This window comes from Thamnophis elegans, chromosome 13 (genome assembly GCF_009769535.1).
Source record: "Thamnophis elegans isolate rThaEle1 chromosome 13, rThaEle1.pri, whole genome shotgun sequence".
Taxonomy (NCBI): Eukaryota; Metazoa; Chordata; class Lepidosauria; order Squamata; family Colubridae; genus Thamnophis; species Thamnophis elegans.
In genome coordinates this window covers 19,985,340-20,222,018 of record NC_045553.1, presented here as the reverse complement: position 1 = coordinate 20,222,018, position 236,679 = coordinate 19,985,340, and the positions used below count along the sequence as shown (strand labels likewise).

General features: G+C 46.7%; 12 protein-coding genes across 24 annotated transcripts; 8 read left to right on the top strand and 4 right to left on the bottom strand.

Annotated features, from left to right (window-relative positions):
- Positions 1-3,257: 3,257 nt before the first annotated feature.
- On the top strand, positions 3,258-8,520 carry LOC116516416 (interleukin-1 receptor antagonist protein-like). Of its 2 annotated transcripts, XM_032228874.1 has the most exons (5): positions 3,258-3,617; positions 4,230-4,272; positions 5,434-5,522; positions 6,669-6,793; positions 7,933-8,520. In XM_032228874.1, exons 1-5 carry the CDS (start codon positions 3,578-3,580, stop codon positions 8,143-8,145), a joined length of 510 nt encoding a protein of 169 aa, XP_032084765.1. In that variant the 5' UTR covers positions 3,258-3,577; the 3' UTR covers positions 8,146-8,520. The 2 variants fall into 2 exon arrangements, with proteins under 2 accessions (XP_032084765.1, XP_032084764.1); XM_032228873.1 differs by lacking the exon at positions 3,258-3,617 and having other exon boundaries at positions 4,043-4,272.
- A 2,743-nt stretch (positions 8,521-11,263) lies between these two features.
- On the top strand, positions 11,264-37,704 carry LOC116516479 (PH and SEC7 domain-containing protein 4-like). 8 transcript variants are annotated; one of them, XM_032228974.1, is made up of 17 exons: positions 11,443-12,381; positions 15,496-15,545; positions 16,677-17,762; positions 18,913-19,021; positions 19,672-20,104; positions 20,367-20,564; positions 21,511-21,591; positions 22,344-22,456; positions 24,104-24,162; positions 25,083-25,172; positions 26,507-26,550; positions 27,795-27,955; positions 28,225-28,295; positions 31,593-31,738; positions 33,469-33,613; positions 33,832-33,975; positions 35,133-37,704. In XM_032228974.1, exons 3-17 carry the CDS (start codon positions 16,776-16,778, stop codon positions 35,379-35,381), a joined length of 3,030 nt encoding a protein of 1,009 aa, XP_032084865.1. In that variant the 5' UTR covers positions 11,443-12,381; positions 15,496-15,545; positions 16,677-16,775; the 3' UTR covers positions 35,382-37,704. The 8 variants fall into 8 exon arrangements, with proteins under 8 accessions (XP_032084868.1, XP_032084865.1, XP_032084862.1 ...); XM_032228971.1 differs by having other exon boundaries at positions 15,496-15,647; XM_032228975.1 differs by lacking the exon at positions 11,443-12,381 and adding an exon at positions 12,409-13,286.
- VAMP8 (vesicle associated membrane protein 8) lies at positions 37,632-51,151 on the bottom strand. The gene is made up of 3 exons (XM_032228982.1): positions 51,049-51,151; positions 41,123-41,290; positions 37,632-38,489 (listed from the first exon to the last, which is right to left on the bottom strand). The coding sequence occupies exons 1-3, from the start codon at positions 51,049-51,051 to the stop codon at positions 38,346-38,348; spliced, it is 315 nt and encodes a 104-aa protein (XP_032084873.1). The 5' UTR covers positions 51,052-51,151; the 3' UTR covers positions 37,632-38,345.
- Positions 51,152-51,160: 9 nt separating this feature from the next.
- GGCX (gamma-glutamyl carboxylase) lies at positions 51,161-80,276 on the top strand. Its single transcript, XM_032228981.1, has 16 exons — positions 51,161-51,386; positions 53,495-53,684; positions 54,213-54,404; positions 56,607-56,765; positions 57,700-57,865; positions 66,691-66,769; positions 67,599-67,705; positions 67,823-67,986; positions 68,859-69,136; positions 69,538-69,669; positions 71,245-71,396; positions 72,139-72,308; positions 73,049-73,179; positions 78,051-78,198; positions 78,650-78,845; positions 79,314-80,276. The coding sequence occupies exons 1-16, from the start codon at positions 51,246-51,248 to the stop codon at positions 79,459-79,461; spliced, it is 2,553 nt and encodes an 850-aa protein (XP_032084872.1). The 5' UTR covers positions 51,161-51,245; the 3' UTR covers positions 79,462-80,276.
- A 1,122-nt stretch (positions 80,277-81,398) lies between these two features.
- Positions 81,399-91,327, top strand: DKK4 (dickkopf WNT signaling pathway inhibitor 4). Its single transcript, XM_032229453.1, has 5 exons — positions 81,399-83,291; positions 87,522-87,675; positions 89,602-89,908; positions 89,995-90,058; positions 90,417-91,327. The coding sequence occupies exons 1-5, from the start codon at positions 83,181-83,183 to the stop codon at positions 90,702-90,704; spliced, it is 924 nt and encodes a 307-aa protein (XP_032085344.1). The 5' UTR covers positions 81,399-83,180; the 3' UTR covers positions 90,705-91,327.
- Positions 91,328-93,935: 2,608 nt separating this feature from the next.
- POLB (DNA polymerase beta) lies at positions 93,936-105,259 on the bottom strand. Its single transcript, XM_032229213.1, has 14 exons — positions 105,099-105,259; positions 103,284-103,341; positions 102,902-102,968; positions 102,485-102,559; positions 102,214-102,272; positions 101,497-101,546; positions 100,954-101,005; positions 100,274-100,328; positions 99,653-99,725; positions 98,276-98,346; positions 96,343-96,429; positions 95,445-95,509; positions 95,003-95,142; positions 93,936-94,227 (listed from the first exon to the last, which is right to left on the bottom strand). The coding sequence occupies exons 1-14, from the start codon at positions 105,157-105,159 to the stop codon at positions 94,133-94,135; spliced, it is 1,008 nt and encodes a 335-aa protein (XP_032085104.1). The 5' UTR covers positions 105,160-105,259; the 3' UTR covers positions 93,936-94,132.
- Positions 105,224-114,335, top strand: UFM1 (ubiquitin fold modifier 1). The gene is made up of 6 exons (XM_032229214.1): positions 105,224-105,296; positions 105,394-105,450; positions 106,373-106,430; positions 106,671-106,710; positions 106,987-107,019; positions 113,287-114,335. Coding segments are annotated over exons 1-6 (288 nt in total). The 5' UTR covers positions 105,224-105,294; the 3' UTR covers positions 113,385-114,335.
- Positions 114,336-115,280: 945 nt separating this feature from the next.
- KANSL3 (KAT8 regulatory NSL complex subunit 3) lies at positions 115,281-138,484 on the bottom strand. 2 transcript variants are annotated; one of them, XM_032229567.1, is made up of 22 exons: positions 138,395-138,484; positions 136,511-136,788; positions 136,140-136,310; positions 134,108-134,198; positions 133,700-133,885; positions 132,095-132,226; positions 131,332-131,448; positions 130,476-130,577; positions 130,275-130,346; positions 129,266-129,340; positions 128,230-128,387; positions 127,253-127,316; positions 126,470-126,673; positions 125,741-125,894; positions 122,771-122,950; positions 121,011-121,095; positions 119,885-120,042; positions 118,775-118,887; positions 117,991-118,213; positions 117,472-117,602; positions 117,054-117,219; positions 115,281-116,151 (listed from the first exon to the last, which is right to left on the bottom strand). In XM_032229567.1, exons 2-22 carry the CDS (start codon positions 136,726-136,728, stop codon positions 115,598-115,600), a joined length of 3,354 nt encoding a protein of 1,117 aa, XP_032085458.1. In that variant the 5' UTR covers positions 136,729-136,788; positions 138,395-138,484; the 3' UTR covers positions 115,281-115,597. The 2 variants fall into 2 exon arrangements, with proteins under 2 accessions (XP_032085458.1, XP_032085459.1); XM_032229568.1 differs by lacking the exon at positions 138,395-138,484 and adding an exon at positions 137,575-137,598.
- Positions 138,485-138,499: 15 nt separating this feature from the next.
- Positions 138,500-148,340, top strand: DUSP11 (dual specificity phosphatase 11). Its single transcript, XM_032229569.1, has 10 exons — positions 138,500-138,884; positions 140,148-140,223; positions 141,219-141,350; positions 141,571-141,694; positions 141,943-142,003; positions 142,852-142,898; positions 143,754-143,829; positions 145,072-145,191; positions 146,496-146,534; positions 147,734-148,340. The coding sequence occupies exons 1-10, from the start codon at positions 138,520-138,522 to the stop codon at positions 147,993-147,995; spliced, it is 1,302 nt and encodes a 433-aa protein (XP_032085460.1). The 5' UTR covers positions 138,500-138,519; the 3' UTR covers positions 147,996-148,340.
- Positions 148,341-150,238: 1,898 nt separating this feature from the next.
- Positions 150,239-175,472, top strand: STAMBP (STAM binding protein). Of its 3 annotated transcripts, none has more exons than XM_032229164.1 (11): positions 150,298-150,346; positions 150,933-150,992; positions 152,097-152,310; positions 153,254-153,329; positions 155,646-155,741; positions 168,231-168,594; positions 169,715-169,839; positions 170,615-170,752; positions 171,514-171,626; positions 172,481-172,580; positions 174,742-175,472. In XM_032229164.1, exons 3-11 carry the CDS (start codon positions 152,108-152,110, stop codon positions 174,796-174,798), a joined length of 1,272 nt encoding a protein of 423 aa, XP_032085055.1. In that variant the 5' UTR covers positions 150,298-150,346; positions 150,933-150,992; positions 152,097-152,107; the 3' UTR covers positions 174,799-175,472. The 3 variants fall into 3 exon arrangements, with proteins under 3 accessions (XP_032085054.1, XP_032085055.1, XP_032085056.1); XM_032229165.1 differs by lacking the exon at positions 150,298-150,346 and adding an exon at positions 150,371-150,686; XM_032229163.1 differs by lacking the exon at positions 150,933-150,992 and having other exon boundaries at positions 150,239-150,346.
- Positions 175,473-177,710: 2,238 nt separating this feature from the next.
- LOC116516638 (actin, gamma-enteric smooth muscle) lies at positions 177,711-199,444 on the top strand. Its single transcript, XM_032229257.1, has 10 exons — positions 177,711-177,994; positions 179,416-179,530; positions 183,259-183,412; positions 189,864-189,992; positions 191,191-191,301; positions 192,180-192,264; positions 193,222-193,383; positions 196,742-196,933; positions 197,691-197,872; positions 199,091-199,444. The coding sequence occupies exons 3-10, from the start codon at positions 183,287-183,289 to the stop codon at positions 199,232-199,234; spliced, it is 1,131 nt and encodes a 376-aa protein (XP_032085148.1). The 5' UTR covers positions 177,711-177,994; positions 179,416-179,530; positions 183,259-183,286; the 3' UTR covers positions 199,235-199,444.
- A 1,344-nt stretch (positions 199,445-200,788) lies between these two features.
- LOC116516639 (interleukin-1 beta-like) lies at positions 200,789-204,870 on the bottom strand. Of its 2 annotated transcripts, XM_032229260.1 has the most exons (6): positions 204,778-204,870; positions 204,517-204,565; positions 203,559-203,730; positions 202,441-202,611; positions 202,186-202,325; positions 200,789-201,239 (listed from the first exon to the last, which is right to left on the bottom strand). In XM_032229260.1, exons 2-6 carry the CDS (start codon positions 204,553-204,555, stop codon positions 201,033-201,035), a joined length of 729 nt encoding a protein of 242 aa, XP_032085151.1. In that variant the 5' UTR covers positions 204,556-204,565; positions 204,778-204,870; the 3' UTR covers positions 200,789-201,032. The 2 variants fall into 2 exon arrangements, with proteins under 2 accessions (XP_032085151.1, XP_032085149.1); XM_032229258.1 differs by lacking the exon at positions 204,778-204,870 and having other exon boundaries at positions 204,517-204,630.
- Positions 204,871-236,679: the final 31,809 nt, after the last annotated feature.

The following is a 236,679-nucleotide window of genomic DNA, read 5'->3' as shown; positions in this document are numbered from 1 at the left end:
TTTTTGGCAGATCCAGCACAATACGGGCTCCCTCTTAAGTGGTGGTTCTCTAGGCTTCACAATGACTGCTACTGAGCCTATTCTATTCTATATTGGTGCATTTGGTTTTCCTTGCCTTACTTTGATGAATCACCCATTATGAAGCAGTGCAACCCCATCCAAGGAAGAAATACACATTTAGAAGAACGTACGTGCATTGCAATGTGTCAGAGATGGAGGAAATGTAACAACACGTATACTCAGAATTAGATAGGAAGTTACAAAATTGGCAACAAGAAAATAAGCAGCAGAAACCACAAGTAGGGACAAAGGGACGTGTAGAGCTTAACCAAGGCTCAATTCCACAGACAAGCAGACACGTAGACTAAAAGTAAGGTACTCCAAAAAAGGTAATGGCTTTGTGAAATCAACTGTATAAAAGATCATGCTATGCTGTTGTTCAGGGTCTCAGCTCCCAAATTGGGCTGGGACCCTTTTGTTGAAGCACTTCAATAAAAGTTTAGTCTCTCATGTCTGGCTCTGATTGGCTTCTGTGCCTTCTGTGCCAATTTTTGGACAACTTTTCTCATCACTGAATTTCATTTTGTTGGATGAGATTGAGTGTCATTCTGGCTCTTAAGTCCATCCAGGGGTGGCTTTCAAAAATTGTTCGAACCTACTCTGTGGGCGTGGCCTCCTTTGTGGGCACGGCTTGCTACCCATGTGACTGGATGGGAGTGGCTTGCCACCATGTGACCAGATGGGAGTGGCCTGCCATGGTTTATTTTAATTTATTTTGGATAGAATCTTTTTTAAAATAGTCTAAGACAATTTAAAAAAAGATTCTATCCAAAATAAATTAAAGTAAACCATTTAAAAATATTCCACACTTAATACTTTTAAGTAAAACTATTATAAAAATTAAATAAGATATTATTTTAAAATACATTAAAAAAATAAAAGAAAAAAAATTTGATTGTTTTCCAGGAGATCTTTCTAGGTATTGATCGATTAGTCTGTAGTTTCTGGAAACTGTTTCCCCACTTCCCCCCCTTTTAAGTTGGGAACCACATCAGGTTTTTTTCCCAGTCCCCTGGTACTTCCTCGGTGTTGCAGGATCTTTGAACAGTGAGTCACATCCTCCTCATCTTGCAGTTAGATTACTGAAATGTATTTCACATCCAGCTCCCCTTGAAAATAACTTGGAAGGTGCAATTGATTCCAGAGTCAAAGAAGTAGACTCAGCCTTGCCCTATTTGTCAGGAGGTCTCTGCACCCATAGCTGACCCATAGGCTCCTAGACTGAATTGAAGGTGCTTGGCACCACACCTTTGCACTCCCCTGAGCAGAATTTGTCCCCCCCCCCCGGGAGTTTCTCAAGATGGGTTGCACAAGCTACATAAGCTTTATGGAGCAAGAACTGGAGAACATCCTCCATTTTGGGGTAGAAGCTGCCTTTTTGCTAGCTTTCCACAAACCACCAAAATCCGTGTTATTCCATCCAGCTACTTATTGTACATAGTAGATTTGAGTCACATTGGTTATTTTCATACTGTTTATAAGCTATGAGAAGTGGGGTGGTTTAGAAATGTTTCTAATAAGTAATGAACAAATAAACCCTGGCACTGAAATGGATGATTTTAAAAAGAGGGAAATAGTGGTAGCTGTGGTGAAGGATCAGATGATGGAATGTATGCACAGATGAGGCCCTGGGGATCAGAGGAAGGGTCATATGTGACGATAGGACCCAGGTGTGGTTGGAGTGGACATGAGAGGGAAGAATATGAATTCTGATAAAACATTTTCTCTTGTCTTCATTTCTTTGCCTTGACAATTAAGAACTTTGCTCCTTTCCTGTCTCTCACTAAAGAGGGAGGCGGGGTGTCGCAGGGGAGCTGCCTCAGACAAAACTGTTTGTTCTTTTATTCTGCTCCGCAATAGGAAGGAGAGGGCTACACATTAACAGTGAGACAGAAGTTAGCACCTTAAAACCAGGATAGCCAGGATATTAGGAACAAGAATAGCTCATTTATAATAATCCCCCCCCCAAATCACATAGCTGGCACATTTGCAAGATACCCATGACCTGGGATGAAAAACAGGTGATGTGACATTTAGCTATTTAACATAACAAGCATAAGGCTGAAATCCAAATAACCAATCAAAATGATCTGTTATGCATACATTATAAGGAGAAGGGCAAAGGGTTGAATGCAACCATCCCTTGACTGTAAAAACTGCTGTAAGATCCTAATCTTAGCCATTGGTCAGCTTTTCAAACAGGGGTCCTTATATCTTGGTACCAAAATAAAAGTAGAATTCTGTATCACACCTTGTGTCCGGTGACTTATCGGCTTTGACACCAAGCAAGAGCCCAGGTTTGGGGACAACAGTGGTGATTCTCTGGTCGCAGGCAAATTTAACCAGGAAAGCTATGGCAGCCTCGTCCATCTATCTGGCAATTGGCTGGTCTGATTTGTAGGAAGAACCCCCCTCCCCAGAATAAAATATTCTTTATTCTTTATATTAAAAAGAGGCAGAATTGAATATTTCCCCAGAAGAAGAAGGAGGGACATCTTAAAGGCAGAAAGCAGCCCCAGCCTTCCTGATAGGAAAACAGCCTCAAGCAGAAACCTGAAGAGGGGAGTCTTTAGGAATGGATATTTGGTATCCATTCAGAAAGCTGGGCCACTCTGTTCATAAGCAAAGAGCAGCCAGAAACTCCTAATAAGTAACACAATAGGCAAGGAGCAGAAGCTAACAAGATTAGCTCAGACAAGACACATAGGATTTGCATTTCCCCTTTGCCTGTAAAGCCAGCCCTGACCCCTACCATAGGAATCAGGCAATAGCCATTAAAATATCAAAGGACATATGATGTAGGGTTTCCTGCCTGAACAGAAGACCTCCAAGGTCCCCTTCCAACTCTGTTATTCTATTCTATTCTATTCTATTCTATTCTATTCTATTCTATTCTATTCTATATTCTTGGAACAGGAATGATGATAAACAGGAAAGTTCATCTGCCTGCCTTATAAGAATATTCTCAGGCTTGGCTACATTTAAAAAAATAATTTAATTTGAATAGATCCTTAATAAAACAATCATGAAGTACAAATGAAAAAAAAAGAACTAGAAAGAAAGATTTACCATATATACTAGGGGTCCCCAAACTTGGCAAGTTTAAGATTTGTGTACTTCAACTCCGAGAATTCTCTAGCCAACTCTGCTGGGAGTTGGAATCCACAAGTCTTAAAGTTGCCAAGTTTGAAGACTTCTGATATATACCCTGTGAAATTGAACAAGAAATTTCAAAACAACATTAAATCACTACACATAAAGTATTACTGGAATTGAATCAATAGCTGATGTTTAGCCAAAAGTAGCCAATGGAACAAGAACAATCTATTATAATTGAATATTTAAAATTTGTGCCAAATTTAAACGATCCCTTCTTACCAAAGAGCTGCCAAGATCTGCATTTCAAAAGCCAAATCTTCCAGATTTGGTCACGCCTTTTCAAATACTTCCGGCTGTTCCATAACTCAGTGGGTGAAACCCTCAGAGGTTCCAGCTGAAGCAGAAAGAAGGGGAAGCCATGGGCAACTCACAGGGAGAGGAGCAGCTGGCTCAGCCAGGTATGGTGGGGCCGTCAGATATTGTGATGCTTGGCTTGTAAAGGCCCTGCAGGCCAGACAAAAAAAAAAACATACTTTATGCTTTCTGATACACTTGTTTGCTTTTTTGGAAATGGAAAGTCTTTGGAATAACAGGAGGCAAAGAAAAGTTAATGACTTTTTAAAGGAGACACTTGTTTATTTGAGAACTCTGTATTATTTGGTAATAAGAATTTCTGGCTGCACTTCCCATCTTAATTTATTTTGAATACAGTTTTTAAAATAGCTGCATTCTTTATGGGTAGAACTTCAAGTTGAATCTATGTTTTCACTTCCCCTTTGTATATAGCAATAGGAACCCGGTTTATTAATTTGTGGAAGTTTAGTTTCAGCACCCAGAGTTGCAACATGAATTGCGACACACATGAAAGTTGTTGAAAATTTAGCGGGTTATGTCACAGAAGTGTCACGTCTGGAAATAACGTACATTCCGATGGTGTGGTTGTCATGGACTTTATAAAACAGCCAGCTGGGCTGATTCAGCAGAGATGACCCATTGGTTGCACACAATGGAGTCTGGCAGGTACTCAACAAATAAAATTATCTTTCTCCTGCTTTCTGTTCTGTGTGCAGCTGGAACTGAGGCCTGGGGTCAGGGAGCCATCTTCAAATCACGGTAAGTATCCTGGGTGAGTCTTTGGGCAGCTTGGCCAAGGGTCAAAGAAGGAGACCCCGGGAAGCTTTCCATCCCTTGGGGCACACCAATCTCACAGAGGCCTCTCCCCATTCTCCCCGTCTCCAGGAAGGGACCTGAATCCCCCCAAAGAAAAGAGGGGTGAGTCCCCCTGAGCACCCGTGGGCTCATTTCACTCAACATTGGATGCCCAATGTCTCTCTTGAGACAAAGGGCAACTCTGTTCTAAAGAAATGAATCTCTGAATGAGTGGAAGCAACTTTCTTCTGACTCAAAATCTTGCTTCCTTTGGAAGGAGAGATGCACTGATGTTCCTCCTCTACGCTCTCATGGAATTACTAGAATATTCTGCCCCGCAATTTTGAGATTGTTTGTATTTCATACATTTATTATAGCCTCAATTGGTAGCACCGTTTTCTCCATGGTGAGTTTTTTTGTTGTACAAGTATTTGTCAATGGAATGGAAGCTTTAGAGAAGGGACAGCTGAGCTAGAGTTTTTATGGTGTTTATTTAATGGTTAGAATAGCATTGATGTTAGGTTTTGTAAGCTACCCAAAACCACAAATGGAATTAATGGCATATAAAGGTAAAGTTCAGTAACGCTCTTTTCCAGGGGTGAAATTCAGCAGGTTCTGGAGAACCGGTAGCAGAAATTTTGAGTAGTTTTGAGAACTGGCAAATGCCACCTCTGGCTGGCTCTAGAATGGGGAGGGAATGGAGACTTTGCAGTATCTTTCTCCTGCCATGCCCACCAAGCCAAGCCCACAGAACAGGTAATAAAAAAAATGAATTTTACGACTGCCCATTTCCCATTATGAATATGAGGACTTTTCAAAGGAAATTTGAGCAAATAGGCAAAGGCAGTGGATGAGTGGATGAACAGCAGCTCACACTGTAAAAAGCAATACAGCTCTTAAAGCAACAAGAAGCATTTAAATGGGCCTACCTATCAAAACAAAGGACCACTGTATAATGTTCTTTATTGATTTTTATTCCGCCTTTGTCATTTTTATAAATAACTCAAGATAGCAAACATACCTACATAACACACCTTCCTATTTCCCTCACAACAATGTAGAGGTTAATGGCTGAAGAGAGATAAAAGTATATATTAAAAAAAAACTTGAATTTTGACATTTCAGACTCTGGGATGTAAACCAGAAATCCCTCTACCTTCAGAACAATGAACTAATAGCCGGATACTTGCAAGCTCCCAACTCTGCACTGGAAGGTGAGTCTTTCCTAAAACCACTTAGAGGGGGGGCTAAGAAATCACCTTTGCAGCTTTAGATTTATTTTTTTTAGCTCTCCCCCCTACAACAGGGGTGTCCAAACTTGGGAACTTTTAAGACTTGTGGATTTCAACTCCCAGAATTCCCCAGCTGGCTGAGGAATTCTGGGAGTTGAAATCCACAAGTCTTAAAGTTCCCAAGTTTGGACACTCATGTCCTACTGCAACCACCTTCAGGAGCTCAAGAGGCTGGTGGAGTTCCCTAGCAACTTACTGGTTTCTTATGATGAGGTGGGGTAGTTTGCATAATTCTGCACACATTTGTGGATTGCTCTTTTTTTGTTGTTGTCACTCTTCTGTATGTCTGCTTGATTGAAACAGGCAAATATAAATAGATAATTTAGTGTGAGATGCTAGAATTTTTTCCCCAAGAGATGTAAAATAAAATCAAGGGAAGAACTGGAGGCAGAGGGTTATAGTTTTCAGTGGAGGGGAAGGGGAGCACTTTCATTTTGACTTCTGCCAGTGCTCATTTCTTTTTTACCCCATCATACAATGCTGCTCTCACCCCATTCCCCCAACTTTGCTATGGTTGTACTCTCTAATGTGAATTCTTTATTCCAGATCTTATTTATAGGAAAGTTCCTCCAGTTTTCCTCCCCATTTGTGGAAAAAAAATGTTGGTTTGACACAGAGAAGGGGAAGGAGAATGCCATCCACTGCGGGGAGGCGGGGGGATTGAATCTTGGGAAAATAGAAAGTGTGAGAAAGAAAGAAATCTTCCTTTCTATTTTTATTAAAAAGTTTTTAATTGAACACACATTAAAACATTGGACTCAGTGTAACCGTTCTGGCAATGTCTTTGCTATCCATATTAGAATATAAAGTTAAATATTATAACCACCCTGCTTATTTACAATTGGTCTATTCAGTATTTGCAAATATAAGGATATCGTATTTCCATCCGTATTGCTTTGTTCTTGTCATACAGCTTCACTGTTATGGTTTCATACATAATTCTAACCTCCATTCTATAAATATTAGTTGTTGCTTATTTTGAGTCTTTCCTTCCTTGATTTACAAGAGATATGAGTGTTGAACTACAGTTCAGTGTCTCTCCCTCTTTCTTCTTCTTCCCCCTTCCAGAAAAGATTTTCTGGATCCGCAACCGGGCCTTTGGCCAAAAGAACTTCCCAGTCATCCTGAGCATTCAGGGTGGGAAGAGCTGCCTGGCCTCCTCTCCTGGCTCCCCACCTGAGCTGCAGTTGGAGGTGAGAAGCAAAGGGTCTCAGGAGGCCCCAGATCGCTTTGATCGGTGCTGCTACTTAGCACTTCCTACACAGAGTAATTGGGGAGCAGAGCTACACGCAGTGACTGGACAGCAGAGTTCCCTCTGTGTTTGTGCACACATGGGAGGAGGGGATTGCAACATCCTTTAGACGGGGATGTGTTTGTGTGGAAGCCTCTGCTAGCAAACCTTACACCCAGGTAAACAGGTTGTAGATCCGCACCTACATGACCCATGGCACGCGTAAGAGAGCAGGAGGCCAGATTATACCCTCAACCCATCCCATTTTTGGGTGGGTGGAGGGACCTTCTCCTTTTCTTCTCCTGATTTTCAGCTTTCCAAGTGAAACAGATGACACCAACCATTTTCCTCAAGATGGAGATGGAGCCACTTCCTCTTTTTGTATTTATTTTGTTCATTTCTCTCCTACATTCCTACAGACAGAACCCACAGGAGGAGATTCTAGCTCAGCTTCTCCTGAGGACTTTAGTAGTTTCTCAAGGACTGAGCTTCAAGAGAGCAAAGGGGAAATTGTGTAGAAGTGGCTATGTTTTCTCTTTCTGCTCCACAAACATGATCCTGGTTACGCAACAGATTATTTTTTTCATAAAGAGTCCATGTTATGCTCTCCTCAGGGAAACATGTACATTAGCTTAGGGCATGGGTGTCAAACTCAAGGCCCGTGGGCTAGATCCGGCCTGTGGGGTACTTAGATCTGGGCCATAGAACCGCCCTGGAAACAGTGAAGGACTAGCCTGCGGTGCTTCTACCGGCTTCCAAGCTCCATTTTCACTGGAAGAGGGTTGCAGGAGGCAGTCACAGCTGAAAACGGATCTTGGGAGCCTGTTTTCGCTGGCAGAGTGCTCGAGACATCACAGACCCCCCCAAACATGACATCAAGCTGGCCACGCCCACCCACTGGAGGTCCAACACAACCCTGATGCAACCCTCAATCAAATCAAGTTTGACCCCCCTGGTTTAGGTTTCCTTCACCCTCAATAGCTTCCCTCGGTTTTGCTGTCGGAAGCCCCTTTCGTGGTAACTCTTCTAGCCAGAGGTAGCTGCAATATGAGGGCTTCTTGAGGCCGTTGCCTTCCCAGAAAACCTCTTTCTTCTCCTCAGAGCATCAACATCACAGACCTGTGCAAAGATAAAGAGGCCTCCGCCCGCTTCACCTTCTTCATGTCTAACAAAGACGGGATATGGCGTTTCGAGTCAGCTGTCCACCCGGGCTGGTTCCTCTGCACTTCTTCCAAAGCCAACGAACCCATTGGGCTGATCAATGATCCAGGCTCTTCTCATCTGGTGGACTTCTACTTTCAGCCTGAGTCTTAGCTGGCCTCTCCACCTCCCTCCAAAGCACAAAGCCCACCCCTCGTAGTCTCACAGCTGCTCCTTTCTCTAAGTCCAAGCATTTCTGCAGGGTGGGGTCACTTTTCAGGAGAACAAAGCGGCAGGGAAGAGATGCCGTGTTTCTAGACTTAGCGGACACTCATAGCTCACTTTCTGGATTCAGAAATTCAGGTTTTGCAGCTAGCAGCCACAAAATTATCTGCAGACCTCCAAAGCTACGAGTGCAAAATATGCCAGCCAATTTATGAGCTCTGGTTTCCCACAAAGGAATTAAATACCTTTAAAGTAACTGTATTGACTGCATTTCATTCTAATGATTTCAAAATATGCATTAAATAAAAAACTCATTTTGTCTTAGCCACACATGTTGTTGTGGAGTGTGAATCCCCAGCATGTTATTCAGAGATCTGCTGCAGCCTGTAACATATCCTGATCAGTGACCGGTTCGGCTGAATCGGTAGTGGTTTGGCAGCCTGAGCTTCCATTCTCCACTATCCTGTCAGAGCTGAAGAAGCTTCTTGGATGAGAAGCGAAGTATCTTCTAAGAAACCCCAAACCAATAAAGTCCAGTTGCCTCCTGAAAAAGCACCTTTGGGATACGTATTTGCAATAAGCCTGTACATCCAGATTTTTCTGACCCATTTCCCAAATCATATAGATATCTTTTTCTTTGTAATCAGCTCCAACGCCTTTTTGTGACATTTAAAAACAAATGCTGTTTCTTCAAAAGGAGGAACAGTCATACCTGTAGTCCTTCAGTTGCCTATATGTATTATTTGTTATTGTTTTTTGTGGCTTTATGGTTTTCAGTGTTGTGATATTTGCCCAGAGTCAATCGGGCAGCTATAGAAATCAAATAAGTAAGTAAATAAATAAGCCGCCTTTTCTTCATCGCTCAAAAAAAGGAGACTGGATAAAAATTATCTGAATTACTGAGCCCATTAATAATTTCTGGAGAACAGGGTGCACACCACCTCCTTCCACCACATCGAGAAGAGCCTGTTTTTTAGGCTGTAGCAGAAGGATTAGGGCCCTCCAAACTTCAAAATTCTTTCCATAGGGGAGCCCGAAGATGCTTTCTCAAGAAGAAACTGGACTTCCTTGTTTTTTCTTTGAAGACATTTTGCTTCTCCTCCAAGCAGCTTCTTCCACTCTGTGTTTTCAAAGAAGAACCAAAAAGACCAGTTGCCTCTGGACAAAGCGCCTTTGGGACAACCATGACCTGGAGGACTGAGAACCTCCCTAGACTTCCATAGGGGAGGCAGCTGCAGCAGAAGGTAGGGTCCCTCGTTCCCACTAGGTGGTACTGTTTCATGGAAGGAAGTTGAAGCCTGCCCATTTTGCTGGATGGAACAGGCTGGGCAGAGACTATTGCAGGCAGAGGGTCCCTGTCTGGTAGGTCAGCGGTCCCCAATCTTTGAGTCCTGGCAGTCTGGAGGGGGGGAAGGGGAGGGGAACCGGGCTGCGCAAGTGGCAGGCTGGGGTGTATGCATGCGGATGGGCATCCTGACTTCTGCCAGCGGTGGCCTGGTTCCAAATAGGCCACGACCCATGGATTGATATAGACCCATGATGGCAAACCTGTGGCATGCAGAGCCCTCTCTGTGGGCACGGGCGCCATTGCCAGCTGCTCTTCTGGTTCATGGCGTGCATGTGGCCTTTTTCTGGGCTGTTTTCCAGGCATTTTCTGGCCGTTTTTGGGGTCAGAAGCAGCGCAAAAAAAGGCCTGAAATTTCCCTGAAAAAAGGCCTAGAAAATAGCTCATTTATAGGCTGTTTCTAGGCCGTTGTCCGGCCATTTTTTTAGATCAAAGATAAGCTCAAAAAAGGACTGAAAATTCCCTGAAAAACAGCCCGGAAAATGGCCTGTTTTTTGGCTGTTTTTGAGCCATTTTCTGGACTGTTTTTCCTGGAATTTTCAGGCTATTTTTGGCCCAAAAACGAGCTGGAAAACATTCTGAAACAGCCCCAAAAGCAGCCAAAACCAAGCATGTGCACGCCAGCCAGCTGGTCTTCGGGTTTCCAGTGCTCCAGCACACACACATGCACACACATGAACAGGCGTTCTGGTTTGGGCCCCTTGAATTGTACTTGAAATTTTATAGTGGGGCCATGTTACAGCATCCATAATGACTTGTACTTCTGGAGGAGAGTGGAGAGGGGGGAAGAGGCAGACAAATTCTTACTAACAGAAAAAAAATGATAAGAGGTTTAGAAACTTTAGGGGAGAATGACCATGTCATATTGGCATTCAAAAGTCCTCTGCTTGCAACAGTTCATTTAGTGACCGTTGAAAGTTACAACAGCACCGAAAAAAGTAACTTGTGGCCGTTGCAGTATCTTCCTGGTCCTGAGATGAAAATTCGGATGCTTGGCAAAGGGTTCATATTTATGACAGTCATAGTGTCCGATGGTCATGTGATCAGTTTTTGCCGTGACCCGTCAAAAGCGCGGACGGCAAAAGCGCGATCGACAAAATCGTGCCTTTGACGTCATCACAGCGCGACGAAAAAGATCGAAAAATTCAAATAAAAATTAATAAAAATTAAATTAAAGCAAGCCGATTCACATAAAGGTAAGGGTTAGGTTTAGGGTTAGGTTAAGGGTTAGGGTTAGCTTTAGAGCGTTAGCGTTAGGGTTAGGTTAAGGGTTAGCGTTAGGTTTTTCGTTACTTTAACGGTTAGGTTTAGGGTTAGGTTTAGGTTTAGGTTAAGAGTTAGGTTTAGGGTTAGGTTTAGGGTTAGGTTTGGGGGGCTTAGGGTAAGGTTTTCGCTTTATTTTTACATTTTTCGAACTTTTTCGTCGCGCTGTGATGACGTCACAGCGCGCTTTTGTCGAGCGCGCTTTTGTCCTACGCGCTTTTGTGGTGGAACCATTTTTGCGACCTTCTGAAAAGCAAAATTAATGGGGAATCCCGATTCACTTCACATCTGTGTTACTAACATAACAGATGCAATGATTCACTTAACAACCCTGGGAAGAAAAGTCATAAAATGGGGTAAACTTACTTACGTTTCACTTAGCAACATAAATTTTGAGCTCAATTGTGGTCGTAATTCGAGGATTACCTGTACAGCAGACACAAGCAATAGAACATAATCAAGCCAGTGTCTTAGATTTTGAAAGAGATGATGTCAATAAACTCAGCGAGAGCTTGGAAAAGATTCCATGGTGAAAATCTTAAAGGAGAAAACAACTGAAGAAGCTTGGGAAACTCTGAAAAATATGATCAAAAATACCCAGTCCAGCACAATACCACTGAAAAAAAAAAGAAATCCAAGAAGAAACCAGCATGGTTGCACAAAGAACTCTCTGATAAGTGAAAGACCAAAAGGATAACAAAATGAAAAAAGGACACATAACTAAAGTAGAATACCAGCATATAGGATACCCCTATATAGGGTCTCCTGCTTGAGCAAGGTTTGGACAAGAAAACCTCCAAGGTCACTTCCAATTCTGTTGTTCTGTTCACGCCAACATTTACTGAATCATTTTACACTTTGTTCAGTGCTTGCTCAATGCGCTTTGGAAAAGATTTGGAAGTGAGACTTTGAAATATGCAGCAGTGAGTACACCAGCTCACTTAAAAAACTGCTTTTCTTTTAGCTTCACACTTTAAGGAGGGGCTACGGTTCAATGTGTTTTGAAGCAGCTCTTCCAAATAATTTTCAAAGCCAGGACTGGGCTAGTTTTTCTCGTATGAGTGGAAGGAAATTGCTGCAAATTGAGGGGACCCGGTCTTCGTCCCACTTCCCTTCCCTTGCTGTCCGAGCCCAGTTCTGCTTGGGCTTCCTGCTGCTTTCATGGCCTTCATTTCAAAGGAGCTGAGGCAGGCAGTAGCCACCGCCTGCCCTGTGCGGTTTTTGTGCTGCTCACCCAAGAGCTGTCAGTTCCGGTTCAGACAGCAGTACTGCGGCTTGTGCAGGAGGCAAACTTCTTCATTTGCACCATATTTTGCAAGATGAGAGAGCCTCCTCGACGCCTTTGCTTTTGTTTGAATGCTCACGCATTTTGAAGGGAGGTCGGCGTCACAGAGGTGGTGGCCTTGAGTCAGGTTGCCTTGCAAAATCATGTAAAAAAAGAGAAACACCCAAAAACAGCCAACGGCCAAGCGGGATCTGTCCCCATTCCCACCAGGGGCTCTTGGGAAGCAGCGCCCGATTTCCTAGGGATCCTTGATCAGGCCTTGGCAGGAGGAGGATGAAAGGTGCCACAGGAGGTAAGTAAGGAGGAGACCAGAAAGAAGAGTTGGGGGCTCTGGACACCCACCCAGATGCCTCCAGAGTCCTTTCCTGCAGACAACTGACCTCTGCAGCTTCAGCTATGCCTGAATGAAGGACAGGAGCCACCATGAACTCAGAGCCTGGGAGAGATGGAAAGGGTGGGCTGGCCCAGTGCAACAACCAAGTTGACTCCCAACTCTACCTGTAGACCTTCCAACTTGGGGGGCAGCCCCCTCCCAGGACAAAGAAGCATGCAAGCCAGGCAGCCCCAAATTCCCTCCCCCAATCCTCCCCCTTGACCCTCCAATGGTCCCCATTTAGCAGCCCACCTGCCCAATCTCCTGTCTCTTTCCCACATCCCCCACCCCACTTCTGGTTTTGGCAACCCCCTTTGGCTTCCCTGGGGCCACTGACTCTGGGGAGGGGGTCTGGTCAGTTCCCTGGAGCCCCTCCCCAGTCCTTCCCTTTGCAACTCCGATGGACCCCATTTAGTAGGAAAGCCCACCTGCCGCCTCCCCAATTTGCTCTGCCTTTGCCACTCCCCCACTTCTGGCGACCCCCCCCTTTGGATTCCCTGGGGCCCCTGACTGTGGGGGGGAGTGTATGGTCCGTTCCGAGAGCCCCCTCCCCAATTCTGCGCCTGTCCTAAGGCAGGGGGGGAGTCCCGGAGAGGAAAGAGCGGTCCGTCCCCGGTCCTAACTCCCAGGGGTCGGTGGGGCCGCCCCGCTCCCTGGGGAGCCTCCGCAGGGCCGAGGCGGGAGCCGCTTCTGCCGGCGGGGCTCGGGGCAGAGGCACGGGGCCGCGGAGCCGCCTTCCCGGGCGAGGCGGGCCTTGTGCTCGGGCGGCGCGCAGGCCGGAAATGCTACCGGCCGGCCGTGGCGCCGTGGTGGGGCCCGCGGAGGTAAGTGGCCGCCAGCCCGAGGGTGGGCTCCTCTCCCTCCCTCCTCCCTCCTGGGGACCCTCCGCAGGGAAGGGCCGGCCTCGTGGACGCCGCTGCTCCGGCAAAGCCGTCCCTCCGGAGGGGCCTCGGAGCCCCGCGGTGCCATCCCGCCTCGGACACTGCCCGCCACGGGGCGCCCGCGGGCAGGGAGGCTCCGGGGCCCCTCGGGCGGAGCGCAGGAAGGGGCGCCGTCTCACTTGGTCGGGGGGCGCAGCCGGGGCAGGGGGCGGCTTTTCTTGAGGGAAAAGAAAGCCAAGGAGGCTCCTGGACCAGGGAGGAAAAGGAGAAAGGAAGGAGGAAAAGGAGAAAGGAAGAAGGAGAAAGAAATAAAGGAGGAGAAAGAGAAAGAAAAAAGTTCCAGAGTTTTGCAGCATCTGGATGCAAAGCGCGTCGCCTAAAAGCCCCCCCCCCGTGCCCAATTCCTTCCGTGGACGCGGACAGTGAAAGCCCCCCCGCCCAGATGAAGGGGCAAAGGGGACTTTTGGGAAGCCGGAGCGCTCCGAAGGTCAGCCTTCCATTGTCCAGGACTGGCCCTTCTTTGGCTCTCCACCCGCTTTCCCTCCCCGGGGACGCACCAGGCAGGACTTGAACCCGGCTCTCCGTCGGAGGGGCCTTTTCAAGGTGGACGATCCTCCCTGGGCAGCCCCCGAAGGGCCCCCGCTTTCTGGAGCCATAAGAGGGGGGGAGCAGTGTCTCCCCTTTGGGGATTCCTTCCCAGCAGCTCCTGTGGAAGCCGCGTTAGAGGAAGACGCTTAATTCTTGGGCTGGTGCAGTTTTGCAGTTTCAAAGGATTAAAAGTGGAGTTTTGCTGGAATGTCAAAATAAATGAGCTATGAAGCCTTCCCGTTTAGAATGCAGTCTCAAGACAGAAGAACAATTTCCTATCATTCCCCACTCTTCCTTTCATTTACTTTCTGCCCCAGGTAGCTTCAAACCGGCTGACTTTCTTTTGAACCTGTTTTACCCTATAATAATTTCATCCACGAAAGAAGCACTGAATTTGCAAATCAGTCTATTTAAAAATTTGTAATTACCCTCAGCATCCACTCCTTGCAAAGCAAAAATAGCTTAGATGAAAAGCTCTGAAGTCTGGAGTGGTAGAGACCCTTGGTCACAAGATTTTGCATAGTTTTTGGACCCTCCTCTATTACACTATAACACAGCCAGCTCTGCTGGCTGGGGAATTCTGGGAGTTGAAGTCCACAAGTCTTCATGTTGCCAAGTTTGGGGACTCCCGCACTATAAAAAGACTTGGTTCTGAGGCAGCCTTCATTTCTGTGGGTCAGCAGGGAATCAGGACGTCCCCAGAGGCAAAATTGAGGATCCTTCCTATGTTTGCAGGTCTGGATGACCTCTGGGGGTCCCAACACAGGGATGCCAAATTGGCAATGGCAATGGGGAGGTCCCGCGTGCCATCCTTCCTGGGAGAAGAGGCCTAAGGGCAAGACTGCCAAGCGGGCAGTTGAATAGTGATAATGATAATAAAATGATAATAATTCCTTAGCCCCACAGGCCTGGTGGGTCACACTGGTTGATGACCTAAGCATTGTGTGATGAGGAATGACCAGCCCCGGTGGATTCCAACCAAAGCAGAGTTTGTGTCTTTCTGTTTGCAGTGCCGTTGTTGTCTAGAACACGGGGCAGCTTTCCTTGGTGTCTTTTTCACTGCTGGGCAGGGTCTCTGCCTGAGAGCAGAGGAAAATCCCCCTCCCTGCTCCTCTCATCAACCCCAGCCCAAGCTTAGATGGGTTGCACTCTTTTGGTAACTGAAGTTGGCCTGTGCGGGGATCTTCCCTCTTTGTCTCTCAGCAGTTGAGCAAACCAGAGGAGGAAGGTGCTGCTGGAGACAGATGTCTACTATTTTCCCTGTACTATTTTTTAAAAAATTGTCCTACAATTAGGGGAAATCTTACAGGCTTCTTTGCCAAAACCACTGTATTCTGAGGGCCCATGTGGAGCCAGCGTTATACAGATGCTGTGAGCAAATACATAATTATAAATAAATAATGTGCTGGCTACATTTTAAGACATATTCTGTTTACTTCAGTTCATTTCTCATCTCAGTTGCTTTGCCTGTTGTGGTGCAAGGCCATTTGTTGTGAGACGGGCGGTTATATAAATTTGATAAATAAATGCGTGTAACAATTTTGCTTTTCCACTGTTTTTGCAGCAGCTGAAGAAGACAGCAGCTGAATTTGAATGCACAGAAGATTTGTTTGAGTGAGCAAACTGTTTTTTTTTTGTTTGGCTTCTGTCAAGTTCAGCGAACTTGACCCCCTTGGATTTCAACAATATGGGTATCCCATATTGTATCTGTTGGTGGTAAGTAGTGGAAATATCCACCCAGCCTCATTGAGTTCTCCACTCCTGTCACTTAAGGGTGACTAAAGCCCTCACTGCTAAAAGATTGTTTGATAAGGGATGGGTGAGCATTGGGGTGGGTGGGGAGGTGCGACTAGGACCAGAGAGCCATAAAAGATAACAGTTCAATGAATATGCTTCATGGATCTTTAATAGCTACTTGGTTTCCCTTCTCTTTCCCGTTCTTAGTTCATAGATTCATCTATATTAATCTGTATTATATTTATTGTGATAACATCCTAAATATTGATGTGGAAAATGCAGATGGACTAGCAACTCCTTTTTTTGTTACATATTTTAACTTCTTTTATGAAAAAAATGTCCTGATTCCCCCCTCCTTTACATCTTCTATTACGCATATGACATTTTGCATCATATTTCCATTTTACATTTCAGTCATCTTCTTTTTATTCCATATTCTCCTGCTTAATTTAATCTTTTTCTTAATATATAAACAATACCTTTTTGCCTCTCAAAGTTAATCAAATTAACATATCATTTCCATCTATTATTCTGTTTTACTATTAATAATGCATACCCTCAAGTTTAATTTTATATAGTAAACATTTCATTTAATTAGTTTAATTTTAATCTATATCCCACACATCTTATTGAATATATACCGTTGGCTATATTTACTAAGTTTCATTCTATTCTACTAGTAAATCATTTTCTTTCTTCTTTCAACCATGTTCTCTTAGCCTCTCAGGAAATTCATATTCTCATATTCTCTTCTTTCCACTCATTTCCCTGGACTAGCAACTTCTTTGATGGCATCTGCAGGAGTTTACACTGGCACGAGGGTCTGTTTTTCCAGCAGCTTATATTTGGCAACTTTTGGCTCTTTTTCTAATCGATCTGTTTCATTACTTCTATATTTGAAATATTTTGATCTTGCTTCTCATTCTAGAAAGTCAGAAGCAGACTGTGAAACTATCCCTTTGGAGCAAGTGTTAACCAGAATATATGTTTCTATTTTCTCTTCTGCAGGTCAAACAAGAGAACTGTGGAGATTGCTTTTAAAAGACCCATGTTTCTCGGCCTATTGAAAATCAGGTTGGAACCCTAGTTGGCTCTGGGAAAGTGTTCATGGTCAATGCTAGAATGGAGGACCCCGAACGCTCCCCTACCTCAGACGTGATGGACAGGTCATCTGACGACAGAACAAAGGAAGTGAGCTCTGACTCTGGAGAGTGCTTGAAACAGACTTGGGATCTGCTTGCATTTTCTGGAACTTGCCAGGCTGGAAATGCTGCTACCCCTCCTCCTTTGGCTCTTGGAGAGGACAGGTTGGAGGGTGTTCACTGCAGGAATGAACCCCTTTCTGAAAAATCCATTCCAGTGTTAATGCAAAATAATTTTGAAGTATTGCACCCTGAACTGGGCCACCCTGTTTCACAAAGCTTGGACTTCTCTGAGAGATTTGGACAGCCTCTCGAGCCGATAGAAAACTTGAAAACTCAGGATAAGTGTAGTAATGATGCTACCCAGTCTGTTTTTTGGGCTGGTATTCTACAAGCTCAAATGTGTTTCTTAGACCTTCAAGAGGAGTTGGACAGGCAGAAAGAACCTCTGCAGACTTGCGGTGTGAATTCTGAATCCCTGGACACAGCGACCATTGACGAACCTTTACTCCTGGAAAGTGATAGTGAGGAGGAGCCAGAAGAGAATTTAGAGAAAGACGAGGAAGAAAGTGAGGAGGAGGAAGAAGAGGAGGAGGTTGAATGTTTATTTTTCAATAACCCACTCTTTCAGGAAAGTCCTCACTTAACCAGAACTTTTGAAGGACAAGTCCCATGGTCACAACCAGAAAGGGAAACTTCCACAGAGAACTACGAGAAAAAAGTAAAAAGTGAAGTGGACGCTGGAAACCACAATGGTGCCTTGTTTTCCCAGGCCAATGCGGCAATGAGCCCTGTGGCCAGGAATTATTTTTCTGTCTGTGATCCAGATGCTAATGAGCACACATCCAGCTATTCTTTCCCAAGCTATGTGCCCCATTATCGCTCCTTTTCTCCGTTGTTGATTACAGAAAAAGATCTCGAAATCACCTGCTCTTTGGCAGAGGATTCAGAGGTAAGAGAGGTCTCCTATTGCTGCTTGAATTGAATTGAACTGAACTTTTTGTTGGCCAAGTGTAATTCAACACACAAGGAATTTGTCTCTGATACAGAAGCTCTCAGTGCTTCTATGGTAATAGACTCACGAGTATTCATCTCCTACCATATTTGCTTGTGGCTTTACATGAACTTATTTGGAGCGTTAATTCCTATTTAGGTCCAGTCTTCCCCAACAAAAGAATGCATTCCACCAGCTGCCCAGCGCCTCTTTCAGGGCCAGGATTAACAGCACTGGTGTCAGGGTTCCAAGTAATACACCCATAGCAAACAGAACTCTGAGGCAAGCAGGTTCCTCAAAGAACAGGTTTATTGAATGTATCGTATTGGCACAGGCTGGTGAAAACCGACTCTGAAGGTTCCTACCGTTTTCACCTAATTAAAAGTTTCTTCCCTTTTCCCAAACAATCAGTCACATGGTGCAATCAAGGTGCTGCCCAGTTGCTTGGAAACATCACTCCTCCTCTCTTCAGCAACCTGTGGGAATGACCTTGGTTCTCAGGGGAAACTATTTTGTTTTGGCTACAAAACCCCAGCTATCTCTATTCCTCCCTATCCCTCAGCACCATTGTGGCAACACTGATGTTGCAAGTTGGAAGAGACCCCCTTGCCCAAACTTAGGACCCTTTCTTGTTTCGGCTCACTATTAACGCAGCATGCAGGTGTAGGCCACTGTTAGGGCTACTCTTACATCAACCCCAGGTATCTGACCTCTTGCCTTGGAAATCCTTGAGACCCTGACACAGCAGAAGAACAGTTTCTGAAAGCAAGCTCGAAGCAGTTGCTTGAATAGACCCTCTACCTGGCAAATGGCATAGAGAAGCTCTTCCACAAAACCATCTCCTTAACCTTCAACAAAGCATCATCAGAACCATCTGCAGGCCCATCTGCACCAGGTCGGGCTGATTCGGTTTCTGCTCCCCTATTGCTGATGTGCAGCCATTGTCCTTTGCACAGTTCTTGGGAAATGCTTGCAAACCCACTCCTGGTGGAAATGTACAGGAAGGCAGGGCACAGAGTGGGGCGTGTGTGTGTGTGTGTGTGTGCCAGCAGCTGTTCATGTTGTCAGCTTCCTCCGCCTTTTGTGACTACCAAAATTTATCTTCCAGGATGAGGATCTCCCCCGAGAAGATGCTCTGGGAAGCCTCACTGGATCCCCTCCGAGGAGATGTTTCCTGGATCCCCTCCCAGGGGAGGTTCTGGAAAGCCTTCCTCCGGGTAAGTCTGGCACCGCTCTTTCTCAATGTAAAAAGTGTTTTTATTTTTCCCTTTCAACTTCATTCTTAGAAATACATTCTTATAATTGCTATTTAACATTTGTACATCATATATTCATTTTTATATTCATTTTTACACACACATATGTATATATAATACAGTTTGGGTCACTTCCTTGCCACCCCATTCCTCCATCTTGCTTTGCAACACCTTTCTCTTTCCATCTTCTAACTTCCCTTCCCTACCTTCTTCCTTCCTCCTCTCCTTCCTTCTTTCTTCTTCCCCTCTCTTTCCCCTCTCCTCCTCCCTTCTCCTCTTTTATTAGAAATAAAATGTAAACAGAGAAAATTATTGGTATGAAAAGATAAAGTTGGGATCGCTGTAATGCCACCCTGAGAACCTGTCAGAAAAAGCAAATAAGCCAGGGCAACAACGGAAAGGAGGGGGGATGAGGAGGGAGAAGAAGAAAGGGTAAAGCGGAGGAAGGGAATTAGGAGGAGGAGAGAGGGTAAGAAAGTGGCACCACTCTTTCTAAGAGCATCAGACAACGCCCTGCCCTGTCACGGGGCTTTCTAGGCTGCACAGCGCAACAGAGGCTGCTGTCTTGCAAACCACCTGGTGACTGACATGTTTGTCTCCTCCACGTACAGAGCCATCTGCATATTTGCCGGCGGAAGGCCTGCTGTTTTCTGCCTCCAGCACTTCTCTGATGTCTGCTTTGCTGCAAGAGCCTACGAAGAGCTGCCCCCCTGCCCAGCCCACACCTCCAGGGGGGAGTTGCTGCATCACCTCCAACTTCCAGGTCCCCTCAGCTCCTGCTGCAGAGCAGAATCTGCAGCAAGAGAGGTCTGAGCCACAAGCATCACCCCATGGCCACCCTTCCTCTTCCTGCATATGGTTAGAGGAGCCTGAAAGAACTTCCTCTCTACAGAAGGACGTCAGCGGAGCAGATGTGTGCTCCATCCCACTTTGTGGTGTAGAGAGGAAGCGAGGCGGCTCAGTAGAAAGGCTCAAGATGGTGGAATTGCCAGCTATGCAAAGCGATGGGAGGCCGAAAGGCGGAGAGGAAGAGCCCATGTTATAGTAAGGATGCCTTGTTTTTTGTCTCTTGGGGCAGTTGGCTCACCACACCCAACATCCTCCTGCCGAGGTGGGAAGGTGGGCTCGTTGCCAGGTGCCACCCAGCAGGTATCTGGAGGGCACAATCAAGATTGTGGCTTTTGCCCTGCAGGCACAAGAGAGTTTGCCTGCCTTCTTGCCTCATGGCGACTTTGTTCACGTGTCGGCATTTATTCCCCCGGGTGATGACAAAAGGCCCCTGTCTCCCTTTCTCCACCCTCTGCAGCTGCCCTGAAGAACCTGCGGGGGAGTTTGGCAGAACGGGGGGGAGTCTGCCTGCCAAGGTCCCGGCAGAACCGAATGGCACCCTGCTCCTGGCCAACGGCACCTCTGGAGACCTGGCCGGGGCACACAGGCTGGCAGCTCGCCTCTATCACCTGGACGGCTTCAGGAAATCTCAGGTGGCTGCTTTTCTGCGGAAGAAGTAAGACTGCCTTGAACGCCTTCCGTTTGGGGATTTGAATGTTTGTCACTTTTATTACTTGCACAATATGGAGACACCCACATCCCTGAGTTTTTCCCCCCAGAATTTTTTTTATTTTTTGTTCTCTTACCATTTTAAGTATACATTCCCATAATTGTTATTCTTCTTTACATTTGTCATTCTTATACATTATTATTTCATTTAATTGGTTATAGTATAAGTTTGGGTTGCTTTAATTGCAATCCCTTCCTCCTGTTGTAACACCACCTTATTTTCCCTTTCTTTTCTCCCTCCCTTCTCTACTTTCTTCCTTCCTCCTCTCCTTCCTCTTCATTCTTCCTATACCTCTCCCCCACTTCCCCCTTCCTGTTCCCCTTGCTACCCTCTCTCCTTATCTTTTTCTCCCTTCCACCCTCCTCTCCTTATCTCTTTCTTCCTTCCTCCTCTCCTTTCCCTTCCTTCTTCCCTTCCCTTTCTTCTACTCCTACTCTTCCACACCACACTGAGTTTTAAGTTGTTCCTTCATCACCCAAAGAAGAAGCGAATGCATTTCCAGGCCTTCTGCTGACTGAAAGCTAAGAATGGAGGGTGTTTGGAGCAGGTGGCAGAGTAAAATCTGCCGTCCTCTGAGGCAGCCCCAGCAGCAGAGCTTGGCTGTCCAGAAGTAAATGGCAAGGACAGAGCGCCCAGCTGAGGGAAATGTTAGGAGGAGGCAGCAAAAGTCAGGGCCAAAGGGGCTGAAAGGAGGTGGCAGTAGCCTTTTCTCTCTCTTTTGGCTTGGACTGCTGCATAGGCCTCGATGGATCTTCCTCGGTCATGGGACATGGAGTGGGGAAGAGGCCGCTTTAGGAGCCAGGCAGGGGTGGGGGACCCCTAAGAGGAGACCGAGAGGTTCTCGTGGTATGTTTGGGGTGTTTCTGAGCTCTTCCTCTCCATTTGTCCACAGCAACACCTTCAGCCAGATGGTTGCTGAGGCCTACCTCTCCTTCTTCCGCTTCTCTGAGCAAACGCTGGATCAGGCCCTGAGGTAACAGACACCTTGCCTTGGGCTGCCTTTCCATTCTCAAGAAGGGAAGCGAAACTTCGTAGTCCATGGCCGAATGCGTATTTCCTGCCCGCCCTGATGAGGAGGGAGGAGGGTGCCCTTCCCTCTCCCAAGCCCAGGAGGCCAACAGCTCACTTGGGAAATGGCTGGAGTAGCTGGGGAGTAACAGAGGGATGGCTGGAAAGAAAAGATTGAGCGGTCTCTTCCTTCAGCTCTCCTCTGGGTCAAGGCCTGCTTGGTTTGGAGACCTTCCTGGACCTGTGGGGAAGGACCCCAATGCAAGAAAAAATCCTTGAAACCGTTGAGCGGAGGCGGTTGGTTCTAAAGCCTCCTCAGTTCTTGGCAGATTAAAAGGAAGCTCCGTGGCGAAGATAGAAGCCCCTCCCAGCCTCAGCATTTCAGCTCCATCAGCCTCCTTGCATTGTCCCCAGGCCTGATGGGAGCCCTGAGGCGGGGGTGGGGGTGGGGGCAGCCATGACATTTTTCCACAGCCAACTCATTTTGGGACAAGACCTTCACTAATATCAAAGAAAGGGTGGAATAGATTCATTAAAGAAAAGATGCGAGAGGAGGGACAGAATGAAATCAAAATAATGTTTGTTTATTTTAAATAATTAAATAGAATGGTTAACTTGTCCTGCAGTGAGTTGGCCCCATTCCCCTGTGAGGGTGGCTCTTCCCCAGGCCTCCTGCTGCTCCTGGGGCCTCTTCTGACCTTCTCCTCCTCTTGGCAGGTCCTTCCTGAAATCCTTCGTGCTGACCGGGGAGACGCAGGAGCGGGAGCGGATCCTGATGCATTTCTCTCAGCGCTACCACTGCTGCAATCCCGAGGCCTCTCTTAGTCCGGGTGAGACCCTCATCCCAGCCCTTGCAGGGCGTAATAAGCTCCAGCTCTCTTGTACGTTAGCCTCAGGGGTGGGTTGCTCTTCCCGTCGCTACCTGTACGCTGCTCATGGAGCCACGCGTCCTGTTCACGCACATGCACTGCACACGCATGTGCAATCCACTGCCTCTGTGACACCCAGCTGCTTGTTGGGGCTCGTGCACGCACCACATGCTGTGCATTTGGCTGGTTGCTTTAAAAACAGGTGTAGAACGCAGATGGGTGGATGGGCCAAATGAGCCACCATACCGGTACGCTGTCAGCTGCTCCCGGATACTACCGGTACGACCAGACCGGATGGAACCCTCCACTGGTTACCCTGTTTTTATTTTGGCCCTGAAAGCGGCACGGAGATGGGATGCTTCCTTTTCCAACTGAATTAGAGAAAAGTCAGGCTCAAAACCGGAACTGAAGAATTTCCCTCTTTCAGTATATTATTGTCATTTTCCTTTGGTAGCCAGTAGACCAGTTCTCCTTGTTTCCCTTCAAGCATACCGTATATAGAAAGAGGTTTCTCTTTCCCTATCTGTAGTTGGGTGGTTTCAGGCAACCAGCAAATACTCCTTTTCGGCAGCTGGTTTCCATCTCCTGGAATTTGGGCTAACAAGATTAGTGTCTTCTCTTGGAGCTTGTTCACTGTTGCGCTTTCAGTCAGTCAGTCAGTCAATCAATCAATCAATTAGAATAGAGCTGGGAGGGACCTTGGAGGCCCAACCCTATACAATTTGGGACAGTTGGTTGTCCAGTCTCTTTTTGAAAGCCTCCAGTGATGGAGCACCTACAGCTTCTGAAGGGAAGCTATCCCACTGGTTAATTGGTCTCCCTGTGAGGAAATTTCTCCTTAGTTCCAGGTTGCTTCTCTCCTTGGTTAGTTTCCATCTATTCCTTCTTGTCCTGCCTCCAGGGGCTTTGGAGAATAGGTTGACCTCCTCTTCTTTGTGGCAGCCCCTCAAGTACTGGTGTCATGTCACCTTTAGTCCTTCTTTAGATTAGGAACTGAAGTTCCTCTGGAACACTTTTACCCATTTGTTTCTCCTACCAAGGAGTCCTATTTTTTGCCGCTCTGAGTTTATTCAAAGCAATTCTTTTTGTGGTCCATTTACACTCCATTTTATTTCCTTCCCTTAAAACCAGGAACATTAGCATCACTTTAAGACTTGTAGACTTCAACTCCCAGAGTTCCTCAGCCAGCTTTTACTGGCTGAGGAACTCTGGGAGTTGAAGTCCACAAGTCTTAAAGTGCCCAAGGTTGGAGACCCCTGCTCTGGAAAAAGCTGTAATGCTGGGAAAGGAGGAAGGGAAGGAAAGAAGAGATTGACTAGCAGCAAGAGGGGTGGACTTTAGAGTTACAGTGGCTGTTGGAAGAACGGGATTCTTAAGAATACCACAAAATGTCTGTGTGTGAGAAGAAGGAAACCAGCACTTCCGGTTCATCTAATAGAGAACAGAACGTCTGAAGGTTGAGGGCCAAGTCTTAAGATTCAGTTCCTGTTCTCTGGCCTTTTGTTTTAATGGAGAGTCAAATCCCTGGGAGGATATTTTGCTGACATTTCCAATTAAGTTGTGGGAGAATCCGGTGGAATCTCTCTTGAACCCCCTTTTCTTCTGCAGATGCCGTGCATACGCTCACCTGTGCCATGATGCTCCTCAACACCGATTTGCATGGACAGGTAAGGAGACTCCCCAAGAGGAAGGAGTCTTGGCTCACCTTCCCTCACTTGGGCCTTTTACAGTCTCTGAACAGAGAAAAAATATTCAGATGGCCATATTTGTGGGAGAGGGGCTAGGGTACCCACAGACCAGGGGTGGGTTGCTGCCGGCATTACGGTTTGCTTTGCACGTCACAGGTGGGTTCCTACTGGTTTGGATCGGTTCGGCCGAGCAGGTAGTAACTCGGCTGGCCACGCCCCCAAACCGGTTCTATCTGTGGCACTGTAGGCACTGGCATCTTGGTTTTTTGCTTCTGTGCATGCATTTTTTACCTACTGTGCATGCGCACATAGCGTGCATCAAATGCACATCTGCCCGAAGTGTGTGTGCACCCAAACGAACCAGCAGTAGAAGAAGCTGGAACCCACCCCTGGTGTGCGCCAGACGCACGCTGTGTGTGCGTGTGCAGTTACCTGTAAACATGTTTTGCGCAATTGTAAATTGTGCATGCGCAGAACATTAAAAAAGGACTAAAAAGCTTGCCGGCAATGGCCACGGTGACCAGGGAACCGGTTTGGGGGCATGGCAAGCCTCGGTTGCTGCCAGTTCTGCGACCCAGGTCAACATACCACTACTGGTTTGGCCAAACCAGTGCAAACTGGTAGAAACCCACCTCTGCCGCAGGCCCAGGTTGACTTGACAGTTCTTGTTTAGATATACATTATGGACGGTGCAACAACTCTCTCTCTCTCTCTCTCTCTCTCTCTCTCTCTCTCCCTCCCTCCCTCCCTCCCTCCCTCCCTCCCCCCCTCCCTCCCCCCCCTCCCTCCCCCCCCTCTCTCTCTCTCTCTCTCCCACCCACCCTCCCTCCCTCCCTCCCTCCCTCCCTCTCTCTCTCTCTCTCTCTCTCTCTCTCTCATCTACATCCTTCTGGAACCAGAATATCGGCCGAAGCATGAGCTGCCAGGACTTCGTGGTGAACCTCGCAGGCCTAAATGATGGCAAGGACTTTCCCAAAGAGCTGCTAAAGGTAGGTGTAGCTTCCAATGAAAGGACTACCTGTGGACCAGCAGATGTGAAACCTCACTTCTAGCCAGGATGGTCAATGGAGAGAAAGCCTTGGAGCTCTAATTCAGCAATTTATTTCTCCCAAAAGAATTGGGTGGTCGGTGTCAATGTTAGAATGTCTATATCCCAACTTTATTGACTTTCAAGGCCACTTAACAGGAAAAATATAAGATATAGGAAGGGTTATTTCTTAAAGGTGACAGCAGGATCTTCCAAAGGTTCTCCATCAGCTGTTATGTGGAGGAAAATCAACTTCAGCAGGTGGCCTGTGAGGACACTAGTGTTTTGGGCTCAGCCACACGTTCCCTCTGCAACTGTCCACCAGAGGACAAAGGGAGTGTCAGGGTTCCAAATAGCATCCAAAAGTAAATCAGAGGCCAAAGCAAAGGATTCCTCAAAGTTCCAATTGATGAAGAGAGCCATATTGACACATCTGGGAAAACCCGAATCTGAAAGCTTCCCAGTTTTCCCCACCCAGTTGAAAGTTCAAGATCTTGCCACCAACATCACAAGCCCATCCCATGATCCAATCATCCACTGCCATGCTGGCAGCTTCACCCATCCAGTTCCGGTCAGGCAGAGGTGGAGAGACAAAGGATGATGACCTTGGTTTTCTAGAAAGAATTTTGTTATGGCTACATAGCAATAGCAATAGCAGTTAGACTTATATACCGCTTCATAGGGCTTTCAGCCCTCTCTAAGCGGTTTACAGAGTCAGCATATCACCCCCAACAACAATCCGGGTCCTCATTTTACCCACCTTGGAAGGATGGAAGGCTGAGTCAACCTTGAGCCGGTGAGATTTGAACAGCCGAACTGCTGAACTGCAGTCAGCTGAAGTAGCCTGCAGTGCTGCATTTAACCACTGTGCCCCGTACAATCCCCCTTCCCATGTTCCCACAATAGAAAATGCATAGCAGAATAATAGAAAGTGTGGCAAGCCAAAGACCCAAAAGAAAAGATGGCTGCAGGCCTGACAGGGGGCACATGAAGGACCCCCAGCTAGTCCTCCATGAAGAACTAGTGAGATCCAGGGCCTGGGCTTAGGGAGGGGGTGAGACTACCCCTAATATTCACACCCCTGGCGACATCTGCCCAGTCAGTCGGAGGACTGCAGATCGCAAAGGTGGCCGCTCCCAGCTTCACAGCTGATAATAGCTGAGGAAGGATTGGCGGTACTTTTGAGGACAGAGCCCCCAAAGTGGCAGTTGTGGGGGGCAGGGAGCTTTTCCTGGAGGACGGGGGTTAGAGACAGGGAAGAAAGCTTACAGCTCAGCCTTTTTTCTATCTTTCCAGGCATTGTACAACTCCATCCGCCATGAAAAACTGGAATGGGCAACGTAAGTAAAAGCAATATGTGGGGGGTGGGGGGAATTTTGAGGAAGCCGAAGGGAGGGCTGAGGTCAAAGAGAGAAGGCATGGAAGCCCTTATAAAGGAGATGGGGAGGGGGTTGCCCTGTATAAGCTGGGTGGGTGGGCTACTGTGAGTAGGTCTGTAATTCAGGAGTTTTACCTATTCAGCCTGTAGGGAGAGTTGTCAAGAAGGAGAAGGGAAAGGGAACAGAGGAGAACCTGGTGGAGAAGACCTTGTTTGCCCCTACAGGAAGTCTAAATCGTGCCTCAAAGGATAGGAGGAGGCCCAAATCATATTTCCCAACTTCAAATCAGCTGAAGGAAGAGGGCGCTTAAGATTTCAGGATTCCCGAGGAAAGGGTAAAGCAGAGGAAGTAAGGGAGGGGAAGTACGAGTAGGAGAGGAGGAGGAGAGAGGAGGAGTGGGGGAAAGAGAGGGGAAGAAGAAGAGGAGGAGGAGGAGAGGAGGAAAGGAGAAGGCAGAGAAGGGAGGTTGGGAAGACAGAAGGAGTAGGCTTGTGGCAAAATAAGATGGAGACACGGGGTGGCAAGAAAATGACACCAACTCTGTTTTTTATATTTGTAAGAAGATGGTGATAAATGTTAATAGATAAATGTTGATAGTACTTACAAGAATGTATACTTGTGAATGTATTTGAAAGGAAAAAATAAAAATAAAAAAATTCAGGATTCCCCAGAACGTTTAATGCCCAAGTGGCACGACAGAAAAACACAAATTGTTTTTCCCAAATTGTGAGTGGGTGTCTTCCATACTTTCTTAAGTTTGCTTTTATTATTTATTTAATTTTTATCCCACTTTGCTGTTTTTAGAAATCACTCAAGGCGAACATATTCAACACTCCTTGCTCCTCCTCCTCCTCCTCCTCCTCCTCCTCCTCCTCCTCCTCCTCTTTTCCCCACAACAACCCACCTGATGATGGGGACTGGCCCACAGACACCCAACTGGCTTTCGGCTCTAAGGCAGGACTTGAACTCGCAGCCACCTGCTTCCTAGCCTGGTGCCTTAACCACCAGACCAAACTGGTTCTAAATTTAAAAGGCATCTGCAGGTTAAGACTGGGTAGCATTTTCTTCCATCCATCAGATTTCCCCCCACCCTCTTCTTTTGACTCTTAGTGTAATTAAGTCTTCCAAAATGAGCCTTTTTTTCCTCTTTTCCGTGTTTATTTTCTCTATGCAGCCTGTGCGAAATTTCTGTTTCTCCCCTCCAGGGATGAGGAAGACACAATGGACGCAAGGACACTCCTGAGTCCCACAAACAGCCAGAGGAAAACCAACCCTTTCCTGACGGCGTGGCAGGACCCTGGGGCAAAAGTCTACCAGCAGGGTCTCCTTGCCCGTAAGGTGCATGCGGAGGCCGATGGCAAGAAAAGTGAGTGGCCGGTTGTGGCCCTGGATGAGCAGGTCTCCTTTCCCTGGCAGAGGCCAGAGAGGGGCCAGCAGGGTCTCTCATGGGAGCCGTCTGGGGGCTCTGGGCCTGGCTCTTGCTCTCTTGCCCACTCACCCTCTGCAGAAATCCCAGGCCATCCCCAAGCAGTCAAGATCCAATCGCCAAACCCTCTGGACTGCAACTGGAGGAAGTGGGGAGGCAAACCGGCTAGAAAACCAACTGAATGCCCTTCCCTCCCTCCCTCCCTGTAGCTCCCTGGGGCAAGCGAGGCTGGAAGACATTCTATGCTATGCTGAAGGGGACAGTGCTGTACTTCCTCAAGGTAAGAGGGACAAGGCAGGCAGGCAGGCGGAAGTCTGTGTGCTGGGAGTGGTTGACAGGCAGCCTGTGGGGGAAATCCCCTGAAGGGGTGGCTGCTAGAATCGGTCTCAGAACAGCACATCCTCCCTCGGTGGAGGCTTTCAAAACCTCTGCTCTCTGCCAACGGTTCTTTAACCACCGATCGGTGGATGTCAAAAAAGAGCTGCAAACAGATGGCAGAAGACTTTGAAAACCCAGGGAAAGCAGAGTTTCTGGGACTGTAGAAGAATAAACGAGGGCAACTGGAGGGAGACAGAAAGAGTGGCCCCACTGCTTAGAGACAAGGTGAAATGCTGGATAAAATCAAAGTGACGGGATGATTGTCATCTTCAAGAGAACAAAGGAGAAAAAGAGGGATTTGGAGCTTAAAGTAGTTAAAGATATATAGAGGGAGATAGATAGTGGATAAGAATAGAGTAGAGTAGAATAGAATAAGGATTAGAATAGAAATGAATAGAATAGGAATAGGAATAGAATAGCAGAGTTGGAAGGTTTGGTTGGTTTGGTTTGGTTTATTGGATTTATATGCCGCCCTTCTCCCAAGGACTCAGGGCAGCGTACAACATTTAAAAAACACATATTACAAAAAATTTAAAAAAAATTAAATAGAATATCCCAAACAAACCCAATTAGGATTAACAATAACATTTTTAAAAAATCGATTAAAATTAACAATGATCAATAATTTGTTTTGTTTTGTTCAGGCCAGGCTGGCTTGCTGGAAAAGCCAACTTTTTAGGGCGCGCCGGAAGGACCGGAGGTCGGGGATTATAGAAAGCTCTGGGGGCAGCTCAATCCAGAGGGAAGTTGCTCCCACAGAGAAGGCTCTCCCCCCGGGGGTCCCCAGTCGACACTGTCTGGCCGACGGCACCCTAAGGAGGCCAACTCTGTGGGATCGCACTGGATGGTGGGAGGCTACCGGTGGCAGTAGGTGGTCTCGCAGGTATCCTGGGCCTAAGCCATGGAGCGCTTTAAAGGTCATAATTAGTACCTTGAATCGCACCCAGAAGACAACCGGCAACCAGTGCAGGCCGCCTAAAAGGGGTGCAACAAGGGAGCACCTAGGTGCTCCCATGATAACCCGCGCAGTCGCATTCTGGACCAGTTGAAGCTTCCGGGTGCTCTTCAAGGGCAGCCCCATGTAGAGAGCGTTACAGTAGTCCAGGCGAGAAAGGACAAGGGCATGACTGACTGTGCACAGAGCATCCCGATCCAAGAAGGGGCGCAACTGACGTACCAGGCGAACATGGTCATGGCCGTCAGGTGTTCTTCTAAACTAAGCCGCGTATCCAGGAGGACGCCCAGATTGCGGGCCCTCTCTGAGGGGGCTAAAATTTCTCCCCCTATCATCAAAGATGGAACAAGATGCACAAATCAGGATGACGGAAACCACAGCCACTCAGTCTTGGAGGGATTGAGCTTGAGCCTGTTCCTCCCCATCCAGATCCGCACAGCCTCCAGGCATCGGGACATCACGTCAAGGGCATCGTTTGGGTGAAAAGTTGAGTATCATCAGCATATTGATGATACCGTACCCCAAAACCACGGATGATCTCACCCAGTGGTTTCATATATATGTTGAACAGGAGGGGTGAGAGAACCGACCCCTGGGGCACCCCACAAGTGACGCGCCTCGGGGTCGATCCCTGCTCTCCAGTCAACACAAACTGCGACCGATCCGACAGGTAGGAGGAGAACCACCGTAAAATGGTGCCCCCCATTCCCAACCCGCCGAGTTGTCGCAGTAGGATACCATGGTCGATGGTATCGAAAGCTGCTGAGAGGTCTAATAGGACCAGGACAGAGAAGCAGCCCCTGTCCCGAGCCTGCCAGAGACCATCGATCAATGCCGTCTCCGTGCTGTATCCGGGCCTGAAACCCGACTGAAATGGATCCAGGTAGACAGCTTCATCCAGGTAGTAGGGAAGCTGACGTGCTACCGCACTCTCGATAACCTTTGCTACAAAGCGAAGGTTGGAGACCGGACGATACGCTTCTGGAGGCTGCAAAGACACAACACAATCCAAAGCCCCAGTGGCCGCCCTATCCCAGGTTTCCACTAGGGCTTCGGTCGAGTTGTGAGCAAGGGATTCAGGAAAAGTCCCAAGCTCCATCAGGAACCTTTCAGGGTCCATCAGGCGCCTGGGGCGGAAGCATCTAGTCGGATCCACCTCCCTGCGGTGAGGGGTAGCAGTATGGAAGTCAAACCTGATGAGGAAATGATCCGACCGTGACACAGGTTGGATAGAAATATCCCCTAAATCTACATCATTCATCCACTGCCCAGAGACAAAAATCAGGTCGAGCGTACGTCCCCCATTATGGGTGGAGTCTTGAATTAACTGAGTTAGGTCCATAGCCGTCATGGAAGCCATGAACTCCCAAGCTGACTCGGATATCTCGCCAATGGAAGGCAGATTGAAATCCCCCAGGATCATAAGCCTGGGGAAATCAACCGCCAATCCAGCTAACACATTCAGCAGCTCCGGCAGGGCCGATGAAACATAGCAGGGAGACAGGTACGTAACAAAAAGGTCCACCTGAACTACAAGGCTCCATTTCACAAAAAGGGACTCATACCTGCCTATCTGAGGCACAGTGACCTGAGTTCCGAGACTTTCCCTAATAACCACTGCCACCACCACCCCCCGCCCCTGCCCTGGGCTTAGAGGGAAGGGATCTTAGAGGTCTTCTAGTCCAACCCCCTATTTAGGTGGAAAACCCTCTACCATTTCAGACAAATGGTTGTCCAACCTCTTCTTAAAAACTTCCAGTGCTGGAGCATTTACAACTTCTGGAGGCAAGTTGTTCCACTGATCAATTGTTCTGTCAGGAAGTATCAGTTAAAGCTTCTGTATATAAGTGGTCTTCAACTTACAAGTTCATTTAGCAACTGTTTAAAGTTACAGCAGCACTGAAAAATGTGACATGACCATTTCTCCCAGTTATGACCTTTGCAGCAACCCCATGATCATGTGATCAAAATTCAAATGGACTTCTGGGAGTTGAAGTCCAGAGACCTTAAGGTTGCTAAGCTTGAGAAACATTGACTGTTACAGAGAAGGAAGAGGGCACAAGTAGCTAAATTGGAGAGCAGAGAGTGGTGTCAAGGGAGGTTGGTGCGTGTTCACAACTGTATGTCATCTCCCCCCCCTCCCTCCCCGGGCAAACATCTCCCCTTGCAGCATGGACATATCTGTCCCTCCCAGGACTGACTGGATGGATGCTCAGTTTGCTTCTGTTTTTCGTTGCCATGCAGGATGAGCAGCACTTGGAGATGTCTGGCTCAGAGGAGCTCATTGGAGTATCTCATGCCCTGGCAGAAAAAGCCAGCAAATACACCAAACGGCCACATGTCTTCCGGCTTCAGACTGCAGACTGGCACATCTTCCTCTTCCAAGCCCCGTGAGTTCCCATGCGCCTCAAGGAAGCTCTCCTTTGCCATCATTCCCAGTGTCTTCTGCAGAAGAACAGTGGAGATTACTTACAAATAAGAAATGAGAGCCCTTTTCTAGCTTTCTTATGGAACTCCTTAGTATGGGCCTGGGCATGTCTCTTGGGTTCTCCACCATGCCCAAATTTTAAAGTGTTATTTATTTGTTTGTTTGGTTTTTTGCCTGTTTATTAATTTATTATTATGAGCTGTGGTGGCGCATGGTTAGAATGCATTTTGCAGGCTGACTCTGCCCACTGCCAGGAGTTTTATCTGACCAGCTCAAGGTTGACTCGGCCTTCCATCCTTCCGAGGTCGGTTTCAGAGAGATTTCCTTACCTAAACAGAGAAACAGAACAATCACAGATGGACCAAAAAAATAAGTGGGATTGGGAACAACTTCTGACTTCCTGTCAACTTCCCCACTGAATTTCCTTATTGGAATTTAGCAGTGACCCTTCCTCCCTTCCCTTTCCCTTTCCCTCCCCTCCCTCTTCTTTCTTCCCCCTTTTCTTCCTGCAGATAAGTGGCTGCTGCTAGGTCCAGAGGGGAGGGTCAGATTGCCCAGTGGCTGGGAATCGCCAACACACCCATTTTGACATACACACATAGTGCAATTGGTGTGCGATTTGTTGCTATTCAGTGCAGCAGGGGTTTTTGTTTCCATTTTGTGAGTAGAAACAAAAGATTTGGTCCAAGAGGAAAATTGATTTAACATTGGATGAAACAACGATACAGCTGACTTTAAAAGACTTAGCAAAATTGGACCTGATGAGTAGGGAGGGGGGACGGACAGACGATGACTCCAAAGAATGATATGGAACTATTGGCCAGAACAGGGCAGGGAAATAAACCATTTAGAAGAAGGAAATGACAAATTACTTCAAACCTGTTGCCAAGGAAACGGCACCCCAAAGCTTACCTGGAAGGAAAATTGAGCTGGGATGGGATGATTCTTCCTAATGGATATTCAGCTGTGTTAATCAAATGGGAGAAGCAGGATGCCCCCATGTAAAAGATCTGATGTGTTATCTATTAAATAATTCTCAGTTCAGAGGGTTTGGGGTGTATAAAGAGGACCATAAAGACTGTCTTCTTCCTTTTCCCAACCGAAGCAAGGGTTGAGACCCTTCATGTCCTTGACAGCTAACACAGATTTGACTGCGTGGACCTCCTAAGAAAAAAGGCCACCTTTTAGTTTATTTTACCCAGGATCTCCAAATTTATTTGTAGATACTTGAATTACACCCTAAAAATCCTCTAGAAAAAAAATCCATTAACTTTTATCCAGACCAAACATTTCTGGTCTTACAGGAGATTGGCCACTGCAGAATTCTAGCAACCTAGTGGTTAAAGGCTCATGATGCCCTTTGAATTATCTGCATGATTCAGCATTTGTTTTGCATTTATACTCATTATTTATTAAAAACTGCTTTGGGACTCTCAGGAACAGAAGGGGTGCCGGTGGGCAGCCTGGCCAAAGCGATCAGGAGTGTGTATTGATCCCGATTATTGAGCTGCGATCCCATAAACCGATTTAATTAGTATAGGTAGAGATCCAGCAGATGCTTTCATGCCCAATATTGATTTGGGCTGCTTTTAAACATTTTGGAGAGATTGTGGATTACCCATTTATGGCAAGGTTTATTGTGTTAATCCCCCAAATTGGGGCTAATCCCAAAATTCAATTCTACTTTTCTAGAACTCCCGAAGAAATGACTTCATGGATTTCTCGCATCAACCTTGTGGCAGCCATGTTCTCTGCGCCACCTTTCCCTGCCGCAGTGGGCTCCCAAAAGAAATTCATAAGGCCCATTTTGCCAATTACTCCCTGCAAGAATTCCATAGTAAGTCGAGTGCTGGGGGATGGAAGGGTCCCATCCCAGGTCCTTCTGCAGAGTGTTTAGATGAAGTCTCTAAGAAATGCCAGGACCGAAGGGGGAAGCGTGGTTCCACCTTTGGGGGTCCCAGTTGCACAGCTCAGCGCAGCCAACGGTCTAGGTGGGGGGAGAGAACTGGGGCACCTGGCTTGAGGCAAGGCTGCAACCTTTCCCTGTCCCTGCAGGAAGACCAGCACCTGGCCCACGAATCCTGCATGGACAGGGTGGCCCATGAACTGATGGAGCTCCAGCGGAATCTGCCAGAGAAACGTGGGCGTGGGAGGGATCTGGAGGAGTACCAGCTCAGAAAGGAGTACTTGCTTTACGAGGTGAGCCAAGTTGGCCCTTCTGGGAGAAGGGTTTGTGTGTGTTGGATTGTTCTGTTGGGGAGGGCCATCCTCATGTGACCCCTTTCCTATAGTGGGAGGTACAAAAAAAGAGTTTAAATGATGCACACACACACACACACAGAGAATCGCCTGCGTCATTTTTCTGGGGAAGGAGTTTGCCGATCCATATCTCTACAGTACTTGTCCCTGGCCATTTTTCTGTTCACGTGGCTGTTATCTTTCAGAACCTCATCTTCCTCTGTACGACCTCTAGTTACCTCTAGTTATCTGTTAAAGTATATATAAATATAAATACATAAAATATAAATATTTTTGCTGATAAAGAAATGAAGGGAGACTAGGATAGATCTATTTCAAGCTATTTAGCTCTCATCAGCTAGCCATACCCTTGCTGGGATTCGAACTTGGGCTGTTTTTACCTATTAGGCAGTTGTATTAACCTCTAAGCTACAAGTTCTCCTCTTTTTATCAGCTGAGCCAGGGGAGTGATTGTTTTTTCTTCTGTCAAAGCACCTGGTCTCCCCAAATATGGAAGGGAGCATACTGCTTCACTTTTTGCCTTTCAGCTCCTCTCCAAGATCCTTCCAGGCAGTCGGTTAACACAAAATGGTTTGTTGTGTAAGCGATTGTCTGGAAGGCTCCTGGAGTCGGCTTAAAGGCAAAAGGGAAGCAGTATGCTCCCTCTCCTTCCCATATTTGGGGAGACCAGGTGTTTTGACAGAAGAAAAAACACTTTATACACACACACACACTCTATCTATATCTATCTATCTATCTATCTATCTATCTATCTATCTATCTATCTATCTATCTATCTATCTATCAATCATCTATCTATCTAATCTGTTTATCTGCCTACCTACCTACCTACCTACACACCATGAATACAGAATTTTAGATATCAGATTGTAAACGAGGGAGATGTTTGCCGTGGCCGTCTCTGTCTGTGGGATAACGAAAGAGGGAGAAAATCTATGCCCAAAATAGTATCCTAGCATTGTTCCAAGCCGAGGGGAGCTTTGTCTGTAATGTTCTAGTGCAGTATTTCTAGCGAAGGGTCGTCTGCGGCTTCCTGTCTTCCCGCCATGGAACCAGATTCCGCTGCTACACTCTCGCCCCCTCTCACCCCTGTGCAGAAACGCCGCTATGAGACATACGTGAAGCTCCTGGAGGTGAAACTTGGCTGCAGCTCAGATGATCTGGACCAGTGGGAAGTTCGGCTGGCCGCCATGGTTGAGAGCTGTCCCAGTTTGCAGAAGTCCCATTCCAGCCCTTCCCTGAACGTGGAGGGGCCTCCGGCTGGGGGGGCCAAAGTGAAGCGGAACATCTCGGAACGCAGGACCGTCCGCAGGATCATTCCAAAGCGCAACAGGCACTTATTGTGACCGGCTCTCCTGGCCTCTTTGGGGTTGTCCTTGGATGCAGGAGGAGCGTTGGCAGAGAGCGCTTAGCTCAAGCCAGGGTGGTTAGCAGTTGCCTTGGCTGGACGCTCGGTTAGGTCAGCACACGGTGAACTCCGCGCCCAGATTCGAGCCTGGAGCCCCTTCTGGCTGTCTCCAGATTCTAGCTCTGGGTTTGCTTTTTGGAAATGCTACTCAGCTGTGCTGCTGGACTCAGCTTCCCTTCCCTTCAGAATCCTCTCTGGCTACTCAGGGCAAACTGGAAGTCTGTGTGCAATAAAAGGAATAGAAGGGTGAGGGCCCAGGACTCTTTTCTGGATGAGTGTTTTGAACCCCTCCCTCCAAGGATGGGTTCCGGCTTCTGTTACTGGCGGGCTTGCTCAAGGCGTTTCGGGCACACGCGCGCTTGATGCATTCTATGCGTGCATGCACAGTAGTAAAAAAATTGCTTCTGCACATGCAGAGAAGCAAAAAAGATGGTGTTGCCTCCAGTGCCGCTGATAGAACCAATTTGGGGGCGTGGCCAGCCAAGTTACTACCTACTTGGCCGAACTAGTAGGAACCCACCTTTGCCTCCCTCCCTCCCTCTGTTAGAGGAGGGGCTGTGCGCTTGGGAGGTGCTTCCTTTTCTTGCTGCACATCTCATCCTTGGAGACATTGGGAACCCCTAGACGTGATACCTACAGGGGAAATAAGGCAACCTGATAGCTTTGGAGAAATCTGACCGGTCTGGGCCTGTCTATCTTCCTAAAAATGGCATCTCTCATCCTGCCCTGGTCTGCTGTCATCCCCCCCCCAAAAACCCCCCACCATTTACTCACAAACCCAGTGTAGTGCAGACGCTGGTATGTGTTGTTATGCGAGAGATCTGGTTGCCTCAATGGGCCACCATTTATGAGCCAGCAAATGTGCTGCAGCTGCAGAAGAAGCCAACACAATCCTGGGCTGAATCAACCAAGGGACAGAATCGAGATTTATACAAGGTTGGTGAGACCACACTCAGAATCCTGCATCCAGTTCTGGTCACCACAACATAAAAATGATGTTGAGACCCTGGGAAGTGTGCAAAGGAGCAGCGACAACAATAAAGGATCTGGAGGTTAAACTGTATGATGAATGGAGCTAGTATGCTTAGCCTACTGAAGAGAAGGATTAGGGAGACAACTGTCTTCCGGTACTTTGAGGGGTGTCACAAATAAGAGAGGATTGACTCTTACTCTCTAATCTACTTCCTCTGTTTGGGTGGAGGGTGGGGGTTTGTGGTATACACCAGTGGTGGGTTGCTCTTACCATCGCTACCGGTATGCTGATCGCAGTCTGTTCGCGCGCCTGACGTGCACTGTGCACGCATGCGCAATCCACCGCCCCTGCGACAACCGCTTGTTGGGGCTTGCGCAGGCACTGCACGCTATGCACAGTGTGTTTCTGGCATAAATACAGCTATAGAGCGCAGGGAGGCGCATGGGCCAAACGAGCCACCGTACTGGTACACTCTCAGCTGCTCAAGGCAACTACCAGTATGGCCGGACCGGCAGCCACCCTCCCACCACTGGGTGCACCACCTATGCAGCAATGTCATAATTCTTGGAATAAGGATTAAGCATTTCTTCCCAGTCTTGTCAGTATTTGTGATACAGGTCTCATTGCCTAGGTTGCTGCTGGAGGTGTTTATAATTATAAGGTGTTTATAATCACTATTTCCATCAGACAATTGCAAGCCTACTTTGCAAGGGGATTACTAAGGTGGGAAATTCCCAGGCCCCATTTAGAGATGCTAATGTTCTTAGATACGTTCGATAATAGGTGGCCAAACGTTGGCAACAGTGTGTGTGAAATGCAGTGGACTCAGATGCCTTGAAACGAGTCCCCAAGGCAGCTTCCTTCTAAACAGATCCGTGCAGCAGCCAATGATTTATAAATACTTTTATTACAGTTAGTAAATCAAATGCAAAAGTGAATAAACATCTCTTAAGAAATTTCTCAACGATCAGAGGCACTAGATCAGAAAAGGCCGTAGCTGAAAGAAGCCTACGTGCCAATCAAAGGGAGTCAAGTTGATCAGAAGGGACGCCACTCTCTCTCTGCCACCCAGGGGTTCCAACTGCAGAAGTCGGGACCTCCATCTGTCCTGACCTTCAGAACCGACATCTCCAGGAACGGACACTCCCAAGAGAGAGAGAAATCCAAATTTAGAGAATCTGAACTGGCCACTCGTCTTCGTTTTTCTTTTAAAAGAGTGTTTCAGAAATATCTTTATGTTGCCAGGTGAGTTCCAGTCATTCATGTCTCCATCCAGGAGGATGAAAGGCACGCAAAATGAGATCTGAGGATGAGGCTTCCTGGAAGGGAAGGAATACCCAGAGTGGCCGCATAAGGTCGGAGTCCTCCCTGGGTAGCTTTCTGCCACCTCCAGAAATTTGGCCAAACTTTTTTGGAACTAGAAAAGGCTGGTGAGCTCCGTTCCAAGGATCAGTGAAGGCACTTGCAGACTCAGAAATTTAGCATGTTGTGTGGGGTAGGAATCATCTAAGCTAGAGGTCTTCAAACTTGGCAACTTTAAGACTTGTGGACTTCAACGCTCAGAATTCTCCAGCCAGCTGAATTCTGGGAGTTGAAGTCCACAAGTCTTAAAGTTGCCAAGCTTGGCCACCCCTTATCAAAGCAGAAAGAGTCTCTGCTTCCTCTGGCTAAGTTCACACGTGCAGTTGAGGGACCCTGGCGTGGCCCCGAGAGAAAGGGCGACCCCTGGAGTCTTTTGGTCCTGGCGTGGGAAAGAGGTTATGGGGACAGACGGGGAGGCACCCTGGACCTCTTGATGGGGACCTCTGGCAAAGGGCCATTTGATTCAGTTAAGGATTTCGTCTATTCAGGGAGGGGATAATGGGGGCAAAATTAAAAAAGAACACGTGAGAATGATGAGTGGGAAAAGTCCATTGGGGGGAAAGAAACTTAAGTCGGGATGACGCCGGTGGCAAGCAGGATGATGAGAATAAGGATGATGGCGACAATGACGCAGATGATCGCAATCATCTTGATATTCTTCCACCAGTACTTCCGAGCCACTTTTTGTGAGGTTGTCTTGAAGTGTTCTGACTGTGTAGAAAAAGATGCACAACGTCACTTACCAAAGGTGGAGAGAAGCTGCCCTCCCTGAACCCGGGGAGAGGAGGAGGCTTCAGTTGCAAATATATTGGCAGGCGCCTACTTTGGCTGACCATTTTTTTTTTTATAATAGCAATTTTATTAAAATTACAACTCTCCCAGTAAAAAGGTACAAACTGGAAAAATATAAAACTAGAAGGGGCAGAGAAAAAAGAATACCAACGCTTACCCAACCTTTACACGCTTGGTGAGCATACAGAGTGGCTCCTGCATGCCCCCCAGGCCCCTGTAAGAAGGAGTTAACATCTTTAAAAAGAAAAAAATGTATTAGCCCAGGAGCCAAAGAGGGTCTGCAACACAATCAACCGTGTCTATTAAACTGCCCGTATTTATGCACGATATTATCTTGCATTACGTCTGTCTTAGTACATTGTGCAGATAAGGCCTTTTCAATGTAATATGTGAACCCACAAAATGGACTGATTCAGTCATGAAGCTTAAATATAGTGTGTAAACATAGCTGGTTTGTTCAAACAGAAACTCCATCCAGCTTTAGCTTAACAAACAGAAGGCTTAGGAGCGGTGGAGAAATTCATTTTTTTTTTACTACCGATTCTGTAGGGGTGGCTTGGACGCGGCAGGGGAAGGATACTGTAAAATCCCCATTCCCTCCCCACTCCTGGAGCCAGCCAGAGGTGGCATTTGCTGGTTCTCCAAACTACTCAAAATTTCCACTACCGGTTCTCCAGAACCTGTCAGAACCTGTTGGATTTCACCCCTGCTTAGGAATGATATGATAGTTGTCTTGCGGTATTTGAGGGGCAGTCAGAAAGATGAGGGGGGTCACCCTAAAGCCCCTGGGGGCAGGACAAAAAGCATGGATGGAAGTTTATTAAAGAAACATCCAACCTAGGAGAAATTTCCTGGCAGTGAGAACAATTAACCAGTGGAACATCTTGCATCCAGTAGTTATGAATGCTCCAATACTGGAGGCTTTCAAGAAGAAATTGGACAACCATTTGTCTGAAGTGGTATAAGGTTTTCTGCCTGAGCAGGGGGTTGGACTAGAAGACCTCAAAGTCCCTTCCAGGCCCAGGATTCTACAAAAAGTCATGGATAAAAATTCTTTCTAGAAAGCCAAGGTCATCCTTTGTCTTTGCACCTCTGCACCTAACTGGAACTGGATGGGTGGAACTGCCAGCATGGCAGTGGAAGATTGGACCATGGGATGGACTTGTGGGTGTGGGGGCAGGATCTTGAACTTTCAACTGGGTGGGGAAAACCAGGAAGCTTTCAGATTCAGGTTTTCCCAGATGTGCCAACATGGCTCTCTTCATCAACTGGAAAGTTGAGCAATATTTTGCCTTGGACTCTGATTTACTTTTGGATGCTATTTGGGAGCCCGACACTGAGCTGCAGGGAGAACCCACCCTTCTCCCTATAGGTTATTTCACCTTACCTTGCCGAACTTTTATCACAAAGCCCGTATGGCTTATGCCGAAGGCACTTTAGACCAGGGGTCTCCAATCTTGGCAACTTTAAGCCTGGATGACTTCAACTCCCAGAAGTCCTCAGCCAGCAAAGCTTTAGACCTCATCTACTCATTTCAGAGAACACTGAATTGCCCCAAAGGCTGTTCTAGGGCCTCGGGGCTTCAGCAGTTCCAGTCTGATCACGGACCTCGGTCTCATCCGCATGTCTTCTCATGGACCGCGTTCCTCCCCTCAAGCAAGGTGAGCTAATGCAGTCCACACAGCACAGAAAAACCGCTTGCTTTTAACTCGGTTTGAGCAACTTCCTCCCTCCCTCCCTCCTCTGGCTTGCCTTAACATTGTCATCTCTAATTGATACCTGATACTGGATGAGTCAACAATTGTATAACAAGCAGAATAGGCAAGTTTACATTATATAACCAACATTTCGCTCTTTAAGGATATGGCTTTAGTCCTTTTCTCAACCCTGGCTGCTGGATCTGTACTTGGGAAGAAGCTGTTCTGACCGAGGCTTCCCGAGAGCATGAAGCAAACTCCTGGTCCTAACAAAAACCCCTTTTATTAATTGACTGTGAATTCTGCTCATTCACATGCAGCAAAGTCTTTCAAGGGAGGATTTATGGTCACAGACCTTACCTGGCTTGGAGAGCTGCCAGGCTGATATCTGCAAAACCTGGCAGAGTCTCAGAGAATCATGAACCAATGAAGCAAACTCACTGTCTCCTACAAACTCCACTCCTCTTTCGCTCCTCTTTTATTTCCTCTGGGAGGGACCATTCATTGTCCCCCTGTGGCCTTACTCCCAAGTCAATCCCTGTTCTTTAGCTGTTCCCTTTGTCTGGCAACTCTGTTCATGCGCACACTGGGTTCAGGCTCCAGCTGGTCTTCTGCCTCACTGATGTCTGACTCTGAAGGCAGCTGAAAACTGGCATAAGGCTCTGGTCCCCTCTCTGCCTCTGACACAGAGCCCTCATCCGAGCCTTCCCCAGACTCCAGGACTGGCCCATGCTCCTCCCCAACCTGGGCCACAACAGAAACTCAGGGTTTCTCCTTCACTCTTGTCCTGGACCTCGAACTGAAACTTGGATGCCTGCTTAGTCCTACCCCACAACCCAGAGAATGAGAGCCCACCGTTGCTTCCAGGTCTTCTGTCTTGTTGCGCAGATGGTCAAGGTTTTCACCCCTTGCTAGAATCCGCTCCACATTCTGAGCCATGATGTTCTTGACACCTTCAACTTCAGTATGGAGGTTCTTCACCCGCTCATTGGCCATCCCTGGGCCACTTCCAGTGCCTCCCTCCTGAAGAGAAAAAAGAACAAGGTTTTGGCAGGCAGAAGGGAAGGAAAGATGCTACCCACTCCCTTCCTTTCTCCTTCCCATGCTACCTCTATATGGGATGCCATAGCCAAGAGAGACTTTTATCAGAGTTTCGGGCAAAGTAGAAATGTATCATTGTCCAACCACATCCAAAAATCTTCCAATGACTAGGTGCAGTTTCCAAAAACTTCTAAAAATCACCAGCACACAAAGTGGCCAAGAATTCTGGAACTCAAACCCTGCCTTCCCTTGTATGGTACAGGATGAGCATTTTTAAGAAGCAGTCAACAGTCACAAGGTCAGTGTCCATACTAGATCCAATATACCTTTGCCTGCTTCGAATACTGATCAGAAAGTATTTGTAAAACACCATTCTGTTCTACAGAGGAATGATTGAGTCTGTCATCTGCACCTCCATAACTCTCTGGTTTGGCTCTGCAACCAAACAAGACAAATACAGACTTCAACTGATAATTAGATCTGCAGAGGAAACAATGGCTACCAACCTGCCTTCCATTGAGGACCTGAACACTGCACGACTCATAAAGAAGGCTGTGAAAATATCCACAGACCCCTTGGATCCTGGACATTCATTGTTTCAACTGCTACCCTCAAAACGAAGCTATAGAGCCCTGCACACCAGAACAACTGGACACGAAGGCAGCTTTTTCCCAAACGCCTTCACTCTGTTAGAAATAATTCCCACAACACTGTCATATTACCTACTAAGACTGTGTTACTACTATTATTCTTCTCTTCCTTCCTAGTACCTATCTCTCCCCACTTATGACTATAACCACGTTGTTTGTATCTTTACAATTTATATTGTTTTTGTTTCCTAACATGATCTGATAGCTTATTAGTAACCTTGACTATCACTAAGTGTTGTATCTTTTTATACCTGATGAATTTATTTTATTTTTCTTTATGTACACTGAGAGCATCTGCACCAAAGACAAATTCCTTGTGTGTCCAATCACATTTGGCCAATAAAGAATTCTATTCTATTCTATATTCCAATATTCTATTCTATTCACCCTTATTCTATTCTAATCTTAATTCTAATATTCTATTCTATTCCTATCCTGTTCTGTTTACTCTACTCTATCTCCCCTTTTATTTGGTGTAATAAGCCAGACCAATACAAATAGAGAGCTCATATGACTAAACTGCTTGGCTACATCCTCAGACCTCCATAACCGAAACTCAGCTAGCGCTGCTGGACCAAAGACCCATCAAATTGAAGGATTGGAAGAGAACCTGAAGGCCTTTTGCTCAGCGCAAGCATCCCTGTCGTAGCAGCATCCCATTTCCATTTGAAAACACCTCCAGCAAAGAAGAGCCATCCGGTGTCAAGGCGAATTATCCTATTTGAATGCTCTCATCATTAGGAATTTCTTCTGATGCCCAACATTTCCTTTATAAATTAAAGCCGTTGTTTCTCATCCTGTCTCTTGCAGCAGTTCTCAACTCCCACCTACAGGATGCTTCTTTAGATATTTGAGGCTCTGATCCTTTTGCTTGCCTTTCTCCCCTTAGATCCTTTTCCAAAGATGGCATTACAACATTGGCACAATTATTATCTTTAATAATTATATTGGAGATAATTCAGCCTGAATTATCTTTCCAAAAATCCAGTATTTAATAACCCAAATTATTTTATGTATACTCTATTGCCATTGCAGCATCAATTTCCATTACGCCCTTCATAATAACACATATGAAAACACAAAGATTCAAACAAGTTGCAAACTAAATTTTGGGCGGGTAGGAAACAAAAGACATTTTATCACACAGTCATTCAATGCTGCAGTAATATTCACGTCCACCAAGTATGAGAGATATTTAATAAAGAACAAGAGTAATTTGTATTATCAGACATCCACTGAGAATTATGGGCATTTTCAAAGAGGCAGAAAAATATCCAGTGGAACAGCTGAATAAATAATACAATTCTTATATTGCAATAATACAGCTGAACCATTCCAAAATTTCCACACAGTTGTTTTCACAGTAATTCTCATAACTGGATCCTTAAAGCAAGATTAAAAAAAAACCTGAAATCAACCATCAAACGTGCTCTTCCCATTGTCCCAATTTCTAATAGATATGCTCTACTTATTTCCTGTGTTACAACTGGAGGCAGTTCTTATTTTATCACCACAAACGGCTTTTTTTTTAATGCAACAGTTCTCATCTTTTTTCATAAAACCTTCAGCCTCCTGCCCACAAAGAGACCAGAGCAAGCAAAGACCCACAGTTTCCTAAAAGCAAGTAGGCAGGGAAGCGAGGTGGACGGGGGGGGGGGGAGGGACGACTCCCTGCTTTAACAGGCTTCACCACAGTTGAAACAAAATGACTGATCCTATCAATCCCTGGCGCTCAAATCCATGGAAAACCCTTGTCCTGCAGTCTCCCTGTAAGGAGCAGCCATCTGGAGCACATATGGGTGATCTCCCTTCTCTCCTTTATCCAGAGAGGTTCCAGGGAAACAATCTATTCACTGGTTTCTTGTCTACGCTGCAGACTTCAGCTTTGATTTGCAGTTTTGCTATTGCTAGATCTCCCCCCAAAGTCCCAGAAACCATCTTCATTTTGCTGGCAGAGCTCCCTCCCATCACACATCAGAAAATGAGTATAGCAAACGTTCAAATTCCCATCAAGTTTTATCAAAACAAAACAAGAAAAAAACAAAACAAAACTGATCCATAATATTTTGGGTTGGTTTTACATACCAAGAAAACAGAAAAAACAAATGGGCTAAAATCCTTTATTTCTGCTCACAAATTAGAAATCAGTTGATAGACCTAATTTGGGGTTCCATAGAGATACCTGAGCTTTCAAAATTGCATTGTAACTTTTGATGGTGGCGAAGTTTATATGGGGTTGAATGGCATATTCTGGAACCTCTATTTGAAATATCAAGATCTCCTTAGGGCAGTGAGGGCTGCTTCCATTTTCCTTAACCAGGTCATGCAAGACACTCAATAAATTCTGCATCCAGACTTCTGACCTAGAGAGTTAATTTCAAATTCCTGTTTTGAATGCATCCCAGAATTGGTGAAGCCAGAGAGTTGTTATTAAATGTGGAATCTCTGGTAGCTGTTCAGAACCAGTCGTGCCACACCTGAAAACAGACCCGGAAGACAAAGAGGTTCTCTCCAGGTTGCAGCTGCAATGATACCAGCCTTCCGATATGAAAAGTATGCCAGGTATCTCCCAGGACCAACAGAATAAGTCCCTGCAGCCACTAGCAGGACAAGCAATACAGGAAGAACCAGAACAAGGCGTCCTCATCATCACAATGGGGCTGCAAGGGAGCCCTCCGTGAATGGAAGGGACATCAGCTCAGCAGACGAGGGGGGCCAAATCCTCAGGAAGACAAAGCAGCTTTGCATTTCTCCCAGATTTAATGAAACAACCACTTCTATATGAAACAGATCCTGTGATCAATTCCACTAGATAAACCAGACCAAGAGGTCAATTCATACAGTTATAGGATCACAGGGCTGGAAGGGACCTTGGAGGTCTTCTAGTCCAACCCTCTGCTTAAGGCAGAAGACCTTATACCAACCCAGTCAAATGGTTGTCCAGTCTATTTTTGAAAACCTCCAGTGATGGAGCAGCCACAAACCTAGGAGGCAAGCTATCCCATTGCTGAATTGCTCTTACATTCAGAAAACTTTTTCTAGATTGAATCTCTCTTTGACAAACTTCCACTTCTCTTTTCCCACCCTCTGGTGCCCTCTAAGAATATGTCATAAGTCATTCTTCTCTGTGACAAGCCCTCACCTATTGGAAGACTGCTATCATGTCACCCTGGCTGAGGCTTCTCTTCGACAGAGGATTTTGACAGAGTTGAACACTGGGCCCCATCCAACAAAATGCAATTCAGTGGTGAGAAAAGAAAGATTTTTCTCACTTAGGCAAGGAAAACTAGGTGGCACCTGGCTCAACAGCAGCCACTGTGTGGGAGATTTGGAAGTCCTAGTGTACAACCACTGAAGTAGGAGCCAGCCAAGTGCTGCAGCTACCAAAAAAGCCAACGCAGTCTTAGGCTGCAGCAACCGAGGGATCGAGTCAAGGTCACAGAAGGATTAATATTGCTTTACAAGGCCTTAGTAAGAAGACCTCACTTACATCCAGTCTGGTCACACAATACAAAAAAGATGTTGAGGGCAGAGAAGCTGCTTGGATCAGAAGCGAAAAGACTTCAAAGAAAAACCAGAAAGTCCAGTTGCCTCCTGAAAAAAAAAGCACCTTTGGGACTTCCAAGTTCTAGGATTTTAAAATCCTCTCATCAACCTCATTCTACTCCAGCACTTGGGGGTGGGTGGGGGAAGCCAGGTCTTCCTCCATCCTTTTGGGAAGAACTTCAAGGAGAAAGGGGCTCCAGGGGCTGCCACAGGATAGGAACCCTTCCCAGCTCCCAGAAAGTGGCAGTGCTGAAGGGCCGGGACCAGGAATAGCTTGGAGGGTGGGTCGATGTCCTTAAGTGGGTGGATGGCCCCACAGATAACCTGGCCCTAAACCAGTCATGGCGAACCTACGGCACGCGTGGTGGCCCCCAGAGCCCTTTCACCAGCTGCTCTTCGGGTTTCTGGCACACACATGCACACTGGCCAACTGGTCTTTGTGTGCACCGGAAAATGGCCTGAAAATGGCCACTGTAATTGGGTCGTGTGTGTGTGTGTGTGTGTGTGTGTGTGTGTGTGTGTGTGTGTCTATGCAAAACCAGGCTGTTTTGGGGCATCTTCAAGCCGTTTTTCAGGCTGTTTTCAGGCCATTTTTGTCTTGGAAAAACAGCTCAAAAACCAGGCAAAAACAACCAAAACACCAGGCATGTGTGCGCCGGCCAACTGGTCTTAGGGGTTCTGGTGCACATGTGCTCCAGTTTGGGCACTCAATGCCAAGAAGGTTCACCATCACTGCCCTGAACTGCTTCAAAGAGAATAACCAGCATCTTGAATTGTCCCTGGGGAGACACGGGGGGCCAATGGAGCTCCCACAACAGAGGTGCTACATGGGCAAAGTGAGGGGTGCCTAAGCCTCACCAGTCTAGACCAGCTGTGGCTTCCGGGTGGTTTTTCCAGGGCAACTTCATGTGGCGAGCATTGCGGTAATCCAAACAGAAAGTGACCGAGGCATGAGTGACCATGAGCAAGGCCACTCAGTCCAGGAAAAGGTGCAACTGGTGCCCCAGATGAATCTGTGCCAAGCCCCTTCCCCCCAAATGGCTCTGGGGAATCATCCATTCTTGCTCTCCTTAAATCGCTCAGTAACCCTCAATGCCAGTGATTTTTCTCTCCTTTTTGCCTATGTTCTCCTCCTTTCATCAAGGGTGGCTTCAATCCGTGTTAATAAGGCGAGAGAGATTTAGGCCTCTATCTGAGGCCAGGTTCCTCTCCCCACTCCTAATTAACATTTACACCAAGGAGCAGGTGAGGTCATCCAATGGGACTAGGTGAGCAATCATCCATACAGATAAACTTCAGGCTTACAACCACAATTGGGAGTGGAATTTCGGTCACTGGGATCATAAGTTAAGGCACCAAGTGACTGGCCCAATTTTGACAGTCATTTAGTGACTCATGAGGTCATAAATCTGAATCCATTCTCCTGGATGAGTTTTTTTTTTTTTAACTGGCAAAAAAAAGCCAAAATGAATGGGCAAAAAAAATGTTGCACGTCATTGTCAAATGACTGCAGGACGCTGCCATCCAGGCATACGTGAATGTCACAGTGGCCTTATGGGCCGCAACTCCCTCTTTCTCAGGCAATTGTCTGTTGAGCACTAAAGGTAACAGTTTCCCCTGTCCAGCCGTGCCTGCTCACCTCCGGTTCCTAGTTGAGGGAGCCAGAGCTCTCCGAAGACGTTTCTGTGGCCATGTGGCCAACATGACTCCACCCCAAGAAGCATTGTGGCGGGAAAACGGAAAACCTTCCCACCAAAGTGGTGTGTGTATGTGTGGTATGGATATATATATATGTATGTATGTATGTATGTATGTATGTATGTATGTATGTATGTGTATATATATATATATATATATATATATATATATATATATATATATATATATATATATATATATATGTGTGTGTATATATATATATATGTGTGTGTGTGTGTGTATATATATATATATATATATATATATATATATATATATATATATATATATATATATATACTTAAAGTCACATATATATCTGTGTGTGTGTGTGTGTTTATTTGTGCTGATAAATAAATAAAGGGAGACTAGTATAGATCTATTTCAAGCTATTTAGCTCTCATCAGCTAGCCATACCCTTACTGGGATTCGAACCTGTGCTGTATTGCATCTTAGGCAAACGTCTTAGCCATTATGCCACAGGTCTCCTCCTTATCAATATATAATATAATATAATATAATATAATATAATATAATATAATATAATATAATATAATATAATATAATATAATATAATATAATATAATATAATATAATATAATATAATATAATAAATATAAATATATATTCATTCACATTTGCATGCTTTCGGACTGCCAGGTGGGCAGCAGCTGGGTACCCTCAGCTGGCACCTTCGCTTGTTGGTGCCTGGACTTCTGTATTTGCAGCAGGAACTACCAAGAAGCTCCAAATGAAGCAAACACTGGTGTTCCTATCACACTCTCTCCCTCTCCCTCTCCCTCTCGAAGGCACCCTTTATCAACAGTCCATGCAATTTGAGAGTCAGAGCTGGAGAAGCCCGGTAAAAGTTCCAGCAATGTCATCAAGGATGGACTGTCTGAAGTCCAAGGATGTTCGTGCCCCACCAAAGGGGAGTTGTAGCCTTCGGAACACTTCCACAATTTGTCCTCCATTAAATGCACAGTTTTTATTTCCTCCCCTTCTGAAGCAGCAGCCACGTTAAACATATTTCATCAATAGGGCCAAATACAACGCAGTAACATTTGCTTTTGCCTCGGAGGCACCTAGTCTTTTGAACGCAGGAACCCTGGGGGAACTCTCGAGGCCTGATGAGGCCAAGAAAGTTGTGCAATCCTGATGCATGCAAAATCCTTTGGCAAGTCTGTGACTTTTCTACAGTTAGTCCTCGACATGATGACAATTATAAGCCCAAAATATCACTTAGCAAAGTGAGACATTTGTTGAGTGAATTTTGCCCTATTTTACAATCTGTCTTGTCAGAGTTGTTAAGTGAATCACTGCAGTTGTTAAATCAGTGAGCCCAGTTCTTAACTGAATATGGCTTTCCCACTGACTTTGCTTGTCAGAAGGCCAAGCAAGGTGCTGCGACCGTCATAAATATAAGTCATTTTCCAAGCATCTGAATTGTGATTCCATGGGGATGCTGCAATGGTCATGTGAAAACCGGTCATAATCCACTTTTTCAGTGCCATTGTAACTTCAAAAGGTCACTAAGTGAACTGGTGTAAGTCGAGGACTACCTGTATTTGGATATCACAGACCACTGCTCTGATTTTAATCATAGGAAACAGATTTCTGGGATTATTTCAAAATGAAGGGGGAAAACGTTCAATTCAAGTAAAGGAGAAACAGAATCTAGTTGGAAATCCTGAAAACAATTTTGTTCCCCAAGGATTAAATAGGGACCTCCTGGCCCCACCTTGAAAGCTCTTTCCTCCCTTCCGCTCTGCTCCACTGCCTTGGCTTCTTCCCACTCAAGAAAGCCCAGAGCTTCAGCCTTAGGAAGGCCACACCTGGAATCCTACATCCATTTTTGGTCACCAGACTATCAAAAGATGTGGAGACTCTAGAAAAAGTGCAGAGAAGAGCAACCGCGATGATGAGGGGACTGGAGACTAAAACATACGATGAATAGTTGCAGGAACTGGGCCTGGCTAGTCTAGGGAAGAGAAGGACCAGGGGAGACAGGAGAGCAGCCTTCCAATACTTGAGGGACTTCCCTAGAAAGGAAGTGGTCAAGCTAGAGAGCTGAGGTGGCGCAGTAATTAAATGCAGCACTGCAGGCTACTTCAGCTGACTGCAGTTCTGCAGTTCGGCTGTTCAAATCTCACCGGCTCAGGGTTGACTCAGCCTTCCATCCTTCCGAGGTGGGTAAAATGAGGACCCGGATTATTGTTGGGGGCAATATGCTGACTCTGTACACTGCTTAGAGAGGGCTGAAAGCCCTATGAAGCGGTATATAAGTCTAACTGCTATTGCTATTGCTATTCTCCAAAGGACCCAAAGACCAGAGAAAGAACACTAGATGGAAATTGACCAAGGAGAGATTCAACCTGGAAATAAGGAGGAATTTTCTGACAGTGAGAACAGTCCACCCATGGAAGAGAAGTTGCCTTCAGAAGTTTTGGGAACTTCACTGGAAGCTTTCAATAAGAGACCGGGCTTCCATCTGTCAGAAATGGTGTAGGATCCCCTGCTCCAACTAGATGATGTCCAAGGTCCCTTCCAACCTGTTTCTTCTGAGGAGCCTATGGCTCATCTGCCCCCTGCTGGCTTTGGGTCCAAGCAGAAACCTTTGCACACCACAACCGAAAAGAATTTCCTCTTTTGGGACAAGAAGGGAGCGGCTGGTCTCACCTGAGCCAGGCCTGGGCCAAACATGGGTGACGGCAAGAAGGGGGCTAGGAGGGCCCACCAGTCGGACAGATGATGGTTAACCTATGGGTTTAACTGCGGTTGCAGGATATGCTAAGCCACAATGAAAGCAGTGGAAACCCAGATTTCCTAGGGCAGAGGTCTTCAAATTTGGCAACTTGAAGACTTGTGGACTTCAACTCCCAGAATTCCCCAATCAGCATAATTTACTCTCTTGTAATCACTTTCTCTGTGATCTCTCCACTTAGATCAGAAGTCTTCAAACTTAGTCACTTTAAGACTTGTGGACTCCAACTCCCATAATTCCCCAGTCAGCATAATTTACTCACTTGTAATCGCTTCCTCTGTGATCTCTCCACTTAGATCAGAGGTCTTCAAACTTGGCCACTGGAAGACTTGTGGACTCCAACTCCCAGAATTCCCCAGCCAGCTGAGTGGGGAATTCTGGGATTTCAAGTCCACAAGTCTTCCCGTGGCCAAGTTTGGAGAGCTGTGGCCTACGGGCCAGTAGTCTGAATTCCAGCTGATTTAGTAAATAACCGGGAAGTCTTCCGCTCTCGGAGAAATGGGGAAGCCCCGTAGGAGCCGGGCGGAAAGCGGCCAAGGCTCACGGAAAGAAGGAAGCCAAGTGGTTGAAAGGAGCCGGAGTGGGGTTGGGGGTGAGGCAGCCGCGGCTAAACGCTCGCAGGGACGGTGGGAGGTGAAGGGGAGTGGGAGGGCCGCGGGTGAGATGGGGACTGATGGCATCGTTTGCCTACAAAAGCCAGCGGAGAGGCAAGACAGAGCTTCTCCCCGGAAGCCACGAAGCGCTCAGCCCTCCCATTACTCCCCCGGCTCCCCTTCGGCCTCCCCTTGGGCGTCTCCCCGGATCTCCACCTCGGCCGACTCCCCATTCTCCCCCTCAGCCCGTGGCCGGCTCAAGGCGGCCTTCCGGGCGCCCCGCTGACGGCGCCTCCACCCCACCGGAGCGCTAGGCTGGAAAGGCGGCCCCGTTCGACGGGAGCTCCGCAGCCGGCCCCGCCCGGGTGGCGCCGGGTGCAATGGCGGCGCTGTCCAACCCCCCCCCCTTAAGTCCCTGAGGCAGGTGCGGGCGGCGGCGGTCTCTGCGCGGGCGGCGCCTCCCCTCCAGCCCCCTCGAGAGCGGCTTACCATGGTGGTGGCGTCTCGCAGGAGCCCCGGCCTCTTCCCGATCCTTGGCGCTCCCCCGCGCCTCTTCCTTCCTCCTCCTCCTCCGCCGCCTCGCAGGTAGCCCTGGGCGGACCCAAGTGCCAGGCCCGCCCTCTCCGGCCCACACAGGGCCCGTCCGCCCGGGGTTGCGCGGGGCCCGAGGCCAGAGCCCGAGGCCAATGGGCCGAGCAGCAATGGCTGCCCCTCTCGGCCAGGCAAAGACCTCCCCCGTCGCCATTCGAGCCACGGAACGATCCGGTTTCAGGCTTCCCGGGGAAGGAAAGGGGGCACATGGCACCGGCGCTCCCCTCCGGACGCTGGTAGGCATTTGCTCTTCTTGCCTTCACTTCCTTTTGAAGGCTGAATCGCCTCCTAAGCTGACTTGGCCCGTTTTGCGAACTGAATGTGGTGGCCGTAGTGATGAAGCCTGAAGCCTGAGCTGGCACTCCATGGCAGCCCCAGAGGGAAGGCTGCAGGGGGAACCTTATGTTGTCTCTTAGGCAAAACTCTCAAGGCTCAAACCCCTTGCCAAAGGGAGGGAAACCACCAGCCTTTTGGTTCTTCTGAGGGCTTGCCTGCTTTGGGTAGGGCTCTCCCACCAGCCTCCCTCCAGACCTTGGATATCTGAATAGGGTTTAAGCGTCCATCACAGGCTGAGTGACATCCTCTTGTTTTAGGTCCAACACAAGTTGAATCTTTCTCTATGAGCTGCTTTGCCCTTCCTACAGCTGCCTATTCCCTCTTCCAGCTCCCCTGTAATAAAGGGACGGTCAAATGGCCCGAGATGGTTGGCACCACCTGTTGTCCAATAGTATCTACCCAGAGTGGGTTCCCTTTGAACTGGGTAACTTGTGGGTTCAATAGATCGGTGGTTTCATATGTTAGACCTTGGGCACGGAAGGTCCTGCAACCTTGAGGAATAAATTTCCTGGAGCATTTCTGAATGGTGTCTATACAGTTGTAGTAAAATGCAGGTGTCTGCATTTTTAGCACACTTTCATCCAAGACCACAGGAAACCTGGGGCCTTTTCAAGTTGTTCATTTTTTGGAATTTCACAACTTGTGGTAGGACAGCAGCTGTAACCTTACGTAGAACAAGTTGGCTTTGTGGGCTTGGTATTGGCAGCCCTACCGACTTTAAGCATTGGTGTGCTATGTTCTCATGAAAATACAGCCTGTGTTTTAGTTTGTCCTCCATCAGTCACAAAAGGACACAACTGACACGACGGATTGCCTACAATAGCAGAGTCCCTGCTTATACTGCAGCAATCTGGTTTCAGGCCCAGCAAAAATTATGTAGCCCAAATTCTCAACACAATACATAAAGGACAGCTTCAAATTGGAAAAAAATGACAGGAGTGGCATTCATAAATCTCACCGTGGCTTACAATACAGCCAACCATACTGCTCTGTTGAAGAAACTCCTTCATCTTACAAAGGATTTTAAGTTCACAAACATTTTAGGATGCCTACTAGAAAATCATAGATTTAATGTCAACTTTCACGGACAACATATTGATGAAGAATGCAAAGAAACAGACTTCCAGAGGGCAGCACGCTGGCTCCTGGGCTATTTAACAGAGATACCAATGACCAACAAATGTTAATTATCATTAATGTGAGCCGGATTGTGATCCCAGCAGGTGCTGCAAGTTAGACCAGTCATAAGTCTCCCTCCTTCAGAGCCATTATAATTTTGAACAATTTCTGAACATGCAGCAATTAAACAAAGTTTTGGCCCTTAAGCCTCAGGAGTAATAACTGCCCAAGACCTTTTCCCACCTCAAAATATTGCTATTTTTTTTTAAAGTGCAAAGAAGAGCAACTAAGATGATTAAATGCCTGGAGACAAAAGAATGCTTGCAGGGATTGGGTTTGACTGGTTTAGAGAAAAGAAGGGGTGACATGATAGCAGTATTCCAGTGTTTTTGGGACTGCCATAAAGAAGAGGGGACCAACCTATTGTCCAAAGTACCTGAGAGAAGAACAAGAAACAATGGATGGAAACTAATCAAGGAGAGAAGCAACCTGGAATTAAGGAGAAATTCCCTAACAGTGGGAACAGTTAATCAGTGGAACAGCTTGCCACCAGAAGTTGTGCTTTATCACTGGGTTTTTTAAAGAAGAGACTGGACAACCACTTGTCTGAAATGGTTGAGCAGAGGGTTGGACTAGGAAACCTCCAAGGTCCCTTCCAGCTCTATTCTGATTGGTTGATTCTGCCCAATAGCATCGGAGAGTTGGACAGTTAACCTCCCATAATATTAAATGTGAACACTGAACTGAGCAGTGTATTAAAGTACAAAAGTGACATCAGAGTGTCACATGGAGACCTTTATGAAAAGATACAGTTGCAACCAATTAGGAAAAAAGCACATAGTTGAATCATCCTTTGTTATTCATCCCCAGAAAGTCCTTTATTTTGCAGTTAAAAGAGCGGAGCGCGGAAGGACCCTTCCCTCGGCCTAAGTCTACAAGCCTTGGGCAGCGCGCCCGACCGGAAGTACAGGCTGAGCGGCGGCCTGACTGCAGCCGCTGCTCTCCGAGCTCCGTTGAGAAACCAGGACGAGGCGCCGCCGCCGCCACCGGCGGGATGAAGCCGAGCCGCGCCGCCGCAGGTGGAAGAAGGCGGGGGGGGGGCGGCTTCGGGGGTCGCCTCGCTCGCAAGAAGCTGAGCTGGCAGGCCGGAGACGCAGGGTGGGGGGAGTTGGGGCTGGTGGGGCCGGAGCTCCCGGGGGCTGCTCCCGACGCCCTCCGCGGGTCAAGTCGGCCTTTGGGGCCGCCTCATTTCCAGGCCGCGCAGCCCCCCAAATTCTGGGGCTGGCAGGCGACGCTGGGCGTGGCTGGCTGGAGCGGGACTCCAGGCAAGCGGGGCTTCCAACGCTTTGCTTGGATCCACCCGCGTTCGCAGCTGCCCTTCGGAGTGGCGGCCTCTTCCTCGCCGCGGGGATCTTGCGCGCCTTGCAATGCGGGGTTCGGTAGAGCAGGCGTCCCCAAGCCCCGGGCCGCCTCCCCCCGTGGGAAAGCGGGCTTGCACGGAAGCCTTTCACCGCCTCCGCCCCGCACGCCGCTGCCCAAGGCCGGAAAGGTCGGGGACCCCTGATGTCGATCTTCCCCGAGGCCCCATTGTCTCCTTTTCCCTCCAGAAGCCGAGAGGCCGGCGCCTCCTGCCCTCCAGCAGATGCCCAGGAAGGAGAAGGGGGCCTCGGCTCCCCCCAGCTGGGCCAGGCGCCTCCTGGGCTTTGAACGCGGGGACCTGTCCGGCTGGCACCGCCTTGTCTGCTTGCTGAACAGGCCAACTGATCCCGCAGGCCTGGGGGTCTTCCGCTTCCTCTTCGGTGAGTTTGGCTCTGGCCGGAACCGAATCCGTTGGAAGAATTGACTTGAATTGACTTGCATACAAATTTAGTACTTGATTTAGGAAAAACGGCCCCCAGTTTTCTTCCCCAAAAGTCACCTCAGGAATCAGATTGAAAAAGTGGAATTACTTAGTGACAAATGAAGAAGTCTTGCGCTATTATTATTATTTTTTTAATAAATTTTTATTCAACATTTTCCAAACATGAAAATCATAATTACACGTTTGCAGCTTTCCGTTACCGTATCTCTTTTTTCTAATTTTGGGTTTTCCATTCGACAACATATTGTCATTTTTGTTTCACATTTTCTAGGGGAGGGAGGGTTTACATCATGGTTGCTCAGCACACCCAGTGTTGGCTTTGGATTTCACAATGTTGTGGGGGTGGAGGCATTTTGGAAAGGTCCCTGCCCCCACACGCCAGATCCTTGGAATAACTGATGTGGCTGGATTTGGGAGGTGGTTAATGCGGGGGGGGGGGAGATTTTAACCATCTGGCTTGAAGGAGGCAAGAAGGCCTGCAGAAGAGGTCATCTCTATCCTGGTTGGATCACTTCCTTACATCCTCCCTTTCTGAGGAAATTTCTGGAGAGATAGTGGGGCTTCAGCTCAATAAGAAATGGATCTTCTAGATCAAGAGGTCTTCAAACTGGGCAACTTAAAGACTTGTGGACTTCAACTCCCAGAGCTGGCTGGAGAATTCTGGGAGTTGAAATCCACAAGTCTTCAAGTTGCCAAGTTTGGGGACCCCTGTTCTGGATTCTTTCCAATAGATTTCCATCCTGGCCCTGGCCCAGGAATAGCGTTGGCCATTCTTGGTGGATGACCATCCTCAGGACTTAGAGTATACCCTTCCCAGTCCTATTCTACCTCCTACCACCATCCAGTGTCTTCTGCCATGCTGTCCTTCTGGCCTGCTTGAGAAGGTTGAAGATGTTCTTCTGCTCCTTTCTGAGCAGGTGGCTTCAGCCATATTATGCCTGGCTGTGGCTGCTCCAGTGTGGAGTACCCAGATGTTTAGGTCCTGGGCTGTTTTATGTCCATGTGAAACTGCTTTGGGATGGTTTTTGGTTACACATGTGAAGTCTGAAAGCTGAGATTGAATCTCAGCCTTGCTGTCTGCAACTGATCAATTTATCTTGATACTGGACTCTAGATTGGCACTGCGTAGGAGGGCCAGGGCTGTCCTATTAAAGCACCTCTGTGACAGGGTTCTAGATCACAACTCGTACTCAAACATAAGGTGGCCTGGTCACTTCGAATAAGAAAATAAGACAAAACAGACTTGGGTGGGGTTATTTGACTTGGAATAAGAAAAAAAAACAGACTTGGGTGCAGAGGTGGGTTTCCCTCGGTTCAATCCGGATCTGTCCAAACCAATTTCATTGTATTTAAGTACAATGACAATAAAGATTATACTTAGTAGAAGTGGCAGGAGGCTCCACCCACTCACAAAAGCGGCAGGAGGCTCCACCCACCCATAGAAGTGGCGCTCACAGGCCCGAACCGGTAGTAAAAAAATTGGCAACCCACCACTGCTTGGGTGGGGTTATTTGACTTCTGGGAACTGAACAAAATGGGGGCTGGGAGGTAAGTAAATTGGTTGCCAGCTGACCTTAGGAAAGGAAAGATTGACATGTTTACCTATAAGCAGTGGTGGGATTCGAATTTGTTTACTACCGGTTCTATGGGCGTGGCTTGGTGGGCATGGCAGGGGAAGGATACTGCAAAATCCCCATTTCCTCCTGATCAGCTGGGACTTGGGAGGCAGAAAATAGATGGGGGCAGGTCCAGTCGGAGGTGGTATTTACTGGTTCTCCAAACTACTCAAAATTTCTGCTACTGGTTCTCCAGAACTGGTCAGAATCTGCTGAATCCCCCCTCTGCCTATAAGTCCTTCAGCATTGGTGAAAATCACAGGGACAGTGTGTGCAGTGTGCAGTCCATCTCAAGCCTCCACGTGTGGCTGCACTGGAGAAGGGTGAGGATTTCTACAGCCACTTCCATTTTTTCTCTTCCATGACTCCAGTTGACTGAGCATGGTTGTGCAGAGCCACTGAGTAGCTCTTCTCCAGAACTCTTCCAGTCCCTCGAGAGCTACAGCTTGGGCTCAGCCTTGAAGATGCAGAGAGCCTGGCCTGCTACTGTTGCCCACTGCCCCCTTTCTCTGCTCCTTCTCCAGGCCTGCTGATGGCCCTAGACATTCCCCAAGAGCGAGGGTTGAGCTACCTGGATCACAAATACCTCGATGGGCTGCAAGTTTGTCGCTTCCCCCTCTTCAACTTCCTGGAGCCACTTCCCCTGGACTGGATGTACCTTGTCTACACAGTCATGCTGTTGGGTGAGGACCACACTGGGGTTGTGCGCAGGGGGTAATGTGGGGGTATTGTGGGTGTGCTGGCTGAGCCCCCTTCCTCTCGCTTCCTGACTTTTGTGGTGCTTTCCCTGTTGGGTCTCCTTGCAATGTGTGTGGCTGCCGAGGATCAGAGAGGACGGGGCAACCGATCAGCCATCCCACTGTGTGATTCCCCTGGAGTTGGAAGTGCAAAGACAGGCCAGAGAATGGCAGGCAGGGCAACAAACGGGAAATGTTGTATACAACCCAGAGTTTTTCCCAAGTGGGGCTGGGGAAAATGGGGAACAGGCGGATTGCTTGGTATGAAGGAAGCTGAAGGGGAAAAGAAGGTAATTAGGGACCCCTAGAAAATCTGGACAGCTCTGGCATTTCCAGTGTAGTCTGTAGCCCACCAGCAATCAAGAGCAGCCCCATAGAAAGACAGCTTGTTCTGGAGCGGCCCCATGGAAGGATAGCCAAGGCCAGAGGAGCAGCAGACATTCCCACTTGCCAGAGGGAGAAGACAATCGCAGTAAATCAAATCTACCTGCCGCCAGCCATAAGAGAGTAGCAGCCAAGCGTAAATATATCTCTTGATTAACTCAAGGAGTGGTTTGTAGGGAGGGCTTACAAGTGTAGCTACAGGCTGGATTAGACGTTGCCTTGGCTTGTAAGGCAAGCACCGCAGGAAATTAACGGATTGTGCTTGCATTGTATACCCGACTCTTGTCCATAAGCTACAAAGAGGTGAGGAGATGAAGCTGGTTTTCCTCTGTTAGTTGAACGCTGCATAAATAATCTTGCCGTACTGAAAACGAAGCCAAGGTTTTCCAATTTTAAATGTTAAAAATAAAGCAGAAGAAAGTATTCAGGAGAAAGCGCTGGAGCTTGTCTGGTTGATGTGGAGGCCCTGAAAGGCCCCCCTCGCTTCTTCCCGTAGGGGCCGTGGGCATCATGCTGGGCTGCTTCTACCGACTGAGCTGCCTCCTCTTCCTGCTGCCCTATTGGTATGTCTTCTTCCTGGACAAAACCACTTGGAACAACCACTCCTACCTGTACGGCCTCCTGGGCTTCCAGCTGCTGTTCATGAACGCCAATCGCTACTGGTAAGGCTTCACCGTTCTTGTGTTTCTTTGGCCCAAGGTGCCTTTCCCCCCTTCAGATCGAGTAAACATGTTTCCTGTTGTTCCGGTTGCATAACTTTAATTGGACATTTGCCCCAGCCTGGAGTCTGCCAGAGTCACATGCAGCAGAGGGAAGGCTGCATGCCAACCACGGAAGCTGTCGCGGGAGTGAAGAAACGACTGCTACAAAACAGCACTTTAACAACCCACATATGTGTTGTGCTGGACCTCTACCTTATCCCTGCCTCTTTTAAATACAATGAAGGCTTCTGCAGAAAACACAGCTGCGTCAGAGCTTAACCTGCATCCCCCACTGTGGCCAGTCTCTACATGGAAGAGGTAGAAACCACAGCCCTAAACTCCCTCACCTATTCACTGGTGTAGGTATATGGACGATACTTGGATCAAGATTACAACACAGGACGTAAAAGCCTTCACCAACTTCACCATCTCTGTGGACAAATACATTAAGTTCACACAGGAAGATGTGAAGGAAAATAGTTTGGCTTTCCTGAACGGTGCAGTATACATTAAGGAAGACAGAAGCCTTAATATTGAGGCTTACAGAAAACCTCCATTATTTAACTTTTGATTCTCACCACGCACTGGAGCAGAGAATGAAAATACCGGGCTGAAGGTTTGCCTAGCAACCAAGAAGAAAAGAAAAAGAATTAAATACATCCAGGAAGTCCTCAGCTGTGACCCATCACAAGGCCCCCACTTGACATACCTGAAGCCCCCCCCTTTTTTTTTTAAAAAAAAAGATTTTATTGGTAAAAAGAAAATACAACATCCATAACTTGTAAAAAACAATACAACTACATTTCGAGATATTCCCATACTATCAAATCATTATAAACATCAAAGGTTAGGTATCTTATTCCTTCCCTCCCTCTTTTCTTCCCTCATTTCTTCTTTTCCATACCCTTTTCTTCCCTCCCCCCCTTACTTCCTTCTCCCCTGCCTTCCCTCCTTTCTTTTCTCCTTTCCTCCTTTCCTTCCCCCTCCTTTCCCTCCCTCGGTCCCCCCCTCCTTCTCACATACCTTTCCTCCTTCCCTGCCTCTTTCCCTCCTCCTTCCTTTTCTCTTAATCTCCCTCCTTTCCTCCCTCCTTCCTTCCTTCCTTTCAACTCTCCTTCTCTCTTTCTTTCCCTCCCTCTTTCCCTCTTTACTACCCTCTTCTCTTCCCTCCCTCCTTCCTCCCCCAGTTTCTCTTTCTTCTCTCCTTCTTTCTTCCCACCTTCTTTCCCTTCTCTTCTTTCTCTTCCTCCTCTTTATCCTTCCCCCCTTCTTCTGCCTTTCCTATTCCTCTCCTTTCTCCTCTCCATCCTGACTTCCCTACTGTCCTCCTTCCCTCCCTTCTAACCTTTGTTACATTTGCATATTTTCCTCTGCTGAGGACAACCTGGTTCTCTTTCCCTTTCCTTGCTTGAAGAGGCAAGGATTATAAGTCCTCTCGCCTCATCTAAAATGAAGTTTAATCGCTAATTTCATGCAGGTACTTATAGCGGATTTCCTATCAGCTTTTTAAAGTTTTCCCAACATTGTAGCGTAACAAAATTGCTCGACGGTGGGTTCTCGCCCCTGATACATTTCTCCTTTCGTTTATCTCTCAGTTGTTGTATATTGTTCATTTGAGTTATTGGTTTAATCGTATTAGGTTAGTCAGCTATCTCTTTTTATGTCTAGGTCTTCACTGATTCATCAAGCCATTTGTACAGCTTCTCCCAGACTGTATAAAAGTCTGTGTCTTCTTTGTCATTAATTCGCATCGTCAGTCTGTTCATTTCTGCTAGTTCTAAAATTTTATTCATCACCATAGTGTTGGTGGGGGCATTTTCACTCTTCCAGCACTGTGCGTAAACAATCCTTGACGCTGTCAGAATATGGACTAGGAGGTATTGGTCAGATTTGCAAATTTTTTGATCTATTATCCCTAATAAGAAAGTTTCCGGCTTAAGGCATAGTTTAATTGACAGGATTCCATTCAGCCATCCTAGTATTTGCTTCCAATATGCTTTGGCTACCGGACACGTCCACCACATATGGTAGTACGTGCCCAGCACTGTTTTACATTTCCAGCATATGGCCGAAACTTTTGAAGACATTTTCTCCAGTCTTGTCGGTGGAAGATGCCAGCGGTAGAACATTTTATATATATTTTCTTTATAGGCCGTCGACTTTGTCAATTTTAGGTTCCATTCCCAGACTCTTTCCCAGTCGTCTGTCTAGGTCTATTGTGTGGCCGATGTTTTGGGCCCAGGTTACCATGACTTCTTTTACTCTTTCTGCTTCCGTTTTTCGAATCAGTAAGCAGTTGTATATTTTTGAAATTAATTTCTCATCTGGTCCAATTAAAATTTTATCTAATTCCTGGTTCTTGTTCTGGAAGCCAGGTTGTGCTAGATCGAATTTGTGTTTGTTTTGAATTTGAAGATATGGCCACCAGTCGATGTTTATTCCCTTATCAGCCAAATTTTCCCTGGGGTTTAGTTTGTTTTGGTCGTCTAGCAACTGTTGGTAGGTAACAATTTTATCCAAGTTTATCAAATTCGGGTATATCAGGGCTTCTGTCGGAGATATCCATTTAGGTAGTTGCGTGTAGTATCTCCTTCTAATTTCGAGCCAGTCCTTAATCAATACCCCCCTTAAATGGTGACTACTAAAATAATTGTGGATTTTATTTCCCTCGCACCATAAGTAGTTGTGCCACCCGTATTGCAGGTCATGGCCCTCTATTGTTAAGATTCTTTTATTAGCTAACATTACCCATTCTTTTATCCACATAGTTGTTGCTGCTTGATGATATGTTTTCCATTCCGGTAATCCCATTCCCCCTTGAGTTCTTTTATCCTGCAGGTGCATATATTTTATTCTGGGCTTTTTACCATTCCATATAAAGTTTCGAATCATTTTGTCCAAATCATTATAAAATTTTTCCCCTAGCTTAACCGGTGCCGTTTGAAATAGGTAGAGGATTTTTGGCAGAACATTCATTTTAATTACTGTGACTCTTCCCATCAGTGATAGTTGTAGTTTTGACCAGGTTTTAAGTCCTTTTGGGTATTCTGTAACAACTTATCATAGTTGTCTTCTTTTATGGAAGAGCATTTCGCAGACAGCCAGATCCCTAAATACTTAATTTTTTTAGTTACCTTTAATTCCATTGTTTTCTCTAGTTCTCCAATCTGGTTTTTGGGGAAATTTTTTATAATCATTTTTGTTTTTTCCTTGTTTATTTTTAAACCGGCCACACACCCAAAGTTCTCAATGTCCTTCATCAAATTCGGTCCTGAAAGTAAGGGGTCTTCCACGATAAAGACCATGTCATCCGCGAAGGCCTGTACTTTATATTGTTCTTTTTTTATGGTCAAGCCCCTAATTTCCTGATTTGATCTTATCCGATTTAAAAGGACCTCTAGTGACATAATAAATAGTAGTGGGGAGAGCGGGCACCATTGTCTAACACCCTTTCCAATTTGTATCCTCTCCGTTAGTTCCCCATTGACTATAATATTTGCAGATTGCCGTGAATATATAGATTCTATAATCTTAATAAATTTGTCGCCAAATTTCATCATTTTTAGTTGAGTGGTTAGAAAGTTCCAATCTAGGTTATCAAAGGCTTTCTGAGCGTCGACAAAGATTAATGCGAGTTGTTTCTCGGATCTTGTTTGATAGAATTCCAGGGTATCAATTATTATTCTTGTATTGTTTCTAATATGTCTTTTTGGGAGAAAGCCGTTTTGATCCGAATGGATACTTTGAATTAATATTATTTTTAGTCTTTCCGCCAATATTGATACAAAAATTTTGTAATCTGCATTTAACAGGGATATGGGTCTATAATTTTGGACCTTGCTACTGTCCGCCTCTTCCTTTGGTATTAGGGTGATGTAAGCTTCCCCCCATGATTTTGGGACCCTACCATTTTGTAGTGCCTCATTACATAGTTCTAATAATTTGTCTTCTATGGTATTTTGAAGTTTTTTATATATTTCCGACGGAAGCCCATCCGGCCCAGGTGTTTTATTGTTTTTTTGTTTTTGAATGGCCTTTTTCAGTTCTTCTTGTGTGATTTCTTTATCGAGCATCTCTCTCATCTCCTCCAACAAGACTGGAAGCTTCTGCTTTATAAGGTATTTTCTAATGTCTTGTTCATTAATTTCGTCTTGTTTATATAGTTTCCTATAATAGTTCTGTACTATCTTTTTCTTTTCTCCTATTTCTTGTTTCAAATTCCCCTCCTCGTCATACAGTTGTTTAATAATTCTTTTGACCTTCTCCTTTCTTATTTTGTGGGCCAACCATCTCCCAGTTTTATTTGCATGTTCAAAATGATTCTGCTTCATTCTCTTAATGTTTTGTGCTATTTCCTCTTGAGAGATCAAATTTATTTGGTGTTTAATTAACTCTCCTTTTTCCCTGTGTCTACTATTTTCTGGCTCTTTCTGGGTCAGCAGTTCCGTCTCTCTTAATTCTTTGTTCAGTGTATTAAGTTTTTCCCTGTGCATTTTGTTTCTTCTTATTATATAGGCTATGGATATTCCCCTCACAACTGCCTTCATCGTGTCCCAAACATTTTGTATTGAGGTCTGCTCTTTACAGTTTTCTTTGAAGAAGTAGCCCAATTCCTTTTCTATTTGTTGTACAAATTGTTTCTCTTGTAGTATGTTCTGGTTTAATGTCCACCTAGCTTTTATCCTTGCCTTCCCTTTCCATTGCCATAAGACTGGGTGATGGTCGGCCCACTTGTTGGTTGTTATTTCAATATTTACAGTATCCATGAGTAGCTCCGAGTTTGACCAAACCATGTCGATACGGGACCATGAATTATGTGGATGGGAGTAAAACGTGTACTGTTGCATCTTGTCATTCATTGCTCGCCAGACATCATAAAGATCTAAATCCTTCACCATATTTACATAGGCAGACGGTAGTTTCCTTCTTGTGCTTTTCTTGTGAGTACCCTTATAGTCCATCTTACTGTCTGCTATAGCGTTGAAATCCCCTAGAATACATATATTTTGCCACTCTATTTCATTTATCCTCTTATATAGATTAATATAAAATCTCTCTTGTTTTTGATTTGGGGCATAGATTCCAACTAGTAAAAATTTTTTCCCACCATTAATTATCTCCACCATTAATACCCTACCGTCTTTGTCTGCATGTATTAATTTGGGGTTCAACCATTCTTTTATATACATCACAATTCCTCTTTTTCTGGTTTGTGCTGACGAGCAGAATGTTTTACCTAGTTTTGGACAGACCAACAGGTTATTGTACTTTTCTTTAATGTGGGTTTCCTGAAGACAGATTACATCTAACTTTTGTTTCACTAGATCCAACAGTACACGTTTTCTTTTGGAAGTTATGTTAAGACCATTTACATTTGCTGATAGTACATTCGTTTCCCATTCTTCAATTCCCTTACACGTTATTCGCTTTGAGGGCGCCTTTGGATCGTGTCTCGATGGGTGACCTTGCTCTCGAATCTTCTCTGCCATATCTCTCTCGTTCTCTGGCCTCTCCTGGCCCCCGCCCCTCTGGTTGAGTTTCAATTATAGTGTCCTCCTGTCTTAAAAGTCCTTCTTTATTAAATCTCTCATCTTCTGCTAGTAAAAGTTCCTGGAATTCTTGAGCTTTCGCCAAGGTATCTATCCGGTATTTCTTTTCCCTCCATGTTATCAACATTCCTTCTGGAAGGAGCCATCTGAACTGGATTCTGTCTCTGTTTAAACGTGTGGAGAGGAAGTTGTATTTCCTTCTCTTCTCTCTGACTCTCCGTGGAGTCTGTTTTAAGATGAGAATTTCTTTACCCTTGTATGTTAGAGAGTCCCCTCTTATTGTACTTAGAATGTCCTCTCTCAGCTGTCTTCTCAACACCCTCACATGGATCTCCCTCGGAAGCCGGTGGCGTCTCGCGAAGCCTGTATTGACTCTATAGGCTTCGTCCAGATCATTAATAACCTCTTTTTTCGGCCTGCCGAGGACTAATCCCAGGCTTTCTCCAATCAGCTCCCGGAGGTTTTCATCTTTTGCTTCCTCCACGTTTTGTAGTCTTAAATAATATGCTGATCGCTCTAATTCTAGCTGGAGGATGGCCTCCTCCAGGCTTGAGTTTATAGATTCCAGATTGTCCTCTACTTTGTCTATCCTTTTTTCCGCTATTTCCGTTCTCCCCTTAACATTTTGAATTTCCTGCTCATTTTTCAGCAGCGCTGTTTGTATTACTCCTATACGTTCCTCAATTTTTCCCATATTGTTTCTTACTTCATGCATTTCATTCTTTACTCCCTCCAGGCCTTTGGTGACACTTTCACCCATCTTCAATATTGCCTCTTGTAGGGAGTCCATTGTTACTACCTGGTCTTGTAGGGTTGGGGCTGCCTTATCTCCCGCTTGCCTGCCCTCAGGGGACTTTTCCCTCACCGGGGTAGATAGGGGAGTTTGCTTTTTACTCCCTTTAATTAAAGTTACTGTTTTTGTTGCCATTTGCTTTGATTCAGCTCTTCCCCTTTAAGGTGTAAGTCTAGTACCTTCTGAATGCTGTTTGAGTAGTTATACAGAGCCCGGGGTACATACAAGGTAATTAAGCTGGAGCAGGGCTGTGAAATATAGGCTCAGCTAATTCTATAGTATCTGGGAGAGTCAGGAAGAGAAACGTTTCAGCGTGATACGACAGGGTGCAGGAGAGGCCAGGAAGTATTTAGAACTCACCCATCAATCTCTTCCTGTTGTCAATGTAGTGTTTTCCTTCTGCTGTCTCTGGCTGTAATATGACACCGCGTACTTCAAACCCTTGTGATTAAGCTTCTTCCCTTTTTCCCAGGCAGGCAAATCCAGCTGACTGCCTTTCTCTCCTCCGTCTCGTCCTCTGTTAATCCTCAAATTTAAATAGTCCAAAGCCTCAGTCTTCTTCTATCCACTACGTCAATCAGCTTTCACAAAAGTTTTCTGTTTGTATTTAATAGCCGCTGCAGATAAATGCGCCCACACACATATCTGTATTTATTGCAGTTAAGTTGTTTATCTTTTAGATTTAGGCTTTTAAGTCAGATCTTGTGATTACCGTCATTCGATCCGCTATGTTCCCTGCTGCTGTCTCTCCCTTCCTTATTAGTGGCTGGCAGTCACGTCTTCTGGTCGGCCATTAATCAGCCGACCTCTTTTGCACGAACTCTGAGGGAGCCTCTTGCTTCATGGGGGGAGATCGCCTTTCACCCTCCACTGCACAGAAGTTTCCCCTCTCCAAAGGTCCTCGCACCTCGAAGGGACCTTGCCTATTACGGCCACGCTCGTGGAAAGACCGGGCGAACCGAACAGAGAGTCTGTCAGCAGCCCGTTCCAGCGTGACGCCAGACCGGAAGTCCTACCTGAAGCCCTTATAAGCAGAAGAACACCAACACTGACGCGCCCTAAACTCCCCTGAAGGTATTACCTAGCTTGGTAATGAAATGTTCAGAAACCAACCCAGAAGTTCTGGAGAATTAACTTTCACCCTCATCCTGCATGCAAGTTACAGATATTCGCCATGATTGCAAATGGACTGGGGAGGGGGGTCAAACTCAAGGCCCTGAGGCCGGATCCAGCTCACAGGGTACTTAGATCTGGCCTGCGGAACTGCACTGGAAACAGCGAAGGACCGGCCCACAGTGCTTCTGTTAGCAAAAATGGGCTTCTGAGCTCTGTTTTCGGCTGCCACAGCCTCCTGCAACCCTCTGCCAGTGAAAATGGAGCTTGGGAGGGCTGCATGTGGCCCTCCTGAGCTCCATTTTCACTGGCAGAGGGTTGCAGGAGGCTGTGGCAACCGAAAACAGAGCTCGGGAGCCTGTTTTCACTGGCAAAGCGCTCCAGCCACTACAGGCACCCACACCCACAGGAGAGATGGCTACACCCCCCTCTGGCCACCCCAACTCCCCCCCCCCCGGTCAAACACAACCCACATGTGGCACTCAGTGAAATTGAGCTTGACACCCCTGGTCTAACCCAACTCTGTTATTCTGTTATATCGAAACTGAAACTGGTTTTCAAAGTTGAAGCTTTCTCCCATCCCTTGAGAACTTGAGTATAGAGACAGATTGGATGGCGGGAATTTTCCTTCCGGATTCTCATCTTGTCCCTATTTTTCCTTGCCACCAGCTAATTCCATAACTGGACTTCTTCCCAGTATCTGCATTATCTTCCTGGCAGGCCTTTCCAGCTTGTGATCACATTTTTCTGCATTTTCACATGAGCTAGAGATGAATCTCAAGTAAACCTAAGTGCATGAAATCCTAATATTCTGTAGATGAGCACCTTCAAACCATGGAGAAAGGTGGTTTCTTACCTTTTCTGGGTGACCGAGGAAATTAATGCTGTTGTCTTCTAATTTTGACCTAAAAACCAATACTGACTTTCAATAAAACAAAACCGTTACTAAACTTTGTGCTTCAGTGAGGTGAATGTAGAAGACCAGGCAGAGCTGGGGACAGAGTTAAGCATGTTCCCATAAGAGCTCCAAGTCCAAACTTTCCTGAATTTCATTGACATTTATCTGGCGCCAATTTAATGCTGAACTTTAGTTGACTGGGCATATAATATATGCGTATAGGCATATATCATTTAGATCTTTCATTCTTCAACCTTATGAATGGTCCTGATTTTTTGTGCCTGTTGGTTATTCTGTGCTGTTTAGAATGAGGATGATTGAGGCAATGTTCAAGATCTTCACCCAAAGCTTTTTCCAGAGATTACTGGAGGGTTAGTTGCTTTTCAAGATTGCCTCCAGTTCCTACTCTTGCTAATGAGCTTCGTTTCCTCAGGTCTGTTGATGGTCTCTGGCATCCACGGAAGAGAAACGCTCATGTCCCTTTGTGGAATTACACCGTTCTTCGTATGCAGGTATTCTCCGGAGCTGCGCCGTCTTTGATCTTGGTTCCCTCTAAGAGCAAACAGGGCTAGTGAACAGCTCCCAGCTGGCGTTGGTTGCTCTGCATTGCATGCTGGCACCAGAGTCTCAGGAGGCCATTTGGAAATGGGGAAGCCACAGCTCTAATGTAGACCCAGAGAAAGCCTGGAGGAAGGGAAGGAGCCAGGGCTACCTCTCCGCGATTCTGGGTTCGTAGGCTGATGAGAGGCCCTGTCAGAGTTGCCATCCAGTTATAATGTTTAAGATTACAGAATAGATACATTGTTACATATATTGGGAGCTACTATTTAATTTTAGGTTAAATGTGGAGGTGAACAGCATGAAATGAAATTTACCATTTGTCTCATCCTTGCCCCATCTGTGTTGTTTATCTGTGTCATATAATATATGTGGGCATGTGCGTAATTCTGTATTCATTTATTTTGTCATGTTCATGTTGTGTATATGGGAGGAGGTGACCCTTTGAGAACTGCGTGCAATGAAATTTCATTGTAATGTATGCCGATCAGTGGACATTCAAAGGAACCACAAAGTTACTCTAAGTTCTACTTTTAAGTTCTGGTTCCCATGCCTTTCAGTGTGGCATTCCAAACTCCTGTGGGGTTTTTTTTGGGGGGAGGGGGTGTCATTTGTGGCTGAAGAAGTTTGAGAGGTGAAATTGACCGTGGAAATTTTGCAGGACGTTGTAACTTGGAAGCTGGTTTGGAAACAGCAGCTAGTGAGTTGCCGGCTGCTGCTTGGTGAGTTTTGCCAACTAGTTTGCCTCGGAGTGCCACGTTTGTTGCCTTTCTTTCTGAACAGATCTTCATTGTTTATTTCATTGCGGGCATCAAGAAGCTGGATGCCGACTGGGTGGAGGGCTACTCCATGGGCTCCCTTGGGAGGCATTGGCTCTTCAGCCCTTTCAGGTGAGTGATGGAAATCGGGCAGAGAAAGCCACAGGTGGGTTGGAGAATTCGGTTCCTGCCTCTTCCTCCCTCCTGGACGTTGCAACTTTGGATGAAGGCCTCTGTCTGGTCTCTCAGGTTGTTGATGTCAGAGGAACTGACCAGTTTATTGGTGGTGCATGGCGGAGGGCTTGTGTTGGACCTTACGGCTGGCTTCCTGCTGTTCCTGGATGCTACCCGTCCCTTTGCCCTTTTCTTCGTCTCCTACTTCCACTGTATGAATTCCCAACTTTTCAGTATTGGTAAGTTCTGCAGGATCCAAGTGTTTCTTTAAGAAGCCACAGGAGAACTTATTAAAGGAGGGTGTTGTGTAATAAGGATTATGTTAAAAAGGGTTAAGATTGGACTTTTGTTCTGGTCTGTTTTTGCGAGGAGTGGTTAACCAAAGCCTGAAAAAACTGCTCACCTTGAATGAACAATGATCCCTTCTGCAAGATTAGGCAAAGAAGCTTTTGTTAAAGGCGGATTATCTGATATAGCATTGTTTGCTGGTACAGATTTAGTGTATGTTTAAAGGAAAGCCAATGCCACTTTTTGTAGCGATAATGCCTTGGGTTGAAACTTAGAAGACGCAAATTCGGTTCAGCCTACAATTGTGGTTGTCATTGAGGCAGTCGCGCTCAGCCCAGTCCGCCTCACAGAGATGGTCTTTTGGGGATAAAGGGTAGGGAGATGCCCACCTGAGATGCCTTAAGCCAGGAATCCCCGAACTTGGCAACTTTAAGACTTGTGGACTTCAACTCCCAGAATTCTCCCAAGTTTGAAGATCTCTGATATAAGTGGAGAGATTGCAGAGGAAGGGATTACAAGAGAGTAAGTGATGCTGTCTGGGGAATTCTGGGAATTGAAGTCCACAAGTCTTCAAGTGGCCAAGTCTGAAGACTCTGCCTTAAGCCCTTGGAGGAAAGGAGGGTAATGAATTTGACAAAAGTTTTAAATAAATCTTGGTATGGGTTGCCCGCATGACCAGAAATAATTTCAACAGGAGTCTCTCCTGAGCACACCTGAAGATGCTGGGTGTCCAGATGTTTATGTATGCACAGCAGATGATCTGTCTTTTGAGTGACCAGAGCCCAACTCTGTCCTTCCATCATACTCCCATTTCATCCCAAAGGCATGTTTCCTTTCACCATGCTGGCCACCAGCCCACTCTTCTGCTATCCAGACTGGCCACGTCGACTGATTGCCTGCTTCCCTGCCTGGTTCCAAATGTTTCTACCACTTACCAAGCCTCCGCAGCGGAGTCTGGAGTGTGTTTACCTGGAAATGGAACAACAAAGGCCCAAGGGAGCAGCTAAGAAATTGGGGCTGCGGCAGAAGCTGGGCGCCGTTTTTACTGTTCTGTATATCTTGGAGCAGTTCTTCCTACCTTACTCACACTTTATTACCAAGGTGAGAAAGAACCTAAGTATTTTTGTATAAGTGGCTTTTGAACAAAAGATTTACAATGGGTGGTATTTGAATGATGACATTTTCCATAGTTCTGGTCCTGAGAAGGTGGAGCTCACCAATGGACGTAAAAAAATGGAGCCCCTCAGAGAAACTTGGGTGTCCTCCTCATAGTAGGATTCCAGCCACGGAAGAGCAAGGGCGGGTCCTGAACTTGTGTGGGAGACCACTAGTTAAACTTGCATCAAAGCTGCGTGGTTGAGTCCCAGTTCCATATAGTTTTAGTACCCCAAGGAGCCGCAAGGAGTCTAAGGGAAGTTGGAGATTCTGCAAGGCATTAGAAGGATAGAAGGTGCTTCTCATTGTGGGAATGTCATCTCTCCCCTTAACCATTCTCCCTGCAGGGCTACAACAACTGGACAAATGGGCTGTACGGCTACTCGTGGGACATGATGGTTCATTCACGCTCCCACCAACACGTGAAGATTACTTATCGTGATGGTCGCACTGGGGAGGTTGGCTACTTGAACCCTGGGGTCAGTCTCTCTTTCTTTCAATGGGCACTGAAATGATACCATCTGGCGTAACAATGGCTCCTTCAAACAAGGGTGTGAATGTTTCTTCTGTGCCATGCAGCAGTTGGCAACATGTCAGGTTGCCTGCTGCATGAGTATTTGTAAAACAGCCATGTGTTATGAGTGTGATGGAGTCTGTACAACTTTCTATGCAGAAGCAATAAATGGGCAAAGGTTGTGTTTGGGGAGACAACTCCTTTAGTGGTTGGAAAACCTTCCCATTGGTGCCTGCAGAGGTTGTGACTTTTGGTACAATTTTATGTCCGTTCTTGGATCCAAAGGCTGACCGACCTTCTCAATATATATGTGTGTGTGTATGTATGTATGTATATATATGTGTATATATCATGGATCCAAGAAATTGAACAACTTTGTTAAGATTTTCCTTTCCTTGTTTCCACTCCTGCTACTCCTTCTTTGTTCCCTTTATTTAATGGGCTCCTAACGAGTCTTTTCCAGATTATTTAGCTCCTTCATATAATAATAATATAACCCAAGGGATTTTGTTCTCCTAAAGGATGGGTTGTAGGAGCGAGCAGTGTAAATTAGCCCAGTGAAGAACCAGTTCTCTCTCTCTCTCGTGGCTGATGCCAGAAGGGCAGTTTTACAGTATTTCCAATTTGTTCTCTGGCTTGCTGACGCTAGAGAATAAGTCTGAAATAAAACATCTTGGCCAAAATATCTCTCCTAGTTGAATCTCTGGAACTGGGAAAGTTTTCTCTGCGAGCTTTGTGTCTGAGCTCCTGAACACTCATGCGCACGCACATGAAGCTCCAACTTCACCAGATTTGTTGGCACCCCCTGATCTACTGGAGGTTTTCATAGTTTGACAAAACACAATTGAAGGCTTTCTTATAGTCAGCAAGGCAGATGTTCTTTTGATAGTCTTGAGATTTTTCCATGGTCCTGCATCGATTGCAATATGGTCCCTAGGGCCACAGCCCTTTCTGAAGGGCGGCTTAAACGTCAGGCCATTTCCTTCTGAGGGCCAGTTGTATCATCTTGTATGATCCTAAGGAGAATCATACCAGCATAAAGGTTGAGGGCAATTGTGTGTTAATTGGAGCCATCCTGGGAGTTTCCATCCAGTGGACTGTGACAGAATGCACATGTTCCTATTGATGGAAGAGGGGGAGGATTTGCCTATCCCAGAAGACAGAGTCGTTGGTCAGTCTATACATAGTTATATCTAAATATAGGCTGAGTAAATAGATGTCCTGTTCCTCCCTCCACAATTTTCGACTGGGCAACCTATAATTGAGACTCTTGTTCCTTCTAGCTTTCCTGTGGAACAAAGCTCCATATCCTACAAAAACGCCATTTAGCAGTCAGGACAAAATGTCTCAGTGAAGTATGTTGATTGCCTTTGAGATCGGAAGTAACCCTTCTGATTTGGACTGAGAAGTCTGAGCCCCAGCCTCTGCTCAATGACCCATCCAATGCTGTGCCTCCTTCTTTCTTTCCCCTCCTCTGTTGCCCTTCCTTCTGCCACCTGCGCACCTGTTTTCCAGCTGAGATCTGTGTATATTGGAGCAGGTCTTCACACAGAGCCGGCGCTGGAAGGACCATGCAGACATGCTGAAGCAGTATGCCACTTGCCTCAGTCATCTGTTGCGTGATTACAATGTCTCGGAACCAGAGATCTACTTTGATGTTTGGGTTTCCATCAACGATCGTTTCCAGCAAAGGTTAGTGGGACACCCACAGGCACACGGATCTGCACACTGGGCCAATTATTACATGGATTTGTTTTTTAAAAAAACCAGAATCTTCGAAGAAATGTTGCTTCCAGGCAAAGGGTACTTTTCGGAATTTGTCACGTGGAAACATAGAAGTTGCAAAATTGGGATTACTGAAAATTTGGGCAGGTTATGAGAAAAGGTTGGGGTTGACTAGAGATGGGGATGTTGCTTCCCATTCAGTTCTAAAAAGGAACAGAGATCAAATCTTGGATAATGTTTAAAACATAAAGTTAGGCCAACTGGCACCACTGTGTGTGTGTGTGTGTGTGTGTGTGTGTGTGTGTGAAATATACTATAAAATATATAAACTATAAACATTAGTTTTTGCATTTATCTAATGTTTTACGCCTCCCCATAGATTTTTAGCATGCACACACAGACACACTCCTCTTTAAAAATGTATTTTTGTTTTTTAATTTTAAGTTTTGTTTTAATATTTTTTGCTTTTTAATAATTATCAGTTGTTTGTATCACATCCTCTTTCTGGTGGCCTATGATCATATTAATGTTTTATTTGATACATTGGCATAATCCCTGGCTTATAATCTATTCACGAAAATGATAGATGGAAATACGGGAGCTTCATGGGTTTAGAAGAGGCAAAGAGGCAGATGGACTGATTCTTCCTACTGATCCATGGGCCAGTTTCCCCTGGATTTTGTATTTCTCTCACTCCTATTTTCCCCAGGCTCTTTGATCCAAACACTGACATCGTCCAAGCTCACTGGTCCCCCTTCCAGAAGACCCCGTGGCTGAAGCCTCTTCTCATTGATCTGTCATCCTGGAGGACCAAACTGACGGAGATTGAAAAGACGCTGGACAACCAAACCGAGGTTGTCTTCATTGCAGATTTCCCAGGTGCCGAATTGCTCTTCTGTTCTCTTAAGAACTGGACCTTCATTTTAAGCCATGTGCGTGGGGTGGGCATGGCTTGAGGAAGAAGGCTTTCAGCTGAATCCTTGGGGTGGAAACCGAACTTGGGACCTCAGAGAAAGGCTTGTGCCCTGTAGAAACTGTGGCTGCTGCTTCAATGGGACTTCTGGGATGAGAAGCGAAATGTCTTCAAAGAAAACCCAGAAAATCCAGTTGCCTCTTGAAAAAAAAGTACCTTTGGGTTTTATTTAATTATTTTTCAAACACCTCCGACAATGTGGTCCAATCCATGTTTCTCCACCTCCATAGCTCCCCCTTGTCGTTGAAGAGTAGATTTTTCAATAAATCGTTCCTGGCCAATCAGAATTCATAAAAATAAGAAAAAATTCAGCCACCCACAACAAAAGAGCTTACTTAAAGACAGCAAAATAAATCCACAATTTTCTATCCTATGTTTCTTTAGCAAAGTTTAAAAAAAAAAAGAAAGAGACTCCATGCTTCCTTATTCCAGTTTGCCTCCAGCAACCCTCTTCCTTGTCACTTCCCAATGAAGAAGTCTCAAATATGGTTTGGCAGACTTTCCAAAGGAAGTAACAGGCCGGGGCTAAACAGGGCTAACTCTTGTTCGCTGGGGGAGCTGCTAAGATGTGGGAAGAACTGGGGACCCCGGTACTTCCGTGGCCTTTGCTGTTGACCTTTTGGGCGTCCATCCCATCCCATGGCAGGGCTACACCTGGAGAACTTTGTGAGTGAGGACCTCGGCAACACCAGTCTCCATCTGCTGAAAGGGGAAGTCAATGTGGAGGTGGTCAGTTCGCAGAAGAATTATTCACTGCAGGAGGGAGAGAAGATCCAGGTGAGGGCCAGGCTGAATGTCATGCGAGGAGAACATTTTTCTGTGCAGTTGATGCACTGATAAAGAAGAGGGGAAATAGGTAACACCACCTCCCCCACTTCTCCTGTGCGCTGCTTGGGGAATCCAAGCATAGGTTAACTTGTCCATTAGCCTTGAGACTGAGTTATGTAAATTGCTGGCCACGCCTCCTCTGACTGGACTGGTTCAGTTTTTTAACTCAGTCCAGCCTAAAGAGACGCAAAATAATTCTCTCTAGGTTACTAGACCAATTCATTATTATTATTTCAGCTTGGATTCCACTTCACTGGATTGAGTTCCCTTCAGGGTAAATATCTCTGCAAGGGGTTCATTTCTCCTCGGTTACAGTGGTGTTCGGGGCCAGGGAACCTCCTTGTTGGAGGTGGGGGTGCGCCGTTGTTTACTGTGGGAAGGTCAGTTTGCCGCCTTCGTGTTGTCTTGCCGCTGTTGGGGATCGGTTCGCCGCCCTGCTCCGCCCGCTCTCACCACTGTCTGCCCCCCTCTCCCCCCTCGAGGTTGCTCGACGAAGTGTGGAGCCCGGACATCCCATCGGAGTCTCTAGAGGCCGTGGCTGCGGTTGCTGGCAAGAATTGAGGCAGGCGTTCTCCATTCTGGCGACGGCCTTTGTGCCTCGCCAATTTGAATTTCCCGCCTTCGCTGTTGCTCGCGGTGGCAATTTTGGAGCCTTTTTCACGCCAGACAACCGGTCTGGCTGGGCGTGGCTTCATTTTTCCGCCCGCAGTGATGTAGGATCACCAGATTCATTGCTTCACAGAGGTCGATTTACCACCATTCTACTGGAGCACGGGTTTGATCTCTCACGGCCTCTTGCTTCAATTGCAATCGGCATTTGGTATTTCAGTGAACGTGAGCTTGAGCCCTTTCAACCTAGTTTATATGGCGGATCATTCTATTACTGGGGGCAGCGCTGGGGCTTCCACGTCTCCTGAGTTGTCCTCTGATGCCACTGGGGCCTCATCTAGAGTGGGTAGGACGAGATCCCATGCCACCTCAGCGGCTCCTGCCAGGGCCGCTAAGCGCACCAGTAAGACCAAGAACGGGCCTAGGGATCCCTCAGCCCCCAGGCCACCTCCCATCCTGCTGCCTGAAGGGCCTTCTACCTTCAGCCTAACTGGAATTCAAGGTTGGTCCCCAGACCTCCCTCTCCCTCAGGATCTCACAACTGCAGGACTTGACTCAGGCCTTCAAGGCTCCCCTGATCTTCTGAGCCCAGCCCCGGCCCCCTCCTGTTCAGGGGCCTCAGCCACCTTTACTCCCACGGCTGCTGGCAGCAGACCAGAGGATACTTCAGAATTTGACCTCTCCCCTTGGCTCAGGACATGATTGCCACTGCCATATCTAGGGGAGTGGATGCAGAATTACAGCTTAGGAGTCAACACTCTAGGAATTTGATTTCTGCCAGAGATTTAGCCACCTCTGAGGCTGATCCCCCTTCTCCCTTGCCTTCCAGCTACAGCGAGGGGTCTGTTTTGGGGGAGGAAGGTGAGATTTTGGATTTGGAATTATCGGGTGATGAAGATCTGGTTCAGGATAAAGTTCCTTCTCAGGCCTTTTCAAACCAGCCCTATTCAAATCGCTTCTTTACAAAGCCAAGGCCACCTCCAATTTGTGGGGAGAAACCACCCAGGCCAGTGTTGAGGTGGGCCTTGATCCCACAGCACTTTTTTACTGAACAAGAACAAGAGGCTATTCCATCACCCAAATTGTTTCTGGACGTAATCCAAAAACAATGGTCTCAGCCCACTGCAGTCTCGCCCCCTAGCAATGGTGATAGAAAGCTTTATGCTTCCACTCCAGAATTGGACACCATTTTGCAGTTTCCCACTGTTTCCCACCCGCTGATAGCGGCCTTGGCTTCCCCGGCCCTCATTCCATCTGAGATTTCGGAGTGATTAAAGGCTGAGGATTGCAAGGCGGAGCTCGTTATTTGCAAAACGCACCAGGCGGCTCTCTGGGCATTGCGTGCCACTACGGCGGCCTCGTTCTTCAATAGAACTTCCTTAGTTTGGTTAAGACTTACAGAGAGCCGAGGTGGCGCAGTGCTTAAATGCAGCACTGCAGGCTACTTCAGCTGACTGCAGTTTTGCAGTTCGGCTGTTCAAATCTCACCGGCTCAGGGTTGACTCAGCCTTCCATCCTTCCGAGGCTGGTAAAATGAGAACCCAGATTGTTGTTGGGGGCAATACGCTGACTGTAAACCGCTTAGAGAGGGCTGAAAGCCCTATGAAGCGGTATATAAGTCTAACTGCTATTGCTATTGCTAAGACAACTACAGGAGAGGTTTGGTCCAGAGGACTTGCGCCTTCATCAGGATGTGGTCAAACTGGTGGCGGCCTTAGAATTCTCTTCAGATGCCACACTCAATGCGGCCAAGTTCGCGTCCCGAGCTGTGGCATCCAACATAGCTTCTCGTCGCCTGTTATGGCTATGCCATTGGCAGGCGGATGTACGATCCAAATGGCGCCTTGCCTCCACCCCCTTCAAGGGCAGTTCCCTATTCGGAGCAGCGCTGGTCCTATACTGATTGAAACGAGGGACAAGGAAAGGTACTTCCTTCGACCGCTAGGCGCATGGATCAGAGGCAACAACTGAATCCTCGAAGGCAGCCCTTTCGTTTTGGGGAGTCGGGGTACTCATCCCTCTCCTACACCTCCTATCTAATAGATCTTTTTCTCAGTCCCAGGACAGGTTTCAGGACAGAGCCAATACTAGGGACAGAGGTAGGAACCAGCACCAACAACAGGCCCAGACCCGGTGGCCCTTTCATGGCGCCAACAACTGGTCCTTTCGTAGGTACCGGTAACTCGCTAGAGGGTGGCCCTATTGGCGGGCGCTTAACCACCTTTGTCCGCCAATGGGAAACCACAACCTCAGACGCCTGGGCTCTTCAGACTGTGAGGCTGGGCCTCACTCTGGAGTTCCTGGCCATTCCCCTGAGATGTTTCATCAAATGTCCGGTACCCAGGTGCCAGGTAAAGCGGTGCCTGATGGACACGGAAATCCAGCATCTCATTTCCATCAGAGCAATAGAACAGGTGCCAAGGGGGCAGGAGGGTCCAGGTTTCTACTCAATACTCTTCCTAATTCCCAAGGCCTCGGGAGAATGGCGGGCCATCCTAGACTTGAAACGGCTCAATTTCTACCTCAAATACCCAAAATTCAAAATGCAATCATTCAAGAGTATCACTCAACTTAAGAGTTACTGAATCTTAAGACTATCTTTTTAGAAGCCATCCCATCGGCCAGGCGTGTGTCCGAGTTGGCAGCGCTCTCTGTCCGGGATGACCTCTGCATTTTCCATCTGAGCAGGGTCGTACTACGTTTGGACACAAGCTTTCTTCCAAAAGTCAACTTGTGGTTCCACAGGTCACAAGAGATCACTCTCCCAGATTTCTGTCCATGGCCATCTCGCCACCGAGAATGGCGTTGGCATCATCTCGACGTTTGTCATTCATTTCACTGCTTTGTGCAACGCATGGCGTCGTTCAGAAGGACAGAGGCCCTGTTCGTGTCCTTCCAACCTGCCACCATGGGCCACAAGGCATTATCGCATACCATCAGCCGCTGGTTGAAGGTGTGTATTGCCCTTGTCTACGACTGTCAGTCCCGACCAGTTCCCAGTCACATCACTCCCCATTCTACCAGGAGTGCGGCCACAACGGTGGCCTGGGCAATGCAAGCCTCAGCAGAGGACATCTGCAGGGCAGCGACCTGGTCATCGCCGTCACCCTTTATCCATCACTACAAGATGGACGTTGGACGGCGCGTGCTGCAAAGGGTAGCTTCTTTGGCTACGGCACCAGACCAGCCTCACTCCCGCCCCTGAAGTCTATTGCTTTGGCATGTCCCATACTTGGATTCCCCAAGCTGCGCACAGGAGAACGACCATTGACTTACCTGAACGGTCCTTCTATGTGCGCTGGGAGGGGAATCCAAACTTGCCCTCGGTTTCAGCTGTTCTGGGCCTGGACTTCCATGTTTTCCTATGACATCCTGACTTACCTTGACTTCTAGTCTTCCTTTTGCTTCTCTCGAATCGGCTGATCCTTCGTGCAAAACTGAACCAGTCCAGTCAGAGGAGGCGTGGCCAGCAATTTGCATAACTCAGTCTCAAGGCTAATGGACAAAGTTAACCCATGCTTGGATTCCCCTCGCAGCGCACATAGAAGGACCGTTCAGGCAAGTCAACGGTTGTTCTACCTGGAACATGGACTTATAACACCCTGAGAGATCAGGAGAGGTCAGGACCTTCAGATCTGGCCTTTGCCAGATCTTGGATGATGCCTTCCAGCCTCAGGTGGAAGATCGGGGCAACCTTTGCCAAGCCAAAGAACCTGTTGAAGGTTTCGCTTGTTTCTTAAAGAAACATCTCAACAATGCTGTGTTTCCCCATTCCCAATGACAATGCAGCGAGAGTCAGTGGTTTTGCTGGAAGAGAAGGGAAGGTGGGGGGAAGGGGCTTCCCTGTCCTGCCCAGTGAAAGCGTCTTCCAAGGGTTGGAAGAAGCATGGCACCCTAAGCCCATGTGTGTGTGCATGTGTGTGTATATGGATCTACTGTTTGCAGATACATGCACATCTGTATATAGACACACCTGCATAGCTAGCTATAGCCCCCAATACCATCCACCTGTTGCCAGTTGGAGTCGGGCTGCCCTTTGCATCTTCAGGTGCCAGTTTCTCTCGCAGGCTGGGCTATTTGGGAAGGCATATTACTCACCTAGATACTGGTGGTCCCCTGGAACTAAGGAAGGGAGGGGGACTCCACTTCGGGGCTGTTCCCAGCTGCCTCTGGCTGCCCAGAGCCTTTCTGCCCTTTTCTCTTGGTCACAGCTGCCAGCTGGGGAGTACCACAAAGTATTCACGATCTCTCAGGAGCCCTCCTGCTACATGTATATCTACGTCAACACAACGGAGGTGGCACTTGAGCGGAATTTCACTCAATTTCAGGAGTTGCGGGAGAAAGTTCAGAACGGGACTGGTAAGCCTGCAAAAAAGCTGGTTGCCCAGACAAGCCCTCATAGTGGTTTTCTCCTCATGAATATTACTTCATGATAGCAGTCTTCTAATATCTCAGGGGTTGCCCCAAAGAAGAGGGGGTCAAGCTATTCTCCAAAGCACCTTAGGGTAGAACAAGAAGCAATAGATAGAAAGGAAAGAAGCAACCTAGAACTAAGGACAAACTTCCTGATAGTGAGAACAATTAATCAGTGGAACAGCTTCCCTCCAGTTGTGAATGCCCCAACACTGGAAGTTTTTAAGAAGATGTTGGACAGCCATTTGTCTGAAGTGGTGTAGGGTTTCCTGCCTAGGCATGGGGTTGGACTAGAAGACCTCCACGGTCCCTTCCAACTCTGTTATTCTATTCTCTGTACTTGCCTGATTTTCAGAAGGTGCTTCACCTTCTGTTTTTGTCACTTCCCTCTTCGCAGAAACAGAGCCTCTCCCACCAGAGTTGCAGCCCATCTTGGAAGATTCTCTGGAAAACGTGACACAGGCAGATCCGATCGTTGAGGCTTTCCTCCACCGCCAGCGACGCATGGAGGAGCGGCAAAGGAGGCGCAACGCCACCCTGGCTGAGCGACTGCAGCATTTCGTGAACAAGAAGTACTTCATTTTCCGCAGGAGGTGAGAGGGGGGGGGGAAGGTCCTGCTGGGTGCTTCCCGCATTCTCTCTGTATTAAATAATGTTATTACAAGTTTTTATTAAAATAGTCAAAGTTCATGCAAACTTTATAAGAAAAATATAAAGCAAGAATAAAAGCTGCAAGAAAACGGAAAATTAAAGAATAATACAAGGAAACAACTCTAAGAAAGTGGCTTCCACCCTCATCATGCCAAGTATAAACCATTTCACCATCTCTCCCTTTCCTGTAAATTAACAGATGAAAATCCAGCCTAACTCCTAATTTTGGGCAAATCTAGCCAGTATCATCTTCTCCGGTCTAGCTATCAGCAACAAAACAAAACAAAACCCAAGGCAGACTTTGTGTGCTGTTTTGCCACTCTTGTGCTCTTCACGTTTGTCTACACAAAAGCTCAGCTTGGATTGTGTTGGGTGCTTCCTCCTGACAGTGTCCCTGCTTTTGCCCACAGCCTCCTGATGACCTGCATCTCCCTTCGGAACCTGGTGCTGGGCCGCCCCTCCCTCTCTCAACTGGCCCAGGAGGTGGCCTATGCCAACATGAAAGAGGCTGCCCCACAAGAGACGGCCCCCCAGGGGCCTGAGCGCTCGGACCTCTGAAGTGACTCACTACCTCAACCCTCACCACTAGCCGGAAGGCCTTCCTGTGGGCCAAGTCCAGAGGGATGTAGCCAGGCCTGAGGAGTCCCCTTGTGTTGCTTAGCCAGAGCCCCTTTCTCCCTTTCTGAGATTGGAGGGGTGGGCTCTGAGCCAGCGTGACCCTCTCCTGCCCTAGAGGGGCTGAGCAGAGCTTAAAACCCTTGCAGCAAACGCTGCAGGAAGGAGGAGGGAGGGAGGGTTTGGTGGGCTCAGCTGGCCAGCACAATTATAATCCCTCTGCGATGGAAGGAGATGAGAGATCCCACTTTGAGAACAGTTGTCTTCTCTTGGGTGGGTCTCCTCATCCCACCGCGCAGCTGGGAGAAAGGATTTGGGCAGAGGGGCTGCTTTTAGAATACCCTGGCGGTTCCTTTAGGAGGACTGATTGGATAAGCCCAGGGGGTTTCGGTTCTTTGCGGTTGAGTGGCCAGCTACGCAGCTTGTGGGCGGGAGAGGAAGGAATGTGTGAATCCAGCCAGGGACAGAAAAAGCAGCCCTAATGGCTGCCTCACTCCTCCATGGATGTTGGAATTCTCCCTCTCGCTCCCTGACATTTCTGTGGGTTACAGAAGCAGAGCTTCCCCTCTAAGGCAGCAGTGCAGTCACGGTCCCCATCCAATAATACCCCACACTTGAGATCCAGGTCTAGCAACACAAACCCCTAGGGATTCCCACCTTCTTTGGAGTTTTCTAAGAGAAAGGGCTGGCTGCATCGCATGGGATTAAGGCAAGAAGAGCCTTATTTTTCTAATTAAAAACAGCATTGTTCAAAAGTCTCTGCGTTCTGTGTGTTTATTTATTTATACCCCACCTTTGTTTGTTTATTTCCCAAACAGCTCAAGGTGTCAAAACAAGGTGTCTAATGGACCAGGGGTCCCCAGCCCCGGGTCGTGACCTGGTCCTGGGCCATGGCCCGTTTGGAATTGGGCTGGACAAGTGGCAGCCATGGGGTTAGCTGCTGCTTGTCCCCATGCCTCGATTCTCCTCTCGGTTGCTCTCATGAGCCAACATTCCTAGCCTAATGTTACACCTGCCCCAGCTGGGTTCCTAGGAAAGAGACCCTCGACTCCCATTTGATTGAAGTGATAGGTTCTTCTGCTAAGGATTACCGGTTGCAGCAAAAGTGAGGCCAGTTATGAGTATTCCCATGCAAATGTTACATGTCTGTGGCCCTCCCTCCTTGTCCAGATTTTGGGTGGCCAATAGCATCCCAGTTTGATGTTAGGGTCATCTTGAAGAGGTTTCACATTCTTTCCCAGGCCAAGCAGCCTTGGGGAGGCTGCATTAATCTGATTTGACACCTCTGGTTCCTGTCAGTGTCTTCCCCTCCCCCTCTTACATCCTCCTCCTTCTCTCCTGCACAACGTCCCCAAATTCCCCCCCCCCCGTTTATGGCAGGATGCCAGCAAGTGTGGCGAAGATGGCAGAGCTGATGAGTTAAAACATATTACATGTGACAACACACATGTCCCTTTAAATGAGATCTGACCAAAGCAGGAGCGCTACATTTAAAACATGAATGAAGAAAAGAAGTCCTGGAAGGTGGTTTGGGGTTTGCCAGATAAGAATTAGCGCTCAAAGGCTTCTTCTTACCAGAATTCCAGACATCCCACCCTCCCTTGGCCTGGGAAACAAAGAAGTTTTTATTTTGAAGTTTAGGACTCTTAGAAGTTATCAATCAAACAATCAAACATCATAATTTAAAAAGAGAAACATTAATCAAATCAAAGTACAAAATCACTATGTTAGCAAATACAAAGTCCATGTTGATACTACAAACCCCCGTTGTGTGCCCCTCAGGTAGGATCTCCTAATCTACTAACCGACCCCAAAACGACCCTCCCTCATCCGGGCCCCGGGCCAATCGACAGAGCCAGGAGTTGCGGGTGAGTCTCACCTGGGGCGGGCAGGGGCTGCGGCAGAGAAGGCCCTTCTCATGGATTTCCTCCGTCGAGGGGGTCAGCAGCAGGTCCCTTCTGCCAGAACAAGTCCCACAGGCTAATCCCACTGGGCTGAGACACTTCCTCCAGTGGCCTGGACCCATGTCAGGAACAGTTTTTATAGATAATAACCAACAAATATAAGTATTTAGAAGATTGCTTTTAACAGGAAAATGTCAAAATAAACACATACCCCCAAAATTAAATGCATAAATATCATACATCAGTTGGAAGAATAGGAAATTTGAATATGATCATTTACTTGGTCATTCTTTCCCCCTCATTTTTAAAAAATAATTCAGTGAACAATTTTTAGAAAATTAGTTATTTTAGGAATTAATTCTTTAATTTTGAGGCTGTGATAGAGTAACCAAGTGGACAGGGGTGAGTGGAAACATTAAGTGGGGGAGATAAATATTACTCTGAGAGGCCTTGGAAGAGCCCCCCCCCCCCAAAGTCATTGCTAATGTCCAATTGGCCACTAATCCTCCCTCCTTCCCCAAGGCACCGCAGGCTATAAACAGTTTGGGATGCAGGCACATGTCCCGAACTTTTGAGAAGGAAGTCAGAATGTCTGGTATCTTTGAATCAGCAGGATGTGAACTTAGCTAAGCCCCCAGAGGGATTTTAGGACTTGGAAAGCGGTGATGTAGATTTAGTCACAGGGTTAATACACAGGGGGTTCGTTTCGGGGGCCTGAAGTGACACCGAGGCCAAGGGGGCAAAGCATCAACCAAACAAGGATGACAACATTTGATCTGCAGACCCTCCCCACCAAGGAAATGAATTTCTAGAAGGGCTCCCCTCGGCTGAACGGAGATCTGACTGTTCAGAGTGGGGTAGGGTGGGAGAGGAAGGGAACGGTGGGTTCTTCCCCACGGACTTACTTTGAACGTTGAGGGAGCAGCGGGTGGCCACTTGTGGCCCAGTCTGGCTGAGCTTAGAGCCAGAGACAGTTGACCGTTTGACAGGTCAAACGGTTTCGTTTCAGTTTGTGATATCAAGTCTTTCCCATGTCACCTACGATTTGCCTGGTATTAAGCCCCGAAAGACCCAGGAAGCGTCGCCTTAATTCTGGAAAACAATAGGCGCATTAGTGGCCAGGGGAAGGGGCGCTTCCTTCAAAGGAGGGCCCGGGTGGCTGCAGCAGGTGTCCCTGGGCAGCTGCCGAAAGCTGAAAACGCTGCTCCGTGTCGCCCGGCCTCCTCTTCCTTCCCACCCCAGTGTGGCCAAGTGAATCATCCGTCAGCTGTGAAAGGAGATCTGGGAACAAAACCACTTTTGCAAGGGATTACAAAGACCAGGAAATACAGGTGATTACCAACAGGTGCCTTTGATACCTACATCCGCTGCTCTCTCTGGCTCTTTGAACTGACTTTGATATGCTGTAATTAGGGATGGTTGGGGAGAGGAGGAGGAGGAGGAGGAGGGGCTGGCCTCTGCTGGCCTGCTTCCCTCCAGATCCCTTTGAATGCTTTGTTTTGAAGTAGCGATCAAAGGGATTTTGGGAGACTGGGGGGTCCAGAGAGGAAGGAAAAGGGAAGCAGGTCCCTATAAATAAGGTGGTGGAAAGGCCCTAGAGGGAGGTTAACTCCTTCGTCTCTCAGAGGCAGAGCATCCTTCCCACAGCAACCTGGCCCAGCTGCTTCAGGAAAGGGACCCCCGAGTGATGTTTTAACCCTGGGAACTTCAAAGCTTCCAAGGAGCTCCAGAGACTACCAAAGTCCTGCAGGGCAGAAGATGGAGGCCACCTTCCTTCTGGGGCTCACCTGCCTCTGCTCCCCTTTGACTGCTCTGGTTCTCGACTTCAATACCATCAGGGGCTCGGCTGAAGTGTCCGGCTCCAGGAAGGTGAGAGGTTTTGTGGGAGCCGGTTGCGAAGGAGGCTTCAGAGGAGAGGAGGCTGCGCTGAGCAAAAGTCTGATTTTTGGATAGATTCTGCTACCATGGAGGGCCTCACTCGGGAGTCTGAAATGCATGGGACACCTTGGATATGGGTGTGAATTGGCCCTGGGGAATCTCCCTTCAGCTCCCTTCATTCCCCCCCACTTTCTGTTGGGGGAGGGGGGTCTGCTCAGGGAACCATCCAACTGTTCTCCAGTAGCTAAAAGCAAACACTGGGACTGAGGAGGAGTTTAGCCTGGGGATCAACCACTCTCCTGTTTTAGGATACATTGCTGAATGTGGCAGACTTCCCTCCCTCCTACTTAAGTACTCCTATTGGGGGGGGATGAAAACATGGGGGGGGGCATGCCTGTTTGAGCTAACCTGGACCACATCTTTTAACTTTAAAAAAAGGAGGGGATTTAAGAGGCTGCCCCCCTAGTCCTTCCTGCTCCAGGCCTCTGCAGAGGATTCTTACTAGGATAAAGAGCCCCCCTCCCCAGGCAGAAAGGGTCAGCCATGACTTAGGGAAGGATCCCAGAGCACCGTCATTTCCTCTAATGAACCCCCTTTGGATAGCTTCCAGCTTGGACTCCCTGGTCTGTACCTTGTACCCCAATTTAGATCAGCCCCCCACTCCCTCCATTCCTGGCAAGCTCTTGGACTGAGACGTTGCCCCTCTCAATCTATTACGTTGGACTATTACGAACTTAATACTATCTTGAACCTGCGCAACCCTATCATTTTCTAATTTTAACTGGTATGTTGAGTGCATGGGATTGTCTGGTTGTATGAATGATCTCACTTTTATCTTTATTTAGCTGTATTTGTGTTTTAATTCTATTCTATTAGTGAGGACTGCTTGTGTGAGAGTTTGAGTATGAATGATTCGGAGGACCTGGCGGGTTATATGGGGGCCATTGGGGTGGTTGGGGGGGCTATATCCACGGGTGAGGGTCGGAGCATTGCGGTCATAACAGGGAGAGGCAGATACGGCGGGGACTTTAGGGCAGGCCATCATTGGGGAAGGAGGGTTCGCTATATTACAGAGATCCCTCCTTCCGGCCCTAGGAGTCCCACTCCAAGGTCAGATGGCGCGAGTGATCAGGACCCTGGTCTCAGGCTGCTGTCGCTAAATGCCAGGTCTGTGGTTCATAAGGCCCCCCTCATCCGGGACTTGATAACTGATGAGGGCGCAGACCTGGCATGTATTACTGAAACATGGCTGGGCACGGAGGGAGGAGTCCCCCTCGTAGAGATGTGCCCAGCCGGATTTCAGGTGCTACACCAGCCGAGAGCCCAGGGAAGGGGTGGCGGTGTGGCTATTGTAGTCCGGGAGTCTTTAGTACCTCGTAGGATCCCTGCTCCGGAGCTTGTCGGGTGTGAGTCCCTGCTGGTGAAGCTGGACCTCAAGGGTCAAGTGGGTCTGCTGCTTACGTACCTGCCTCCCAACTGCGTTGCAGCAGCCCTCCCCTCGCTCCTCGAGTCAGTAGCCGAGCTGGCAGCTGAGTTCCCTAGACTTATAGTTCTGGGGGATTTCAACTTGCCTTCGCTCGGTGAACGCTCTGACGGAGCGCAGGAGTTCATGGCTTCCATGACAGCCATGGGCTTGACTCAGGTAATTCGAGGCCCAACCCACTCAGCGGGTCACACGCTCGACCTCGTATTCCTCTCGGAGCAGTGGAGTTACGATCTTGGTCTGAGGGGTAATGAGATCATACCCCTGTCATGGTCAGACCACTGCCTACTGAGGCTAGACTTCCGGAGGCCAAACCCCCACCGTAGGGAGGAGGAACCGACCAGGTGGTTCCGCCCCAAGCGACTGATGGACCCCATTAGGTTCCAGACGGAGCTTGGGGTTATTCCAGATACTCTCGCCCACAGTTCGGTTGAGACCCTTGTCGCTGCCTGGCACTCGGCAGCTTCGGGGTCTCTAAACCGGATTGCGCCACTACGGCCCCTCCGGGTCAGCGGCCCCCGGAGGCCTCCTTGGTTCACCGAGGAGCTCCGGGAGATAAAGCGCCGGAGGAGACGCCTAGAGCACCTGTGGAGATTAGACAGGTCCGAATTGAACCGGGCACTTGTAACAGCATGCACCAAGGAGTATACTCGCGCTCTAAGATCGGCAAAAAGAACATACATTGCCTCCTTGGTAGCGTCCGCCGAGTCCCGCCCAGCCGCCCTGTTTAGGATAACCCGCTCCCTCCTAAATAGGAGGGAGACGGGGGACCCCTTACAGGGTAAGGCTGAGGAGTATGTTCAGTTCTTGGCGGACAAAGTTGCCCGGTTTCGAGCGGACCTGGACTCCACTCTTGCAGAGCCAGCTGAGACACAGGGGAAAGACTTGGCAAACCATCTCTGGGTTGAGTTTCAGGAAGTTGCCTCTGGGGATGTGGACAAGGCTATGCGAGCTGTGAGTACCTCCACTTGTGTACTGGACCCGTGTCCCTCCTGGCTGGTTGCCAACAGCAGTGAGGTGACACGAGGCTGGATCCAAGCGGTTGCTGTGGCATCTCTTCGGGAGGGGCATTTTCCCACCGAGCTTAAGGCAGCGGTGGTGAGACCCCTTCTGAAGAAACCGTCTCTGGATCCAGCTATTCTTAATAACTACCGTCCAGTCTCCAACCTTCCCTATGTGGGGAAGGTTGTTGAGAAAGTGGTGGCCCTCCAGCTTCAGCGTACCTTGGAGGAAGCAAACTATCTTGACCCCTTCCAGTCCGGCTTCCGACCAGGTTACAGCACAGAAACTGCTTTGGTCGCATTGACCGATGATCTCTGGAGAGCTAGGGATGGAGGCTTTGCGTCCATCCTGGTTCTCCTTGACCTCTCAGCGGCTTTCGATACCATCGACCATGGTATCCTTCTGCGACGACTGCGGGAGGTGGGAGTGGGCGGCACTGTTTTGCAGTGGTTCTCCTCCTACCTCTCGGACAGGTCGCAGTCGGTGTTGGTGGGTGGGCAGAGATCGTCCCCGAGGCCCCTAACATGTGGGGTGCCACAGGGGTCGGTCTTGTCCCCCCTCCTATTTAACATATACATGAAACCGCTGGGCGAGATCATTCGGAGGCACGGGATAAAGTATCACCAATATGCGGACGATACTCAACTGTATCTGTCCGCCCCGTGCCAACTCAATGAAGCGGTGGACGTGATGGAACAGGGTCTGGAAGCTGTTAAAGACTGGATGAGAGCAAACAAACTGGTGCTCAACCCAGACAAGACCGAGTGGCTGTTGTGTTTTCCTCCCAATAATTTGACCACCGTACCATCAATCAGGCTGGGGGGACAAAATTTATACCCCTCAGATAGGGTCCGCAACTTGGGAGTCCTCCTGGATCCACAGCTGAGTTTTGATCACCATCTATCGGCTGTGACCAGGGGGGCATTTGCCCAGGTTCGCCTGGTGCGCCAGTTGCGGCCCTACCTGAATCGGGAGGCTCTCACGACAGTCACTCGAGCCCTTGTGATCTCTAAGCTGGAATACTGCAACGTGCTCTACATGGGGCTGCCCTTGAAGAGCACCCGGAGACTTCAGCTAGTACAGAACGCGGCCGCGCGAGTGATTGTGGGCGCACCTCGGTTCGCCCACATAACACCTATCCTCCGCGAGCTGCGCTGGCTGCCTGTGGGTCTCCGGGTGCAATTCAAGGTCTTACTTACCACCCATAAAGCGCTCCATGGTAGTGGATCTGACTATTTGAGAGACCGCCTTCTGCCAATAACCTCCCTGCGTCCCATCAGATCGCATAGAGCGGGCCTCCTCCGTATTCCATCCGCCAGTCAGTGCCGACTGGCGACTACCCGGAGGAGAGCCTTCTCAGTTGCTGCTCCGACGCTATGGAACAATCTCCCCGTGGAGATTCGTACCCTGACCACAGTCCAGGCCTTCCGTACAGCCCTCAAGATCTGGCTAGCCAGTCAGGCCTGGGGATAAACTCTTCCGCCCCTCCCGAATGCTGAGAGAATGTTGTGTTTTTAGTATTTTTCAGTTATTGCACATTTCTTTTTATGTTTTGTCTTCACTCCCCTTCCTTGTTATTGTAAGCCGCCCTGAGTCCCCTCAGGGAAAAGGGCGGCCTATAAATGCTATTAAAATAAAATAAAATAAATAAATAAATCTTGCTTCTTGCTGATTCTCTCTCTCTTTCTCCCCATCCCAGGGGTCTTCTAACACTCCTCCCTCCCTCCTTTCTCTAGGGCACCCAATGCTCGACAGACAAAGATTGCCGGGTGGGGAAATATTGTTACAAGCCCCAAGAGGAGCAGCTGCCGTTCTGTGCTCCCTGCCAGGGTTTACGGAGGAGGTGCCAGGGAAATGGGATGTGTTGCCCGGGGACCATCTGTATCAATGGTAAGTCCTAGCCCCCACAGCCCCTCCAGGAGCCTTCCCCCAGGCTTAGAGGGGGGAGACTAGACTGAGATGGGGGGCTGAGACGGTGGGGAGCGGGCGGGCAGTATCCACTTGCTCCCTATCTGGGCAAAGTCTGATCTCTCGCAGAGCAGCGACGTGCAGTCACTAGAGGCAGGGGAGGTGGAGCCTCACCAGTCTCCTGAGGGAAAGGAAAGAATTTTAAAGAATTTTTAAAAAATAATTAAAGCCAGGATAGTTGCTACCAGATTTCAAGTCACAGTGACTTGGTTTCTGCTCTCAGTGTTAACTATAGGAGGAGGCCAGAGAACTCGGGGCCTCCTTTGCATAAGAAATTTTTCGCCTTTTAAAAGCTAAGAAAGAGTTAAAAAGCAAAAAAATTCATATGCAAAGGAGGCACTGATTCTCCCGCCTCCGGATCTGGGAGCAGCGAATCATGTCTTGCACTTGAGCGACTGCGCAATCGAGAGTGATTCTGAATCTGGAGAGGTTACTCTGGGCCGCCAGCTGCCATTTCCTCAGCAGTAATTTCTTCTCTGCCCGGCATTTTCTACTGGGCGGCTTGCCCCGGCCTGCAGCCAGCCCAGCACCGAGCCGGGGGGGGGAGAGGAGGAGGAAGAGGAGGAGGAGAGCAGTGAATGCTTGTGCCAGCCAGCCGGCCAGGCGGGGAGCAGGTGGGGCGAGGTGGGTGAGCTGGCTGGCTGGGGAGGGGGCCGCCTGATCCCATGATCCCCCCTCCCCAGCCAGCCAGCCCACCCACTCCCCACCCGACCTGCTCCCCGCCTGGCCGGCCAGCCGGCACAAGGACTCACCGCTCTTCTCCTCCTCCTCCCCGCTCAGTGCTGGGCTGGCTGCAGGCCGGGGCAGCAGGATTGTTCGTCGGAGGAGGCGGGGGGGGGGCAAGGCGGTGGAGCACGACGGCAAGCAGCTTGGACAGAGCCAGGACACCCAAGCTGCTGGCAGTGGGGGCCACCTGAGTGGCAATGAGCCTGGCTCTGCTGCTCCTCGGCGGCATACTTTTGGAATGTCCTTTTGGAATGTCAGCGGGGATGGAGGAGGCGGGGGGCCCGAGGTGGCAGAGCGCGGCAGCGTCGAGAAGCAACACCCCCGCCGCTGTGTCTGACAGGTGTCTCACGTTTATGTCCGCCATAAATGTGAGATGCCTGTCGGACACAGCAACGGATGTTGCTTCTCACCGCTGCTGCACTCTTGCCTCATCAACGGTAACTCTCACCGCACGTCACTGTCGCAGAGGGTCCCCTGTGATCCACCTTATGGGTGGAGGGCAGTGGTGAAATTCAAATTGTTTTACTACCAATTCTATGGGCGTGGCTTGGTGGGCGTGGTGAGGTCTGGTGGGCGTGGCTTGGTGACAGGGGAAGGATACTGCAAAATCCCCATTTCCTCCCGATCAGCTGGGACGTGGGAGGCAGAAGATAGATGGGGGCGGGGCCAGCCAGAGGTGGTATTTGCCGGTTCTTCAAACTACTCAAAATTTCCGCTAGTGGTTCTCCAGAATCTGTCAGAACCTGCTGGATTTTATCCCTGGTGGAGGGGCTTCCTGTGATTCCAACCCACCTAGGGATCACCAGCCTATGGCCGGACTGAGCCATCAGGAATAAACGGCAGGCCTTGATCCTGCCCGCCTGTTGACCAGCTGGACTTGGGTGTGACGGGTTGAAAGAAAATTATCTTGTGCAAGGGGAAAGAGGACAGGCAGAGGGGATTTTTCTAACCATTTTTGGAATGCCAAAAGGACTGAGCCCCTATCAACTCATGTACTCTGAACCTCTTGCCAAACAGGCTGGGAGGGATGCCATGAGGGGGCAGGGGGGGCAAAGGAAGCCTCTCCTGTGTTTGGTGCCCAACTGGACCCTTTTAACCCGAGACTCCTCTTTCTGATGCCAGAAGTGTGTGCCCAGGTGGAAAGGATGCCCTTGGCTGAGGAGCAGAGAGACGGCAGACATGCTGACTTGAGTGCCAAGGAACGCTGGCCACGTCCAGCTCAAGCCAGCCATGTCCGGAAGGAGGGACCTCGGCCGAAGCCACGTAGTCCAGGTAAGAGAGGGAGCAGGAGGGTCTCTTGCAAGCATGTGAGGGAGAGAGGATCCAGGAGAATTAGGAGAGTCTTTAAAGATCGATCATTTATGGAGGGAAGTTTGGACTTTTTCAACCTAAAACCATCTTGTTACCGGAAAGCCCAGTTGGGGGAGGGGTGATTAATCATTTGGCAGTGGGGAAGAGGTGGCCCCATTGCATTAAATCTGAAATGTGACAGAGGTGAATCCCTTTTGCTTGCAGATGCAAGAGTGGGGGGGGGGTCTTGTCTTGTGGAGGCAACAGCAGGGCCACTGCCCACTCTGGGGTCCAGAGACACAGAGGCACAGCCAAACCTTCGTTCCTTAAAAACACACCATGGATCGTGCTCTGTTGAAGGCTGGTGGGGGCCAGGAGGAGCCCAGGTTGTGCATGCTAGGATGCTGGGCAGGGTCACATGACAGGTGGGCAGAGCGGCAGGCAACTTGACCAGGTGGCTGCCATGGGGCAGAAAACCATCCTGCCAACTGGGAATGCCTGGAGGTTGGTAATCCAGATCTGGCAGACCAGAGGTCTTCAAACATGGCAACGTTAAGACTGGTGGACTTCAACTTCCAGAATTCCCCAGCCAGCATAGTTCAACTTAATTGTCACCCAGCAATGCAGGCTCCAGGGTTTGCTTCTAGGAGACCCCTGAGCCCTCTTTGCCTCTTCTCACAGCTGGCATGGGGGAGCGCTGCCTCCGGACCTCCGACTGCAGCCAAGGGCACTGCTGCGCCCGCCACTTCTGGGCCAAGATCTGCAAACCTGTTCTCCCCGAAGGCGCCGTGTGTTCTGGGCGAGGGCAGAAGGATGGCGGGATGCCGAGCCCCGAAATCTTCCAGCGTTGCGGTTGCGCACCCGGCCTGGTTTGTCAGCGGCCCATCTGGGGCGCCCCACAGAGAGCTCGCCTGAGGGTCTGCCGCAGCAACTGAGGAGGCCGTGAGCCTGAAAGAGGGCAGAAGCAGAGGAAGCCTGAAGCAAAGCAAAGCGCAGGGATCAGACCCCACGTGGGCTGACTGGTTGCACACCCGCCTTCACGGACATTGCGCCCCTTAGGACTTTACTTGTCCCTGTGTTACCCCCGTACTTCAGCCGGCAGGAAATTAACCAGCATGGACTTTGCTGCCTCCATTTCTGCTCTTGTCTTGTCTTATACCTGGGGTGAGGCATCCTGATTACCTGTGTTCGAGGCACTCTAAGTAAAGCCATCAACAGATTCCTCCTGCTTTCCTTTCCCCCCTTTTGAGTATCAGCAGCTGGTGTGGGGGGGGAATGCATTGATTTTGGTAGGGTTGTGATGGGGTGGGGGCTGGAGGAAGGAAGCTAGTCAACATTTGACTTTTGCACCCTGCCATGCTACGAACGGACAAAAGGCAACGGAAAGAGAGCCCCAGTTCCTTCGGAATGCCCCCTTTATGCCAGACTTGCTGATAAGCAGCCAAGATCTGATCAACATTCTCTCTCCCCACTTCTCTTTTGGGTTCAGACATAAACAGAAGTCCTTCCCTGGTTCTTTTAACCCTCGTGCCTGATGCAGCGGCCCCCAACCTTTCCAGCTTTGCAGACTGGGCGGGGGGGGGGGGGGAAGGAAGGGGAAATGGTTCCATGTGAGTGGCGTTTGTGCAAGCGGTGGGTACTTGTGCCTGTGCATGAAGCTCCATTGGCATAAGCGGCAGATGCACCACTCACACAATGGGAGCGTCACTTGGCGTGAGTGCCTGCCACTTACACAAATGGAGTTGTGCGTGAACGCTCGCCGGCTGCTTGCACGGCCCTGTTCTAGACAGGCTGGGATCTGGCCTAATGCAATGGACAAAGCCCCTCCTCCCACTCAGTAACTTGAGAGCTGCAGGGAACGAGGCTGGTGTGAGCTCCCTGCAGGGAGAGGATTTGCTGAGATGGTTACTCTCTGCTGTCCATTGCCCCAGCTGAGGGCCACCCCTCCCCCCTCCAGCTGGGCCTGGGTGTGAGATGGGAGCTTCGTCCCCCTCCATCCCCCCTCTTCCCTCCCCCCTCTGCCATGACTGTTTTTCTGAAAGGATAATTATTCTTTTTAAACATCTGAACCAGCCCCCATAAATGCCAGGGTTTCTGAAGGGATCTGGGATCTGACTTTTTCCTGGAAATGCAACCCCTCAAATGCCACCTACTTTGGTTCACAGCAACAGTGAACAGCCAATGTTCTTACAAGCGATCCTTGACTTACGTCCAGTGAAAGTTATGACGCATTTCTCAAGAGTTGCCTGCAACCCACCCTTAATGTTACGACTGCTGCCCTCCTCGGTCAACTGGCTGCCTTTTGGGCGCTTGGCGACTGGCTCACAATTGGGGTGGGTTGCCATATCCTACGGTCACAAGACCATGATTTATGACCTTTTTGCCAAAAAAAGTGCCATTTGGAAGAATGGATTTGCTTAGCAACCATGTGATTCAGTTTATGACATGTCAAAGAATGTACTTGCCCACTACAGATTGGGTGCTGGAATGCGTAGCCCATGGGGAAATAGCCAAGGATATTCTCCCCCTCTTCTTCCCCCAGGAGGAGTGAGGGAGGAGCAGCAAGAGCTCTTACACCCCCCCTCCCCATAATGCACAGGGAAGATGGATCGCTTGGGCACCAGCAAAGCCCTTTCCCAGTATCAGGACTGGCAGGAGAGCCATTCCCTAAATCCTTCTCTTTATCAAGGAAGGAGGCCTTCAACTTCATCCATGGGTCCCCAGCCTACTGTCATGTCTGCAAGCCATCTTTTCTTTTGGACTTCAGGCCTGCCACACTTTCTACTGTCTGCTTTCTATGGTGGGAAAATGGGAGGTGGGATTATACGGAGTTGGGTAATATGTAACCATAACAACGTTCTTCTTAGAAAGCCAAGGTCATCCTTTGTCTCTACACCTGGATGGAACTGGGTGGGAGGTATCTGTCTTCGTGGCAGTAGGAGATTGGACCATGTGATGGACTTGTGGGTGTGGGGGCAGGATCTTGAACTTTCAACTGGGTGGAGAAAACCAGGAAGCTTTCAGATTCGGGTTTCCCCAGAGGTGCCAATGCGACTCTCTTAATGAATTGGAACTTTGAGGAATGCTTTGCCTCGGACTCTGATTCAATTTTGGATGCTATTTGGAACCCTGACATTAACACGAATCTGAAAGCTTCCAGATGCCTACTTCTTTTGGGGACAGATTCCTGAGACTCCCTAGCTGCTAAGGCAGAAATGGGAATGAAGGGGAGGGGCTGTGTTCTGCTGCTGACACAGAGGGGTACTGAACACTGCAGTCTGTAGGCACTCAGAAAGCAGAACAGTGAATGCTGGGGTACTGGTGAAATAGTCCAGTTGAAATATCTGCTGCATGTGCCTAAACAAACCTCCAAAATAGCACTGGAGCATTTTTAACACATGGGCTTCTAAGAGAATCTGCTTCTCAGTTCTTTGAACTGCCACCTGTTCCCGCACAACTTGACTGGACTAAGCCCCTCACCTGATTCAGTTCTACGGCTGAATGTTGCAGCGGCCATGCGTAACGTGAGACCTTTCGCTTGGGTCCAGACGCTTCCCAAATGGAACTTCAAAGATCTCCTGAGCTCAGCATTCTCTTGTCGCCTCAGAGCATCAGGAAGCGCACATGTCTGAGGCGAGAATGCTTGACTCGGAGACCCTGCATGCAACTGGCCTGGTACCTTTCAACTGAAGTGGAAACCTGGAAGCTCTGATAAGGTTTCTGATGCTTTCTAGCAAAGTCTTCTGCAAAATGTTGAAAGCACTATTTTCTTGAAACAACCGCTCTTTTGAGAGGAGAAAGCAAACACATTAAATCCGTGGGGGTTTTTAAATGATTATTCCTTGGCTTAAATCATTTTTGATCTTCTGCAATTGGAACACAGGAATAAGCACAAGAAATACCTGCTTAAAATAAAACCAAAAAGGGGTTGCAACGTCTCGACCCACTTGCTCTCCTTGGTGAAGGGAAGGGTTGGAACCGGAATCCCTTTCTTGAATCGCCCCCAACTCCCTGATATGAGGAGAGCTTTTAAGGAAGCAGCCAAGCTCAAACTCTCACCACAGGGTTTTACGTCCTTACTGGCTACTAATTATTTCAGGAAATTAGAAGATTCATAACTTAAATGGAAAATAAGAAGCTTGAACTTTTTTAAAATCAAGCCAAAGTCGTATTTCCTGTTTATTGGCTACAGTGAATGTTTGACTTGCACATTTGAAACAGGTTTTTTTAAAAAACCTACGTTGCCGTGCCTCCCCCCACCCACCCACACTTTCCAGAACAGGACAGAGCAGTCAAGTCTAATCCCAGGGCAACTTCCAGTTCTGCGTGGGAAAGTTCCTTCCAGGGCCTGGTGGGGGCCCAGCTATTCACTCCGCTCTTTGGGCTCCCGATACGGCCATTGGATGTAGTCAAAGATGTCCTTCTCGCTGTCCACAGGCAGTGGCTCCCCCGCAACTCCTGCCAATTCAGAGCCAAAGAGATCCACTTGGTTACCACCCTAGCAAGAGATCCCCAATTCCCTGGCTAGGTCATCTGTTAAGCGAACAGGAGGAAGAGGAGGCCTGAGACACACAGGCAGGGTTGCTTTGTGGAAACAGCTTCCACTTGCACAGGTCTGGCAGTGCTTCCTTCTAGAGCAGGGGTCTTAAGCTCGATTTCATTGAGCGATGCATTAGGGCTGTGGTTGATCTTGGGGGGGGGGGGGGGAACAGGCAGGTGTGGCCAACTGGGTGGGCATGGCCAGCTTAATGCCACTCACTGGGTGTGGCCGACTGGGTGGGTGTGGCCAGCTTGACGCCACTCCCCAAACTGCTGGCATATTTCCTCTTTGCACTGGATAGAAGCGATGGGGGACGGCCCCTTACATTTTCTAGGATGGCTCCGTGGGCTGGATGCGATCACATCGTGGGCTGGATGTGGCCCGCAGGCCTTGTGTTTGACACCCCTGTTCTAGAGGAAAGATCCTTCAGACCTTCTACCAACCATTATAGGGAGAAGGACAGAAACCAGGGGAAGAGAACAAAAGGACTGGACTGCTATTAGCAGTGTTAACAAAGGCCCATCAACCAAAACATTCCTTCTTCTTGACACCAGGAAGCTTTTCCCTCATCCTCGACTGATCTTATGAGGACTAGACAACGCAACATGGCTTTGCTTGAGCAAAATTTGGGATGGGTGGCATTATACTCCAAACAAAAAGCCCTTTGTGAGTCAGACAATGAAGGATACTTACCAGTGATGCCGAGAGGCCGGATGGTGTACTCATTCAGGGTGAAGCCCATCTCCAAGGCGTGAGTCCGCATGTTCTTATTGAAGATATCACTTCCAGTGAAGTAGAGGACTCCACAGTAATACTGATCCTTGGGAATCAACCTAGAATACAATCGAGAGGGGGACTGACACCGGGAGGAGTCCTCATCTTACGACATTTACTGATTACAATGCTTACAATGCAAGGGAAGCCAAGGGAGACTTGGGAAGTCTGTGGGAGGATGGAGAAGGGAGGGCAAGGGAAGTGAAGGTGCAAGGGAGGTGTGGTAAGCTTGGTGAGAGTGCATGAGAGTGTGCAGGAAGCACACGGAAGGCTTGGGGAGGGTGTGTGCTGATGCACAAGTGGCTGAGGAGGCGAAGGTAAGAGTTCTAAGGGAGGAGTTCTTGTTCTGTATGAGATTTACCGGATATCGATTCTCCTGTAAGGATAGACGGTGTCATCATCTTTACCTGGAAGCTGACATACACCCTAGAAGCAGAAAAACCGGGAACAATTAATTGCAGGTCTCCTTTCTTCTAATATGGCAAATAAGAAGCCTAGAAAAGCAAGAAACTTGTCAACAACTCTTTTAGAACATTCTTGGATATTAATTCAATTCACCACTATTTCTAAGAGAACACTATAGAAGAGTTCAAATCACCAGGACCAGATGGATGACACATCCCAAGGTTCTGAAGGAACTGGCAGATGAGATCTCAGAACCACTGAACTCTCTATTTCAAAGATCCTGGAGCACCAGGGAACAACCAGGCAAGGGTTGATGTAGTTCCCATCGCCAATATACGCAGCAAAAATGTCTCCACCTTAACATTTTTCTATTGAACAATAAAGCCAAAACACTTCTAAAGCTGAAAACATAATTGAAAGTCCTTCTGAGTTTAACTTTTAGAGGTTTTTTTCTCTCGATTCTAATACTATATATAGAAAATAGAATAGAAATATATATGTATAATACAATAATAAGAGTCCCAAGCTCACCAGCTTTTTAAAAATGAGACAGTTCTGGGCTTTTCTGACTCATTTGTCCAGTTCAGTATTCTGCAATTGGACACATTTTACTTAGGTAGGGTTGGCATCTTCCCAAATTCCCAGGCAACATAGCCACTAAGGCAAAGCATCTCAACCAGGTGGGCCACCAGGCCACGAAGTTGAGAAAGTCTGATGGAAGGTGATAATGAAAGCACCTCTGATCAGAAGAGGATTACAGACCAGCCACCACGGGGGCTATACTATTCCCCCTAAAAAACAGAGGACTTTTTAAGACACACAAAACATTTCTTTTAGGAAAAAAGAAGACTCACCATGAATTTTGTTTCTCCCTTTGAGAGTGTGTCTGTAACAAAGCGAATGCTTTCCAGCTGCTCCACAACTTGAGGCAAAAGCTTTGGCTTGAAAAGAAACAACCTCATCACAATCAGGAAGAGAATCAAAGTGCTTGAGAATGTTATTGTGGTGCCTCGTCTGGACCCGAGTAAAGTTGAGGAAGGGTCTCAGCCTCTGGCACAGGAAATTTGGAAGCCCTGGGATTGTTCTCCTTGGGACAATCCAGAGAAAAGCAACTGCAGAAGTTACACCAATGGAAGATGCTATTTGTACCCCAGGGCTGAACTCTTGGAGCTTGGTTGTTCCCTTCCAGGCCTTTCATGACTCAACTAAGTAACAGCATCAGTGCCAGGAGGAGATGGGGGTGGGTGGGTGATACTTTCTTTTCATATATTAGTGGCCCGCGGTGTTCTTGGTGCTTTCTGGCTCATAGTTTCCTAGTGGAAACCATGGCTAAGTTTGTCCACATGTGGCAAAATGGATGTGTTTTCCTCATGCCTTCTGAGTGCCCCTTGGCCTTCCTGGAAGTGCTCTGCTCGTCTTCTCCCAGGTTCTCCTCCATAGTGGTTGTTCCAGTTCTTAGACTGTATGATGCAGAGGATTTCTGTTTTTTCTTCTGGGACTGCTGGGTCAAGGCCAATGCAATTTTGACCTACGACAATATTGAACAAGAATTCCCCATGGAAGCACTGACCATCAGAAGGAAGGGAGCCCCATGGCCACTTTTGTTCTATTTGGGATCCCTCAGACTGGGCAGCCAGATGTTCTTCTATGGCTGGCTGAGGAATTCTGGGAGTTGAAGTCCACAAGTCTTAAACTTCCCAAGTTTGGACACCCCTGTTCGATGGGTTTCGGACCCTGTGCCAGGGATTGAATCCATGGGCCTGTGCGCTTAGGCGCCTGCATACAGTGCATTAACTCCAGGAGCCAGGCAGGCAATGGTGCTCCGTGGTTGCAGGAAGCTATTAGATACAGCTGTATAACTATATATCCGTGATGGCGAACCTATGGCACGCACACCAGATGTGGCATGCAGAGCTCTCTCTGTGGGCAAATGCACCGTCACCAGCTGTTCTTCTGGTTTCCGGCATGCACATGCCCACCGGCCAGCTGGTCTTCGTGGGTGCCAGAAAAAGGCCTGAAAATGACCCCAAATGGCCAAAAAACATATGCGTTCCTGCCAGCTGCTCTTTGGGTTTCTAGTGCTGTGGTGTACACACGCATGCACGTGCATTTTGGTTTGGGCACTAGGTGCAGAAAAGGTTCGCCATCACTGTTATATATAGTCTGCTGACCCTCAAGCTCTCAAATGTTAGATCATGTCACCTCTTTGCCTGCAGGGCTTGAATCCCACGGAAGAATATCAGGCTACCTTAGGGATCCTAAGCAGTGCAAAACCAGCCTTGTGATGCCTGTGTCTCCAGATGCTCCTGAAAACCCCACCCTGTGAATGCTCCGACCTCCAAATGGGCTGGGTGGGTGGAGCCACATAAAGTCCTACGCGAGGTGTCTGAAATAACCTAACCTCTCTCTCTGCTCTGCTGTGCTCTGCTCTGAGAGCTAAAGGGAAGGTAGGGGAGGTACTGGTCCAAAAGCTTCTGTGAAAGCATTAACTACAATTTTTACTGTGATGCAAACAGTAATGAAAATATTAAAAGCTGTTAAGAAAATATGTATCGCTTCTTCCGGCAATGAGCATCTTCCTTTTATTCAGACAAACACAACATCCATAACCTTTGTGATAGTCATAAAAAAATCTGGCTGAGAATGAAATAGTTTTTTTAAAGAGATTAATCCCAAAGTAATTTGCCCTCTTTCAGGGGAGGTTCTTGGATTTCCTGGGAACAGAAAAGCATCCCTGGATCCCAATAACTGCTGGTGTCAACAGGATTATCCAAGAAGAAAACCAACCTTTTTGGCAGATTCTGAAGTGAAGTCTGGGTGGGTCAGCAGGATATCCATATCTCCACTGGATTCTGCACCTTTCAAAGCAAGGCCATGCAGGAAAAGTCAGTCCCAGCCTTGGATTTAAAATCCAATTTAAGAAAAATCTGTTGAGTGCTATTAAAGTGACAGTAGAAGGTTTGTACTTTCAGACTCGCACAATTCTGTAAATGAAGTAGAATTAGCTCATCCGGTCAGGTTTTCAGTCTGGTTTACCTGGGAGGGCCAACTTCAATCTTACAACACGGAAAGTACAAATTTCAAATTACCAATACCGTATCAATGAACAATTCGAATGGGTCAAAAACCTGTTTTCTTTTTTGAGACATCAGATTGTCTGAAACCATTTGATAGCAACAGCACTTAAGGTTATATACCGCTTTACAGTGCTTTATAGCCCTTCTAAGTAGTTTACAGAGTCAGCCTCTAGCCCCCAACAATCTGGCTCCTCATTTTACTGACCTTGAAAGGAAGGAAGGCTGAGTCAACCTTGAGCCCATCAGGACTGAACTCCTGGCAGTGGGCAGAGTGAGCCTGCAATACTGCTCACTCTAATGGCTGCGCCGCCACAGTTCTTAATATGATATATGTTTGTTCAGCAACCTCTTGTTCAAAGGTGCAATTAAAGTTCTTTGTTCCCCAAAACAATCACATTGTGGTCCCTTATCCCAAAACCCTACCTTCATTCCAACCATTCTACATCCATCTGATGAAGAGAGCCGTATCAGGGGCAAGAAACCAGAACGACACTGTGTGCTGAACAAAGTCATTTCTTTGTTGTTGCTTGCCTATCTAGAAGAATCTCACCCGACTAGCTGAATTCTCTTGGGGAAGGCAGTTAAAGGGGGTGGCCGTTAAAGGGGGTGGCCTCTGTCGCCCTCTGTCGCTTCCTCTCCTGGAGGGAGTCCGAGCTCCCCTGGCTCTTTTCTCCATCCCCTCCCTACTCTAGCGGGAGATAGGGCCACATCTGCAAGGCCCAAACGCTTATGCCTTTTAGTCAAAGGTGTTAGTTGGAAAAGATCTTCCTAGGCTCCTTCAGACTGAAAAAAAAGCTTTCAAAGCCTTATTATATTCATAGACAACAATCTTTCCTGATCATGAAAATAAACTCTGGACTTACTCCTGCTTTACCTGATGGGCCAGATTTTTGGCAACTTGCTCACCATGATCCCCAGATCTCTGCTGTAGACACATTAATGAAAAGTCTGCTTATTTGGAAAGAACTCAAGATGTGGCAAAAATGAAACACAGAAGACAGGGAAACCTGTGTAGCCTTCTTGCCCATGTTCTAGCAATCGATTCCAAAAGTCATATGGCAGGTAAAGGAAAATAGGGAACACCAACCTCGGCGAAAACTGCCACAAACTGAAGCAATGTAGGCAGGGTCCACTTTCTTCACTTCATTCAGTACAATGTCCTGTTGTGAAAAAAGAGGTCAGGCCATTTGATCTCTGGTGAATTCTTGTGCCTTTTTTCTTCAGCAGAGGTTTTTGGAGGTTTATTGGATTTATATGCCGCCCTTCCCCCAAGGACTCAGGGTGGCATACAACATAAAAGAAAACACATATTACAAAAATTAAAAGGGACATTAAATAAAGTATCCCAAAAAACCCAATTGATATTTACAATAAAAATTTAAAAATTAAATTAAAATTAACAACCAAATCAATCCTATATTTTATTCTATTCAGGCCAGGCTGGCTTGCTGGAAAAGCCAAGTTTTTAGGGCGCATCGGAAGGACCGGAGGTTGGGGATTATGCGAAGCTCCGGGGGCAGCCCATTCCAGAGGGAAGGCTCTCCTACAGAGAAGGCTCTCCCCTTGGGGGTTGCTAGCCGACACTGTCTGGCCGACGGCACCCTGAGGAGGCCAATCTGTGGGATTGCACTGGACAGTGGGAGGCTACTGGTGGCAGTAGGTGGTCTCGCAGGTACCCTGGGCCTAAGAAGGAGTCATCATTGCTTACCTGCATTTCAAGCATCTCCTTCCTAGGAATCCTTTTTTCAAAGTCTTTGAAGTATCTGTGCATGCAAAATAAAGGAGGATCATGGATGAACCGTGGCTGGGATCCAGCACAGATTTATTTTCAATTTTTTTTTGCTGAAATGAAAGGCTTAGGTTGGCATCAAATGCTGCCTGGAACGTAAGCACATCAGCATTGAAGAAAATTTCCATGCATATTAGACAGTTTAAAATATTCATTATATTGAATGTTTGACATCAGATCAAATTTACAGCAGTTCATCCTAAATAACAACTAAATGCTGCAAATAAAAATTCCACCACTACATCCTGCCCTGTCCTCTTTGCTATTAGGAACAGAAATAAATAGGACAACAGATTTTGCAAGAAAGGTTTTTCACAAGTGTGATATAGTTTAAGTAATCCAACAATGGTGGCATTTGCTTTAAGAATAGAAATGTCTGTTTTCAAGGACACAGTGGGTAACTTTCAATGCATCTATTTGTTCTTCTAAAAACAACAAGAACCCAAAATAGAAAATAATCTGCTTCCCCTCTCACCCTGGGGTCAATTGTTAGCCTCTTGTGAATCAAAACAATCATAATGTCAAAAATTAGGTGTCTTTCCTAGGCATGAAAACCCTACCTTCCCTTCCCTCAGACAAACAAAGTAATCAGATCTTACTTTAGTCCAATGCGTTGATGATGATTCAATTTATTTTCATTTTTCTTTAAGTCTAGAAAAAACAGAGTAGGGAACCAATTAAGTTTTTCTTGAATACCAAGCTTGGAGAAAGCCACCTGCAAAGTCTTTCCTAAAACAGAACTGTCCATTGTCCTGAAAACTTTGGGATGCAGTCAGAGTGGGAGGGAGAGGGAGGGAGGGAGGGAGAGAGAGAGAGGGGGTGTCAGAAATGTACTTACTGAGGAACAATTTGATTTCTGTTGTTAAATTTAATATTCCATCAACCAAAATGCTATTACATCTAACATATACAGTTTTTTTTTTAAAGTACACATCAGTTACACTGAGATAACATCATCCTGCAGGAGAATGATGCCTAACTGAGCAACAAGGGTTTAACTGGGCAGTCAGACTCTGATTGCAGGTGTGCAGAAGGGAGTCCGCTAATCTGTTTTAGCAGGGTGCTCAACGAATCTCTCAAAGTAGCTATACATTATCAGATGTAAATGCAGATATTCAAGTAATAACCTTTTAATGGCTTACCTTCCAATGTTTTAATACCTTCATCTACTAGTTTCCTGGCGGCAGCAGGACTGCAAAGAAAAAGATAACTCATGAACAGCTGGACAGAATTCCCACGGCAAAATCTCAGTAGAGCTCAAATTAACACCACATCTGAGTAAAAAAACTGAGATATTACTTAACCAAAATGGTAGAAATTAATTCAGAAAGGTAAGATAGTGGCAAATCAAAATCTTTGGGAGGCGAAGAAAACTAAAGCTATTCAGAGCTGAGGAAATACCAAACAATGACAGAAAAAAATTACAGTATTTATTTTATTTAGTGAATGGCAGGGGCCCCCAACCTGTGGGATGTGGCACATTACTAGGCCATTACTGGGCTATTCGCAACTAGGCTGCTTGAGTGGCATGGCAGTGCACCGGTACTCTCCGTTCCCCTCGCCCCGCAGCTTCATACAAATGCTTGTCTGCCCCTCACACAAAACCATCCCCCTCTTCCTCTCCCTCCCAGTGCTGGGCCACCAACCCAGAAAGGTTGGAGAACACTGGCCTACAGCATCTACAGAGGTCGCGCAAAGAGAAGATGTAAGCAGGCTTTGCTAATATATACAGAGTAAAATTACTTTTATTACTATCATTTTCTTCAGGAACCTAAATCCTATTTTTTAGATTTAGAATTATTTACTTTTTCCAAACACACCTTCTGGCAGTTTAAGATTAAATATGCCCATCAATTTACCCAATGCCACTAACTCTGGTCAGTAAATTGATAGAAGAGCTTGTGTCATCTTGTCGAATCTAGAGGAAGGAAAATATGATAAAACCACTACTTTGAAACACACACACACACACACACACACACACACACACACGGGAAGACTCATAGCATAGCTGAGCTGAAACATTATCTCAAGGATATATGAGAGCTGTATATTAGCATATGAATTGCAAATAGGATGATATGAAAAGAAAAAATATATAAAATAAGACTCTAAAATTCTAATATGTACCTTTTCTATCTTACGTAATTTTCCAGTAGATAAAAATTCATCGATCTTTTCAGCAATTTTAGTTCCTACGCCATCCTAAAATATGATGAAGTTGACATTAAAAAGAACAAATCTTACATCAGACAACAAGCTCTTAGCATACAAACACACACAAATGTTTTCAGTTCACTAATTTCTCCAAAATTTCTCAACTGTCCTTTTCAGCAGAGGAGGATCCATTTTCTGTAAAACAGAAGTATGAGATTTCTCATGAACCTGTTCAGTGAACACCTTCTTGCTAAATGGATTTAATTGTATTTATAATATTTAAAATCAAGCAATTTCTCAATGAAATTTGACTGAAATAGCCACCACATCAACTTAAAAACTCCCAAAGAACTTTGGGAAAGTCTTTATTCTTATTAGTTGGTTACTTACCAATTTCTTTGCTTCAGACCCACTTTTAATCTTGCTAGGGTACTTGGATATTACAGATGCTGCTTTCCTGCATGGGACAAGAAAAAAAAAAGAATCTTCCTATTTGGGCAGTGCTGTCAGTCTATTGCAGGGATCCCCAACTCCTGGCTCACTGTCACTCGCACAGAACCATCCCCTCTCTCCCCCCCTCCCCCGCTGGCTTGCCAAGCCAGAAAGGTTTGGGACTGCTGGTCTATGGCAAAAGAGTTTTCCAAATTTCATGACAGAATTCAAGAACATCCTCTTGCAAGAAAGAAATACTAGGAAAATTTCCACTATAGTTTCTGATGAGAAATTCCATGTGAAACAGATTAGATGATTGTTCCCAAAATGTAAATCTTACCTGTAAGCATTATATTTATGAATAGCTCTGTTCACATTCTTTTCGTAGTTGGCCAATTCTGAAAGAAGTTATAAAGAATAGCATAAATTAATATAAATTAACAAATTAAATTAACAGCATTAATTTAAATATGTAATTTAAAAAAAAATTATATGGCCACATAACTCAATGACTTTGAGCAGCTTACAAGGTTTAAATCCCAATATAAAAACAATACAAAAAGCAATTCACCCCCATCCCCTTGGTGACAAATATGTAAGCATTGCACTTATTGTATTTATGAATCTGAAGAGGGCTTTGCATATGAAATGCCCTCGCGCTCTGATAGATTTGGAATGCTTTTGCAATGAAGAATGGCAAAGATGCCCAAGGCAAGATGTGCCAGGCTGATAAGCTTCTACCCCAAAAGATTGAATATTGTCTAAAAATCAAACGGTATTTCAACAAAATATTAGTTTAAGTTTTTGTGTGCTTATGCAACCATGGTGGTTGGTTTTTTTTTCTTCTAAAGTGGTTTTTCCCCACTAAAAGATTTGTTTATTGAAAAATAAATTGAATCACACAGCTTATAATGAGCTGCGGTGGTGCAGTGGTTACAGTACATTACTGCAGGCTCCTTCTGCTGACTGCCAGCTGCCTGCAATTTGGCAGTTCAAATCTCACCAGGCTCAAGGTTGACTCGGCCTTCCATCCTTCTGAGGTCAGTAAAATGAGGACCCAGATTGTTGGGGACAAGAGGCTGATTCTATAAACCGCTTAGAGAGGGCTGAAAAGCACCGTGTAGCAGAGTATAAGCCTAAGTGCTATTGTTATCTTCCTTCCTTTACTCCCGCCCTCCCAGAAGACTACTTCTATCAACTGCCAGCAGTTCGATTCTCATCAGGCTCAAGGTTGACTCAGCCTTCTGTCTTTCCTAGGTAGGTAAAACGAAGACCCAGATTGTTGGGGGCAAGAGGCGGACTCTCTCTGCTTAGAGAGGGCTGTAAAGTACTGTGAAGTATACAAGTGCAATTGCTATTATACATTACATTAAAGGTGGAAAAAATCCTGAAATGATTTAACTAGGATTCTTTCTTTATTTTTCTTTCTTTCTTTCTTTTTTTACAAAAACCTGGCCTTGTAACATAGGTGTGTTGATTCTCTGTGCCCAGCGTAGATTCAACAAAAGCAGTAAAATGTGGAATATTGTTTCGCATTCGCCTCAGACCCAAAACCATCTTGCAATAGAAGTATGCAAGGGGGCTGAAAAAGGGTTTGGGATTATGGCAGCAGCCTTTCCCTAAGATGAACTAGGAAACACACCCAGGGAATCAAAGTCTTCTTTTTAGTAAGAAGTTGAGGCTGTTTATGACAGGCCTCTCCAACCTGGGCCACTTGAAGCCTGGAGGACTTCAACTCTCAGAATTCCCCAGCCAGCCCAGGTTAGAGACCTCTGCTTTAGGACCTGTGGATAGACTTCAATTTCCAGAATTCCTTAGGTCAAGCCAGCAAAGGGAAGCTGGCTGGGGCATTCTGGGAGTTGGAGTCCTCCAGACTTCAAGTGGCCCATGTTGGAGAGGCCTGGTTTATGATGCCCCACAGCCCCCTTCCTGAGACCCTTGTGCCGCCGAGGCCTCGCAGAGTCTCAGGCCAGCAGGGAGAGACCCAAGGGGAAGACCCGGGCGCTGCGTCGCCTCAGAAGCCAACCGAGCCCTGCTTTCAGTCCCTCCCTGCCTCAGCAAGAGCACCGCCGTCCCCACAAACCCCCGTGGCGGACCCTGAAATGCCTCTCGGGGCTCCCTCGACCGGCCCTCGGCCTGAACCGGCGGCACCCACCGCTGAGGAGGTCGGTGATGCCCTGGTTGGGGTTCTCCTGCGGCGCCTTGCGCTTGCTCATCGCGGCGATCCCCTCTGCACGTTCCTAACTCTCTGCACGGACGGCGGAGGGGTGGGGAGAAAAAGCGAGGCGGAGGCGGAAGTGACGCATGCGGCAGCTCCAAAAGTGGGGCCGCCGGCTGACAGAAGCCCAGCGATGTGAGTGGGGCTGCGCGCCCGGCCCTGAGGGACCCCCTCTATCCCCGGTCGGTCTCTCTCGCCTGCTAACCGCCGTTGTCTCCTTCTCTCCCCGCAGGGCGAAGGTCACCTTCAAGATCACGCTGACTTCGGACCCGCGCCTGCCTTACAAAGTGTGAGTCCCGTGCCGCGGCTCGACACGTCACGTCGTGCGCATGCGCAGGTCCATTCGCGGCGGGCACGCGCACACGTCCCCCCAAGCCCAGTTTCGGCATCAAGCCCCCCCCCCCCCATCTGCCCCTTCCGCCCCCATGGCCGGTCTGCAAAGGCTGGGGGCCCCTCTGCCTCGGAGCACCGGCTGCCCCTCTGCCCCTTCCGCCCCCATGGCCGGTCTGCAAAGGCTGGGGGCCCTTCTGCCTCGGAGCACCGGCTGCTACCCCGCGAGGGGCCCTTGGAAGGACGGGGAGCCGAAAGGAAGCCGGTTCCGGATGGGAGGCTCCTGGGATCTGCCGCAGCCGCCGTCCAGGCTTGGCAGACGTGGCAGGGAAGCCCGGAGGAGTCGCTCTCTGCCCAGGGATCTGCTTCCTTGCAGCCCCCGCCAGCTGAGCTTCCTGCAGTAAAATGTAATGCAAGCCCCCCCTCAAAAAAAACCCATGTGGTTAGATGTGGGGGTGGGGATTGGGTTCTAATTTCGTTGTATTTAAGTACAATGACAATAAAGATTATACTTATACTAAAAAATACCCTGAGCTTCCTGCGGTAAAATCAGGGGTGAAATCCAGCAGGTTCTGACAGGTTCTGTAGTTTGGAGAACCGGCAAATGCCACCTCTGGCTGGCCCCAGAGTGGGGAGAGAATGGAGATTTTGCAGTATCCTTCTCCTGCCATGCCCACCAAGCCACGTCCACAGAACAGGTAGTAAAAAAAATTAATTTCACCAGAATAAAATGTAATGCAAGCTCTCCCTCCCCCGCCAAAATAAAACAACCCAGGTGGTTAGAGGTGGAAGGGGGGGGTGTCAGGATTGTGTTCTAAAAAAAAGAGTTTTGGTGTAGAAATATGTAGTAGTCAATTTAGAGAACTATCTTGTTTTTGTAGATTAAGTGTGCCTGAAAACACGCCTTTCACTGCTGTCTTGAAGTTCGCTGCCGAAGAAGTGAGTGGTTTTCAAAATGTCCCAATAGATTTTTTTTTAGCAACATGTTTTGTATAAAAGATACAAAAAGATATTTTTTATTTGGCAGTTTGGAAATGGAATAAAAAGAACAAAATATAGAGATAGTGTCATTTTTCTTCTTGCAAAGTAGGAGTAGCAGGAATATATATTTTTTTAATCAAGAGGAAAGGCAAGGTATAATTCTATTCTTTTAACTTGTTGCATTTCTATTTGATTTAGTTCAAAGTCCCTGCAGCTACAAGTGCCATTATAACAAACGGTGAGTTTACACCTACTTCTCACAGTACTTGGAAACTTGGAAGTGGTTCCACTATGCAAAGGTGCTGTTTCAAAAGGCAACTGGGCTGTGTGTGGGTTTTTTTGAGGAAGAAAAAAACGTTTTTTTTCCTGAAGGAAAAAACCAGTCCAGTTGCCTTTTGAAAAAGCGCCTTTCAGACAACCATGATCTGGATGATTCCATTCCTTTTCATGGGATCCAGAAGGGCTATATATACTGCAGAAGAATCTCACTATCCTCTTTTAATTTCTTCCCCAGATGGAATAGGAATAAACCCTGATCAGACAGCTGGTAAGTGCCTGTAAACTTAAGAGTTATAAGAGTATTCGGTAATGAATTCTGTCGAGTACAGGTGTACTGATATTAAAGATGTGGGATAGCAAGAAATAGATTTTTCCAGCGTATAACATCAATAAAGAAAGCAGCATGAGAAATCATCCCAACAACTTTTCCCAAACATTTCTGAATACAAAATAATTACGTTAAAAAGTTAATTGGCAGGTCCTTGTTCTACTGGCGAATGATGACTTCTGCAATAGAATCTGGAAACCTAAAGATTGCTGATCTTTATCTGTGCAAATATGCTTCTCAGAAATTAGATTGGCATCTCCAGAGACACACATAGGAACACAACTGAGCATTTGCAGGTGTGAACAAGAATAAATGCTTATAAAGTTTTAAGCATTTCCGTGGCTCTATGCTTTTACATTATTGCTGCACAAAACAGCCTTTTACAATAAACTCATGAATTGATTGTGGTTCTGCTAGATCCAAGCAAACCGCAACCAATTTGGTTAATGTGTGGCTCAGATGTTCTGTGCGAACCCTGAAAGCTTTTTTCTAATTTATGATAAGTGATAAAATACCTTGACTATGTGTCAGCCTCTGTTTTGCTGCTTGCTTTCGTCTGCCATTGAAACTGGGAGGGGGGGCATTGTATGTGGGTGGGGAAGTGTCAGCACAGGAGTGACTGTAAAAGGGAGGTGTTCTCACCATCTACTGCGCATGCTGCAGATAAAAGGATTTGCCGCCAAAGCCAACTGTCCGGCATACCAGCCTGATGATGCTTTTTGAAGATGTCTTCCGCATGACACCTTTGGGGTGTACTGATTGGACTATGGGCTGGGGTTACCAGGGAAAGGGGGTTGGGTCACATATGATATCTATGCTTACGCGTGCTTTTGCCTCAGACCTTGCTTTGCCTAGCTACTATCTACTCATGACCAGTAAAAGTACTCTCAATTCTGCAAAATGGAGTTGAATGGTTTCTTTCTTGGTTACTGAGCGAAGCAGCCCTGATATTAAGCAAGGTCTCAGACACGAACTCATCCCAGAGCTGATAACTTCCGAGGGGAGTGCACCCAGTTCCTACACCCACCCTGGAACATGTCCCAGTAAGGCAGCGACCAGGGGGAGAATGAGGAGAGAGTCATGAAACAAGTTGCAGAGGCTTGGGGTTCCCCCCCCCCCCCCAAATTGCAGCTCTGCTATAAACTGGCTGCGGACATGGGAAGTGATTCAATCCATGACAATTATAGAGAAGATAGTGGGAGAGAGAAGGCTGTCCCACCCAACTCCCCCCCACCCAGGAGCTCCAAATGAAGGGAAAAGGGGCTCTGCAAGCAAGCCCAAATTTCTCATCCCCAAACTGAACCCAAGGCTCTCTATTTGGGGGGAGAGGAGGCCAGAGAAACCGCCTGGGAGTAGGAGGGAGACCGCCATGAAGGCATTGGAGGCTAATCCACAAATCCACCCTGCCTCAGGGGAAGAGGAATCACCCTCATCGGAGGAAAGTGAAACTGAAACTGATGACGATCATAAGCTCCCGATCGGGGCCCATGACTATCCCAGTGGAACCTAAAGTGCCCTCTACTGGAGCGCAAGAAAAGATGCTGGCTCTTTTAGATTCGGGTTGCACACGTTGCATCGTTAGCCCCGAAGTAGTGGAAAAATTGGGCCTAAGACTAAAAACTTTGAAGGTCCCAATTGCTTTTTGCCAGTTCGATGGCTCGATAGCGGTTCTACCACAAAACCGCGGACGACAAAATCGCAGTCGACGAAAGCGCGTATGTGACGTCATCACAGCGCGACGAAAAAGATCGAAAAATGTAAAAATAAAGCTAAAACCTTCCCCTAACCCCCCCAAACCTAACCCTAAACCTAACCCTAAACCTAACCCTTAACGTAACGAAAAACCTAACGCTAACCCTTAACCTAATGCTAAATGTAACGCTAACGCTCTAACCCTAACCCTTAACCTAACCCTAACCCTTAACCTAACCCTTACCTTTATGTGAATCGGCTTGCTGTAATTTAATTTTTATTTCAATTTTTTGATCTTTTTCGTCGCGTTGTGATGACGTCACATACGCGATTTCGTCGACCGCGCTTTTGTGGAACGCGCTTTTGACGGGTCACGCTCGATAGCTGGAGGGAGCCTGGCCCATTTTGTGACTGAGCCAATAAACATGTGGATGGGAACTCACCAAGAATCAATAAGTTTTATTGTGGCACCAGGGATGGATTGGCCTCTTATATTAAGTTTACCCTGGTTGCGCAAATGGAATCCACACATCAATTGGAGGAAAGGGTGGATACGCATCCGATCTGCTACTCATCCTGAAGGAGAGGGGGAGGCTCCCAAACAGAGTAACACTGACCCAACCTAGCAGCCAGGCGGCAAGAAAAAATTGAGAGGGAGGAGAAAATCCCCAAAGAATATTGGGACCTGAAAGATGTTTTCAGTGAAAAGTCCTCTGATAAATTACCCTTACACCGTGCTACTGATTGCAGCATTGATATTCTTCCCGGAGTAAAACTTCCGAAACCTCAGATTTATTCAATGACCCCCCGTGAAATGGATGAGTTAAGAAAGTTTATTGACAAAAATTTGCAGAGGGGTTTCATTGAGCCTGCTAGGCTCTGGGTGGCTGCCCTAGTTATGTTCACAGAAAAGAAATATGGCTCCTTCCGCTTGGTGGTGAATTATAAAAATCTGAATGCTATCTGTATTCAGAATCTCTACCCATTGCCGTTAATGAAGGACATGCTGGCCCAGTTGGGTAAAGGAAATTTTTTCACAAAATTAGACCTGCGGGAGGCCTATTACAGAGTCAGAATTAAGGAGGGTGACGAGTGGAAAACTGCGTTCAACTGCCCTCTTGGTTGTTTTCAATTCCGAGTACTGCCATTTGGCCTACAGGGGGCGCCAACTGTTTTCATGCAATTAATTAATGACGTTTTGTATGACCACCTCTACAAAGGCATGATGGTCTATCTTGATAACATCCTTATTTACACGGAAACACCTGAAGAACACGTGAAACTGGTCCGCTCGTTGCTTAAAATATTCCGGGCAGCGGAACTGTATGCAAAATTGTCTAAGTGTGAATTTCATCAGGAGAAAATTGACTACCTTGGGTATCGCATCTCCCATGATGGCATCGAGATGGACCCAGCAAAGGTCCAAGCTGTCACTGAACAGGCTCCCCCCCCCCCCACCTGCAAACAGTTGCAAAGTTTTTTGGGATTTGCGAATTTTTATCATCAATTTATTCCCTCGTTCGCATCACCCTCCCTATTACGAACCTCCTGAAATTAAAGGGAGAGGCCAAACCTAGACCAAAAAGCCCTTAAATTGAACTATGGAGTGTCAAGCCGCATTTGAAAAACTAAAATGACTGTTTGCAGCTGAACCAGTTTTGAAACACCCAGATATGGATTCGCCATTTGTAGTCCAAGCGGATGCAAGTGACGTTGCGGTGGGGGCGGTATTACTACAAGCAAATGCTGATGGACGACTACAACCTTGCGCTTACACCTCTTGAAAGTTGACTGAGACAGAGAGATGATGGGCTATATGGGAAAAGGAGGCTTTTGCAGTCAGGTGGGCTTTAATGACCTGGCGACATTTCTTGGAGGGGGCTAAACACCCTTTTGAGGTGTGGACTGATCATAAGAACTTGGACGCGCTAAAAACTCCCCGAAAATTATCCCCCAAACAGATGAAATGGGCACAACACTTTAACGGGTTCGATTTCACTTTAAAGTATATCCCAGGTGGGAAGAACTTTATGGCAGATGCTCTATCCAGACTCCCTCAAAGCTTAGTGTGGTTCACCCAGTCATCCCAGCGAAGAATCTCGCTGCTCCAGTGGTCACCAGAAGCCAGAGCAGTTCTAATTTTGAGGACCTTGTCTCCAAACTCAAGGAGGGCTTTGAGTCCGATGAGTGGTTTAAACAGCATTCCAGTGAGTGTACCATGAAAGACGGTCTACCTTGGATAGGGGCTAAATTGTATGTTCTACAACGGGCCCATGATTCACGCATGGCAGGCCATTTTGGATTTGTGAAAAAACTGCATCTCATTAAAAGGCAATTTTGGTGGCCGTCATTGAAGAAGGACATCGAGTCTTATGTGGCCAGTTGCCCCACATGTGCTCCTGCGAAGCGCCCACCAGGGAAACCCCAGGGCCTGCTCCAAGGCGTGGCCCATCCGGAGGCACCGTGGAAAGAAATATCTATGGATTTCATTGTTGAATTACCAGAGAGTCAAGGAAATACTATGATTTGGGTCGTTATGGACTTGTTTTCCAAACAAGTTCATTTTGTTCCGTGTTCCAAAATCCTGTTGGCTAAATCCTTGGCTAAATTGTTTATTACACATGTATATTGCTTACATGGTGTCCCAGACCGCATTATCTCTGATAGGGGGGCCCAATTCACCTCCTTATTTTGGAAGGAGTTTTTGAAGTTGATTGGCTCCACCCAGGGGCTATGCTCCACCCACCATCCGCAGACTAATGGAGCTTGCGAAAGGACTAATTCTGTTTTGGAACAGTACCTCCGGTGTTTCATTAATTATCTGCAAGATAATTGGATTGAGTTGTTACCTCATGCTGAAGTGGCCTACAACAACTCAGTGCACAGCAGCATGGGTTTTACACCATTTAAAGTAGTGTTTGGCCATGATTTTGTACCTATTCCGGAGGTACCACAAGAAAAGCCACAAGTCCTGTCCTTTTCAGAATGGAGTGACCAATTCCGCAAAATCTGGCCTTTGGCATACAAGGCATTGGATGCTGCTCATCGAGCACACAAGAAACAGGCTGACAAGAAAAGGACTAAACAAAGGGAATACAAGGTTGGAGATCGTGTGTTTTTGTCTACCAAATTTCTTCAAACCACCCAGAAGTCTAAGAAACTGAGTCCTAAGTACGTCGGTCCGTTTCCTATTGTAAAGATTATTAATCCTGTATTGGTGCGACTGGAACTGCCAAAATATCTTAACCGTGTTTACCCAGTGTTTCATGTCAACCTTTTGAAGCCGGAACACACTTCCTCTCTGCGAGTTCCTCTACCTGCACCACCTGCCCCTCTTCTCATTGAGGGAGAGCAACATTTTGAGGTTAAGGAAATTTTGGACTCTCGGAAACATAGAAATCGGATTCAGTATCTCATTTCCTGGAAACATTTCTCCCCCTCTCATGCTGAATGGGTCGATAAGTCCCAAGTGATGGCTCCTCAACTTTTGCGAAAATTCTATTCTAACTACCCCGACAAGCCATGACCTGAATTGGCGTTCACATTTTCACTTTTCCTTGTTCCTGTTTTATGTTGTTTGTGTGTTTCTTTGTTCTTTTTCTACAGGGATGATTTCCTTTCCTGACGGAGGGCTGGATGTCAGCCTTTGTTTTGCTGCTTGCTTTCTGCTGCCATTGAAACTGGGAGGGGGGGCATTGTGGGTGGGGAAGTGTCAGCACAGGACTGTAAAAGGGAGTTGTTCTCACCATCCACTGCACATGCTGCAGATAAAGGATTTGCTGCCAAAGCCAACTGTCCAGCATACCAGCCTGATGATGCTTTTTGAAGATTTCTCCCACATGACACCTTTGGGGTGTACTGATTGGACTGTGGGCTGGGGTTACCAGGGGAAGGGGGTTGGGTCACATATGATATCTATGCTTACGCACGCTTTTGCCTCAGACCTTGCTTTGCCTAGCTACTATCTACTCTTGACCAGTAAAAGTACTCTTAATTCTGCAAAATGGAGTTGAGTAGTTTCTTTCTTGGGTACTGAGCGAAGCAGCCCTGACACTATGTCTACAATGTAGACTACATCAGTTAAATGTGTCACTTTTTTAGGAACAGGTTTCATTTAGATTCTGAAGTCTGAAACAAGCTTTGTCTCCTACCCAATGAGAATAAATTTATTTTTACCTAGATCTGCAAATGTGTTTGTATAACAATTGCAAGCTGTGAAAAATATTTCATGAACAAAGAAAAAGGCTTTTGTGAATCCACTCTTGAGTAGGAGTATAGTGTGTGCTAGAATTCCTTAGAGAGGTTTGACCTGCCACCCCATTCTCTCTGCTACTTCCTAGGTAGGAGTGGAGGAGTGAAACATGCAGGTGGTTATTTTTTTTTTAATTTGTTATTTCTTTCCTGCTGAACTTTGCACAATCATGTTTATGTATTTACTAAAACCTTTCCTTTAAAGCACAAGCAAAAATCTCTTGTGTATCCTTTTAGGCAATAACCTTCCTTTTCTTTTTCCAGGGAATGTTTTCCTGAAACATGGTTCAGAATTGCGGCTTATTCCCAGAGATCGTGTGGGAAGATATTGGCATATGGAGGGGCCACTTACACTTAGATAACAGAACTGGCAGACAAATAGACCAACTGGCATGTCATCCAAGAAGTTTGCATATCTTGCTTTTCTCTATAAAATCATTATTACCACAGTGAACTCATGATAAGTAGTCAGAATGTCATTTTGAACAATATCTAGAGGAGCATCTCATCACCACTACCATGCCTACCTTCTTTTTTTGAAGTGTCTCTAAGCTTGTTTGCTTTCTGAGTTTCCCAGTTCACTCAGCGCAGACTTTGCAACTAAGGGCAAATGGATGTTGTTTTCTGTTCCTTTGAAATGAATAGGAAAGCATTTCCTTGCGTTTACCAGCAATGGGACAGCTACTTTTGTAGCCAAAGCAAAGCAGTTCGTTAATACATTGACAAAATATTAATTTGGTTTAGACAATGTAATCATGTATTTGAATATTATGAAAAGTATTACGTCACATACCTCCAATGTTTGCTAAACGCTTGTGTAACCATTAGGAATCCTTTATTACATTCCAAAAAAAAAAAAAGCCATTTAAATAGCAGGTTACCATTGTGGGTCCTTATGTTTAAATTGCATTTAATGTCGGTTCCTTGAAATCGTAAGGTTTGTTACCTAATGTATATCCAGGAGAGATGTTTATATGTGCAAATGCATTTTACCATAGATAATAAATTATACATTTCCGAGCCCTACTGGCACGAAACGTAAAGCCTGCTCACTATTTCATGAGAGTCTTCAAAATGCCAGAGAGGTTCTGGTGTGCCAGGCTGGTTCCCACTAATATTTAGGCATGGGTGGGTTGAGATTTAAACCTTTTATTTATTTTCCCAATTTTTGAGTAACATCTGCTATACAACTGCCTTCTAGCTAATGGGGTCTGTTGTTAATTGAAAGGATTGAGCATGCTTAGCATCTTTACTCCTCACTTGATAAATGTTTTATTTTTGGAAGCAAAATAAAGTGTCCATCAGCAATTAAATCTGTCTTATTGGTTTGTGGGTTCTCAAGAAAAGGCATTATCAGGAATATTTCTGCTCACCTTGAAATAGTGAAAAAATGAAGTTTGCTGGCAGATTAACTCTTGCTGCTATGGAGCAAGATGAAAATTTTCAACACCCCTCCAATTCATGAGATCCTTTCCATTTATGCCAGAGGTGTCAAATTCAAGGCCTGCAGGCCGGATCCGGTCCACAGGGTGCTTACATTTGATCCACAGGGCCAGCCTGGAAATAGCAAAGAATCAGCCTATGGTGCCTCTGGCAGCCAAAACAGGGCGCATGGGGGGCGTGAGGCAGTGGTGGGTTTCAAAAATTTTGCGAACCTCTTCTGAAGGTATGGCCTGCTTTGTGGGAGTGGCTTGCTGGCCATGTGACTGGGTGGGCGTGGCCAACTTGTAAAATATGGTGAAATTCACTTAACAACGCTCTTGCTTAGCAACCAAAATGTTGGCTGAGAAAAGCTGGCAATTGAACCACACAAGTCTTAAAGCTGTCAAATTACAAGACCCTGGCACCCCTAACCCTTTAGAAAAAAAAACCCAGGGGTGTTCAAACTTGAGAGCTTTAAGACTTGTGGACTTCAACTCCCAGAATTCCTCCTCTCGCTCTTCATCTTGATGATGTGCAGACGGGTGGGGGGAGGGAGCTGGAACCGGTTCTAAACAGCACTGTAGATTTGTGGAACCTCTTCTATAGAAGAGGTTAAAACTGGCAGGAGCCCACCCCTGGTGTGAGGCCACGCGTGTCCTGTTTTTGGCCAGGGCGGCCTGCACTCTGATGTCCAAATGGGGCATGGGGAGGGGCGGCGGCGGCGGCTCACGCACAGCCCCATTTTGGCTGCAGGAGGCATCTGCCGTCCCTCCCCAGCTCACAGAGATCTACAATGCTGATCTGGCCCTCAAAAAAATCCAGTTTGACACCTTTGATTTATGCCATTTTACACCTTGTTTATTTGGGAAGGGCCTGATGCCCTGAATACAGCCTGACCTCGTGGTTAATGAAATGGTTGTGCCTCCTTTACACACACTGCATGTCTACTCAGGAACTCCAAATAAAAGCATCTAGCCCGTACTGAATACTTGTGGAAAATAGAGCAATTTACAGAGCAATTAAAAGGGGCTACATCCACAAAAAGTTTATTAAAAGGGTCAAAGAAACCAAATAAGATGTCCTCTTGTCATGGACACCAGGAATGCTAAGCTGTGCCTCAAGATTGACTTCCCATGGTAAAGCCAAAAAGAGGTCAAATGGCGGGAGGTCCTGGGTTCTGGCTGAGGGCAGCCCCAGCCACGGGGAGGAGGGAGGGGCCGGCGAGGTTGCTGCTCAAAGTAATAAGCGTGGTGCCGGCTGCAGAAGGCAACACCCCCTGTGGGAGCAGAGGTCTGTTGGTCAGGCTCTCCCGGGTGTGGATGATGGTGCTGCTGTCATCCATGACCGATGGGACCCTGCCCAGAGTCTCCAGGGTCCCAAGTTCATGCCCTTTGGCCAGGGTCATCTCCCCTCTCTGTCCCAGGCTCCGATCGGCCTTCAAAGCCGTTAGCGTAGAGGTGAGTATCACTGTCTTGGAAGCTGACTGCAAAACAGGCCTCCCTTTAGAATGCCCCAAACCGCCAGAGGGGCTGCTGGTCGTTGAGGTCGCCAAGGTCACAGCTCCTGGAGGGGAGGAAGGAGTCGTAGAGGAGGAAGCCGCAGCAGCCGTTTGGATGGATGCCGCTTCTGCCATGACTGATTTTGTGAGTGCTGACAGTTTCGCATCTGACATCACATAGAGGGTCTTCATGGGGCTGGTGGTCGTTACTAGACAAGGAGAGGGACAAAGGGGAGGATGGTTCATGTGAGGTTAAGCATTCGGCTCCCACAACTGAGCCCCTGGATTTTGCTGGGCATCCTCGGCCTCCACGGACTGATCAAAGGGTTGCCTAGTTCTTACTGTGAGCTCGGCTAACAGCCAGGCATTCAAAGCTGCCCTCTAGCAACCGACTGTTTTTAGCCTCAGAATTTCCATGAACCTGTAAATTATGGCAAGGATTCAAGGAAAGTCAGGAAAGCCAACAATTAGATTAGATTGCTTTTATTTATAGGCCGCCCTTTTCCCTGAGGGGACTCAGGGCGGCTTACAACCTATAGGGAGGGGATACACGTAATGACATATACAGACAGTACATAATTAAAAAATAGAAACAACATTCATTCATCATTCTGGTGGGGACGGATCCTAATCTTTAACCCCAGGCCTGGCGGGATAGCCAGATCTTAAGGGCTGTGCGGAAGGTCTGGAGGGTGGTGAGGGTACGAATCTCCACGGGGAGGTCGTTCCAAAGGGTCGGAGCTACTACTGAAAAGGCTCGAAGGAAACTCTCCAGCAATTTTAGCCTTTTCTTCAAAATGCATCCATGCACTACAGAATTGCTGCTAAAAAATCATGTTTAATGCCAGGCTTCACCCAGGGGATGCTGGTTGGGGCTAACAGAAGTTGGAGGGACACAGCTGGGACATTGTGCATGAGTCACAACAGGCATAATCTGAGAAGGCGCAGCTGTCAGAAAAGTTGATCTTGGATCCAATGGGCGGAACATAAACCAGAGATTTAAAATCTCCCTTTATCCTTGGGAGAGTCTATTTAAACGGAAGACCCATAACATCCCTGAGGCTCTGGCCGCCTGAAGGGAAAACGAGCCAGGACTGTCGCTCTTCCTCACCTACAGACAGCGATACGGTTGAGGAGGGGGGGTGAGATGGGAGGTCAGCCGCAGGGAGTCTCTCGGCGCTCTGGGTTTTGCCAAGGTCCAGTTGAGGCAACCGTTTACTGGGAGGAATGGGGCTGGAAACTGGGCAGGACAGATTCCCAGTCGCGTTATCTGCAACCTGAAAAATGGGACAGGCACAATGAACCGAAAGGGAGGCCAGTAAAATTGTGTCAAGAATGCTGCGGTGAACAGGCAGGACAAAACTTCATGGCAAGTTGTAGTCAGGAGAGGAGCAGGTTTTCCCTGGGTCGCCCCACAGCCCTCAAGAGCTGGGTCTCCAGGCCAAACCCCCCTGCCTGATCCTTTCCAAAGGGTGCCAAGGCAAGCCCCCTCCCTCCCAGGGCTCAGCTCCCCCTGCCTCGCACGTTACCTGGGGCAGCAGCAGCTGTGTCTGCTCCTCCAACTGGGTCTGGGCAGCTGCCACCGTGGTCTGCCCGAGTGTGGTGGCTCGACTGGCCTGTCCCCGGAGGGTCACCGTGATGGTGGTTGGGGCCTTTAAGCCTGACAAAGGGGAGGCCAGAGTTACCGGAGGCCCCAAAATGCACATTCCAGCAGGGAGGACGGCTTTTCCCAACAGCCCCCCTGACTGGACAGGAAGACAATTGGCTGGCATATTTTCCCAGGCTGGGCCTCGGCAACGAACACTCCAACTGTACCTTCATTTGCCTTAAGGGCACTCCATAAGGCGTGAGTTTTCTAAAAACCTGTGGGGCGAGTCCATATGAAATAGGTGAAGGTTACCAGGCAAACTTTGCTGGACCTGGTACCGGTTCAACTCCCACCACTTCGGCTGCTTCCTTACATCGATTCTCTGACTCTCAAATTGCGTCACGGAGACACGCCAAGAAGCACTTTTCTTTTTGCTCTGCCCATACAAGTGGACTCTTACCTGTCCCCTGGCCAGAGATGTGGGCCAAACCAGGCAGGCTACTTGCGAGTTTGGCCAGCCCCCCGTTGGTAAGCAGCTGATGAATTGTGGTGGGCTTCCCGCTAGCCGAGGCTCTGAGAGAGGATAAAGAGGTGGCAACCGGGATCGTCCGAACAATTGTGCTTCCGCTGGTTGTGCTGGCACTCAGGCTCTGGAGGGGTGCTGGAGCCTTCAAGGTGGAGTTCTGCAAGGCAGAAAGGAGAAAAGGTCACAACAAAAACCATTTTCCTCTCCAGAAACTCAAGAGTTTCAACGGAGGTGTCTTTAATCTGCCACACTCAGGTCTTCAGATCATAAGCCATGTATGGACACCCTGCGAAAAGGAAGGGCAAAAGCTTTCTCCAGAATGTGAAGAAGTGATCCTTCACCTCCTTCCTTTGTGTACGTGGAGTCTAGTTGTCGCTCTCCTTAAGATCACCTTCTCTTAAGTTTCACACTCAGGGTTTCACTTGGTCAAATCTGCATGGCTGAAATCAGACTCTGCCCATTATTTCACACTTCCACGTTTCATTAAAATGCACCTTTCCCACCTACCAAAAGGGGCAGGGTGTGTGCAGGTAAATGTTTAAGACCTCTGGTTTAAGACCTCTGGCCATTGCCGCTGCTCTGCTGCTAGCTCTGCGTGAGATGTTGCAGCTTAGCTCTGCTCTCAACCAGCTGGCAAAATTCCAGGAAATTTAACAATGGATTCCAGCAAATTGGCAGGAGCCGCTGCTCTCAGGCCTGTGCTCCCTCCACTGCCTACCTGCGCCAAGGACCCAGCAGCAGCAACCCCGGATGGAAGAGCAGCGGGCTTCATGTTGATGTCCTGCAGACTGAAGCTCAAACCTTGTAGAAGGCTGCTGGCTGAAGCTGCCCCTAAAGAGAAGCGGAAGACAGAAACGCCACATCAGGAAATTCAAGGGCTCTTTTAGACCTGGCCATCCAGGATGGTATGTTGGCTGATTCACTGGGATTGTAGGTCGGAGGCAGCTGGACACTTGCTCTCCAGTCCTTCTGAAAGGGAATCCAAACTGCTTGGAAGGGGCACTGGCTTCGGGAAGGTCCACTGCCATCTTTGTCATGAGGTGTTTTAATTGAGGGCTTTGTCTCCAGGCTGCGTAGAGGTTATAGGAGGGATGGCCTCTCCCCACTTCCATCTCCCTGTCCCACCAGGGTCAGCCCAAGAGGCACGTTATGGGGGCTGTTAGCCAGGGAGTTCCCCTGGGCAGGACCCAGGAGGAAAAGTCTTCTCTGTGGTGGCCCCCGCCCTATGGAACAGCCTTCCTCCCTAAGGGGAGGCTGCTCCAACCCTGTTGGCCTTCCAGAAGGACCTCAAAACATAGTTTGGTCAACCAGCCTGGGGATCCCATGATAAGAGGATGCTAGATGGTTGCACAGCGGTTAACAGGAATGCGCTCTCTGAATGTTTTCTTCGCCATCTTGTTTTTTTCTTTATTTGGATTATGGTTTCAATTGTTTTTTTAAATCTATTTTTATTGTTTAATTGTGTATGCTGTCCAAAGTTATTACACCTGAGTTGGGGAGTTATATATATGATATGGTTAAACAGACGGATTAAACCAGAGGTCCCCAAACTTGGCAACTTTAAGACTCGTGGACTTCAACTCCCAGCTTTGCTGACTATAGAATTCTGGAAGTCCACAAATCTTAAAGTTGCCAAGTTTGGGGACCTCTGGATTAAAGAGATTTAAAACAAGGACAGACATCTGCTCCACCGTGACTATGCCAGCAATGCCACCGTGCCCAAGCAGTATCCAAATCTAGCCAAAGACAAGGAAGCCTTCCTATCTCCTCCTCCTCCCCACCCCCCCGAGGGCTGCCTCTCCCTGAAAGAACCACAGCCTGCAGTTACCTGGGAGCGCACTGGCAGATTGGGCCTGCAAGCAAGGGGAGCCACTGGTTACGAGTCTGTTCTGCAGAGCATGGAAAGCACTGGGAGCTGCGTTGCTTGGGATTGCAAGCGAGGGGGTGGGGCTGATTGAGGAGGGGCCGTCTGTTGCAGGACTTGTCCTAGGAAACGGAAAAGTAAAAGTAAAAAATAGATCAAATTTTGTCGATTAGTCTAGAGAAAATGGAGATAGGTCTCTTTTGGCTGGACTGAGTTAAAAAACTGACCCATCCAGTCAGAGGAGGTGTAGTCAACATTTACATAACTCAGTCTCTAGGCTAATGGACAAAGTTAACCCATGCTTGGATTCCCCAAGCAGCACACAGGAGAACGGAAAAGGAAAGGCGGTTACTGAGCGAGAAAGTGGGTCTGAGGCAGTTAAGCTGGATGGATTCTGCGTAGAGGCAGCCGTGGAACTGCTTGCAGACAAAATAATGTCTCAGCTTCCCTGCCTCCAGCTGCTGTTGCACCTGCTCTTTAGGCATCCTCTCGGTTACACGTCTGCCTTCTCTCTGTGTGGTTGGATGGCAGCTTTTCTTCTGACAAGTGCCAGTGTGGACATAATTGACACATGACCCGTACCTCTCTTAAAAACAGAGTTCTGCTGGATCATGCCAATACCCCATTAGTAAGAGGCAGACATTGTCATCCATCCTTCATAAGTGGTGCGGTAGCCTAGAGGTGGAGCTCTCGCCTCACAATCAAGAGGCTGTGAGTTCAATCCTAGATAGGGCAGATATTTCTCTCTCTGGGCACAGTGAGAATATAGCTGCTGAATATAACTCTGCACTGGCGCCAGGAAGGGCATCTGGCCAGTAAACACTCAGCTGCCCAGATTCCATCCCGCAAGGAATGATGGGGTCATTAACAGAAGATGATTGTCATCTATCCTCATCACAAGTTCCTGCTGGAGTCCAGGCAGATGCTCCCTGACAGCCCACCAGCAGGGAAGGAAGGCTTTCCAATGACTGTTCTATGGAGTTTATTGCTTCTGATTGGAAGGCAGCATAATGAGCCATCCAGAGCAGAGGCTTTTCTCCTTTTAAAGTCATCCAAACCAGCAAATTGGGATGTGTCTGCAGATACTCACATGGAAGTGGTAAGCAATCCTGTCACCTCCTTTGAACCGGCCATCGTCTGCCCCAAAGTCACAGCAACAGGCTTTCCTGCAGCTACTGCAAAATGAAAATATAGATTAAGAAGAATCAGGCCATCCTAACATACAAAATCAGCCTCATTCTAACAACATGTAGAAAGGATTGAGGGGGGGGTAAAAACCTACATTCATCTTGCAGGTCATAAACTGTCACGATTGTGAAAAAGACGCAAAACACCACAATACTTTGCTGCTCACTCAGCAGGTGTCAAAGAATTTACACACAAAACTTCAGCTTTTACAGTATGCAAGAAAACAAATGAAGCTCCACCCCTGCCTTCATAAATGATACTGCAGCAGCTCTACTATCACTTCCTCCAGATTCCTTCTCTAGCCAAACACCTCTTCTCATTAGTCAATCATTCACAGCAGGACTTATTTGAATTGGCTTTACTTTTGTCAGCATTCCCCTAAAATACTTATAAAATACACAGGAACAGAAATGAGTTAAAATTATGTATTTATTGCAGTGTTTGGATACAAATAAAAAAAAATTGTCTTGCTCATTCCTCCTGTCCACGTATGGTAAGAGGGAATTCTTGTTTGGTTCAAGTTTACTTCTGCATTTCATTATTTTCTGTAAAGAGAAATAAAGTTTGGATAATTACATTTTTTTTAAAAGCTGAGACTTTCAAAGCTGATAAATTTATGCTTCAATGACCAAATACAAATTAGTTAATTTGTACGGTAATTTTTTTAAAAATTACAGTTGAATATTTTAGTATTTTAGGCCGATTTTCAAAAGTATAATATTGTCCAGCTTTGGAAGTCTCCAGGTCCTCGTGTATGAGTTTATTCAGTCCTGCTCCACATGAAGGGCTGCTGTAGAAGGGTGGAAATGCCTTAACCTCACTCAGAAAGACCCTCCGGTCTACAATGGCTTCTGGTGCCACCATAGCCCGGGGCTGGGGTGGGGGGGGGTTTGGAGACCCCTCTGGTAACCACAACCAAAAACAAGTTATGGGAAAAACACTGACTAAAACAAAGGCTTTTCCAATGAGAAACACAGAGTCCATGGAAAGCCTTGCGCTTCTAAAGGGAATGCCTGCTGTTTGTGGGAGGGCAATGCTGGCCTGTTAACCTTTGGGAAGCCATGGCAAGGGCACCATTGAAAGTCAACTAGACCAACCATCAGTTTCTAAAAACCCAGGCAGGTTTCATGAAGTTCCGTTCTGCTATCCATCCATCACCTTCACCACATGATGAAATGCAACTCACGAAACACAAACATTTCACCAAACAAATCACAGGAGAGGAGAACGGGTTCAGCAGAATCTTCCAGAATCAGGAAAGATCTTTTCTGAGTCATGACCTGCCTTCTCATTGACCAGAATTCACAAAAACCTTCCGTTTTGCAATCCCAATGCTACATGTCCCTTTGTCTTTGTAATGAGTTGTATAATGACACATGCTTTAGAAACCATAGCAACACATCCACAAAAATCAAAACTGCAGCTAAGAAACATCACCCGTTGTAATACTAAAGCATTTTTTAGAATGAGCTCCACCAAGTCTCTGCAGGCTGGGAAATACAGGATTTCAGGAGATTCCTATCCTAGACAGGAATCTAGTCACCAGATCAAACCTGCTTTGCTCCCAGCTGACCAGAACCAAGGGAAATCTGTGAGGCCACGTTATCTTCTGCACTGCCCACCTCCAGATATGTGTCAGTGGCTCTGTTTCTCAGGACTCACATTCTGGCGGTCCCTCCAAGGATGTGCCATTCCCGGAGCCAGCAGCTTCTCCATGAGAGACGATGGTCACCTTGATTTTGGCTCGCTTGGAAGATTTGCTGCCATGGGTGGGGCTGGAGGCCTGGTGTCTCTTTAGTGGCTTCCGAAGCTCTTCTTTCTCCCCTGCATCCGGGGACAGCTCTGAAGAGAGAATGATACAGCAGAAGAATTTGAACAGGTCTGTACCCAGGTCCCTGCTCTTGGTACATTGGCAGTTTTCTCTATGCTGCTTGCGCAAGGAAGCACCGGGGCTTCTCCTCTCTGCCTTCAGCATCTCTGCTGCTTTTACTGAGGAAACCGGATACATGAACCACAAATTTCTGGCAAGCGCTCTGTTCTAATGGAGGATTGAGACACACAGAGGATTGTAATGAGTATGTGAGGTCATTCTTACATACAGGTATTTTCAGTGGTGGGTTTCAAATCCCGTTCCAACTCGTACGGTTGGAACGGGGCTAGCGTCGTCCTCATGGATGCGCACATGTGCGCAGTGCATGCATGTGTCTTAGCGCTTCCACAATGCTCCAGCTGCTCCGCGGAGCATCGCACAGGCGCTGTACATACCGTGCATCTGCGCAGAAGCCTTTAAACACCCGTAAGGAGCTCAGGCAGGCAGGTGGGCCCTACGGAGCACCGTACCGGAATGGTATCCGGTGCTCTGGGCTGGCTCCGGTATGCGCGTACCGGGGCGTACCGCCTGCAACCCACCACTGGGTATTTCTAACAAAATGCCTAGGACTCTTTCTTCTAACCTTCTCCAATGCCTTCTTTCAGAGCACAGCACAAGTAACTCTTACTATATGCAGGGTTAGTACGGCCGCAGTTCCGTCTAAATTAAATGCCGCGTGGCAAGGAAAGATGCCTGGGATGAACCGCGCCACACAGGCGGGTCGCTCCCGGCACAAGATGGCACAGGGCGGCGCACCAGCCCAAGACGCGCGCAAACAGTAAGCGAGGGAAGGGAACCTCAAACTCCACTCTTGGGAGCACCGCTGCTGTGTCCCAGCGCGACGGGCCTATGGATCTCGCAGTCCCCGATCCCAGACAAGAGATCCGACGGCGGGGAGGATCTGGACTGGCAGCGAACTGCCACCTCCACCTCTGAAGGTAATAAACTAGTTCAAAACCTCAATATGTGACTGCTGAATCCAAGAATAAGATGAGAATTTTGTCGATTAGTCTAGAGAAAATTGAGATACGTCTCGTTAGGCTGGACTGAGTAAAAAAACTGATCCGGTCCAGTCAGAGGAGGCGTGGTCAAAGTTTACATACTCAGTCTCTAGGCTAATGGACAAAGTTAACCCATGATTGGATTCCCCAAGCATGATTGGATTCCCCAAGCAGCACACAGGAGAAGGGAAGACCCATTCCCAATCTCTAGAGTAATTCTGTAATCAGAAATCAAAGCTCTCCCCCAGGTAGATCAAATAACAAACTTGGATGACTGGGTGTTTCTGGAAATCAATCCAACCACAACCAACTTCATTCCGTGTCATTTCACAACCTCCTGCCACTTTTTCGGGTGTGAGCTACACTGAGCTAAGTTTTGGTTCTTCAGTATACCTGGTGTGGAGTGTGCTGTTATAGAGTCCTGCAACTCATACGAACAAAATCTAGAGGCCGGAACAAGTGAGCATTTGTCAATGACTGACGTTAAAGCACAACAAATGCTTAGATATCCATCTAAAACTAAGAAAATAGCAAAACATTCTAACCCACAAGGGGACAAATTGCGAAAAAGAGGCAATGAATTACAGGTAATCCTTGACCTTAACTGAGCCTGAAAGTACAGCTGTAAATTGTGGCGGTCATTAAGCAGGTCACCACATGACTGCACCCAATTTCATAACCTTTTTGGAAGTGGTCATTAAACAAATACAGTGGTTGTTAAACGAACGCTACCATTCGTTTAAGTGAACATGGCGTAGTTCAACAAACCCATTATACCCAATGGCATTTTTTGTTGGGAACCAGCAAAATGCCAATTTCTGGCAAACAAACCCACCAAAAATCCTAGTCATGTGATTGTGAGGAACTGCAAACAGCCATAAATGCAGGCTGGCTGCAAACCACCCAAGATGTGATCCCCTGGCCATTTTGGGGTGTGTGTGTGCATGAGGGGGGGAGCTTTCATAACTTCCAAACTGGGTTGCAAGTAGCTCTGGGAGGGCCTCCACTTAGTACTGACTGGTAGTAATATAAGGGCCACCTGTATGAAACTCATGGATTTCCCTCTAAAGAGTGATTCAATGCCTTGGGAGAAGCTTCAGCATCCCCTTCCTCCCTTTCATTCTGATTATCTTTAACCAAAGGTTCCCCATCTTTGTTCAGCATACAATTTAATGGATTCTGCTTATTTTGGAAGTCGTCTTCTTTTTCTTCTTCATCATCATCTTCATGCCTCTCAGCAGAAAAAAAGCAGAGCAGCAGGGCAGGCCCATCTCTGCCCTGCAAGAGTAGCAATAGCAATAGCAATAGCAGTTAAGACTTATATACCGCTTCATAGGGCTTTCAGCCCTCTCTAAGCGGTTTACAGAGTCATCATATTGCCCCCACAGTCTGTGTCCTCATTTCATCCATGTCGGAAGGATGGAAGGCTGAGTCAACCTTGAGCCAGTGAGATTTGAACCGCTGAACTGCAGATAGCAGTCAGCTGAAGTGGCCTGCAGTACTGCACTCTAACCACTGCGCCACCTCGGAGTGGGGTGCAGCTGCTCTCTCCAGGCTGTGCTTGCTTAGGCCAACATCCCAAAGGGGGCATTTGGCTCTGCCTACCGTGTGTCACCCGGCCTCCGCTCCCAAGCTGCCACTGGGATCCCCCCGGAGAAGGAAGCCCCATCTTGAAGGATGCCTGCAGACCAAAGCAGGGACTCGATGGAAGCCACTGGGAGATGACCCATCTGCAGTGTTACAAGAGGGGCTTGGCCTTACCGTGGCCTTGCTTGTACATCACCGCTCCTTCCATGCGCTGCACAGACCTTTTCAGCAGCTGGCTGGCACCAACCTGGCTGGACTTTTGAAGAGAAGAGACGGGCATTTTAGCCTTGGGGCTGGAGGCAGGGCTGCTGGAGACGCTGGAGAACTCCTAGGGAGAGAGGGGATCTGTGAGGTCTGTGAGATCGGCAGCACACGCAAAAGGGTTAACGCTCGCCAACCCGGCCCCTGTCCGTCTCCTAGCCTTGCTCCTTCAGTCACATCCCACAGAGGTGCAACACTGCAGGGCAGCGGTGCTCAAAGGGAGCATCTTCCCAAAGGCAGCGTGATGAGCGAGCCAGACCTTCAGGGAAAAGGTCGATATTGGTCTTCAAGGCGTTTTTCCTTTCCCAGCTACAAGGTTCCTTACTGCCCACGTATAATGCTTGACTGGGTTTTTCATTCCCATGCAACCTGCCAAGAACTCAGAATGGGATCCTCTCCAAGTAAAAGCTACAGGTAAGCCATTCTGCTAGATCAAACCCCAAATTCCAGCCACTGCCGATTGGATGCCTCTGCTCCAGGAACACAAGGACCTCCAGAAGGCTTGGCAAACCTTGCAAGGGAAGATCACCAAAAAAAGCCATTTCCCGCACTAGCTGTCTTCCATCCAGCATCTGCTCTGGGCGGGGGTGGGGAGCAGGGACCATTCTTTCCCCTCACCGATTGCTATGTTGCTTCCCTCACCTCTGAGCCAGAAGGGGAAGCGGGGATTTTGGTTGCCGGAGAGGCTGGCCGGCTGTTCCTGTCGGGCAGGTCGAAAGACAGATCCCGCCTAGCTGCCTCCCGGGCGCTCCTCTTCTTCTTGTCCATGTCCAGATCCCGAGGATCGGGGCCCGCGTGGCTGTCTGCTCGAGTAAGCACCCCTGTCAAAAAGTCTGCAATCTCGTCCTGCAGAGAGGAAGAGGCAGCTTCACCTTTGCACATGTCATAAAGGACAGGGGGTCCTCCACCACCCTTGAGCCCGGAATTTAGGTTGTTAAGTGAAGCATTGGTTAAGTGAGTTTTGCCCCCCTTCCATTTTACGACCTTTCTTGCCACAGTTGTTAAGTGAATCACTGCGGTGGATAAGTCAGTAACACAGGCATTGTTAAGCGAATCTGGCTTCCCCACTGACTAGTCAGAGAGTCGCAAAAGGGGATCAGGGGACCCTAGGATGTTGCAACCGTCATAAGTATGAGTCAGTTGCCAGGCCTTTGAGTTTTGATCACGTGACCATGGGGATGCTACAATACAAGTGGTCCTACGCCATTTTTCCCAGTGCCGTCATAACTCTGAACGATCACTAAACGAACTGTCATAAGTCAAGGACTATTGGTAGAGAGGTGATTCTACAAAGCTGGCCAATGAGTGAGATGCCATGGCTGGTCCAAGGAAAGAGCCAGTCCCGGGTCCCCGGAGGAGAAAAGCCTTCTAAGCTAGATGGGGGAGAACCTGCAAGGCCAAGGGAGAAGAGACAGCTGCTCTCACCTGGATGCACCTGTCCACCATGCTCTGCGTCAAGCCCTCCGACTTCTTCTTGGCTTTGCTTATCCTATTAGAAAAACCAGCTTGTCAACATCCAGAGGATCTTTCACCTCCTTTCTCTTATCTCCTTCTGTCAGCCCTTCGAGGTAGACCAAGTCATGGAAAAGACACCACAAGGACTCCACCTTAGAACTTCTGACAGCAGGTTCTCTCCCCCACCCCTATAAGCAAGGGAGTCATGGGGTGGGCAATCTTCCTCCTCGCCCCCTCCTCTCCTTTGGCCACAGTCCCCCTTCAAAGCTCTCTGCTCCCCATCATCCCTCCTTGCTCCTTGGAACTTTTCACCCTCATAAAGCCAACAGCAGAGGACAATTCAGACAGACAAACAGCCACTTCCCTCAATGTGGGCAGGTGATTCTTACCTGGATGTGCACAGATCCATGGGCACCACACAAACAAAAAAGCCATTTATTTCCCCCCCCCCCCAAAGAAAGTGGCATCGCAGAACCGTACTATTTCCAGCTTTCAACTGTTTAAGTTGGGTTCAGACGGCATATCATCCATCCATCCATCCGTATTTATTTACTAATTTATTAATTGTAAATTTTATTGGCTGTCCATCTTACCATAGGGTAACTCTGGGAAGCTTACAGTCACATATACAGTTAAAACATAAAATTTAAAATCAGACATTAAAACCAAGGACACATAGGGAGGATGGAGGCAGAGTGGAGTGGGGTGGGGGTGGGAGATGGGATCTATTATTATTATTATTCAATCAACCACCTCCATATTCTTGCAAGCTCTATTCCTAATTTATTCCCACAAATTTATGGCATTCAGGTAAGGCTAGAGTCATTAAGAGCACCGAGTCTCCATGAGTGTGCCTGTCATTCCCTGAGCCACTGACAGAATCAATCATCCACCTTTTCTCACAGCATTAGAGAAAAGGATGTTGGGACGTGCTCCGGCTCACACACCTGAGGCTGTCATCCGCCCCTCCCACCACCACCAGGCTGTTTTCAGCGCGAAGCTTCTCTCGGAAATCTTCTATGGATTCTGTGTTGCACTGGAGAGCGTTCTGGCCAATCACAAAGAGAACTGGTGCCTTCATATCCAGGAGAGGGTCATCGACATCCTGCGCCCCAAAACAGAAGTTTCAGAACTTGTTACAGTGGAGGGAGCGTTTCAGAGCAAATGTGAGACAGGCTGTCATTCTCCCACTGAAGGCAAAAGGAGAAGGGGTGGGTGGGGGTCAGAGGATGAGATGGCCAGGTAGCACCAGTGACACAGTGGGCATGCATCTGGGCAGACTCAGGGACACAATGGAGAATGGGGGGGGGGGGGGAGAGGCTTGGCATGTGGTGGTCCATGGGGTCACAAAGAGTCAGGCATGACTTAGCAACTGAACAACAACAAAGAAAAGAAGAAGGAGGAGGAGGAGGAGGAGGAGGAGGAGGAGGAGGAGGAGAAAAGGAAGAAGAAGAAGAAGAAGAAGAAGAAGAAGAAGAAGAAGAAGAAGAAGAAGAAGAAGAAGAAGAAGAAGAAGAAGAATTAGGGGGTGACATGATAGCAGCGTTCCACAAATAGGAGGGGGTCAACCTATTTTCCAAAGCACCAGAGGGCAGGTCAAGAAGCAATGGATGGAAACTAATCAAGGAGAGACGCAACCTGGAATCAAGGAGAAACTTCCTAACAGTGAGGATAATTAACCAGTGGAACAGCTTGCCACTAGAAGCTGGGGGGTGGGGGGGTTTAAGAAGAGACTGGGCACTTATCTGAAATGGTAGATGTTCTCCTGCTTGAGCAGGGGGCTGGACTACAGGACCTCCAAGGTCCCTTCCAGCTCGCTCATTCTATTCTATTCTACATAATCTTATTATTATTGAAGACAACCTGCAGAATACTTCAGTACAAAGTTGGCAAGGTAAGCGCAGAAGATAAAAGAGCAAGACAAAGAAGGTGAAGAAAAACAGAAACTAAGAATGTTTTTCCCGGCCTCGCTTTCACTCTCACCCCTCTGGGCCCATCGATTGTTAAGAGAGGGAATCCAAGACACACAACGGCTGCGACATCTTCCATCACGGAAACCTGGTGGGGAAACGAAAGGGCCCACAGGTGACTTTGGGGAAGGGCTGCAAATGCACAAGCTCTGGAGCGGGTGAGGCCAGCAAGGCCACCGTGGCTCCTGCAACCAAATCCCCTCGTTTTGCAAGATGTGCCCTGGGAAGGCTCACAGAGGGTCTCAGGATTCCTTGGAACAGCGAGGGGGCAGGGATGTGTGTCCTAAGCTCACTTACAGGCTGATCTGTTCTGCTAGGTAGAAACTGTGCCATTTGGGGGGAGAAGCAAAGGTGGCCAACAGGCAGCTGGTGAGAAACCACTTTTGTAGTGAACCAAATGGCTAAATGTTCCCACCCCATGGGCATTTCATATCACCACAGCCATAGGGCAGCAGGAGAAACAGCAACAGGCAAGAAGTCCTTCACCCTTCGGCCGTTTGTTCAACAACCTTTCGAAGGGAGGAAGCCAGTGGGGAAGCTGGCAGGAAGGCTGCCCATCCCTGGAATGAGTTTCCTCCACCCACGACCCCAGCTCCTCCCTGTGTTTGTGCTGCACTAGCCACTCGTGCATCATCATCCCCTGCTCCCCCCCTCCCCCAGCCGCAGCCACCGACCTGCCTGCAGAGCTGGGATTTGCAACTTTCTGCGACTTCCCACACTGACTTTGGTGGTGGGAAGCTGACAGAAGGTTGCCTCACCTAATGAATGTGCAATTTAGTTGACGACAGCAATGGTTAACTGCTCTCATGAATTGAGCACTACCAGCTATATTCTTGGTCTGATGTGCCTTGAAATGCAGCAGTCAAAATCATCCCTTGAAGTCTTGGGACCAATCCTTCTGAAAGCTGATAGCTAATACTGCTGCGTCCTGAAGGGCCTCTGTTCCAACTCCTAATGTTTGAGTAGGGACAGAGCAACCGGCCTGGGGGACGGAAGGACAGACAAGCAGTAAAGATACTTACGTGGCAGGCTAGCAGAGCTCCCGTGTTCCATCCAATCAGGATGACTGGCTTGTGAGAGAAATGGTTGTGGATCTGGTGAGAGGAAGAGAGAGGCCAAGCCATTGGCCATCTTTAGAAGATCACAGCCAGAAGCTTATTTTGAACTAACAAAGAAAGAAGGGATCTGGATTCACAGGGCAGAACATGGGCTGCCCACCTCACCTCCACCACTTTGCCTCTCATGGAGCCAATCATATGTTCTAGGCACTGCAACACCCCAACTCCGCTGCCGTTATTCATTAAGTGGGTCGTGACTGGGATCACCTGGTAGGGCAAAAGATGGAGCAACAATCAGACTCGAGCCACAAGGCCCTAAAGAGATGACTGCGTTATCCTCGTTCTTCATTGACTGTGTATGCGGCCCAGCTCTTCCCCAAGCGTCCTGGGGCTTGGGAATTCCAGTCCTGGCTGGAGCCTGTGCAATGGCTGCAGAACTGGTGGTTTCTGTTGGTTTGTAGTCTTGTAGGCCCATTTTGTACTTTCTGGTGTTTCCTATTGCCTTTTTAAAAAACATATATTGTTAGCCACCCATAGCCCTTTGTTTGTGACGGGTGGACAAATACATTCAATACAATACATGTGGTCTTCAAGGGCAGACTCAGGTAAGGGGCACTGCAACAGTCCAAAGGCATGAAGGCCTGTCCTAAGGGTTTCCCAGTTTAGACCTGAGAAAAACGGACACCTGAGGTGAATTTGTGCCAAGGTCATCCTGGGCACAGCTGCCATCCCCCGAGGGAAGGAGGAGAAAAGCTGCCCAGACCTCCAGCACAAAACCAGGTGCACACTTGTCTTGTTGCTGGAGGCAAAGGGCAGGCTGACTGATTCTTGCTTCACGTTCACACACCTCCGGGTAAGCAGATGAACTGGGAAGGGAGCAGGAGCAGGTGGGAAGGCACGTGGCCCCTGCAATCTCACCTGCAAACACAGGGGCTGCCTTCTTACCCTCCCTCTCTCCCAACCCTTGCTAATGGAGGTCTATGCCTAAGACTCAACTTCAGGGTGCCAAAATGGTACCAACCTTTCCCAGACACGAGAGTTGTGACTGCCAGAATCGATGCCGCCGAGAAGTGGGGAACATGGAATTCGAGGGTCCAGATGATGCCAGTAGGATGAGGGGAGAGCCGGGTAACTTGCTCTGGGAGAAAAACACCCACAGATGCAAAGGACCCTCAGAAATTTGTCCTTTTGAGCCGTCCCAGCTCAGACAGCAAAGTGGGGATTCCCTTTGTAAGCCTAATTACATGGGTCCTTTTGGGGAAAAGCTTTTTCAAGCATTACGTTGACTTTCCAGATGGTTTACCTGGCTGTTCTGCAGGGAAACCTTTGCTCCGTGAGGAAGGGGGTGAAGAGAAACCGTTGAGCCCTGGGCTGAGCAGGCGCAGACAGACATTCGTCTCTCCTTCAAGCCCACTTCACGTGACCCTTTGCAGAGTTTCCCTCCCGGGGGAAGCCTCTCTTGGGCAACTCTCCAATGAAGGCCACCAGCAGAAGGGAGCCTTCTAGAACAACAGGGACAGAGAGCCCTGGGCTTCCGCTGACCACAAGCCTGACCCAAAGGAGTGTAAAGCTGCCAGAGGAGGTCTCAGAACATTGGCTTGGAAGGGCCTTGTTGTAACCTGCCCGTTTATTAAGAATAACGAGGAACCGATTCTGGTTTGCTTTGTATACTTGACTAGGTGAGAGCACCCGTCTAGATAGGATGGTTCATATTGGGACTGGTTGTTTAGGAAGAACCGTGTCCCCCGGAGCCCTCCTTTCCTGAAGGCCTGTTGTGCACTTACTGGTTTATTATGGGAGAGAACGCCAATGGCTGGATCCCAGGGCCTCTTCAGCAAGAGGGACAAGGCCTCGGCTCCGGCCGCCCCCGTCTTGGCCGTTGAAGATAAGAGCATCCGGTCAATCAGGGAGGGAATCTGAAATCCAGCAACAACACAGGCTGTGGAAGCCCAGAACCTTCTCTGAACCGCCTCCTTTTGACCAGGCTGGCCCTCATCGCCCTGAGTCTCCTGAGTTCTTTGTTCTTTTCTTAAATTTTAATATATATTTTTTATTCTCTTACATACCATTTTAAGTATACATTCACATAATTGGTATTCTTTTTTACATTTATCATTCTTATACATTTATTATTTCATTTAATAAGTTATAATGTACAATTTGGGTTGCTTTATTTACCATCCCTTCCTCCTTTTGTAACACCTCGTTTTCCCTTTCTTGTCTCCCTCCCTCCCTCCCTTCTCTACTTTCTTTCTTCCTCCTCTCCTTCTCCTCCCTTCTTCCCTTACCTTTCTCCTACTCCTGCTCTTCCTCTTCCCTTTCCTACCCTCTCTCCTTCTCTTTCTCCCCCTTCCATCCTCCTCTTCTTACCTCTTTCCCCCGTCTTCCTTTCTTTCTCTCCTGCTCTCTCCCTTTCTTTTTCTATTATTGTTGGTGTATATTTCAAAACTCAGTTTATGTTTCCTTGGGATGGTATTTCTGTCAGCCCAAATATAATATGGTATCATTTCTTATTCCCCTACCTTCACTAGTCTACCCTAATTATATTTCCCCCCTTTATATCTTGTTTTTGAATATATACTTATATGTTTAATATTTCCTTTTTCTGTTTTCCGCCCTCTCCTGAGTTTTAAACCTCCTCCTTACGCTCAGCCAAAAGAAAACAAGAAACCCAACAAACCCAACTCCTCTCCTGGAATGAACCAGATCATTCTCTGGAACATCCCATTTTTCACCTGCTCTTACAAGGACATCAGTCCTTCTTTTGGGGGGTTTCATTCAGACTTCAATTACCCCTCCCCCCCCAATTGGTGTCTCCTCCTCATCAATCCCTTCCATCTCCACTTACAATGCAAAAAACTGCAGTGCTGGTAGTCCTCGACTTACAGCAGTTCATTTCGTGACCATTCAAAGTTACGATGGCATTGAACAAAGTGACTTGTGACTGTTGGGTCCCACTTATGACCTCTGCAGATCACGTGGTCCAAAGTCAGAGGCTAGGCAGCTGGTTCCTGCTTATGACGGCTGCTGTGTCCCAGACTCCCGGGATCCCCTTTTGCAAACTTCCGACAAGCGAAGTCCATGAGGAGAGCCAGAGTCACTGAACAACCAGGTGGCTAACTTGTCAACTGCAGTGATTCACTTAACAGCAGTGGCAAGGAAGGTTGTAAAATGGGGCAAAGCTCAGGTAAGAAATGTCTCACTTAACAACAGAAATTTTGGGCTTGATGATGGTCATTAAGTCAAGGGCTACTTGTACAATGTCAGAACCGGCACTTTGGGTTCTCTTGTCAAAACAAGAGGATTTCCTCTACACGGGGGACCCCGAAATAGAAGGCATGAAACCCTCCTTCCCCCTCCTCCCTCCCCAAGCCCTTCGCTCCCCTCACCTTCCCCTTGAGGGTCTGCAGGGCGTCCAGGTAGGCAGCCAGCATTGGCAGGCTGAGCGTTTCTACCAGAGTGGAGTGGAGCCACTGGATCAGCTTGGCATCCCAACTGATGCTGGCCAAAGCCTGCCGGACCCGCCGAGCACATTTGTCCACCGCTATTCTCCGCAGCACTGGCTCATTGCAGGCCTTGTGGAAAGCAAGCAAGAAAAAATACCCTGGCTAAGTCACTGCAGCTCTTCTCTTCCAGCTTGGTGGCAAAGCGGAAGCATCCAGATTCAACTGGATGAAAGGTCGGGATAAACAAAACAGGGATTACACTTCGTCTTCCAGCACCAGTGAGGGAACGGCTGCAAGTGCAGAGCGTAGGGAAAGTGGGCGGGAAAGGAGCGAGAGCCAGGAGATTCTTACCCCTTCATTAGCTAATCGGGCCAGTCGGTCAGACTGCAAGGCTTTCAGGATCTTATTAAACAGCTTGTTTTGGGCCATTGTCCAGCCAGACCTGGAAAGGAAAAATTCCATTATCAAATCTGGCTCCTGAAAAAACCCAGGACTGCATTAGAAGTTTCTAACTCCTGCTTGGGTCAGACTAACAGAAAATCTACTTCTGCCCTTGTTTTTGCAGGCAGAGACAAGGAAACAGCAAGCTTACACCTTCAAATGTTTGCTGCGCATCTAAACATGGAGAATTACGATTTATTTAAACCTGACTTCTACTGCCTTGAGGCCATTGCTGGAACCTTGAGGAAGTGACTGCAAGGCTCGCATTGCCCTTTCCCAACTGGATGACAGGACTGGGCCTACCAAGTGGAAGGGCAGCTCATAATGTCGGTTCCTAAAGCCGCAGCACATGGGGGTTTGTGCACAGACGGCCCCACCCTGGACAAAGCTCACATTCACGCATGTGTTGTGGCAATGAAGAGTTTTCCATTTAAATATTAGAAGTATACTTAAAGTATTTTTCTCCAGAGTAGCACGGCTGCATTAGGGTGTATTAATTCATTTAGCACATTAATACCCCATATTTATTTTACCATGGAAGTAACAGTGAGGGCTGCAGCTGGCAAGGCAGGAACCAGCAATTCCAGGTTAGAGAGAAGCATTATGAAGACTGTGATTGTTGGGGCCAAGAGGCTGACTTTGAAAACTGCTTAAAGAGAGCCGAAAAGCGGTATATAAGTCTAAGGGCTAAGTGCTATTATAGTATAGCCCCAGATTGGGGGTAAACGTATTCAGGTATTGGGTTATTGCAGAAGCCTCACAACCATGATAAAGCTAGAGAAGTTTTTCATTAGAGGCCAGTCCAAGAGTCATGAGATCTGTCTCCTTGTTGTAAATGTTTACTCCAGGATTAAAATTCTAGTCTCTTCCTCCCACTCTTCCTGTCAGAGGAAACATCACAGTCTTTTACTTGATAAAGAAGCCTTGAACCTGGAAGATGTGCGCTCAGTGTTCATAGAATGCTTCTCTCTAACCTGCAACTACAACCACATGGAATTGGTGTAGCCCTTCAAACATCTGAGGCAAACCAAAAGATCCAGCAGGAGTCATCTACAACATACAATATAAGGACTGCAACAACCACTATGTAGGACAAACAAGCAGAAGACTGGCAGGAGGCATCCATGAACGCCAACTGGCAGTCAGAAGGCATGATGAAAATTTCACAACATATAGACAGATTTAACCATAGTTTCAATTGGAAAAATGTGACTATCCTAGACCAGGCCAAATCCAAAAATACCAGGGAATTTCTAAAAGCCTGCCACTCTGATAAATCAGCCATCAATAAATCCATAGACATTAACATCATCTATAGACTGTGCAAAAGAGACAATCAACCAGCCCAAAAGGGAACAAAAAGACTCCAGCACTTCTCCATCAGTAATCAACACCCAGATCAGCATAGATTTAACTCCAAGGTTAACATCAGACCAACAATCAAGTACACAATACCTCAATCAAGAAACTGCCAAAGAGCCAGCAGTAAAGAGCCCAAACAAAGAATCCCTAAGATACCTCCCCCACCAACACAGATAGGCTAAACACCAGAATATATTGACAGGAAACTGCACTCCTTACTAGCACTGATCATGTAATCTAGTTGGGGTAATGAAAACAAGAAAACAAGCAAGCTCAGAGAGTACAAAGGACCCCATAAAACTACACCTTATCAATATAGTATGATTTTATATGGTGAGCAGTGTTATACTTATCACACAGTCATTATTATAATAAAACACAAACCATCAATTAACATCAATTTCTATGCATAGTTCAGAGTATAATCTGAGATGACCAGAAGCCATATTTTGAAATTCAAAATAAATTTACAACTCTCATATTATATCCCCAAATTATACTCAGGATCAGAAACAAGACCATCAAGACAGAGGCAACATCAGCAGAACTTCTAACGTCTTTCTTCCACTCATTTTTATACCTGTTCATATGCTCCTCCCAGTCCTCAGGTGGAGGAGGGGTATCAGTGTCTGTACGGGCAAAAATCACATGGCGTTCACACTCATTCATCACAGTTCGGGCTTTCTGGTTGTCATAGAGGGGCACGGGTGTTGGTGTCACTGTTTCTACATCAATAGGAACATCAGCCTCCCTGGAAAGAGATATTGCAGTTTCAGGACAAGGAGCATTTTGTAACCATCTGTTCCTCTTGAGTGGCTTATGAGCTTATAGAAAATCAGCACACAGGCAATACGTACAACACTCAAAACAACATGGGCCCAACATGTGTGGTGTTGGTCCCATTAAATGTTCATTCAAGATGGAGGGCAGAGAAAGAAAGAGACAACTCACGCAGCGCTATTATCCTGATGTCGCTTGGGAGTGACAAACAGCAGGCGTGTGGGACGAGCATTACTGGCATCAGGGTGAGCACTCCATGGCTTGGCATAGCTGTGGTCCAGGAAGACCAAGTCCAGTTCCCTCTCGTGGACCGACAGCTGGAAAAGCAGAGAGGTCCCCATCCTCCGTGCCGAGGTTTGAAAATCCCGCTCAGTCCCTCGATAAGACATGTTTCAGTCTTTGTGTTCAGCAATGACACCATCTGTTCTCCAAGCTGCACATCTTTTGGTCTGGGAGAAGGGACGAACAAGCAGGTGAAAAAACACAAACTAGGGATATGTTCTATGTAGCCCGGATTAATTTATTGATTAATCACAGGCTGCTACGATTCTGAAGGACTCTTTGCAATTTCAAGATAAAATGCACAATGAAATAAATTGCAAGATACAATTTTTTTAAAAAACAGCACACAATTAGTAACAAAGCTGAACTATTAATCCCCCAGAGGGAATCACAACCTAAATGCCTTCTAGGAGAGCAGAGGCTGCAATGCAGCCTCGCCTCGTCCTGCCTCTCCCAGGTAAATTAAATCAGCTGGATCAATCCCAGAGGAAGAATCTGCCCCAACAGATCACATCGTGCATTGAACACCAGCGCTTTCAATGGGACCTAGGAGCAGCCGGGTAACCAAGGGAGAATTGCTTGCAACACGGATGCAAAAGTTTCTGATGGTGACTTATCGGTGGAGTCTCTGCACCCACAGTCCAAGGCAGCCTTTGTGGGCTCTCTGAAGGAGCTTCCTTGTGCAGCACCTCTGCAGATGATGATGATGATAACCTACTGCTCGGGCACAGCTGGACAAAGCCTTTTTGGCCACAGCCTCCACAGGGTCAGCTGCGCTTGCAGGAGCTGCTAGTCCAGAACAAGGGTCAAAGATCTCCAAATAGGAGGCCAGGGCCAACCTGTCAAGCAAGAGGACCGAAGCAGACACACTTTTTGACCAGGTGTTCCCAAACCTGGCCCCTTGAAGACTTGTGGACTTCAATTCCCAGGATTCTCCAGCCAGCATAACTTACTGTCTTGTAATCCCTTCCTCTGCAACCTCTCCATTTAGATCAGAGGTCTCCAAACATGGCCCCTTGAAGACTTGTGGACTTCATTTCCCAGGATTCTCCAGCCAGTATAATTTACTCTCTTGTAATCCATTCCTCTGCAACCTCTCCATTTAGATCAGAGGTCTCCAAACATGGCCCCTTGAAGACTTATGGACTTCAAGTTCCAGAATTCCCCAGTCAGCTCTGATGACAGGAGGATTCTGGGAGTTGAAGTCCACAAGTCTTCAAGGGGCCAAGTTTGGAGACCTCTGCCTTTGACGGACGGACAGGCAGCATGTATCTTCTTCTGCTCGGTTCTCCCTCAGCCAGATGTTCACAGCACCCAGGCGCCAATGGGGGCCTCGGAGGGGGCGATCCCGGGTCTCACCGAGGCCTCTATGGCACCAAACCCATCACCACCATTGGCTGCCCTTTCGCCTGAATGTTACACGGGGGGAGACTGACCCCGGCAGTGGTCAGCCCAGCCCCCCCTCGCTTTCCCCGGAGCAGCCGTCCAGGTCCAGGAGCCCCCCTCCCCCGGAAAGGGCCAGAGGCAGGCGGTGAGGAGCCCCAACCCCGAGGTATTCCATGGCGGGTGTGCCCCAGCCTCGGGCGGGGGCCTTCGGAGCCGCCCCGCGGGAGAGGCGCCTCCATCTGCGCCTGAGACGGACGTGAGGCGCGGTGGGGGGAGGGGAGGTAGCGCCGGCGCTCCTGAGCATGTGCAGACTGCAGGCCCCTCCCGGACTACAGCTCCCGTCGAGGACCGCTACGCCGCCCCCTCCCCGGCGGAAGCGCCTCTCACCTGCTTCCCCAGCCGAGCAGCAGGGCGGCGACGCCGCCACCACGGCGTGACTGACCCGGCCAGGCCTCGCGTTTCTGCGCACGCGCGAAGAGGGAGAAGGAGGGAGGGCGGAGGCGGTGGCGGCGATGGCGTTCAGGCTGGGCGCGCGGTCCGGCAGGCTGGGCCTCCCCTTTCGGGGCCCCGAATGGCTTCCCAGGCCGGAGGAGCAGGCCGCGGACGGGGGGGCGCATGCGCGCTACTCCGGCCCGTCGGCAGGTGGCGCTGCGCAGGGCGGGAGCGGCGGCGTGGTGGACGTCCCTCGGGTGCCCCCCCTGCGGCCCGGCGGCTGGCAAGGCCGTGCCGGAAGCTCTGGGCCCGCCCACGACCGGAAGCCGGAAGCGGCGGAGGCCGGTTCCCCCGGGCAATCGCGTCAAGGCGGCGGCGCCGGGCGGGGCGAGGGTGGCTCCGGCCCGAGGGTGGCCATGGGGAAGAAGAATGGCCTGCCGGACAGGTGAGAGGGGCAGCGGGAGGAGTAGGAGGAAGGAAGCTTCCCCGGGACAGCCCGTCCCCGTCCCGCTCAGCCGGGCGATGCCCTCCCCTCGAACTAAGTGGAGCAACGGCTCCGCTTAGCGACGGCGCTTCCTTCTTTTGCCTCGGTAGCTGCAGGAGGAGTGGAGTCTGCCCGGTCCACACTGGATCTGTGAGACGTCCAAGATCGGGTTAAATTAGACGAGGGGTAACCAAACCTGGCCACTTGAAGACTGGTGGACTTCAACTCCCAGAATCCTACAGCCAGATTGCAGAGAAAGGGGTTAAAAAGAGAGTAAGTTATGCTGGCTGGGAAATTCTAGGAGTTGAAGTCCACAAGTCTTAAAGTTCGCAAATTTGAAGACCTTTGAATTAGACTTTAGACTACCTTTATCGTCCCTTTGAATGTGGGCTTAAGTTGATACCAAGTGGAGAACACAAATGGAAAGCAAAGTGCTGGTGCACTGCATAAACAGCCCAGGCTATTAACCATTCCTTCCTCTTCAGTGGATGCAAATACAAACAATCCCTTTCTTGCTATCTATTTCGGCCCATTCCAAAGGGTGGGAGGGGGAGGGAAAGGAAGGTGAATTAAAAGGATTAAGAGTCAAACAAAAGCCGAAGGGATAAAACTGATGAATCTTTTGTCGATGGCAGAGTGGAGCTGCCAACCGGCTCTCCCTGCATTGTGTTGAGCATTCTGGGGGAATGGATTTCCCACTTAGCGACCACTTTACTTAGCAATAGTGTCGCTGGTCCCAATATTGGTTACTAAATAAGGACTGCTTGTGCCTTGTCAGCCCATGGTATGCTGCTAAGGGTTAAACTGAATGGAGATCCTGCATGGGCATCTTTGTGTGTGTGAGAAGATACCAGGAGGAGGAGGCGCCTCACTTCTCCCACTGGCATGGCCTGGAGTGTTTCTCAACAATTCTTCGGCATTACCACTTCCATCAACTGGAAGTGGTTGTCACGAATCGGGTTTCCTTTGGAAATATGTCTACCTACTCAAAAAACAAAGGCAAAAATAATTTGGGGTAGTAAGAGATAATTTCAGGGAATAAAATCATTAGTTTGATTTCTCGTTTAAAATGAGTGTTTAATAGCTGTTTTCTAAAAGTGCCTACATTTGAGATATGTTCAGTACCTCCAAAGAGTTCTCAGCTTCTGTATTATCTTTCCTCACTGCAACGCTGTCCTAATCACATTGAAGTGAAAGCAACACATTGTGACATTTCCTTTCTAGATGGACTGATTATCGGCCTCTTGGAAAAAGAATTTCCGGGACCCGCTTTATTGCCTTTAAAGTTCCTCTTAAGAAGGTAAGTAAGGTGAAGAATGTAGTCATTCAATTGCTTTAACTTTTCAGTGCCTTTTTAAGATAAAAAATGTCACTTGGGGGCAGGTGATTTGCTGGCAGCATATCAGCAAATTGTAGATTTCATGTAGCTTTAACAAAGTATAGGTTTTTAAGATTTTTTCCCCCAAAGGAAAGAAATATTTCAAAAGCAAATTTAATTTAGTGAATTTGTTAGCCACAGAGTAAAGTAGATTGAAGTGTCATAAAAGTAGTCTAAATACATTTATCTGGACATTGATGGACGCTATGGGTATTTTGGGTTCCATAGAGTAAATTCCAGCCTGAACATTGATAATATTAATTAGGGATAAGTTTTGGAGGCCAGTTTTTTGTTCATATTTATTGGCTACGCAAAGGAGGCATCCAAGGCCTCCTTTTCTTGTCTCTAGGTCAGATCAATATGTTTGACATTCTGGCAGACCTCCCAGGTAACCAGACAGGAAACAGGATCTGATCGACTAATTTTATATTATTGTAAAGCTACATTAACAGAGTCTTGGACATCTGGGTACAGACTTTCCACCACCACTTTTAGCTGCTTGTTCCATTATAATGGGTCCTTCCCAAGTTTCTTTCCCTAACCCTTAAGTCAGGGTGTGGGGCGCTATCTATTTCCTAGGTAGCATATTTTGCCACCCTCTTTTCCCCCAATATAATTTACACACTCCATTACACATTTCAACTTCAGTTGTACAGTCATTTGGGCAGAAAATATTTATTTTCCATTGCTGTGATCTAGATTTCATTGCTTTAGTGGTAAATTGGACAATTAGGTTGAATTTGCTTTATAACAATTATCACTTAATGATGGAGTTCCCTTCCAAATTATGATTAACTGAGGACTGTCTGTACTCAAATTGTACAAGGTTATGCAAATACAGCTGTGCTTGGCTTTTGATACTTATCCAAGTATCTTAACAATTTAGCAGCAGCAACGTTGAATATTTTTTTCCCCAGAGTTTTGAATGGAGGCTTGCCCCAGATGAGTGTTTTTCTCCCTTAGACCTTATCACTCAAGTCGAAGAGCAAAATGAAGAACTTGGTTTGATCATTGATTTAACATACACAACACACTATTATGAGCCAATGGTAAGTTTCCTTTAACAGGGATCAGTTCTGTGACCTTAATTCTTAATAACAGTTGTTGCTTTGGGATTAAAAAGGCAATTTTGAGAAAAGGGTTTTTAAAATTGATTTCCTGCATATAATAATTAGTTTTGCCTGCTTTATTGAGCCGATTCATTTTTTCTTAAGTTGGCTGTTTGGATATTCATTTCAATTGTTTCAAATGCTTTACATTTTCTTTTAGGAGCTACCAGATACACTGCAATATTGTAAAATTTTAACAATGGGACACAAAGTACCTAATCACGCTATAGTTTCTAAATTCAAAAGCACTGTGAAAAAATTCCTCAGAGAGAACCAACATAATGGTAAGTCTGATTGGATGTGCAAATGTCTTGATTTAATAACAGAATTTTACATTAAACCCCAAGAATTCTATTCTTAAACCTGTTCGTGGACCTTCTCAAGGCAGTCTGCCCATAAATACTACTGCCTCTTGCAATACATGAAAAAAAATCAGATACATATTTGTTCATGTATAAAAGCAGCTAAAAATTAAAATTATCTCTGTGGTGGGGCTTTTTAAAAACACCATTTGCATTTCCTATCTCCCCAGACAAACTTATTGGCGTCCACTGTACACATGGCTTGAATCGAACAGGTTACCTTGTTTGCAGGTAAATTTTTCTAAAAAGCAAAGGTGATTCTGCTGGTCTGTTTTGAATATTCATATCTACTGCAGAAATATCACTTTATGTCTATGTTCAGTTGATAGATTGTTATTTACAACTGGATTGTAACTCAGTTAATTATAATTCCTCTAGAAATGTTAGTTTCTATTAGTCTTAATACTATGGAAGGACAAAGAAAGGAAGGATGGGAGAAAATGACAATTTTTTTTACTGTGTTTCCCCCCCAAAATAAGACAGAGTCTTATTTTGTTTTGACCCCCAAAATAAACGCTTGGCCTTATTTTCGGGAGGTCTTATTATTTTTCAGGTGCAGGAGGCAGCGAGCATGGTCACTTCATGGCTGCTGCTGTGTTGCTATATTTTTGGGGAGGGCTTATTTTAGCGCATGTGCTCAAAAGCCCGATTGGGCTTATTGTCCGGTGAGGTCTTATTTTCAGAGAAACAGGGTATTTAGAAAAGTAATATGTCTAATTTTTCTGTTTCTGTTGGTTTTTAATGCACAGTAAATATTCAACTGTTGTAATGCAATTAATGCATTTTTAAAACTGAACCAATTCTTTAAAAAGTGTTGAGACCTCATTTCCATGGAGTAATGTGGGATGATGCTGTTTGCGCTCATTTATCTCATTTGCGTAATTGCATCATTGCACAAATATTAAGTGACAAACTGTATAAAGCCTCATTTAATTGAATTTACATCGTGCAGATGATATAAATCTGAGAGTGAATTTATTTTCTTTTGGGTCTGTTGCATTGAAGTCTACTAAATGAGCTTCACTGTGTCATAATTTTTTCTTATGTTTTCTTCTTTTCTTATGTATTGTTGTGTTAAGATACCTTATTGATGTTGAAGGAATGGATCCAAACATGGCAATAGAATGTAAGTATTGTGCCCTTAATTGAGAGCACTCTAGTTCAACTCTTCATTGCCTATACTAACCATCAGGATAGATAAAATAGCAGATAGCGAATAAATGTAACAATTTGCATAGCCAAAAAAAGAAAGACAAAAAGCATTAAACGCTAACAAATGAGCACTGTGAATTAAGATAATTTCTAGTCTTATTGGAATAGTGGGATTATGGGATATGATAACCAAAAAGTAGCTGTTAATTGCAGGCATATTTTACATGAGGGGGGGCATTTTAAAGTTCTGATTAGACAAAATATACAGTATTGGTGATTTAATTCATCAGATTATCTAGAAAGAAAGCATCTTTGTGACTGCTTCAGGTTAAACTTTTTTAAAATTAAAGGATTTCATAACTTGTAAAAATACATGAAATTTGAATTGCACTGATAAAGGGCCCGCAGTGCTTTTTCTAAAGATTTATTTTTCCTGTTGAACATAGCGTACATTGCATTGCTAATACTGGATTGACGGTAGACTCCACTGCGCTTTCCAGTAGGGACTGCCATGTTACCTAGAATGTTTCATTGACAGAATGAGAAGTTTTGCATAAAATTATGACAGTGATGATGAAGTTTCCATGGAAAACTATCTTGATCTCCCCACTGCAAATATAGGTGTTTCCCTCAGGAACTAATGCCCTCCCTCTCAGAAAATTACTTGTGGGGATAGAGCAGTTTATTTTATAGAGAATCGCCAAGATTCTCTGGAATTAAATTTTAAAAATCAGATATGCTGCTTTGTGCTTTAATGAAAATAGCATGGGTAGAAATAACACATGCAATGGGGCACACTGAACATCAAAGCTGGTTTTCCCTTTCATAGTATTCAACAGATGCAGGGGACATTCTATAGAGAGGAAGAACTATATTTCTGCTCTCCAGAAAACATCTGGAAGAAGGTAATTCTCTTTTCCAGGGTGACTTGCTGAAATGCAGCATTTCAACCTTTTTTTTGCATTTTGTACAATTGAATTCCTGCCTGCGAAATGGTGTCCCGTAGTTGCTGGTTCTTGCATATTATCTTATAAGCAACATACAAACGTATCCCTCCCTCACTACAAATTATTTGACCAACAACACACCATTGTATACATACAAAGTTCATGTGTGTTGACATCCCCAATTGCCATACTGTAATCACATTTCCTACACATGGTTTAATGTCCCACCAGGACATTAATCCAGGGAACAAGACCCCTCCCCATTTTATCCAAATTGATTAGACAACCTTCATTTGGTTCTCTTACTTCATTTCTGTTTCTTGTAGTTTCCCAAAAACATAATGCATCCATTTTTCCCCTCCATTTATTTCATTCTTTAATCCATGCCCTTTACCACTGTTAGCTGTTCCAGGTAAACCAGACAGGAAACAGGATTTAGATCAGGGGTATCCAAATTTGGAAAATTTAAGACTTGTGGACTTCATCTCCTAGAATTACCCAGCCAGCCATGCTGGCTGAGGAATTCTGGAAGTTGAAGTCCACAAGTCTTAAAGTTCCCAAGTTCCCTGATTTAGATGAACAAATTCTACTTTATTGGTAAGGCTACATGAACAGAGTCTTGCAAATCACATTCCCGCAGTCACTTTTAATCACCGGAGGCAATAGGGCAGGTTCTTCGTTTCTTTCTCTACCATTAAGCCATCTGGGGTTCTTCCCTGTCTTGTCTGATTGTTCCCTAAGCAGTATTTCTTTCCTTGTTTCCCCAAGATAACTATCCACACACTCCATTACAACCAGTGACAACTCTTATGTTCGGAGTCACAGTTGCCACGGTCATCCCCAAATCACCTTAGATACCAGCTTCCACTGTTCATCATGGCTTCCCTCAACCAAGGCTTTCACATAATGCTTATGGTAAAAGGAAGGCAGAGACTAATTCCTGGTTGGAGATAAACACAACCCAACGTAGGTTGGTCAGCTTCAGCACAATTTGCATGACTTCTGCAATGCAACCGAAGTCCAGTTTTACACTGTGTTTTTTTTTCTGTTCTGGGCAAACTAGAACTCTGCTATAGCAGAGACTCCCTGCAAGCCAAAAGACTACGGCTAGCATCCCACCACCTAGAAGCTATTGACAGATACTCTGGACCCCTGAAAGCAATATTTTAAATAACCTATTTCCTGATCTTTTTTCTAAAGGAACCATCATTATATGGATGTTTCACAACGGGATTGGATGAAAGGGCATGTTGATTATACCCCAAGTCCTGACTATGAAGTTGCCTACTATGGACCACAAAACTGGGAACACCCTCCAAGGTTTTCCTTCTTTTTTTCTTTCTTTCCATTGATTCAATATAATTAAGTGAAAATAGAACCTTCTGAGGTTCTAGATATAAAAATAGGAAAGATTGGAGTAAATGTAGATGTTGGCAGGTGCTCAAGTAACTTCTAGCAGCATCTTATTCCCTCCCTGGTCCCCAGAGCAGTGTTGAGCCCTTCGGGCTGTGTCTTTCTTAAGAAACCTTGGTTTTGTTCTCCAGAGGGACTGGAAGCTCTTTGGTCCCCTGCCTGTTCTTCCTACCTCTAGGACCTACTTTCCCCAGGAAGCATTTGGATAGCAGAAGGATCAGTCTGGTCCAATTTAACATCTTCTTCCCACAAGTCCCTTGATCCGGATCACTCGGCTGACTGAGGAGGAGGAGGCACAGTGGCTGAGTATGTTGGTTAAGGAGCCAGATTGTGGGAGGAGCACTGTTTACAAAAAGTAGGCCACTGTTGCTGTTTTGTGGATGGAAAGATTAACCTTCTTCCTTTGGCTTTTTTAAATTGCTACAAATTGTGCACAATCTTTATCTTGCCAACTATGTCTCCTGGTAGATGGTTTGTTTCTGACCTATTGAGATATATGAGATCGGTGAATAGATCTTCATGTTTACAACAGTAACCCCAGACTTGAAATCATTGGGTTGTCACATTAATTTATATTATATTGTAAGCATTATTATAATACATTATAAACATGGTTTACTGAATAAGTCACAGTTGTCTTCACCTTCATACTATGGATAGATGGGCATTGCTTGTAACAACCATTGCAACCAGTTCAGTTTGTCACAACATCCCAGTGTTTTTCAACCTTTCTTGTGCAAAGGCACACTTTTTTCATGAAAAAAATCACGAGGCACACCACCATTAGAAAATGTTAAAAAAATTTAACTCTGTGCCTATATTGGCTATATATAAAGTGTTTTTCCCACGGCACTCCTTACACTATGTCACGGCACACTAGTGTGCCGCGGCACAGTGGTTGAAAAACACTGCAATATCCTATACAGGCACAGCTACTGTTTTTACTGTTTATTAATTTTTTATGCTGCCCATCTTCCCTATGAAGTTGCTCTGGACAGCTTAGTTACCAAGCATATTTTCCTAAATTGCATCTTAACACTTATCACTTAGCCTTTATGCTATAAAGTCCGCACCCACATTCTGGTGCTATCAGTGTTTCTTATCAGTGGAAAACAAAAGAAAGGAGGGGCTCACGGCCACTGCAAGCCTTTCCTTCCACAAACACTCCTGTTATTTGTGCATCAGCAGTTTTTGCCTTCTTTCTGTTTCAGGAATTTTCCATTTAGGAGAGGTGGACGAAGCCAAAAAAGGTAAATTGCAGAGGATCCATGGAATTTCTGCAGATAAAGCGTGTATTCTGGCTGCTGTTAGATGAAGAGGACATCTGTTCCAGGGATGGTCATCTTCTACTTGCAATAGGCAGTCATAAATTGCCCTGATGAATTATGTAATTTAAAGCTGCATTGTTATCTTGATTTTGCATAATTATTTGTAGAATAAGGATTTGGGTTTCTAGTATCCTTTTCTGACAATGCTTAGGTTTGAGAGAAAGTATGATTCCTGGAACAAATTTTGTTCCAAATTTTCATGGACTAATTTTAAAGTAAATAGTCGATTTTATACTTATCCATTAGCCGTGGTGGCTCAGTGGTTAGATTGCAATATTCCAGGCTGACTCTGCTCGCTGTCAGGAGTTTGATCCTGACTGGCTCAAGGTTGACTCAGCCTTCCATCCTTCTGAGGTTGGTAAAATGAGAACCCAGATGGTTGGGGGCAAAGATGCTGACTTTGTAAGCTGCTTAGAGAGGGCTGTAAAGCAACGTGAAGCAGTATATAAGGCTAAGGGCTAATTATCTAGCAGGCTGTCAGAATGTCTCACAACCGGCTCCCTAGTGGTTAACCAAGTTCGAGGAAGTGATAAAGTGCAACAAAACAACTGTATACTTTTGTATATGCTGTGTTGTTATTGTCCATTAAGAAGAGCTGGCTCCTGGTGACTATAGGAATAGGACCTTGTTTGAAGTGGCTTGTCAGTACTTTCTTACTAGGGTGAGCACCAATCATCAGCCAGCCCACCCACCCCCCTTCATGCTTAAGGCAGGACTAGAACTCACGGCTTCTAATCTGGCACCTTAACCACTGGACCAAACTGGCTCTGTTATATTAATATGCAAATTACAGCAAGAGCTGCTGTACTTTTAATTGTTGCTGCTTCCCTGAATAAAAGTATAGTAGTATAAAAAGAACTTTGAGATGAATCTGGAATGATTTGTGGGTGGAGTGGAGATTACCCTGTAACTAAAACTCTATCAAGCCTTAATAGAGCCTTGGCATTTACCAATAATTATTGGCAACATTTTTAACCGTTTTAACGTTTAAACAGCAGGAGGTTCATCCACTACAATTTGAACCATTATGTTCTAAAGCTTACGTTGTGGGCCAAAGGTTAGTAGCACAAGTTCTTCAGGATCAGTTTCTCTGCCCTGAAATCTGACGCTTTTTATTTAAGGAAACATTCTCAAATCTGGAGCCAGAATCTCATCACCTGTTACAGCGAAGGGAGTCAAGCTTACAGTCCACAATATCCCCCTTCAGCCAACATCGTGCATCAGGGATCAGATCATAATGTCAGGCCCAGCAATAGGCTGTTCTTCTCCCAGGAACAGTTTCAAGGATATCAAGGACCCTCTTTTCAAGAACTAAATCCTCATGGCTCACTGCTACAACAACATAGAAATCAAATAGACAATCAGCACTATTGGATCCCTTAATCATGAAAAAGTATTTGGCAAGAAAAGATAATTTGTGGAATTGACCATGACAGTAAATTACACCATTGCTGTTTAGATAGAACGCTTTTTAGCTGCATCCAATTTTACAGTTGCCACCTCATCATTTAGTTGCCATTTTGGAAGAAGAAAAGAAGGCAACTGGAAACCTGATAAACACATTTCCAACAGAAGGATTCTGTTAAGGAAAGCATATTCAATTAAGTATCCCAAAATGTTTTCTTCCTACATCACTTGAGGAAAACAGACTTTTTAAAAAGATTTTCTGTAAATCATCCTTATATATTACTCTAGATATTAAATAAAATTTATTGTTCCACAATAGTATACAGTGTAGTAAAAATGTTTTCACAAGGAAACTGGTTTTGTACTTTCGAAGTTGATTTTTAACTTTACAGATGTATGAGGTTCAAGTTTGCAAAAGACATTCAAAGCCACAGTTGTAATTTGGAAAAAAATTCTCTGTCCTTTTGCATTAGTTATGTGGTCTGGTACTTAATCCAAAACATGAGAGGCATCAGGCTGCTAATCCCTAATCACATTGGTAAGCACTATAGGGGTAGCTCTCTTGAAACCAGAAATACTATTCTTGAATTAATCATGAGCTGCTATATGTAATTGAAATACAATAGATGGAATTATGAGATGCATTTTCTGCTGGGAGAAAAGGAATGTGCTTAAGATTTAGAACTTGTGAGCTGGAAAAAGCACTAGCTGAAATATAATGCTATTAAAATAACATTTCCAGCCCTTAATTATGGTAGAATACATTGTAATAGACAAACACTGAAAGAGTTCTTTATCTTTCAGGAGATAAATGACAAGCATCCTGTTTCCCAAATATACTCCTGCCTGATCCTCACCTCACAGAGCAAAAATAGTTTATCTTGCAGTTAGGAAACGTTAAATGCAACAATCATTCAGCAGTAACGGTCCAATTATTGAGGGAAAAATTTCTATATTCCAGCTGCAAGATTCTGATAAACTATTAATGGTTTGTAAATTAATAGTTTAAAAGAGAATAAAATACAAAAAAGCCCATGTTAGTTAGCAAGTACAATATTACAAAGTCATGTTTGGCGGGCCTCACTAGGATGACTAAAAATATCACCTAATAGCTGAATTGGCAGATAATTTTTTTAAATGTTATCTAAAATGAAATTTTAACACATGCATTTCTTGAGACCAGGAAAGTCTGAAGATTCCAGCTACATATTTTTCACAGCTTGGAATCCTGTATCGCTTGGGCCCATGGACAAATCAAATTCCTTTATCTGAATCCCCTTATAGGTGGGTCCAACATTATGTCAGCTGCTCTGCAAGCATGCAAAAGCAGGCAAACGTTTTGAAATCAGTAATTTGAATAAGAGGAGCAATTTAGATCAATTTTCCTATTTTTGGATTTCTATTTCCTACTGTAATAACGCTCCTTGGGGACTGAAATATGGGATGAGCTTGTCTTCCTTAACTAATGCTTTGTTTAGCAAAGTTCACGATGGTGCTGAAAAAGTAACTTCAACCATCCTCTGGAGATTCTCTGCCCTCCAGGTCCTGGTTGTCCCAAAGGTGCTTTTTCAGGAGGCAACTGCACTTCGTTTTTTTTTTCTTTTGAAGATGTTTCACTTCTCCAAGAAGCTTCTTCAGCTCTGACAGTAGTGATAGTGGGAAATGGAAGGATTTATAGTCCTTGCAGACAGCCCGTCATTTGCATTATTTTAGTGAGGCCACTTGGAAGTTTATCTGTATCCTTAGGGTCTACTGAGTGGTGCAGATGGTTCTTGTAGTCTGCAATTTTTCTGGAAATCTATTCATACTCCCACATCATTCCATGGGTGTTGATCCCAAATTGCATAGCTAAAAATCTGTAGAGATTCTCCGCCCTCCAGGTCCTGGCTGTCCCAAAGGGACTTTTTCAGGAGGCATCTGGACTTTCTGGTTTTTTTCTTTTGAAGACGTTTCGCTTCTCCTCCAAAAAGCTTATTCAGCTCTGATTGGATGGTGGGAGGATTGTATTTGCTTTCCCTCGAAGCCTCCTCGGAAAGAAGGAAGGGAGCCATCCGCCCTTTGTGAGGGCTTTTGGGAAAAGTCCGCCAAACCCGCCCGCCCGCCAGCCGCACCCCCCCCCCCCGCAACCCCCACGAAGCCTCAGCCAGGGAGCGCAGCCAACCCTCCGGCACTCACAAACTTCCGGGTTCGCCTTCTTAAGCGGAAGCTCCTCGACTCGACTTCCGCCTCCCCCCATCTCAGTGTCCGAGCTGCTGGCCTAGAGAAGCCGGAAGCTACTCTCGAGCGGTTCGGTTGCGGCCCGTTGCCAGCCGGGAACTCCTGTGCAGGTCAGTGGGCGGGAAGCGGGTGGGCTGTCGCCTTCCCTCCCGCGGCCCCAGCACCGCAGGCAGGCAGGGCTGTCCCGAGCGGCCTGTAGGGCAGCGGGGGCGGGCGGAAGGCACCCCGGGGAGGAAGAGAACAGAGTGGCAAAGGGGCCTTGGAGGCCTTCTAGTCCAGCCCCCTGCTCAGGCAGGAGAGGCTTCGGACAAGGGACTGTCCAGTCTCCTCTCTACGAAACCTCCAGCGATGGAGCTCCCGCCACTTCTGGAGGGAGGCTCTTCCTCTGGTCAATCGTTCCCTTGGAGAGAGCTCTGTCACCAGATTTCTTTTTAATGTGTGCTGATTAGGGTACATTCAAAGTGACAATTAAGTATTCTATTCTTATTCTATTCTTCATTCCAATATTTATTCTATTCTTATTCTACTCTACTCTACTTCCTATTCTATTCCATTCCATATTTCTTTTCTATTCTATTCTTCTCACTGTTAGGAAGTTTCTCCTCAGTTGCTTCTCCCCTTGATTAGTTTCCATCCATTGTTTCCGTTCTTGCCTTTGGAAAGTATATTGACACCCCTCCCCCTTCTTTGTGGCAGCCCCTGAAATCCTGGAAGGCTGCTCTCATGCCACTCCTGGTCCTTCTGCAAGCATTCTTGGTAGGTTTTAGAGGGGATTTCCCTGAGGGGGAGGCCAAATGGGATGCAGCTCCTTCCTGCCCTGGTCAAAACTGACCAGAAAATGCTCAGCTTGCAATGTAAATCATGGTTTACTCCGTTAACCCCATTTGGGGAACCACACATTTTGGGCTGGATTCAGAACAAACACCAGACTTTGCATGTGTGCCTTTTCCAACCCCACGTGGAATATGGTATGGTATGGTATGGTACTTAGGAAGCTGTGGGTGCTCCATCACTAGAGATTTTCAAGAAGAGACTGGGCAGCCCTGAGTCCAGAATGATGTAGGGTCTCCTGCTTCACCTGGGGGTTCGACTAGAAGACCTTTAGTTTCCTTCTAACTCTTATTCTGTGTTCTTCAATCAGAGCCGGCATGAAATGGGCAAGGTGCAGAAGGCCTTTTCCCCACAATTTCCTAAGCAGGAGACTGTGTTTAGCCCTCCTTGAGACCTAAAGCATGAAGTATAAGAGTACAAAGCATAATACCCTACCAGTCCTTGAAACAAAATTCTTTTGAAAGTGGTAAATTTAGCTACTAAACAATTAACAATTTAGTCACCCTGGAATGGTGGAACTTCAGTAGGAGCAGATCTCATGAATAATAGGATTGCCCGCCTCTGTAGTTTGTCGATTATTTATTTATCAAATCTATACACTGACCAACTCACTAAGTGAGTGAATTGGATTAGGTGATGAAGGATGTGCTTTGCATCTATGTGCTGAAAGAGCATGTGTCAACTAAAGTTTTCCTACTGAAAATTGCATTAAGTAGGACTAGGTTGCCATTGTCTGCTTTCAGAGATAAGGCTGATAGGGAAAAATATTATTTAATATCATGTGTGTTGAAGCAAGCTAAAGCTAGAGCCTCAAGCTTTGGATTCAAATACAAATTTTCCTCATTCATTTGTTATTCAAGGTTATACATATACATATATGTATATGTGTATGTATGTATGTGTATATATATATATATATATATATATATATATATATATATATATATATATATATGGAAGCTGGAATAAATGGAATAAATAACTTGGATATAAATGATATCATTCAGATCGTATTAATTTTTCTTGCAGATTAAACCTATATGCCTGACCATGCGGATATCAGCCTGCCCCCAGAGGAACGGGTCAGAGGTCTTATTCATATGGGGAGTTGTGTGGAGGTGAATGAAGATGTTCCACCACGAAGATACTACCGTTCAGGTGTTGAAATCATCCGGATGGCAACTATTTATTCTGAAGAAGGCAACATCGAACGTGCTTTTATATTGTACAACAAATACATTACGTAAGAAATAAGCATTGCTCAATCATAAGCCTCTATTCTGACAGAGCACTAGAATATCTTTGTGTTGCAAATTAGACATCCTGGAATTTGTAACAGATGTGACTAAACTTCTTACTTATCTATAGCCTGAATGAGTTTGTCAGTTTTTGCCTTGGCTTTTGGATCATCTAATTAAAACACATAAGAGACCAAAATTACAATTTCTCCAAAGTATTTTTCTCAGTTGAGTTTTAACTTGATGAATAATTGCCCCATCCCTGATTTAGGAAATTAATAAAACTGTCATAGTCATATTTGAGCAAGGCCACCCTCACTAAGGAAGAATATTTCATGTAAATGGTAAAATACCAAAACTTTCCAACGTTTTCCCAACATTTTTTTTTCCAGATTAGCCATTGACTTCTAATCCTGTTGCTTTTTCTATTTTTATGATGTTATTGAAAAGTACAAGTGAAAAGCTTCTTCATTTATCAAATTTTATTTATACAAGCTTGAGAAAAATACTTATTCAGATTATTTTGCTTGTTCTGACAACCCTTATATGTCAATGTCCTAATTGAAAATTGTTTTACAGAATTTACAGTAGCCTGAGAGTAAGAAATGAGTGGAATAAAGAGTTAGAGGGTCTTGTATTGTCTAAACCAGGGGTCTCCAAATTTGGCAAGTTTTAAGACTTGTGGACTTCAACTCAGCATAGCTGGCTGGAGAATTCTGGGAGTTGAAGTCCACAAGTCTTAAAGTTGCCAAGTTTGAAGGCCTCTGATATAAACAGTGGGCAAGAGCGTCTTAACTTCTATAGCAAGAGTGTTAGTGGTCCTCATAAATGTAGTGCGTATGTGTGTGATTGCATTAAACAAATAGCTATAGAATTGCAACTTTGTTATAATGACATTTTTGTTGTATTTCTTTCAGTTTTGTTACATAACTTTTTAATCTGTCCCAGACTTTTCTTAGAGAAACTCCCCAAACATCGTGAATATAAAACTGCAATCATTCCAGAGAAGAGAGACACAGTGAAAGTAAGTGATGCGAAAGAAAGGGTGTATGGAGGGTCGAAGAGGTACATTGGGTTTCTATTTTGGGGGGTATTATTGACAAGAGGAATGGCGGTGTTTATTGTTTAATGTTATATGGCCCCGGTTCTGTACAGTATATGTGTGACTGTACGAAAATGAAAATGGAAAATAAAACACATTTACAACTGAGAAATAAATAAATAAATAAATAAATATAAAAAAAATAAGAAAGTAAGTGATGCAAATGTTTTTCTTGTAATTCCCTGTACGTTGGCAATGGGGAAAAGTCAGTTGGCTGCCCAGGTAGTATGTTCAGAAGGCCTCTTTTGAGAGAGTCCTGATACGTTTGATGTACAAGCATGATCCTCGTCCTGTGAAACTGAATATCACTGTTTAATCTCACATTTACTATTTCAGCTTTGCCACTTGTTTCACGCTGGCTGGGAAGCCTCGGTTCTTCCAAGCAAGCCAAGGCAGCCCATGGCTCACTTTTGTTCATCATGCCTTTCATTCTGAATTATTAGGACATGCAGAATAGCCCCCAGGACAGTGATGGCGAACCTTTTCCTTATCGCCTGCCATAATTGTGTATGTGCGTGTGCTGTCGTGCGTGCACGTGTGCCCACACCAATTCAGTCCTTCCCGCCCACCTGCGCATGCACGCACGACCCTTCCCCAGCCTCCGGAGGCTTTCCTGAAGCCTGGGGAGGGCAAAAACAGCCTCCCCTGTCCCTCTGGAGGCCCTCTGGAAGCCGGAAACAGATCGTTCCCAAACTTCTGGTTGGCTCGTTGGGGCCATTTTTCAGTCCCCCCCCCCCGGCCTCCGGAGGCTTTCCTGAAGCCTGGGGAGGTCGGAAACAGCCTCCCTCGGCCCTCCAGAAAGCCGAAAATCAGCTGGCACACTGCAGCTTATGGCTGGCGTGCCACCTGTGGTACGTGTGCCATAGGTTCGCCATCGCAGCCTAGGATTTACCAGCTCCTCTGTCGTCCTCTGGCTATAAAGAAAGCATAAGCATCTACTTCTAGTCTGCAACTCACTTTATGTCATACTTGAACTGGGATTGTCCTAGTGAGCTTGAGCAAGCCAGGATCATAATTGCATGACACCACGGATCAAACTAGGGTGATTTTGAAAATAAGGATAATACTGTTTTAATTACTTTAAAAAATGTATAAACAGTCCAGGAATGTATTAATAAAGGAATTCAGGGCAGCAAAGAGAAGCTACTCTGAAAAGCTGAGATTGGCTCTCAGCAAATGAACCAGCAAATGTGTGAAGAAGAAGCATTTCCCTCTGCTAAAATATTGAAGTTTGCAGGTAATAGTCATTGATCTGACTCAGAATATAGACAGAAGGTGGAACAATGTGGAGCTGAACACACTTAAAATAGTAGAGTTGAAAGTGGATTTTAGGAGGAAGCCGCCTGGTTCACCGAAAAAAACGCGAAGCCCTTATCCGTGCTGACATAAGCGCGGAGGGCAAATCTGCGCCGTCCGAAGCGCTAAGGAAAAAGGTGACCCTAGCGTGACGACATAAGCGCGGAGGCCAAATCCGCGCCTTCCGAAGCGCTCAGCACGCTAAACCTAACCCTAAACCAAACCCCTAAACCAAACCCCTAAACCTAATCCTAACCCTTACCTTAATTTAAATCGGCTTTCTGAAGGCGCGCTGTTTTAAAGTGCCCTTCTGTCGCCACGCTGTTGTCGCCGCGCTGATGATGTCGCACTGATGACCGCGGTTTTAGCGACGCAGTTTTGTCACCGCTATTTTGACGAGCGTGGTTTTGTCGGGCCACGAAGCCTCCTATCTTATCACCTCTTACTACGATAGATAACAGTATCAATAGTAGAGATCCTCAAGTTTCTGGGTTCTATAATCTCCCAGGATTTAAAATGAATCATCATTCCATAGTCCTTTTTGAGACTTTCCCAGCTGTGCCTCAGTAAAGGAGGCTTCTCAGAGAGGTGGAATGGAAAATCCTGTTTCCTTCCTTCCTTCCTTCCTTCCTTCCTTCCTTCCTTCCTTCTTTCTTTCTTTCTTTCTTTCTTTCTTTCTTTCTTTCTTTCTTTCTGTTTTGGAACGAGGCCTCAAATGGACAGACCCTGTGATAAGAAGACTTGCTCCTCTTTCCCCGTGTTTCAGTACCAGATTGGTGGATCCCATGAATTTCAGTGTGGAAATTGCTTAGAAACCTCTACTTTCTTTCTGTGTGTGTTTGTTATGGTGGTCTAGGGATTTTTACTGATAAGCTGCACTGTTCCGCTTCTGGTTCTGGTTCAAAATGTCTAATTTTGTGCTATTTTCCCCCCGTAACTCAGAAACTAAAAGAGGTTGCATTCCCTAAAGCAGAGGAATTGAAAAAGGAGCTTTTAGCTAAATACAACAAGGAATATGCAGAATACAATATACAGAAGGTGAGTAACCACTCTGTTGCCTTGGCTGCTGGAGTGCTTGGCCTCTAATCTGGCTGAGCCAGAAGCAAACAAGTTGGCTATCAAGCTAGCAATGCTGACCTGGGTTGATTCTCCTTAATGTCTGGGAATAGTCTGCTAAAGCTCTGAGGAAGCCCAGTCAGGACCTTTGGAGATGCTGGGAGAATCCACAGTCAAGAGACAAAATAAGCTGCATCAAGATAAAAAGTGGGTAGGGTCTTGACAAAAACTAAAAATGATTTAATTTAAATGTAACGACAGTGGCATATATTTAATGTGAATATTGTTTAGTATAAATGACGACAGCTGCTTAATGGTGTCGGGGTTCTGAATCTGAATTCTGAATTAAGAGCCGAGGTGGCGCAGTGGTTAAATGCAGCACTGCAGGCTACTGCTAGATCAGCAGTTCAGCGATTCAAATCTCACCGGCTCAGGGTTGACTCAGCCTTCCATCCTTCCGAGGTGGGTAAAATGAGGACCCAGATTGTTGGGGGCAATATGCTGACTCTCTGTAAACCGCTTAGAGAGGGCTGAAAGCCCTATGAAGCGGTATATAAGTCTACTGCTATTGCTATTGCTATCTAAGAAGAGTTGAGCCTGAATAGGACTTGAATACGAAAGAGAGAAATGTGGATACATTGCTGAAGTCATGACAAACTATGTCCATTGCATTTCTCCTGTGCGCTGCTTGAGTAATCCAAGAATAGGTTAACTTTGTCCATTAGCCTAGCGACTGAGTTATGTAAATTGATGGCCACACCTCCTCTGACTGGACTAGTTCAGTTTTTTAACTCAGTCCAGCCTTAAGAAACGCAAAAACCTTTCTCTCTAGGTTATTAGACAAAAGTATTCATCATTATTATTATTCAGCTTGGATTCCCTCAGAACTCCGTTGTGTGACAGCTTCTGAATCTCTTTCGCGGTTGTGCAGACCTTTCCTGCATATGGGTTCGTTCCATTTCATTTATGGTTGCAATTGACTAATTGGCATTCCTAAAGTCTTTGAGGCCAGGGAACCTGTTATTGACGGCGTTACTGCCTACGGCGCTACTCACTGGAAAGGTCAGTTCGCCACCTTCTTTTGCCTTCACCAAATTGCTAGCAGTGATTGCAGCCTCCCTGAGGTCAGTTCCCGTAAGGGTCAATTGTTATCTAGACGACATCGTCTTCCCGGGGCCAAGCTTGTTGCGACCTGCAGCAGATGATCAACACCTTTGTCAGCTTCTGCCTTGCGGTTGCTTCAGCTGTCATGAAACGGGGAGGGAGGGTTGGTATTTGGGAGGGGTTATTCGATGTGCTGGAGGAATGTTCTAGTATTTACCAGATGGTTGGATTACGCATGCGTGAGTGCTTCCCGCCTGGACCAACGGCCTCGACATTCCATCTTCGTGATGTCTTTTGAAGTTATCTCACACCTGACACTTGAAGGACTTATGATTGGCCTGAGGCTATGATCCCAAGGGGTGGGGAATGGACTATTCTATATATCAATTGCTTTCGCGCCTAATTAAACAGACTTCGCTTCGCAACTGCTCGCTAACCATTTGTAATTAGTAAAAGTACTTTTGATTTCCAATACCTGGAATCTCTTGGTCTTTCTTTCCTAATTATATAATGGAGGGATGCTGACAAGAAGCGAAGTCTCTTTAAAACCCTTTCCAGGAGACCTACGTCTACCGTGAAGGGAGGAAATGTCTTCACCGGTCAGGGAAGAAGAGGGGGCCACTTGTGATGTGGATACCAGCGGGGCCGGCCCTCCCGAACTTTCGCTTCACGAGGCCGGACCTCCCGACCTCTCGCTTCATGAAGATTTGTTTCAACTACAAATATCAAGCCAGCCTGATCCACCCCCCCCCCCCACGATGGTCCACTTCGGTAGGACAAAGAGAGGAAGAGGCAAGCTGGAATGCAGGGGTCACCCAAAGGCAACCCCGACAACGAACGCTGGAGACGGGAGCCGTAAGAAAACCCCAGAGGAGTGAATTACCTGATTACTGGGGACAAAGGTATTTTGGGGAAAGAGTTGGGGAAGATGAGAAAGACTGGAGGGGCTGGGAACGACAGTACCCACGCGCGGCTTCACCCCCCCCTCGACCTGCTTCACCCCCTGTGGCTAGAGGTTTTGCTGGACCGGGGGCCCCACCTCCCCGAAGGCACAGGATGGCCAAAATCCCTCCCCTGCCTGTGCGATACAATGGAGATTCTGCCAGCCTGGCCTCCTTTATTATGCAGGTTTTTAATTACATGGAGATTTATGGCCGTGATTTTGAGACGGATGGTATGAGGGTGAGAATGGTTCTCCTATCATTAGACGGCGAAGCGGCTACCTGGTCCACGGCTTTACATATGTCTGCCTCTCCCCTCCTGGGGGATTTCAATCGATTTATGGAGGATTTCCGACGTCGCTTTGATGACCCCTTGACCGAGAAGCGAAGCAAATTGAAATTTATAACCCTCGAGCAGGACGATAGGCCTGTCGCCCAATATATCCAGGACTTTCAATGCCTGTCCCAATACATGAGAGGGTGGGGCGAGGACGCCCTTTTGGACAAATTTGCTTTGGGCTTAGATGAAGACATTTATCAGCAGTGTGTCAATCGCAATCTGCCCAGACGTTTGACCACTTGTTTTGAGCATGCAGCTGACGCTGAACTCGACTTAAACAGGCTCCGTTGCGCCAAAGAGGAGAGAAAGAAGAAGAAGGAGAAAGCTTCTAAGAGCACCCCCCCCTCCAGGCGGCAAATCGCAATTCAGACGGAGAGGCGACGGGAAAGGGGCCCCTTCAGTGCTCTCCAGACCCATAACATGCTTCCGTTGCGGGAAATTGGGGCACACCGCCCCCGACTGTCGTGCTAAATTACCCATCACCGCCCAACCCCCGCCCAAGGAGAAGTCTGGCAGAGCCTCCGACAAGAGGAAGAAGGAAGCTGCCTTCGCTGTGGACTCCAAGCCCCCCCGTTTCGGCCAGGCATTGGAGGGAGACGCGGACGCCAACTCCTCCTCTTCTGAGGACTCCAATGACGACACATCGCCTCATTGGGTGAGTTCAAACAAAGGGCCCCTGCTAATCCCCATAGAGTTAAAAGTTCCCCCTGAGGGGCAACCAGCAACCTTTCACGCCTTGCTCGATTCGGGTTGCTCCCGATCCATGATCAACCCGGCCATGGTGGAAAAATTGGGTCTCAAATTGTGTACTTTGAAAACCCCCATTGTGTTTTACCAGATAGATGGATCCATTGCGGGGGGGGGGGGACCCGCCCATTTCTTTACGGAGCCCTTGGAAATGAAGATGGGTTCCCACACTGAACTAATTTCTTTTGTAGTTGCGCCTGGCATGGACAGGCCACTAATTTTAGGCCTCCCTTGGCTCCGGAAGTGGAACCCTCACATAAATTGGCGGACAGGCCGCTTGCGCATTCGCACAAAGGAGCCTCCGGAGGGGGAGGGCACTCCTGGGAAACCTATGACTGACACTCCTGAAGTGGCCGCTAGAGGGCAGGAGAGGATTGATGGAGAGGAGAAAATTCCTAAAGAGTATTGGGACCTTAAGGAGGTTTTCAGCGAAAAGTCTTCCGACAAACTGCCACCCCACAGGCCTACTGACTGCTCCATTGACATCTTACCCGGGGTTAAGCTACCAAAACCCCAAATATATTCCATGTCACCCAGGGAGATGGAGGAAATGCGGACTTTCATTGATAAAAATTTGGAACGTGGCTTCATTGAACCTGCTCGCCCCAAAGTGGCCGCCCCGGTGCTTTTCCGTGAAAAGAAAGATGGCTCTCTTCGTCTATGTGTGAATTTTAAAAACTTGAACACCATATCAGCTCAGAATGTCTACCCACTCCCGTTGATGAAGGACATGTTGGCCCAGCTGGGGAAGGGCCACATTTTTACTAAGTTGGGCCTCAGGGAAGCTTATTATAGGGTCCGCATAAAGGAGGGAGACGAATGGAAGACTGCTTTCAACTGCCCTCTTGGTTGCTTCCAGTTCCGGGTCATGCCTTTTGGCCTGCAGGGGGCTCCTGCAGTCTTCATGCAATTAATCAATGAGATCTTGCATGACCATCTCTACAAAGGAGTTATTGTATATTTGGACGATATCCTTATCTATACTCGCACTTATGACCAACACGTCACTCTTGTGCGCACTGTTTTGAAAAAACTCCGAGCCGCTGATCTTTATGCCAAATTGTCTAAGTGTGAATTTCACCAAACTAAAATTGACTACCTGGGATATCGCATCTCCCCTGCCGGCATTGAGATGGACCCTGAGAAGGTGAGGGCAGTCACTGAATGGGACGCGCCCAAAACTCGTAAACAGTTACAAAAATTTTTGGGCTTTGCTAATTTCTACCGTCAGTTCATTCCTTCTTTTGCTAAAATTGCACTTCCTATAACTAATTTGCTCAAGTCAAAGGGGGAGCGAAACCTAAACCTAACAAGCCTCTGGACTGGACCATGGAATGCCAGGCGGCTTTTGAAAAACTTAAACGTCTGTTTGCCGCTGAGCCAGTGCTAAAGCATTCTGACCTGGACTGGCCGTTCGTCATCCAGGCTGACGCCAGCGACGTCGCCGTTGGGGCCATCCTGTTGCAAGCCAACGACCAAGGTAACCTACAACCTTGCGCGTACACCTCCCGAAAGCTCACACACACGGAGAGACGTTGGGCAGTTTGGGAGAAAGAGGCTTTTGCGGTCCGTTGGGCCCTGACCACGTGGCGCCATTTCCTGGAGGGCGCTAAGCACCCGTTTGAGGTGTGGACTGACCACAAGAATTTGGAAGCTTTGAGAACGCCACGCCGTCTCTCCCCCAAACAAATGCGTTGGGCCCAATATTTCAACTGTTTCAATTTCACACTTAAGTATATCCCGGGGGGGGGAAATTTCATGGCAGATGCCTTGTCCAGACTTCCTCAATATAATTGCTCTAAACTGAGCATCGTCCAACCGCTCCTAGCGGCTCCAATGGTCACGCGCCAGCAGACCCGCGCCAAAAAGGATGTGCCTCAAGATCTTCTTTCTGACCTCAAGCTAGCGCTTCCTCACGACGACTGGTTCCTGAACCATCGAGACGAGTGCACTATGAGGGATGATCTGCCGTGGATAGGCGCCAAATTGTACATCCCCGCCTCCCTACGCCTCGTGGTCCTTCGTCGCGCACATGATTCCAGATTGGCGGGTCATTTTGGATTCGTGAAAACTTTGCATCTAGTGAAGAGGCAATTCTGGTGGCCCTGGTTGAAAAAGGACATTGAACTTTATGTGGCCAGTTGCCCAGTTTGTGCAACCGCTAAAAGACCGCCGGGGAAACCACAAGGGCTGCTCCAGTCTGTCGCTCGCCCGGTTGCCCCTTGGAAGGAGATTTCTATGGACTTTATTGTTGAGCTCCCCGAAAGCCAGGGGCATACGGTCATATGGGTGGTCACCGACTTGTTTTCCAAGCAAGTTCATTTCGTGCCTTGCCACAAAATTCCTTCCGCTAAGGCGCTGGCTAAACTCTTCATTTCCCACATTTACCGTTTGCATGGAGTGCCCGATCGCATCATCTCTGATCGTGGTGTCCAATTCACATCTAATTTCTGGAAGGAGTTTCTCAAACGTATTGGCTCCGCCCAGGGCCTTAGCTCCGCCTACCATCCTCAGACTAATGGCGGATGTGAACGAACTAATTCCGTTCTTGAGCAATATTTACGTTGTTTCATCAATTATCAACAGGATGATTGGGTGGACTTGTTACCACATGCTGAGGTGGCCTACAACAATTCTGTTCATTCCAGCACGGGTTTCACCCCTTTCCGGGTCGTTTACGGTCAGGATTTTGTTCCTATTCCTGAATTGCCTCGGGACCAACCGCAGGTTCCCTCAGTTGCGGACTGGAGTGAGCGTCTCAGTCGTGTTTGGCCGTTGACCCTCTCCACTTTGGACGCTGCGCATAGGGCCCATAAGAAACAAGCGGATAAGAAACGCTCTCAGCCCTATGAATACCGGACTGGTGATTTGGTTTATTTGTCAACAAAGTTCCTGCACACAACGCAGAAATCAAAGAAGTTGGGGCCCAAATATGTGGGGCCGTTCCCCATTGTAAAGGTCATCAATCCTGTCTCTGTTCGTTTACACTTACCCAAACACCTCAACCGGATCCACCCGGTGTTCCACATTAACCTCATCAAGCCTGTTCGGGTTTCCCACTTGCGCCCCCCTGATGACCCTCCGCCTGCTCCATTGCTAGTTGATGGGGAACGTCACTTCGAAGTTCATGAAATTCTTGATTCCCGCAAGCACCGTAATCGCATCCAATACCTGGTGGCTTGGAAGCATTTTCCTCCCTCCCACACGGAATGGGTTGATAAATCCCATGTTCGGGCTCCCCGACTGCTTCGGAAATTTTATGCTGCTTACCCTGACAAGCCTTAATTTTCTCTCCCCCCCTTTTTTCTTTTTCTGTTTTGTTGTTTGTCTGTTCGTTTGTTTTTTTTCTAGGCCTGACAGCCTTTTTCCGGGGGACGGCCGGATGTCAGCTTCTGCCTTGCGGTTGCTTCAGCTGTCATGAGACGGGGAGGGAGGGTTGGTATTTGGGAGGGGTTATTCGATGTGCTGGAGGAATGTTCTAGTATTTACCAGATGGTTGGATTACGCATGCGTGAGTGCTTCCCGCCTGGACTAACGGCCTCGACATTCCATCTTCGTGATGTCTTTTGAAGTTATCTCACACCTGACACTTGAAGGACTTATGATTGGCCTGAGGCTATGATCCCAAGGGGTGGGGAATGGACTATTCTATATATCAATTGCTTTCGCGCCTAATTAAACAGACTTCGCTTCGCAACTGCTCGCTAACCATTTGTAATTAGTAAAAGTACTTTTGATTTCCAATACCTGGAATCTCTTGGTCTTTCTTTCCTAATTATATAATGGAGGGATGCTGACAACCTTACAAGATCATGGCTTTGTACTGAACTTCCCAAAGAGCCACCTGCACCCGACCACATCTCTTCTGCATCTCGGTCGGTCATCGATTTGGAAACGTGTGTTGTGTCCCTCTCTCAGGAGAGGCAATGAAATCTACAGTCCCTGGTGAGTCAAGTGTCCAATCAGAGGTCACCTTCCCTCGCAGTATTGTCCAACTTCTGGAGAAGATGATATCTGACTTGGATTGTGAGCCGCCCTGAGTCCCCTTTGGGGAAAAGGGCGGCATATAAATGCAATAAATTCAATTCAATTCAAATATCTTGCATAGACATTGTCCCTTGGGTGAGGTTCCTTGCGCGACCACTCCAGTGGTTTCTCCTCCCCTTTCGGAGGGCCCATACCAGTCATTCTCAGACCAGAACTCGCTTACTGACCAAGGTGTCCCTGTTCCTCTGTTGGTGGATGTCGTCCCGAATCCTCAAGGGATGCCTCTTCAAGGAACCGGAGCGGAACATAGTTACAACAGATGCGAGCCAATTCGGGTAGGGAGCCCACGTCCTGGATCGAGTGGCACAAGGTCGTTGGACTGCCTGGGAGCTGCGGAACAGCATCAATTGGCTGGAGCTACGAGCTATCCGCCTAGCCCTCCGTGAGTTTCGAGACCTGGTCACATCCAACCATGTGTTGATACTCACCGACAATGTGGCCTCCAAGGTGCATATCAACCGCCAGGGGGGCATGCGATCCAAATCTCTGATGATGGAAGCAGAACGTCTACACCACTGGGCGGAGAACCATCTGTTGTCAATCCGAGCGGAGCATATATCGGGCACCGCAAACGTCCAAGCAGATTGGTTGAGCAGGGCCACGATGGATCAGGCAAAGTGGTGGTTACACCCAGCCCTGTTCCAAGAGCTCTTCAACGGCTTTGGTCAACCATAGGTGGATTTGTTCATTCAACCCGACAATATACACCTGCCGTGATTCTACACCAGTTTTAGGTACCGGGGCAGAAGCCACCAACGCCCTTCGCAGTCCTTGGCCAGAGGGCCTCCTTTATGTCTTCCCGCCCCTACCAATTGTACTGCTAGTCATCCAGAAGATTCTAGGGGGATGGGCGGGGGTACTTCTGGTCGCACCAATGTGGCCGAGGCATCCCTGGTATGCCGACCTTGTCCATCTGTCACTCTCGTGCCCATGGAGGATCCTGGACGATTGGATATTCCTCTCGCAAAGGGCCCTCATTCATCTGAACCCACAACTAATACAATTAGCCGCGTGGCATGTGAGCGGGCAATCCTGAGTCGACGACGACCCGTATCTATGAGGCCTCCTGGTGTGCCTTCTGCAAGTGGGGTCGAGCTACAGATACAGATCCAACCAAGGTGACCATACCACAGGTATCAGATTTTCTACAGATGGGCATGGACAGGGGCTTAACATCTAACACCCTCCACCACCAGATCACGGCTTCATCTACCGTGATTGGTGGTGGGCGGGATCACTCCCTGTCACAACACCCAGGGATGCGGGCCTTCCTGAAAGGTGCATCGAACCTAAGCCCACCCATGGTCCATCGTTACCCCACATGGGACCTTTCCCTGGTTCTCAAGGCCCTCACAGCTGCTCCATTTGAGCCTATTTGGACCATGTCCCTCTGGTTACTGACTCTTAAGACCATCTTTTTAGTAGCCATCACATCGGCTAGACGTGTGACCGAATTGGCAGCGCTCTCCGTCCGGGACGACCTATGCATCTCCCAATCCGAGCATGGTCATCTTACGTTTGGACCCAATGTTCCTTCCAAAAGTCAACTCATGGTTCCACAGGTCACAAGAGATCACTCTCCCAGATTTCTGCCCACATCCGTCTCACCCCCCCAGTAACGGCGTTGGCATCACCTCGATGTCCGTTGTTCACGTGTGACCACGGCATTGTTCAGAAGGACGGAGGCCCTGTTCGTGTCTTTCCAACCAGGCACCATGGGGCAAAAGGCATCGTCCCACACTATCGGCTGCTGGTTGAAGGCGTGTATTGTCCTTGCCTACGACTGTCAGTCCTGACCGGTTTCCAGTCGCATCACACCCCATTCTACCAAGAGTGCAGCCACGACGGCGGCCTGGGCAACGCAAGCCTTGGTGGAAGACATCTGCAGGGCAGCGACCTGGTCATCGGTGTCACCCTTTATCCGCCACTACAAGGTGGATGTTGGATGGCGCGTGCTGCAAAGGGTAGCTTCTTCGGCTAGGGCACCAGACCAGCCTCGCTCCAGCCCTTGAAGTCTATTGCTTTGGCATGTCCCATGCTTGGATTCCTCAAGCAGCGCACAGGAGAACAACCGTTGACTTACCTGAACGGTCCTTCTATATGCGCTGGGAGGGGATTCCAAAACTTCCCTTGGTTTCGGCTGTCCTGGGCCTGGACTTCCATGTTTTCCTATGACATCCTGACTTACCTTGACTTCTAGACTTCCTTTTGCTTCTCTCGAATTGGCTGATCCTTCGTACAAAACTGAACCAGTCCAGTCAGAGGAGGCGTGGCCAGCAATTTGCATAACTTCGTCTCTAGGCTAATGGACAAAATTAACCCATGCTTGGATTCCCCTCACAGCGCACATAGAAGGACCGTTCAGGTAAGTCAACGGTTGTTCCATGATGGCTTAAACCAGTCATTTTATCAGAAAAGGGAGACAGGTTGGCCTGGCCTAATTGTTTCTTGATAAAGCCCTATTACTCTCCATTTAGTCCCAGCACCAGTTCCATCTCTCCTCCCTCCTCTCCCTGTCTTTCTACTTATTAAATTGCTTTTAGTGCCTCTTCCAACCCAGTTTCCTTTTGTGCATTAGCTTTTCTAACCATTTTCCTCCTAACATCGTCCTAACATAGTCCTTCGGGATTGGGTGGCATATAAATGTGTCTAATAAATAAATAAATAAATAAACATAAATGGAAAGGCAGAGTTAAAACAATGCAAACTCTGTGTGTGTGTGTGTGTGTGTGTGTAGTCGGGTCTTTTCCCGTGTAAGATTGAGATTGTCTTGGCAACGAAATAGAGAAACACCCCCACAACATGACTAAACGTGACGATGCCTCACGCCTGTCAGACATCTGGAAACCAGCCCTGGTAAACAAACGAGCCCCACCCACCAGTCAGGCTGTTACAACACAAAAGAACAACATACACACAGCCAGCACCAATGTACCAATCATGATACAATCACACAACCAGATAAAATCAGAAAAATTCTCCACAAACACAATATCAAGACAGCCTTCAACACTGACCAAAAAATAGCTAACATCTTAAGAAACCCCAAAGACAAATTCCAGCTAGAAAACCAAGGATTCTACAAAATACCATGCAAAATCTGCCCTGCAACATACATAGGACAAACAAACAGGAGAATAAATGCATGCATCACAGAACACAAGAATGCAGTAAGAAAAAAAAGAAAAAAACTTCCTCCCTTTTCCAGCACCTTAAAGCTACAGGACATGAAATTCATTTTGAAGGAACCAGGTTAATCTCCAAAACAGAACACTTCAACAAGAGATTAATTATGGAAGCTATCGAAATAGGGAAACACCCCCACAACATGAATAAACGTGACGATGCCTCCCAGACATCTGGAAACCAGCCCTTGTCAACAAACGAGCCCCACCCACCACCCAGGCTGTTACAACACAAAACAACAATGAACACACAGCTAGCACCAATCCGCACCAATCTACCAATCATGATATAACCACACAACCAATCATTCCCCTTACTGAAACAAAGCCAGGAGGCACACACCCCCTACCAAGATTTATAGAAAGACGGCAGCTCTGACCACGCTTTAAGCCCAAAACTCAGCCTGAAGATGGCGAGTGAGACCTCGCCGAAATGTTGCCAAGACAATCTCAATCTTACATGGGAAAAGACCCGAATGCAACAAGACCAGTATATATATGTATCTGTCTATATGTATCTGTCTATATGTATGTGTGTGTGTGTGTGTGTGTGTGTGTGTGTGTGTGTGTGTGTATGTATGTTTGTATGTATGTATATGTGTGTGTGTGTATGTATGTATATGTATATGTGTGTGTATGTATGTATGTATGTATGTATGTATGTATGTATAGATTTTTACAACCCCTGGTAAGCCCCAATTATGGGAGGAAGCTAACTGCTTCCATCATCTGTCAATCGGCTCGTCACAAGAGTCCATCACGACAGAAACCCAATATTTTTACTGTTGCCTTTGTTATATTTGTGGGTTTTTTTTGTTTTTTTGTGTGCTGATAAATAAATAAAGGGAGACTAGTATAGATCTATTTCAAGCTATTTAGCTCTCATCAGCTAGCCATACCCTTACTGGGATTTGAACCTGGACTATATTGCATACTAGGCATACTAGGCAGAGATCTTAGCCATTAGGCCACAGGCTCTTATCCGTTATCAGCGAAGCCAGGGTGGAAGGTATCTATTAGATTTTTACAACCCCTGGTAAGCCCCAATTATGGGAGGAAGCTAACTGCTTCCATCATCTGTCAATCGGCTCGTCACAAGAGTCCATCACGACAGAAACCCAATATTTTTACTGTTGCCTTTGTTATATATATATGTATGTTATATTTATGCTGATAAATAAATAAAGGGAGACTAGTATAGATCTATTTCAAGCTATTTAGCTCTCATCAGCTAGCCATATAAATAGAACAAATGTAACAAAAAGGCAACAGTAAAAAAAAATATTGGGTTTCTGTCTGGATGGTCTCTTGTGACGAGCCGAAGGACAGAGAATGGAAGTGTGACCTTCCTCCCATATTTGGGCATACCAGGGGTTGTGACTTTATATATATATTCAATTCAATTCAATTTATTAGATTTATAGGCCGCCCAATCCCGGAGGACTCTATATATCACACACACGCACACACATACTATATATATGGCTGCTTTATGAGCCAATTGCCCTAATGAGTTGAATTAACTAGTGGATCGAATTCGAATTCTCCATAAGATGAGCTCTGCTCCGCAAACCTTGCTCAGTTTTCAGCCAAGATTTTGCTGCTAGGGATGTCAGGGCTCCAAATAGCATCCAAAAGTAAATCAGAGTCCAAGGCAAAGTGTTGCTTAAAGTACCAATTTATTAAGAGAGCCATATTGACACATCTGGGAAAACCCGAATCTGAAAGCTTCCCGGTTTTCCCCACCCAGTTGAAAGTTCAAGATCATGCCCCCAACACCCACAAGCCCATCCCATGGTCCAATCTTCCACTGACATGCTGGCAGTTCCACCCATCCAGTTCCGATCAGGTGCAGAGGTGCAAAGACAAAGGATGACCTTGCTTTCTAGAAAGAATTTTGTTATGGCTATCTAGCATCTAACTCCGTACATTTCCCCCTCCCATTTTCCCACCATAGAAAATGCATAGTAGAAGAATAGAAAGTGTGGCAGGCCAAAGATCCAAAAGAAAAGATGGCTGCAGGCCAGACAAGGGAAGGAGATGTCCAAAGAGAGTTGCTCCCCCTGTCATTTCCCACTTGACCTGCTGACTCTTCTTCCCATTCCAGAAGAAGCAAGAGGAGGCGTTTGCTCGCACCTTGGCCCTACAGCAGCAGCTGGAGGAGGAGAGGCAGAGAGTGGCCCGCATGAAGCAGCAGCAGGCCGAGCAGGAGCAGTTCCATGCCTTTGAAGACATGATCAGGCGCCAGGAGCTGGAGAAGGAGCGCCTGAGAGTGGTGCAGCAATTTGGGACAGCAACTCTGGGCCCCTCGGAGGGTCCCTTAATACCTGGCGTGCTTAAGCCCCCCACCGACCCCCAAACTCTTATGTCTGCTGGTCAACCTTTGAGCCCCGCTGGAGGAAGTGGACTGCCAGGGCTACCCATAGTGGACAGATCGCTAAAACCTGGCACTTTGGGGAACTCCGAAAACAGTTATGTTTTGGAATGAATTTGGTAGAGCTTCTAGGGAACGCAGTGGCAGCCTCGTCAGAATTGCTCCAAATAATCCCCTCTCCCCGCACAATCCAATTCCTTTGGGGCAGACGAGGGAATGCTTAAGATGCCAAAAATTGATCTATTTAAATATACTAATTCTAATGAACTGGAAGGTTCTTGGCAGAATATCTGGGATTGCTTGGCATTTCTTTTGCCATTTGAAATCTCTTGTTTTCCAAAATTTAAATTCTCCCAAAGTCAAATCTTCTTGAAAAGTTCTTCTAGGTGCTTCTCTCCAGTCTCCAATTGGCCAATAGTATTGTGTCCCTATCCCAGAGTAGATTCTTGCCACCTGCCTTCTAAGAAAGGTGGCCTGGAAAGGAGCTGTGGCCTCAGAGGCACCTATTAGAGTCTCCAGGTGAAGGCCCATCCTGTTTGCCACCCTGCTCCTTCTTCTGAGAAAACGGGGCGGCTAAGGTTTAGGTCATTTGGCCTTGGAGAGAGTTTTTCCACCAGGTTTGGCCAGGTGAGGCCCTTCACTGTTTACCTCTAACCAACTGGAGGGTCCTGGCAATAATACTGGATCCCTCCCTCATTCGTGTCACTAAAAGGTTTTCAGATTCACCCTCCCCCCCCCCCCGCCAATTTTCTAGGTTGTAGATGGTGCAGCTGCAGTGATCTGTTTTTGTAATAGATTAGTTTTACTTTTATTGAAAGTTAAAAAGGAAACTTTGAAAAAAAAACTTTGAAAGAGAAACAACTGCAAAGAAAAACCAGAAAATCCAATTGCCTCCTGAAAAAGCACCTTTGGAACAACCGTGACCTGGAGGACGGAGGATCTCCATCAACAGTTTTAAAAAAAACCACAGGAAATAGCACAAAACCACTTTGGAAAAAGATTTCCAGCACAGCTGTAGGTTAGCTAATTATTTTTGGCAGGAGTTTGCTGTGCCCTGTTTTACAAATATCAAGTGAGGCTGCTAGACTCTGCCTTTTGGGTGGTAGGCGGAGCTTATGAGGAACAAAATTGTCTCTTACCTGGCAAATCAGCAAATTGGGGCTGGCTAGGCTGGGACTCCGCTTTTTCCACCATGTGACTTTGCTCTTTCCTTCCAGGCGCAGTTATAGATGGTCTTCGCCACATTGTTGTCTCCAGCCATCTGTGCCATAAATTTCTGCAGTTGGCAGATGCAAATACAGCCAGAGGTGTGGAGACGTGTGGGATCCTTTGTGGGAAGCTGGTAAGGTGATGGCATAAATCCTAAATCCATAAAGTTCTCCCAAACGGTAACTTGGTCATTTGGAAATACCCTAAACAGGAATGCAGGTCTCACCATTCATCTTTGAAGGGAGTTTGCAAAGATACGAGACAGAAGCAGGCCCAAGTAGTCAGAATATAAGGTCATATTTTGGTCCTGTTACTTTTAGAAACTGTTGCCTTTCATAATGGATTTTTGTAATTTAAGTCTGACTCATGATTACACATTATTATTCAGGAGTTCCTAATTTATTTAGGCCCAGAGTGAATTGCAAATGGTAAGAAATTTGCCCTGTAAGTTCAGGGAAAACACCAAGATACAAAAAAGAGGCTGAGACTCTAGAAAGAATGTAGAGAAGAGCAACAAAGCTGATAGAGTTCCAATCGAGAATTAAGGAGAAATTTCCTCACAGTTGGGACAATTGGTGGAACAGCTTGCTTTCCAAGGTGGTGGGTGCTCCATCACTGGAGGTTTTTAAGAAGAGACTGGGCAGCCTTTTGTCCAGAAGTGTTCCTGTAAATGGCACCTCATGCGCACTCAAGTGCCCACCCCTCACATAAATGGAGGTGTACACACATGTGCAGGCGCCTGCCACTCACAGAAGTGTTTCCTGTCCCCCTCCCTCGCTGCTCTGCAAAGCCGGAAAGGTTGGGGACCAGGGGATGCCTGCCTATCAACCATTTATCTGAAAAAGCTATTTGTTGATTCCCCCCCCCCGCCCCCAATGACACTTGGCCTTATTTCTCTCCCCCGTCAGATGAGGAATGAATTCACAATAACCCACGTCATTGTTCCTAAGCAGCACGGAGGCCCCGACTACTGCAACACCGAGAGTGAGGAGGAGCTCTTCCTCATCCAGGACCAGAACAGCCTGATCACCTTGGGATGGATCCACGTAAGCCTCCTTCCAGGCTCCCAAAGCTGCCTAAGGAGGAGCCTCTTGATGCCCCCAGAGAGAATGGCTCCAGGGCAGAGGAAGAACCTGGGGGCTGCACAGCCTCTTCCTGGACGCTTCTTCCGGGTGTCTGTGCTGGCCCCAGGGGCTTCTCTCTCTCTCTCTCTCTCTCTCTCTCTCTCTCTCTCTCTCTCTCTCTCTCTCTCTCTCCCTCCCTCCCTCTCTCTCCCTCCCTCCCTCCCTCCCCCTCCCCCTCCCTTCCTCCCTCACTCACTCACTCCCTCCCTCCCCCCCCCCCTCTCTCTCTCTCATTTGCATGAACTTCTAGAAAGATGAACAAGAAAAGGCGGACTTCTGCAAGCTGTGATCAACGTTCCCATAAGTAGGGGAAACTCCTGTGAGTCTTGCAGCTTCTCCCTACTCAGGAGTCCTCTTATGGGAATGTTGATCACAGCTTGCAAAAGCTGCCTTTCCTTGTTCATCTTTCTAGAAGTTCATGTTTTCCACAATTTGGATCTTTTCCCCTCACTATATACGAAAGCTATCTGTAAACAGGAATGCCCAGGTGTCTCAGAATTGTACACAAAAGTATATTTTTGAGAACAAAAAACAGCAATAGATTAAGGAACACTGCTTAAAAATGCTTATCTCCAGAAAGTACAGAAGAAAAAAAATTGTTCAGCCTTTTAAAAAACAGAATGGAAAAATGCCCTGATTCTAGCTTCATTTTAACATTTGCCCTGTTCTTTTTCTTCCCTTAGACTCATCCTACTCAAACGGCTTTCCTTTCCAGTGTGGATTTGCACACTCATTGCTCCTATCAAATGATGCTGGCAGAGTCTATAGCTATCGTTTGTTCACCGAAGTATCAAGAGTAAGTTACTGGATGGTGTATATCTCAATCTGGTTGTGAGATTGAGTCAGATCACAGGGTTGCATTTGGCACTACAGATCCCTCACATCCTAGACACCAACTGTTTCAATTCCTCCCCTTGCGATGGCACTACAGGGCACTGCATGCCAAAACAACCAGACACAGAAGGTTTTTCCCTTCGCACCATCAATCTGCCATACTCCTAATTCTCACAGTGCTGTCTAATGTCTGTGTGTATTTCCCCATATAGTATGCACTATTACCACTTAACCTTGTTATTATCTTCTTCACTTCCTACCACCTTATTGGGATGATTGATGATGATGGTAATGATTCTGTTGCTTTGCATGTATACTGAGAGCTACTGCACCGGAAATAGATTCCTTGTGTATCCAATCACACTTGACCAATAAAATCCTATTCTATTCCTATTGCTTTAAGGGACAAGCACCACATTCCAGAGGCACTCTGTGCCTCCCTGAATAACTAATGAAGTTAGGGAAGATTGTGATTCAGAGGGAGCCCAGCTCAATTTAAGCAGCTCATTAGTGAGCCTAGTTTTGTTCAAATCCTATGCAAATTCCATTTCTGTTCCAGTCTACCTGTTGGGGAAAACTTAGCCGAAATCGAGAAGGTTGGCAGCCCAGAAGGGCAAAGTGTAAAGAATGGTCCCTATTGCAGATAAACGGGGTTGTGGTTTTGTAGGTAGAAGGGTTTTTTTCAGTTTTGGAGCGGTTTCTTCAAGGTACAGCTCTCCTCCTCTCTTCTTCTGAACTCAATGCTATCCTTGGCCCCGAGGCCATTGGCAGTGTTTGGGGCCAGCTGATTCTGTCCACCATTACTGTTTTTTTTAGGACTGGATTCTTTAAACTGACAGACCATGGGATGGAGGAGATCTCTTCCTGCAGACAAAAAGGATTCCATCCCCACTGCAAGGATCCTCCTCTCTTTACTGTAAGTAGCTGAGAGAAGCTGGGCCCTTCCACTTGCAGCTGCTTCTCAAGGCTCCATCTGGAAGTCCAGGGAGAAGGTCTTTCCACAGACGTGACTCGGAAGGCGGGGCGAGTCCATCCTGCCTTAACAGTTGCCCTTCTTCTGGTGTTTGGGAGGAGGTGTTTCTCCCCTTAGTTGTAGGATTTGGTTCTTTTTACTATACTTCATTCAGTGGTGTTGTGGAGTTGGACAGCCTGACACATTTTCAAAATAAATAAAGCCGTGGGATATTAATGACAAAATGCTCTCAGCTCGTTCCTGTCAGAAAACAACCTTTTTTCATCTCTTCTAGCCTCCTCTCTAAATTTTCTACCTCCAAAGCTTCCTAAAAATGTGTCCAACGGCCGTAGATTTGACTCCAAATCAAAGTGCTTTTAGGAAGTGTCCCCCCCCCCAATAGCAATAAGAAACTAGCTCTGATATGTCAGTAAATAAACATCTCAGATTATTTTATCTGGAGCTAAACTGGGCCAACCGGACATACATTTCAACAGCTGGTCAACCACCAGGCATCCTCTTCCCTTGACTTTGATATCTTCTTTGTTTCATGTTTGATTTTCTGTCTGCTTCTCTGAGTATGAAGGAGTAAATCTCAGAGTAAGTTGCATATGCCTGAACTTGGCAGCCAGTGAGGAGGGCAAACAGTCACCCACTCTCTTGGGTAAGCGTCTCATAAAATGTTTAGCCAATTCTAAATTCTAGGACCCACAAGTGTGCCACAATTTATTTATTTGTTATGTCAAATTAGGTGGCTACCCATCTCCTACCCATGGCTTTGGGCAGCTCATCATTTAAAAAAAACACCAAAGAACTAAAAGCAATATAAAAGCCAAGCTACACAATCAGGCACTGAGGTAAAAGAAACCACCAGCAACCATCAGTGCAACCATTGTACAGGCTCCAGCACGCACCCATATCCCCAAGCCCAGTGGTAGAAGGGGGTCTTTTAAGACATGCCCCCAACCCAGTAGGGCGAGGGCCAACCAAATCCCTCCCAATGGGGATGTTCTAAAGGGCAGGCCCCGGGACGCAGAGGCTTCTTCCTGGGCCTGCCAGATCCCATTCCGCAGGTCCTCCCCGTGCTTTAGATTGGAACTGGGATGACAGTGGCAGTCAATTCAACTGGTAGAGCAGAGGTGTTAACTGTTCTGATGGAGAAGCAGACACAACTGCTGGGCCTCTGCGCTCTGCTTCAGCTCTAGCTTCTAGAGGCTGCACAAGAGACACCATGCGTGTCTCTGAACAGAGCACCTCCCAGTCTAGGAACAGGTGCAGCTGGCCCATTACACCAAGTTACACAAAGGCCCTGCTGGCCACAGCTGCCACTTCCTCAGACAAAAGCCACGAGTCCAGGAATATTTGGGGCAGCCCCACTCCATCCAGAACAAGAGCTGGAAGGTCCCTGGAAGCAGGGGTCCTAAACACCCCAGGCCCTCAGTCATTCTGGGGCTGAGCTGAAGCTGCTATTTCCCATCCAAGCCTCCAAAGGCCAAAGCAGGATCCCCACAGCATCCCTTGGAGCATCTGGGAGGGAAATGCAAAGCTGGGTGTCGTCTTCGTGCCTCATCCAGTGCTGTTGAGCGACCTTCCCCAGAGGCTTTGGATAGTGGTTAAATTAGAGTAAGGGGAGTACGGCAACCCTCTTCCTCCTCACCACTGACTGACTGGAACTGGCTGCAGAGGAGAGAAGAGAACCAGGACAACACAATCCCCCCCGCCCCACTTCCAGCCTCGGGAGCCAATGCGAAGGACGCCACGGTTGGTGGTATCCAAAGCTGTCAAGAGGCTAAGAAGCCCTTTCCAATCCCACCTGAAGGACACGGCCCCTGCTTTTCTTCCTCCCCGGCCTGAATACAGACCAAAAGGGCTCCAGATCATCTGCTGCTTCCAGGACTCTCTGGAGCTGCTGCATGACCATCTTCTCAACAACTTTCTCTGGGAAGGAAATGTTGAAAATTGGACAAAAAGGGTCTGGAAAGTCAGGCCTAAGGCAGCATCTACGGAGCGGGCAAACAGCATCTTTTCAGGCAAAGGGCGAGACGGCCGTGTCTTCGAGGGAGAATTCATTCATTCTGTTTCTACTTTCTTCCAAACTGTCATGGTTTTCTTTTTTCTCTTTCAGACTTGCAACCATGTGACGGTCACGGAAGCAGAAGTGACGGTGCTGGACCTTCGATGAAGCTACCTTTGTATCTCTTATCAGCTCTTCCTGTCCTCCTCAAAGCTAATTTTCGGTTGCTTCTCTCACTTTCTGTGCAGTGATCCCCAGAATCATACCTGTAACACAGCAAAGGAATTTTGCCTTCTCTTTGATCACATATGAATAATAATTTGGGGCATCGCTGAGAATCACTAAAGCAAAATTATAAACTAAAATTAACCCTAATGCCCTCAATAACGGCTCGTCTTGGCTGCCGACTGAGGTTTCCCAACAAACCAGAAGACACACACAGAGGCACAGACAAAGAGGAACAATTCTTGGAAGTCTGTGGCTTGACTCTGAGAACATCCATCCTTCTTATATTAATATTGACTCTCGCACGTTCTTGGGAAACATCCATCCTATCAATGGGTTGGAATTCTTACGCTCAACTGTGCTGTGCCAAAATTTTGACCTCAGTGAGCAGTAATAAAGCAAGTTTTGTGCTGAAGGAAGTGCCCACCAAGAAAATCAGGCTATTGTCTATTGGTTTTAGATGGCTCTTCCCTAGATCAGTGGTCCCCAACCTTTCCAGTTTTGTGGATGTGTGGGGGGGAATGGTTCCATGTGAGCAGCATGGCTCGCTTGCCACAGCCTGGGGGTTAGTGCCCTGGATAATGGCACCTTGTTCCAAAGGAAGAGTTCATGTATTTAAGAAGAGAGAATCAAAGAAGTTTCTAGAAATAACTAACTAGGGGTTTTTTTGTTACCAATATCTCCCTTTTTAGGAATTTGCATTTTACCAAAATGTTTCAATCTAAATTAAATTTTTCTATAGCGGGGCTTTTAAAGCCTTTGAAGGACTAAACTAAACTATCCTGTGTAGCCCAAGTGCAGAAAAGGATGTGATATCAAAATGCTCTCTTAAGAAATCATCTTCATTGTATTCAATTGGCTTTTAGGCGCCTTTTCCGTGCTATAAATCGAAAGAGAATAGATGAGATCAATTAAGAGGAAATCTCCCAATTTAGCCACCTGGCCATATCCTCAAGTTACTCTAAATGTGCTGCTCTAGGAATTATATCTAACCATCAAGAATGATGATGATGTGCTAGTGTTTGTCACCAACTATATCAACCAACTATATCAACCAACACAGTTTAAATTTGGGCCTGAGCGATTGAGCCCAATTCCTGCTGTGGACCTGGAGATGCTCAGCTGCAGAGCAGCCTAGTGGAAGATGCAAAGCATGTGCTGAAGCCCAATAAATTCCCCTCGTGTTGCAGCTGCTGTGATCTTCTCCTACCCCAAAGGGGAAAGAGCACCCAAAACATGCACCTGACCTCCATAATTGTTTCTTAATAGCAGCTGATCCTCAGTGAGGCCCTTCCTAATTCCTGATTTTCTCCAGTGGCTTCATTCATTCATAATTAGGTATAAATATTTCTGCAGAGAGAGGCATGAAAACACATAGCATTTCTGGACAAATGCCTTCGTTGCAAAACAGGCCAATTGTGGCTCGATGGACTGCACTAATTTTGCAGATTTGCTTGTATATCCTTGTTTACAGGCGTAAGAGCGGGTTTTGGTGCCCTGGACAGAACTTTGCTGTTGGGGATTGAGCTTCCTACTCCCACTGCCCGCTCCCTCTTAAGACTCATTCCATCCGCCTCCATCCTCTTAACATCAGGGGTGTCCAAACTTGGGAATTTTTAAGACTTGGCTTAAGAGGAAAATGCAAATAGGGGCCACTCTGGGCTCAAGAGATTAAGGGGTGGGGTGGAGGAACCATGGTTTTCTGCTTGAAGCAGCTGGCTGGGGAATTCTGGGAGTTAAAGTTCCCAAGTTTGGACACCCCTGTCTTACATGGACACTTTCTGACGCTCAATTCCTGGGGGCAAGTTCATTAGGTGCCGCCTTCCTTCCTGGGCAGTCTCGCCTGACGGATACATCCAAAGACGGGCCAGGATTCCCACAGCTCTCTTCCCCCAATTCGGCTTTCTGGCTGGAGCCGGTTGGAATTTCCATATTTCGTCTGTAATCTTGTGTAGATGGAAATGAACACATTGACAGAAAGAGGGTGTGTGTGAAAGGGCATCGTTTGCAAAGGGAAGTGAAACTGGATTTTAATTAAATTGCCTGTTTTTACGGGGCCACATTTTCCCCACCCCCTGCAAGTCTGTCTTTTGTGGTTGAAGTCACGGATTTGGAGGTGAATTTTGCTGCCTGTGGAACATAATGCCAAGCCCCTCTCCTCCAGTTTGGAGGCAGATGGGAAACTCTGGGAAGGAGTTGCTCCCTGATCCCTCTTGACAGGCTCTGCGCTTTGCTAGCCTTCCTCTCCCCTGATGCCCGCCCCCCCTCCAAGGAGCCTCTGTCTCTGGGGCACATTCCCTTAAAAAGGCAACGGGGAGTTTCTGCGCATCTGGTTGGATCTCTGGAGGCTCTTCGTTCTCCTAGGGTTGCAGATCCTTTTCATCACAGCTGGGCAGGAAATAGGTTGTGCCACCCGGAGCCACAGGGGGACCAGCCAGGAGGCCAAGGATGCCTGGCCCATGCAGGTGGATTAAAGGGAGGGGGGGACCCCCAGAATGGATCCTACCAGAGAGTGTCCCTACACCTGGCTGACAACTGGATTTGCACCAAGAAGGGGAGGAGGCATTTCAGAAACTGTTGTTCTCTATATACAATTCTAGGCATACTTTCACATAGATATTATTCTTTTGTAAGTTTGCCATTCTTACACATTTGTCGTTCCATTTAGAGGGTTATAACCTACTGTTTGGATTGCTTTGTTTACCATCCTTCGCCTGTTTTGACACCACCTTCTTTTCCCTTTCTTTTCTCCCTCCCTCCTTTCTCTGCTTTCTTCCTTCCTCCTCTCCTTTCCCTTCCTTCTTCCCTTACTTCTCCCCTACTCTTCTCTTCCTCTTCCCCTTCCTACCCTCTCTCCTTCTCCCTTCCATCTTCCTCTCCTCACCTCTTTCTTCCCTCCTCTTCCTCTCATCTAGGAGGACACATTTCAACAAGAGAGGGGACATTTTATGCTTACCATTGTCTGCTAATATTCAGAGGGAGTTGAAAGTTAACCAGAAAAATTTAGAAGCTTTCTAGCAGTGGGCCAAGGAGCAAAGAGAAGCGGCCCACCTCTGCAGCAGGGAGCAGCCGTCTCTCCGCTGAAGAGCATCTGGGGTGAACTGACAAGTGTGGTGCATCAGCTGCCAAAGCATGCAGGGTAGGCATGGTGGTGTGCTGTTCGCTATTCCCCCCTTCTCTCCCCCCCCCCTGTTCTTTAGGGAGAAAGGATGATGCCCATGTCAGGCATAAGCATGACTCTGGACCTCGTCCCTTCTTTAGCGTATTCCCCATCGGTCCTTGAATGAGAACATCAGCTGCTGCTGTGCCAGAAACTGCTTCTCTTCTTCCTAATAGCAGGACTGCTTTAATGGGGGTCCCCAGTTTTGGTTCATTTTCTTGTTGGGGAAAATCCTTCCAGGCTGATCTGTGCCGTCTTCTCCCTTTTCCTCTGAGGGTGTTCAGCTGATGGCCACTTCCCCACACCCTTCAACTGCAGTTCAATGACTCCGGCTCTTCAAAGCTTTGATGCTTTCAAGGTAGAAAGAGGGAAGGCTTCCCTGAAACACCGTTATTTTCTACCTTTAAGATCCTTCAGGCTGGCATTTTGATAGTCAATCAGAACAAGGTTTTCATGATTAATTATTTGACAGTATCCATTTCAATAGCCAACATATATGTAAAATATAGTGAATTCTGCCTGTGGGGGAGGGATTTGGAGGCCCCAGCAATGGCAAATGACACGGTGGGGGGGGAGCTGGGCTCAAGGGACCTCTTGACATTTTGCAAAATAGACGTTTCCTAGAAGAGCCACCAGATCCCCCAAACACTCATTGGACTCAGATTAGTTGCCATTTGGTTAGGTTAGGGGAGATTGGTGTTTGTTACAGATCACGTGCTGGTTCTGCCGGGCTCAAACTTAACAAAAGGATGTAAAAGACTTGCAAAAATGAAGCAGTGAAGTTTCTCAATGGCAGGAAAGGGGCAGATCGGAGCTCTAGGTCCCAATCCACCCCCAGTCTTCCCAAATTGATGGGCCTCTCTAGGATGGGCCTCTTGCTTCCATGCTCATCCCATGACTCTCCGGAAGGAACCTGTGAAAGGACACCCCTCCCTTCTCTCCCTCCCTTCATCTTACTTCCCTCCCTTCCTCTTTTCTTCCTTCCCCCCTTCCTTCCTCTCTTCCTTCCTCTCTTCCTCCTTCCCTTCTTTCCCTCCCTCTGTCCCTTCATCTTCCCTCCCTCCTTCCTTCTTTCCTTCCTTCCCTCCCTCCCTCTTTTCTTCCTTCCTCCCCTCCTTCCTTCCTCTATTCCTTTCTCTCTTCATCTTCCCTCCCTCCCTCTTTCCTTCCTTCCCTCCTTCCTCAAGTGCAGCTTATAAGGACTGTCCCCTTGCTTGTTTATTAAAAGTGCAGCAAAGAAGGAGCGGATTCCCAACTGAGGCGTTGCTTTCCCGCTTTCTTTTTTTTTACCGTTCACATTTTTCTTACAATTCATGGGGCTCCTTCTGCCACCAGCCAAGGTCAATATACTGAAATAAAGCACCTTATATGGCTAACATGCTGCTCATTGGCCTTTTTAGGGTCTTGATGGGGGGAAGATCCGCCTCTGGGGTTTGATAATCTGGCTGGTATTTATACGGAAGGCATCCCACCGCAAAGTCCCCGAGGGAAGAGAGGCGTTTCCTGCGGCACTAGGTGAGTAAGGTGAACCGATTCTGCTGAGGGAATCAGGGAATCAATTTCTCCAGAGCTGGGAAGGATCAGGGAGATCCCTCCAGCCTTAAAACTCTGGAAGTGGAAGTTGGATCCCATCTGGGTTGAGAAGCAGCAGTCAACTCTTTGGGGCTTGTGATCATCTCAGAGTCCCTGGGAACCTTTTGCATTATTGACCAGATGCTTTCAAATCTTTTGGCAGGACTCAGTTTGGGGGGGGAGGCAGCCCTGAGCAGCTCCTGTCCTGGGAAGGGGGGGGAACCTCGGGGCGGGAAGGCTCAGGAAAAGCTGGAGCTGGCAGATTGGAAAGAAACTTTGGGGGAAATTGGGCAGCCTCTGGCTGGCTATTTCTGGGTATGTCCTAGAATTCAACGCAGGCAGGTGAGAGGTTCTTCCCGAGATTTCTGATTCCATTCCAGTAACATTTGTATTATTATTTTTTACTGCCACTGAAATTAGGATCAGTTCCAAGAATGGGAGCATTTGTTCCTTTCTAACGTTATAAAAGCAGGATGTTGTGCTTGGATCTGAAGGAGAAGCAGAAGGAGGGGCTCTTTTTAAAAAGGCAGAAGGAGAAAGTTTATTTCTATTTTTGGGAAAAGCCTCGGTGGACCTCCCGTTTCTCTTTCCTCTCGCCCAGCCTGGAGCTGTCCTTCATAAGCCTTCTGTGATTCATGCCCTGAGCCCTTGGGATGGGTGGAGAGATCAGAGGTTGTGGCCATCCACTGACAGGCTGCTGCTCTGCTAAAAAAACCCAAAAGATGGATTGTTTAAATTCATCATGAAACCGCATCATCTGGGGGAGGGGGGATTAGACATGAAATCCCCCAAATGAGGGGTACCCCAACCCGCAGGTCACAGCCTGATACTGGACCGTGGCCTGATCAGAACTGGGCCACGCAAGCAGCAGTCAGCATGCATGAGCAGCCCCATTGGCCCAAGCGGTGGGCACTCATGTGGGCACACAAAGGCTGCCCCTCCCACAGACCTTTTTCCTCTTCCCTTCCCCCACCATCAGCCCACCAATCCAGAAAGGTTGGGGATCATCATGAATGCTTCTTCCTCCTCCCAGGTTTTCATTCAAGTACTTTAAGAGTTTTACTTTTAGAGAAGCAAATGTTGGGACTCATTTCATCTGGGAACACTTCCCTCCCGCCCTCCCTCCCTTCCTCCCTCCCTCTCATCTCTTTTTCTTTCTTCCTTCCATCCATCCATCCATCTTTTCCTTCCTTCCCTCGCTCCTTCCTTCCTTCTTTTCCCTTCCTCCCTCCCATCTCTTTTTCTTCCTTCCTTCCTTCTATCCAACTTTTCTTTTCCTCCTTCCTTCCTTCCATCTTTTCCCTCCTTCCTTCCTTTCTTCCTTTTCCCTCCTTCCTTCTTTTCCCTCCCTCCCTTCCATCTTTTAACTCCTTCCTTCCTTCCTTCCATCTTTTTCTTCCTTCCTTCCTTCCTTCCATTTTTTCCTTCCTTCCTTCCTTCCTTCCTTCCTTCCTTCCTTCCTTCCTTCCTCTTTCTGTAGTTGCTTAAAGCTTTGTGGTTTGGGAGACCTTTATTAAATCCTTCCTTATCCAAAGAAGCACGAAGTCCTGAAGTGAGGCAAGTCTGAATTGAGACCAAGCAAAGACCTGAGTCTTCTGGTCTATAAAAGATCAGAACCTGTTTGGCTCTGTTGCCTCTTTGGATGTTTAGAATGACTTATGGTTATTCTTAAAAGTTAAAGATATGAAACTGAAAGAAAATTTCATTCGAATACAGCAGTTATTTTTAGCTAGTTGGCAATTGAAAAATACCCAGTTGATGGTACAAAATATTAATTTGATGTTGCTCAATAGTCTTTAGAGGTAAAGATGAGATTTTACTTTGGTCATTAAACTGCTCAGTGTCGCACAAGACATGTGGAAACATCCCAGTGTCATCTGAGAATTGGTGGTCAAGAATTCCCTGGTTGTGAAGGGATGGAACAGAGAGTCCATCTGCTTGGGTCACTTGAGTCCAGCAAAGATGTTCACTCTTCTGAGTGTAGAGACTCCTCATGGATTGTAGCTATTGTTCATTGGTCTCCGTGCTTTAAAAGAGTAGAAATAGAAATAATAGAAATAGAATTCTTTATTGGCCAAGTGTGATTGGATACCCAAGGAATTTGTCTATCATACAGAAGATTTCAGTGTACATACAAACTGTAAACATATAGCTTACATAAAAACATAAGTTCTCAATGTACATAGAAACTAAGTGATAAACCATAAATCAGAAGATACAAACAAAAAATGTTGAATCACAAGATGCCAATAGGAGTAGGCAATAGGAAAGATGAGAAGGATAACAACGTGTTTAGCAAAATAAAGGTGCCAGAGGAAAAAGCTGTCTTTGGGTGTGTCCCATAGCAGCATCCTGATGTGAGGGGTCTGCAGATATTTTCACACCCCTCTTTCTGGTTTGTGCTGTGTACAGGCCCTCAGGGGAAGGCAGGCTGGTTGCGATTGCTTTTTCTGCAGTCCTAATTATCCGTTGAAGTCTGTATCTGTCTTGTTTGGTTGCTGTACCAAACTGGACAGTTATAGAAGTAGAAATGACTGATTCAATAATTCCCCTGTAGAACTCTTATCAGCAGCTCCTTGATATAATAAGCAGGTTTATTTCTTTATTTTTGATTTATTAGATTTTTCCTCACCTTTTGTACAAGAGCTCAATTGCAACTTAGTGCCTTCTAATCCAATTCTTTCAACAAGAACCCTATGAGGTACTATACGTAGGTTGGGCTATGTATGTTATTTCAAAGAGCAATCTACTGGTAGTAAAAACTTCTTGTTTTCCATTTTATCCTCCTGAAGTTTCCTTGGAACTTTTCCATGCAGTGAAATGCTCTTCTTGCACCAGAGGCCTTTTGTCTCAGTTGAGCAAGGAACAGCAGCTGGAGGGCTCAGCCCAGGCAACTCCATGAGCTTGTCTTCGTGCAGCCACCCTGAGCTCATTTGCTACAAAATTATCTTGTCCCCATCCATCACCAATTCTTCTCCCTTGGGATACAGCTTGGGTGCACTGGTAAGGATGAGCTGCAGCTATCAATCAAGGCTTCTGGTTTGCCTTTTGAACAGCTGAAATCCAGTGACGGGGAGCTGCTAAGATGTCAGGATGATGAGTTTTATAGGCGTCAATAGGTGCAGCACACATATATCTTTTTGGTCTTTGGGGCCTAAATAAAAATGATTGATAGAATGGAGTGGAATGGAATAGAATAGAATAGAATAGAATTCTTTATTGGCCAAGTGGGCACACAAGGAATTTGTCTTTGGTGCAGATGCTCTCAGTGTACATAAAAAGACAAGGTACATTGTCTTGACAAGATACATGATTGGTTGGTTGGTTGACATATAAAGTGGTTTACTTTCAGTTAATTTGTCAAGCAAGGTTCTCCTCAAATAATCCAAGAAATTGCATTTGGTGATGTGGCAACAAAACTTTTGTGAGAGTTCCTGATCTGCTCCCACTGGCATTATCGGAGCATTCCCGTGCAGAGAGAGAAATGCTTGTTGCCAGATTCCTTCGGGAATAGTTTCCCCAGAAGAGCTTTCTTCCCCTTCTGACTCAGGTTAGGGGCTTGCCTGGGCACTTGCCCTAAGCCCTGTGGCCGCTGCTTGCCTGCCCACCCTGGTTCTTCCAGGCGAAGAACTCCTAACTTCCCAGCACAGCCAAACTCTTCTGTCCTTCAGGTCCCCTGCACCACGTTTTGTCACAGCCATGTGTGAAGAGGAGACAACGGCCTTGGTTTGCGACAACGGCTCCGGGCTCTGCAAGGCTGGCTTTGCTGGGGATGACGCCCCTCGTGCAGTCTTCCCCTCCATCGTGGGACGCCCACGTCACCAGGTTGGTATCCCAAACTTTTTTTTGAGGGGGGGAGTGATTCTGGACTCCGAAGGGGTGCAAGACCCTGCCTCAAGGGAGCCAGAGTCTCAAGAAGGGCCGTTCCTCTCCTGCTGAAAAGAACCTCAGGATCTGGGTAAGCTAGCAACCATGTTCAGAGAAAGAGGAGATGAAAAGCTAGTAATTAAAATCTGAAAGGAAAATGCTTCAGGTAAGGACAAACAAGACAATGGACCTTAAATGCTGATAATGCAAAAGCCATTTATTCACATGCTGCGTTTGGGTGTGTGAAACTTGCAACCACCCTCAAAATACAATCTGTCAAATGTCTCAAGAAAATTCAGACTGAGTTTTTTTTTCAACTGCAGAACTTTTAGCATTTACTCTAGGAATGAGGTCAGCTCCCTAGAAATGGACAGTCTCTTTGGCTCCAGCCTCATCTGGGATGTAACCCTGATCCTAAAGAAGGCAGAGAGGATTCAGACAGGATTGGGGCTAATCTTCTGGGGATTCAGCTCCCCATAAGAAGGATCAGGAAGGCCTTTCTTAGTGAGACTCACCGTCTGGGCCTGCATTGACGCTCATCCTCCTGTCCAGCCAAGAGTGGCCTGGCCCCCACACATGAGGTGGATCGGTACTATGAGAGGCTGGTCAAGTGGCTTCCTGGGTTGGCTGGGACCCATGGAGAAGCCAGGAGGGTAGCCGTTCTCGGGGCCAAATGGCTCTAGTCCTGGGCAGGTGTTCCCGACCCCCAGGAAGAAGGAAGGGGACCCAATTCTGCCCAGCTCAGCTACAATGGCTCCCTAATCCTTGTTTGTGAGGAGGTTGAGCTGCCCTTTGAATGTTGGACAGCACTAGGCCCCTCGTCTCCGAAGTGGGGCATGGGAGGAGTCACAGCTGGGTATTGTCACAGCCCATCTGCCCGGAGACTGAGGTAAATCTTGAGGCCACTCCCTCTACTACTCCTCTGACTCTCCAGATTAACCTCAGTCTTCGGCCCAGAAGGAGCTAATTAATTTAGCTGGCTCTCCTTGGTACGAAATTTACCTTTGAATTTCTCAGCATAGCTTGTTGAGCGTCTTCTCTTACCTCCTCTCATGTGCTTGGCAATCGGCCTGTACACAGAAGCGGTTAGCGCTACTGAGAGACTCCCGAGCCGCGGGCCAGTTGCGGCGGGGGGAGGAGCCCCAGGCTCTGCACACAAACGCAGTTGCAAGCGATCCCAGATTCAACGCAGGGATCGCAGGACCCAGGAAGAAGGAGAGCCACTCAGTTGGAGTCAGCTCATGTGTTCAGACCACGTGGTCGGCAGTCGCCATCTTGGGTGCCAGGGCGCACGCATGGAGCGCAGGATCTGGCTTCCGGTTGCAGAGGCCACAAGTGCCTGTGACCACCGCCAGCACACAGCAGAAGGATTGGGCCCGAACTCCACCAGTAATCTGGGGAGGGCCACAGTATCTGGCGGTGGGCCGGTCGTAACTCATGCCATGGATTGCTAGCGAGGCTAAAGAGCGGAGATTCGAAGGAGCGCCGAGTCTTCATAGGCAGCCTACTGACCAGTTCCAGCAGAGAGAGAGAGAGAGGAGGTGGATCGACTAACTGTGAGAAGAATTGCAATGACGGACAACTTGAGAAGTGGAGGTCCGGTCTGATCCGATTCCCCAAGGGATACAGACCCGGGTGAGGGACCCCCCCCCCTGGGGGCCCAATCCTATGGAGAGGGGCAGACCCACGGTGAGGAAGTGAACCTCCAAATCCTTGCGGAGGGAGCACCCTAGGCAGGAAGTTAGGGTCACCAAGGTGGCAGGCAGGAGAAACAGGGATACCATCAGCCCTTCCACAGCCAGATCTCGTTCTCCAGGCAGGGCCGCCTCCCTGATGGAGGATCCTCCTGGCTCTCCAGCCTCCCCACGTGGCTCGCTAAGGGAGGGTAGTCCCTTATCCCCCCCTTTCACCAGCCCACCCCTCTGGAGCTCGAGGTCATACACCTCGAGGTCATCTAGACCTGCCTAGACCTTCAACCTCCAGAGACCTCAGAGCAGACTCTCCCTCAATGGCTAGCAAGGAATCGGGATCAGAAGGTGGGGAGCACAAGGACGTTGGCTTCTCTGATGATCAAGAGGCTCAGACCCCTGAGGCCCCAGCCATCATGGGGCTCTTTTCCCCCACTCTCTTTAGTTCCCTGATGCTCAAGGCTAAGACCACAGCAGACCTGGACATCCCAGTATCCAGCCAGGACACTGCTACCCCTAGCTCAAGTGGGGGAACCAAGAAGGGTCGTTTCCACAGGCCCCAGGTGGAGAAGTAGGAAATCCCTACCCCAGACCTATTCCTGGAGGTACTCAAGTCCCAATGGGCTCAGACCGGGGAGCAATGATTGCAGATACTATAACCTTAATGCTACCTTTACTCAAGCCTTACAGGTACCTTCCATGGATGCCCCAGTGGCTAGTCTGGCCTCCTCCTCACCGGTGGTGACAGGAGACATTTTCAACTGCCTGAAGATGGAAGACAGAAAGGTGGAGTTGGTTATGCGCAGGACGTTCCAGGCGTATCGGTGGCGATCAGGGCTGCCGCAGCAGCCTCTTTTTTCAACAGGACCACCCTGCTATGGCTGGAACAACTCCGAGACAGAACTCCAGCGTTGGACGTAAGACTCCTGCAGGACATTACGAAAGTGATGGCAGCCACCCAGTTCTTGGCGGATGCCACCCTGGATGCGGTAAGGTACTCTTCCAGGGCCTTATCCTCTTCAGTGGCATCCAGATGTTTGCTGTGGCTGTGCAGCTGGCAGGTGGAGTTCTGGGCAAAATGGCAATTGGCAGCCACAGAATACACGAGGGAAAGCTGTTTGGTCCATCTCTGGACCCCATCCTCGTCGAGGACAAGAACAAGCGAAAGGTCTTCCCGTCTACGTCCAAGCAATCTGATCACCGCTCGGCACCCTACCCCAGAAGACCCAATTATCGAGCACCTGAACAGGACTTCCAACAGCCGAGGTACTCTGCTCCCAGATTCCCCAGGCAGGAGGATAGGCAGTTCTCTAGGGACAGATACAGGTTCCAACAGCCTAGCAAGCATCCCCTTCAACGGGGGGGGGGGGGGGTGCCCCTTCCAAGAAACAAGGGATTTGGGATTGAATCACCCCATCGGTGGCTGCCTCACTGTGTTTGCGGATCATTGGGATTGCATCACCACGGATGCATGGGTGCTCCAGACAGTCAGCTTTGGTTTACGCTTGGAGTTTTGCTCCCAACCCCCAAATAGATTCCAGATCTTTTCCTCCTCCAAGAACCTGGCCAAGCAGTCCCTCATGCGCAAGGCCATCCAGCATCTACTAGAAATCAGAGTGGTGGAGCTGGTTCCGGAGGGGGAGAAGGAATCAGGATTTTATTCAAATCTCTTCGTGGTTCCCAATAGTTCTGGAGGGTGGAGTGCCATCTTGGACCTTAAGCTATTAAATTCCAGGCTTGTCTACCGCAAGTTCAAGATGGCCTCCCTCAAGTCTATCCTGGAAGGGATTAGACAGGGGGACTTCCTAGCTTCCATTGATCTCATTGAGGCTTATCTACACATCATGATTGCACCAGACCACCATAGGTTCCTTAGGTTCTCCTATGGGGGCACTCATTACCAATGCAGGGCCCTTCCCTTCGGGTTGGCCTCCGCTCCCAGGACCTTCACCAAAGTTCTTGCCGTGGTGGCAGGCCATCTCCGCTCCAGTCTGGTTACATTGTTACCTTGATGACATCCTTGTATTAGCCACTTCGGTGGCTCGGGCCAAAGGGGACCTAAGTTTCACCATTGCCACCCTAAGGTCCCTGGGGTTCTTGGTCAACCTTGAGAAAAGTCACCTGACTCCCACCACCAGACTCCAACACCTGGGAACCATCATTGACTTGGTGGGGGGTCTTCCTCTTGGAGGAGCATAGGGACAGCATTGTGCAATTGATTCTAGAGATTTGCAGGAATTGATCTGTTCCTGTAGCTCTTCTTTCCAGGCTTCTCGGCAGGTTCATCTCCTGCATCGGGATAGTGCCTTGGGCCCGGCTCCAGGCCAGAGAGATGCAATGGTTCCTCCTTCCATACCAGAGAAACGGGACAAGCGACGCAGAATTCAAGGTCCTTGTGACGCCCCAGGTACTCCTGTCCCTCCGATGGTGGATGTCCCTGGCTCTGGCCAGGGGCTTCCTGTTCAAGGAGCCAGACAGGTTGGTCTTACCGACAGATGCGAGCCTGTTTGGTTGGGGGGGGGGACACCTGAACTCCCAGATGGCACAGGGACATTGGATGCCGACGGACCTTCGAAAAAACATCAACTGGCTGGAGTTCGGAGTGATCCACCTGGCTCTCCGGCGCTTCAAGGCGACGGTATCCGGGAAGCACATCTTGGTGCTGATGGACAATGTGGCAGCCAAGGCGCACGTGAACAAGCAAGGGGGCACCCACTCTGTGGCACTTCTCGACGAGGCAGTGAGATTGGGGAACTGGGCGGAACAGAATCTTCTATCAATCCGAGCAGAACACATCTCCGGGATGGAGAATCATCAGGCGGACTGGCTCAGCAGGGAGACAGTAGACCACGGAGTGTGGCAACTTCACCCCAGCATCTACGACCGGATCTGCCAGAGATTTGGCCAGCCGGCAGTGGATCTCTTTGCTTCCCCGTCGAACACCCAGCTTCCAAGTTTCATATCGCAGACACAGGGAGCAATGGACTCCCTGTGCTGCAGTTGGTCATCAGGACTTCTCTACGCTTTCCCTTCCCTTCCCCTCCTTCCTGGGGTGCTAAGGAAGCTAGTACTAGAGAGCACAGAGGTCATCCTGGTGGCTCCCTACTGGCCCTGTCATCCCTGGTTTGCAGTTCTGATAGAGATGTCAACCTCTCCCCATTGGAAGATCCCTCAGGGGGAGGTGTCCCTTCTCCAGGGGAATCTGGTCCATCCAGACCAGACTGGCTCCAACTGACATCTGGCGATTGAGCGGGCACAATTAAGGGACTCCCAGTTTTCCGCCAAGGTCATCGGGACCATCGAGGCTGCCGGGAGGGGATCCACCACTCACATCTACAACACAACCTGGGTCTCCTTTGCGTCCTGGTGTCAGTCTGCCCAGGTAGAGCCAGACTCGGCCACAGTTCTGCAGATATTGGACTTCCTCCAGGATGGACTGGAGAAAGGCCTGCCCCCTAGCACCCTCAGAAGCCAGGTTTCAGCCCTTGCCACTGTCCTGGGGGGAGTAGGTACCCAATCTTTGTCCCAACTTCCCATCATTAAGCGGTTCCTCAGAGGAGCTATCAACCTCCGCCCCCAAGTGATCCACCGTTTTCCCTCTTGGGACCTACCCACAGTGCTCCAGGCACTCCTGGAAGCACCATTCGAGCCCCTGAGGGAGGTGAATCTTCAGCTTCTTGCCCTTAAGGTGGTGTTCCTTGTAGCCATTACCTCTGCCAGGTAGGTGTCAGAAATCAACGTGCTGTCGGCTAGGGCGGATCTCTGCATATTTCACAGCAACAGGGTTGTTCTCAGGCTCAACCCAGCCTTCATGCCCAAAATTAATTCCCCCTTTCATAGAACTCAGGAGATTGTTCTCCTGGACTTTTGTCCATCTCCCTCTAGAGGAAGAGAGAGATCCTGCCATCACCTTGACGTCAGGAGGGCACTGCGCATCTCCCCAGCCACCATCAGTAGATGGATCAGGCTGGCCATCTCCAAGGCCTACAAGGCACGAGGCCTCCCGGTGCCCGAAGTCATCACCGCACACTCCACCAGGAGTGCAGCCACCTCGGCAGCCTGGGCCACCCAGGCCCCCATCGAGGACATATGCAGGGTGGCAGCATGAGCTTTGCCCTCTCCATTCATCAGACACTATCGGTTGGATGCTTTCGTCTCCGTGGAAGCATCCTTTGAGAGGAGAGTTCTCCAGAGAGTGTTAGACATTCAGGGGGACTCAGGCTCCATGGCCCCTCCCAGGGACACCTAGCTTTGGTATGTCCCAGCTGTGACTCCTTCCATGCCCCACTTTGGAGACTGTCAGTTGGTCTTATCTGAACTGCATGTCTCGAAGGAAGGCGTGGGGGCAGTCACTTCCCGCCCGTAGTGCGCCCCGCGCAGGGTGGGCCTGAGTTCAGATAGTTACTGGTCAGTCAGGGACCAGGAGGGGAGTGGGGGGATTGCCCTATTCCCTTCCTTCTAGATTCTCATTGACTGGACCATCGGTTAATCTGGAGAGTCAGAGGAGGGGTAGAGGTGTGGCCTCAAGATTTACCTCAGTCTCTGGGCAGATGGGCCGTGACAATACCCAGCCTTCCTTTGAGACATGCAGTTCAGGTAAGACTAACTGACATTGTAGGCCAAGGAGCTGAGTCTGGCTGGAGAAAATGAAACATTTGATCAACCCTTGTAGTAGGTTCTGCCTCCGTTGCCTGCTTGACCTTACCCCCTTTGCCTTCTAGGGTGTGATGGTGGGGATGGGCCAGAAAGACAGCTACGTGGGGGACGAGGCCCAAAGCAAGAGAGGAATCCTGACCCTGAAGTACCCCATTGAACACGGCATCATCACCAACTGGGACGACATGGAGAAGGTAGGCTTTTACTTGGAGGTTGCACCTGACCTTCTGGTCTTTAAGCACAAGTGTTGACTGGAAGCAGTGGGAGAGAATGCAGACACCCTCCCTTGTGCCTTGATTGACTTGTCTGGTGGAATTTAATCAGCTGGTTCAAACTGCGGCCTCCCAGTTTCCAAGTACCGTATTTTCACCCATATAACCCGCGGGTTATATGCGGTTTTTACATGCACAGCGCCCCCCTGCGGGTTATATGCGTGGGCGGGGTATACAGAAAATATTTTACACGATCGGAGGCTTACACGATCGGAGGCTTGCTTCTTTCTCCGTTTCTTCCCCCACCCCGATCTCAGCTGTTTCCTTCTCCTCCGTTCCTTTCCTCTTCCCCAGCGTGCGCAGGGTTCTTTCTCCGTTTCTTCCCCCACCCCGATCTCAGCTGTTTCCTTCTCCTTCGTTCCTTTCCTCTTCCCCAGCGTGCGCAGGCTTCTTTCTCCGTTTCTTCCCCCACCCCGATCTCAGCTGTTTCCTTCTCCTTCGTTCCTTTCCTCTTCCCCAGCGTGCGCAGGCTTCTTTCTTTCTCCGTTTCTTCCCCCCCCATCTCAGCTGTTTCCCTTCTCTTTTACTCGCCGCGGGTTATATGCGTGTGCGGGTTATCTGCGTGTGCGGGTTATCTGCGTGGGCGGGTTATATGCGTGGGCGGGGTATACGGGAAACATTTTACACGATCCGGAAAACCCGCGGGTTATATGCGTGTGCGGGTTATCTGCGTGGGCGGGTTATATGGGTGAAAATACGGTAAATGAAATTTCAATTGGAGACAGATGTGCCCTTAACTGAATTCCCCCAGGACAAAAGGCCTTCTGGGATGTATGTTAAAATATGAATCTTTTAGATCTGGTACCAAAGGACAACAAGACCAGACCTACTAGAAGTTTGGAAACAGCAATTTCTGGCTTCCGGAGGGTCTCCAGGGGCCCTGGGGAGGCTGTTTTCGCCCTCCCCAGACTTCAGGAGGGAGGGGGAGGCATCATGGGCACATGCACGGGAGGCAGCAGGGGGGAAGGCACACATGCACGGGGAGTGTGCGGGGGGGGTTGAATTATTGGTATGGGCACCCGTAGGCTTTCGGCACCTGAGCCAAAAAAGGTTAGCGTCCCCAATCTAGACCCCCTCCTGCTGCAAACAAAGTTAATCAACGCTTTCCTTTTCCCTCTAGATCTGGCACCACTCCTTCTACAATGAATTGCGAGTGGCCCCGGAAGAGCACCCCACGTTGCTCACAGAGGCACCCCTGAACCCCAAGGCAAACCGGGAGAAGATGACCCAGGTAAATCCCCCATCCCAAGGCTGTTGTGAGAAAGGGCAGACACAGGGGAGGAAGCAACCACGGCTGCATCCTCATGACACTAAGTGGGCAGACAACCTGCTCCAAGCAAGAGTCACAGGCGCACACACACACACACACACACACACACACACACACACACACCAGCTGGCGCATTGGTCAGTGTATCCTGTGCAAGGAAGGAATTGGGAGAACCGGAAAGCTGGCAGGTCAGAAGCTTCCTAGGCAAAACCAGGTGGGGAGATCTCCCTTCGGACAGATCGTCTTCATTTTCTTTTTTCTTTTAAATATTTTTTATTAAACAGGGTTTTTTTTTTAGAGTTTTTTTTTCAATTTCCTTCTATGCAACATTTCCACCTCGGTATACATCCGTTGTATATGCATTTCTCCCCCCTTGTTTCAATTTCTCTTTGTACATATGATTCTAATGTTTTTTAAAATACATTTTAATGTATGCATTCCTTCAATTCCAATCCTTCATTGTATGTAATTTCCATTTATGCATGTTTATTCATCTCTACGTATATATGACTAATTCCTAACTCCTGTGTCTTCTTCATTTAATCTTTCCTTAATCTTTACGCCATTTATTTATTACGCCACACTCACCATTTATACCGCTCATTCCATACCATATAATAATCTGTTTCCTCTTTATATTTAATTTCTTTTGTGAGTCTATCCATCTCTGCATGCAGATCCTCTTCATTTTCAAGAGAGTTCCACACATTCATAGAAGGGGCTTCCCTTTTATGGGGTTTCCACAACAGTTCCCAAGTTATTATTGAGCAAAGCCTGTTCTGAGTGATCTGATGCTCCAGTCTAGCTCCTGTTCCTGATTTTCCTTTTTCCTCCCTCAGATTATGTTTGAGACCTTTAATGTCCCAGCCATGTATGTTGCCATCCAGGCTGTCTTGTCTCTTTACGCATCTGGCCGAACCACAGGTGAGTGCATCCGTCTTTATCTTCACAAGTTTGCATTTGGGTGATTTTATAACATACATACATACATACATACATACATACATACATACATACATACATACATACATACCATTTAATGTATCACCTTTCTACACCACCCATCTCATCCAAGTCATTCTATACTTAGAGCAGCAACTACAGCTCAAATCCAGAACAGCACTGCTGAAAGGGACAAGAAAGCTACTTATTTATTTATTTGAAAAAACCTTTATTGAAAATTCAAAACATTAAAATACCAATACCTTTAAAAATAATTTTGTATAAGTTACAATTCTTTTTGCCAGTACTAACATAACCATTTGTTATTCAAACACACTTTTATACATTCCTAATTATTCCTATATCTATACATCTATGTTTCTAAGGTGTACATTTCATCTTCCCATTATTTTTCCATAGATACCAGTTTTCTCAAACTGTATAATATTCTGAGTCTTCCAGGGACAACAAAGCTGTTTAAAGCAGCCGCCTCTCTTCCTGGGGCTGCCAGAACCTGGAAAAGGAAGCGTTGGCTTTAAAGGCTTGCTTGGAAGTGCTCCGTGGGCATTTTCCCCCAGCTGCTTCCCCCTTGCCAATCTGCTCCATCTTTCTCGTGAGGGTACTTGGAACATGGCAAATGCAACTTCTGGCCATTTAATCTCTTGGTTGGATTCTTTAGGTGAAGCCTTAGCAGATTGGCTTTATATAACTTTATAAAATTGTGCTGGCGATCCGTACTTATGCTGGGCAGAGTCTCGGTGGCCCCTACCCTGAGCCCCAGTGAATGCTCCAAGGGACTTCAGGCTAGGGAAGGAAGGCTGTGACATCAGCTTTAAGCTACACTCACAAATGGGCATCTCTCTTGAGGTTTTACCCACCCTGCTTTTGCTAGGAGGTGGGGGGGAGGAGAAAATAATGTTTCACCTTTTAAATTTCAAGGTATCGTCCTGGACTCTGGTGACGGTGTCACTCACAACGTGCCCATTTACGAAGGCTATGCTCTGCCTCATGCAATTATGCGCCTGGATCTGGCTGGCCGGGACCTCACGGACTACCTCATGAAAATCCTCACAGAGCGAGGATATTCTTTTGTCACCACCGGTAAGGTGGAATTGGGTCTCTCGGGCTCCAGGGGGGTGGACTATATTAGTATTTCTTTCTCTGCCAAGGGATGGACAAAAGGACTCTTCTTTTAGGGAACTGTCCAGTCTCTTCTTAAAAACCTCCAGTGACGGAGCGCCCACGACTTCTGGTGGCAAGGAGTTCCACTTGTTAATGGTCCCTACTGTTCGGAAGTTTGTCCTTAATTCCAGGTTGCTTCTCTTCTTGATTAGTTTCTTGTTTGAAAACTGTTTTATTTCATTTTCATTTTCAATTTATACAATCACTTATATACTGTGCAATTAAAAAAACAATAAACACAACTCATCTTCTATTCCACCATGGAAAACCAACATAACACTTCAATCCTCCATACACCCTTTCTTCTCCCCCTCCAACTTTCATTTCTCCCCTCCAACATTCACCTCTTCTACTTCCCCTCCCCCTCAGACATTCCTTTCTCTCACCCTCCTTACATTCCCCTCTCACTCCCTCTCTACTCCTCCCTCTTCTTTCCCTCTACTCCTCACTTCGGTGTATTTCTACTATTCATTAATCTATTCAATTTGTATTTTACACTAAAATTGAAAGAAAAGAAAAAAAAAGAAAATAAAAGGAAAAGAGAAAAAAAAGAAAAAAGAGCAACAGTATACAAGTGCATTCTTATTATTTTGAGAATTGAAACTATATTTCCCCCCTCCCCCCAGTAAACCCCCCTCCCTAACCCCCTTCCGACTTCCCAGATCCCATACCCGGCATAGCTTTTTATCAAACACAGTCTGGAGTATATTAAAACCAAATAGATTAAAAATTAAAAGATAAAAAAAAGGAAAAAAGAAATAAATAAATAAAAACACACAAAAAAGGGAAAAATCAATAAACTCTACATTGAGCTCAGCTTCCCATCATTATTAAAACTTAAACAATGTACATCATTCCTAATCTCAATTAATTTATTACTTGCAGGATTTCAAACTATATTGAAATCAAATAAGTTAATCAAATGGAATTCTACTCTAGCTAGGAGCCTTATCTCTTTATCTAAATATCTGTCCATTTCCAAACCTTTAATTTGTCCCTTTTACCTCCCTCTCTATAAAGCAATTTAAACACATCTCAAATACTTCTCTCGGTTTCCTTTTCCAACTCTTCTCATCCTGCCTCTACCCGTGTCCATATATATATTTTATTTTCATCCGTACTCCTCTCATATTTGCTCCGCCTTCCTGCAGACTCCCTGGGTATATCCTTCAAAACATTATATTCAAATAACAGTTTATATAAAAATCAACTTGCTTTCTGGCTCAAAATAAGCTCTAATTGAACCTTCACTGCCCTCCCATCTACACCATACTTCCCAACTCCATTCAACCTAAACCACAATCCAGGAACATCACGATCTCCGCCCTCCTCACCCTAGAAAAAAAAATCATAAACAATTTATATAAAAGTTCAGAGTTATCCATCAAGTCTTTTTTAAGTCCCATACAATATATTTTCCGAGGAAATCAGCATCACTTCTTTCAGCCTTAATGTCTCTTCATCGGTATACAACTACACCATTTTATACAAGACAGAAGTCACAAAGTATTATTCAAATTAAAAATTAAGCGGATGTTTTGGAAGCATAACTAAGTCCTTGTTCTGTGCTCTTCTGCCCTTCCGGAGGGGGAAAGCGATACCTCCCGCCTTGTAGTTGTGTGTTTTGTTGTTTCTCTTCTACTTCTCCTTGTCTTTCTCCAAGTCCGGGTAATTCAGGAAGTCCCGCCTTTAGGATCTTATAATAAAAATCTTGGGCTTCCCAAACAGAGTTGAGGCGATGTTTTTGATCATCAAATGTAACTGTGATACCAAATGGCACTTCCCATCTGTACTGTATCTGATTATTTCTGAGTTCTTTAGTTAGAAAAAGCATAGTCTCTCCTGGCTCTTAACATTTGGGGTGGTATTTCTTTGAAAACGATCAAGTCCTGTCCATCAATTCGCAGCCTGTTATTATAAAACTCTTGTAATATCGCATTTCTGGATTCTCTTGTAGCAAAATATATAATTATATCTCTCGGAAGCTGTCTCTGTTTTGCTGCCCACGAATTATGGCGGTAAATTTTTTGGATCTGCCAATCAAAGTTGAGTCCCGGACTTCCCACCAAATGACTGAAAGCCTCAAAAAAGATCTGTTTCAAATTCTCCTGTTCATTTTCACGCAATCCCCTAACTCTTATTGCAAACGCCGTCTTTTTATAATTTGTCATAACAAGTTGTTTTTCTGCGTTTTCAACTTCCTGTTGCAACATTTCAATTTTAGATGTCAGGTTAGAATTAGCTTCCTCCAAGAGCTCCAGTTTATCTTCCATTCCAGCAATATAATCTGTCATTACAGTTATGACCCCGATCATATCCTCCTTTGTTTGAGCAATCTTGGCATCAAGCTTGTCACATAAGTCCGAAATAAATTGCTTCATTTCCTCTCTAAATTCTTTAAGAGTTTCAAAAAGAAATTCTTTCGTTAACAACTCTCCAGTAGAGGGCGTAGAAGGCAAGAGCTGCGGTTTTGTAGCAATTGCTTGGGATGTGTTGTTAAAAAAACGTCGCAACTGCTTTGATTTCGGAGCAATCATAAAGAGAAAACAAACAGAGTCTCTGCTCACGTTAGTTTAAGATAAGGTACTTTCAAAAAACTTTTGGCAATTGATAAAAAGAAGTCTTCAAGGAAACAGGGCTGATTAAATATATCATATATCAAATGCGGAAGCTATAAAATCGCCATTTTGAAAAGCAGTTAAACAAAGGAGTTTTTTATAAAATTGAAGCTGGTATTTTGAATAATAATAAAAAAAGGGTTCTCAGGAATGGTCGCTGCTCGGATTGATTTTAAGTAACTTAGTTTCAAAAATTTGTCCTGAGGGGGGGTGACCTGCCTTGAGCTGAAAAAAAACAGCTGAGAAGATCTGGCCGGAGTAAAAAAAAACTCAGCTTTTGTTGAACCCTCTTCTCCGTTCCCAGCCAAAAAGAAAAAAAGCTGTGAACTACAAAGAGGATTCTAACGACTGAGTTCCTCCCTGCTTCTTTCTTGCCTGAAAGAAGAGATATCTATAGATCTTGTAGATATACGAACCAGAACTCTGAGGGCAGCTCCGTTGAGCCACCGGCAACGGCAGACCCCTCCCCCGGAAGTCCCTTGATTAGTTTCTGTCCATTGTTTCTTGCCCTGCCCCTCCGGTGCTTTGGAGGTGTGGATTAGTGCAGGACATACCCGCAACTCAGAGGAGCCCATGTCTGTTCAGACATGCCTTACACCTGCATGTTCAGTGCCCTGCTGTGGGCTGCTGTGGGTGCAACCAGCCTGTGTCTTCCACAGCTGAAAGAGAAATTGTGCGGGACATCAAAGAGAAGTTGTGCTACGTCGCCCTGGATTTTGAGAATGAGATGGCCACAGCAGCTTCCTCGTCATCCCTGGAGAAAAGCTACGAGCTGCCTGATGGACAGGTCATCACCATCGGCAACGAGCGGTTCCGTTGCCCCGAAACCCTCTTCCAGCCCTCCTTCATAGGTGAGTCTCTCCTGGGGAGCATCATGGAGAAAACATCTCACTCTGGGTAAAGAAAAAATGGGAAGCCATAAACTGCTTTGCAGGGAAACCAGAGGTGGGATTCAGCAGGTTCTGACTAGCTCTGGAGAACCGTTAGCGGAAATTTTGAGAAGTTTGGAGAACCTGCAAATACCACCTCTGGCTTGCCCCGCCCCCATCTACTCTCTGTCTCCCGAGTCCCAACTGATTGGGAGGAAATGGAGATTTTGCAGTATCCTTCCCCTGTCACACCCACCAAGCCACGGCACACCACTAAGCTATGCCCACCAACCATTCCACACTCACTAGGCCACACCCACAGAACTGGTAGTAAAAAAAATTGAATTCCACCACTGAGTGAAACTGTCGGGAACCCTAAAGTCACAGATTCAGTGAAACTAGCAACAACAAATAGCTTTGGTTTTCTGTTATACACTGTGGTCAAAAAAGTCAACCTGGTAGCCACAACGATGCAATCAAAACCCAGCCTCTTTTTATATGCGTTGCAAAGGCCTTCAGCCATTACTACCTGAACACTTGTGCTGGAAATGGGAGCGGCCCCCCATCTTTCCCAAAGATGTTCTGCGGAAAGAAATTGTGCCCAATGGTAGTGTTTAAGGTAGTAACGGTGATAAAACAAGGTGAACTTTGATGCAAAAATCATTCTTCAAGCTACAGAGGGAATTCTAGGTCCGCACTGATTCCTCACTGGATCTGTGATCTTGTGCTCTTTCCACAGGCATGGAATCGGCTGGCATCCACGAGACGACATACAATTCCATCATGAAATGTGACATTGACATCCGCAAGGATCTTTATGCCAACAATGTTCTTTCCGGAGGCACCACCATGTATCCTGGCATCGCAGACAGAATGCAAAAAGAAATCACCGCCTTGGCTCCCAGTACAATGAAAATAAAGGCAAGTCTGCTGACTTTTGGGGTCCCCCAACCCCTGGGTCCTGGCTGGCTATGGGTCCGCGGTCTGTTCAGAACTGGGTTGCCCAAGTGGCAGGCAAGCACACCCCATTCCATTTGCGCGAGCGGTGGGCACTCGTACATGCCTGGGAAGCTCCATTTGTGCAAGTGGCGGGCATGTTCACCGCTCGTGCAGACGGAGCTTCACGCTGTGCATACGAGGCCCCCCCACATGAGCAAATGGAGCCTGTGCACAGGAGCAGAAACACACACTTGCCTCTCACACGGAATCATTTCTTCTCCCGTCCCGCCGGTCTGCAAAGCTGGGAAGGTTGGGGGCCATTGGTTTAGCACACCTGCAATCAGTACAGGTTGTGCAACCTTAGACAACTGAAATCAGTTCTGTGTATTTGGGGTAACCAGCAGCAGCTGCGGCAGGAGATAATCCAGGATAATAATATGGGAGTGTTTAATTGGGAGCCCCCAGAGTTGGCCGAAAGATGGGCAGCTATATAAATGTTTGAAATAAATAAAGAAGTTCAAGGAGAATGTCTTCTTCCTATGAACAGATTGATCCAGCTCTGCTGAATTTAGGACCCATTGATGTGGATTTTAGGATTCTGCACATTTAGGAAAAACCAAATGCAGCGTCCTAACATATAAACATTGGACAAATGTTGCATAATATACATAGACCAAGCATTCTGGGGTTTTTTTGGGCGGGGGGGGGGGGAGCTTTATAGCTCTTCAGGTTAGAATTGTTTGTTTTTGCTGAATCCTGCCTCTTTCTAATTCCATTGTCAACTGACCAGCAAATGAATCTCCACGTTTTCTAGTCTCAGGGAATCTCTCTCACTAATGATGGAAGAGTAGAATCTAATATAAAAGCTGTTCTTTCTTTCTTTCTTTCTTTCTTTCTTTCTTTCTTTCTTTCTCTCTCTCTCTCTCTCTCCCTCCCTCCTTCTTTCTTTTTCTTCCTTCCTTCTTTTCTTCCTTCCTTCCTCCCTCACTCCTTCCTTCTTTCCCTTCCTTCCTTCCTCCCTCTTTCTTTTTCTTCCTTCCTTCCTTCCTTTTCTTCCTTCCTTCCTTCCATCCTCTTTCACATGCAATTCATACCTTCTGTAGGACAGCTGTTCTCACAGATCTGGGTTTCTGTACCTCTGAAATGTGAGGTCTGTATCCCTCTTGATCGCTTGTAACTGTTTTGGAAATCTTTCCACAGATTATTGCTCCCCCCGAGCGCAAATATTCTGTTTGGATTGGAGGCTCCATTCTGGCCTCTCTCTCCACCTTCCAGCAAATGTGGATAAGCAAACCAGAATATGACGAAGCCGGCCCTTCAATTGTACACCGGAAGTGCTTCTAAAGACCCAAACCAGATTATTCTCAAGCCAGAAGTCTCCTTCCTTCCTTCCTTCCTTCCTTCCTTCCTTCCTTCCTTCCTTCCTTCCTTCCTTCCTTCCTTCCTCCCTCCCTCTCTCCCTCCCTCCCTCCCTCCCTTCCTTCCTTCCTTCCTTCCTTCTCTGCATTGAGTTCTGAACCTTGCAAGTAGCATTAAACACTGTTTTTCAAGCCATGCAGTCTTTATATTTTCTCTGCCATTTTTATTTTAGCTGCTTTCAATAAATATCTTAGTGCTTTATCATATACCGGTAGTCCTCAATGTACAACCAGTGGTGGGATTCAGCCAGTTCGCACCACTTCAGGAGAACTGGTTGTTAAATTTCAGAGCAGTTTGGGTGGTTGTTGGAAGAAATCATTAGGGCAGAGAACCAGTTGTTAAATGATTTGAATCCCACCACTGCATTCAACCACATGGAGCCCAAGCTTTTCTGTTATTAAGTGAGACATTTGCTAAGTGCATTTTGCCCCAATTTATGACCTTACATGCCACCGTTGTTAAGTGAAACATGTAGTTGTTAAATTAGAGACACGGTTATTAAGCAAACTTCCTCGTTGACTTTCCTTGTCAGAAGATCGCAAAAGGTGATCACTGGACACTGAGACCATCATAAATATGAGTTAGTCAGTAAATAGGTGGGTTTTCATCAGTGGTGGGTTTCAAAAATTGTTCGAACCTACTCTGTGGGTGTGGCCACCTTTGTGGGAGTGGCTTGCCGCCCATGTGACCGGAGGGGAGAAGCTTGCCACCCATGTGACCGGATATGAAGATGCCGACGACACTTGTCAGAACCACCTTCAATTACCTCACACACAGCACTGGCATGCATAAGAATATGATGTAAAGTTGTTTTTTAAAAGGCATCTTTGGTTTGCGTTAAAACAACTTCAACACACGCAATGTTCTGATTGCACCACAAACGCAGTAGTCATCCTTACCTTTCACAGAGGCACTGAGTTTTATAAATAGGAGCATGATAGTGTAGAATAATCATATCCAAGGACCAGTGGTGGGTTTCAAAAAATTTTGGAACCTCTTCTGTAGGTGTGGCCTGCTTTCCGGGTCCACTGGTGGAACCTCTTCTAACCGGTTCGGTAGATTTGACAAACCGGTTCTACCGAATAGGTGCGAACTGGTAGGAACCCACCTCTGGTTTTCATCTTCCCCAGGCCAGGGCAAACATAAATCTGTGATTCCTTTCCCAATTTGACGCTTGGCTGGAGGAGGACCCCTGCTGGCTGGAATGCAGGGTGGTGCCCCTTCCCCATTTGGGCCCTGGCTTTTCTCCTCCCTGGCCCAGAGGAGGCAACCCAGGGGAGACCGTGGTGGAGCAGGGTGCAGAGTCCCCCTCCCCAAGGGGCCTCTTTCAGCCCCCAGCTGCTGGCTGAGCTTTGGTGTCCCCACACCCACACCCACCCACCTACTCTCAATTTGAAGCACAAAGAAGGAGGGATTGTCTGAAAAAATTAATTCAAATGTCCATCAGTCATAAATTATTTATTAAATTATTCACAACGGCTTCAATATAAAACTTAATTTATCATCATATAAACTGGTAAAAAAACCTGGCAAATACTTATTAAATTAGTAATAAATATGTATATTAAATATTCACACATGCACACACACAAACAGTTTGTATCTCGGTACGGAGACTTTCCAGCTGAAGAAAAAGTCCCCGACAATGGGGACACCACGTCTGGCTTTGCCTGGCCGAGATGTCCGGGAGCCTCGCAAAGTCTGGAGCAGGGCAGTCTTCCGCTCACTGGCTGATGAGGCTGTAATTCACAATCCTCGGGCCTCCGATCTCCTGAGTCACGGCCACAGCCTCCTCAGACTGGGTGGACGTGCAAATGTACCATCCTGGGCACTCGGCTGATTCGAACCTTGTGTACTTTCCGATGTCAATTTTGTAGAAAAGGAAGCGGCCCAGCTGAGATTTGTCAAGGTTCCCTTGGAGGGTGGCTTCCTGCAGAGAGAACAACTGGGTTAATTCTCAGAATGCAGGTTGGGAGGAGTGGATGTCTACATTTGGGCCTATATCAAGGGCAGTGGGCTTGCTTTAAGTCCAGGGGTCTCCAACCTTGGCAACTTTAAGCCTGGAGGACTTCAACTTAGAGTTGAAATCCTCCAGGATTAAAAGTTGTGAAGGTTGGAGACACCTGACTTAGATGATCCTTCTGGTCTTTTCAACTCTTTCATTCGTGGCTAGGGAATTCTGGGAGCGGAAGTCCGCCAGGCTTAAAGTTGCAACGGTTGGAGACCCCTGCTTTAGCCCCAAAAGCCTTCTGAAGTATAGAATAACAGTGTTGGAGGGGACATTGGAGGTCTTCTAGTCCAACCCCTGCTCAAGCAAAATATTAACTTATTCCCGGTTGTCTCTCAGGGCTGGATCCCCAAACATTCGCCCCTTAAGTGTTGTGTCGCCTTGCAGAAGGCAATGATTGGACGATGTTTGGGCTGACTTGATTTTTCAACCAAACTCTCTGGTTTTCTGCCCTCCCTGCACTGTTCCAGCCACAGCCTCACTTTCAGTTGAACCTCATGGAACCCCACAACATCACTGACCCCCACCCTCCAAGGGCCATCCCTCATAACTGGGGCTTTTCAGGTTTGGTCATTAGCCTTCTTGGTGCTCATCACCATTGCTGTACTTGCCAGAGCTCTGGGCTGCTTCTCTCTTAGGATTCACAGGCAGCCCCTGTTTGGAATGGGGATGGGGGCTCCAAGCACACACTGACTATTCAGAGAAAGAGGGAAGAAGAGCTGGAAATGGGCACCATCCACCCTGGACAGGCTAAGCCTGCTTGGATTTAAGCCACATTTTAAGTCACCAGAAGACCTCCAAGGTCCCTTCCAACTCTGTTATTCTGCCCCATGGTTGCACTTCAACAAAACCCGACAGAGCAACTGACCTCCAACTGCAGCACTGGCAGCTGTCCCTCTTTCTTTTTGCAAGAGATATAAAGCTTCCCCTTCTGGATGCTCAAAGCCACAGGGACCTTTAGAGTTCCAGCCTCGTCTTTTGGACGATACATAGACATCTTTAATTTCACTGAAAAAATAAAACCAGTGGGGAAAAGTATTGTTAAGACAGAGAAGATGGAAGGCACAGGTTGGGTTGCCCACTAATTCAGCCTGGCAAGGGAGGGATAGCAGCTGGGCTTCACCTGCTTGCTCAATGTTGGGGCCCTGAAGATGCATGGCCACCAACTGTGCGGGCTCCTTGAAGACGAAGGACTTGTGGTCAGAGTCCTTGATGTCGTAGATGATATTCTTCCTGAGGTGATAGGTGGAATCAGTGGCCTCTGTGCATCCGTAGATGTCAAAAGTGACCGGTTCTGAGCAGGAAAAAAGAACATTCTCATTTGAGTTATTCATTCCCCTCTTAAGGCAACTGTGGATGTTGCTATCACCGAATCCCCCACAAGTTCAGCCAAATAAACTTTGGACTTTCTGCCCCTCTCCAATAGCAGCTGACCCTGCTGGCCTAAAACTGTCACTAAGGCGATGGAGAGGAGAAATTTGGGGAAAGCTCCTAAGTCACTCTCATAATTGAAATAGAATTATTTCTCCAGCAGAGAGATAATTTTTCTAACCCTCTAGAGGATTGCTAATACAAAACCCTAAACATTCACCTGTCAGATACTTTTTCCTAACACTCCCTTTTTTTACAAGCTGAATCTATGTGGTCCAGGGTGACTATCAGTAAAGCCATGGGAGCAATCCTTGAGAACTATCTTCCAGCCTGTATTTTCTAGGGCCATGATAGTCAACCAATGGAACCTGTGCCAGAGGTGGCATGCAGAGCCCTCTTTATGGGTTTGTGTGCTGGTCTTCGTGGGTGCCGGAGTGCCAGAAAACAGCCCCAAAAACATCCAAAAACCCAAGCTGTTTTTCAGGCCGTTTTCTGGGCTGAAAAATGGCCTCAAAAATGCCCCCAAAACAGGCTGTTTTTCAGGCCAAAAATGGCTTGAAAAACAGCCTGAAAATGTCTCCAAAACACCACAAAAAAATCCCCAAAACAGGCATGCACACGCCAGCCAGTTGGTCTTTGGGTTTCCGGCACTCCGGAATACACCCACATACATGCATCTTCCAGTTTGGGCACTCGGTGCCGAAAAGTTTTGTCATCCCTATTCTAGGACTTGCTGCAGGAGCTTCTGCTTCAAATTTGATTCTGTTAGTTTTTCCTTCCACTTGTTGGGCCTGAGAAATAACATTCTGCTGGGAGGGATTTCTTACAGTCTGAAAACATAAAGGAGGCATTTGATGCTGCAAACTCTACCTAAGATTGTGCTCAGAATGTCCATCAGGTCCTCGTCCGAGAAGAGCCTGGTGGGAGACTTCTTCATGCTCTCGCTCGCAATGACAATCAGCACGGCCTTCCTGAAGCTCTTCTTGGGCTCATTCTTGGTCACGGCTACCTGGACATCCATCTCACTGACCTGGAAGGTGTCCTGGGGCAAAAGAGAAATGAGCAGAAGGTTTTTATAAAAGTTTGCTCCCTTAAAAGGTAGCACCATGAAGGAGCAGCGGAACAAAGTCATTTCCCATCCTTCCTTCAAGACAAAATACAGCTATCGTTTTTATAAACTTGGTGATTATATCTAATACACACACACACACACACGCACACACACACACACACACACACACACACACCAGGCACATTAAAGTACTTGTTCACAGACAGTAAATATGGCAACAGGTTAAAAAAAGAAAGATCATTACTGCAAAAGTCCTTCATCTGCAGCCTGGCAAGCCAAATCCAGCATGCTGCGGATTCACACTTCCACAAAGTTAGATCCCTGATTGTGATGGATTGTGGTTTTCAGCAATAAGTCATGATGGCTGATGTGGCCACAAAGAATAGGATGCCATTAATGGCTTCCATATTGTAGGACCTAGAATCATTTGCATTTTTTTTTGCAAGTTATCTCGATTCCAGTGATGGAGGAATTTGAAAAGTGAAAAGTAACCAATCAAGTTCCCGAGATGCTGAGTCTAATCCTAGCCTGGGAGCTTTCCTTCTCCTCAGGGACAGGGAGAGGCTGGGGAAGAGGTATGGCAGGTCCATCAGGCTGAAGAGCTTCAGCTGAGCTCCAGATACTCCTTGGAGCACAAGATGGCTTGGAAATGCCGTTTTGGTTGCAGCTCCAGCCGAATGCTGATGAAGGAGGTGCCAAAAGTCCTTGTCTGATCAGAGGAGCCCTGTTCCAGAAGAAGATGGTTGAGCCTCTTACCTTTGACGGGTACGGCTGGTCCGCTGCACAGAACTGCATCCTGCTGATGCTGAGAAGCATAGAAAAAAGAAGTGAGTCAGCTCTTTTCCCTTATTTCTGACAGTTTGTTGCAATTAGAGCAGAGGAAGGATTCCTGGAGTCAGAGATGACACACACACATTTATTAAAGTGTGTCTTTTCAGATAAGACTTTTGCTTTCTTATCTAGAGCAAACATGAAAAGGCAAACACAGAGACAGATAATTCAGGGTAAACTTTGTACCTGGAGAAAACGGCTGTCAGACTTCTTCCTGATCTTCTGATCTGATCCTCTCTAGACTGGCCTCTGCTCTCCCGGGGAAGCCCTTATATTCGCTGTGGCAGCTGGGGAGGAGGAAGTTTCTCTCATGCAGAACTCCCCTTCCAGCAGCTTCTAAGAACAGGATGCGGTCGATTGTGAAAATGGAGAAATCCTTAAAAACAACAAAACTTTGCATAAAAATTAGACATCTGGGAAATTATTGAAAGGATGTTCGGTGTGAAACCATTCATGAAGGATGACTTAATTGCCCAGGGAGGAATTCCTTGCCCCACCCCTGCTGAGTCTCCTCAGTTCAGCAGAGTCAAGAGATGCCTCTGGGCTCTTGCAACAGCAACACAGGGCCTCCAGCCCAGGGGCTTCTGCCTTCACTCTTCCATTGCCGGAGGTGGCCTGTTGGAGATGCTCAGTTGCAGGGCTGGAAACTGCAGCCAGGGAACAGTTCCCTGGCCTTGGGCCTTGTGACGTTACCCATATCACTGCTGAAAGAGCTGTGTTGACTGCCAAGGTGCTGCTGGCGTCAGCGAAGGCTGTTGCGTTATTCCATAGTACCCTCATCATGTTGGGGTCAAGCTAAGCCAGATGGCCTTCAGTGTGCCTACTTGCAATTGTAGGCGGAAGCTGCCTTGGGTGATCCTCCTACAGCAGAATTTAGCTTTGTATGAATTAGAAAAAAATGGGTTGGGTTTTTTTTTGGGGGGGGGGGGTTGTCCTGACCCCATTCCTGGAATTCCTCATGGAAATGAAACATGCTCCAAACTGATTGCAATGCTCCTAGATTACTTGTCAGGTTGTAGCATCCTTTGTGGACTCCTAGGAGAAATGCTGGTGGGACCGTAGTTGGATTCATTGGCCAAGACTGAATGATGGAACCTGAAGGCCAATCATTGTTCCAGATGATAACTTTTTGTAGCTGTCCCATCTATCCTGTAAAAAGAGTAATTGGATTGTGCTGAAATTGCACAGCACAACATGCTCCAGAATCCCTTTTTGAGGGAAATGGGAGGTTCAGTAATGTGAAAGATAAACAAGCAAGGAAACAAACAAAGGAAAGGCAGAACGACAGGAAGCTCCACAACGAGACAAACTGGAATAGCAGGCTCCAAGGAGTTCTGTGTTTAGGGCTGTTTTCAATGGGGGGGGGGGGAATCTGAAATCTAAATTTATGCAACTAGCCAACAGAGGGAGGAGGCAGAGCAGCAGACACCTGCTGGAGCCCCTCAGGGCTGGTTCTCGGGCCTGGGAGACTTTCACTGCTGATTCACAGCTGCCCTCCTGTCCTCAGATTCTCCGGGTCAAAGGTCTCAATCTCAGGAGCTGAGCTTGGGGTGTGAAGCTGTCACCATTGGGCATTTCCAGGCTGCGTCTTGTGGTTGCGTCAGTCACTTGTGGTTTCGATAGGAAGAGGATTTGCACTCTGAGTCATTGTCCTTGCTTGTCTTCCTTCCTGGGTGGTTTTACTCTTACCAGCAGCCCCACAACAGTGGCTCCAGGTCCTCTGCCACCTTCTGATCCAGAAAAGGCCTCAGGTGTCAGGCCCATCCCTTTCCAATGCTCTCTTAAGTACACCTGGCTTGTCAGTCTGAGGGAAAGCCCCTCCCTCCCTTTCCCTCTCCCTCCCACCCCCATCTCCGTGACGTGGGTAAAAGAGGAAGAGGACGTGTGCATGTGAGAAAATGCACACTTTTTGCTATGAATTACCACCCTATGAATAATGACCATTCCTTCTTAATATTCTTTCATCATCAAATTTCCAGCGTAATAACCAGAATTTAGAAATATTCTGGTTGGGTGGACCAGATACAAACTGTTTGTGTGTGTGCATCTCTCTCACGCACGCACAGGAGAGGGCTCCTTCTCTGCAGAGTCATTGGCCTTCAAAACTGACCGAAGGACTGAAATGAGGGAAAAGGCGAGGAACTCATTAAATGTTCAGACACTAAGCTGGCAGGAATAGGCAGCACCCAGAAGACAGCCTTAACATGTCTTCTTCCTCAAGGAAAAAACATCGTCCAGTTACCTCTTGAAAAAACACCTTTGAGACAACCATGACCTGGATGACTGTTGAATCTCCATAGATGTCCCAAAGGTGCTTTTTCACGAGGCAATTGGACTTTTCTTTGAAGACGTTTCTCTTCTCATCCAAGAAGCTTCTTCAGCTCTGACTGGTTGGTGGGGAATGGAAGGATTTAGATTCTTCAGAAATTCAGAAATGTCTTGCCTGCCAGGGCTGCTGCTGCTCCATCAGCAGTGGTCTTTAAGAAAAGATTGGACAACAACTTGACATTGATGGTGTAAGGTCTCCTGCCTTGAGCAGAGGGTCAGACTAGAAGTCCGCTTCCGATCCTATGAGTCTTTGAATAGTCAATGAAGTGTTTTCCATAACTACCATTGTTTGTTGTTGATAGAGAAATCATGACTTTAATGCCAGAATATCTAAAGGCAACTGGCCTAAGTAGGAGACAAAAGGAAAGTTATAAGATGTGACAGGAAAACAAAGATGCTGTAAGGCACATTTAGGCTGTGGTTAAGTTTAAACATACAAAAAAATCAAGATATGATCCCTGGACAGTAATGTGGACCTACATAAAAACTCCAACTAATAGTTTTTTAGGATTATTGTAGGAGTACTTCCTTTTCTTTTCTTCTTTTCTTTTATTTTCTCTTTTGGTTTTCAAGGAAGCTTTGCCTTTTTGTAGGGCTCCGTTTCTGGAAGTGGTTTCTTCCTAGTGCTGTGGGGGAGGCCTGCCCAAACGTCCCCAGCTGTTCTTGGGATTGAGGCAGGACCAGAAACCGAGGTGCTCTGAACAACTAGACTAAAGTGGCTGTTTCTAGAGGTGGCAGCCTTTTCCTCCAAGGATGGGATGGGTTGACCGGGTAGACACAACCTTGTGTTTTCCTGATGAGGCTGGAATTCACAGCAGCTGTGTGTGGAGAAGATGTGGGGGCCATTAGATAGAGATGGCAATCCTGTGGAGTCTCTCATCTGTCTTTTGAATGGTGTCTGTCTGTCTGTTTGTCTCTCTCTCTCTCTCTCTCTCTCTCTCTCTCTCTCTCTCACACACACACACACACACACACACACACACGATCAGAGCCCAAAGAAGAAGTACAAGAAGTACAAATTTGTGCTTATTATTTTTGTGATGAATCTAATTAAAATTATTATAATATAAAAATATAGAAAAAAACAAAAGTTAGAAAACAGAAAGAAAGAAAATAGTGAATAAAGGAGAAAACAAAAACAATTATCTCAATCTTTTACTTTACATTTCTCAGCATTTCAAATCATTTTTGTAACAACAATTATTCTAATAACATTTGAATGGCATTAATAACATTAACTATCTATAGAATATAGAATGTTAATAACATTGTATAATAAAATGATTCCATGGTGGTGCAGTGGTTAGAGTGCAGTATTTATTGCAGGTGACTTCTTCTGACTGCCGTCTGCCTGCAATTTGGCAATTCGAATCCCACCAGTCTCATGATTGACTCAGCCTTCCATCTTTCCGAGGTGGGTCAAATGAGGACCCAGATTGTTGCAGGCAAGAGACTGACTCTATAAACTGCTTACAGAGGGCTGTAAAAAGAACCGTGAAGTGGTATATAAGTCTAAGTGCTATTGCTAATCATCAAAACCTAAAATCAATGTTTCTTCCCCATCCCCCTGAGAGTTTATAGAGGTCTTTCAGCAAGAGAGGTAGCTGATTCCTCCCATCTGAAAGATAACTCTAGGCAGATAGGATGCCACTCCATACAGCTCCAGGCCGAGGTTTAGGAGCTACGCTTACAACAAATGTGAAGGCGTTTATGAATTTTGGACAAGACTAGAAGACCTGGGCAGGAATATGGTTGAGGCCAGATGAAAGAAGCAAAGAAAAAGTGGGAGAAGAAGTAATTCTAGAAATGGTGTCTGCAGTCGTACCAAAGTGAGGTTTTGGGTGCAAGAACACAACTCGCAGTTGGGTCTAAGGCCAGCCGAATTGGCTGAAGGCCACATAGCTGCAAACGTTTGGAGGCCATCGGAAGGGAAGATACAGTGGAGCCTCTTAGGAAAGAGAGATTCTCAACTCCGTTAGGTTCTCTTACTTAAGGAAGTTGGTTGGCAAGAGAAGCCCACACACTCCTTAGCCCCAGAAAGGAATGGCAATTTTACCAATTAATTTTTATAGCTGTCATTGAGGTGTCTCCTTTTGATTGCTCGCTCGGTGGTTCATCCTTTTCATCTATATAAAACTGAACCCTTTCCTTCATCTTTCTATTGTAGGAAGTTAAAACCCATCATTCTCCTAGAAAAATGAAATATACTGGGAAATATTGAAAAGTCAGAATATTATATTTCCCTGGATGTGGAAATGGAGACACATGTTTTAGGTAGGAAACAGATTCTCTCTCAATAGCCCCCACCTTTGTCAATGGGCCACTAAAAGGCCTGAGCCAGTCTATTCTACATAACAAAGATCTTCCCCCTTCAGCTCCAGGGTCATGGGATTAAGGCATGATAGTATTAGCCCTTTACCCATCTCACCACAGGGCACCTGGGAAGAAGAAATGCTCAACCAAACTTGGACTCAAAGCACAGCCTACAGAGTTGCCCCTGTATGTCCTCATGGGAATCTGACAACCAATCAAAATACAAGTTCAAGATCAAAGCCCAGAGAGGGCATAAAACCAGGGGCTTTCAGCATCTCACTCTCTTTTATCTTCTTCACCCAACATCTGGAAGCCTGTGATCCCCCTTTTCTGTTCAAGAGCTCAAGCCACGTGGTCCTGTCCACCATTAAACCATCTTTCCAAGCAGCCTCCGTGTTTCCAGTGTCTTTTCCCCCCACTTGGAGCTGAACGAAAAAGGACGTTTCTTCCACTTTAACACATGGTTTAGGTTTAGATTTAGGTTTATTGGTTTTGTATGCCGCCCACTCCCGAAGGACTCCGGGCGGCTCACAATAAACAGGGGAGGGAATGAATAAGACAATACAAACAATTTTAAAATCCACAACAGTCACAATTAAGACTGCGGGAACAGCCAGGACTTAGTGGCTTTACGGAAGGCCGGGAGGGTAGTAAGGGCCTGGATCTCCACGGGGAGCTCGTTCCACATGTACTTTTTGGGTGAACCATTAGAGGGAGCTCCAACATAAGGAATCTTTATTGAAGCCTGCTTGGGTCACTGTTTTGTAATGTTCTCCCATGTTATATTGAGCGCTCATGAGAACCTCTGTAGCTCAGGGTTGAACTGTGGAGAGAACCACCAAGTTCCAGGGGGCCACTGAGCCACTGAATATTCTCTCATCTGGCCCTCTAAATATTCCTAATGCTATAATTTGCTTTGTTTTAGTTTTACAAACAGAGATTCTAGGTGTGAACCTGCTTAGTGTTTTCCCAAAAGGAGGAGGAGGAAACACTGCGGAGAAAGCCTAGGCTGATTCCTTTCCTCCAGGAATTTCTTATGGAAGATAATCTCTCCAAATCAGGGGTGTCCAAACTTGGGAACTTTAAGCTGGCTGGTGAATTCTAGGAGTTGAAGTCCACAAGTCTTAAAGTTCTCAAATTTGGACACCCCTGCTCTAAATGGACTCATCAAGATCTGGAAATAAAAACTGACTCTATGGAGGCTGGTTGTGATGACCAAGTCAACAATGATCAACTCAAGTAAAATGTCAGAACGAATGTGGTTTGGTCTATGTTAAATTTTATTTCCTAAACCAACACAGCCTCTTTGCTCAGATGCCATGGACTCTTCTGTTATGTATTGAAAACATTTCAAACAAGCTCTTCAGCCAGAGAGGCTCCACGAACAGCTTCTGGATCAATAAAAAGAGATAGTGCTCATTCCCAGGCATGCAAAATGAAAAAAAATCAAATGGAAAAGATAAAAAGAAAAGACAACTCTGGTGCCAATTTGTGATACTTTATGGAACATTGAGTGCAGACCCAGTGAGGTAAGGGTTCCTTTGTGGCTGGAAATCATCTTCCCGCAGCTGGAAATGATTCAGAGCAGCCAAGCTGTATGGCTTCCCTATTGAGACAATGGATCCTCTGTTGGCTTCCCTGCCTTAGCCTGGAAGCTCCCTGGAGCTCCCTTGCAGCTGGAAATGGGTCTCTCAGGAGCTTTGCTTGTTCTTCTGATTGGCCAATCAATGGAGGAAGTCACAGAATGCAGCACCATGAGAGACAGAGCAGAAATGCAGGTCAAAATAGGCAAGAAAACAGTAAGTTTTCAAAGTTTCAAGTTTTGAGATGAGTTCAAATCACCAGGAACTGCTGGATTACACCCCAAGGTTCTGAAGGAGCTGGCAGGTGTGATCTCAGAACCCCTGAATGACAGAGCTGAAGGGACTTATGCCATTCTGGACAAATGGATGCCCAATCTCCTTCCAGAAACCTCAAGTGATGGGCACCCACCACCTTTGAAGCCAAGCGGCTCCATGGGTCAAATGTCTACTCACCTGTCAGGAAATGTTACCTTTGCTCTAGGACTTCAACATCTCTTTCTGGGTTCCACCACAAAACCGCGTTCGACTAAAGGGCGCTCGACGAAACCGCGTAGCTGACGTCATCACAGCACGACAACAGCTCGGAGAAAAAACCACGCTGTAAACGTTAAACCTAAAATTAACCCCTAAACCTAAACCTAACGCCCCTAAACCTAATCCTAAACCTAACCCTAAACCTAACCCTTAACCTAACCCTAAACCTAACCCTAAACCTAACGCTAAACCTAATCCTAACCCTTAGCCTAACCCTAAACCTAACCCTAACCCTTAACCTAACCCTAACCCTAACCCTAACCCTAACCCTAACCCTAACCCTAACCCTAACCCTAACCCTAAACCTAAACCTAAACCTAAACCTAACCCTTACCTTAACTTGAATCGGCTTGCTTTCAAAGCGCTATTTAAAGCGCCCTTCTTTCTCCGCGCTGGCTGTTGTCGTCCTGCTGATGACATCAGCGACGCGGTTTAATCGGGCGCGCTTTAGTCGAGCACAGTTTTGTCGTGCCACGCTCTTTCTGTTCCCTTCTGCAGCTCATCTTGGCATTGCCCTCTTGATATAGTTTGTAATGAAGTTGACAGATGACTAAAATTTGGAAAGTAAAAGAAAATCTCAGCTTAAAAGAGAAAAAAATAGTATCTCAGCTGAGAGTAAAAAAAATGAAATGTCAGCTTGTTGTTAGTGTAAAAAATATATATCCTATTTTCCCCCAGATGGAGGACTTGTAGGCAGGCCTTTCATGCCTATGGACAGGCATAAAAGTCTTAAATGCTTATATACAAATGCTCAAAGCTTGGGGAACAAACAGGGTGAACTAGAAGCAATGGTATTCCAATATGCAGAAATGATAGGGCCACTTTATACCACACTGATGAGGCCACATTTGAAAGTCTGCATCCTCCAGTTCTGGTCACTACAATACAAAAAAAGATGTTGAGACTCTGGAAAGAGTGAAGAAAAGAAAAACAAGACGATTAGGGGGATGGAGGTTAAAGTATACAAAGAATGGTTACAGAAATTGAATATGTTTAGTCCAGGGGCCAGCAACCGGCGGCTCGGGAGCCGCATGTGGCTCTTTAATCCCTCTGCTGCTGCTCCCTGTCGCTCAAAATATGCCTCACAACCGTCAATGTGTGATACCTGCCGGCACACAATTTATTGAGCTTTTCAACCCCCAGTAGGTCAACCATGGATAAATCCAAGAAAGGAAAAGTTTCAGAACATTTAATTCAACTACATGTGCTAGTTTTGTGGCCACTCAGGAAATAGTCAGGCACGGGAAGGATTTTGTGGCTCCTGGTGTTTTCTTTTCTGTGGGAAATGGGTCCAAATGTCTCTTTAAGTGTTTAAGGTTGCCGACTCCTGGTCTAGTCTAATGAAAAGAAGGACTGGGGGAAACATGATAGCAGTACTCCTATATATGAGGGGTTCCTACAAAGATTAAGGGGTCAAACAATTTTCCAAAGCACTAAAAGGCAAGCAAGAAAAATGGATGGAAACTAAGCTGAAATAGGATGTAAAGTGAGATTTGGACATTAAGAGTGAACATACCTCGGGGCCCTTTTCTTCTTGTTATTATAAAGTAAAAGACGGAGTTTGAAGCTTGCAAAAGAACAGGAAGTAGCTGCAGAGTTCAGCTGAAGTTCTTACAAAACCACGTAGCCATTACGAGACTAGAGCTCCGTACCTGCGGCCCAGACAAAAGGGGAAGCAAGACAGTATCTGCTTATAAGGCTTCTTTCCTCAAGGTAACCAATCAGAAATGGGTTACGTGTTTCCGTGTTGTGCTGCTTTTGACAAAGTATAAGAATGCGTGCTTCCATTAGAAGAGTTGTTCAGAAGTTACATGCTAGCCTTTGACTAACCTTTCTGAACCTGGCTGCCAAATAAACGTCTCCTTGATCCTGAGACGTCTAAGCCCTGTTATTTTCTGCAACAAAGCATGGAGAGAAGCAACCTAGAACTAAGGAAAAATTCCCTAACGGTGAGAGCAACCAATGGAGCAACTTGCTTTCAGAAGTTGTGGGTGCTCCTTCACTGGAGGTTTTCAAAATCAGACAGGACAATCCTTTATTTGAAACTAGGGTATACTAGGGTTTCCTGCTGGAGCAGCGGGTTGGACTAGAAGACTTCCAAGTCCCTTCAGACTCTATGATTCCCCTGGCAATTACTATTTTTATTTTATTCTAAAGAAATACTTAGTATATCCCAGAAGGTAGGGAGGAAAAAGAGAGGAAAGTCTTAGTCTATGTTATTTGGGTTTCCTCTCCTCTCTCTAAAGCTTGGCTAGTGTTTTGGATTATAAAGCTGTTTTGTTTCTTGTAGTTTTGTCCTTATGAACTTTTCCTTTGACCCCCATCCCCCACCCCGGAAAGCAAATGAAAGTATCCATTGTCTTCTTAATTGGCTTTTGAGCGGCTTTCCAAAGACTCTTGAGGACATGCTGCTTGGATTTTCCTTTTCTGCTGGATGAATGCCTTGTCCTAAATGTGTCAATTGAAATGAGCCACTCAGGAAGTGATTCTACGCAGCTATGGCCTTCCCCTCTCCCATCGCTGCTGTATTAATGTATTTGCCATTTTGGTTTAAAAGGAAAATGCAAATAGGGGCCACTGGGCTCAGAGATTAAGTGAGGGGAACTGTGGTTTTCTGCTTAAAGCAGGGGTGTCCAAACTTGGGAACTTTAAGACTTGTGGACTTCAACTCCTAGAATTCCCCATCCACCTATGCTGGCTAGGGAATTCTGGGAGTTGAAATCCACAAATCGTAAAGTTCCCAAAGTTTGGAGACTTCTGGGAGTTGAAGTCCACAAGTCTTAAAGTTCCCAAGTTTGGACACCCCTGGCTTAAAGCATAATTTTTAGAACCAATTAATAGACGAGGGAAATTAAACTGACAAGCTTTCTTCTGTATGGTGACATTGACCAGATGGCATTTAAAGACAGAGGAAACCGTGTCATTTATCAGGACCTGATAAAGAAGCAAGGGGTGACACCTGCTGTGTAGAATGAGGGTCCTAGGATCTATGGGGCTCCTGCCCCTAAGGCTCTTCCCAGGAGCCTACAGGAGCTGCCTGTTCTCCTGTTTGCAACCCTTTTGATTTGTTTTGCAATGTGTTATTATTTGGATTCCAGAGGGGGGATTCAGCAGGTTCTGACAGGTTCTGGAGAATCGTTAGCGGAAATTTTGAGTAGCTTGGAGAACCACCTCTGGCTGGCCCCGCCCCCATCTACTCTCTGCCTTCCGAGTCCCAGCTGATCGGGAGGAAATGGAGATTTTCCAAGCCACGCCCACAGAACCGGTAAAAAAAATTGAATCCCACCATTGCTGGATTCACCATCATTTCTCTTTTTGTCATTTCATTATAGTTTACTTTCTGTTTTTACTTACCTTTATTATATACACCTGGGGTTATAGGACGGCTCCTGAATTGAATAAATAAAATCAGATCAAATTAAAACACAAGACTATCTAGCATAGGCAAGCAAATCCACCTTGCAGCCTGTGGTAGCAGCAACTCTCTCTGGGGGAGGCTTTTTCAGGGGTTTGGCTGATGAGCACAGGAAATGCGGGCCCCCCACCAAGGAGGATGCCCACACGTCTGGCAGTGTCCTTCTGGAGCCCAGGAGATGCCACTCCACTACAGACCCTTTCGTGGCTGCTTCAGTGCCGTTGGCTTCCCAAAATTAAAGGCCAGAGTTACTGTATCTAGGTAAACCAAACTCCAGAGCTCTGAAAGCACCAACACACCCACTCACTCATTTATGTTCCACTCACGCCAATAGGAAGGAGGAGGAGCAGAGCCTCCCTCCCACTTCATTTGCGGCCCCAGAGAGCAGCTCCTGCTTGCTAATCCAGGATGTGAAGCTGATGAAAGACCCTTCATTCAATTTCGACACAGAAATTGATTAATGGGCGAGATTAAAACAAGTCCCTGGTGCCTCAGGTCTCTGCTAAGAGCGCTGATTCCATTTGGCGTCCCTGCGTCCCCCTCCTCTCCTCGGTGGGATGTGGCAAACGGAAAGCCAATTGCAAGGATGAGGGTGGATGGGAAAAGATTACCGTTGATGACCAGACGTTTTTTCTTTAATTAGGTTAACTTACTTGTGCTCCCACAGGGAGATGCCGACTTCTCTGTTAACCCTTCCCCGACCTGTTTGGATTTTTAGTATCGGTTTCCCCCAATTGACAGGGGAAGGATTCCATTTTAGCAGCCGGTGGAAGCCTCCCTCCTTGGGTTTGTCCATCCCTGGTGACACAATGAAACGGAGAGTCTCTGCGTGGGACCCCATTTCCATTCCGACTGGTTTAGTGACAAATTCGCTGCCTCCCCCGCAATGGAGTCATCCAGCTGGCAAAGAGCCACTGGCACTTTTATTTATTTATTTTAAGAAATAGTTTTTATTAAACATTTTAACCTTTAAAAACAGATGGGGGGAACCAAATACAGAAAAAAGAAGAGACAATAACAATATAAAATAGTTTTACAGCCTTCTGTATCGGCTTACATATTTAGCTTTTGTAGTTCTCTATTCCACATAGCCTTCCTATCGGTTTTAACATCTATAATAGTGTAATGACAGTTGTACTCACAGTTGTAACAATAATAATTTGTTCATTGCACCATTATATTTACATTATGGTCAATGCTTTAAGTTTGATGGTAATTAGTAACCTTAGGTAAATTTTTATTCAATACTAGTTTAGAAAAAACAAAAAAAGGACTTTACTTCCTGTTTTGGCTTCTGTTTTCTAGCCACCTATAAATTCTATTCCATATTTTATAATAATCTGATTCTTCTCTTTCTTTTAACTCCATGGTCATTTTGTCCATCTCTGTGCATTCTCTCCATTACGGTGGGGCTGACCAGACACCTGGTGTGGCCTGGGTCCAACTGGGCAATCGCTCTGTCTCTGTCCCCTGATGAAGCCACCTCTGACTTTCCTGGGATTGTCACCGGTATCCTGAAGCAACTTCCCAATGGACCATCATACGTCCCTCTGTTGCTCTCTGTCCCAAGGTTTGGGAGTTTAGTCAGAGTTCCCTCCCCATGGGCAGGTGGTGTGGTGAACTTGAAGGCCTCCCCTCCCTTCAAGGCTGTTTCTCTGGGGGTCTGTAGGAGCTTTGCCCCTTGCTGTGCTCTCTCGAATGCTGAGTGGGAGGCTCTGCAATCGGTGCCCTTCTTTGCCATAACGGAAGCAGCTGGTAGGACAGTGGTGTGGGCTGTGATCCTGCTTCCCAGGTTTTTCGGTGTCTTTCTTTTTGGGGGAGAAGGGACGCTGCTGCTCCCAGTTCAGAGGTGGGTTGTTCCTGGTTCGGGACGGTTTGGCTGAATCGTTAGTGGAATTCAGGCCTGGGGCGCAGAACCAGCAATGGCCCAGGCCTGCTGCGCCCCCGAATCGGTTCCCTTGCCACTGCTCAGCCACCGCCATTTTGTTTTTAGTGATTGTGCATGCGCAGTTCACTGTAAATTGTTCTGTGCATGCACAAAGAACAATTTACACTGAATAGCAGGGACGTGCTGTCACTAGAGGCAAGGGAGGTGGGGCCTCACCAGTCTCCTCAGAGAAAGGAAAAGATTTTAAATAATTTTCTTAAAATAATTAAAGCCAGGGTAGTTGCTACCAGATTTCAAGTCACAATGGCTTAGTGTCTGCTCTCAGTATTAACTAGGAGGAGGCCAGAGAACTAGGGGCCTCTTTTGCATAAGGAATGTTTTGCCTTTTAAGAGTTAAGCAAGGGTTAACAAGCAAAGAATTCCTTATGCAAATGAGGCACGTATTCTCTCGCCTCCTATATAGGGCATTTTTAGAGGCTTTTTAGAGTTCTCTGGGAGCAACTAGCTCAGTCTGACAGAGCTCTGGCTTTTCAAGAGGGGAGGGCAGGGCAGGACAGGGAGAAGCAGAGTTGAAATCTTCTCTGAAACAGCTGGAAAAGGTCCGTGTGGGGAGGGGGGAGGAATTCAAAAAGAAGGGGGGGTATGGCAGAGGAGCTGCTTTCAAGCCTTTGAAAAATATATCCAATCCAACTTCTGTGTTTGTGTTTGAGAGTGAGTGAATGAGAGAGGGATCAAAGTTCTCTGTGTGCATTTGTCTGTTTGAGAGAGGGGGGAGGGAGGGAGAGAGGGAGAGAGGGAGGAAGGAGGGGGAGGGAGAAGAAAAAGAATGGGAAAACTTATTTTGCAAGGGGGAAAAATGCTTTCGCTTTAAACCGGAACTGAGCATGCCTGGCTGTGGAATTCTGGGAGTTGAAGTCCACAAGTCTAAAAAGTGCCTCACCAGGGCTAAAGCTGACCGCACGTCACTGCTGAATAGTACATTAAGGTGACCAGATTTTAACATTGGTAAAGTGGGACACCATTGACCAGGCGGGGGGTTTCTTGATTAAAAATTTAGTCTATATGCCGCCCCTCCTCCCACAGAACCACCACATTTACCGCCCGGCGCTGCAGCTGAGGTGAAGCTGCCAAAGCTCCCGCTGGCGCCCCCTTCCATGGCAGCGGCGGTGCCACCTCCCCCTCCGCTTGGAGCACCTGAGCTGGGCACCGCGTTACCCCTGCCGCGGCCTTCTCCTCCTCCACCATGCTTTTGAGGAGCCATGAGGCCGCAGGAGCCAGTAGGAAGGTAGCGGAGGGGGCGGGAGCAGGAAAAAAAGGCCCCATGGCTTCTCAAAAGCACGGCGGAGGAGGAGGCAGCAGGGGTAACGCGGTGGCCAACTCAGGTGCTCCAAGTGGAGGGGGAAGCGCCGCTGCCATGGGTGGGTGCGGCCAGCGCAAACTACCGCCAGTTGCCCCGCGCTCATCAAAACAAGTCCGGGGAGATCCTTTGTGGGCGGCCAGTTCCAGCCGCCTGCAAAGGACCTCCCCAGCTTCTGGAGCTTGTGACAGTAGAAATCACTACACGGCAGTTGCAAACTGCCACGCAGTGTTTCCTTGCCACGTGCGCGGCCGACTGAAAAATTGGAACTTTTTAAAAACTCTGTGGGATGCAGGACAAATTTTTAAAAAGCGGGACTGTCCCGCCAAAAGTGGGACATCTGGTCACCTTATAGTACATGCACACGGAGCGCGCATTGCACTTGGGTTGCAAACCAGTAGTAAAACTGGCAGAAGCCACCCTGCCCCAGCTGGTTCATTTATGGTACTTGGACAAGTCAATCACTTTGTCAGCTAGAACATACCAGCCTTGTGGGGTTTTTAGTGCGCAGTGTGGAATAAGCAGATTTAAATGACTTCATAGTTTAGCTCATCTTGGAATCTTTCAGTCGGTCTGTCTTGAAGCCAGTCAGTAAATCTGCAAGCCAGGCTCCAGAACTCTTGGACATAAGAGGTCACCTCCCTCATTTGATGGTTTTGAATCAGGGTCTGGCCTTTCTGAGGGTGAGCCGCGGTGGCATAGTGGTTAGAGTGCGGTACTGCAGGTTCCTTCTGCTGACTGCAGCTGCCTGCAATTTGGCAGTTCAATTCCCATCAGGCTCCAGGTTGATTCAGCCTTCTGCCTTCTGAAGTGGGTTAAATGAGGGCCCAGATTGTTGGGGACAAGAGGCTGACTCTGTAAACCGCTTAGAGAGGGCTGTGAAGCACTGTAAAGTGGTATGTAAGTGTAAGTGCTGTTGCTAATTCTTTCTGCGAGTTAGTCTTCGAAGTAAAATATGTCCACCGTATTTGGAAACTGTTCTCATGCATTTAGATGTTTGCCAGAATTTGCTAAATATTTACTACCACAGTTAAATTCAACTCAGTGGCTTCAGGCTAATTTACAATATTCAAATTCATTAAATTCTTCCACAGCCTCCAGCTCTGAGAACTTGTCTTTCTCTCCTGAGTTGAGGTTCGCCTTCTTCCTACTCCTGAGCAAAACCTGATTGAGGGCCTTCTTTGGCCTCCTCCTCCTCCTCCTCCTCCTCCTCCTCCTCCTCCTCCTCCTCCTAACATTCTTGCCATAGAAGCCTTTGGCTCAGATCCCTGAAGGGTCTTCCTGGAGCAGCAATGGATTCAGAACAGATTGTTCTCCTCTAATAAGTCCCAGCTGCCTGGAATTGGACAGCAGTGTCCTCTCTCTCAGGGCTACTATCTTTCAAAGGAATGCTCAGCTCTGTGAAAACACAAGGACATCATGAATGTTGGGAGAGTGATGATGAGGCTGACAAGAGACTCAGAAGGCTGAGCCAGCACTTTCCTCCTCTGCTAGAGTCAATCAATCAGAATAGAGCAGAATAGGCCAACCTTTTCGGCATCAACTGCCGAAGCGGGAGCAAGCCTGCACACGCCAGGAAGATGGTTTTCCTGTTTCTGGTGCTCCCATGCGTGTGAAGACCAGCCGGAACCCGGAAGAGCAACAAATGATGACTCGCATGCCCGGAGAGATGGCTCTGTGTGCCACTTCCAGCATGCGTCACCATCACAGTCCTATACCATTTTAGACCATTGACCGTTCAGTCTCTTCTTTAAAAACCTCCAGTGATGAATCTCTCACAACTTCTGGTGGCAAGCTGTTCCACTGGTTAATTGTCCTCACTGTTAGGAAGTTTCTCTTTCATTCCAGGTTGCTTTTCTCCTTGATTAGTTTCCATTCATTGCTTCTTGTCCTGCCCTCTGGTGCTTTGGAGAAAAAATTGGCCAGTGGTGGGATTCAAACTTTTTTACTACCAGTTCTTTGGCTATGACTTGGTAGGTGTGGCATGGTGGCAGGGTTCCAAATCTTTTCTTGTGGATCTTAGGCCTGCCACATGGCTTGGTATGCATGGCTTGTTGGGCATGGCAGGGGAAGGATACTGCAAAATCTCAATTTCCTCCCAATCAGCTGGGACTCGAGAAGCAGGGAATAGATGGGGACGGGGCCAGCCAGAGGTGGCATTTGCCGGTTCTACAAACTACTCAAAATTTCTGCTACCAATTCTCCAGAACTGGTCAGAACCTGCTGAATACCACCTCTGAAATTGACCCCCTCTTCTTTGTGGCAGCCCCTCAAATACTGGAACACTGCTATCACATCCTCCAATGTCCTTCTTTTCTCTAGACTAGCCAAATTCAAATCCTGCAACCGTTCTTCCTATGTTTTTGTCTCCAGGCCTTTAATCATCTTAGTTGCTCTTCTCTGAATTTTTTCCAAAGTCTCAGCCTCTTTTTTGTAATGTGGGGACCAAAACTGGATGCAGGATTCCAGGTCTGGCCTTACTCAGCTGAGGGACCTGCCCACATGCCCTCTTGGAAGGTTATTATGGGCTGGTGGAGCCCTGCAAAGATAAGTGGTTGGGCTGTGTTAAAGTCTGGGAAAATACTATACAGGACTGAAGTCTGTTTCCCCGTGGCCGGTGGGGGCCTTGACCACAAGGTCATACTAAAAGCTTGGAAGGGGAGGGGGCAGTGGCTGAAAGGACCGCTTCATTGGAAATCCAGCATTTGACATTTTGGGTCAAAGAGAAGGCAGTGAGCAAAGGAGGGAGGGAATTGCCCAGACTTGGGGATGGGGGACAGAAAGGGAAGGTCAGGCCCCACAAGTGCTTTGAAGGAACTATGGGCTCATTTATCCTTTGGTAGAAATTGGCCCCAGATGTAATTCATTTCCTGAAATGTGGGTGGGGGTGTTAACCTTCCCTCCCCGGGTCATTTGGGGAGGCACTTTGCGCCCCAAGGGCACATCTCAGAGCCCAGAAAGCTTTGTTGCATAAACCATGGCAAACATTGGAATGGGCTCCCTATTAGAGCAGGGCTTTCCAAACTTGGGAACTTTAAGACTTGTGGACTTCAACTCCCAGAATTCTCCAGCCACCGATCCGGCCTTTAAACAAGGATTCAGATCTATTGCTGTAAAATACAACTCATGGTTAAGCAAACCATGGCTGTGAGTGACCTATATTTTATCCTCCCCATAGCCCCACTGCCTGATTGCTCTTTCCCTTTGAAGAAATGCTCTACACCTGGTTGATGGGATCAAGGGCCCCATAATGCACCTTCCCCATTACTTAGGGGAGCTCTCCAGCCAAGGCAGAGGGTACAAGCTCTTACCCCCTGCCTCCCTAGTGGCCCTGCTAAGCTGCCTTTCAGATTCACTGTGGGGGGGGGGCTTCCTCCTTCCTTCGGACAGCACCCGAAGGCAGCCTGGAGGGGTAGTGAATGGTTAGGTTTTGTCTCCCATCACTTGGGAGGATGTTGGGGTCCAGAGAGGCTGGAAAAGGGGCTGTGGGGTGGGAGAAGCAGCAGCGATGGGAGAATGCATTTCATGCTAGTGTTGCCTCCTGTTGACCAAAGGATGAGACCTCTGTGGTGGGAAGAGAGCTTGGTCTCCAGCTGGAAGTGTCCCAGGGCTTCCTGGGTTGGTCTGCTTTTCTACTGGCAAATAGCCCTTATTATTGGAAAGTCTTCCTAAGATCCAGCCAAGCAGCTTCCTTGTAATCCAAGAACATTATTTTTCCTACCCAAAGGAAGACATTTGTTTTGTGGTTGTTGAATATCCTCTTGCTGGCCCTTAATCAGAACTGAAGGTCTTTCTGAAACTTGATGATGCCCTCAGAGGTTTTCCATCCCTAATAACTTTGTGTCATTTGCAGGCTTAATTATCTCTTCAGCCAAGAAATAAGAAAAGGAGGCACAATCAGACTCTTGCATTTGGCAGGAATAATGGGAAACAAAACAATCCTTGTTTGACTATACTTTATTCATTAAACATGATTATTATATACTTTATTCATTAAACATGAAACTCAGTCAACTGAACATTCAAAAATGCATTACAAATACCAGTGACTGGTGCTAATGGTTGATATGGTTTGCTTCCAGCATCCTAGGTATCAACCAAGGACCTTCTTAAAATATAAGATGTTCCGAGTAGCAGAGTTTTTTTGCACTTCCGCTGGTGTTATTGCAGGAAGCTGCAATTTGTTGGTGTATCTTGTAAAATTCTTGGACATGGTGCCAAGTGCCCCGATGACAATGGGTAACACTGTTACATGCTTCATCCATAGCCGTGTAGTTTCTTTTTTTTTTTAATTGAAAATTTTTGGGGAAAAAAAAGCTTTTACAAATATTTAGGTTGTAAATTCGGATACATACAGGCCAGTTTTTTAGGTTCTAAATGCCACCTATAAAACATCTTATAAAAGTTCTCTCTCAAATTTTGGGCTTGTGTGAATTTTACATTTCTTACCCATATCTTTTCCCATGTATCTAACATTATTGGTTCTTCAAAATTTTGTTCCCGCTTTATCATACAATCTTTGACTAATTCTGTTTCCGAATCCATTTCTATTAATACATTGTATAACCTTTTTATATGCATTTGCCTTTGATCCCTAATTTGTTTTAGTAAATTATCCTCATTTTGCATAAAACCAATTTTTTGATCTTTTTTCCATCTGGCCTGTAATTGCCCATACTGAAACCATATTTGAATTACCTTTTCCTCTTTTAGTACATTCAAGTGTTTTAATTGTAATACACCTCTTTCTATAGTAAGAAGTTGTCTATATGTGGTTACATCCTGTTTTTGTACTATATTTATGTTCTCTATTGCATGTCTGGGAATTGCCCACATAGGTATCTTTACATTTAGTTTATATTGATATTTTTTCCAGACCCGCAGTAGAGCATTCCTGAAAATATGATTTTTAAAATTCTTATCCACCTTCTTGTCATATACCAAATAAGCATGCCAACCATATACCAAATCATGCCCTTCGATATTAATTATTCTATCATCTGTTGAGTTAATCCAATCACTGATTAATGATAAAACTACTGCTTCATAATATAGTTTTAGATTTGGCAATTTCAAACCTCCTCTCTCGCATACATCTTGCATTATTTTAAGTTTTATTCTCAGCTTCTTCCCTGCCCAGACAAATTTGTTAATACTCTTCTGCCATTCTAGCAAGTTTGCATCTTTTTTTAAGTATTGGTATCATTTGAAAAAGAAATAGAAATTTAGGCAAGACATTCATTTTCACTGCTGCTATTCTTTCCAACAAGGATAATTGTAATTTTTCCCAATTTTTCATCTCTGCCTGTATACTATGCCATAGTGGCTCATAATTATACTTACATAGTTTCCTGTTTGACGTTGAGATGTAGATTCCTAGATATTTAACCTTTTTAACTATTTCACATCCTGTCATTTTTTCTAAGTCTTCCCTTTGATTAGTGTTCATGTTTTTAACTAGCATCTTTGTTTTTCCTAAGTTTATTTTAAATCCAGATACTTGGCCATATTGATTAATCATATTCATTAAAAGCTTGATAGATTTCTGTGGTTGGGTTAATGTTATAACCAAATCGTCTGCAAATGCACGTAGTCTATATTCTTGATGCCTAATCTTGATTCCCTGTAAATCACCTGACACTCATATTTTATTCAACAATAATTCCAGGGTTATAATAAACAATAATGGCGATAGGGGGCAACCCTGTCTTGTATCTTTCTCAATTTTAAATGGGTCTGTTAATCTTCCATTGACTATAATTTGTGCTGTTTGTTCCTGATATATTGCTTTAATTGATTGTAGAAAATACAATGCATCTTTTGCATTGTTTTCATTAAAAATTGCCAATTCACTCGATCAAAGGCTTTCTTGGCATCTAAGAATATAAGCGCTGCAGGGATTTGATTATTCTTTCCCAAGTATTCCAGTATATGAACAATTTGTCTTACATTACTTCTCATTTGTCTCCCTTCTATAAAACCGGTTTGATCATTATGAATCAATTGCTGAATAACCAACATTAACCTATTCACTAATATTTTTGTAAAAAATTTATAATCTATATTAAGTAATGATATAGGTCTGTAATTTTTTGGTTGACTAAGATCTTGATCTTCTTTAGGTATCAGGGATATGAAAGCTGTCTTCCAAGATGGGGGTACATTCCCTTCCATTTGGATTTTATTAAATAATTCCTTAAGAGGTTCTACCATTTCTAATTGTAAATTTTTGTAATAAGCCGCTGTCAAACCATCTGTACTCGGTGCTTTCCCTACCTTTAGCTGTTTAATTACCTGGAGGATTTCCCCCAAGGTTATTGGTTGATTCAATCTTTCCTTCTGCTCATCCTTAACAATAGGTATTTTTTCTTTGTCCAGGTATCTATCTATATCTAAACCTTGTATTTTGTCACTCGTGTACAATCCTGTAAAAAATTCACGAAAGGCCTTTTGAATCTCCTCCTGTTGATACACTTCCTTCCCTTTATAGTGTATTTTGGATATGTTGCGAGATTTCTGTTTCTTCCTAGTCAAATATGCTAACCATCTGCCAGGTTTATTTGTGTTACAGAAAGTATGTTTTGCATATAACAAATTAGTAGCCACCTGGTCTGACATCAGCATATTAAATTGCGCTCGTAATAAGGTAATTGCTCCTTTAATCTTCTTATCTCCTGGGTTTAATATTAACTCCTGTTCTCTCTTCTTAATCTCTTCCTCTAGTTCAGTTCTTTTCCCGCTCTGTTTATGTCTATGTAACGTATTTAAATTTATTAGGACTCCTCGCATGTACGCTTTACTTGCATCCCAGACCATTTTCTTAGCCATGTAGTTTCGATGGCCAGGTTGCGATATTTCATGATTTATTCTAGTTCTTTTTCTTTGACTCTGGCATCTCCAGGAACAGCAATATCAATAAACTTGTTGTTCCTAGAGATGCCAGAGTTGAAGAAAAAGAACTAGGAAAAAATCATGAAATATCCGAACATTATCATCATCATCATTATTATTATGTGGTTAATCTTTGGTGAGATTCACAGCCTTTGGGGCTGGTTGGTAGCTCAACAGCTCGAGTCCTAACCAAGGACCTAGGAACTGTTAAGGTAACATCAGAGGATATAAGCTGTTCCAAGTAGGGTGGTTTTTTGTAGAATCAGAATGTTCAAGTCTGATAAATTTAAATTTTCCAAATAGCAAGGTAGCCCTTTAGGTATTGCTCCAAGGGCTCCAATTACAATCGGGACAACACACGATTTCTTTTTCCACAGTCGCTCAACTTCAATTTTCAAGTCCCAGTACTTTGTGATTTTTTCTTGCTGTTTATCTTAAATTCGTGCATCTCCAGGTATTGCAATGTCAATGAACCATACTTTTTTCTTTTCAACTATTGTTATGTCAGGTGTGTTGTGGGCCAAGTGCCTGTCAGTCTGGATTCTGAAGTCCCACAAGATCTTGACTTTCTCATTCTCTAGAACCTTCTCAACTTGATGTTCCCAGTGGTTTTTGCTGTACTTAAATCCAAACGTTTGGCACAATTTCCAGTGAATGATCTTAGCAACGCGGTCATGGCGTTGTAAGTAGTCAGTTTGTGAAATTTTGCTGCACCCACTGATCAAGTGGTTGACTGTCTCGTCTTTCTCATTACAGAGGCGACATTTGCTGTTGGTGGTAACATGTTGAATTTTTGCCTTCATGTAGTTTGTGGCTAAGGCTTGTTCTTGAGCTGCAAAATAAAGCCTTCTGTTTCTTTTTTCAGTGCTCCTGATCTTAACCAGTTCCAAGTTAGCTTTTGGTCAGCTTTGCCTTCAATACTTTTCAAGTATTGGCTATGCATAGCTATGTTATTCCAATTTTCAGCTCCCTTCTCAATTACTTCTTTCTTATATTCAGCTTTTGACTTAGTTGTCTTTAAAAGGCCTCCTTTATTTACTTCCTTAATCATTGGTTCTTCACTTTTCTGGATGTAATCATTCAAGCTGTGTTTTTCTTCTTCCACAGTCTGTTTTACTTGTAGGTGTCCTCAACCACCCTCTGTTCTTGGTAGATATAATCAGTCAACATCACTTTTAGGGTGCAAAGTATGATTCATTGTCATAAGCTTCCTTGTTTTTCTGTCCAAATTGTCCAACTCCATCTGGGTCCAGTCAATTATTCCTGCAGAGTATCGAATCACAGATATAGTCCAGGTATTTATGGCTTTTATGATGTTTTCTCCATTCAATTTGGACTTTAATATCTTGCGAATTCGTCGAATGTACTTGGCTGAAGTTAATTCCTTGACTTTATTATGCATTAAGTCAGAGGCCTCTAAAATCCCCAAGTACTTGTAGCCTTCTTCTGTTTTACTGCCTTTATCATTTCTTCATTCTCAAGTTCTATTCCATCATCTTCTATAATCTTGCCTGCTTTGATTGCCATTGTTGCACATTTGTCAATTCCAAACTGCATACCAATGTCTTGGCTAAATTCTTTTGTGCTTTCAATTAATAAATTCAGTTCAGCTTGTGTTTTACCAAACAGTTTCAAATCATCCATGTATATCAAGTGCGAAATTTTCAGTCCTTTCTTTGCAAGTTCGTATCTACAGTTCATCTTCTTCAAAATGATTGTCAGTGATAGCATTGAGACTATTATTATTATTATTATTATTATTATTATTATTATTATTATACTACAATTGTATCACAGTGGCCAGTTGTTTCGCCGGATTTGGCATTGGTTACTAGTCGGGCCCCACCCAGGGGCCTAGGACGTCGTAACGTATTTTCGTAATATGCGTGCAGATCCAAGCAGTGCGGCTTTTTGCATTTGACTGATGGTGATTTTGTCGATTTTTAACTGTTTTAAATGTAATTCCAGTGCTTTTGGAATAGCACCCAGTGTGCCAATTACCACTGGAATTATCACTGCTGGTTTGTGCCATAGTTGTTGAATTTCGATTTTTAAGTCCTGGTATCTTGCAATTTTTTCATGTTCCTTCTCGGCGACCCTGCTATCACCTGGTATTGCAATGTCTATGATTGTGACCTTATTTTTCTCAACCAGTGTGATGTCTGGTGTATTATGTGCCAGTATTTTGTCGGTTTGTATACGGAAATCCCACAAGATCTTGACCATCTGATTTTTGGTGACTTTTTCAGGCTGATGTTCCCACCAGTTTGTTGCTGTTTTAATATTATAATTTTTGCACAAATTCCAATGGATCATTTGTGCTACTGAATTGTGCCGCAATTTATAATCAGTCTGCGTGATTTTTTTACAGCAGCTGAGTATGTGATCAACAGTTTCATCAGCTTCTTTGCAAAGTCTGCATTTGGCATCATCAGAGGATTTTTCGATTTTGGCCTTAATGGCATTTGTGCGGATAGCTTGTTCTTGCGCAGCCAGGATTAGTGACTCTGTTTCTTTCTTTAATGTACCTGTTGTTAACCATAACCCAGTTTGTTCACTGTCCACTTTATCTTTTATTTTTTCCAGAAATTGGCCATGCAGTGCTTTGTTCTGCCAACTCTCCATTCTTGATTTTATCACATCTTTTCTGTATTCTTGTTTCATCTCTTGGGCCTTCAGTAGATTTTTGTTCTTTACTTCGATTAATAGATATTCTTGACTTTCTTTTAAATAATCAGCTAGTGCATGTTTTTCTTCTTCAACTGTTTGCTTCACTTGTAATAAACCTCTGCCACCTGATTTTCGGGGCAGATATAGTCTATCAGTATCACCACGTGGATGTAAACTGTAGTGCATTGTCATTAGTTTCCTGGATTTTCGGTCCAAAATGTCCAAATCAGCTTGTGTCCAGTTAACTATACCAGCTGTGTATCTTATAACTGGTATTGCCCAGGTATTTATGGCCTTGATTGTATTTCCACCATTCAATTTAGATTTCAAAATTTTCCTAACTCTGTTGGTGTACTCTCGCCTGACAATAGTTTTTACTTCTCCATGCTTGATGTTATCCAACTGCAGAATGCCTAAGTATTTGTAGTCTTCATTTTCGTTGCATTTAATTAGTTGGCCATTGGGCATTTCAATTCCCTCACATGCAGTGATTTTGCCCCTTTTTATGGATACAGTGGCACATTTTTCCATGCCAAACTGCAATATCATTTCATCTATTATTATTATTATTATTATTATTATTATTATTATTATTATTATTATTATTATTATGCAGGGCTACCCATTTCCTTCCCATCCTACTTGCCAGAAATCCCTAAGGTTGCCTTTCCTAAACATGAACCTTCCTAAACAAAATCTTTCAAAGCTCCTGGAGCACGGGGGACATGCCAGAGGACTGGAAAAGAGCTGGTATTTTCCATTTTATTCCATATTCACGGGATAAAATACCACCAGTATGCGGACGATACTCAGTTGTATCTGTCCACCCCGTGCCAACTCAATGAAGTGGTGGACGTGATGAACCAGGGCCTTGAAGCTGTTAGGGACTGGATGAGGGCTAACAAGTTTGTGCTCAACCCAGATAAGACCGAGTGGCTGTTGTGTTTCCCTCCCACTAATTCGGCAAGTATTCCATCTCTCAGGCTGGGGGGTCAAATATTACGCCCCTCAGACAGGGTCCGCAACTTGGGAGTCCTCCTGGACCCACAGCTGACTTTTGAACACCATCTGTCAGCTGTGACCAGGGGGGCATTTGCCCAGGTTCGCCTGGTGCACCAGTTGCGCCCCTACCTGAACCGGGAGGCTCTCACAACAGTCACTCGTGCCCTTGTGACCTCTAGGCTGGAGTACTGCAATGTGCTCTACATGGGGCTGCCCTTGAAGAGTATCCGGCGACTTCAGCTAGTCCAGAATGCGGCCGCGCGAGCGATTGTGGGTGCACCTCGCTTCACCCACATAACACCTATCCTCCGCGAGCTGCACTGGCTACCTGTCGATCTCCGGGTACGCTTCAAGGTGCTACTTACCACCTTCAAAGCCCTTCATGGTAGTGGATCTGGGTACTTGAGAGACCGCCTACTGCCAATTACCTCCACCCGACCAATTAGATCCCATAGATTAGGCCTCCTCCGAGTCCCATCTGCTGGTCAATGTCGACTGGCAACCACGTGGAGGAGAGCCTTCTCGGTGGCAGCTCCGACCCTATGGAACAATCTCCCCGTGGAGATTTGTACCCTCACCACCCTCCAGACCTTCCGCACAGCCCTTAAAAACTGGCTATCCCGTCAGGTCTGGGATTAAAGACTGTAACCCACCCGAATAGTATGAATGTCGTGCTTTTAATGATGTATTGTCTTATGTGTCAATTGTTTGTTTCCCTCCCTTTTCGAGTTGTAAGCTGCCCTGAGTCCCCCCCAGGGAAAAGGGCGGCATATAAATAAATTACTCTACTCTACTCTATTCTATTCATTTCAATGTTCGCTATTTTCCAAAGCATCAGAAGGCTGGACAAGAAACATTGGATGGAAACTAATCAAGCAGAGAAGCAACGTAGAACTAAGGAGAAGTTTCATGACAATGAGTTGACCAGTAGAATGGCTTCAGAAGTTCTGGGTGCTTCAACACAAGAGGCTTTTTAAAGAAGAGACTGGACAGCCACTGGTCTGGAATGGTATTGTCTGACCTGCCCCAGTCTGATCCCTTAGGAAAGGAAGACCCTCGACCCCATGTGTCTGAAAAGGCCCCCTTGTTAGTCTTGGCCTTCCTAGGAGCTGTGCCCCTCAACTGCCCAATGTTGACTTTGTGGCCCACAAGGAAGTCCAGGTCCTTCATCTGCACCAAAGCTTATTTCATCCTAGTCTAATAGGTCAGGAGAACCAAGACACTGTGACCCAGGGACATCTTAAGAAGTGACTTCTAGCACAAGGCACCATCCCCTCTAGTAACCTCTAGAATCTTCTAAGACATCCAAGCATTACTGGCTGGTAGAAGAGACTTTGATCTCTGGCATGTGGAGCTCCTCCTCCTCTCGGCCTCAAGCAACAGCCAAACGGGGCGAGGCTCGGCCTTCCCCAGCCTTCCCACCAGGTGCCGAGTCTGATCCCACTTTGCGGGCCGAGAGCCCCTGTCATGATCAAGCCTTGGTTGAACCATGCTAGCCCTCTGGAGCTGCCTGCTGCGCCCAGCCAGGGAGGCTCCCTGCTCTTTTGGGGATCCTCCCACTGTGGCCTGGTGTTTCATCTCCAGCCAAGTAATTGAAATAAATAAGGATTGTAGCGAGTCAAATGTTCAAAGAAATAGTTAATTACAGCTCCAAGAGAAATGACCAAGAACCTTTGTTCTCACCCACTCAGATCCTTTTTCCCGGTCAGTTCCAAGTGGAAATGCAGAATAAAGATGCCGCTACAAGAAGAACCATTTGCAGAGCCTCCTCTCTTCTCCCCAGGGCTGGGGGGGGGGAATTGGGGCTAAGGTGGGGAGGGGGGCTAGGACTCCCAGGCTCCAGCCTGCTTCCATCAACAGCTGGGTTGTTTTCCCATTTAGAAGTCCATTTATTTGGTAGGTTCCTAAACTGAAGCCTTCCTCGGTTTGTTACTCGATACTTACGCTTTCTGTGTGAATTGTGAAGAAGCTCAGCTCTCTTAAATGAAAATGGAGGAACCTCCATCTGGTTAGATTTTGACTCCAATTCTAAACACACCACTGCATTTTTAGTTTTATTTTTTTTTCTTTGATCCATTTGAAGATAATTCTCCTTTTGGGGGAAAACCAAATGGGCATTGAGAGACTATCAGGCCTACAGCCATATTCCTTTGGGATCTTTGGCCTGCCACACTTTCTATTATTCTACTATGCATTTTCTATTGTGGGGAAATGGGAGGGGGGATTCTACGGAGTAGGATGCTATGTAGCCAACATAAAATTCCTTTCTAGAAAGCCAAGGTCATCCTTCGTCTTTGCACCTGACCAGAACTGGATGGGTAGAACTGCCAGCATGGCAGTAGGAGATTGGACTCTGGGATGGACTTGTGGGTGTGGGGGCAAGATCTTGAACTTCCAACTGGGAGGGGAAAACTGGGAAGCTTTCAGATTCAGGTTCTCCCAGATGTGCCAACATGGCTCTCTTCATAAATTGGAACTTCGAGGAATCTTTTGCCTTGGACTCTGATTTAATTTTGGATGCTATTTGGAACCCTGACAGGGACTTTGCCCTTTCCTTTAGTGGCATTTCTCCAATGGATTCATAATCTGAAAGATGATGGGCACAACCCTCACTATTTGCTGGCACACCTTTCTGGCAATTACACACCCCTTCCACTTCCTTGTCAGGCTTAGCGTTGATCTTTTTATGCTGGAAATGCCCTCCTGGTGAAGGTGTGATATGCTTCCTTCATGGCCTGGAGTAGCTTCTTATTGGTTAGATGTTCTTACTAAGGTGAACTAGGCAGACGAAGGGAACTTGGCTTTGAAAGATGTTGATGTGTTGCTAATCCCAAAATTTGAAATTTGCCTAGTTGTGAAGAATTTTGGATTAATTGTATTATAATGCATTCTTGGAAAAACACTCATTTACCAGATATGAAAACTGTCTTGATGAAAAGTCTGAGGGCTCCTTGGTGCTCTCTGAGCTTGCTTGTTTTCTTGCAGACGTTTCATTACCCAAACGAGGTAACATTATCAGTGCTGGTCAGAGGTAGAAGTGCTTGAGCCTCAGACTTCCAGCCAGCTGTTTATTGACAGAGAAAAGACTGGCGACATTATTCTACATGATCAGAGGTTGCTTTGTTGTTTTCTTGATGACGCCAGTTTTTAAGCCAGTGGTTCATTTCTAAAATCCTTTGCTCCCTCATTGGATGTTGGTCTTTTGAAATACAGATGAAAATACCACTAGTGCTCCAAATTCTTTAACTTTCTTTCCCAGCTTTTTATAATATTCTGTTATTGTTTCTAGATTTATTCTTGTGTCCTGGATCCCCATGTGTAGGAGAAGAAAGGGTCAAGTCACCTTCAGTTATGGCCATCAGAATAACCTTTTCCACCAAAATTGCACTTAGATTGAGCCCTCAGCAACTGATCTTCTTAGGAGGTCAGACATAGAAAGCCTCACTTCTCCAGGGTTTTCCTGCAGGCCTTGTGATAGGACAGTTATCAACTCAGAAAAGGGGGAAAGGGAGGGGGAGGCCAGCTCTTTGAGGCTCTCCTTTGTGGCTCACGACTTTCTGCTGATGGCATAGCCATTCTGGGATCTTGGAGAGCCTCTTCATGTTCATCCAGTTTAGCAATAGACCTTAGACTTATATATTGCTTCATAGTGCTTTTACAGCCCTCTCTAAGCAATTTACAGAGCCAGCCTCTTGCTCCCAACAATCTGGGTCCTCATTTTACCTATCTCAGAAGGATGGAAGGCTGAGTCTACCTGGACCCTGGTGGGATTTGAACTGCCAAATTACAGGCAGCCAGCAGGCAGCCAGCAGGCAGCAGAAGTAGCGTGCAGTACCGCATTCTGACCACTGTGCCACCATGGCTCATAAGAGTTTTGCCTCTCTTGGGGAGATGGTTGGTTTTCCAGGGGCAAAAGAGCACAACACAGCTCCTTGAAATGCAGAACCTGCTGCTCCCGCTCCCATCTTGGCAAAGAGAGACACACACACCCCACACACATGTCATCGGGCATCCCGTGCCCAGGAACAGATTGCTCCGGAAAGGTGGGGAGTTGCCCTGCAAGTGGGGGCAGGCAATTGTGTACCTTTTCTGTGCCCGTCAGAGCCTGGCAGCCAGAATTCATTTCAAGAGGAATTGCTTGCATCAAAGCTGACATTAATAACAGTCTGTAGGGGAGTCTTGCTGAGGAGTGGGATGCTAATGACTCTTCGCTGCGCTTGGAGAAGGTCATTCTAGAATAGCACCCAAGGCCTGACGGCTTCCCAAAATAAGAACCGCCCTTTTCTTGGGGTGGGGAGGGAAGGAACAATGAACTTAGGTCTCCCTTCTAAGCTTTTAGCATCTTTGTAAACAACTTGAATGGCGTGATTAGAAAACACAATAATCCAATTTGCAAGTGATGCAAGAATAGCAAACACTCGGAGAACGGTGTTGAGATTCAGGAAGCCTTGACAGGCTTGACGGAGAGGCAGTCATGGAGGGAATGGATTTTATGAGGGACACGCAATGCCGGGCATTTGTCCTCTTTACATTTGTGTGGGAAGAAGCAAAATCACAAGTCTGGCTGGGCACTCACTTGGGAACAGGGTATGCAAGGAGAGCTTGGGTGATGCAGCTGCAGGAAAGGAAAATGCGACCTGGGTTGCCCCCACAGATAAATAGTGTCCAGCTGTAGGGAAAGCGTGTAAAAATATTCCTTCCAGTTCCAGGGACTGAATTTTAGAAAAGGAGGTCAGAGAAGTGAAAAGGGAAGGAAAAGCGATGGGGAATGGTTGGAGGTATTTAACCTGGGGAAGAGAGTGTTGCAGTGACTGTCCTCGGGTGTAGGTGGGACTGTCACAGAAGGTGGGGTAGAGTCATTCAAGAGGGCAGAAGCAGTGGATTAAACTACAAGAACCATATCTGAGCCATATCTAACCATCAGGAAGAATTTCCTAAGATTGCAAGCTTTCCAAGGAGATGCTCAGCTCTCCTTCACCGGAAGTTGGGCAGCCGCCTGTCAGGGGTGTTGCTGGGGCTGGGGCTTGATCCCCCAGACCTTCGCTGCTTCACTTAGCCATCCTTTGCCTCCAGCTGTCAGGCCTGCAAACTTTTTTTTTTTTGGACTTCAGGCCTGCTCCATTTTCTAGTATTCTACTATGCATTTTCTATTGTGGGAAAATGGGAGGGGGGGTTATACAGAGTTGGGTGATATGTAGCCATAACAAAATTCTTTCTAAAAGCCAACGTCGTCCTTTGTCTCTCCACCTGGCCAGAAGCGAATGGGTGGAAGCTGCCAGCATGCCAAGGGAACATTGGACCATGTGCTGGACTTGTGGGTGTGGGGGCAGGTCCCCCACATCCACAACTTTCAACAGTTGAATTTTTAACTGGGTGGGAAAACCTGGAAGCTTTCAGACATCTGGTGGTTTCCCCAGTTGTGCCCACATGGCTCTCTTCATAAATTGGAACTTTGAGGAATCCTTTGCCTTGGACTCTGCTTTACTTTTGGATGCTATTTGGAACCCTGACACCAGCAGTGTCTGCTTCCTCTGCATCCTGGGACAGGGAGTCTGTCCTCCTCACTGGGAAGGAATAGTTTCCCTGCCTGGGCCCAGACCGTGGCCAAGCTCTCACCTCCTGGCATCTTCTGTTGCCCGAGGCAGAACTAGTCCTGATCCTCAGCCCTCTCACAGCAGCTACCTTCTCCAGGGCCTGGCAGAAGGCTGGATGATGGTTCTTTGGATGATGTCCTTCTGGAGTTTCCAAGAAGAAGGGCCCACCCAGCCTGCCCCTCTTCGATCTCTGTGATCTCTCAGCAGCTTGCTTCCACTGGAAGCTTCCTTGACCAGGGGAGCTGAGCCGTTGATCCGGAGGGCCTTGTGCTGTGTTGCACAGACTGCTCCAATCTTTCTTTCCAGATCCCTGCAATTACGATCATTCAGGGAAACGTGTTGGGGAAGGAGGAGAAAGGAAGAATGGAACTCTTCTAGTAAGACATTTTTCTCTGCTTGCTAATTGTGGGTTTTTAAAAAGGCAGATCCCACAAAGGTTGGTAATGATGGGGAAAGAAAACCATTTAAGTGCCTCGGTAGCCAAGCTCGAAATAACACTCTGAAAATTAGTCTTTTTTAATAGGAATCTATCAGCCAGCTAGATAATAGTAGCCTGGGCCAGGCCTAAAATATATATCCCCCCCCAAAGTCATCTCCCCTCATGATGTAGTTGCAATCTGAGAAGAGATTTCTTCTATGCCTTTCCGAGAAGAAACCACCACCTCTTTGATTCTCTGACTTCTCAACGGGGTTTTGTGGGGAGCTTGGAGGAGGAAATAGCAAGCTATGAATGTCAACTCCATGAAGACACCATAAGCTCTGGACTTCATTTCGGGATCAGCCTCAGCCCCGGCTGCTGCAAGTGAGAAAGCCCAACCCCTCTCAAAGTCCAGGAGAAGGAAAGAGGACCATTCAGGGTGCAGTTTCAAGGTCAAACCTGCAACTTTCTAATGTTCCTGAGAGCCAAATGATTTCCTATGAGGTCAAGGGTCCTCCTCTGGAGCTAGGAAAGGCCCCTGCAGCTGCTTCCCCTGCCTTGTGGCTACCTGTGAGGACAAGTCCCAAGGGGGCTTTTCATGCAGACTCATTTGCCTTTCCAAATTGGGGTTTGGGACTTTCCTCCCCAGTCACCAAGCTGGGCACCTGGGTGGGATGAGAAGGGAGCCCAGCATCCCTTCCCCTTCTCAAAGTGACCCATTGGCACCACCAGGTCCCCTGTTCTGAAATGGACATTAGATGTTCATCCCTTGGCTTGTTCAATCACAAGAATGAAATAAATTGGTTAAAATTGCCAATCAACTCGCACCTTTAAGAAACTGAACCTCCTGCCAATTGTCTTATCCCCTCTATCATTCACTGCTTTTAACATAAGAATGAAGAATGGAAGACTTCCATAAATTCTCCTGGAAAAGAAGGAAGTGCAAAAGGCAACATCCTTGTCAGGGCTGCCTCTGTTCCATCCCAGGGAGAGAAAAGTCCTGGGTTCCGTAGATTTAGAGAAAAGGTACTTTGACTAGGAAAGAACTGAATGCAACGAAGTCAGGCAAGATCTGAAGCAAAGACCCTCGAAGCATCACATTGAAGTAAACCCTAGAACCCCACCCCCACCCCATAGCTAGGCAACCAGAGGTCAAACATCGGCCAGGAAATCTTTTGGGAAACTCTGTGATTCAGCTTCTCCCTTCTGTAGACCAAAGCCGAAAGAGAGAAGCAAAGTCCAGGGGAGCAGTTGCAAAGCTTCACGAAAAATCTCCAGTCTTCTCCTGCATGCTTCCCCCACCCACCCCCCAGTGTCCATCGCAAAAGATACCGGTAGATAAAACAAAGCAGCACCCCTCCAAAGAAAACAGTGATTTCTTCAGGGTTTGTCAGGGGATTTTCTGTGAAAAGTTTGGAGGAGTTTAGGTGCCTGGACCTGTTTAGCATCCAACCATTCGGACTGCAAAGGGGGAAAGTGTTTCCATGCAATGTGGTATTGGACACACTCTACATTTCCTCGAATCTTGGATTTCTTTAATTTCTAAATGCTGCTCTCCTTCCATTAAAATGGGCACTGGTAATAATGAATATGATAAGAGATGTAGTTAATGATATATATATATATATACTGTTTAACATAAGGAATTTGGATATAAATTGCAAACAGTGATTTGGGAAAAAAGGTTTAGAAATTTTGTTAATTCTTATTTTGAATATGTTATCAAGGTGTAATGTTATTGGATATATGAAAGTTGATAACAAAAAATTAACTAAGTTTTATCATTAGTAAGTAGTAATTTAGTAACTTTTAAATTGTTATTTTAAATCGATTATCGATAAAGGCAATAAGGTACACATATGTGTTGGTTTGATGAGAAGAAAATGGATATAAACAGTAAAGGATCTTCTGTTAACCAATATTAATATAACAACTAATAATGGAATGATAAGGATAAGGGATACAGTTAGGAATGGAAAAAAAAGAGAGAGAGAAAAAAAAACCATCATCACATGCAGCATGTCGTTTGATTACGGTTGTTTTAACATCTACATCTTCAAATAATGTTTACCATCTCAGATATTTCCTCTAATGT

Bases quoted from the DNA above. Each gene is read 5' to 3' on its own strand.
- LOC116516416 (XM_032228873.1), top strand. From the start codon at position 4,145: ATGACCCATTGGTTGCACACAATGGAGTCTGGCAGGTACTCAACAAAT. The intron at 4,273-5,433 runs GTAAGTATCCTG...TTGACATTTCAG, and splicing joins GGAGCCATCTTCAAATCACG to ACTCTGGGATGTAAACCAGA. The intron at 6,794-7,932 runs GTGAGAAGCAAA...TCTTCTCCTCAG, and splicing joins CACCTGAGCTGCAGTTGGAG to AGCATCAACATCACAGACCT.
- LOC116516479 (XM_032228974.1), top strand. From the start codon at position 16,776: ATGGTCAATGCTAGAATGGAGGACCCCGAACGCTCCCCTACCTCAGAC. The intron at 22,457-24,103 runs GTGAGACCCTCA...TTTCTTCTGCAG, and splicing joins CGAGGCCTCTCTTAGTCCGG to ATGCCGTGCATACGCTCACC. The intron at 31,739-33,468 runs GTGAGTTCCCAT...CTACTTTTCTAG, and splicing joins ATCTTCCTCTTCCAAGCCCC to AACTCCCGAAGAAATGACTT.
- VAMP8 (XM_032228982.1), bottom strand. The intron at 38,490-41,122 runs GTGGGCTCTCAT...TTTTCTACACAG, and splicing joins CAGAAGACCTGGAAGCAACG to TCAGAACACTTCAAGACAAC.
- GGCX (XM_032228981.1), top strand. From the start codon at position 51,246: ATGGGCCGAGCAGCAATGGCTGCCCCTCTCGGCCAGGCAAAGACCTCC. The intron at 69,670-71,244 runs GTCAGTCTCTCT...ATATTGGAGCAG, and splicing joins TTGGCTACTTGAACCCTGGG to GTCTTCACACAGAGCCGGCG. The intron at 73,180-78,050 runs GTGAGGGCCAGG...TCTTGGTCACAG, and splicing joins AGGAGGGAGAGAAGATCCAG to CTGCCAGCTGGGGAGTACCA.
- DKK4 (XM_032229453.1), top strand. From the start codon at position 83,181: ATGGAGGCCACCTTCCTTCTGGGGCTCACCTGCCTCTGCTCCCCTTTG. The intron at 83,292-87,521 runs GTGAGAGGTTTT...TCCTTTCTCTAG, and splicing joins AAGTGTCCGGCTCCAGGAAG to GGCACCCAATGCTCGACAGA. The intron at 89,909-89,994 runs GTGATTAATCAT...TTTTGCTTGCAG, and splicing joins AAAGCCCAGTTGGGGGAGGG to ATGCAAGAGTGGGGGGGGGG.
- POLB (XM_032229213.1), bottom strand. From the start codon at position 105,159: ATGAGCAAGCGCAAGGCGCCGCAGGAGAACCCCAACCAGGGCATCACC. The intron at 102,273-102,484 runs GTACATATTAGA...TCCTTCCTCTAG, and splicing joins AATTACGTAAGATAGAAAAG to ATTCGACAAGATGACACAAG. The intron at 101,547-102,213 runs GTAAATTGATGG...TTTTCTTTGCAG, and splicing joins ACCAGAGTTAGTGGCATTGG to TCCTGCTGCCGCCAGGAAAC.
- UFM1 (XM_032229214.1), top strand. The intron at 106,711-106,986 runs GTGAGTTTACAC...TTTCTTCCCCAG, and splicing joins AAGTGCCATTATAACAAACG to ATGGAATAGGAATAAACCCT. The intron at 107,020-113,286 runs GTAAGTGCCTGT...TTCTTTTTCCAG, and splicing joins AAACCCTGATCAGACAGCTG to GGAATGTTTTCCTGAAACAT.
- KANSL3 (XM_032229567.1), bottom strand. From the start codon at position 136,728: ATGTCTTATCGAGGGACTGAGCGGGATTTTCAAACCTCGGCACGGAGG. The intron at 134,199-136,139 runs GTATAAAAATGA...TTTCCTTTCCAG, and splicing joins TGGGAGGAGCATATGAACAG to GTCTGGCTGGACAATGGCCC. The intron at 129,341-130,274 runs GTAAGTATCTTT...TTTCCCCACCAG, and splicing joins GAGCTCTGCTAGCCTGCCAC to GTTTCCGTGATGGAAGATGT.
- DUSP11 (XM_032229569.1), top strand. From the start codon at position 138,520: ATGGCGTTCAGGCTGGGCGCGCGGTCCGGCAGGCTGGGCCTCCCCTTT. The intron at 141,351-141,570 runs GTAAGTTTCCTT...ATTTTCTTTTAG, and splicing joins CACACTATTATGAGCCAATG to GAGCTACCAGATACACTGCA. The intron at 143,830-145,071 runs GTAATTCTCTTT...TTTTTTCTAAAG, and splicing joins CAGAAAACATCTGGAAGAAG to GAACCATCATTATATGGATG.
- STAMBP (XM_032229163.1), top strand. From the start codon at position 152,108: ATGCCTGACCATGCGGATATCAGCCTGCCCCCAGAGGAACGGGTCAGA. The intron at 153,330-155,645 runs GTAAGTGATGCG...CCCGTAACTCAG, and splicing joins AGAAGAGAGACACAGTGAAA to AAACTAAAAGAGGTTGCATT. The intron at 155,742-168,230 runs GTGAGTAACCAC...TTCCCATTCCAG, and splicing joins CAGAATACAATATACAGAAG to AAGAAGCAAGAGGAGGCGTT.
- LOC116516638 (XM_032229257.1), top strand. From the start codon at position 183,287: ATGTGTGAAGAGGAGACAACGGCCTTGGTTTGCGACAACGGCTCCGGG. The intron at 196,934-197,690 runs GTGAGTCTCTCC...CTCTTTCCACAG, and splicing joins CTTCCAGCCCTCCTTCATAG to GCATGGAATCGGCTGGCATC. The intron at 197,873-199,090 runs GCAAGTCTGCTG...ATCTTTCCACAG, and splicing joins CCAGTACAATGAAAATAAAG to ATTATTGCTCCCCCCGAGCG.
- LOC116516639 (XM_032229258.1), bottom strand. From the start codon at position 204,576: ATGCTTCTCAGCATCAGCAGGATGCAGTTCTGTGCAGCGGACCAGCCG. The intron at 203,731-204,516 runs GTAAGAGGCTCA...CTTTTGCCCCAG, and splicing joins ACCAGCCGTACCCGTCAAAG to GACACCTTCCAGGTCAGTGA. The intron at 202,326-202,440 runs GTGAAGCCCAGC...TTATTTTTTCAG, and splicing joins CCCCAACATTGAGCAAGCAG to TGAAATTAAAGATGTCTATG.